Here is a 285476-nt window from a genome sequence, read left to right on the forward strand (position 1 = left end):
CTTCTCGTGACTAATATTCCGTCGTATGCATAGACCACGTTTTGTTTACCTCTTCATCAGTTAACAGACATTTCAAGTGTTTATTATTAATACTCTAGTTCTCAGATTCTGTAATTCCAAACCATGTCAAAGCATTCACAGACACTGCCTCTCTTCGGCCCGGACTCATGGGTTCCTGCACCTCCTCTGGACAGGGCAGGCCTGTTCTTGGGATGAGAACACCGAGACCGAAGGATGTGGACACCGGCTGAAGGTCAGCGCTTTGCGGGAAAACCGGGGAGTTACTACCCCAGATTCGGGGGCCACTCGGCTGAACTAAGAAATCCTATCTTTCTCTGAGCCGGAGCTCGGCACCGCCGCCTGGGAGCGGGATGGGCCCGCGCTGCGCCGGAGGCGGGACCGCGCGGGGCGTCCGTCGTCCTGGCAACAGTTGCTTCCAAGCTGGGCAACTCGCGCGTCTCTCGCAAGACTCGGTGTTAGTGTTTTTCTGTTACCCCAACACTCCCGCGCAAGTAAGCACACACACTCTTCAGCACCCGCTCCCAGCGCCGCGCCCATGGGCGATTCCTGTGAAACGTATATGGCTCTGTTCCCGTCGCTGCTCGGTAAGCTCCCGGGAAGCAGCGCCGCCTCCAGGAAGCCCTCAGCCCCATGCGGACGCATGCAGGTGGGGCGAGGGCAAGGGCGGGGTAGAATACCGCATTGTGCCGTACCCGCTCTAGGTGAGGGACCGCCAGGGCGTCGGGGGCAGGTCATGCACATTTCTCAGATTTCCGTGCCAGGGCTGGAGGAGCTGGTCAAGTTGCCTTGGTTTGGGACCAGAAGCTCGACGTGTGTGCCCCGGAAAGGTTTCCAGGCCCTCGGGCTCGACCCGTTTCTCGGCCAGGGATAAACGTGTTGTGTAGTGCAGAAGGGGCATGGAGAAGACCGTCAGTCTTCACACTTTTTGTCGATAGCCTGGTGGGGGACAAGTCCTTGGCAAAGCACTGCGACTTCAGAGGTGAAGGACAGACAGATAAACGGATACTTAAAGAAGAAGGGGTGGATGCTGGGTCCAGGTGTGACACTCAGGAGCAAGAGGTTTGGTAGGTATATAGGATGGGGAGGAACAATTCCAAGGCAGTGGAAGAGATCTTTACACTGGGGCTTAAATTAAGAATACAAGGAGTTCTCCAAGCCAAATGGGAAAGAAAGGCATTCCAGGCCAAGGGAACAGCATGCACAGAGGCCCAGAGACATGATGTCTTCCTGAAACTGCTGGTAGTTTGAATGTCACTGGAGATGAGAGGCGAGAGAGATCAGAAGGGACAAGATCATGAAAGGTTTTATGAACCAGGAGATGGGGAAGCCACTGGGAATAACAAGATTGGGTTGGGAGCATCAGCAAATGCAGAGATTGAATTGTCAAACTCAGAATGTTGGGCGTGGGGAGAGGATCTGAGGTTGTCCCAAATGCACAGACCAAAGATCCTGGGAGGCAAGGGAGAGGGACAGTCTAGAGGGGACTACAGTGTCTTGGGGGCTGATTGGACAGGGGACATGGAGAGAGCAATCAAAGTTGATGCTCAGGTTGGTAGTTAGGGTGACCTGGTAGACTGAGGTATCTTTTTCAAGAGAGGGAAGCTACCAGGAGGACCAATTAGGTGGGGACAGGGACATGAAGACAAGTTCAGTCTTGGGGGTCAAGTTTGAGATCCTTGTAGGCCGTCCCAGTGGAGATGCTTCAGGAGCAACTGTATGTGGAAAGCTGGAGCTAATTCTAAGTCATAAACATTGGTATAGTGTCCTCAGCATACAGAGGGCCACAGAAACACAGGAGTAGAGGAGATTGTTTGAAAAAAAGAAGAGAGCCTAGATGTAGGCCAGGAAGGCACCAGCTTTTAAGAGGTGGGCCGGAAAAGAGGAGCCTGAGAACAAGTGGCCAGAGAGCTAGGATGGAAATTAGGGAGAGATTTGAATCAGAGCCAAGAGAAAAAGGGAGAATCTCAAGAAAGAGTTGAATTGTCTCCAGACACCTGAAGGGCTATCCTGGAAAACAGGGAACAGATGTGTTTTCTGGGGCATCACTGGGGAGGACTAGGACCAAGAGCTGCAAATTCCAGGGAAACAAATTCTGGGTCTGTATAGGGAAGTCTTTTCTAGCAGTCAGAATTAGGCATCCATAATGTGAAGTAGAGAACTCCCTGTCACCGGAGGTATACAAACAGAGGCAAAGTCTGCCAGGGGCACTGTAGAAAGAGCTGCCTGACCTGAGCAGGCAGTGGGACTAGTTGGTCTCTGAGAGCTTTTCTCACCAACCCCTCAGGACTATTTTCACACAGTCTCTACCCACAACTTCAACGTGACCTCTTTTATTCTAAGAGCCCACCTCATTTTCCTGTCAAAGGACATGAGACCCCAAAGATCACTAGGGTGCAAGCTCCATGGTGTGGTGGGCACGCAACCTTCGAGAGGGTGGTCAGGGGTGACTTTGAAGGGGGTGACACTTAGGCTGAGAGCTATAGGATAGAAGGACTTGGCCAGGGAGGAAACTTGGGGAATCCCATGCCCTTCAGGGGGCACAGCAAATGCCAGAACAGGACGGACAGAGCTGGGAGAGTTGAACAGGGAGAAAGGAGGCAGCGCAGCCAGAGCAAAGCGAGCGAGGGGGCGGGAGGACCTGAGGGAGGAGAGGGGAGCGGGACCCCAGCAAGGGTAGCTTTGTAGGCCATCGTAGAGGGGGTTATTTATTCTAAGAGCACCCAGAAGCCCTTTCCAGGGAAGCCACTGAAGGGTTTCAGACGGGGGGTGAGGGGGAGGAGTGAGTCTTCTGGCTGAGGGCGGATCATCGATTTGGGAGAGGGCACAGTGGAGTGGCGAGACCTGTGAGGAGCATATTGTGAATGTTTCCATGGTCTGTAGGGTAAAGTTCAAACCCTTTAACTTGGCATTTGAGGTGACTCCAACTTTGTTTCCTATTAACCTCCTCTTTCACACACAGTAGGCTTCCAACTTGTGGAATGATTTAATGACTCTAAAATCCCCGAACCCTAACACCCACCTTTCGCCATGCTGGTCCTTCTACCCCTTGATACCCAACTCACTGTTGAAGGTGCATGTCAATGCCTCCTCTTCCATGACGACGTCCTGGGTTCCTCCATCAGCGCTTCTCCCCAGACTGAGAGCATCTAGTTACCCCTCTGGTTAGTCCACCTTGTTCCATGTCAGTGCCCTGCAGTCAGGCACTCAGCCTCGTTTGGATCTGCACCTGGCCAGTGCCAAGCACTGGGTGATTCTCAGTAAATGCTCGTTTGATGAATGACTAAATCCTCAGTTGTACCCAGCATCTTGTCCTCAAGGAAAGGATAAACGGATTACTGAGAAGTGCTCACTTCTGTCCACATTGATGTATACTCATTATTTTCTGACTTGAAAGGAACACACAGGCATCATAAAGAGACCTAACAAATGTTCACTTTGTGCCAGGCTAGGATACTGGGGATACACGGTAACTAAGACACAGTCCTTGACACTGGGAAACTCACTGGCTGTTGGGAAAGAAAGACTCAGAAAGCATCTTCACCCAGAAAAATATGGTAAATGCTATGATGGGGCTGAGCATGGGGGCTGTGGGGACCCAGAGGGAGCACGAGGGAGGGGTTGAGAAGGCTTCACGGGATGGTGCTGCCTGAGCTGAGTCTCGGAGCATCAGTAGGGAATAATCAAGTGAAGCAGAGGAGAGAGAAGAACATTCTAGAGAGAGAAAACAGCACGGTTTGGGGACAGCAGGGCTTGGGGGACCAATCACACTCAGCTCAGTTTGGGTACAAGTACAAGGAGAGGCAGAAGTAACTAGAGAAGGAGCCCATTAGAGAGGCTAGCAGGGGTGGGTGGGTCAGGTGGAGCCAGGTTAAGGAGACTGAACTTTATTCTGGAGGCCGTTGGGAGTAAAGGAAGGGTTTTAAGCAGGGGAGTTTGGTTTTAGAAGGAAAATGATGGTGACAATATCTTTAATAATATTGTATCCTTTCTGAATTTTAGAACACTCCCATATCTATTTTTCATTTGATCTTCATAATAGCTTCAGGAGGTAGCTAGAGCAGAATTTACAACATTTTAGACATGAAAGAATGAGACTCTGCGGGATTAGGTGACACCTTGGGGTACTATCAAGTAATTGCTAAGAGCTGAGCTCTGGGGCCAGGCAAACCAGAGTTCATGTCCCAGCTCTGCTACTAATCAACCATGTGACCTTGGGCCTCTCTGGGCCTTAGTGTCCTTATCTGTAGAAAGGGTATAATCATAGAGCCTGCCTGTTACGTCTGATCCATTTGTCATTCACTCTTTCATCAAATAATTACTGAGCTCCCACTACATGTGGGCACTGTGGAGGTGCTGGGGCTGCAGCAGGGAACGAGAGAGATGAGGTCCTGGTTCCCAGTCTTCTGGGAAGAATAAACATCAACCAAGTGATTGCACCAGGGGTTTCAAGCACAAATGTCTGCCTGAACCAGGCACTTAATGAGTGAACTGAGCTGCATGTGAGATAACAGGGAGTGGTGGGGACTATGGCAAGCTGGAGAGAACATGCCCCAGCCTAAAGTAACTCAAATTGGAAAATTTTAAGGAATGTGTCAATCAAAATAGGACCCCACACCTCATTCAGCATAAGGGCTGCCAGTTTGCAAACCTTGATTTATATACTTGTGACAAGTGGTCTGAAGGAAAAGTATAGGTTGTATTATGCAGAGATAACATGAGGATATAGCAGAGCCTGGGAACTGGGTAAGGAGGAGTGAGGAGGGAATGGAGCACTCCCGGCAGAGGGAGCAGTATGTGCAAAACCCTGAGGCAGGATGGGGCTTGATCCTTCAGGGAACACAGAGAAGGTCACGGTGTCCAGGATGTAGCAAGGAAAGATACGCAAGCGATGAGGCAGGAAAGGTTGGCAGAGGAGGGTCATGTGACTTTATTTTGGGAGCTCTGGAAAGTTATGGAAGGGTTTCAAAATGGGTGAAGGGTGAATATATACAAAAACAATAATGGCACACTTACTATGAACAAAGCAACTCTCAAATGGGCTGATTCTATATATCTCCACCACTTGGAAAGGTAGGTACCATCATTGTCCCTGTTTACAAGTGAAGAAACTGAGACACAGAGGATAAGTGACTTGCCCTAGATCATGCAGCCAGTAAGAGCAGGGCCAGGACTCAGACCACAGCATTCTGGCTCCAAAGCGTCTATTCTTAATGGTGTCACACTGCATTGGACGATCAGACCAGATCAGAATGGCATTTTTAAAAGATCATTCTGGAGCCGGCCCTGATGGCCTGGTGGTTGAAGTTCAGCGGGCTCCACTTCTACAGCCCAGGTTCACTTCCCAGTCATAGAACTAACCCGTCTGTCAGTTGCTATGCTGTGGCAGCAGCTCACATAGAAGAGCTAGAAGGACTTACAACTAGGATATACAACCATGCACTGGGGCTTTGGGAAGGAAAAGAAAGAGAGGAAGATTGGCAACAGATGTTAGCTCAGGGCAAATCTTTCCCTGCAAAAAAATAAAAATAAAAAAGATCATTCTGATTGCCAGCAAGGAGCATTGGGGTGTGGGGCGAGGGGGTGGAGGGCAGGTGGAGTAAGAGTAGAATCTGAGAAGATTAAAACCCAGGTGCCCTGATACCCAGCCTGGTGCTAAAGCAGTTTTCCTTCCTGACTCCTTTAGTCCTCTTCCTGAAAGGAATTCACATTTTAATCTTCTTCCCCCAAGGGATCTGCCAGTCTAAGATCTCAGTTGACGATGATGAAAATGCCAACAAGGACCCTGTCTTCGATCCTGAGCCGGTCATTGCCCACTGCTTCAAGCAGTTCAGGCAGGAGAACTTCCACCTGCCTCAAAGCCGCCGGTGGATCATCATCTCGTCTCAAAAAGAGGATTCACTGCCCGTCCACCCCATGCCCCCACCCGAGGCTCCCCCACAGCCCATCTCCAGCTTCAAACCCCTGGAAGCCGAGGACCTCCGAGAGCAGCCGGAGGACACGAAGACCTGGCTGAGCCGGAGGCTGAAACTTCGGCAGGACCTGGAGTCATTTGGCAACACAGAGAGGTGTCTACAGAACAAGCCCAGCCTCACGCCTTCAGAGGCCAAGGTCTTACAGATGATCCAGAAGGAGCACGAGGCCCAGTCGATGGCCCACGTGACTACTACCAAAGCCACCAAGGTAAGCAGCCCCCTTTGCCAGATGAAGATGCTGAGCGGGTTAGGAGCATGCTGTCATTTCTGTCCCTTGGATTAGGCAGGATGGGGACTGTTCACCCCATTTCACAAAGCAGCAAACAGAAGTTTGGGAGAAGAAGGGGAGGTGAACTTGTTACCTATTGCTGCATGACGAATACCCCAAAGTGACTGGAAGCCACAAATGTTTATCATCTCACTGTTTCTGAGAGTCAGGAATCTGGGAGGAGCTGCGCTGGGTGGCTCTGGCTCAGTCTTTCATCTCAAGATGCTGGTGTGGGCCACAGACACCTGAAGGCTTGACCGGGGCAGGAGGCTCCGCCTCCAGGCTGGCTTGCTCACACAGCTGTTGGCAAGAGGCCTCAGTTCCTCGCCACATGGACCTCTCCACAGGGCTGCTTGAGGGTCGCAGAGTGAACCATCCGAGAGACAGAAGGAGGAAGCTGCAGTGCCTCTTATGACCTCATCTCAGGACATCTCAGTTTCAGAAGATTTAGAGTCACTTCCACCAAATCCTATTTGTCAGAAGCAAGTCATTAAGCACTCTTCACACTCGAGTGGAGGGAATTAGGCTCCATCTTAGAAGGGAGGAGAGTTGAAGAATTTGTGGCTGTATCTTAAAACCACCCTAGAAGGGACAGTGCTTGGCATTCCATGTGTGGGCCATTTTTAAATGCTTACTGTTCATTCATTTGTTCACTGACATAAGTTTGATAAGGGCCTTTATGTGCCAAGCAGGCGCTCACAAGGCTAATGTGCAGATCACAATTGTGAGCTTGGAAGAAAAAGGAGGATCTCCCTTTCTAAAATATGGAAATAGAAGCTCAGTGAGGCCAATAGATTTTCCAGATGCATAGAGAGAGATATGGCAGTCAGTACCAAAAGCTTCATCTTCCAGCTGCTCGCCTCTCTGCCACATTTCCTTGCAATACAAACACTTGAAATTTCTCCCAGTTCAGGTGAAGCTGGGATAAGAGGTCACATAACTTGGGCTTAAACCCAGCTCTGCTATTTCCTAGCTGTACGATCTGGGGCTCAGTTTGCCTCATCTATTAAATTGGGACAACCATTGTGCCTACTTCCTAGGTTTGCTGTGACGTCTAAATGGATTAACTTACATAAGGTGCCTAGGACAGTGCTGGGCATATAGTGGGCAAACTCGATAAATGTCTGCCATTTTTAGTATTATTTCAGTCTCCTTGGTGTCATTTGGGTTGGCCCAAAAACTTTAGAGTCAGTCTTTGGTGTGATCACAGTCAAAACTCAGATTTCATGGATCTAACACAGAATTTCCTGCCAGCAGCACAGCATCTGTGAATGAGCACTGGACTTGGGTTAGGGACCCAACTCTACTGCTTACCTGCTGTGTGACCCTGGGCAAGTCACTTCACTTCTCTGAGCATGTATCCTCATTTGTAAAAAGGGAAAGTAATATCTGATACCGAATTCACAGCATCGTTTATTCATTCAGCAAACAATTACTGCCTACCTGCCTAGGGCCTGGAGCTTTCTTCAGTACAAGAATGGAAGTGGGGGTGTGTAGCTAAATATAACATGGTGTTGCTCTCAAGGTGTTTACATGTTAGTGGGGAAGGCAGACACATCAGATTGATGACTGTAGTTGTTCTGCTCCACGTCCACCTGGGTGAGCGGTGTGGGATAGGTTGCCGAGAGACCAAAGAGAAGACCCAGAGACAGCCAACGAGACATGTGGGTTTATTAGGAGTTACTTACAGGGAAGGTCCAGTGGCGGCCGGCTGGACAGCAACGTGCACCCACTACCATCCCCTGAGAGGAGCTGGCTTAAGTAGGCAGAGGAACAAAGGCTGCACGCTTGCCAAGGGAGATCACCCCTGTATGACCTGCATTCCAAGGACCAGAGACCTCCACACCCCGGACAGCCTCTGTGTTCCTCCAACTGCGAGGGTCTCTGCACTGACTCTCCCACGAGAAAGCTGGATTGGCCAAGCCCAGGACTGTTATTGTGTGTGCGTGAGTGCTGGCGCACAGCCCATACAGTAGCCTCAAGGACACATGGTTTTTAAAGGGGCACGCCAGCTAATGCCCCTGCACCAGTACAGTTTACTACGGGTCATTAATAGAGGTGAGTCCCAAACACTCCGGCAGCACAGACGGGCTAAAAGCTAGGGAGCAGGAAGGCTCTTTGTAAATTGTCATGTGCTGCGCCAGGTAAGGGGGTAGTATTCCAAAATATTCCCAATCCCGGGAGCTGGGGGAGGAGCAGGCTCTGGACAGGTGTGGAGAGAAAGAAGGTGTTCTAGGCAGGAGGGCCAGCAGGAGCACAGGCTGGGAGGTGGCGGAGGCGGGAGCCCCATCTGGCTCCAGGCCGGGGCCCATATTCTGGTGCACTGATCCCAGTGGGAGTATAGTAGGGACTAGTCTGACAAGAGGGCTGTGAATAAGAATGAAACTTTAGTTCTCCTGTTGTCCCAGCCTCCTGTTTCTGATGGGAAAACTGAGGCCCCGAGAAGCAGTCTCCCAGGCGTTCTGTGGCAGAAGGCGGCTGCCCCAGCGTTGCCGGCTCTGATGCTCTCCGCACTCCATCTTGCCGTCTGTTTAGAGCTGCTCAGCCTCTCTCTCCTGTTTTTCTCTAGCTCTGGGATCACGTGCCTTCAGCCTGCCTCCCCTGAACTCTCCCCTCTGTCCCATTCTCTTGCCTCTTTCAGAAGAAAAGCCTCCGACCCCGCCGCCGACAGGTGCCCCAGCTCCAATTGCCCAGGCCCTCCGCCCTGTTGGCCTTGTACTCCTACCTGCACAGCCGCAAGATCAAGATCCTGGAGATGTTTAACAAGGTGGACCGGGGAGAGAACCCGATGGTCTCCAGGGAGGAGTTCATCGTGGCTCTGAAGGCGGTGAGTGCCCCCACTCCCTGCGGGCTGGCCTCAGTGGGGAGGGCGTCCGTGCACCCCCCTCCTCAGGTCCTGGACCAATTGAAAAGTAGACACAGGGAGCTCAAACTATCAGCCTCATTACTTGTAAAGCCAGATTGGAAAATATGGCTTTACCTGTGGCCACATCAGACGCCTAAAATGACCCCTGCTAGGGTCTAACCTTGAAAGGCCCTACCTGAGTGGAAAGTCTGCAGAGCCAACCCCATAAACCAGCCAGTGGCCTGGGGAATCACAATGTTGCCCATAAGACCCCAGAACTGAGCACAGATTGCTGGGCCTTCAATCCTGCCTCTAGAACGTTCTAGAGCTTCTCCAACTGTCAGTGGCATACGAATGACATTAAAATGCAGCTTCTGACTCAGTACCTCTGTGTGAGGCCCAAGATGCTGCATTCTAACAAGCTCCCGGTGATGCCCATGGTCCACAGACCACACTTTCACTGGCTATTCAAAAATTTAGATTAATTACAACTAAATAAAATAGAAAATCCAGTTCCTCAGTCACACCAACCACACTTCAAGTGCTCAGTAGTCACACGTGGTGAGTGGTTCCTCTGTTGGACCACGCAGATGTATAACATTTCCATCATTGCAGAAAGTTCTGTGGATCTAGCAGGTGTCCACTAACCTTGGCCCAGGAGTCAAATCAAGTCAGCCTCCTGGTTTTGTAAATAAAGTTTTATTGGAAGACAGCCACACTCATTTGTTTGTGTATTGTCATGGCCGCTTTCATTCCATGATAGCAGAGTTGAGTAGTGATGACAGAGACCGTATGGCTCACGGAGCCTAAAATATTTACTATCTCACCCTTCCTAGAAAAAGTTTGCTGACCCCTGGTCTGGATGAATTAAGCTTTTATATAAGCACTGGACTTGGGTTTAAACCCTTTAAAAAGAACTCTAGGTGGCTGACTGCTACATATTTTATGGTTTCAAATCATCACTGGTTTTCACACTATCATTTTATGACATGGAATTGTCTGAACAACATTTCAAAGCACTTAAAACAGAGGAGGTGGGGCTAGGCTGGCAAGGCGTTGGCCGTCCTGGCAGGACGTTTGGTTTGCAGCCTGCCCGCCTTGGGGGCTTCTCTTCTCTCCTCAGGTGGGAGTCCCTCTGACCCACCAGGAGGTAGAGGATGTTGTGGTCTATCTCAGCTCTCTGGGGAAGCACAATAGCGTCACCTTGGATATCCTGGCCAGCACCTACCGGCAGTGGTGTTCGACTGAGCAGAGAAATGCCCTGCCCACTACAAGAGAGCGTAGGTATCCCGTCCCCCGCCCCATGCCTCTGCCTCTCCCCCTCTTGGAGCAAGCCTGGTGGAGGCAGCCCTGGCCCACTTCCTGAGTGTGTTCCCAACTTTGGCTTACTGTGGGTGGGCCAAGCCTCTGGAACTTCCAGGCCCAGGGATCAACTAAGGAGTAGATACTCTCTGGAGTGCCCAGCTACTGTGTCCATTCAAAGATGAATGAGGCCCAGCCCTTGTCCTTAATGTAGGATTCTCAAAGGGTGGTCTCAGTCCACCAAAGCCCACCTGAAAGGGTGACCCAAATGGCAAGCCTTTCCATTTGTATGTGGGTCTGAGGCCTTCTTACTATTAATCTATACCTTATTGATAAAAAGGTAACTGAAATTCAGAAACCAGAATTAGCACCTGTTTAGAGTTTACTGGAAAGTTTACTTTGGTATTTTACTATCAGGGATATTAGTAGAGCGGCTGTGAACAGTTGTATAGGTTGTGCACAGCTCAAATTCCATTTGCCAAGCCATGTGCTTGTGGAGCTACATCTGTCCAGACGAAGCACAGAGGCAAATTAGAAATGGACTAGCCATAGCTCTTGCTATGAATTTACTGTACAACACAAGGGTGCATCATGTTTCTTTATAGTTTAGTGCCATTGTTGTTGTAAAAAAACAAAAATTTGAACAGCTGCAGATAAAATTAAAGCCCTGTCTTGACCATCACCCACGATTCCAGAGCCCTCCCCAAATATAACCACATCTTTCTTTTTCTAAATCAAACAAATCTTGCTTTGCCCCCACTCACCAGGTGGGCAGGAATCAAATTTCAGACATGTTTGGGGGCAGTGCTCCTCGTCCTCCCTGTGGTCATGTAAGAGCCCTGGGGAAGTAGTGAGGGGTCTCCTTACATAGGTGAAGATCTGGGAGGGCCCTGGCATTCACGGCCACACTGGGCTGGGTGCTCAGCACCCTCACTCGCTGGTTCTTTTGGAGACAGCAGGCAGCTCCCAGAGAGAGTCCATTCCTCCGTCCCCTGGAGCTTCACCTACAGCGCAGCGCGCAGATTTCCAACCTGTAGCCTCAGCAAGCCCTGGTGCATCACCCCCGGCAGGGTCTCCACCCACCTCAGAGTCCCAGGGAACACGAGTGCCCCTACAGTTGCACGTGTCACCACCCCCACAGTAGTAATCACCCTTCGTGTCCAGCACATCCTCAGGGCTGCCTCGAGCTGGGCATCATTTCCCACCCATGCTCTTTTTGCCTTGTCGTCATAAATTACCAGAGCTCATCCTTGTCCTTGTAGTTGGCTGCAAGTCATTTGGTGAATGATCACAGAGCATCACGATGCATATTTTCAACAAACGTATTGGGAGCCTATTATTTCCCAATAAATAGATTTGAAGCCAAGAGGACGTATTTGCTTGAATGGTGCTATCTCAGGATCATCACTGAGTTCTTTGTTCCTGGAGAGCGGCAGTGGGTAGGGTAAGCGGACTCGGGTATTTCTTTCTTGCCTTGCCTAAAGGGGCAGCAGCATCAAGAGTCTGGGCATCCAGCTCACAAGAGAGAAGGCGGTAGCAGTTGAGGTTGCCCTCTGTGGGCTGGGTAGCTTTACCCACGGCATTGGCTTGATTTATCCTTCAAGTCCCCGGAGCTCAGGGCTACTATTCGCACTTTACAAGAAGGAAGCTGAAGCTCAGAGAGGCTGACCACCTGTCCACAGTCTCAGAACTAGAAGGTGGCAGGGCCAGGATTTCGAGTCAGCCCAGGACAATGGAGGCCTGAACCAGGGCAGGGGCAATGGGATGCTTTCATTCATTCAGATCTTTGTTGAGGACCTAGTATGTGCCGGACACACAGTGGTGAAGAAGCCATTGCCTCCGCCTTCAATGAGCTTCCACGTAAAGGGTCAACCAAAATGGTGTCCAGTAGCATTGGCTGCTTTGAAGACAATGAGACAGAGTGAGGGGGTGGGGTCAGGGGAGGCCTTTCCGAAAAGCAGCCCCTGGAGTTGACAGCTGAGCGGCTGATGAGGAGCCTGTCTGGGGAAGGACACCCTAGGCAGATGCAGCTCCAAAGGCAAAGGCCCTGAGGTGGAAAGTCTTCAGGGACAGAAAACAGTTTGGGTGGCTGGGTGCGGTGAGCGAGGGGCGTGCTGGAGGAGACGGGTCAGGTGGATGGTCGGCTGAGGCCAGGTCCTGCAGGGCCTTGCAGACCAGCGAGAGGATTCTGAGTGCTGTGGGAAGCCAGAAGAGAGTTTTAAGCAGAGGAATGAGGTGATCTGGTTTACATTTTTTGAAAGTCCTATTTACTGTTTGGAGGAAACAAGACTCTAGAAGAGGAGAATGGCAAGAGGAAGGCTGGGTCCGTGGTGGAGGTGAGGGAGGCCATAGCGGAGCTGGAGAGAAGGGACACCTTCAAGGTACAGCTCAGATGGCACTGACCAGACATGCAGGGAGGGACCAGAGGGATGGCCTGTGCCTGTTCGGTGACATTGGGTAACTGCTTGACGGATTCCATGGCTGGGCACACTCTCAGTCCCTCCTTCTTTGTCTCTTTCCTGTGACCCTAGATTATAGATCTGCTAAGAACAGAGTTTCCCCACAGAGTCTGTCCAAGAAGCAGAAGGTGAGTTTAGTCCCAGAGCCTCCCAAGATGGATCTACTGACTGTGCCAGTAGTCGACACCCAGAAGGAGGCGCGGCCCATGACCCTAGAGGAGATGGAGGACGTTGGCAAGCGATACCGTGAGCGGAAGCGGAAGAACAAGGTACTCCCGGCCGATGAGGGAGGGCATGGGGCTTGGCAATTGGACAGGCTTGGGTTCAAGTCTGCTGCCCCTGCTCCACCTTCTAGCTGGGAGAACTCTTGGGAGCAGGCTTCTCTCTGTTCCCTCATCTGTTCCTTCATCCGAATAATAAAAACAATACCTCCCTCACAAGGTTTCTGTGAAGATGAAATGAGATATTGTTTCTGAAAGTATAGAGCTCTCCTCCTCCCATTCTTTAATTACGACTTTGCATCCTGACACCGGGGGCGCAGTCTTCATCACGGCTGGAATCCAAGGGCCTGGCAGGGGGCCTGGCCCTGAGTAGGCGCTCCAGAAATGCATGACTAGTGAAGGAAGGAAGAACCGATGGTGCGAATTAATTCCTCCAATAAGTGTTTGTTGAGAGCTTGTGATGTGCCTGGCACTCTTCTAGGTGCTGCCGAGGACAAAACACCCCTGCCCTCAAGAAGCTGAGACTAGTCAGGGAGGCAGACAATATTAATATAATACTATATATAAATACATATGTTTATATTATATATATGAATACATAATAGATGTTAGGTATTGCTAAGTGCTATATCAACTAAGATCTGATTCAGTTGCAACGACAAGAAAACCCACAATGTTAGAGCGGGATTGGCAAACTTTTCCTGTAAAGAGCCAGTTCATCGGTCACTCAGGGAGCGGAAAGGCCCCTCTGCTCACTTCCTGCATGTCTGGTCAGTGCCATCTGAGATGTACCTGGAAGGTGTCCCTTCTCTCCGGCTCCACTATGGCCTCCCAGTGCAGGCTGCCTCCTCCATCACCTGCAGTGTGGACCTAAAACTTTCCTTGTAAATGTCTGAGGTGTTTTGGGCCGTATTGTCTCTGTTGTAACTACTTGACTCTGCCATTGTAGCACCAGAGCAGCTCCAGACAATACCTAAATGATGAGTGTTGCTGTATTCCAATAAAACTTTATTTATAAGAAATACACGGGTGGGCCAGATTTGGCCTATAAGCTGTACTTCACTGCTTCTGGTGTTAGAAGCTTGAAAAGGATAGATTTTTCTTTCCTTTGTAAATAAATAAATAAGAAGGCCAAAAGTGGCTACACACTCCTCAGCCCTCTCCTACGTTGCTCTGCCATCCTTAACGCGTGGCTTCCACCTCATAGTCACAGAGGGCTGCACCTAATTTAAATTCCCATGCAGCCAAACGCTTGAATGTGAGGTTTCAGTAGGATGCCTCTAGGGCTTCTACACTGTACTGTACCGTATATATTATCCAATCACGTGTGCATCCGTGTACAAGGCTGTGCACATGGAACTGCATCACTGACCATTCAGGTGCTCTTCAGGGCTAACCTTGACCATGTGTGATTTTTCTCCCGAGTCACTGACTTCAGAACCTGAACTTCGGTCCCACGGTGCATGCTTTGCTGTTGCCCATTCTGGCGGCCTCCTGGGGAGAGGTAGATGAGGCTCTCCATCTGCCTTCCAGCCAGGAGGAAAGAGATAAGGCGGAGAGAAGTGTGTGCCATCCCCTATTCTCTTTGCAGCTCAGGATCCCCCCCATCGAGTACGCGGAGCGGTGCCGCCTGGTGCGCAGTGGGAACAAGTACTTTGACAAGCACTGCCTCCCATCCACCATCCAGGGGGAGATGAACGAGTTCATCAACATATCCCGCAGGGACAGCTTTCTGGTCTACCTGCAGTGCTCGAAGCTCTGTGAGTACTACGGCCTCCCGCTGACGGAGGACATCCTGGTGAAAGGTAAGGGTCTTGGTGGCTGGCCCTTGGAAGGATGCCTGGGGGGCCCAGAGCCCGGCCAAGGGTGGTGTCCACCTGAGGCTTGTCCTTCCCCGGTGATGTGCACCTAATCAAGCTGCTATGGCCTGTGGTGGGGACACTGGGAAGAAGGAGGGGAACAAGGGGAGGAACAGCCCAGCCTGTTTTGCTGTTAGATGAGATTTCTAATCTTGGAGGTCCACAGGCTCCATAGGCCTGGAGGTCTGGGTTCCCCAGCTGAGCTTGGTCAGCTGGCATTCTAGAGCAGGAAGCTCCAAGGATAGGAGTTTTGGGTGAGGGAGCCCTGAGGTTGAGCATAAAGGAACAATGCCAATTTCAGAGGGTGATTTGATAGAAGCGGTTTATTGGGCATTTCCGAAACCACCTCCCTGGGCCAGGTGTGTTTCTTGATTCTTCGGCAACACTGAGGTAGGAATGTACCAGGAGACACTTTCTGCTGAGGCCCTTTGCTGTCTGCTCAGACAACAGGACTCAACCCTGAGATTTCCACACTCTGCTTGGGGGAAGAATTGTGTTTTCATATATCCAAGCAGATCTCAACCCTCCACATCTCTGGGTAGAGTGTGTGCTTCTGAGAGATGGGGGTGAGGGAGTGCCCAGCCCTCGATGACCACGTAGCAATGCTGGCATCCCAGGGTTATGAATTTATAAATTTAATGGGCAGGTCCCTTTCTGTGCTTTTTTTCTTTTTAAAGATTTTATTTTTTTCCTTTTTCTCCCCAAAGCCCCCCGGTACATAGTTGTATATTCTTCGTTGTGGGTCCTTCTAGTTGTGGCATGTGGGACGCTGCCTCAGCGTGGTTTGATGAGCAGTGCCATGTCCACGCCCAGGATTCGAACCAACGAAACACGGGGCCGCCTGCAGCGGAGCACGCGAACTTAGCCACTCGGCCACGGGGCCAGCCCCCCCTTTCTGTGCTTTAAAAACATGAAAGAGCAAGCTGCACTTGAGGGAAGAGGTTTTCCTAGGAACTTTCCAGGAAGGAACTGTGGCCATACTGGGAAATGTGGCTTTTTGAGAAAGTACAGAGAGTGGTGTGACTTACCTGAGAACAAGAGTTAGCAGTCACGATTATTTCCATCTTTTTCCCAAGAGGGAGGGAAACAAGTGCTAAACGTATAGGGCCTTGGGCCTTGTATTAGTCAGCTAGGGCTGCGTAACAAAATACCACAGACTGGGTGGCTTAAACAACAGACATTTATATTCTCACAGTTCTGAAGGCTGGAAGTCCAGAGCGAGATGTCAGCAGCGTTGGTTTCCGCTGAGGCCTCTCTCCTTGGCCTACTGGTGGCTGCCTTCTTGCTACCTATTCACATGGTCTTTTCAGTGTACACACATATACCTGGTGTCTCTCTGTGTCTGCAAATTTCCTCTTATAAGGACACCAATCAGATTGGACTTGGACCCACTCTAACAGCCTCATTTCAGTTTGATCACCTCTTGAAAGGCCACATCTCCAAATACAAATTCTGAGATTCTGGGAGTTATGGCTTCAACATGTGAATCTGTGAGAAAAGAATTCAGCCCCAACAGTCTGTACAGGGGGATGTGGCCAAGGGCCTTCAGGAACACAGGCCAACCAGCCTAAATGATCATTGCCGCCCGCACCTGCTGCACACCCCTCACTTGGGTGACCGCTTGCTGCCCACCTGGGCCAGGAGGGGATCCTGCAGCTCTGGACGCTGACTTTTCACCAAGTCATCCTTTCTTCCTCCTTCCTCCTTCCCTGCTTGTTTCCATGCCCTGGTCTTGGCTAGTGGTGGAACTGCAGTGGTGTCTTATAACACATAGGCAGGCTTGCCTGGCACCCCCACTGCTCCTGTGGGTTAGGTCTTTCCTCTGGATGTGCCCCCTCTGTCCCCCTCAGAATATCGAGCCACTACTGATTCTCTCCACCATGGCTTTTGCCAGCTCCTGGGTCCGTTCATGGGTGAGCTTCACCTTCTGTAGGATCTCACATTCATGGGCACACAGGAGCATCCGTGGGTGGGCTTCCTTTTGCTTCTGATTGGTCTGGATGGAAAACACTCTAGTCCACCGCTGTCCTGGCCACTATCCATTGGCTGTCTTTATGATAGATGCCTGATCTGCTGTGGGCAAAGAAACACAAACATCAGGTTCCCAGGTCTGTGTTCTAGACTAGAGCTTGAGGGGCTCCAAATCCAGGCCTCAAGCTCATGGACCAGAATTCTAGAACATCAAGGCATTTCCCCTTTCCCCAGTGAATATAGCTTTATTGTTTTTCTCCCCCTTCTTTTATAGATAATACTTGGACACTTAATTTTTTTTCTTTTTTTTCTGAAGAAGATTCGCCCTGAGCTAACATCTGTGCCAATCTTCCTCTATTTTTGTCTGTGGGTTGCTGCCATAGCATGGCCTCCAATGAGTCGTGTAGGTCTGCACCCAGGAACCAAACCCAGGCCACCAAAGTGGAGTGCACCAAACTAACCCACTAGGCCACAGGGCTGTCCCCCTTAAATTTTTTTAAAGACATAAAAATAAAAATCCCCCCAGCCTGAGTTGACCACTGTTAATATTTTAGTGATCATTCCTTCACAAACCTCTTTTTCTTTTCCATTTACACAAAATTATTTAAGTCATTTTAAAAAATCATGTATATATATATATTTTAAAAGGTGGTTAAAAAAATCACGTCTACCTTTTTAAAATGTTGATGTTGCACAGCTCTCCCTCCCCTCTCCTTTCTTCTCATCTGCACAGTCCCTGCCCTCCCCCCAAAGAACCAACATGAATAACCTGGAGTGTAACCTTCCATCACCTTTTCTAGAACATGAGCTCTTCGTGTGTCACCATCTTAGGACAAGCACTGCTCAATAGTTGCAGGAAGATGGAAACTTTGGCCCAGTGTTCCTTCTATTCTGCAGTTCTTAGAAACTTCTCCCAAGGATATCTGTGAGACTGATTCTAGACAGGGAGGAAACTGCCATCAACTAGGTCTGAGTTAACCTAGTGGAGTCTTGGGTGCATCCTCCACTCCTCCTTCAGGGACTCCTGACCAGGATGCCCTCTGCAGGGCTGTGGTGCAGGATGGTGCCTGCTCCGTCCTTATTGCACCCAGGCCTCCAGGCCTTTGCCGACCTGGTTGTAAAGAAGCTCCCTCCTCTGTAGTCCACTTAGCAGTACTGTACCAACCCCGTTTCCTCATATCACACTATAGTTACATGCCATGTCCCATTGGGGGAAGATAGGGATAGAGTCTAAGGGACCCTCTGCACTATTTTTGCAACTTCCTGTGAATCTGCAATCACTTAAAATAGAAAGTTTAAAAAAATGTATATAAGAAAAAAATCTTTTCAAACAAAAATGTGAATTTATTTTTTTAAAAAAGAGCCCCCATTTGCCCCAAAACCTCAGGGAGGGGAAGGGTTTTGGGCTGACAGAACGCATTTCTCTTGCTGCACACAGCCCTGCTGTACCCAGGAGACAAGATCATTTTCTGGAAGGATCAGGTGCTCCCACTCCGGCAGCCAGGAGGCTACTACTCAGACTGGAAGATCTTCGGTCCGAATCTGGCCCTGCTCAGGTCCCAGGGCTCCAGGGCACCTGTGGTTAAGAAGACTGACAAGCTGAGTGTCAAACCCCCTTCTCCCATGCTATTTGCTCCTGCCCCACTGCTGTCCCTTCACAGGGGCTGGGATGCTGACATATTTGGGGTGTCATGTTGTGCCAGTGTCTGTTTCCTAACCTGGCATGTCCAACCCAACTGGTCAGCACGGACTAGCCAGTCCCCAGTGTCACCCCTGGCACATGTCTCAGGATGGTGGCCTCCTTGCCTCAGCGCCCCCACCGCTACCCTCGTAACCAATTCCTACATGATCTCAAGCTCTCTGGAAAATGTTAAAAAGAGGGCCTCCTTAGAGAAACAGAGGAGGCCCGTTCACAGATCATGGGCCAGGTGTCAGGGGCCCTGCAGAGGTCAGTGGTGGCAGCCCCTGCCTTCTCTGGCAAGAGGCAGTCTTGCAGCCCCTAGGAGGAGAAAAGAACTTTGCACTGGCCTGTCCCTGACCCTCAGATGAACCTGAGTCCTCTCTAAGAATACGCCTTTCTTTGGAAGGAGATGACCCATGGGCAGGTTATGAGCCAGCATCCATGGGTGACTGCAGGTTAGAGAATAGGTGGCATCCCTGTGGGGGATGGGGCCAGCGTGGGAGGAGGAGGGCACAGCTGACCGGATACCTTGAGTGGAGAGGGGCCCAGGACCTGCCGGCTGCCCACTGGGGTAGCTTGACCAGAATGGCCGGGGTGGGACACAGCAGAGCCAAGTGGAAATCAGACAGGCCAAGGGTTAAATGGACAAGTTACTTCACTCTCTGAGCCTCAGCATCTTCATCTGTAAAATGAGCATAACAGCTCCTAACATACACAATGAGGACTAGATGAGAAAGGCATGTAAACGGCACGGGTGTTGGCAGATAGTTGGCACTTGAGCAGTGATTGCTCTTGTTTCACCCTGCCCCATCAGAATGTTCTCAAGTGCAGGAGTGGACCTGGGTGTGCAGGTGGGGCCTATCCACAACTCTGGTTGGGAAGAACCGAGCATGAGCCAGGCAGGTGGTAGCCTAGAGGGCCCTTTCTGATCACTTAGTGATTGCCTTCCAGCCCCTGGGTGGCTGGCACCAATTCCTGAACCATGAAACCTAGGAAGTGAGCAGGAACCTGAGAAAGGGGGTCTTGTCCATGCTTAAGTAGGCCACAGCTATAAAGGATAAAGAGAGGTCCCCTAGGGCAGGGATGGACATTAGTTTCATCTTGCTACTTAGACTGTTGTGAAAGATTCTGATGTCAGATGCAGGCTTGCTGGGAAAGAGTGCTGTGGTTGATTAGGATGTCTGCCAGGGCCAAGGTTTGGGCAATTAGTTTTTACTTCAAGGCTAGATTTGGCCCTGGCAGGGGAAGTGGAGGTCAGGGGCACCAAAACTATTCAGATTATTGAGCATCTCTCATAACTATCCCAGGAGGTCTCTGTTCTGGGAAATGAGAAAGCTGAGGCTCCAAAAGGGGAGGTGACTTGCCAAAGTCACCCAGCCAGCCAGGTTATGAGCCAGATCTGGATGGCCCAAGCCCACTGTGTATTCCACTGGAGCATGGGGGGACAGAGTTGGGGCCCCCCAGGTAGAAGAAATTCTCCTCTCAGAGCTCTGATTTGGAATCAGAGATGGGCCCCCACCCTATTCCCTGAGGCCCCATTAACCTGGATTTCCCCTCTCCTGACAAGATACCTCTTTCTCTTCTCCTCTAGGAAAATGCCAAAGGAAATAAAGAAAATACAGTTTAAGGAGTTTGATGAATTCATCAGGTCTGTAGCGATCCCCTAACTCTGGAAAAGGGAGGGCAGGAGTGGGGTGCCAGGGACTCTGCATGTTGCATGGTGCTCCTAGCACAGCATCTGGGACTCAGCACCCAGGAGCTGAGAGGCTGTCACACAACGCTTAGAGTGCCAGGTAGACACTGCTCTGGGTGTTTTCCACGTGTTAACTCATGTAAATCCTCTCAACAACCCTATGAAGTTACTTTTAGCATACCCATTTTATAAAAGAGGAAACTGAGGTGCAGAAAAGTTAACTATCGTGCTCAGAGTCACACATCTATTAAGTGGTGGAGCAGGGATTTGAACCCAGCTATGCTAGCTCCAGAGGCTGTACTCTGAACACCACATTAAAACGCCTCTAGAGAACAGATGGTGTACACTTAAGGGTTTGGGTTTTAGAGCAGCAGATTGGAAGTCAAGCCTGCACTCTGCCAGTTGCTCACTGTGTGACCTTGGGGAGATGGCCTAGCTCACTAAGCCTCCGGGTTCTCACTGGTAAGGTAGACAGGAAAGCAGAACCTACCACGTGGAACTGTAGGGAAGACTGAGATGCTGACGTGCTCAGCACAGTTCTACACCTCCACTCTGGTCACAGTTGGTTTGCTCTACCGAGAAGAAGCCTGGCCCTGGCCTGTCTGCCCTGATGACCTTCCCTGTGTCTTCTCCTTTCCCAGGAAGCTGAAGCCGAAAAGGCCCAGTGGTCTGCAGCGGACCCACCCCAATTTCTTCTGGCCAGGTCACCTCCTGGACAAGCTGCAGCTCTACTTGCCTACTGTGACCATGGACAGGAGCTTGGTGCTCTTCAGTTGTGTCCAACACCAGCCCCATGTCTACTCAGCCACCTACCACCCCAACCACTGGTGGCCCATTAGGAACAAGCACTACATGACCTGTGCCAATTACGATGCCCCCAAGGTCTACTACATCAGCTAGAGTGGCCCAGGTGTTGCTGGACCTAGCCATCCTGGGGCAGGGGGACAGTGCAGCTAGCAGCCCAAAGCCATAGACACAGGGGAAGTGTCAAAGACCCAGATAAAAGAAATCATTTCAGTGGGATGGACTGGGGCCAACTCTCCCCAGACCAAAAGTGTCCCATGTCTCAGAGAGCAAATGTGTCCAGGGAAAGATATGTAGTTTTTGAGTGTTTCCCTCTCCTGACCTCTGCCCTTTTGAAATAAACCAAGGTGGAGTTTTCTTCATGTCACCTGTGATCCAGCTCATGTGATTTCTTGCTCGGGAGCTGTGGCCAGAAGGGTGTTTGGAAAGCTGGGGTCCTGAGCTGGAGGAATACAGCAAGTACATCCCCTGTGATGTTGACAGGGATGCCGGCATGGCACTTCCAGCCTCTCACCCTGGGATCTCAGGACCCAGAGAGAAGCAGGAGGCAGAGTGGGTACCCCTGTGCCTTCCTCTGTGAAATAAGTTGGTAGCATGTTCCTCATACCCCAGAGAATGAGCCGTTTGGGTCACCACTTCCAATCTCTTGGGTCCTTCACGATGGGAAGCATGCTCTCTGGTTCATGAGCCCTTCAGCTGATTCACCCACCTGACCTGTCAAGGCCTTTTCCTTCATAACACACATCATGTGGGCTGCTATTTGCACAGCGCTTCCATGCTCTGCATCCCATCTGACTTCCCACAGGCCCGGGGATAAGCGGGGTCCGTGAGGTGGGGTACAGTCACAGACACAATGGGGCTTTAGTCTCAGTCCTACTGTTTGCCAGCTGTGTGACCTCAGACGAGACATTTCACGCTTCACCTCCCTGGGTCTCCTCAAACTCCCCTTCCCTTCACAGTCAAAATCTCATGGAGTTGTCAACACTCGCTTCCTTCCCTTCTCACTTCTCATTCAGTCAACAACACAATCCCATTTAGCTTCTGTCCCCATCTGGCTCTGGGAACTACTCTGTCAAGATCACTGATTACATCTGTGTTATGTTCGAGCTGTGGAATCAAGGGACGTTTTCTGTCTCCTGAAATTAGATTTTCACAATAATCTTAAAAACAAAAGTTAAGCAAAACAAACCAAGAGCAACAATATAGATAGTTTAGCCTAATGGTTAGAAGTGTGGATTTTTGCAGTCAAATCTCCAAAATTCATTCTCTACATATGTAAAATAGGGAAAATAATAGAACCACCTGATAGAATCGTGGGAAGGAGAGTAAATCCCTTTGGATGACAGCCGTTGTACTCATTGCTATTTATAAATTCACGTGAGGGAATTATTAGGAAGTCTTTGTTTTTTCCCTCTTGGCCACTAAGAGGTGCGCTTTAGACAGAAGAAACGCGGGCGGAAATACTCTAACATCTGGCTTATCCTCCGAAGGAGCGGCTTCAGCTTCTGGCGGAAGTGGATGCCCGCCACCAGGTCTTGGAAGCTCAGAAAGAACTCCAAATTTTCTATGGAGTCCCAACGGCAGGTATGAAGAACTTTCAATACTACTCCTAGATATTAATGTCTAGGAAAACACAGGTAGCCTTCGGCTTTTTTTTCAGTATTATTTCTCTGACATGTCTTTATTTTCTCTGAAGGATCAAGAGCCGGAAGTGCTCGCCTTTTCCCTGCCAGGACCCTAAGGTTAAGTCCCGTCAGCCCTCGCGAGCCACCTTCCCATCTCTTCCTCGGCGCTCCCTACGGAGGTGGCAGCCATCTACTCGGTAAGTCTTAATCGTTGGCCATCCGCGTCTCTGCGGTCTCCGTCTGGTCCCATCGCTCCCTGGTGAGGAGGTCTGTGCTTCCGAGCGGTCGTCTCTGTGGACGTTGTCCTTGTCGGCTGGCTGGAGCGCGTACAGGAGCAGAGCGAAGCGGCCCCGCGGGTGATGGAAGTGTGGTTCCCTGGGCTCTTTGCCCTCCTACGGAGGCCGCCTGGGGTCAGTCAGACCTGCTGACCGCTTGTTTGAGCCCCGAGGGCGAGGGCGCATGTTGGGGCCGTATTAACGGGGCTGAGAAGCGGCCGGGGGAGGTCCGGCCTGACGGCCCGGGCTCGAATCGTGGGATCCCGTCGCCTGGCGATGTCCGCCCATGTGTATCTATTTCCGCTTCCCGACGCTGCTTCCCTCCCAGTTTCTGGCCTTGCGGTTCCTGTTGCGGCGGGATCGCCAGGGAAAAAAAAAACAAACCAGCTGCGAGTCGACTCGTTCAGTTAACGAGTTCCGATAGGGGGTCAGGATCTCTGGGAATACGGAACTGCGGCCTTGTTTTCGAGGAGATGGTACCGGGGGCGGAGGGAGTCTTTCGTTAATGTAATGCATGTGCATTGAGTACCTACTGTGAGCCGAAGAAAGAAAGCGAAGGCTGTGAAGAGAGCAAAAAGTGTGCTGCAGTAGGAAAAAAGAGGGTAGCTGGGAAGACCACCTGGAAGAGGGTAACTTTTCAGTTGGTGCTCAGGTGATCTCCAGGTAGAACAGTATGTGCGCAGACGTAGGGGCATTTTAAAAGGACGACGTGGTTTCGTCTAGCTTTTGAGATACTGCAGAGCTGCTGCGCCCGCGGGGCGTTACAGGTTTCTCTTTACTGAGCCGCCCGGTCCGGGCCCTGCAGGCCTTGAGAGTGCAGTATCTCCATTTCACAGGTGAGAAAACAGACTCAGGTTCTTGTAGATTCCCCGAGGCCCGCTGGACCATCTCGGGGGTGGGACACGCTGTGGAGTGCCATTTGCTGCCCCTGCAAGCTAAGAACGTTTTGGGGTCAGTTTGTTTGAGGTCAGCTGTTGGCGTTCTTTCTTAGCTTTGAGTGGGTGAGGTGATCCCTAACCTCCCAGGATCGCGTCTGGAGAGTGGCTAGTATTCTGCCAGCTTCGGAGACGGGAGGGAAAGCAAGCCTGGCAGAGGCACCCATTCCATTCCTAGCTTGCTCAGTAGCTGGTGATTGGAAGACACTCTGCAACAATGTTGAAGCCCTGGGCCCGAAAGCTGCCTTCCCGGACTCTAATTTGACACAGTCTGTGCCTCTTTCTTGAAGGCGTCATGGCTGCCCTCAGACCCCTCGTGAAGCCCAAGATCGTCAAAAAGAGGACCAAGAAGTTCATTCGGCACCAGTCAGACCGATATGTCAAAATTAAGGTACATGCTCTTGGGACGGGGTGAAGAAAGGCCTTCTTAAATGGGCTGTTGGATTTCTGACATCATCTCGTGGGAACATTGCCTTGGGCAGATGAACCGATCTGTGGTTGGTGCACAGGCATTGTGTAGAAACCCAGGTCTCCCAGTGTGCTTTACTGGCACTCAGTCTTTTGATGTGTAAATTGAAATTGAAAAGGAACAGCTATTTTGAGGTGTCTAGAGACTTAACGATTGTATCATATTTCGGGTGGTGGTCTGACAGTATGAGAGGTGGATAATCCTTATTTTATAGATGAGAAAACTTAGGTCTTAAGTGCAATGTCAAAACCTGTGCTCGGGTTGCTGTAGTCTGCTTTGGCGGCCCAGGGTTTTGCTGGTTCAAATCCTGGGCGTGGACATGGCACCGCTCATCAGGTTATGCTGATGCGGTGTCCCACATGCCACAACTAGAAGGATCCACGACTGAAAATACACAAGTATGTACCGGGGGGGCTTTGGGAGGAAAAGAAAACATAAAATCTTTAAAAACAAAAAACACCCCGTGCTCTTCATCTTACTGTATACATAATTCCCTCACATTCCACGGGTAAAGGGAAAGTCTGCTTTTCCTTTGCTTAGGAGGAGTGTGGGTGTGCATCTGTACTCCCGGTGGTCAAATGCAGGAGCCTCTATTTATTTTTTTCCACCCAAAGAATATAAAGAAGTAGTGAAATCCTGTTACCCAGAGAAGACTACTATTTGGCATATTTCCTTTACATTTAGTCCCGTTTTTCCTACAAAAGGAAGAGTTGGCAGTCTGCACAGACAGTGACCCTCCTGTGTTTTCTTTCAGCGTAACTGGCGGAAACCCAGAGGCATTGACAATAGGGTGCGCAGAAGATTCAAGGGCCAGATATTGATGCCCAACATTGGTTATGGGAGCAATAAGAAAACGAAGCACATGCTGCCCAGTGGCTTCCGGAAGTTCCTGGTCCACAATGTCAAGGAGCTTGAAGTGCTGCTCATGTGCAACAAGTGAGTTGGGTCCCACTGGGTTCAAGTGTCAGACGTCTACATCTGTGTGAGCATTTTTGGCAGGCATTCTAGACCTTTTAGAATGCTTTTGGAGGAGTTGTATGTCCTCCCAGGAGCTTAGAGAATGCTTGTTGGGGACTTAAAAATGTTTCTTTTGCTGGGGTGGGGAGGATGGGATAGGACTTGTCCTGAAAAGCAGAGGCCCAAGACTTGGAAAGAGAAGGACTTTGCTTGACAGTACAAACACTGCAGTATCCCGCTGGCTGTCATTTCCAGAACATTGCTTTATTTATGTGGGAGGTAGTGGGGAGAACACACTTAGCCCCAGAGCTAAGGGGTGCTGCACGCGGGGGCCGCGGGCGTCTTCAGAGGCCTGCAGGGATGGACGGGTTGCTGCATGATTTAGGGCTCAGTGTGATCTGAGGTGGAGAAGAGGAGGGCTTTGTTTGCAGGCGCACCGGCAGTTCACAGGGTTACTTCCAAGTGTGTTGAGAAAGTTAGACACTTGGTGAGCTCTGTAAGAGACATTTTTGGTCTGCTTAGGCCACAACTGGAGCAGTGGGCTGAGAAAAGATTTCTCAAGGCAAGTGATTTAGACACTTTGAATCTGGATTGGAGGGAATGGTATTTTTTGGTTAAGCAGAGGACACTTTACCTTCTTCCCTTCCTGTTAAACAAAAGCTAAAAACCTGTGGGTGTGTGTTTTTAAGCAAATTAGTAAGGATATGGACAGAGGGTGACTAACTAGTAACATCTGGGCATGTGTGTGTTAGAAAGATCTTTTATCTAGAGTGATTGTGGACACAAATAATAAAAATGAATGAAACTTTTATTCTCACCTTTGGTTGAGTTTCTACGTTGGAAATTTAACCAGGCATTGAAATGCTGGCAATTTTATTTAGAAAAGGTGAGCATAGGAATTAATAGTGGATCTCCAAACCGCAGTAAACAGGTTGATAGAGAATTATGACAGAAAGATGCAATTTAATACCTTTTGTGTGGTAAAAATGATTACCATGCAAAAATGTTGCTGGTTGTCATAAAGATGCGTTTTTGTTGTTGTTGTTGTTGTTTTGTGTTTTTTTTTGTGTGCTGAGGAAGATTATCTCTGAGCTGACAACTGTGCCAGTTTTCCTCTCGTCTCTTTTGTATGCGGGTTGCTGCCACAGCATGGCCACGTGTAGGTCTGTGCCTGGCATCTGAACCCACAAACCCAGGCCCTGAAGCAGAGTGTGTCAAATTTAACCACTACACTTCAGGGCTGGCGCAAGATACTCTTAATAGCAGCTTGGCAGTTTGTAACAAGAGCCATAGAAATACTCTGAATCTGTGCCTTTTAATTCACAAGTTCATCATTTTGTGGCATTTATTCTTAAATAAAAGCAGAGAAACTTTATAAGCTGATCATTGTAGCAGTAACTGAACAATTGAAAATATTGGTGAATGGTGAGAGTACAAGCACTGGGTGGAATGTTATGCATATATGAAAAATGATTGTCATGTATGGAAAATGCCCATGCAGGGGAAAGTATTAAAAGTGATAGGTACAGTGTGATTGTGATTTTTAAATACACATGGATAAGGACCTGAGTTTTTGAAAAATGAAGAAAACATGAAAACTGGGGCAGGCTCCATGGTGTAGTGCTTGGGTTCGGCATGCTCGGCTTCAGCAGCCCAGGTTCGCAAGTTCGGATCCCGGGCTTGGAGCCCTACCACTTGTCAGCAATGCTGTGCTGGTGACGCACATACAAAGGGGAGGAAGGTTGGCACAGACGATAGCTCAGACCTAATCTTCCTGAGCAAAAAAAAGGCACAAAAAAACATGAAAACTAATACAACTTAAGTCTTAAAGATGATGGGAACATTTTAAAATACAGCTACTTTGAGCTTGAATGGACTTCTTTATATAAAATAAGAAAATTCTTTGGATTTGCTTGTTTCTAGATGTTAAAATATTTTCCTGCAGAGCTCTTGAACTGTAGATGCCCACTGCCTGTCGTCTTTTCGCTGAAATTCCTCCAGGGGTAGAGTGTTGTCTTAATCCACTGTTGGTGGCTTCACAAATCACCTCCTTACTGAACTGTGCTCATTAGGCTGGTTTGTCATCAAACTGGGGCATGGTGTGGCTGTAATGAATGAGTTAGAACAGGATCTGGCACACAGGGACTCAGGAAATGTTAGGTGTTGATACTCACTGGGTAACTTTAGGCAGTGTTACTCCTCAACTTGAATTTTGTCCACAGCAGTCAAAATAAGACGTTTGTGGTCTGAGCCAGGGAGCCCTTGGCTGAATCAGATTGTTGGATTCTGCTCTGGATTGTCTGCAGAGTGTTCTAGAACTTCACGGGCAAGTCTGAGACTGCCCTGAGTGGGGCAGATTGGCCGGAAGGACTGAGGGAGGGAGAACCTTGGAACCTGGAGTTGGGCTGGGCTATCCTGGCCCTGTCTGGTACTTAAGACGTGACTTAGGGATTCACTTGCACCTCTGTGGGCCTTGGTTTCCTTGTCTGTAAAATGGACGCACTGCCTGGATTACAAGGCTGCTGCGAGGACTGAATGAGAGGGGACGAAGAGTGTGCTTTTTGTCACTACCAGGGAACACTTCAAGAGCCGTGCTGCTGGTACCATGGGATTAGGAGTTGTGATTTGGGGGCATGCCGGTCTTGTTCAGCAGCCATTTACCAGCACCCTCTCTGCTCAGTACTGTGGCTCTGGAGGTGAAGTGACTGAAGCCGTTGCCTTCCCAGTGGTACACAGGAGTGTGTGTGTTCCAGGCTGGCTTGCTCCTTACTCACTCACTGATTCTCTTCCAGATCGTACTGTGCTGAGATTGCTCACAATGTCTCCTCCAAGAACCGCAAAGCCATCGTGGAAAGAGCAGCCCAGCTGGCCATCAGAATCACCAATCCCAATGCCAGGCTGCGCAGCGAAGAAAACGAATAGACGACAGCTCGTGTGCGCATTGTATTTGTGTTAATAAAACCATGAAACTCTGCCGTCTGGCAATTCACCCGTGTTTTACTCTTCAGTTTCATACTTTGACAGCCTGTCACAGAGATTGGTCTTATGCCTGTTAGTACCCTGGAATCTTAGATCTGGAAGGAGTTCGTGAAGGTTGCTCCATCCTTCACAGGGCACAGACCTCAGGTGCCCAGACCAGCCTTGGTCTGCTCCAGCTGGGGCGAGGGGAGGGGAAGGCTTGGCCCTGAGATGAGGGTGGGTTCTGAGACCCCTGATTAAAGGACCTCGCAGCTCGGAGCAAGTCGTCATTCTTAGCCTCAGTGTGTAAAGCTGGGTAATGGTTACCCTCTGTGGTTCTTGTGAAGATTGAGAACACGTACATGAAAGGATCTGGATGGATTTTTTCTTAATCCCTTAATGCTTGCTTGGTGCTGGAATAGCACCCTATAGTTTATGTCCAAAAATGTACAACAGGATGACACACTCATCGCCCCACTACGGAAGAGCAGCCTCGGACGACTGGAGTATCTTCAGTCTCCCTCATGGTACCCGCCCCCAACTCGCTGCTTGCGGGCTGAGTTAACAGCGGGTTCTGAAGCTGTGGGGTCCTTCACTGGTGACAATCAGGCCTGTATGCTGGAACTCAGGATTTGACAAGCAAGCTCCATTTTAAAGTACAGCCCTAGAACTCAGGCAACAACAGCTAGAGTTTCGCTTTTAATTAATTATAACTGCTTTTCCAAGAAGTGGTATTAAGTGGCAGTGTAGGTCACATGGGGTATGGCATGTGGGCTCTAGTACGGGACAGATGTTTATGGGGTGTTTTTGTTTGCACCATCCTGGTCAAGTGAGCAGAAATACTATACTGAAGATAAATTTCTTGGTGTGCTAGCCATGATTGGGTGTAAGTCCCTTAGTTCCAGGAGATAAATGTCTTCCAGGGTGATTGCCTCCTATTCCAAACCTAGGCTGAACACTTGGTGAGTAAATGCTGGTCATTTCCATGATTTCTTTAAATTGACTTGGGAAGGATACTAACAGTGGTCTATTGAGTGGAGGAATTGTGCAGAGAACACGGTGACAATTCAGAATCTCCTTTATTCTGGGACAGCACAGAAAATTCTTTGGCCTGTCGCTTAATATTTCTGTGTCCTCAATACTAAAAACTAGAAACAACGTTCAAAACCTTGCTCAAGAGGACAAACCAACAGGTTATGCCTGGGTGGGGTGACGTGAAAGGTGGTTTGCCCTTTGTGCTCTCCTGGGTTGCTACGGAACAGTTTTGAAATTAGAAAAAAAATCATTAGATCTAATTCCCTACCCCAACCACCTCCCCCTGCAAAACACTCCACATTTAATGATGCATCACTGCCAATTGGAAATAAAGCATTTTGAATTCTAAAATGTGAATAACTCAGAATTATCCGAGTTTTTAAGGTGCCCAGCCAAAGCACGAATTTTTGGCAGATAAGTGAAATGAAAAAAGAGTGGTGTGCATGACAAATCTGGGATGCCAGTGGGAAGGCAGGCCGGCACACTGCCTCCCAACCTTTCACAGCTGTGAGCACGAGAGTCTAAATACTACTTAGTACGTTGTGAGGCAGGGTCTGCCAGTCATTGATCTTCGTGTGGAAGAAATAGGAAACTTCCGTGTCGTGTTTGAATGACTGTCCTGAGTTAAAGGGCTCCAGCTGGGGGCCTATGATTTGGGGTCCCTGGAGAAGGCACTGTAAGCCCGGAGCAGGAGCAAGAGTGCCCCCAGTGAGATGAAAGGGCAAAAGTAGAGGCCTGCAGCCTGTGGTGGTGGGAGGCTGAGGCCTCGGATGGGCAGACCCCTTCTCTTGAGTAAGGGCCCACCTGGGGGCTGTGGGAGGACTAGCTGAGTTCCATTGAGTCTGTGCTGGGGGCTGAAGCAGAATCCTTCTGGATGCTCTCGAAGAGGGCAGCAAGTTCAGGGTTGGATCGGATCTGGGAAGAGAAGTCGGCCATGATGGGGCATTTTCCCACTTCAGGTATGGTCAGCAGGGCGGCCACTGCCCGCATCGCAGAGCGCTTCAGTTCATCTTGCTTCTCGAACTCCTGCTTCACGGAACCAGCTTTGACCTAAAGTCGGAAACAGTGAGCAAGGAGCCATCCCTCATCAACCCTGGCTTTGCACCACAGCCTCCTCACTGGTCTCCGTCTCCTCTGGACCAGTAATCTGCCTAAAAGCTCCCCTGCTTCAGTCTCCTCTGGTTCTACCCTGAAGGCTTCTCCACCTCTGGGCTTTTACACAGAGTGGTTCTTTGTCATTCCAATCAGCTCAAGTGTCACCTGAGGGGCCTCTGACCAGCTTTCTTTTCATTGATGAATAATTTGATGGTGACAATTGCTGTAAAGTGTTCAGTTAACTGTCTCCTTCCCCCAACAGGAGGGATGGACTTATCTTTCTTTACTGTGCTTACAACAGGCTCGTGGTACCCTATGACTCAACTGCATAAATGGATTACTGTGGCGGTCTTCTAGCTGGCCTCCTCTCCCCACTCAGGTCCCTGCCCCTGCAATCCATTCTGCGGAGGCAGCTGGAGAATCAACATCGCAAACTGCCTTGCCTGCTTTCTGTTTCCTCATCCCCTACGGTCTCCCACTTAGAGGATCTCAGGAATTCCCCCACTGCTTACGGAATCAAGTCCAGATTCCTGCTGCCCACCTCTCAAGGCCCTCCACGACGTAGCCCAGACAACACTTGGGCTCTTCGCCTTAACAGTCTAGTGGTCAAGAGCTGGGCACTGGGGTTGGACAGTCCTGGGTTCAAATGGTTCTACTCTGTAAGAGCTGTGACTTCAGGTGGTCACTTCTCCATCTATAAATAAGAGCGTCCTCTTCACAGAGTCACTATGAGGATTAAATGACAATACAGGTCCATACCCCCTTCTCTGAAACCCTTGGGGCCAGATGTGCTTTTGGAATTTGGGATTTTGAGGGGTTTTAGAAAAGTGATAACTGTACAGATAACATGGGTCTGGTACAACACCCTGTAATCAAGTACATTAATATTTCCCCCACTGAATTTACGAAAAATGTAAGAACATGAATATCACATTAAGAGAGAAATAAAGGTCATAAACAGCCTCATTCAAGTCAAGTTTTGTTGCCAAACAAGTTACTAAAAAGCTTTTGGTTTCCAGAGCTTTGTGGGTTTCAGAATCGTGGAGGAGAGGACGATGTAATGTGACATGCTCTCATCACACACAGCCTTCTGTGAGCAGCCAGACGGAGTGGCTTCTGTGTGGGCCTCGGATCAGAGTGAGTGGAGGGGCGTCCTGACACTGCCGTGCCATTGGCAGCTCCTCCCTCTGACCTGGGACTTTCTCCATGTCGTACAGTTCAAAGAAAACTAGAAATGACTTGGCCACTGAGACCACCAAGAGTTCCATGGCCCCGCAGAACCACTGTTTTCTTTGATTGACTTCGTACTAAGCATATGTTAAAAATGGAAATTTACAAGGTAGGTTTCTATTAATAAATTACTAATTTCATCTGTTTTATCCACATAAGATTTCATTTTTTTGGAAAAGGTTTTGCTACTTGAAAGTCAGTGCTCTATGGGTATCCTCTTTAAGCTCCGATCTTAAATACTCTGCCCTCTTTTTGGTTAATTCCTACCCTTCCGAAACCCAAATTAGTTCTTTCACTCGACAAGTATTTCCTGGGTACCCCCTGGGGGTGTCAGGCTCTGTCCCCAACGCTGCAGCTCTCCATGAGGCCTTCAGCCCCAGAGGCCTCCCCTGGACCCTCGAGGCACTCCGGTCTAGCAGCAACTCTGCCCTATATCAATCAGTCAATGATTTCTATCTTTCTAAGAGTTTGATTCAGTTTCCCAATTAGGAGGTGAGAGGAGAGAGCCTACCAGGCTCAATGTTGTATCCCTAGTACCTTGCACAAGGCCTGGCACCCAGGAAATGTTTAATGAATGAAAGAAAGGGACAAAGCAGGGTTTGAATCCCAGCTCTGCAATTTCCTAGCTGTGTAGCCTTGGTCAATAACTTTACCTCTCTGAGCTTCTGTTCCCCTGTGTATACAATGGTAAGAATAAGAAGTACTTTAGAATAAGGTGATGCTAATAATCAAATGAAGCACTTCATACACCAGTTGTACCACAGCAAGTTCTCAGCAAATGGTAACTACGAACGGTCTGCTGAGGACCCGGCAGGTGCAGCCAGGGCTGGGCAGGGGCTTACCTTGGCAGTGCAGGTGGCCCTGAGTGGCTCAATGAGCCGGTCCACCCTCTGCAGGACGGGCGCAGGACACAGGGTAGCCAAGCGTGCGAGCATGATGAAGGTCAGCATCTGCCCAGGAGGGAAACAGACTTCTTGGTAAAATGGCCCAGGACCAAAAGCCACAGGCCCTGGGGAAGAGCAGAGGCTCTGAACCCAACCCCTGGAGCTCAGGTCCAAACTCCAGCACTGATTCCTACAGGGCCCTGCCACAGTCTCTCCCTCTCTGGGCCTCAGTTCTCTCATCAGTAAAGTGTTAATGCCATCTACATTTTGCTGTCCTGAGGCGGATCAGAGAGGTACCAGGAGGGGCAGTTCTCAAGCTCAGATGCCCACAGGGCGAGGCAGATACTGTCCATGAATGAAGAGGGCGAGATGGGAACTGGGAAGGGGTAAGGAGTCCACACTCCAGACAGTGGCTATTGAGCTCCAGCCGATTGTGGCTAGGTGGGAGTGTGGCCCAGGGTTGATGGACTGTTTTCAAAAGAAACCCAAATTTTCATGTAAAATCTCTCAATTTTTAAATGTTAACACCCGACTCAAAAACAACTGTATGAGCCAACTAAATACATCTACAGGCCTGGATTCAGCCTGCAGGAGAATAATGGTGACCTCTGTTGAATATGGTAAAGTCCCTATAAATGATATACAGCATAAAGGGCGGTTGTCTGAAATCCACATGCCCTACCCATTCCCACCAGCTATCCACTCTGCCCTCACCTCCCCACGCCCCACAGCAAAGGAGCAGGACGGGGGCCAGAGCAGCAAGGAGCATGGCATTACACGTCACAAGCTATGACCCACGGCTCCTCCACTTCCTGCTTGTGCCCTTGAACTAGCAGGTCTCTGGTTTCTCCCCTGTAAATTGGGCATCATGAACTCACTCTCCAAGGGTTAAAGTGAAGACTTTTAGGGTCAGTCCAGAGGCTCTGCTCATGGAGACAGAACAGAGGGGTCAGAGGGTGTGTGTGAGAATTCTAAATTTTTCTAGTTATTGCCAAACCATCCTCCAAACAGCTTGCCCAGTGTAGACTCCCACCAAAGGTGTTTGAGGTGTGGGTTCTTTTTCTTATCAGAAGAGAACAAAGCAGCTATTTTCATGGGGTGCCTGGGGTAGGGAGTGGGGGACAAACAAGCAGTGGGCCAGGGTCGCCTGGCTGCCCCTTGATGCGGGGTGGGGTGGGCCCGGCAGGGGCGCGTCCTACCCGGATATCGTAGTGGTCCTTCAGGCCGTCCTCCACGCGGTTCAGGAACTCGCAGATGTCCAGCTGGCCCAGGCAGCTCTCGAGCAGCGAGTACATGCATTCGAAGGCCGCCTTCCGCACGTCCAGCCCATCGTCCACTGTGTGCTTGAAGGGTCCCATCTCCACCTGCAGGAAGGAAGGATGACCAAAGGTTGGGGGAATGTGACCCCAAGGCGTAAGAAACACTGCCCTGGTTCCTGCTACACACCCGCACATGTTGTTCACTACTGTGTCCCCTCCCCAAATCATGCCTTCCACACTCAGTCTCCATGCCTCTGCTCAGCCTGCAATGCCCTTTCTACCAAATGATAATAGCAGGAATAATAATTATTATTATAATCTACTGAGCCATTCTGACGTGCTGGGCATTGTGCTGAGTGCTTGACAGATGACACTTTACTCAAGCATCACAACAGCCCCAGAAAGACAGTGTTACTAGCAATCCCGTTTAACATATGATGAAACTAAGGCTCAGAGAGGTTAATTAACTTGCCCAAGGACACACAGCTAATAAGTGGCTGGACCAGAATTAAAAACCCAGATCTCTCTGAAGTCACAAAGCTCTGCTCTTAATGGTAAACTCTTTCTCACCCCTCTAAGCCCAGCTCAAATGCCCTGTTCTTTTGGAAAACTTTCCTAACCCCTCTAAACAGAGTCACTTCCTCCTCACTCATGCCTTGGGGTCCAGACCTTTATATTACATTGTGCGATAACTTAGCTACTAAATCACTTTTAATCTCTGCCCCTTAAATCCTTACTTCACCAAGTGAGCTCTAAATAACTTAAATAATCAGCAGAGTGAGTGCCTCTCTCCTTCAGGAGGCCGTGAGCTCCCCGGTGGCAGAAACCATGCTTGGTCCAGCTCTGAGTCCCGGCATTCGGACACAGGGCTGGTGAGCCACGAACACCTGCTGCGTGTTGAGTGACAACAGGGGTTGCCAACATTTACTGAGTGCTGACTGTGTGCGGGAGCAGTTCTGAGCACATGCAGGATTTAACTCATTAAATCTTCTCAAAACCCTAAGGTGTGAACATGATTATTTTCCTCATTTTGCCTGTGAGGAGAAACTGAGGCTCAGAGCGGCTCAGGCTGCCTGGGCCAAGGTCACTGTGAAATAATAGAAAATACATATATCGGTCTCTGCTCTGGGTGGGCTCTGGGATGGAGGCCAGTCACCAGACAGACTCAGCCGTGATTAGAAGCTTGGCATCTGCGGCCCCTCCTTGATCATGCCGGTGTGAGGAAGCCTCTGTAAAATGCCCGGGGTTTGGAGAGCTCCAGGTGGGTGAACACATCCACCCCGGGAGGGGGACGCACCCCATCTCCACGGGGACGGAAGCTCCTGCGCTCACGACCCTCCCAGACCTCGCCCTGGGTATTTCTGCGTCTGGCGTGCATCTGTGTCCTTTATCACATCCTCTAACAAACTGATAAATGTAGGTCAGTGTTTCCCTGGGTTCTGTGAGCCACTCCAGCAAATTAATTGAACCCACGGAGGGGGTCGTTGGAACCTCAGCTCTACAGCCAGCTGGCCAGAAGCCAGGTGACAACCTGGGCTTGCAACTGGCACCTGAAGATGCGGGGGCAGTCTTGTGGGACTGAGCCCTCAACCCGCAGGATCTGACCTGCCTCCGCGTAAGGAGGGTCAGAACTGGGTTGAATCCTTGCACACCCTGTGGCGTCTGAGAACTGCCTGTCGGTGTCGTGCGGGGAAACCTCCACAGGCTTGGTGACCACAAGTGTCAGAGAGAAGTGTAAAGCGTAAACGTGAAGGAGTCACCGGGGAAGAACTGTGGTTTTTCCTACACAGAAGGCGGAAGGCGCCACAGCCCTGCCCGCCAGGCCTGAGGGTGGCCGTCCTCCCCCCGCCCCACCTCTCGGATGAGGTCCCGACGGATCTTCGTCTCCTGGTAGAGGAGGGGCAGGATGTCGTCCAGCAGGTCACGGACCAGCGAGGGCTTGTTGTGCACGGCCGAGTTGAAGAAAGCCAGAGTGGCCCGGCGCACGTTCAGGTCGGGGTCCTGCAGGCTCTCCATGAACTCTCCTGGCAGAAAGACGAGAGGGGGTGTGAGGGGCAAACCACCACGACCTCCCCCCTCAGTCATCTGGTTAATGTGAGCCGTGCAGACCTGGCGGGATGGGGCGAGCGTGCTCTGAGCATCAACTCTGTGCAGGCACAACAAGCCTTCAAAGTCCAGACCAGAATGTGGACTCGAATCTGGCCTGGGTTCAAATCTAGAATCGACCACTTCCTCACTCTGGGACTGTGGACAGCCTCAATGTCCTCATCTGTAAAACGGGGGTAGTAACAGCACTGTAGGACTGTCTTTAGGATTAAAAATGTGGTAATGTCTACAAAGCACATAGAGTACCTGGCACAGAGTGAGGACTCTATAAATGTTAACTGGATATTACTACAAATGAGGTTCCTGAAGATCAGAGAGGTAAAGAAACTTACACAAAGTCACACAGCATTTCTCTGAGTATAGTTTGGACTTTTTAATAACTATCTTAATGTTTTATATACTCAATAAATAAATAAAATCAAGAATGGGAGGGATCCCTAAAAAAACTAACTGTATTTCAAATAATTAATGTAACCACCCAGGTTATGAAGGAGAAAACAACCAAGTAACTTACAAAGTATTTTAACTAGACGCCCTCAGGCTAAAGACAAAAGAACTATAAACAAAGTTGATTTTTCACAGATAAGAGTTGGTAATTCTTAGACTACTTTCTTTGTATTCCAGGATTAAGCAAATAAATATCTTGTGGATAACAGGAGTTGGGTGTCTCCCTGTTAAGAGACAGGGATAAGGAAAGGGAGAAGCTAGAAAGCACCCTTTGGTACTGGACTGGAATAGGAGGCAGCTGGGAACACACAGTTCCAAGATGGAAAGAATGATAGCTATAAAAATAGAAAGAGATGTGAATGAATGCACGCATATACAAACGTGTGTGCATACATACCGTTCCTCGCTCGGTCTGCTGAGAGCACCTAGAAGCAATGGCACCTCGGCAGCAAGGAGCACCCCTAGTGTCCAGATCTGGGATTCTAAATACCATTCTCCACTAAAGGGAATCGGGGTGCCTGTCAGTCATCACTGATTCAGGCAAAACACCACAATGGAGGCAAAACATAGTGGGCAAAACTTTGATGAGGAAGAGGATATTTCAATAAACTCAAACATACTTATTCATTCCAAAGGAAAAAGAGTAACTTTAGAGTGGAGGAGCCTGGAGGTCTCCACCTGAACCAGGTGATCAGAGTTCCCATCACCAGTCACAGGACAAACTGCCATGGTGTGACTCCCGGTGTGACACACTGCGAAGAACAGAAAGTCTGCCAGCAAAGCAGGATCCAAACCCAGGGCCGGCAGCCTCTGAGCCCCTTCTCCTGCGCCATGCTGGCTCCTAGGCTCCCTGCTCTCTGTGGGAACACAGCTGTGGGGAACTGTGGGGGTTAACTGAGACAAGGTATGCGTGAGAGCTCAAAAACTGTTCAGGGGCCGGCCCGGTGGTGCAGCAGTTAAGTGCTCAAGTTCTGCTTCGGTGGCCCAGGGTTCGCCGGTTCGGATCCCAGGTGTGGACATGACACCACGTGGCAAGCCATGCTGTGGTAGGCGTCCCACGTATAAAGTAGAGGAAGGTGGGCACAGATGTTAGCTCAGGGCCAGTCTTCCTCAGAAAAAAGAGGAGAGTTGGCAGATGTTAGCTCAGGGCTAATCTTCCTTGAAAAAAAAAAAATTGTGGTTCAAACACAGAACCACCACCAAGGACCCAGGTGGAGGCCCCTCGGGCTGCTCAGGCAATGGAGGAAATCAGGGCTGGGCAGCATGTGCCCGCTGGGTTAGGACACAGGATGAAGTTGCTGTTGATGGTACTGCTGTAGCTTCTAGACGTGTTCTCCAATTCAGAGTGTGGCCACATCTGCTGACCCCTTGGTCTCACACAACAGCGCCCCAGCAGATGGGGATTAGCACCCCATTTACAGCTGAGGATGAGATGACCTGTGCAGGCTCCCACAGCCAGGGAGTGGCAGAGCCAGGGTCCAAACCCAAGGCTGGCGGACTCCGCAACCTCTCCTTTCTCCACTAGGCTGCCCTGCCTGGATGGGGAGAGCCAGACTCCAGGGCAGTCCAGTTGAAGGCCTGCAGGCTCAGAGCTTTAAAGGGGTCCTGCAGAGCCCCAAAAGAGGGCTCACCCTCTTCCCAGTGAAGGCTGTTTGGGCTCCTCAGGCCAGAAGGCCCCTCAGACAGGGGATGAGCTGGGGAGTGCTCTCCCCTACCCGGTGCAGCCCCACCTAGCCCGGTGCCCCCTGAAGCCGATGCATGTGAGAGACTGATGGTTTCCACTTCCAAAAGCCTGTTGTGTTCCTGGAGCACTTTCTCCTCAGAAACCCGTGGGGTCTCCACAACCACCTCAGAACACGCAGATAAGCGGATTGCACCCTCAGTTTAGAGAGGAGGAAACAGGCTCAGAGGGGAGAATGGGCACGTTGGGGTCACCCAGCAATTCAGCAGCAGTGCAGGATTTGAACCCAGGCCCCATAGGGGTCTTCCCAGGTCTCAACTCCCCTCGGCCAACGTGTAAGAAAAATCAGCCCAAGCTCAAGGCCCGGGTGGAGGGGACTGGATGGGGCCAGGGGCAGAGGGGAAGGCGTGCTCACCAATGAAGCTCTTCAGGAGGGGGTCAATGGAGTGGGGCTGGTCCGAGATGAGGAACTTGACCGCTGTGATGACAGTGCTCCGCGTGTGGGGCCGACCTGCAGGACAAGAGGCGGCGGCCTGGTGAGGAGCAGGGCCGATCCCAGACACCCACAGGTGGGGAGGTGCTAAGGCTCTCGTCTGCTCCGGGGGAGGCAGGACTGCACCCCTCCCCACCCAAAGCCAGACCCCGTCTTTGGGGAAGTCGATGCTACCGTTTCCCTCGGCAGCCTAGAATCTCCCCTGAATTCTTCTGCTGCGGCTGAGGGGTAAAACTGCCAGTTCTCAGGCGACCACACTGCAGGACGTGAACAGAGAACCCAGAACCCAAGACAGCCCCGGTCACACCAGACAAAGACCGTCGCTCAGGCCTTGGGACAGTATTCTATTTTCCAGACACATTGTTTCAATTAATCCTCAGGATGGTCCTAACTGGTTGATAATAATAAATAATATTAATTAAAATAATTAATAAAAATTGTCATTAATTTCTGTTTTACAGATGAGGAAAGAGAGACCCAGAGAGTTAAATTCACATCTTAGGGTCACACAGCAGATCCAGAATTCAACAGCTGATTCTGCACCTGGGCCGGCCCCCCTTTCAGGCCTGCATTCTCCAAGCAGGAGGCAGCTGTGCATCAAGCGGGCAGAGGCCAAGGGGATTCCAACAGAATTGAGAGCATCCCCAGAACGTGGCAACAGAGAACTCACTCAATTTGCTTTTCTGCCTTCTTTCTGAGTAGAGAAGCTGAAGAAAAGGGGGGAATTCCCACTAAGTGAAAGAAAGAAACAAGCGGCTGCTGGCTCCTCTGCCCCCAACTCCCCCACTTCCAGCAGCGAATGGATTAAGGCTGTTTCCATCCCACAGACTTTATATTCAAGACTCAGGAGAAAGTTTACAATTTGGTGCTAGGGAACGCATGGGTGACAGTTGCTGACTCCAGAGTGTTTTCCTCTTTCTCTTTCCAGCCTGACTGGCTCCTAAGAAGATTCAGGGCGGCTGATGAAGATATGTGCAATAGAACAGGATGAGGTGAATTTAAAATAAGAAAAACAAGCAGCCACTATGGAAAACAGTATGGAGATTCCTCAAAAAATTGAAAATAGAACTACCATATGACCCAGCTATCCCACTACTGGGTATCTATCCAAAGAACTTGAAGTCAGCAATTCCTAAAGTCCTGTGCACCCCAATGTTCACTGCAGCATTATTCACAATAGCCAAGACATGGAACCAACCTAAGTGCCCATCAACAGATGACTGGACAAAGAAGATGTGGTGTATATATACAATGGAATACTACTCAGCCGTAAAAAAGAACAAAATCGTCCCATTTGCAACAACATGGATGGACCTTGAGGGAATTAAGTGAAATAAGCCAGTTAGAGAAGGACAATGTCTGTATGACTCCACTCATATGAGGAATTTAAAAATGTAGACAAAGAGAACAGATTAGTGGCTACCAGGGGAAAGGGGGGTGGGGGGTGGGCACAAAGGGTCAAGGGGTGCACCTACAACACGACTGACAAACAATAATGTACAAGTGAAATTTCACAAGATTCTAACTTATTAACTCAATAAAAAAATAATAAATTAAAAATAAATAAATAAATAAAATAAGAAAAACGAGGCCGAGGAAAAACACGGGCAGGGAAATGAGACGGAGACTAGCTAGCAGGAGGGATGTGCAGGGAGAGGGAGGTCCCATGAACTGGCCAGAAGCAGGCCACTCATCTGGCTCTAAGCTTTGCAGCAGCCGGTGCTAAAAAGACATGTGACTGGTGCGGGTTCAATATTGTGCACGAGCCACAAACCAGTCAGAGCTGAGAAAGGACAGGGCTGCTCCTCCTCCAAGACTCTGGCCTCTCCAGCTTCCTCGTGAGGAGCCCTGTGCATGGAACGGGAACGAGCTCAACATGCTCTTCCCGTGCACACGGCGGTGAGGGCCAGAGCTGGTCCTTACAAACCCAGCTACCCAGTGAGAGCTTAGCGTAAGCACTAACAGCAACGACCACAGTCACTGACTCCGTGTTAATTAGGTACCACACGGACACCAAGCCCTCTGCCTGCAGGACGTCAACTAATGCCCCCACTGGCCCTCTCAGGGAAGCAGCTGAACAGCTCGAGGCTGAGGCCTTCTGTTCTCAGGGGTTTCCACTTGACCAAGAGCCCCACAGCCCTACCTACCTGCTTTCCTCCTCCCTAAGCTGCAGAAGCCCGACGTGCCCCCACCTGACCACACAAAACCTGCCCCCGTTCCTGCCTGGCCCGCCCCAGCCCCCGGGCCGTGGCGTCCAGTCCTCGTCTATATTTACACGTGCTCCAGGCTCGAGCCAGCCCAAGAGAGCCGCACTCTGCCGGCTGCAGTTTCTGGGCCCTCAGAGAACTGCTTGTTTTAACCTTCGCCTGGAGCACCAAGGATTCCGAAAATGGCATCATGAGAAGCTGACTTGTTGCAGGGACATCTCAAGGACTCAGTGCCCTCCATCCCAGAGGGTCCCACAGGAGGAGGCCTGCAGGTCTCAGGAAACACTGCTGTTAACGCCTCCTCTGCTTTGATCTCAAACACACCTGACTCACACCCAGTCATGTGAACCAGCTCACCACGTGGGCCACTCACACGCTCAGGAGCAAACTGCCCACCTCCGATCTGGGCCACCTGTGCCCACACCTGTGCCCCTACCTGCAGCAAGTTGCTTCCGGAATCGGGGCAGAAGGAATGGAGGGTTCACGAGGACCAGCTTCCCGATGCACTCGGCCACCACCCCCCGGGTGCCCTCCTCGGCACCCTCACAGCGCTGGAAGAGCAGGGCCCAGATATCCTCAGCATAGGGCTTCAGGCTGTCGGGCTGGGCGGCCCCCAGGGCCTCCCGGAGCGAGTGCAGCAGCAGGTACTGCCGCCGGGGCTCGGCCTCGATCTGCCCCAGCAGGAAGGGCAGGAAGTCGGGCAGGTTCCCAGCACCCACGCGGCCCAGCGCGTAGGAGGCAGCCGCCCTCACGTCCTCACTGGGCGACCCCAAGGCATCCAGAAGCACTGCCTTCAGCTCCCGCTGGGGGCCCGGTCCAGCCACCTGGCCCACTTCGGCCAGCGACAGGAATGCCAGGACCTTGACAGCTGTGCTGGAGTGGGGTGACCTGGCATCAGAGACCAGGCGGTTTGCCGTGCCTGCCGCCTCCTGGGGACAGGCGGCTGCAAGGGCTGCCACACACCGAGCCAGCGAGTGGAACACCTGCTTGTGCAGGCCGGGCCCGCCGTCCATAGCCTGGTCATACACAGGTGCGGTGAGCAGGCTGATGAGCTCGGCGTAGTCCATGCACGGGGGGCGGGTTCCCACCAGAGCCTGCAGGAAGCCTTCGGTGGCCGCCAGCACACCTGCTGGCAGCAGGGGCGAACGCAGCAGCCGCAGCAGCTCTGTGAGCACAGGGCCACTGACCTCGGCCAAAGAGGCCGGCTGGGCCTGTGTCACTGTGGTGAGGAAGTCCACAGCCAGCTGGGCCACGTGCATGTCATTCTCGCTGACCAGGGCAGGCAGCTCGGCCAGCACAGCCCGCACGGCGGAGGGAGGGAGGCTGAGTCCCTGGCTCTGGGCCAGGGCATCCAGCGCAGCCAGTGTGGCCAGCCGCAGCGCCCGTTGGTTCTTGCGCAGGAACGAGGCCAGAATGGGCAGTGCCTCGGCCAGGATGGGCTGCAGGTCAAGCCGCAGCGGGGACACAGCTACCAGCGTCAATGCCTTGACAGCAGCCAGCCGGGTTATCTCATTCCGCAGGCGGTCCAGGAGGAGTAATAGTGAAGGCTTCAGGTCATCCCCGAGCCGGTCACCTAGGTGGCCCATGAGGTGGCCCATGCAGGAGATGGCCCGTTCCTTCACCTCCTGGTCCAGGTCGGTAGCACGGAGCCGTGCCAGGGTGGCCGCAGACATCTCTCCAATGTATGGCTCGGGGTCCAGCACCCGAGGTCTGTCCAGTGGCCACAGGGCCCGCACCAGCTCCTGCAGCACCAGCAGGGCCTCAGCCGCGATCTTGTAGAAAGGGTCAGCCACACAGGCTATGACAGGTGGCAGGAGAGTGGGCAGGTGTGGGTGGAAAACCTCGGGTGGCTCTGTGCCCAGCAGCCCCTGCAGGAAGGCCAGGGCGTCCATCCGGATGGTGGAGGAGCTGGAACGGTCTGTCAGTGAGAATATGATGCCTGCAAAGGGGTGGGTGCAAAGGTTACAGGGCCACAGACCCTGACCCAACACGGCCCTCCCTGGGTGCAGGGGTAGAGCCACTGCAGGTGTCTGAGCTGGACCCAGGCACTTGTGCAGCAGATCTGAGAGGTCAGGGCTTGGCTGGGGCCAGGGCTGAGGGACACAAGGCCAGGGAACCCATTTAAAACCAGGAAGTAGGGCCTGCACCCCAGCCTTGTTCTAACTGCTGGCAGTGGGGAACCACCATACGTTGCTGAACAGGGGCACCCTTGAGGACTGGGGACTCAGGTCCAGGTTCCGGAAGAGGCCCAGGACAACAGATACCTGGTTCCAGTCCTTCCTACCTGCTACCAGGACGGGCATGTGGTCTGCCAGGCTGCCGGGGAGGACACCCGCCAGCTCCGCGAGGAGGCTGAAGCAGCCCTGGCGGGCCCTGACACTCCGATCTTTAAGCTGCCGCTGCAGGGCCTTGATCACAAGGGGTACCTGTGGGCAGGGGTGGGGAGGTCAGTGACCACCCAGGAAACCCCCACACCCCACCCGCTGCTGGGGGGCTATGCCCAGGCGCACGCCCATGGAGAAGCCCCAGCACAGAGAGGATCGCTCCATCCCCAGCTCTATGTTACTTGCTCTGCACCAGGCACCTGATTCCACACTCAGACCTCTGAGGCAGCCACTACTCCTGGGCCCACTATACAGACAGGGAAGCAGGTACAGAGAGGTTAAGTAACCTGCTCAAGGCTACCCAGGCAGTCTGGCTCTCACCCCTGCATCCTGTGAAGGGGAAGCACTGGGGCCCCTTTCCCTTCCCCAGCTAGATTCTCTCTCCAGAAGAGTTCATCTGCTCCCTGAGCTTCAATAACTCCCAGATTGACATCTCCAACACCAGGCTGGTGTGCTAACTGCCCGTCTGACATCTCGACTCAGGCACCCAAGGACCTCAAACATAAATGTCCAGAACAGAACTCCAGACATCCCCCTCTCCACCCTCCGCCATCTTGGGGAGCTGCATCTCACACTTTAGCCAGAGCCCGGAACTCGCGTGACACCTCCCTGTACCTCACCCTCCGGATCCAATCCATCAGCAAGACCCAAAAGCTACCTCCTGAGTCTGACCGCTCCTCTCTGCCCTCACGACCCCAGCCGGAGACGCCACCCCTTCCCCCTGCACAGCTGCAACGGCCCCCACTGGTCTCCAGAGCCTACTCCCCCCATCCTGCTACAACCCATTCCCCACAGAGCAGCCAGACTGAGCTTTTGCAAATGTGAAAGGGATCCTGTAATTCCCCTCCTGGGGCTCCCAGGCTCTTAGAATAAAACTGAAACTCCTTTGGAAGCCCTATTGGTCTTGTCTATCTGCCCCCAGCCTGTGTGGTCTGGGGCACTGACTTCATCTGTCTCTTCCCCACGTGCCCCAGCACAGAGCTAGGTACACAGTAAGCAGGCGGTCAGTACAGACACTTCAGTGGGTGGACAGAGGCTAGGGCGGGAGGAAGGGTGGGGAGATGGACGGATGGAAGGGTGTGAGCAGGTGGGTGGGTGAGTCGGGAGCAGGGTGGAGGGATGGGAGGGAGGTGAAGGCACGCCCACCTGTCCTCGCAGCATGTTTAGGTTGCTGCCGGTCTGGGTGGGCTCCTCCACGGCCTCCAGCCATCCCTTCGGGGGCCGTGTTTGCCGCAGCAGCACGATGTAAGCTCCGAAGACATCAGCCTTGACGTTCTCCTCACGTTCCTTGAAGCGACGGATGAGCGCGGGCGCCAGGGTACAGTGGAAGTCGGGCAGCAGGTCGGCCCTTGAGCCGATCAAGGCCGCCAGGCACTTGGCCGCTGCCCGGCGCACCTTCCAGCTCATGTCATCATCGTCACTGTACTCTTCCTCACTCTCTGGGGCAGGAACAAGACACCCGTGGAGCCCTGTGCACTGTGGCAGACGGGGAGCCACCTGGCCCCACCTGACCTGTCTCCCAGAAAGCAGAAGTGAGAAGCGGGGGCAGGGAGCAGAGCTGGGCCTGTGCTTCACCTCTCGATGACCACTAGTTACAGGCTATTAGGAATGTTACCTACCATTTAATGAACACCTACTGTGTGCTAGGGATGGCGCCAGGCACCTCAAATCCACCCCTTCATTCTAGCCTCACAACAACCTGTGTGACAGGGATGATCCCCCTGCTGTGGAGATGAGTGAACGGGGCTCCGAGGGAAACGGCTCGGCCCGAGTTACAGGAGCAGGAAACAACTGGAGTCAAACCCCGGTCCCCCCTCTGCCTCCAGACCCTTCGCTGTCCTGACTACACCAGGGAAAAAACCAACTTCCAAGTCTTCAGTGAGCACTTGGAGTCCATTTAGGACACGAAACTCTCCTTTGGTTTCAGTACTGGCTGTGTGATATTTCATTTACTGAGATTCCAGAAGAGAGAGACGATAGGGCCTCCCTTTGGTCTCCTGCCCACCCCCAGGTCCCAGTTTCTCAAGGGTCCTGATTCCAGCTTCCTGGCAGGACTAATCATAAGGAAATGCTGTTTTCGTGGGGCTTTCTACTCTCCAACCTCCCCTTAGGGGCCAGAGTTCAAGTCTTCACCACACCTCAGAAATGAGGGTGCCTTGAGCCCTATTTTATGGATAATAAGAACAAGGCTCAGAGAGGGTGAGAGACTCTCTTGAGGACACACAGCTAGTAAACAACAGAGCCAAGATTCAGGCCCACGAGGCCCACCCATATCACCTGGGGAGACACACATGAGGCTCAGAGGTGGATGGTCCTAACTAGGGATACCCCTAGGCACAGGCCCAGAGGCCAGGATGTTCCTACCCACGCTGCTCTGTAGACATCTCAGACTCTCAGAGCACCGGCATCTGGACAAACCATAGTGGGACGCATGGACGGTCCCACAGATGTGTCCTGTCAGCTTAGCAGACGTCCCTCTGAAGGACTGTTGTTTGTTATCATCTCCACCCTATACCACCCATGAAGAAACATCCATAGCTCCCTGTTACTGACAAGAAAATGCCCAATCTCCCTGGCTTGGCATTCGAGGCCCCAGCATGCCTGTCCAACCGGGACTCCTCCCATCCCATCTTGTTCCGAGCACCTTGTCAGGCCCCAAGTCCCTTGCCTCCATCAATGCCCTGCTTCCAGGGCCCAGGGGCATCCGTCTGAGTGACAGACAAGACCACAGGCATGGAAGGAAGGAAGCCAGTATGTCCATTCCCCATCCAGGCCTCTCTCTCCCTTCAGTGCTGATCACTCCACCATTAGAGCCTCACTCTGCTGGATTAAAGCACTGTCTCTCGGAAGCCATTACTAGACGGGTACAGAGCTGGCAGCATAGAGGTCAGGGGTTCTGGCTGACACGGCTCCAAGTCCCAGCTATGCCACTTCCTAGCAGTATTATCTCAGACAAATCTCTAAGTCTCAGTTTCCTTGTCTGAAATATGGGGATAATAATAAACACTGAGTTTTCTAGGGTTACTGTAAGAAACGTGAAAGAAGAGTGCTCAGGACATCAGGAGATGCTCAATAAATGACAGCAATTTTTACTGTTGTTACTGTGATCTGTGCAGAGAGGGTGGGGAGTTGTGGGCTCCAGATTTCCGAGGACAGGGCTAGAGCCTGAGGAAGAGCTGGGATCAAGATGGGGGCACCAAATGTGGCCCTGTCTTTGGCTGGGGAGTCCCAGGAAGGCTGCATCCATTTCCACCTTTCAGCCCCAATGACAAGTTGGCCACCCACCTTGCTCACTGAATTCACTATCCTCTGTCTCCATCTGTTCCTCGTCCTCGTCACTGTCGTAATTATAATTGGGGTCGTGCTTCAGGTACTCGAGGCAGAGGCTGGTCACATTGGGCACATGAGGGCCCATTTCCTTTGGGCACCTGTGGGGTGGGATGGGAGAGACTCCGCTGGACCCAGGCAGGACAGAGTAAGGGGTGGGGCCCAGTGGTGAGTCCTGAGATCTTACCGCTTTGAGGCCAGTATCCTGCCCCCACCCCATCCCCACTAACTTCCAAAAAAACCCAGGGGCCCTGGTCTTCTGGCAGCCCCACTGCACCTACTTCCTCAGGAAGGCCTCAAAAGCCTGGAGGCAGGACTCTCGGAGCTCATCGTCATCCAGGTTGCAGAACTCCTCCACCAGGGGCACCAGGCGGTCCAGGTGGGCCCCTGCAGGGACAGGTGGGTCACTGAGGCCAGGCCAGACTCTCTCCCAGGCTCCCCCAGCCCACAGCACTCAGCCTGTCCCTGCACCTGCAGCCCTGACTACTGCAAACTCAACTCAGGCTTCAGAGTCAAGTAGATTGGGTTCTAGCCCTGACTCTGCCACCCATAAGCTATGGGACCTTAGGCACATCACAACTTCTCTGATCTCAGTCTACTCATCTTCACAGTAGGGGTAACAACATCTACCAGGCAGAGATTTTGTGAAGCTTGATGATATGACACGAAGAGCTCCGCCCAGGCCCTGGCACACAGTAGGCACTCAATAAGCAGCATCTGTTGAAACCATTACTTGTGTCCCTGCCTTATTTCCTGCACTAGGCTATAGCCCTGGATGGGAAAAGCTGGGAGGCAGGTACTGCTATTATAGACCAGGCAGGAGGGGCCCCGCCTGTTCCCTGGGGCTGCAGAGGCTTCCACCCTAGCCTTCTCCAACTACACCCTTCCCCACTTCCTGCCAATCAACCCTGAACCTTTGTCCAGTCCTGTGCTGGCCTCTTTCGCAGGTCCATGTTCCTGAGGGTGGCCAAGGGGTGGCTGCTGTTTGGGGGTATATGGGCAGAAGGTAGACTGCAGGCTGGGTTCCCAAGTGCGCTTGAAAGGTCCCTTGCACTGAGAGAGCCAGAGGGAAGGGAAAGCAGACCTTGACCAACTCTACCCACACTGCCTTGTTCTAGTCCAGAATGAACTCCAAGGTGTTTGAGAATAAACTCAAACCTGATTGCAGGGCTCCATTTTTATAAAACTTATCTCTGGTGACAGAAAGCAGATCAGTGGTTGTTTGGGTGTGCAGCAGAGGGAGGGACAGACTGCCAAGGGGCACAAAAAAGGCTTTTAGGGGTGATAGAAATGTTCTGCATCTTGACTGTGGTGGTAGTTTCACGGGTGTATGAAAAGGTCAAAACACACTGCACACTTTAGTGCAGTTTATGGTAGGTACATTATCCCCCTATAAACAATTTTAAAAATTCAAACCTGGCTTATGGGTTATTAAGGTACATTTGTCAAAATAGGATAGAATATATTTTATTTAACTTCTGCAGCATAATTTGTAACTATCCGCCAGTAGGTAGGGCTCAGAAGCACGTGCAGCTTGGGGCCGCCCTCCTCCTTCCAGGAGCTTCTGCCCCGCCCCATTATCGAGGAAGCCACCCGCCCCTTTCCCCCAGAACCTCCCCGCCTCAGCCCCGTCCCCTTATGAAGGAGGCGGTCTGCTCCAGACCCCGCCTCTCTCCCTGGGCCACGCCCCCTTACCGAGGGCCCGGTCCCATCATCTAGGAAGCCACCGGCCCCTTTCCCCAGAACCTCCCCGCCTCAGCTCCGCCCCCTCGTGAAGGAGGCGGTCCGCTCCAGGCCCCGCCCCTCTCCCTGGTAGCGAGGGCCCGGCCCCCTTACCGAGGCGGTGGCCGGCCTGGCGGCCGACGCTGCCCAGACACTGGATCAGGGTGCGGATGGCAGCGGGGCTGGCGGGCGCGCGCGGGCCAGGGAGCCGGTCCAGCAGATGGTCGGCGAGCTCGACGAAGAGGTCGGTGCTGCAGGCGGCCGCCAGGTGGCCGAGCGCCCCGACGGCCCGCTTGCGCACGGCCAGGCGCGGACTGCTCAGCTGCGGCAGCAGACAGTGCAGGAGGCTGGCGTGGAAGGCGCCCAGCGGGGCGCCCAGCCTGGGGAGCCGCAGGGGCGTCGGCGGGGGCCCACCCAGCGGGCAGCCTGGGCCAGGCCCCTTCCTGCTCCCCATGTTCTCCTGGCCTCCTCCCGGGAATTAACAAATTATGACAACCCAGTGGCCCTTGGTAAATGGAAAGGTGCCCCGCAACTGTGTGGAGTGATTATTTATTATTATTACGGGAGAGAAAACAGAGAGGGGAGGGGACTTTCTCAAGGCCACTCAGTCAAGAAATGCAAGGCTCGGTCTTGAACCCAGGTGACCAAGCTCCCAGCCTGGGCAGAGGGCTTCACGGTAATGGAGTGTGGGGGGCTCCGGTGGGGCCGTCCCGAACTCCTGGGAGTCTGGGCCTTGCCTCAATGCCCACCCTGCCTCAGTCTATGCCCCTCGCTGAGACCAGAGTGGTCTAAAGTCTACTTCTGACCTGGTCACTCCTCTGCCTAACTCCTTCGATGGCTCTCCAGTGCCCTTGGATAAGCTGAGCTCGGCTCCAGGCAAGAGGCAACCCCAGAAAATGGTTTCTGCGCAGGAGAACGCAGCCCCTGCTGGCCTCGCAGCTTCTGTCCTCACCTTCAAACCAGGCCTGTGCATTTCTCTCCCATACATAGCCTGAGACCTTTTCTCTCCGCAAGGATACACTGACCTCACCCTCCCATATCTCTCTGCCCTGGGTTTCATTTATTTATTTGTTCACCTGCTATGTGACAGAGCCTGTGCTGGAAGCTCCAGTAAGCAAGACAGACTCTGGTCCTAGGGCCTGACCTCATGGAGTTTTCAGCAGAGCAAGTGCCTCCCAGGCACCTCACTTTCAGCATGCCCCAAATTGAATCCATTGCCTACACACCTGCTCTCCTGGAGGGCTCCCCACCACAGCCAACGGCCTTAAGCCTGTGCCGCAAGTCAGTAAAGCCAGACACCTGGGCGTCATCTTTGTCTCTGCCTCTCTCACCTGCTGCGAGCTCTGTGGAGTCCACCTCCTGAATACACCTGAATTCACCTGCCTGCAGAGCTTCCTACCCAGTCACCCAGGCTGTTCAACCCCCTCCCATCCAGCATGCACACTGCAGACAGAAAGATCAGTCTAAAACACACAAGTACGCTCACGGCGCTCCTCGGCCCCTGCCGAAAACCCCTCCACGGGCTCCTCACACCTGCAGTCTAATCGTTTGTCACCCACCCTCCCTGGCTTCTGCCCAACTCTCAGGCCTTACCTGTCTACACCGGCCACTCCACATTCCACCCAGCCCCACGAGTGTCTTGCACAAGCCCCGGGGCCCTGTGTCTTCTCCTGCCTCTGCTCCCTGGGCCGAGGGCAGTCTCCCCCTCTAGTGTCCCCCTTACGCCCGTCCATGCCTGGCCCAGTCCTGCCCATCCCTCAAGGCTCAGCTCCAGCAGGAACCTCTTTGGGAAGGTTCCGGTGCCCCAGGTGGGCCAGGGGCTCCTCCTCTGACCTCCTACAGGCCCTGCTCTTATCCTCGTTGGTGCTCTTACTCCATGCACAGTTTCTGTGTCTATAAGCGCCTCCCTAGGAGTGACCGAGACTGAGCTGACTCCATGTTCCCAGCACTAGGGTAGCCGCTGACATCTTTCTGGCCACAGAGTAGGGGCTCAAGTCTTGGGAGGTTGAATGAATACTTTAAAAATGTGCAGTGCAATTTAAAACAAAGGCCCAGCTATATTAGCCCAAAAGAAGAAAAAGAAAGAAAGAAGGGGTTGAAGGGGAAGATGAACACATGGGCTTCAGCTACAGAGGGACCTGAGTTCAAATCCTAGGTTCTGCCATTTACTGACACTGTGACTCTGGGCAGGCCTCAGAGCCTATAAAATTGTGACAAAGGTGCTCTCTTTCACAGGGCTGCCGGGATGGTTAAGGAGCCCCGATCACAGGGCCTGCTGTGCAGGAGGTGCTGGCTCTGTGGATTTGAGGCCCTCCTTATTCCCTTTGCTCCCCCTCCCACCCTGCTCCTCACTGCCCAGGGTGGCCTCCTGCACCTGCTCAGCATGTCAGAGAGGATGTCCAGGGCTTCCAGCTGCACGGCCACGTCCTCCTGCTGGGCAATGGCACTGGTGAGCTGGCCGGTGATCTTCCGGCACACGTTGGTGGCCAGGCCAGAGCCTGCACAGAGCACAAGGTGAGCACTGTGAGTCCCAGGGCTGGCCTCCACCCCTGGTTGGCCTTTGCTCTGGTTGTGTTCCTGAGCCCATGTCCCCAGCAATCCTGCTGACCCAGGGAAGCCAGGACTTGCTTGGTCCAAGGGGTGACCCACAGTCTAACCAAACTAAAGGAGACAGCTAGCAGAAGTGAAGAACTGATGGCTGACCTGCTGGCTGGCTCACCCCACACCCAACCCCTTCTGCCTTCTGCCTTCCACTAGGGAAGTGGGAAAAGTTAAGCACTTCCTTTCCTAGACTCCCTTGCTGCTAGGAGTGGCCAGGTGACCCTGTTGTGGCCAGTGAGATATAGGTCAAAGTCTTCTGGGACCTTCTGGGGAAATACATGCTTTTTTATAAAGGGCAAGAGATACAGGCATAGACCTCAACCCTGTCCTGATTAAGCTGCTAAATCGATTGCTGCAAAAATGGAGTGGCTGATCCCTCCAGAATTATGTGAGAACTACCCCCAACATCTTCAAGCTGCCATTAGATTGTTACTTGCAGCTAGAAGCATTGAGCTTAAGTAGATCTGAGTCCGAATTCTCTGCCACTTACTAGCTGGTTGATCTTAGGTAAGTCCCTTCACCTACATGAGCCTCAATTTCTTTATTGGTAAACTAGGACAAATAATTACAGTCCCTGGGACCTGGGTACCTGTGGCTGCAGGGGGGAGCTCCGAGAGGACAGTCTTGAGGCCGATGCCCGCGATATCTCGGAGCTGCTCCTTGTCTGAGCGCATGTTGGCACAGAGGGCGTCCACGATGGTCTCCACCTGGTACTCCTTCACTTTGCCCACCAGAGGACCCAGGCTGAGCAGGGTGGGAGGGAGAGGGTTGAAAAGCCCCAGGCTCAGCCTGAGTCAGCCTGCTCCTTAGGTCCCCTCATGCCTATGGGGCCACATGTGCTGAGGAAAAGGCCCCAGACCAATATGGAACTCTCTGTTTTGCTAGAAAGGCACCCTCTGGCTATGCCAGCATCATTCCTGGCATCTCCCAAACCTGCATCTCCTCCCAGCTTTTGCATCTCAGTATATGGCCAAACCATCACACCCTGTAACCTCAGCTGAAAAATAAGAAATGCCCAAGAGCAGTGGTTCTCAAACAAGCATTTATCAGAAGCCCCTGGAGGACTTGTTAAAACGCCGACTGCTGGGTCCCACTCCAGATTTTCAGATTCAGGAGGTCTAGGGGGGCCCAAGAATTTGCATTTCTAGTAGATGCTGATGCAAGTGGTCCAGGGACCACACTTTGAGAACCTCTGCCTTAGAGCCTTGCCTCTCAAAATGTGGTCACAGATCAGCATCATTAACATCACCTGGAACTTGTCAGAAATGCGGGATCTCGGGTCCTACCCTAGATCACTGAACCGAAACCTGCATTCAGTGCACTCCCCAGATGATTCAAACACACATGAAAGGTTAAAGCCGGCTGCACCAGAGGCACTGGTTCTCAGCCTTAAGTGTGCATCGGCGTCCCGTGAGGCCTTTAAAAAACTGTTACCTGGGTGCCAGCCCCAGAGAGTCTGAATTAATTGGTTTCAGGTGTGGCCTGGACATTGGGAGGTTTTTTTTTTTTTTACCTCCCCAGGTGATTCTAACGTGCAGTCAAGGTTGAGAACCTCTGACCTAAATGAGTGGTTCTCAGCTGTCGGTGTGTATTAGACTACCAGATGCCTGGGTGCCATATTCTCACCTGCCTGCCTCAGCCTCCTCCCTTCATACGGCCCCTCCTGAATCTGAATCCCTGGGTGGGGAATATACAGTTTGAACAAGGGTTCCAGGTGACCACATGCATACCAGTTTGCAAACCGTGGCTCCATCAACTCCTGCAGCTAAGTAATCCTGGGGTCCTTCCATTCGACCTCCAGCAGCACTGGTTCCACTAGGGCTGATACTGCCCCTAGGGGTGTTTTGGAAATTTATGGGGGCCTTTTTCAGTCTTCATTACTATTGAGATGGCACTTCTGGCTTTTACTGAGCAGGGGGTGGCCGAGGAGGGTAGAAAGACCATATTGCAAAGCAAACATTGTTCCATGTCCTGCAGGAGTTTCTACCATCCCACTGGGCTACAGGTAAAAAACCTTCTATAAGGATCTGAGTCCAGAACCTAATTTCAGTATTTTTTGCACTATTTTAATATACCCTAAATTTTCCAGGAACGTAATTATCAGGTAAATTGAAGGAAGATTGTACTTTCTGTCCTGGGAAACTTTAGAAGGAGGCGGTCAGCATTTTGGAAAATCTCACTAAGAGCAGTGCTGTTCATGGTATCGGGGTGCCCAGTGTGCACGCCTGTCTCCACCTGTGCTGCCGCGGCACAGCAGAGTCCACACTCAGGTGCAGCTCCACCTGGCATCGTCATCACTTCTGTCAATGCCCAAGCATTTACATTTGAAACATGCTATTTTACTATAAATGACATTCCTTCTATTTCTCCTTTATGTTACAGTGTAGATTATTATATATACCATTTTGTAATTAATGTGTAGAGGTAGGTTATATTATGTCTGAATTTCATTTCATGATAGGAAAAGGGTATTTCAGACCACATGTTGTAAAAAGGGGGTGCTGGATCTGCCAGTGGGAAACCTGTCTCTACTCCACAGCCAGAGGGGTGCTCCCAGACCGCAAACCTGACCACGTTCCTGCACAAAACCCCTTGCTGAGTTCCCTCTGCTCCTGGGATCAAGCTGAAATTCATTAACACAGCCCAGAATGCCTGTGCCTGGCTCAGAGAGTACTGTGGGAGGGGCAGTGCCCCAATTCTCTGTGGACCCTGCCATTCCTCAGCCCCCTCGCTCCCTCCCCTCCCATACACACGTGCCCTGCACACACCCAGGTCATGCTTTCTCAGCTCCACAGGTAACTAGCCAAAGGTCTCAGGACCACCACCTCAGGATGCCCATGGCAAAGGCTTTTGGGGAGCCTGGTGTCCCTTCAGCCCTAGCCACTCTAGTGCATGCCACCCTGACCTTCCAGCAGCTGGCACCTGCATCTGCATCTGAAGGCTTTCTCGGGGTGGAGGTGCCAGGGAATGCACAGCCCTCCACCTGACTCCAGGAGCAGCCGTCACCCAAGGACTGACAGAGAGCTGGCGGGGGGGAACACTCCAAGGGGCAGCCCCTACCCTGCATCCTCGGGGCTCCAGTAGGGTAGGCCCCACTCGCCCACAGTGCTAACTTGCTTGATAACGCATGCTTTCCTGGCTTCTTCCTTCCCTGCCTCACTTCCCTATTCCCCTAACGGGCTTTCCTGAGATCAGTCCCCAAATAAACTTACACTTGAATCCTTGTGTCAGGGTCTGCTTCCTGGGGAAGCCAGACTAAAGCACTGTCCAACTCCATGGGGCCCCAAGAGCTGCTCAGCATTTCTTCTCTCGAGGCTGTACCCCACAGAGGCAAGGATCCCTGTGGTGCTCCCACAGCAGGCAGGCCCCCTCCCCCGCTCCCACCATGGCTGACACTGACCACTTGACTGCTAGGTTCTGCACTTCGCCGTTCTTGTCCTCCAGGAGCCTGAGCAGCATCTTCACCACCTTGCGCTCACTGTCCTCGTCCAGCTGGATGGAGTCCTTCTGCAGCTCCGACATCAGGTCACTGGTGGCCATGAACCTGAGCAGGGAGAGCAGAGGATCGCTGAGCAGCTCCTGGGCCCGGTGATTTGGGCAGCCTCTTGAGTTCCCCCAGAAGCAGACCATCCGGGCTGCAGGCATGGTCAGTGTCACACACATGAGGGAGACCCACGGGTGTGTGATAACCGACTGCCATGTCATGGCGACTAGGAGTGGCACAGCACACTGGCTAAATGCTTAGAGCTCCAGAGTTGGTGCTCCCGCCTCTGCCATCTACACAAATGTGAACTTGGGCAAGTCATTTCACCTCGCTGAGCCTTAGTTTACCTGTCTGAAAAATGGGGACGAGGAGAGCATCTGCCTCATGGGGCTGGATGAAAGATAAAATGAGGCAATGTATGTGATGTGCTGAGTACATGGTGAGCGCTTGGTGGCACTGCCTCTGTTATAATGGCGTATTAATTATTCACGTCTCACAGCTGCCAGGACAGGGATGCCTGAAGGTCCGACAGACACAGTGCAACCAAGTCAGTGTCAGCAAGAAGGCTCTTGACTAGACACGCTGGCCCTGTCCACCCCCTCCTCAGAGAAGCGACTTGGCCCCTGCCCTCAGACCAGCGGCTCTCAAGCTGTAGCCAGCCCCAGAATCACCTGCAGGGCGGGTTAACACAGCTGGGCCCCACCCTCCAATTTCTGAATCACTGGGTCTGGGCTGAGGCCCAAGAATTTGCACTTCTAACAATTCTGGATGATGCTGAGGGGCAGGGACCACGCTCAGAGAACCACCGCCCGGGGCCGTGCTGACGCGCCCTGGGCATATTTTGGCCACTGACATCAACAGCTGACCAGTGTCCAGACAGGGCTCGCTGACAGAGGGGGCATGAGAGCCAAGGGCTACCCACCCACAGGGCATGTGATATTGCAGTGGGAGTCTGAGCTAGAAGGCCACGGAGGGCTGGGGCTGCTGGGCGTGACGCAGCACCATTGGGAGAGCAATGTCTTAAACTGGAGGCCCTCAGCTGTGTCCACCTTGCAAATGTTTTTCAAAAATTTGAATTTCTTATCAACATTTGAAAATTGGGAGTTGACATAAAAGTATTGACATCCATGGGGCTGGCCAGGTGATGTGCTGGTGAAGTGTGCATGCTCCACTTCGGCAGCTGGGGGTTCAGGAGTTCGGATCCTGGTGTAGACCTAAACACTGTCCATCAAGCCATGCTGTGTTGGCATCCCACATACAAAACAGAGGAATACTGGCAACAGATATTAACTCAGGGCCAATCTTCCTCACCAAAAAAAAAAAAAAAAAGAAAGAAAGAAAGAAAGAAAGAAAAGAAGCACTGACATCCAGATTTTTCTGAAAACAGGATATTTGAATACAACTGGGTCTACAGTCCCTGGAGACACTAACTAGCTCGAGTCAAGTCATGGCTGCCCTCTTTAGGTGGGACACACATTTTCCAGGTTACCAGGTTCCCACCAGGCCCACTGCACCCACTTACTGGCTCCTGCAGGCACTTGAGTGGACACCTGAGGAAAAGGAGGACAAAACAGCAAGGAGAGAGGCTGTGGAGTCAGGACCAGAGTGTGGTGGCTCCAGAAAGTCTCCAGTTTTGCAGACCCACCAGGCCACCCACCTCCTCATACCAGCCTTGCTTTCGGGCTTGAGCAAGTCAACCAAGAGCCCTACCCACCAAGCTTCCTGGGGCAAACTTGGTCACAGCGGGGATTCTGGCCTCATCTCCGCAGGCTCAGACCTGCGCTTCATGTCATGGCGCTCCACAGCACTCTGCTACCAGGAGAGCACCTGTCACAGCATGGCTGTTTATTTTCAAGAGCTGGCATCAGCCTCAAGCTGTTGAGAGGAGGAGGCTGGGCTGCAAGTGAAGAGGGGTGGCAGGGCTGACCGTGCCCGGCTCTAGGCCTGGTCACTGCAGGAGAAGCGGCCAAGGTAAGGTGAAGGAGGACATCTGGATCTGAGCCAAGCCAAGGCCGGGGTAGGCACATGCACTCCTAAGCCTGCCCAGCTGAGGGGACGTTCTGAGAAGGCAGGCAGGGTCTCTAAGCCCTGTTTCTGCCGCAGTCCACGGGGACCCAGCTCAGCCTGGCAACCCAAGGGATGTGCGTCTTTGCCCAAGATGAGCCTCCCGCCTCCCTCTTTCTTTTCCACCAGTTGAACTCCTATTCATCCATCAAGGGCCCAGCTCAAATGTCCCAGTCTCACGGATGACTTCTCTGACCACCCTGCCCTATCCCAAACCCACACTCCCTAATCACACTTGGTTTCCCCGGACAGGATTCGCTCAGAGCACTCTGCACGCCTCCACTGTAGCACTTTTCAAATTGCGCTACAAGCGTTGTGCACCAGTGTGTCTCCCCCATTATATGTGAACTCATGGGGCCCATCAAGTTCAGCTCTGGGACTCAAGCCCTAGCAAAAAACAGGTCTGAAGAGGGCCTGGGAGGTAGGGCAAGGGCAGGAGGGGAAGGAGGGAGAGAGCCAGCCCCTAAAAGGCTCAGAGCCAAACAACTGAGTGGAAACCCAAAATCAGAAACCAACCCTCCTGAAATATGCCTCGGCATTTCAGACACCCCCGAGTTCCCGCAAACACCCAGCTCTCAGAGAAAGAAAGCTGTGTTGTGTGTATGCCTGTGGTGGTGGTAGTGGGGGGGGGGGGGTGTACAGGAAAGCGTAGATAAGAGCTTGAGCACCGAAATTTGGCTTTAAGTAAATATACTGGTCTTGCCATTTATCAACTAGGTGACCTTGGGCAACTGACTCCTCTCAGAACCTCAGTTTTTCCAACTATGAAATAGGACATTTTCTTTGCCCCACCTCATAACATCCTCAGGAGGTTTTAACAGGAGAACCAGTTCTTAGCATGAGGCAAGTTGGGGAAACTAGGCTCAGAGAGGTTGCAGGAACTGCCCAAGGTCACACAGCAAGTTGAAAGAAGAATCAGCCTACTGGTCAGGTCTCCTGGCTCCTCAACAAATACTACTGTGTTTTCAAGAAAGGACTTGGGATTCCTGCAAGACCTCCCCCGACTTTATTCGTTTGACTGTTGGAGTCTGAGTGGGAATGGAGCAGCCTCCTACCCACGGAGCGGGGGCCCAGGAACGACAGGGATCAAAGGCTTCCTTCACCCTGCCTGAGACCCCCATCTGCAGTCACTGCCCGCCTCCAGGAGCCAGAGGACAGCGTCTCAGTTTCACTCCAGAGAAACCCTAGAGGCCACTCAGCTGAGACACTCGGCCACATGGGTGCCCGGACAGCTGGTCAGGACCCAGCCCCCGGGTATTCCGACTTTAAAAATAGACGCCATCCTCATATGCTTGGGGAGGTTTTAAGTGTTCTCGGGACCGCTGGCAGAGCAGGCGGAAAGGGCCTCTCAGGCTCCTGCTGGAGGGCCAACTCCCTCTCCTGGAGACTGGACCTGGGGCCCAAGAGACAGCGGTGCAAATCCCCTCAGCAGCTGGGCAGCCATGTGACCTTGGGCACATCACTTCACCTCGCCCAGCGTCCGGCGAACAGGGAAAACAATAAGGACCACCCAGGCAGATGGGGAGACGGAACGCAATTACACTGGACACGTGCCTGCATGGAGCCTAGGACACAGGACACATTCACTGAGCGCCTACTGTGTACCCAGAGCCGGCTCCGGGATGCAGAGGGGACGCGCACAGCGCAGGACCTCTGGGGATCCCAGGGCGACAGTGATGCAGTAGAAACACGGGGCCAGGGAGATGTTGTGGGAGCCCAGGGCCGGTGCCTAACCCTGCCTGGTTGTCAGGAGGCATCTCAGAGAGGTGACAACTGAGTGGGAGCTAGCCAGGTGGAGGGGGGATGAAGGGCATGGCAGACTGCTGATGTGCTCGGAATCATAATAGTGTCCATTTATTCAGGGCTTACCTGGTGCCAGCTGCTCAGCCCCGTGTATTAACTCATTTCATCCTGACACCAACCCTCTCAGGTGGGTTCTGTTATTATCCCTATCTTACAGAAACGGAAGCTGAGGCTCAGAGGGGTCACACAGCCAGTCAGTGGTCGTGGTCAGGGTCTGAGCCCAGGACTGTGGCTCAAAGGCTCTGCTACAGCTCTATGAGAAGCTCCTGAGCGGTGCCGAGAAACAGGCTCCAGGAGGAGGCAAGGCTCAGAGCAGGAGCGCAGCGCCTCAGTCTCCCCACCTGTCACGGGGCTGGAACCCAGACCTCACTAAGATCAGCCTCTGTGTTACACTGACCTGGATTTCGACCCCAAGTCCTCCCCTTTCCAGCTCTGCGACTGCACCCAGGCCCTTCTGGCCTCTGAGCCTTGGTTTCCCCATCTGTGAAATGGGGATAAAGTGACAGTATGCTCAGTAAGTGAGCACAGCCACGCTGGGTTTCTGCGGGCTGCTTTCAGCTCAGAGGGTCCAGAACAGGCTGTGTGACCACGGACCAATCCCTTCCCCTCCCTGGGCCTCAGTTTCCCCCTGAGGATGAGGGGGTTGAACCAGAGGTTTCCTCCATTCTTTTCGGCCCTGTTCCCGGGCGGCTCAGAGATGCTGGTGGAGGGGGAACAAGAGGAAAGGGAGTGGCAGACCAAACCTGGAAGCCCCCACCCCAACCATCACCTACCTGCGCCTGCAGCCCCTTCCTTCAGGGGGAGGGGAGGGGAGAGGAGAGGGTGCCCGATCCAGTGCAGGGGGGAGGCCCAGGGCGATTTCGAGAAGAGGGCGGGGCTGAGGGGGCTGAGGGTATCAGAGAAAGTCAGCCCCCGGGTGGTGGTCCCAGAAAGAGGCCGGGTTTCAAGGCTGGGAAGAAGAGGCGGGCTCCGGGACCCCGAGGCCGAGGGCTGCTCGGTGCGGTGCAGGGGGGCCTGGGCGCAGGATGCGGGGAGAGATGAGGGCAGCGCACAGACGGAGAGAGGGGGCAGAAGAAGGGTGCAGAGGGGCGAGCAGGGCTCCGAGGAGGGGCCGAGGCCGGGCCGGATCCGCAGGGCGGGACGGAGCGGGATCGGGGGAGTGGAGAGGGCCGGCCCCCAGCAGGGGAGAGGGGGCCGGAGCCTCCGCGGGGCGGGGGGCGCGGGGCGCGGGGCGCGGGGCGGAGCGTGCCGCGGGGACAGGAGGCCGGGGCTGCGCCGCCGCGGGGCACGGCCGGCGCCCCGGAGGGAAGGAGCCCGCGGGCCGGGCGCACCTGAAGTCCTTGTCGCTGGACGTCATCTTCTCCAGCAGGCTGGAGATGTGGAAGGCGGCGGTGCTCATGGTGGCTGCGCGCCGGGCCGGCGGCCGGAGGGAATATGGCGGCGCGGGCGCCCCCTCCCCCGCCTCGGCGGGGCTGCGCTCAGCAGACAGAAATAGCAGCCCCCGCCCAGCCCGGCGGCGCCGCCGCGCTCACCGTCGGCCTCGGGCCGCGGGAGGCGGAGAGGGGCCGAGGGGGCCCTGCAGTCTCGGCCCGAGCGCCAGCCCGTGTCCCTTGCCCCCGCCCCATGGACAGCCCAGCACCGGCTTGCACACCCCGAAAGACGGGGAGCTCACCACCTATGACTGGACTACTCCTCCCTATGGCTCCCGTGGGTACCACCTCTGCCTTCTGGGCCCCTCCGCCCTGCCCGCGTGGCAAGGGCATGGTATCCAAGAGTCTCAGGTTAGAATCCCAGGTCCACCAGTCCCCGTCGTGTAACCGTGGCCAAGTTACTTTACCTCTCTGAACCTCAGTTTTCTCATCCGTAGCCATTCAAGAAACAGGAGCTGCTATTGTAGGTCAGGCCAACCAAAGCACTTGTCCCCCCACCCCACTCCCCATGCTGGCCTGCCCCAGACAGAATCTGAAGGGTGTACCCAGTCACACCAGGCCCCTTGCCTGCCATCCCCAACCCTCAGGCTGTCAGAGTCAGTTTCTTCCTTTTATAGCAACGCTGCTGAGATGCACAAGGTCACACAGCGAATGAATCTGGGATGGAATCAGGACTGACCCCAGGCCCCTTAATGCCTTGGGCAACAATCCTCCCACGAAGCTGCCCACAGGTGGGTACAAGTTCAGAGCGAGAGGGTCTGTAGGAGGACAAGGAGAGCCTGTGCATCTCTAAAAGCCAGGAGGCTGCTGGCTTTGGGAAGGAGAGTAGCATATGCTTTGTAGCAAGACAACTCTGGGTTCAAATCCCTGCTGGGCTGCTTCCTGACTGTGAGGCGTTGGGATAATGACACAACCTCTCTGAGCTGTTTTTCTCACCCATAAGATGGCGATAAAGAAATCTTTATAACGCACTTTTCGGGTACCTGTTATTATGGGTACCTGGCTTCTAGAGCAGTGCTGTCCAACAGAACTTTCTGCAGTGTTGGAAGTTTCCTACGTCTATGCTATCCAATATGGTAACCACTAGCCACAGGTGGCTGTTGAGCACTTGAAATGTGACTAGTGAGACTGAGGAATTGAATTCTTAATTCTGTTTACTTTTAATTAATTTCAGCTTAAATAGCCACCTGTGGCTAGGGGCTACCACAGTGGACAGTGCGGTTCTGGACAGTAGGGACACAGTGGGGGACTAGACATGCACAGCCCCTGCCCCTTGGGGACCTTACATTGTGGTAGAGGACAGCAGCATTAAGAAAGAAAGAGATTTGATAAGGAAAATAAGAGCTACACAGAAAATAAAAGAGGGCGAGGTGACAGAGAGTGCCTCGGGGGTGGAGGGGCAACTTTAGCCAAGGTGGTCAGGGAGGGCCTTTTTTGAGAAAGAGACACTTGGGCTAACATCTGAACAGATGAAAAGGAAGCAGCTGGGCAAAAATTTGAGGGAAGATCTTCCCAGAGGGGGAACAGCAAGTGCAAAGGTCCTGAGGTGAGAACAAGCCTGATGTATTGAAGAAAAGGCAGTGGCTGGAATGTGGTCAGTCTCCTAGGGGAGGAGTTGAGGTCAGAGAGGTGAACAGGGGTCACATCATTCATGGCCTTTCAGACCAAGGTGAGGAGTTGGGATTTTATGCCAAACACTAGGCAGCCACTGGAGGGCATTAAGCAAGGAGGTGACACAATTAATTTAGAAAGATCCCTCTGGCTGCTGAGCAGTCATGCAATCAAGGATGATGGTGGTTTGCATTAAGGGGGTGGTAGTGAAGCGGGGAAGAAATGGACAGATTCGGCTGTATCATAGAAATAGATACAGCAGCTTTGCTAAAGGAGTGGATGTTGAGGTAAGGGAAAGGGAGGAATTACAGGTTTTCAGCTAGAGAAGGTGAGTAGATAGTGGTGCTTTTTATGGGGATGAGGATGTCAGGGGAAGGAACCCTTTGGGAGGAAAGAGAACTGGAGAGCTCTACGTTGACCTGTTATCTTGGAGATACCAACAAGACATCCAAGGAGAGATGTCACATTGAGGAGTGGATGCCCCAGGTGCATCAGGGGAGAACGCTGCATCAGAGAGAGAGGTGAAGGGAAGGTCTCACAGAGATGGTATTTAAAGCGATGGGCATGTACAAGGATGGATGATACTAAGTGTTATCGAGGATGTGGAACAAATGGAACTCTTCTCTGGTGCTGGTGGGAGCTTTAAATGGGTGCAACTACGTTGGAAAACTGCTTGGCAATAGTTACAAAAGCTAAGCGTATATCTACCTTGACTTACTCAGATTAGCAATCCTACTCTCGAGCGTGTATCCAAGATACATGAATGCATGTGTATTCAACAAAAGAATGTTCAGAGCAGCTTTGTTCAGAATAGCCCCAAATTAGAAACAACCCAAGCGTTCATCAACAGGTGAGTGGATAGACAGACTACGGTATATTCATAAAATGGAATACTGCACAGCAATGACAACTAGCTCACTACTCCTGCACAAAATAACATAAAGGAATCTCAGAGATTCTATACTGAATAAAAGAAGCCAGACTTAGGAGTGCATACTGTATGGTTCCGTTTGTGTGAAGTTCCAAACCAGGCAAAACTAGTCTAAAGAGGACAGAAGTCAGAATAGTAGTTGCCATTGAGGGATACTGACTGGAAAGAACACAAGGCAGCCTTCTTGGAGTGCTGTAAATATTCTCCGTCTTGATTGGGGTGATGACTATGCATATATAACATATGTAAAACTTTATTGAGCTGTTCTTTACTACATGGAAATGTGTCCGAAGGAAAAGGAGGGATATGAAATAAATATGCAGTTTAACAAGGTTTTTTTTTTCCTGCCTAACAATATTTTTGGAATAATTTTACAAGTGAATATAGTTCTACAAGTCAAAAATAATTAAATAATGATAACTTTGGAAACCAGTTTGGCAGTTTCTTATAAAGTATAGTTACCATATGACCCGGCAATTACACTCACAGATGTTTACCCAAGAAAAATGAAAACGTGTGTTCACACTAATCCTTGCACATGAATGTGGCAGCTTTATTTATGAGCACCAAAAACAGGAAACAAACGTCCATCAGCTCGTGACTGGAGAAGCCCACTGTGGCGCATTCATAGAGTGCAATTTTACTTAGCAAAAGAAAGGAAGAAATGCAATAAAATGGATAAATCTCAAGAACATTATGCTAAGTGAAAGGAGGGAGACATAAAGTCTACATGTTATTTGATTCCATTTATGTCAGATGTCCAGTGGTCGCCAGGGGCTGGGGGCAGGGCAGCAATGCAGAGTGAGTGCAAAGCGGTCCGAGGGGACTTTTTGGGAAGGAGGAAATGTTTTGTATCTTTATTGTAGTGGCGATTACATCGTATTGTAGTGGTCAAAACTTATCAAGATGTACTCTTAAAAATGGCAGACTTACTATATGTAAATTACTCCTCACTAAAGCTGATTAAAAATCATTAATGAATTAATATATAAAGCCTTGGAAGTGAATGAGATCATTAGAAAGAGTGATGAGAGAGAAGAGAGCCTGGCACCGTGCCCTGAGGGAAGTCCAACCTTCAGAGTTTGGGTAGAGGAGAAGAAGTCTCAGAAGGAGTAGAGGTGAGGAAGGGAGGAAGCTTGAAGATCGGGGCGTCCCAGAGGCTGAGGCAAGAGGGACTTAGGATAAGGTAGGAGTCCCTGAGATGGGTTCATACAGGGCTCTGCCTGGCACACGTCACGAAATAACTGTTACACCCATTAGGATGGCTACTATCAATAAAACAGAAAGTAACACATGTTGACGAGGATGTAGAGAAATTGGAACCCTTCATACTGTTGGGGGGAATGTAAAATGGTGCAGCTGCTGTGGAAAAGTTTGGCAGTTCCTCAAATAATTAAAAATAGAATTACCATATGATCCAGCAAGTCTGCTTCTGGGTATAGACCCAAAAGAATTGAAAGCAGGATCTCAAAGAGACATTTTACAACCACGTTCGTAGCAATATTATTCGCGACAGCCAAAAGGTGGAAACAAGTGTCCATCGACTGACAAACGGATATGCAAAATGTGGACTATATATACAATGGAATACTATTCAGCCTTAAAAAGAAAGGAAATTCTGACACATGCTACAACATGGATAAACCTTGAGGACATTATGCCAAGTGAAAGAAGCCAGTCTCAAGAAGATAAATACTGTATGATTCTATTTATATGAGGTACTTAGAATAGTCACAACCATAGCAATAGAAAGTAGAATGGTGGTTGCCTTGGGCAGGGAGGAGGGGGAATGGGGGGTTGTTCAAGGGGTACAGAATCTCTGTTTTACACTATGAACAGTTATGGAGGTGGATGGTGGTGATGGTTGCATAACATTATGAATGGATTTAATGCCACTGAACTGTACACTTAAAAATGGTTAAGATGGTAAATTTTATGTTATGTGTATTAAACCACAGTTTAAAAACATGAGGGAAAAATAGCTGTTACTATCAGAGGTGGGGGCGGGAGATTCTTATCCAGGGTGAGTCTGATGTATTAGGGTAAAGGTGAAGCTGCTATGACAAACAGCCCCCACCCATCATGTGTTTTCAAGAACCAAGAGCATTTCTCTCTCTCATAAGAGTTCTGAGGCGGGCAGGGCAGCTTTGCTCCCTTTAGGTATTCAGGAACCCAGATGGCTCCCTCCATCTTAGCATTCTGACATCGCCTAGAACACTGTCCTCAACTGCTTGAAGTTGGATCAATGGCATACCTGGGTTCCAGCCGGCAGAAGGGGAAAGAGTGTGGAGGAGCCCATATCCAGTGTCATAAGTCCCGGACGTTGCTTCCAATCCTACGCCATGGGCCAGTCTTAGGCACATGGCCATGCCTAACTGCAAAAGAGTCTCGGAAATTAGGTGTAGCTGGGCGCCATGTTCCAGAGGCGTCCACAGCAAACACTTAGTGTAGAGCCTAGAACCTTGGAACAGCTACTCAATAAATGACCCTGGAATCAAAATTGGATTGTTTTTGCAACACCAGGCTAATGGAGGCAGAGATACTCAACTCTGTGTGGCAAAACCCCAGGCAGCTGCTGATCAGATCTGTAGAACAGCAGTTCAGGATTTGCTGAGACTTGCCTTATGAGCTATTAGATTGTAAATTTTTATACGTGTTGAAAAGAACATGCATTTTCTAAGTGTTGGGTGCAGGGTTTTATGTATGTCTATTATATCAAGCTTCTTAATTGATATCCTAATTGATATTCCTAAGTTTTGTCTGTTTAATCTATCCTTTACTGAGAATGCTGTGTTAAAAATTCCCACTTTGATAGTTGACTTGTCAATTTCTTCTAGTAAATCTGTTCTCTTTTACTTAATGTATTTTCATAGTATTACTAGGTGTGTACACATTTAGAATTATTGTATGTCCTGGTGAAGTGTTCCCTTTATCATTATGTAGTGATCTTTTTACAAAATAATGCTTTTTGCTTTAAAGCCTATTTTGTCTGTTATAAATATGGTGATGCCTGTTTTCTCTTGGTTAGAATTACCTGAACTTTTATTTTTATTTATTTTTTGCGCACTTTCAGTTTAAGTCTTTCTGGCTGCTAATGTTTTTGGTGTATCCCCTGTAAACTGAAATAATTTTAGACTTACCAAAAAGTAGCAAAATAGTACAGAAAGTTTTTATATAACTTTCACCCAATTTCTTCCTCTAATATTAGCATCTTGCATTGCTGTGCTACAATGATCAAAACCAGGAAATTAGTATTGATACACTATAAACCAAACTGTAGACCTTTGAATTTTATCGATTTTTCCAGTAATGTCTGTTTTCTATTCCAGCATCCAGTTCAGGGCCCCGCACTACATTTGGTTGTCATCTCTCTTTAGCCTCCTCCAATCTGTGGCTGTTCTGCCTTCCTCCCTTGTTTTTCATGACCTTGACACTTTTGGAGAGAACTGCTCAATAATTTTACAGAATGTCCCTTAATCTGGGTTTGTCTAAGGTTTTCTCGTGATCAGGTTCACGTTATGCATTTTGGGCAAAAATATGACACAAGTAGTTTTATGCTCTTTTCTGTGCATCATGGCGAAGGCTTCATGATGCTGATAAGTCTTACGAGTGGTGATGGTAACCTGGATCACTTGGCTAGCCTGTGTCTTGGTTAAGCCGAGTTTTTCCACGAAGTTACTATGTTTCTCTTTGTAATTGATACATTTATAATTTTATAAATTTACACCTAAAATTTTTAAAATTTTTATAATTTATAAAATTTTAGACATAGTACTTAATAAATATCTTGGGGGAGATCCTCCAAGACTATGCAAACATCCTGTTTCTCCTCAAACTTGCACCCACCAGTTTTAGCATCCATTGGAGGACCTTTCTGTTATGGTCTTGCTGCCAAATGGTGATTTTCTTTCTTTTTTTTTTTTTTGAGGAAGATTAGCCCTGAGCTAACTGCCACCAATCCTCCTCTTTTTGTGGAAGAAGACTGGCCCTGAGCTAACATCCATGCCCATCTTCCTCTACTTTATATGTGGGACGCCTACCACAGCATGGCTTGCCAAGCAGTGCCATGTCCGCACCTGGGATCCGAACCAGCAAACCCCAGGCCGCCAAAGTGGAACGTGCGCACTTAACCACTGAGCCACCAGGCTTGCCTCCCAAATGGTGATTTTCTATTTCTCTCTTTCCTTCCGCATTTATTAATTGAAATTCTTCTAAAAGGAAGACGTGTCTCTTCCTCATATACTTTTTCTCCCAATTATTTATTTATATCCATGGTCTCATGTATATTCATTTTATACTTTCAGTTATAATCCAATACTATTACTACATATTTTGTTGCTCAAAGTGTCCCAGGTTTGGCCATCGGGAGACCCTTAAGTCTGGCTCCTGTGTTCTTTTGACAAGCCCTCATCCTTTTCTGAGTACTTTGTTTTCTTTCTGGCACCAACAGATGTTCAAGGCTCATCTTGTATCTTCCCTGTTCCAACCCTATAACCACCTACTTTTTCAAGGAGCAGTGGTTCCTTTTACTGGAGAATGATGCTTAGAAACCAATATCTGGGTGCTGGGTGTGCTCATTGCTACTGGGATGTCAGTTCTTCTAGGGCCCCTCAGCAGACAGAGCTATTAAATAAAGTCCCTTATGAAACAAATCTATAACAAGGCTGATACATAATAAGTGCTGATTTCTCCTAAAAAAAATGAATGAGAAACATCTCTATAAGCTGATATGGAGTGATTTCCATATATACAGTTAAGGGGAAAAAAGTAAAGTGCAAAAAAGTATCTACGGTATGCTATGTGTCATGTAAGAAAGAAGATATAGGAAAATACATGTGTCTACTCATGTGTGCAAAAGAAGTCCAGGAAAGATAAAGCAGAAATCAAAATGATTGGTTACCCACAGGTAGGAAAGGGCTGAAAAGAAGGGAGGAATGGGAATAGGGAAGAGGGATGAGAAGGAAGCAACACTTCTCTGAATGTACCTTTTTGACTCGTAGATAATAAGAAACCCTGGTTCCTTTTATTGGAGAATGGCATTAGAAACCAAGATGTGGGTGCTAGATACGCTTGTTGCTACTGAGGTGTCATTGCATGTAGGCTCTCTCAGCTGACAGAACAAGGAGACATTTGTGTGTATACTAACCTACTCATATCCAAATACCTATAAAAATTTCTATACGTACCCATTTCTATCTCTATTAAGCTAACCGTGAGTTCATACTGCTATCTCCAACTCTAATCCGTTACCCCATGGATCATTCCAGCCTCCTCCCCTTGCTGAACCATAACCTCCTACTCCAACAGTGAGAAACCTGGCTCCCACCATCAGCCACCCATTAACCTAATTGTTTGATTCCAGCATATATGTTAAGTGATATCAGAATTGTTAACCTGTACCCCCATTGGAAACAATTTGATCAACTAGAGTATAGTGCTATGTATATCTTCTTTTGCCTTCAGTTTTGCAGATTCCGTGAATTTCCAAAGTTATTTAGGTCAGCAGCAGCTGTAGCCGTCACAGGGAGACGCCATGTGCAGGCAGCTGCCAGATGCCTCATTCACCCGGATGGCCCAGGAGACCCAGCCCAGTGCTGGAACCTGGCTATGGGGTGTAGGGATAGGCTTTGCCACATGCCCACAGACCACTCTGAGCTGGGTTTTCTGCCACATGCTGAATCTGGAACATCTCCTTATTGGCCATTTGTCTTAACTGACAAATGTATAGTACCAGTTTGTTCTTTTTCCTGATTCTGTGGCTATAACAGCATTCATCTCATCCTCTTAGTCTTTTCCTAATTTCCACCTTCTTTTAAGAATCCTGAGGCCGGCCTCGTGGCACAGTGGTTAAGTGTGCACGTTTCGCTTCTGTGGCCTGGGGTTCGCCGGTTCGGATCCCGGGTGCAGACATGGCACCACTTGGCAAGTCATGCTGTGGCAGGGGTCCCACATATAAAGCAGAGGAAGATGGGCACGGATGTTAGCTCAGGGCCAGTCTTCCTCAGCAAAAAGAGGAGGATTGGCAGCAGATGTTAGCTCAGGGCTAATCTTCCTCAAAAAAAAAAAAAGAATTCTTGCTGAGCTAAAGTTGAGGGAGTCTCCAAATGGATTATGTGTAGGACAGTGGGGTCTCCCAGTCAGTTTATTGCTTCTAAGGTCTTTCGTGGGACAGAGGGGAGGAGAGTAGTTGTTGCGGGTGGTACAATTTAAGGTTAGGGAGACGAGAAAATGCATCGGTATCTTTAGGAAATAGCAAATAACCAGTTGTATAGACATCCATCCATCTCAGTAGAGTGAAAGACCTTGAGAATTGGGCATGACATTTATTAGAAACCATCACAAGTTGGTCGGGGAATTGAAAAGCTGAGTGGACGTGTGGCCTGTGGGTTTCAGAGCAGTTGGCGGCAGTGCCAGAGTTCCATGGGCTGGGGCCCCTCTTTAGGTCCTCGCCTGAGCCTGTGGCCCTCACTGAATCAGAGACAGAGTACGTTGTCTGCTGCACCAAACACACCTTCACTGACCACATGGTGTTCCAGGTGAGCAGGGAGGGCTGAGGCCCTGCTGGGGCTTGGGCCCAGGGAGTGGTCCCAGGGTGATGGGTCCTGTAGGGTCATGGCCCCCCGCATTGAGTTGGTTGGGAGCCCAACTTGATGACAAGATCTGTCACCAGCTGGTATGTCTCTTTCGCCCTTGACCTAGGACCTCTCTGGCTCCTGAGTGTCAGCATGGAGACAGGGAGCCTGGGCAGGGGGACTGGGATGGGGTCATTTTGGCCCACAGGGTGAGAGGTAGGACCTCCTGGCAGCAGGGCTTGGACCTAGAGTGGTGTCTAAGCAACTCCTCTCTGCTGTGGTCCAGTTTGACTGCACGAACACACTCAACGACCAGACCTTGGAGAATGTCAAGGTGCAGATGGAGCCCACTGAGGCCTACGAGGTGCTCTGTTACGTGCCTGCCCGGAACCTTCCCTACAACCAGCCTGGGACCTGCTACACACTGGTGGCACTGCCCAAGGAAGACGCCACAGCTGGTGAGCCCTTCTCTAGACACTGCCCTGGCCTTGTGGGCGCCCTTGGGATCAGGATGAGGTGGGCAGCTTGTGCACTAGCCGTTGGTCTCCTATGAGAGCTTCAACTTTTATTTCAGTCCTGAGAAGCAGCATGATGGCTAAGTCCTGGGTACTTCTCATACATTATCTGATTTCATAGTCATTGAAGACCTGTGGGGCTAAGTACTGCTGTCCCTGTTCCCAGATGAGGAAACAGACTCAGGTGGAATGACTTGTCTAAGTTCACACGGCTGGTAGGAGGCAGAACCCAGGTCTCTCTGGGCCTCAGACCAGTGCTCATTGTACCATGAAAGCACAAAGACAGGCACTATACTGAACCATCCCAAATCCACTCCTCCCAAGGAAACCACCAGCTGCTTTTTCCAGACCTTGGACAGTGGGCCTGTGACTATATACATGGACATAGCCATCCCGCAGCATCTCTGCTTCCCTCTTTCTTCCTTCCCCAAGAGGAGACTCCTTGTACCCGTGGTTTCACTCTCCTGCCTTCCATGCAGTGGCATCCCTGTCTAGATTTGTGGGGTTGGATGGCATGTTGCTACTACTGATAGCATAGCAGAGACCCAGAGAGCAGGCTATGGCCACCTGCCCTATGGAGGAGCTCATCCCCCACCATGGCTGCAGACATCCTGACCACCCAGCTTCTCTTCCCTGCAGTGGCCTGCATGTTCAGCTGCATGATGAAGTTCACTGTCAAGGACCGCGACCCCACCACTGGGGAGACCGCTGACGATGGCTATGAGGATGAATATGTGGGAAGAAGCTAGTGTCAGGAGGCTCAGTTCTGTGCCTGAGGCTGCAGAGCAACTCCCTCCAGGAGCTGACAACGAGACGTGAAGCGCTTTCTTGCTGTTTTGGGCTTTACAGCTCTCCTTGGAAGAAACTTTTTTTTAACTCAAAAAGTACATGCTCATGTACAGAAAGAAAACTTGGGAAATACAAAAACAAAGTGTAAACAAATAGGAAAACATTACCCGTGGTCCTTGGGAGTTATTTGGGGGAGAGTTGCATAATTGAGATCATTCTATACGTTATACATCTTGCTGTTTTCACTTAAAACCATAGTGTAAGCATTTTCCTCTTTCATTACGAATACTTTATAAACACAATTTTTAATGACTTTGAAATACTCTGTTATGTAGATATATCATAATTCAAACATGTATTTCAAATTTTCACTATAAATGCTACATTAAACATCCTTTGGATGCAAATTTTTATCTGCATTTCAGATTATCTCCTTAGGATAGATTCCTGGAAGTGGAATAATTGGGTCAAAGGATAAGCATGATTTTAAGACTCTGATTCATTTTGTCAGCTTGCTTTCTAGAGTAGCTGGATCAGTTTGTGTCTGCTGGGTGGTCCTTTGATGCACTGAAATAGCCCTTCAAATTCCACCTCTCTGAGCTTGTATGGAACCGAGCGCAGGATCGTTCTGGGGTTTGACGATAGGGCAGTGGCTCAGTGCCACCTGAGTGCAGACTGTTATGCTCGGCCTGGGGATGGACATTGCTAGAACTCCTCATGACAAGAGGGACAGTCACTGTGGAATATAACTGACATGCACGGTTGTGTCATCCTAGCACCACTGTCGAGGAGGGGCCTCCCTGAGTCAGCAATGACCCTAAGGGCAGGAACTGCCCCAGGACCAGGTGAGCTCCTTGGGAGAGGCGGGTCTGAGGCAGTGCTGCTGTGTAGGACCCACGTCCTGCTTATGTGCACCTGGCACATCCACAAGAGCAGGGGCTCAGGGAAGATGTGTTGGGGAAATGGATGGGGAAGCTTTGGGTACACTCAGTCCGAAGTAGGGGGAAGAATTATGTGTCAAGTTCAGGGATGACACAGCTAGGATGGAGGTGGGCGTCCAGGACAGGTAGGCCCAGAGGACACAGCTGAGGTAGGGGGAGGACCTGCTGAGTCATAGGAGTGACCGAGCCACAGGAAGCAGACCTCTGTGAGTGCTCCCTACAGGCCCTGGATCCTTGAGGCGCTGACTCTAGGGGGCTCCTGAGGGGATGCATCTTGCAGCTGACACCCTAAGGTGGCTACTGGGTCAGGGTGTTTTCTGTTAAAGGGATGCTACTTGGCTGTGACCACCTTGAGGACAGGGACCCAGTCAAGTTGCTGTGTGTCCCCAGAGCCTAGCACAGTGCTCAGCATCGAGCAAGCAGCTGCTGTATGTGTTGGAGGAAAGGATGAGCAGCGAGTACAGCGCAGAGGCGCAGAGGTGCACAAGCAGGGAGTTTCTCCCCTGGAAGTGCGTGCCTAACAGCCCGTCCCTCTCCCCAGCTGGAAGACCTGGAAGTCGCTGTAGCTGACCACATCCAGAAGGTCATGAAGCTGAACTTCGAAGCAGCCTGGGATGAGGTAGGAGATGAGTTTGAGAAGGAGGAAACATTCACCTTGTCGACCATCAAGACACTTGAAGGTAAAATCCTTGGCTACTGTTGGCGTGCCTCTCCCCTTTCTCTCCTCCCCGCCCCCTGCCCCCAAGGATCCAGGGCCAATGTCTAGAGCGCATACTTCAGATGCCACTTCATTAAAAACCCCTCAGAGCAGGGTTAGGGGATGGGGAGTGGTGGTGGCACAAAGGGAGACAAGATCTGTGGGTTAATGATACTGGGATTTCTCCGTGCAGAGGCTGTGGGCAATAGCGTGAAATTCCTGGGAATGCACCCTTGTGAGAGGTCGGACAAAGTGCTGGATAACAAGAACACCCACACGCTGCTCCTGGCTGGTAAGCGGCATTTCTGAGTGGGAGGGGCCTGGGCAGCTCGCAGTGCAGACGCCACTGCATCCTGGGAACGCACGCCCACTGGGAACACAGGGATCCCAACTCACAGTGCTGATGGCTCACCAGGGGCAGAAAGACCCGCAGTGAAATGTCCCCCTCCCAACCCTTGCTGCCAGTCATCCGTTCCCTTCCACGGGCGGCCAGTGTCACTATTACAGGCAATGCCGCTCTGTCCTCCAGGGATTTTGTGGCTAGAAAAGTGAATACAGACACATTTCCCTTTTTTAACTCAGATGTTTATGTACAAATGGTATGTACATTGCAATGGACCTGACTTTTCACTTGACAGTGCATCTTGGAGATCTGCCCTCTCAGTACATAGACTGTCCTCCTTCTTTCTTTTTTTGGATTGTGATAAAATATACACAACATAAAATTTACCATTTTAACCATTTAACCATTTGTACAGTTCAGTGGCATTAAGTACATTCACGCTGTTGTGCAATTGTCACCACCATCCTCTCCAGAACTTCTTCCTCATCCCAAACTGAATCCTCGTTGCTGTGTGTAGCTGCCTCATATCCCGCTGTATGGATGTTCCATAGGTTACAGAACCAGCCGTATCAATGAACACTTAGACTGTTCCAGTCTTTTGCTATTACAGACAGGGCTATAGCGAATAACCCAAGAATACACATATACATGTATACACACATACTTTATTTTGCACGTGTGCACTGAGGATATCTATAGGATAAGTTTCCAAAGGCATTACCAGGTCAAAGTGCATTTCTCATTGTGATAAATATTTCTAGTGCCTTCCATAGGAATTGTATGCCTCTGCTCCCACACTCTGGACAACACAGTATATTATCAGATGTTATGATCTTTGCCAGTCTGGGTGAAAAATGGTGTCTTAGTGTAGTTTTATTTTACATTTCTTGTATATTGAATGAAGTCAAGCATCTTCTCAAATGTGAAGTGCCATCGTATTTCCCTTTCTGTGAATTGTTTTCATATTCTTTGTCTAATTTTCTACTGGGTTGTTGATCTTTTCTAATAGGAATGGGATTTTAAGCATTCATCATGGAAATTTTCAAACATACACAAACATTGAATAGTACGATGAACCCCCATGTACCCATCTTCCAGCTTCAATAACTAACAGCATCTATACCCCTACTCATTCTCACCCCCAGATTATTTGAAAGCAAATTCTAGATAAAGCATTTTATATATAAATGTTTGTGTATCTGGGTGTTTCTCTAAGAGATAATGACTCTTTATTTAAGGGGAGGGGCAATACAGTTATCACACGTAAAACAGTGAACAGAAGGAAATGGGAGATGCTTTTTGCTGAGAGTTTATAAACAGGGTTGGGAAGGGAGCTCTGCTTCAGTGCCCTGCTCACAGCTGACAGCCCCCAAGCCCACTGACGCTCCTCAGTCCTTGGGTCTTGCAGACACCTGCTCTGCAGTTTTGTCATGGCGGGGGCTGTCCCTTCATCGTGCTCTTAGATCCAGCCAACGTGTGAGAGCCTCTGACATCAGGGACGAGGCTTGTGTGTCTGTTAATGTATCTGAGCTTGGCAGAAGCTTGAAATACGGTTAGTATTATCTCCTCCACTTTGTAGATGAGGATACTGCAGCTGAGAGAAGCGGAGTAAGGCACGTGAGCCTCAGGGATTTCAGCCCAGCTCTCCTGGTTCCAGGCCACTCCCATTTCACTGCACGAGAGCTGCCCGGATCAGTGGCTGCAAACGCCACCCTCAGCCTAGCCTCTGCAGCCCCTTCTGCCTTACACTCCTGTATTTATTGTCTCTTCCCTTCTAGGTGTGTTCCGGGGTGGTCATGACATCCTGGTGCGCTCCCGGCTGCTGCTTTTGGATACAGTAACAATGCAGGTGACAGCCAGAAGTTCGGAGGAGCTGCCAGTAGACATCATCTTGGCGTCTGTTGGCTGAGGCCAGCCTGCAGAGGCCCTGCTCCTACCCTTTTCTCCCCAGCACTACGCAGAAGTCACAGCGTCCTCCTGAACCCAGTAGAAACTCCTCAAGCCTGTGTATTCAGAAACAATTAGGAATCATTGAGGATTTTTTTTTTTTTTGGTTTAACCCCAGCCCCAGGACTGCTAGGTGGTAACTTCTTTTTTTTTTTTTTTTAATAGGGGATGGTTTTAGCTTGTCCTAGAACTGGCTGCCCTGGCTGCCAGGGAAGAGACATTGCAGATGAATAAAATGCTTGCATCTCCTCTCGAATTTATCCCCCCTAAAACCATCTTGTCCCTATAAATAAGTCAGCACGTATTTACTGAATGACTGCTACTTCTGCAGGCTCATGCTTCAGGGCTCCACCTTCCCCTTCGAGGCCGCCCCACCGAGAACACCTGCTCTGTCCCTTTGCACCCACAGCCCTTTGGCTGCTGTACTTTGCAGGGGGCAGGAGCCGCTCCCACTCAGGGTGTGGGAGCCCCAGGCCCGGGAACAGGAGCAGCGCAGGTCTGCGGAGGCAATGACGGCCGCGTGGAGTTCACGCGCTGGGTCTCGCCCTCTCACACCAGCCTCCTCCTCCAGGGGATGCTGCGGGCCCGGGGGGTGGGGTCGCTCCCTGGGTGTCCCCAGCCTCAGGTCGGAGCTGGCGCGTGCCCTGGGGTTCGCCCGCTCCCGGTTCAGTGCAGTTCGGCGACCGCACGGAGGGGCAGAACAGCCCTTCGAGAGCACTCCGTTGGCTGCAGATGCAGAAGGGAAGCGGCCTCGGGCCACGCGGCTGCTCTTTTAAACTCGAGCCGACTTTGTGGCTGAAATACACCTGTAAAGCCGTTTAAAGAACCAGGCCTCCCCCCTCCCCTCAGAGGTTCAGGCTTGGGGGCGGGGGAAGGTGAGGCCCTGAACGCCTCGTTCTGGAGCCCACAGAAGTCTGAGAGTGACTGTGGCTCACGGAGGTTTTCCTCATGGGTGCTCAGCTTTGCCCCGAACTCTGAGGCAGGCGGCAACACGGGGAAGGGCGCCCGACATCGCCTTGGGGCCCTGGTTACGGTTCCCGCTGCACAGAGCAGGACCCAGGCTCCCCGGCGCATCGGCCCGGCTGGCGACGGAGACGACGCTGCTCCCGCGAGACTCGCCCTCCGCCCCACTCCGCGGGTGGTCCTGGGAGGGGACCCGGGGGGACATGGAGGAAGGTGGCGCTCTGAGAACCCCGGGATGGAGGAGTCTCCAAAGGCAGGCACAGCCGCCTCCTGCGGCTCTTCCGGGGGGTGCAGGCTTAGCGCCCCGCGTCCTGTGTCCTCCTGGGCGCGGGGAAGAAGCACCTGCCAGAGCCGGAGGGACGTCGCGGGGACCACCCGCCGCCTGGGGGTGGGGCTGATGCCCCAGTGCGGGCTGCGCAGTCTGAGGGCGTCCGGGAGAGGAGAGCGGCGTGCGCCGCCGGCCGAGCCGGAGGTGAGGCGACTCGAGCGGGCGGCTGGGCCCGGGTGGGGGTGCGGCGACGCGGGGCGGGCGTGCGGCGGAGGTGAGGCGACTCGAGCCGGCGGCTGGGGCCAGGTAGGGGGGCGGGCGGCGCAGGGCGGGCAGCGGAGGCGAGGAGACCCGGGCCTGCGCGGGGGGCCGGGGAAAGCGAGGGGCAGCGCGGGTGCGGCGGGCGGGCGGCGGAGGCGAGGAGACGCGGGCCTGCGCTGGGGGCCGGGGGAAGCGAGGGGCAGCGCGGGTGCGGCGGGCGGGCGGCGGAGGCGAGGAGACGCGGGCCTGCGCTGGGGGCCGGGGAAAGCGAGGGGCAGCGCGGGTGCGGCGGGCGGGCGGCGGAGGCGAGGAGACGCGGGCCTGCGCGGGGGGCCGGGGAAAGCGAGGGGCAGCGCGGGTGCGGCGGGCGGGCGGCGGAGGCGAGGAGACGCCAGCCTGCGCGGGTGGCGGAGGCGAGGCTGGAGCGCGGGTGAGGCGAGGAGACGCGGGCCTGCGCGGGGGGCCGAGGGAAGCGAGGGGCAGCGCGGGTCCGGCGGCGTGGGGCGGGCGGAGGCGAGGAGACGCGGGCCTGCGCTGGGGGCCGGGGGAAGCGAGGGGCAGCGCGGGTGCGGCGGGCGGGCGGGCGGAGGCGAGGAGACGCGGGCCTGCGCTGGGGGCCGGGGGAAGCGAGGGGCAGCGCGGGCGCGGCGGCGCGGGCCGGCGAAGTGGCGGGCGGCCCCAGGGCGGAGGGGAGGCGCCGAGTTTCTGTGCGGGCGGCGCCGGCGGCCGGGGCGCGTCTGGAGCCGGGCGGGTGCTCGCTGCTGTGAGGCGCCCGTTAATCCCAGGAGGGGACGGGGAAGGGCGTGGGGACGAGTCGGTGGGGACAGAAGGCGTCGCGCAGGGGAAGGAGGTGCTGGCCCCGCAGAGACGCGGACACCCGCCTGCCTCTCCGGGCTGAGCGCTTCAGCGAGGGAGGGAGCCTCGTCCGGAGCCCCGCGTCCGTGCGTGCGGCCGGCTCTCCGGGGCCGCTGCTCTGCTCGGGGCCTGCGGGGGGCTGGCCCGGGGCCCGGGGGAGCGCCGCAGGCAGAGGCCGTTCCTCTGAGGAAGGCCGGACGGACGGTGACGGAGCCCAGTGGCGGCGCTGAGGGAGCTCCTGGGGAGCCGGGGGAGACGCTGCGACTGAAGGAGTGAGGTGCGATGTGTGAGATGCACGAGCCTCCTAGTGTTTTGTCACTGGAGGTGGTGAGAGGCCGACATCCGTCACTTACCCAGAGGTGTTCGCACAGGAGCTCGGGCTGTCAGGACAGCAGGGCCAGCAGCGTCCCCGAGTGGAGGGACCCTGATGAGCATTGCCCCTCTTACAGCAAGAGCCCTGGATGGAACAGCCCAGAGCTGCTGCCTCACTGCGCTTTGAGACGGCGGCCGCTGTGTCAGAACCGTCCTGGCTTGTGCTGGGGCGCTGTGATGTCCCTACTTCTGTTCCGTTTGGCGTGTGCTCACCTGCTGAGATGACATTAAAAACCAGCCTTTATCAGAGTGAAGGGATGAAAGGAGATACTCCAGGCAAACAGCAAGCAAAATAATGTGGGTGTAGCCATACTTATATCAGACAAAGAAGACTTCAAGATAAAAAAGATAACAAGAGGGCTGGCCCTGTGGCCAGTGGTTAAGATCCAGCACTCTGTTTCGGTGGCCCAGGGTTTCATCAGTTTGGATCCTGGGCATGGATGTGGCACCACTCATCAGGCCATGCTGAGGTGGTGTCCCATATAGCACAACCAGAGGCACTCACAACTAGAATATACAACTATGTACTGGGGGGCTTTGGAGAGAAGAATAAAAATAAAATTTAAACAAAAAAGATTGGCAACACTTGTTAGCTTAGGTGCCAATCTTAAAAAAAAAAAGATAAGAGACAAAGATGGCCATTATATAATTATAAAAGAGACATTCCACCAAGAAGACATAACACTTATTAGCATATGTGCACCTAACGCAGGAGCACAAAAGTGTATAAAGTAGCTCCTAGCAGACCTAAAGGGAGAACTTGATAGCAACACAATAATAGTAGGGGACCTTAACACTCTGCTTATGTCAGTGGGTAGATCATCCAGACAGAAAGTTGATGAGGACATGGTGGCCTTAAATGAAACACTAGACCAAGTGAACTTAGTAGATATACATGGAACATTCCCTCCCCAAACAGCAGAATACACATTCTTCTCAAATACACGTGGAACATTCTCAAGGATGGACCATATGTTGGGAAACAAAGCAAGCCTCAATAAACTTAAGAAGATTAAAATCGCATCAAGCATGTTTTCCAACCACAATACTATGAAACTAGATATGTGGAGGCTAAGCAACATGCTACTGAACAACTGTTGGATCAATGAAGAAATCAAAGGAGAAATTAGAAAATACTAGAGACAAATGAAAATGAAAACACAACATATGAAAACTTATGGGATACAGCAAAACTAGTATTAAGATGGAAATTTATAGCAATACAGGTCTACTTCAACAAACAAGAAAAATCTCAAATAAGCTTACCCCATACCTGAAAGAATTAGAGAAAGAACAACAAAGCCGAAAGTCATTAGAAGGAAGGAAATAAAAATCAGAGCAGAAATAAATGAAATAGAGACTAAAAAACAATAGAAAGGATTAATGAAACTAAGAGCTCATTCTTTGAAGATGAACAAAATGACAAACCTTTAGCCAGACTCACTAAGAAAAAAAGAGAGAAGACTCAAATAAAGTCAGAAATGGAAGAGGATAAATTACAATGGGCACCACAGAAATACAAAGGATTATAAGAGAATAGTATGAAAAGCTATATACCACCAAACTGGATAACCTAGAAGAAATGGATAAGTTCTTAGAATCATAAACTTCCCAAACTGAATCAAGAAGAAATAGAGAACATGAATAGTCCAAACACAAGCAGAGATCAAAATAGTAATTAAAAACCTCCCCAAAAACAAAAGTCCAGGACCAGATGGCTTCTCTAATGAATTCTACCAAACATTCAAAGATTTAATTCCTATCCTTCTCAAACTATTCTGAAAAATTAAAGAGGATGGTAAGCTTCCTAACTTGTTCTATGAGGCCTATATTATCCTGATACCAAAACCAGACAAGGACAACACAAAAAAGGAATATTACAGGCCAATATCGCTGATGAACATAGATGCAAAAATCCTCAACAAAATATTAGCAAATCAAATACAACAATACGTGAAAAGGTTTGTACACCAGGATCAAGTAGGATTTATTCCAGGGATGCAAGGATGGTTCAACATCTGCAAATCAATCAGCGTGATACACCACATTAACAAAATGAAGAATAAAAGTCACATGATCATTTCAATAGACAGAAAACATTTGACAATCCAACATCCATTTATGATAAAAACTCTAAAAAAAAATGGGTATAGAAGGAAAGTACCTCAACATAATAGAGGCTATATATGACAAACCCACAGCCAACATCATGCTCAATGGATAAAAACTGAAAGCCATTCCTCTGAGAACAGGAACAAGACAAGAATGCCCCCTCTTGCCACTCGTATTCAATATAGTATTGGAAATTTTAGCCAGAGCAATTAGGCAAGAAAAAGAAATAAAATGTATCTAAATTGGAAAGGAAGAATTGCAACTCTCACTATTTGCAGATGACATGATGCTATATATACATAAAATCCTAAAGAATCCACCAAAAAGCTATTAGAAATAAAAAATACAGTAAAGTTGCAGGATACAAAATCAACATACAAAAGTAGCAAACTAGCAGAAAGAGAAGTCAAGAATACAATCTCATTTACAATTGCAACAAAAAGTACAAAATAGGTTATCTAGGAATAAATTTAAAAAGGTGAAAGATCTATGCACTAAAAACTATAAGTCATTATTCAAAGAAATCAAAGAAGACATAAAGAAATGGAAAGATATTCTATGCTTATGGATTGGAAGAATAAACATACTCAAAATGCCCTTATTACCTAAAGCAATCTACAGATTCAGTGCAATCCCAATCAGAATGCTGATGACAGCCTTCACAGAAGTAGAACAAAGAATCCTAAAATTGATATGGAACAACAAAAGAGCCTGAATAGCCAAAACAATCCTGAGAAAAAAGAACAAAGTTGGAGGTATCACAGTCCCTGAATTCAAATTATACTACAAAGCTGTAGTAATGAAAGCAGTATGGTGCTGGCACAAACACACACACACATCAATGGAACAGAATTGAAAGCCCAGAAATAAAACCACACATCTCTGGACAGGTAATCTTCAACAAAGGAGCCAAGAACCTATAATGGAGAAAGGAAAGTCTCTTCAATAAATGGTGTTGGGAAAACTGGACAGCCACATGCAAAAGAATGAAAGTAGACCATTATCTTACACCATACACAAAAATTAACTCAAAATGGATTAAAGACTTGAAGGTGAGACATGAAACCATAAAACTCTTAGAAGAAAATATAGGTAGTAGACTTTTTGACATCGGTCTTAGAAAGATCTTTTCAAATACAATGTCTACTCAGGCAAGGGAAACAAAGAAAAAAAATAAACAAATGGGACTTCATCAGACTAAAGTGCTTCTACAAGGCCAGGGAAACCAGGAACAAAACAAAAAGACCAGGGCCAGCCCAGTGGTGTAGTGGTTAAGTTCACACACTCCACTTCAGTGGCCCATGGTTCACTGGTTCAGATCCCAGGTATGGAACTACACACCACTCATCAAGCCACACTGTGGTGGCATCCCAAATACAAAACATAGAGAAAGATTGGCACAGATGTTAGCTCAGGGACAATCTTACTCAAGCAAAAAGAGGAAGATTGGAGGGGCGGAGCAAAATGGCGGGGTGAGCTGACCTGGGATTCTCTCCCCTCCAAAATACAACAAAAGATTGGAAGAACTGAATTTCAGAGAATAAACATAATACCAGCTCATTAGAGACCTACAATACCAAGAAGGCGGAGATCATAAACCCTACTTACACCCTCGGAGGCACTGGAACAGTAGGAGAGAACATCGCTCCCTCCCCTAGAGTCTGCGATCGCTGCAGTGCAGGTCGGGAAGGAGCGGGGGAGGGGCCGTGCAACCGGGGATCATCCAGGACTCCTGCCGCTGATTCAGTGGAGACCCGCTGACGGGAAGTTTCTGTCCGCGGGGACCCCATAAATCAAGGGCCTTGGGAGACCAGAGAACAGAACTGATCTGAACCCAGACCGGTGGGTGTGAGTAACAGAACCCCACCCCTCCCCCCGCAAAGCCAGTGGGCGCAGCCATCTTGCCCCAAGGCGGAGAGCTCATAACACGCGGCTCTCGACCCCCATCTAGTGGCGACAGGCTGTAACTGCAACTGAATTCTACCACCATGTGAAAAAACCACTCCTCTTCCATCCAGCAGTTTATAAAAACCCCAGACCAGAAGGAAAACAATAAAAACATAGAATTAAGTCCTGAGGACTTGGAATTAGGTAAACTAAGTGATAATGAATTCAGAGCAGCTATAATCAAAAAACTCAATGAGGTAGAGAGAAAGATAGAGAAACAAGCCGAGTTCTGGAGTTACTTCACAAAAGAGATTGAAATCATAAAGAAGAATCAAACAGAATTACTTGAGATGAAAAACACAATGGACCAGATAAAACAGAATATGGATTCCCTGAATGCCCGTGTAGACAACATAGAGGAGAAAATTAGCATAATCGAGGACAGACAGGCTGAATGGTGCCAGACAGAGGAAGAAAGAGAACTAAGAATTTAAAAAAATGAGGAAAATCTCCGAGAGATAATGGATTCAATGAGGAGTAAGAACATAAGGATCGTAGGAATTCCTGAGAATATGGAAAAGGAAAATGGAGAAGAAAGTGTGCTTAACAAAATTATTGAAGAGAACTTCCCAAATCTAGGGATCGACGGAGAAATGTGTGTAGAGGAGGGTTTTAGATCTCCTAGATTTGTCAGTGTAAAAAGAGCTACCCCATGGCACATAGTAGTGAAGTTGGCAAAAAGGAAAGATAAGGAAAGAATACTCAGGGAAGTAAGAAAAAAAAAGAGAATAACCTATAAAGGAGCCCCTATCAGACTGTCAGTGGATTTCTCTACAGAAACCCTACAAGCTAGGAGAGAATGGAGTGACATATTCAAAGCTTTAAAGGATAAAAATCTTCAGCCAAGAATACTCTATCCAGCAAGAATTTCCTTCAGATATGAGGGAGAAATTAAATCTTTTTCAGACAAACAGAAGTTAAGGGAATTTGTAACTAAAAGCCCTCCATTACAAGAAATCCTCAAGAAGGCTCTCATACCTGAAAAAAGAAAAAAGGGAGAAAGGGGACACAATCCACAGACTAGGGAGACTGGATGGATAGAACCAGAACAGGATAGCAAATATTCACTTATAGCATTAGGGTAAAGGTAAGGAAACTACCAAAACAAGGACAATCTTAGCACTCTAACTACCAATTAATAAGACGAGTTGGAATAAAAAATGAAAATAATTATTTAGGAGGGGAAGAGCAAAGGGTCTAAATCAGTATTGGTCAAGTAAGTAAGAGACCACCAGAGAATAGACTATATTATACACGAGATTCTAAATACAAACTTCAAGGTAGACACTAAAATAAAGTACAGAACAGAGTCACAAATCATAAATAAGGAAAAATCTAAGAAACCCAGCATAAGAAATTGCAGTATTAAATGGGTAGTCTAAAGCAAACAGGAAAAGAAACGCAGGAAAACAAGATAATGAGCGACAGATTAACAGCACTAAGTCCACATGCATCAATAATCACTCTCAACGTGAACGGATTGAACTCTCCAATAAAAAGACACAGAGTGGCAAAATGGATTAAAGAACAAGATCCAACAATTTGTTGCCTCCAGAAAACACACCTCAGCCCCAAGGACAAACACAGACTCAGGGTGAAGGGGTGGAGGACAATACTTCAAGCAAATAGCAAGGAAAAAAAGGCAGGTGTTGCAATTCTCATATCAGACCAAGTGGATTTCAAAATAAGACAGATAAAGAGAGACACAGAGGAACAATATATAATGATCAAAGGGACACTTCATCAAGAAGAAATAACGCTTATAAATATCTATGCGCCCAACACAGGAGCACCAAGATTCATAAAGCAACTATTAACAGACCTAAAGGAAGATGTTAAAAACAACACAATAATAGTAGGGGACCTCAACACCCCACTCACATCAATGGACAGATCATCCAGACAGAAAATCAACAAGGAAATAGTGAAGCTAAATGAAAAACTAAAACAATTGAACTTAATAGAGATATATAGATCACTTCACCCTGAAAGAGGTGAATACACATTCTTCTCAAGTGCACACGGAACATTCTCAAGGATAGACCATATGTTGGGAAACAAGGCAAGCCTCTACAAATTTAAAAAAATTGAAATAATAACAAGCATCTTCTCAGATCATAGTGCTATAAGGATAGAAATTAATTAAAAGAAAAAAGCTGAGAAAGGCACAAAGATGTGGAAACTAAACAACACACAACTGAGCAAGCAATGGATCATTGAAGAAGTTAAAGAAGAAATAAAAAAAATACCTGGAAACAAATGAAAATGATAGCATGCCATACCAACTCATATGGGATGCAGCAAAAGCTGTATTAAGAGGAAAATTCATCGCAATACAGGCACATCTTAACAAACAAGAAAAATCCCAAATAAGCAACCTTAAAGCACACGTAACTGAACTAGAGAAAAAAGAACAAATGAAGCCCAAAGTCAGCAGAAGGAGAGAAATAATAAAAATCAGAGCAGAAATAAATACTATTGAAACGAAAAAGGCAGTAGAAAGGATCAGTGAGACAAAGAGCTGGTTTTTTGAGAAGATAAATAAAATTGACAAACCACTAGCCAGACTTACAAAGAAAAAAAGGGAGAAAGCTCAAATAAACAAAATCAGAAATGAGCGAGGAGAAATAACAACAGACTCTGCAGAAATACAACAGATTATAAGAGAATACTACAAAAAACTATATGCCAACAGAATGGATAACCTAGAGGAAATGGATAAATTCTTGGACTCCTACAATCTCCCAAAGCTCACTCAAGAAGAGTCAGACAATTTGAACAGACCGATCACAAGGAAAGAGATTGAAACAACAATCAAAAACATCCCAAAGAATAAAACCCCAGGACCAGAAGGCTTTCCTGGGGAATTCTACCAAACTTTCAGAGAGGATTTAATACCTATCCTTTTCAAGCTATTCCAAAAAATTAGGGAAGATGGAACACTTCCTAACATTCTATGAGGCCAACATCACGCTGATCCCAAAACCTGACAAGGACACCACAAAAAAAGAGAACTACAGGCCAATGTCACTGATGAACATAGATGCAAAAATTCTAAACAAAATTTTGGCAACCAGAATTCAGCAATTCATCAAAAGAATCATACATCATGATCAGGTGGGATTCATACCAGGGACACAGGGATGGTTCAACATCTGAAAATCAATTAACGTGATACACCACATCAACAAACTGAGGAATAAAAACCACATGATCATCTCAATAGATGCAGAGAAGGCATTTGACAAGATCCAACAGCCATTTATGATAAAAACTCTGAACAAAATGGGCATAGAAGGAAACTACCTCAACATAATGAAGGCCATATATGACAAACCCATAGCCAACATCATACTCAATGGGCAAAAACTGCACGCCATCCCCCTGAAAACAGGAACGAGACAAGGATGCCCTCTATCACCACTCTTATTTAACATAGTACTGGAGGTCCTGGCCAGAGCAATCAGGCAAGAAAAAGGAATAAAAGGAATCCAAATAGGGAGGGAAGAAGTGAAACTCTCACTGTTTGCAGACGACATGATCTTATGTGTAGAAAACCCCAAAGAATCCATTGGAAAACTGTTAGAAGTAATCAACAACTACAGCAAAGTTGCAGGGTATAAAATCAATTTGCATAAATCAGTAGCATTTCTATACTCCAGTAATGAACCAACAGAAAAAGAACTCAAGAATACAATACCATTCACAATCACAACAAAAAGAATAAAATACCTTGGGGTAAATTTAACTAAGGAAGTGAAGGACCTACATAATGAAAATTACAAGGCCTTTCTGAGAGAATTGGATGACGACATAAGGAGATGGAAAGACATTCCATGTACATGGATTGGAAGAATAAACATAGTTAAAATGTCCGTTCTACCTAAAGCAATCTACAGATTCAACGCCATCCCAATCAGAATCCCAATGACATTCTTTACAGAATTAGAACAAAGAATCCTAAAATTCACATGGGGCAACAAAAGACCCCGAATTTCTAAAGCAATCCTGAGAAAAAAGAACAAAACGGGAGGCATCACAATCCCTGACTCCAAAACATACTACAAAGCTACAGTAATCAAAACAGCATGGTACTGGTACAAAAACAGGTGCACAGATCAATGGAACAGAATTGAAAGCCCAGAAATAAAACCATACATCTATGGACAGCTCATCTTTGACAAAGGAGCTGAGGGCATACAATGGAGAAAAGAAAGTCTTTTCAACAAATGGTGCTGGGAAAACTGGAAAGCCACATGTAAAAGAATGAAAATTGACCACACTTTTTCACCATTCACCAAAATAAACTCAAAATGGATCAAAGACCTAAAGGTGAGACCTGAAACCATAAGGCTTCTGGAAGAAAACGCAGGCAGTACACTCTTTGACATCAGTATTAAAAGGATCTTTTCAGACACCATGCCTTCTCAGAGAAGGGAAACAATAGAAAGAATAAACAAATGGGACTTCATCAGATTAAAGAGCTTCTTCAAGGCAAATGAAAACAGGATTGAAACAAAAAAGCAACCCACTAACTGGGAAAAAATATTTGCAAGTCGTACATTTGACAAAGGCTTAATATCCATAATATATAAAGAACTCTCGCAACTCAACAACAAAACATCAAACAACCCAGTCAAAAAATGGGCTGGAGACATGAACAGACATTTCTCCAAAGAAGATATAATGATGGCCAATAGGCACATGAAAAGATGCTCATCATCGCTGATCATCAGGGAAATGCAAATCAAAACTACACTAAGATATCACCTTACACCCGTTAGAATGACAAAAATATCTAAAACTAATAGCAACAAATGTTGGAGAGGTTGCGGAGAAAAAGGAACCCTCATACACTGCTGGTGGGAATGCAAACTGGTGCAGCCACTATGGAAAACAGTATGGAGATTCCTCAAAAAATTAAAAATAGAACTACCATATGATCCAGCCATCCCACTACTGGGTATTTATCCAAAGAACTTGAAAGCAACAATTCAAAGAGATTTATTCACCCCTATCAGCAATCCCAAAAGTCCTATGTACCCCAATGTTTATTGCAGCACTGTTTACAATAGCCAAGACATGGAAGCAACCCAAGTGCCCATCAACTGATGAATGGATGAAGAAGATGTGGTATATATATACAATGGAATACTACTCAGCCATAAAAAAGATAAAATCATCCTATTTGCAACAACATGGATGGACCTGAGGGGGTTCTGTTAAGCAAAATAAGCCAGACAGAGAAAGACAGACACTGTATGATTTCACTCGTATGTGGAAGATAAGTACATGAACAAAAAGATTAGTGGTTACCAGAGGGGAAGGTGGGCATAAGGGGTAAAGGGGCACATATGTATGGTGACTGACAAATAATAATGTACAACTGAAATTTCACAATATTATAAACTGTTATGACCTCAATAAAATTTTTTAAAACTTATTAAGTTGAATAAAAAGCATTTTCTACTCTATTGTAAGGTTCTAACAAAAAGAAAGAAAAAAGAATGACAATCCGGAGATAAAATAGGGAAATCAGATGGTGACTAAACTGTATACAAATTAACAAAAATTGTCTTCAAACAAACCCAATTCACAAGGGTAATACCTGTCCCTTTCATTTTATTTGTCCAAACTTAATTTTTTAACACACTTCCTCAGGAAATCTGATGCATTCAATTTGGTCAACAATAGCAGCACTCCTTCCATTTTCTGTCCTAATTCCTTTGCCACCTGGTGTTAGTCATTTTTCTAGGGAGAAAGCTCCAGTTGCTCTCTCCTCTCCTCACGGGCTTCTATGCAGAAGACGGCACATGTGAACACTGTAGCTCTCCTTGGAGAATGCGTGAAGAAAATGCCACCAACTGCCACTCTTGTGAAGGAGGCCTCGTCCTGGACCAGGGAGCATACCAAGAAACCTGCTCCAAGAGGCATGTGGCTGTGAGGGGTGTGTGCAAGTGTTTCCCAGAGATGCACCAGGACTGCACCCAAGAGAAAACCTGCAGAGGTACCTGGGAGCATCCCCAGTGAGAGTGTGGCTCTGCTGAGCCTCCCCAGCTGGAAGCCGACTATCTGAGTGTAGGGTATCCCCCCAGAACTGGGGGAACCAGTCTCCCTCCCTTTACTGAAATGTATCTATCTCTGTGCACATCATTTAGGAAACAGGGTGAGATAAAGCCTTTCCATTATGGATTCTGCAAGCTAAGACAGAGAGACCCATTTTGCATGATTTCTTTCGCACCCATGTACTGAGCACTAAGGGTGAGCCAAGCTGTATCCCAGTTCTGGCCATACAGATAAGAACCCAAAGTTCTCGCCTCTTTAAGCACAAAATCTTATAAGAGAAACTGATATTAATGAAACAGAGGTTGCTAGTGTATTGCAACTGTTATGAAAGATACAAAGGGAAAGTTCAGGCAACTATAAGACTCTGAGAATAACACTCTGGGTAGGAATTTTTCTCTGGAATTATCTTCCAAGAAAGGCTGTCTTTCTAATTTCCTCTCCAGAATAAGACAGACTCATTTCACTGGCACTGTCCTATCCAAAGGAATCTCTTGGTGTAACCTAAAGTGTTTTCCCGAATTCCCCCAAATAAGAGAATGAATGAACACAAATAGACCCGCAATGTATTCTTCATACTGATTAACCATGTATATTTCATTGGTCTATCCAACAGTGAATGAAGAGTTAGCCAATCCAAGAATTCCTAAACTGCTTTCTATATTGAATAGAGCCTGAGGTCCTCGATACAATTTTAAAAATCTGTTAATGCCTTCCGGGTTTTCCAAACAAGACCTCCAGCATCTCAACCATGACTTGTCTGCCACAGCACTACAGTTTTTTGCACCTCCAAGGGGCAGGTTATTTCAGGATGTAAACCCAGCATCATCTAATTGGGTCACCGTATGTGGTCTCTTCTCCCTGGCTGGGCTTGTGAGATGTGGAGGTGGGGATGGGGCAAATGTACCCTCAGGTCAAATGAGCCAAAGTGATAGGGTCAGGCTAGCCCACTGCAAAAGGAATGACTTTCTGCTGTCCCCCTGGGGGTCACTTGCTGCTTCCCCTTTCCCCCAGAGTACATGCCTGAGTCCTTCCTGTAAGGAGATATGTGCCATTAGTGTTGTCCCTGCCACTTCTACAAAGATGCACTCCAGTGTGTCCCCTGCCACGAAGACTGTCTGGAGTGCAGTGGCCCCTTAGCAGATGACTTTGACCTCTGCGCTGAGACGACCTTGGTTCTCTACGAATACTGTTTGGACGAGTGTCCAGCGGGAATTTACTATGAAAAAGAGAGTAAGTATTGCAAAGGTAAAGACTTCCAGGTGCATGGCCGAGCTCTGCATCCCAGGGAGCCTAATGGGATTATGGGGTTTCTGTGAGACAAAGTAGGTTCTGGGGTTTACACAGTTCTGGCCCCAGAGCTGTCCTCCCATCCCTTTCCCTCCTGCTCAAGGAAGCATGTGTTGAATCTGCTGTGATTTATTATTTATTTTTAAAATGGATCATTCGTTAGCTTCGATTGTGTAACTTTTATTAGCAATGACTCATGTTGACCTTCCTCACAACAGAGGCTGACCAAAAAGGATTCTCATGTGAAGATTTACAACAGAGATGATGAGCCTTCAAAAGTCACCCAAGACAGAAGATTTTTCTTAAAATTTTAAACCATTGTAGGTTTATAGCAGCATAAGGAAAGCTGTGCCACAGAGGATTTTCTTGATGCCTCTTGTCTCCCTTCACTGTTTGCCTCCCTAAAGCTCCATCCTTGCCTCCTCGTCACCTTCAGCTCCTCCTACCCTGGGCCCCTATTCCGTCTCCCACTTGGCACTTCAATCCCTACACGTTCAAGAAAGGATCTGCTGTGATTTATGCCTCCTTATGTTTTAACTGGGCATGAATTCCTTGCGTCATTAGTTAGCAGGGAACAGAAAATTTAACTAAATTGCCCATTACTAGAGGAATTCTCAAGCAAGTGAGTGAAGCATTCTGGGGGAAGGGACTTTTCTTTCCCCACCCCCCAGTTTTATTAAGGTATAGTTGACATATAACATTGCTTAAGGTTAAGGTGTACAATGTGATGATTTAGTATATGTGTATGTTGCAAAATGATGACCACAGTAAGGTCAGTTAACACACCCGTCACCTCATATAGTTACCTTTTTTTTGGTAAGAACATTTAAGACCTACTCTCTTAGAAACTTTCACGTGTATGATACTGTACTGTTAACTATAGTCACAAGATTCAGTCCAGCTAGGCAGCCAGCCATAATTTATCCCCTATGTTACCACCAAGCAAATGCTAGATAGATATCCAGAGGCAGGCCCCTAGCCACAGGGAGAGCTAAGGGTGCACTCCCATGGCAGGAGATACCTTGGGCCACTCTTGTCCTAGAACACACTCAGGGAAATGTTTTGACAGGACGTGAAGATGTAGTTTACCCCAGAAGGCTTTCTGCTCTAGCCTTATGGTCCAGATATCCCTTTTTGTGTGTTCTATGTAAAGCACTCTTTAGTGTCAATGTCCTACTCGACTATTTGTGAAAGAACGTGGACTTGAAGACAGCGCCTGTGCCTGTGCAGCAGAAGGGGCCGGAGTGAGCCTGGGAGGCAGGCTGTGGAGCTGGGGGTCAGTTTCCATGAGAAGTTCAGAGACTCGGCCAAAGGCCTGCGGGCCATCTTGCCTGCACTAGGGCGGGAACTGAGCATCGACTTCTAGTCTTTCTCTAGTGTTCAATAACAAAAGTAATTTGCCATACATATTTGGTTTCATTGAGTTTCTCTATTGTTTGCCTGTTTCCATTTTCATTGAATTTTGCTCTAATTTTTATTATTATTTTTTTGTTCTGCTTGCTCTAGGCTTAAATTACTATTCTTTCTCTAGTTTTTGAACATGGAAGTTTCAATTATTAATTTTAGATATTTCTCCCTTTCTAATATTTGCACTTAATGCTATAAATTTTTCTCTAAGCATGGTCTTCACTGCATCCCACACATTTTGACAAGTTGTATTTTCATTTTCATCTAATTAAAAATATTTTGAAAAATTCTCTTGAGATTTCTTTTTTGACCCATGTGTTCTTTAGAAGTATGTTGTTTAATCTCCAAATATTTAGGGATATTCCAGCTATCTTTTTGTTATTTTTAGTTTAATTCCACTGTAGAATATTCCGTATAGTTTCTATTCTTTTAAATTTCTTAAAATGGGTTTAACGGCCCCGAATGTAGTCTCTCTTGATGAATGTTCTGTGAGAGCTTGGAGAGAATGTATATTTTGCAGTTGTTGGGTGGAGTAGTATGTAAATGTCAATTAGGTCAAGGTGATGGTGCTGTTCAGGTCAACTGTCTCCTGATTATCTGTCTGCTTGATCTAGCAATTACTGAAAGAGAAGTCTTGAGGTCTCTAACTATAATAGTGGGTTTGTCTATTTCTTTTTAAAGTTTCATCAGTTTTTGCTTCATGTTTTTAACACTCCATGATTAAATGTAGAAACATTTATGTGTTCTTGGAGAATTGACCTCTTTATCACTGATGATTTTCCTTGTCTGAAGTGTGCTTTGTCTGAAGCTAATATAACTTCTCCAGCTTTCTTTTGATTACTATTAACCTGATATATATTTCTCTATCCCTTTACTTTTAACCTGAGTCTTTATATTTATAGTGGGTTTCTTGTAGACAACATATGTTTGGGTCTTGTTTTTTTATGCACTCTGACAATCTCTGTCTTTTGATTGGTGTATTTACACCATCCGTATTTAAAGTGGATTAATATCTGCTACCATGTTTGTAACTGTTTTCTATTCATTGGCTTTATGTTTGTTTCTTTTTCTTGCTCTCTTTTTTCCTTTTCTGGTTTTAATCAAGCATTTTATATAATCCTATTTTATCTCCTCTCTTATCCTATCAATCATACTTCTTTTTCAAAACTTTTTGGGCTGGCCCTGTGGCCTAGTGGTTAAGTTCAGCACTCTCTGCTTTGGTGGCCCTGGTTCGGTTCCTGGGCATGGACCTACACCACTCGTCAGTGGCCATGTTGTGGTGGTGACCCACATACAAAGTAGAGGAAGATTGGCACAGATATTAAGTCAGGGCAAATCTTCCTCAAGCAAAAAGAGGAAGATTGGAAACAGATGTTAGCTCAGGGCTAATCTTCCTCAGCGAAAAACACAAAAAACCAAAAAAATCCCAAAAAACTGCCCTAGAGTTTTCATTTAAATATTTTAAACTAATATGCATAAAATATACATTTTAAACTAATGTAAGTCCACTTTCAAATTATACTATACCACTTCATGGATAGTGCAGGCTTTTTTAAAGAGTGATCCTAATTCTTCTCTGTCCTCCTCTGTGACATTACTGTCATTCGTTTCACTTATTTGTATGCTATAATCACTCAATGCATTATTATTATTACTTTAAGCAAATGGTTGGTTATCTTTTAAGTCAATTAAGAATAAGAAAAATAAAATATTTTATTTTACCTTTACTTATTCCTTCTCTGATATTCTTCCTTTCTTTATGTAGATGTCAGTTTCTGACCTATATAATCTTCCTTCTCCCTGAAAGACTTCTTTTAATATTGCTTGCAAAGCAGATATAGCAATGAATTCCCTCTGGTTTTGTTTATCTGAGAGAGTCTTTATTTCTCCTTCCTTATTGAGGAATAAGTTCCCTGGATATACAGTTCTAGGTTGGTGTTTCTTTTCTTTCAACACTTTAGCTATTTGACTCCACTCTCTTTTTGCTTATGTGGTTTCTGACAGACATCCCCTGTAATTCTTATCACTGCTCCTCTATAGGTAAGTTTTTCTTTTTCTCTGGCTTCTTTTAAGATTTTCTTTGTCTTTGATTTTCTGCAGTTTGAATATGATATGCATACATGTAGATTTTTGGCGTTTATCCTAATCAGTGTTCTCTGAGCTTCCTGGATTTGATGGAGTCAAATGGTTTGATGTCTGTCATTAATTTGGGCAATTCTCAGCCATCATTCCTTCAAATAAAGTTCTTGTATTAACTATATTTTCTTTTTTTCTGTGTTCTTGATGTTCTGGCATCTGGGACCTCTCTGACTGGGGAGAGGCTATGCCTCCAAGGGTTAACTAATTCCTAGAGATAGCAAACATCTTGCCCAGGATTCAACTTTTATATGGAAAGCAACCAATCCAGAGCCCGTACCCCTCACCTACCTCCTCTTTTGGGCTGTCACCTCAAGGTTGCTATTCTAATAGTAACTTAATCACCTGAGAGCCAGGTACAAGACAACTCAGGACAGCCCCTTTGCCAATCCTAAAGTATTCTTACCTTGCCTTACCTGTTTCTTCTCGTGAAAACCACAATAAAGGCTCCTTTTTGTTTTCCACTTGTTCCCTCTGCCTCCTGACTGACTCTGGTGCTTCTCTGTGTGGCCCTCATGGTGTGACATACACTCTCCTTTTGGTAACTATGAGTAACAAACTATCTTTTCATTGACAATTGTCTCCTGATCTGTTGGCCTCACCATACTTGAATAACAATAAAACCTACATTTTAAAACAGTTCTGCTGCATTCTCTCTTCTCCTCCTGACATTTCAATTACACATGTGTTACACATTTGAAATTGTTCCACATTTCTTAGATAAATCTGTTCTATTTTTTTTTTCTCTTTGGACTTAAGTTTGGGAAGTTTCTGTTACCCCATCTTCAAGCTCATTAACTTTTTCCTCAGCCATGTCCAGTCTGCTGATGAGCCCATCAATGGCAGTCTTCATTTCTGTTACAGTGTTTTTGATTTCTAGAATTTCTTTTTGATGCATTCTTAGAGTTTCCAACTCTCTGCTTACATTATCCATTATCCTTCCTTCTGTGTTCAGGTTCCTTTTTCTTAATCTAGGAAATCTGGGAAGTTCTTTCAGCAAGACTCTGGGAATGATAAACTCATTGATAAGTGTTTAAATTAAGCATTTGCTCTTAAATATTTAGGTGGATTTAGGGGCCAGCCCGATGGCACAGCGGTTAAGTTTGCACGTTCTGCTCCAGGGGCCCAGGGTTTGCTGGTTTGGATCCTGGGTGTGGACACAGCACTGCTTGGCAAGCCATGCTGTGGCAGATGTCCCACATATAAAGTAGAGGAGGATGGGCATGGATATTAGCTCAGGGCCAGTCTTCCTCGGCAAAAAGAGGAGGATTGGCAGCAGATGTTAGCTCAGGGCTAATCTTCCTCAAAAAAAAAAATTTAGGTGGATTTAGAATTCTAAGTTGATAGTTATTTTCTTTTAGCACTTTGAAGATATTGTTCATTGTTTTCTGATTTATATTGTTGCTATTTAGATGTCTCCTCTCATTATAACTAACCTTCCCAATATTGCCTCCTGGTCAAATATTGCTACTCTGACTCCTGCTGCCATCACATTCACATTCTAGCTAGTTGGAATAGATACTTTCTCTTACAATCCATTGACCACACATAGCTATGAGGGCACTGAGAAATGTAACCTTCATTTTGGTAGCCATGTGCCCAGCTATCATTCTAGAGTGGAGGGCGGACTGGTTCATTCCTGGACCCTCAACCCAGTAGGTGCCCGGAAGATGTCTGAAGGTGGGTTTTATTGGCAAGTAATTCTCCTCACTCATCTTTGTCCCTGGTCAGGGCTTGAGGTTGCCTGAGGAGAAGGCCAAGGCAGCAGGCCATCCCCCAAGACAGCTCCCTGCCCCAGGAGTCGTTCCACTTGGCCCTGTGGGGAGGCCAGGCTGCTCCTTCTAGGCTCCACTTCTGCCTGGGTCTCAGTGGGGGCTTCTGCCTATCTCCTGATACTCTGTGTTGTGAGGTCCAAGCCCCGCTCAGAGGGCACTGGGGGAATTCTTTAAGCTCCTCCTGCAGAACTAGAAAAAGAACATTTGCTGAGCACTCTCACATGTTCTCTTCTGAGGGGCAGGTGATTCCTCCATTTGACCTATGAAGAGACTGAGGCTCAGAGAGTTTAAGTGATTTGGCTAAAGTCGCACAGCTAGAGCCAGAACTCAAACTGAAGTCTCCCAGCTTTCGGCTCTGGACTATATATAAGACTAAACCACTTCTTTCTGGGATAGAGAAAGATGTTTGTGACTTCAAGCAAATGAGGTTGAACTTGTCCCATCACATCTTTTAGGAGTGAATGAGGCAGGCATGTTGCTGGGGGGAGGGTGGCAGGCCCCCAGCCTGTGGGGGAAGCCAGGGATCAAAGTAGTGAGTATTCCTTCAAGCATTTACCAAAGAACCAGGGGGATAGAGGCAAGCTGATTAGAGAAGTGGGTAAGAAAACTACTTTGTGAGAAGACAGAGGTGAGTTTGAGGCCCCTCTAGCTGTGTGAACTTGGGCAAGTGACTCAGTCTCTCTGAGCCTCAGTTTCCGCATCTATGAAATGGAAATAATAGTGCCCACCTCATGAGGTAAAGCTCTTGGCAGAATACCTGGGGCACATGGCAAACCTGCAGTGAACGGTAGCTGTTAGTTGTTTTTGTTATCTTTGTGCCTAGTAGGGGAGACATACACTGATGTACGATGGTTGATGGTTGAGGAAAGGATATGGGAACACGGGAGGGAGGGGAGACGTGTGAGTCAAGCGCTAAGGAGCAGGTGCATCCTGCAGGCAGAGACCTGGGCCAGCATTCCAGATACACGTGCTTGCACCTGCGCATCCTCAGGCTTCATCATCCGCTGTCCAGGGCTGGCCCATCACACACATAGCACAGGTGTGTCCTGCGACATCTGCACAGGCTTGAGCTCAGTCCAGACACCACTCACAGGGGAGTCACTTCCCAGAGTTAGAATTCCCAGGCTGAAGGCAGTGTCTTCTTCCAGCAGAGATAAGCCCGTCCCAAACATTTGGGTCTTGGATTTCAAATAGTTCTCAAGAGCCTCCTTTTTTGAATCTGCCTTCCTTCTTTACTCCCTCCCTTCTTTCCTTGCTTCCTTCCTTCCTCCCTTTCTTCCTTCTTTTCCTTCCTTTCTCACTCCCTCTCTCCCTTCCTTTCTCTCTTCCTCCCTCCCTCTCTTCTTTCCATTCTTTCTAGTTGTAAAGGTTAACAACTCACACTTACAGAGATTACTGTTTACAGAGATTGTTGAACACCTGCTAAAGAATAAAACTATAGCTGCAGGTCAGACAACATAGGATGGGATGACCAGCCTGATACAGTTCACAGCTTGAGATTCCACGCCGGCATTTTCAGCCAGGATTCTCCTGGTGTCCTATTGCTAAATGCTTCCACGCTGGCTTCAAACAAAGAGATGGAAGCCACTGTCCAGACACTATTGACGAACAGGTCCTGCCTCTCTGATGCCATGGAATGTGGGTCCAGTGACACTCTGCATTCTTAAAGACTCTTATTATGGAAACTTCCAAACATGCACAAAAGTGGAAAGAAAAACGAACTCTCAAGTATGAAAAACCCAGCTGCTGTCATCAACGCTGGCCAGCTGTGTGTCATCCCTCCCCCTCCCACATTTTTCTCTGATGCTGGAGTGCTTTAAAGCAATCCCAGACATGGTGTCACGTCACTAGTCATCACTCCAGCCTGTATCACCAACAATTGACATTGTTTGTACATAACTTCCATGCTATGCCAGCCAGCAAAAGTAACAGTAGTCCTTCAATAATCTAATATTTAGTCCACATTCAGATTTCCCAGATTGTGTCAGACATCTATTTGCAATTAGTTTGTTAGAAAAGTATTCACAAAATTCTCTTGAATTTCCCCCTCCAGCCCCAGGCAGCTTGGAGGCCTGTCTACCTGCCGTCCATCCCGGGCCCCAAGCTGATCATGCCTCCTGCAGCTCTTATCAGAATTCTTCTGCTCCAAACTATCCAGGGATTCTCATCTTCAACAGGGACGTTCCTAAACTTCATTCGTTCGCATACCGCTTCCAGAACCGTTGCCGCATCTATAACCACCTGTATTATTTGTTTCATCTTTTTCTTTAAGATTTTCTTTTTAATGCATATCTTTACTTAAAATAATTTATTTTGAAAATTTTATGTTGCCACCCAAGATGGAAACCTAGTGCTATCTGCCATAAATTGAAAGTAGCTATTAAAACAACGACAACAACGACAAAACAAACAGGAAAGCAGGGCAATGTTTTTACGATGGAATCTGCTACCATTGCCTGCCGAAGATTCTGAGCCTGGGGTGCACACTCACTTTGTTAAAAGAGAGGGACGAATAAGTGGGCAGGAAGTGTTAAAGATATGTTAGCACCAAACAGACTTTCTTCTAAATTTAATAATGACTAATACGGTTACAAGCACTTTAAGTGAACTAATACGAAAACTCAATAGGGTACATACTATTGTTATCCCCACTCTATGGAAGAGTAAAGTGAAGCTCAGAGAGGTTAAGTAACTTGCCCAAGGTCATGCAGCTAGTCAGTCACAGAACTGGGATTTAATCCCAGGCCGACTGGTTCCAGAGTTGCCACCAGCATGCTATATTTAAGCAGAACGGTCCAGACAGATTGGACACGGAACCTCTTTCTAACTATCCGGTCCAGTGTTGTTGGCACTGGGTTCTCGTGGCAGCTATGATCATCTGCCGAATCACCAAAGATTAATGGGGCTGACTCTGGGACACCCACTCCTGCAGGGTAAACTCTAAACCAACTGCTCCAGCCTTGTTTATTACTCCTCCACTCTCAACTCCTGCTCCAGAAAGGTGACTTCCTTCCTGCATCCACTTGTTCGCCTTCTCCCCCCATGCCATGTGCTCTCACTTTCTCCAGCCCCATCCAGTCCAGCTTCAACTGGGCCTCCTGCTGTCCCCTTGGGAAAGGCACTGAGGGGATCCAGAGAGGAAGACAGCACCTCTCTTCACAGAGCTCCTTCCAGTGGTGGATTCAGATGTAGAAAGACCTGGTTTCAGGGGCCAGCCCCATGACCGAGTGGTTAAGTTCTCGTGCTCTGCTTCAGCAGCCTGGGGTTCACTGGTTCGGATGCTGGGTATGGACCTACACACTGCTCGTCAGGCCATGCTGTGGTGGCATCCCACACAGAAGAGCTAGAGTGACTTACAACTAGGATACGCAGCTATGTCCTGGGGCTTTGGGGAGAAAAAGAAAAAAAGGAAGACAGGCAGCAGATGTTAGCTCAGGGCCACTCTTCCTCACCCCCCAAAAAAAAAAAAAAAAGGCATACCTAAAAAAAATCATCCCTTATTTTAAAAAAACAAAGACCTAGCTTCAGAGAGGGAATTGTTATGCCCGTTTTCCAGACAGGTCACAGACTAGAATGACAAATAAGAATCAGATAATCTGTTTGGGGGACAGCAGAAAGAGCAATTAGTCTAATCTTCTCCACCCTTAAGGACTTTTCTCCCACATTACCTCTTTCCTGAAGCTTCCCCTCACTGCCCCAGGCAAGCTCTTCCCTGACTGCTAATGTCCAAAGTTTCGATGTCCTGAGGTGTCTTCTTCACCAGTCACTATCCCGGTCTCTACAAACATCTGTAATCCCCTCCTAGTCCTGGTTTGCTGACTGTCCCATTTTAGCACTCAGAGTCCTCTGTCCCAGGAAACCTTTCAGTCCCAGGCAAACCAGGACAGGTGAACACTATTATCATCCCCATTCCACAAGTGGGGAAACTGAGGCTGCCCTACCCAAAGGTCGCACGGTAAATAACAAGTCTATTTTATATTAAAGACCCTGTCCTGGTTCTTTACCCTGTGCTGCTGATTCAAGGCTTCAAGAACCCTGAGAAAGAGAGGGAGAGAGGGAGAGAGGAAGGAAGGAGAAAGAGCAGCCCCTGACATCTGGGAGATGTCCTGGTACTCACAGCTGGGCCGTGTGATTCTCCTGCTGGACATATGCAATTTCACGGAACACTGGCCTCAAACAAGGTCCCTCTGAGACCGTGATAGAGTGAGACAAAGCAAGGCCACTTCACAACTGTGTCTCAGCCTAAACAAAACAAGGACCTTGTGTCACACACAAAATACCAAGCACACGGGGCTGGCCCCGTGGCTGAGTGGTTAAGTCTGCGTGCTCTGCTGCAGGCGGCCCAGTGTTTCGTTGGTTCGAATCCTGGGCGCGGACATGGCACTGCTCATCAAACCACGCTGAGGCAGCGTCCCACATGCCACAGCTAGAAGGACCCACAATGAAGAATATACAACTATGTACCGGGGGGCTTTGGGGAGAAAAAGGAAAAAATAAAATCTTTAAAAAAAAAAAAAAATACCAAGCACACTCTCTCAGCTAGAATCAAGGACTTCTACGTCTTCACCAAGGATAGCTCATCCTTATGCTGGTCTTCCCTCCCTGCGGATAAGATTTATTGAGATTCCCAGTCAGTGCCCTCACTTTCTGACAGCGTGCTGTGGGGACCTGGAAATGGCCACCCCAAGATATGTCTCTTTGGCATGATGATTATTTGAGGCTGGTTCCTTTGCAGGCAGGAAAACAACTGAAAAGTGGAACTTGCTTGCCCTTTGTTAGGAGACATTTACATTGTAAAGGAACTCTCCATCTGTAAAGATATCGCCCTCTCTGTACCAGGAAGGGGAGATGACTTTCTCTCTAGAAACTCTTAATCAATGCCAAAGGCAAGGACTTAAATCTGCATAATAATCTTATTCCTGTTTCTGGTATCCTCCTGTAACTGACTTCCCTCCTCCTCCCAACACTGGCATTTCTTTAAGGATTAAGCATCTTTCCTTAGGCTAGGAACTGATTGCTGCGCTCACCTGTGACCACCCAGCTCAAGACAATAGACTTGCCTCCTGCTGTGTCCATCAAGCGCTGTGCCAACAGGGCAATCTTGTGACTATTGTGGGAGGGACATTTCAATCACATGTGAAACACCCTGTTTGGGGGTATATAACCACTCTGTGCACCCCACTTCTTCGGTGCCCTTTCTTCCTTTGGGAAGAAAGGCCCCAGGCCATGGTCCTCATAAAGCTTTGTTTAATTTTCTCTTGCTATTCTGTCTCATGAGAATTTAATTCGTTCTCCGGCCAGACGAACCCACTTTAGGTAGAGGAAAAGTCTTCCCCCTACAGTGCTATGCAGAGTCCTGCTTCCTTAGACCCTCCCCCGGATCACCCAGCCAAAGCCCAAATCCTGTACAGTCATGTGCCACATAACGACCTTTCGGTCAATGACAGTGGTCCCATGAGATTAGTATCACATGGCCCAGGTATGTATTAGGCTGTACCATCCAGGTTTGTGTAAGTGCACTCTATGATGTCTGTACGATGACAAAATCACCTAACAACACGTTTCTCAGAACGTATCCCTGTCCTTAAGCAATGCATGACTGTAGCACATTCTTGCGAACGCCCCCTGCTGAGACACGCACAGTCCCCCGTGGGTGTGCTCTCCCTCGCTGCAGTGAGTAGCAAACCCATCTTGTCTAACCACAGGTGGCTCCGGGTGGTCTTGGTTGGAGGACAAGGATGGCCCTTCGTGTTCCATTTGGCTCCGAATTCCATAGCTATGACATTTCCACAAGTTTGGCTTCCTGGATTGGCTGTAAGGGGCACGGAGACAAATGCATCATATCCCTTCTGAAATCTCCAGCTGTGTGCTGGGCACGAACCAGCTCACAGTAGGCCCCCAGGATGAGACCAGGTTCCCTCCTAACCTCTGCACTGAGTCCAGCAGTGCTGGCTGGGGTGGGCCCTACCTGTCCTGTTGACCTGTCCACTTGGAGACCACCTTCTGGGGCCCCTGCTCAGAGCAGTGGGGCTCAGAGGAGTTTTGCCCCTGCTTCTCCTGTCCTGTGAATGGAAGGAGTTTCTATTCGGCCTGGCCTGAGGGGACCCAGGGCCTGGATAAACCTGATGGGGACCTTTCTTCAGTTCTCACCCCAATTCTCTGACCCCAGGGCCTGTACCAGGCCATAGGGAAGTGAAGCCAAGCTCCCAGCCCACCCCCTTCCATCTCCCCTAACGGTGCCATAGCCCCAGGAAGGACGACCCTCTGTTCCTCTCCTCCAAGGAGGGCTGCTTTTTTTCTTTTCCTGAGGGCCAAATGCTTATTCCTAGGTGACCCATTGAATACACCTGATTTCTTTATTTTCCTTCCCCTGGATAAAGCCAGAATCAGAGCCAAAAGGATGGCACTGCAAGGAGTTAGGTAACCATGGTTCACCCAAGTCTTATCGTTTAACCACTGTGTGACCTTGAGCAAGTTACTTAACCTCCCAGGGCCTCAGTTTCTCCCACGAAGCTCTTTGTGCAGTAGCTGCTCCAGGGTCAGACCCTTCCCTCACCTAGAGGAAGGTGCACATTTTCTGGACATGGGGTCCCTTTCAGAGACGGGCCCTCCTCCAGGAGCAAATGTCCCTCTTCTTTGACTAACGAGGGCAGTGGCTGCCAACTGTACCGAGAGCATCTGGGCTCGAGGGGAGGGCAGGGGTGTCTCTTCTTCCACAGAGTGGTATCATCACCAGGCTGAGGAGCAGGAGGTATGAGTTCTAGTCCCATCTCTGCCCCCAAACTCCCCGTGCATCCATGGGCAGGTCCCTTTAACTTCCAGGCCTTGGTTTCCTCGTCTGTAAAATGTGGTCAAGAATGCTTGTCAGCCAGCCTCTCTGGGTCCTGTTAATTAGACAAGAGAGTGACTGTTTGGCACTTGGAAAGGTGACCCAGTGGGAGAAAATATTTGCAAACCACCTATCTGACAAATGATCAATATCTGGCATATATAAAGGACTCCTAGTACTCCGCAGTAGAAACACAAACAATTCAACTGGAAAATGAGCAAAAGACATGAGCAGACATTTCACCAAAGGGGGTGTACACAGCTGGCAAATAAGCACATGAAAAGATGTCCAGCATCATTAGCCATTAGGGAGATGCACAATGAATCCTATCAGAGCAACTTAAATAAAAAATAGTGACAACACCAAATGCTGGAGAGGGTGGAGAAAGTAGATCACTCATGCATTGCTGGGGGGAATGTAAAACAGTACAGCTCCTCTGGAAAAGAGTGTGGCAGTTTCTTAAGATACTAAACATGCAACTAGCGTACCACTTGGGAATTGCACGCATGGGCGTTTATTCCCAGAGAAATGAAAACTGATTTTCATGCAGAAGCCTGTATGTGAGTGTTTATAACAGCTTTATTCATAATAGCCAAGAACTGGAAACAACCAGCTGTCCTTTGATGGGCGAATGGCTAACCAACTGTGGCACATCCACACCATGGAACAGCACTCAGTAATAAGAAGGGACAAGCTACCGATACACATGACGACCTGGGTGAATCTACAGAGAATTATGCTGGGTGGAAAAATCTGATACTGAAGATTACAAATTATATGGTTGCCTTTATATAAGAATCTTGAAATGACAAAATTATAGAAATAGAGAAGAGATTAGTGGTTGCCATGGATTAGGGAAGGGAGAAGAGAGAAGGAAATGGATGTGGCTATGACAGAGCACCAGAGGGATCCTTGGGGTGATGGAAGTCATCACTGTCAATATCCTGGTTGTGAAATTGTACTGTAGTTTTTTGGGATGTTCCCATTGGGAGAAGCTAGGTAGAAGGTACTTGGGATCTCTGTATTATTTCTTAAAACTGCATGTGATTATCTCAAATATATTATCTCAAAATAAAATGTTTAATTTTTTTTAAAATGTGGTCAAACTGGGGTGGTTTCCTCTAGAAGCCCTAGGGACCGCTCTCTGCACCCGTTTGTCTCCCTCTGAGAGGTGTCCGGGGATGGTTTGTGCTGCTGACCTCCAGTGGTTGTCCAACGAAGTTCCCTAGAGCCCTTGAGCCCTTGGCAGGGGCTCCAGGGCTGCCTACAAGGCCAGTGGTGATGCTGAGCACCCGCTCCCTCAACAGCCTCATGGTCCCTACTTCAACCTGAAAACAAAATCTACTTTATTCTGGTGGGATGTCTTCAGTTTTGTTTGTCAAAACGATCTTTCTGCTTTGGGGGAAGAAAAAGGAAGTTTGACAGCCACTTAAATTGAGTCCAAATCCCTCATTTTGCAGCTGTCAGAATGAGCTAGGGTTGGCATTCCCCCCATTCCTTCTTCCTTTATTTTTTTAAATTTAACTTTAGTCCGTGTTCTTTGAAGGAGGCATAGGGACACTGGCCTCTGGGAGTTGGAAGGGCTCTCAGGATCACCGTCTGCCTTAGCCACGGCAGGTTTTCATTATGCCCGTTTTACAGGTGAAACAATTAGGCCCGGAGGCCCAGAGTGAGTCAGGCGTAACCTAGATTTAGAAATATTTAAGCTCTATCTCAAATGGCATCAGTTACAGCTACAGCGTTTGCTCCTAGAGGAATATGGAGTTGCAAAGATTCCAATCTAGGCCAGAGGCTAACTCTTCAAACAGGGATTTAAATGACACATACAGGGGATTCCAAACCAGGTTAGGTTGGAGTTTCTCCATGGAAAGAAAAGTCCCAGCTTTGAAGCCGGGGGAAACCTGGGTTCAAATCCTGACTCAGCCATTTCCCAGTTATGTGAGCTTGAGCAAATCATTTTACCCCTCTGATCCCCACTTTTCTCCTCCATGAAATGGGGGCACAATACTTCTTGATTTAGAGGGTTCATTTAACAAATGTTTTAAGATGATTAGGACAGGCCTTGCCCTCACAGACATCCATTTGGTGATTAAGTAAAAACTCATGTAGAGAGCCAGGCTCGTGGGTGCTCATAGGAAGTGCCCATTCTCTCCCCCATGTACCCACAGGGCATAATTCTCAGACCCAACAAGTCCTTGGGGAGATCCCACCAGCCTGAGGGATCCGGTGGCCTCATCACAAGAATGCCAAGGGGTAGTGAGGGCTGACTGTGTCTAGGCGCTGCTCCGAGAACTTAATACAACTAACCTCGCCATGGATAGGAGCTGCCATCCTCCCATTTTTATGGATGTGGAGACTGAGGCCGAACTGCCTGTTGTCTCCCGGGTGCACGGGATCAGCGCTGAATCAGCTGGCCCCTGGCTGGCAGTTCTGGAATGCAGGGCAGCCGGATACCACGCTCAGCTGCTGAGCTGGCTCCCCGGGGCTGTCAGCTGTGCCCACAGGATGGTGGGAGGTTGTGTCATAAATCACCCTCACAGCACACACACACACACAGGGCAATGAGGTCACCTCAGGATGGAGCTGAGCTGGGACCTCCCTTACACCTCTGGCAGCTCTGCCACAGCCCTGGCGATCTGCTCACGGGAGAGAGATGGGAAATGCCCTGAGTTTGTGCCTCTATCCTGTGCCAGGTACTCAGGCAACCAGGTGCTGCTGCAGGAGGTAAACACTCCATTTGCAGAGAGGAAGACAGGCTCAGAGAGGGGAAGTACCTTCACCTGGGGCTTGAAGGCAAACAGAAGATAGTGGCGGGGTTTTTTGAGCACCTACTATGAGCCAGTCGTTGAAACCTTTAAATGATAGCAAGCATTATTTAGTCCAGTGGTTCTTAAACTTGAGCAAGCGTCAGGATCCCCTGGGCAGGGGCTTGTTAAAATGTGAATGGTGGGTCCCACCTCCAGAGTTTCTGATTCACGAGGACTGGGACGGGACCTGAGAATTTGTATTTCTAAAAGGTTTCCAGGTGATGCTGCTGCTGCTGGTCCAGGGACCACATTTTGAGGATAACTAATCAATGAAACTCCTTTTCCCTGTTTAATGATGGTCCTCAAGTTTCTTCTTACATACCTCGGGGACGGAGGACTCATTGCCTATTCTTTCAACCTATTTCATTTCTAGATAGTTCTTACTCTGAAGATATGAATTGTGTGTGTGTGCTGGTGTTGACCTGAAAACTCTATAGGCTCTCCCCGGGGCCCGTTCTTTCCACCTCTGGACGATGTACTCTCACCAGAAAGAAGCAAATGGAGGGGAAAGGAGACTTGCAATCAGCCCAAGGGTCTCCTTCACCCCCACAGTCCATCAAGCACCAAGCCCTGTCAGTTCAACCTTCTAAATCAGTGCTGTCCAGAAGAGATACATTGTGAGCGCTATAGAAACTATGTGCTTACTAAACATTTAAAACTTTTTAGTAGCTACATTAAAAAAATAGCAAAAAAGCAGGTGAAACTACTTTAATAATATATTTTTATTTAACCCTATATATCTAAAATATTATCTTTTTAACGGGTAATCAAAACAAAAATTATTAACGAGCTATTATATATTCTTTTTTTCTCACCAAGTCTTGGAAATCCAGTGTGTATTTACACTTACGGCACATCTCAGTTCCGACCAGCCACCTTTCAAGGGCTCCGTAACCACACATGGCTGGTGGTACCATTTTGGACAGCGCAGTGACACTCTCCCTAGTCCTTCCCTCCCCCGCCATGGCTCATGCTCCCCCAGATGCCTGCCTCTCACAGCTTCCCCACCAATCCACAACACAGCAGCCAAATCATTGCCTGAAACGTTGATTGGATGGTGTCTCTCTTGCCTGGCTCCCCATCGCTCTCAAGATAACGTCCAGGCTCCTTGGTCTGACTTCTGAGGGGCTGCCTCTCTCATTTTCCCTTCTCCCCTCCTCCAGCCCCAAGTCCCTCACTCTCCCACTGTGCTGAATTATCTGCAGGTCCTTAATGAATTGTGCCTCTTACCACTAAGCCTTTGCACACATGGTTCCTTCTGCCTGGAATGCCCTTGGAATGCTTCTTGGGCTACCGTTTCAGGTCGCTCGTTCACTCAACAATGTCTTTGGAGCACTTACCCCATAAATATTGTGTCAGACATTGTCCTGGATCCTGGAGCAAACAAATACATGACAAGGAAATATGCCTAACAAGAAAATACGTAGTATGTTACATGGTGGACAATAAGGCAGGATGAGAGGGAAACGTGGTGCTGGGGTTACTACTTTATACAGGATAGTCAAGGAAGGCCTCTCGGAGAAAGTGACATTGAATAGAAGTGAGAGAAGGAGCCACATGGCTGTCTGGGGAAAAGCATTCTAAACAGAGGGAACAGCCAGTGCAAAGGCCCTGAGGAGGGAGCCTAGCTGGAGTGTTTGGGGCACATTCCAGCGTGGCTGGGGCAGAGTGAGAAAGTAAGTCACAGGAATGAAGGTCAGAGAGAGCAAGAGGGGAGCGGCAGATGTTTCAGGGCTGTGTAAGAACTTGAGTTTTATCCTGAGTGAGGTGGGACCCCTGGGAGGGTGCTGAGAGGAGGAGGGACGTGAGCTGACTTGGGTCTTAACCAGGTCCCTCTGGTTGTGGTGGTGAGAGCAGATCGTGGGCTGAGGGCAGAAGCAGAGAGACTAGTGATCACATTGGCTGGACCAGGGTGGTTGCCATGGAGATGACTGGACCAGGTGGGTGCCATGGAGGTGGAGAGAAGGGGCTGGATTTGGGGTAGGTTGAAGGTGGGGCCAACAGGGTTTTCCAAATAGGTCAGATACAGCATATGAGAGAGCGAAGAGTCAAGGATGACTCCAGGATTTCAGAGCTTAGGATCCAGATGACTCCTCTTCCAGGAAGCCCTCCGAGGAACTCATAGCTCCCTGGGCCTTGCCCTCATGGGGCTCGTCATGGCCTTTCTCTCTGGGTGCTCCCCAGGGCAGTGTAGGACTTCTTTACTGTCCTGCTTTCAGAGTGTTTGATAAGTGAGTGGGAAGCAGAGGCAGGCTGAGCTGGGTTACTCCTGGCCTCTGCTGTGAGACGTCAGTCCCTACCCCTTACCCTCCCACCCCTCGGGACCTGTGTTTTCCCATCTGCACAAGGCAGTGGATATTCTAACCTTTGCCCAGTTTCCTCACCAGAAGAGGGCACTGCCGGTCCCACTCACAGGAGTCCCTTAGCCCCCCCAAGCCCTGGGCCTCCTCTTCTGCCGCCTGCCCACCCTCACTCCTCCGAGGAGCATCAGGTTGGCCCACATGGCTGGGCCCTGAGTCAGCCTCACTAATGAGTGTGGAGGGGGATCTGGGACACTCCCCACCTCCACCCTGCCCAGAGCTTGGCACAGCCAAGGGTGGTGTAACCGCCCCTTACATCACTGCCCCCGGGAGAGGGCATGGCTGTGGCCCAGATGGTGGGTCCGGGGATGTAGCTGCCCCAACTGCCACTCCTGGGGTGTCATGGGGAAGAGCGAAGTCAGACAGGAAGGCCTGGAGCCGATAGCACCAGCAGGAAGGAATGCCAGCTGGGTGAGCAGTGGGGCCCAGGGCAACGTCACGCCCCGCCCCCTCCCTGTCACGGGGGTGCGGCCTGGCCTCTCCTGCCGCCCGCTTCCCCTGCCCAGCCTGGCATCGGCACAGTCCATACACACAGCTTGCCTTGCAGCCCAGACAGGCCTCTGGAACACAGGTAAGGGGCACGGGGCTGCGTGAGGGGCAGGGTGGGAGGTTAATTTTTAAGAAAATCAGGGAGAAACAAGCCTTTAACAGGACATTTTGTGGTTCCTGGGTGGACCTGGGTTTGCATCCCAGCTCTGCATCTTCCCAGCTGTGTGAGCATGTCAGTCTCCACCTCTGGAAAAAGCAGGGGAGGATGACAAATATTCATCTCCCTGGGTTGTTTTGGGGCTTCCGCCAGCCCCTGCCTGGCCATGGCAGTGACCCACTCCTGATTCTGTCACTATCCTGCTGTGGGACCTTCAGAAAACCCTTTGACTTCTCTGAGCCTCAGTTTCCCCATGTAGGATCCGACTAGATCTCTGAAGGCTTCTCCCACTCTGCTCTCGCAGGACCAAACAGCTTTAGAGGGCAAGCGTGTTTCCCTCAGACACTGCAGCCTCTGCGCTCTGCTCAGTGTGTGAAGGCAGCCGCCCTCCTGTCCCTTCGGACCCCTGTCTGGCCCTCCAGCTGGGCCTGATAGACTCAGGAGGGTGACCAGGCTAGTTGTCTCCTCTCCTTCAAGCTCAAAGTCACTTCCGGGGGAAAAGTGCTGAACAGAGAGATCCGGGCCTTGGGGGAGGAGGAGCCTGCTCCCCGTCAGAGGCTCAGTGGTGGTGTGGCCTGGAGGGGAGGCCCCCGCCCTCCCCCACGGTCATCCTGAGTCAGGGGGAGCCTCCTCTGCTCAGAGGTGGCCATTGGGCCTCCAGCCAATCCATTTTCCTTCAAGGGAGACAAGCAAGATTAGAGTCTTGTGCTTATTATTTTAATCTGTTTTATATAGAAACTGACAGCAAAGTTGAGTCAGGAGTGTGTTTTAGGGGGAGCTGTGGTGGGTGGAGTGTAGGGGTCCCGTTTGGGGTCCAAACCAAGCAGATATGTAGATAGGGAGCCTTGCTCTTGGCTCTGAAATTCCCAGAACTAGGGCTGGTGTAGCCCTGCCAGCCTCCAGGGTGCCTGTGCTCGCGGGGCCTCGCGGGGCCGCCTTCTTAGAGAGAGCTCGCTCGCTGGCGCAGGCCGGGGACCATGCTGGGCACTGCCCTGACAGAGACCTTACTTCACTTTCCTAACAACCCTATATGGGAGGTCCTCTTTTTTTTTTATAACAACTTTATTGAGATATCATTCACATATCATATAATTCACTCTTTTAAAGTGTACGATTTAGTGAGTTTTAGCATATTCGCAAAGTTGTGCAACCATCACCACTGTCTAATTTAGAACATTATTATCATCCCCAGATAAACCCCGTATCCTTTAGCAGTCACTCCTCATTTCCCCTTTACCCTGGCAACCACTCGTCTACTTTCTATCTCTATGGATTTGCTTATTCTGGACATTTCATAATAATGGAATCATACAATAGGTGATCCCCTCTGACTGGCTTCTTTCACTGAGCATAATGCTTTCAAGGTTTATACATATTGTAGCATGTGTCAGCACTTCATTCCTCTTTATAGCTGAATAATGATGTATTGTATGATTATATCACGTTTTGTTTATCCATTATCAGTTGATGAACATTTGAGTTGTTCCATTTTTGGCTACTGTGAATAATGCTGTTGTGAACATTCATGTACAAATCTTTGTGTGGACATAGATTTTCAGTTCTGTCAGATAGATGCCTGGGAGTGGACTTGCTGGCTCATATGGTAACTCTATGTTTAACACTTTGAGGAGCTGCCAAAAAGTTTTCCAAAGTGGCTGTACCATTTTACCATCCTGCCAACGTGTATGAAGCTCCAAATTTTCCACACCCTCATCAGCACTTGTTATTGTCTATATTTCTTATTTTAGCCATCCTAGAGGGTGTGAAGTGGCATCTCATTGTGGGTTTGATTTGCGTTTCTGTAGTGACGAATGATGTTGAGCATCTTCTGACGTGAAATTGACCATTTGAATATGTTCTTTAGAGAAATGTCGATTCAAATACTTTGACCATTTTAGAATTGGGTTGTCATGTTATTGTTGAGCTGTCGACATGCCCATTTTCCCAGGGGAGGATTCTGAGGTTCCGAGAACGGATGTGACTAGCGGTGCTCTCACAGTCGGTGGTGGGTAGAGGAGGGAACCGAATCCAGGTCCGTCTCACATTCAAGAGCCCACAAGCTGTTTCTCTTGCACTGGTCGCCTCCATTCTGGTTTTTGCTGTTGCCAATTGCGTGTGTGTGTGTGTGTGTGTGTGTGTGTGTGTGAGAAAGAGAGAGAGCGCGCGCGACTATGAGAGACAGAGGGGGAAAGATGGAAAAGAGAGAGAGGAGACAAGATACAGAGCAGCAGGGATGAGAGGATGAGAAAGAGGAGCCGGGATGGCTGTGGGTGTTTAAACAGGCACCCACCTTGGAGGCTCAGAGCTGGGGAAAACCTTTTAAGAGCTTTTGGTTTCTTCCCACTAATCTTCAAACGTTTGCGAGGCCTCGAAAAAAGTTTATTGGGGGCACACTCGCCCTGTTTTTCCTTTGTCCCTAAATCTGAAACAAATCTGATCAGACTCTAAAACCCAAGCAGAGAATAGCATCCCCTAGCGCCCAGCTGGGCCTAAGGATCACACTTTTTGATTGTGAACTCCTCTCAAGAAAAATGCTTTAGGCACCCCCCCCACATATACAGATTTATAGATTTAAAACTTTTATACAAGTACTGTGACCATTAGCTAATGTCTCAAGTCCCAACATACACTCGGAGTCAATTTCCTCGCACTTTTCAAGTAGTTCTCTTATTATTTCAGTAAGCGATTGTGTGTGTGTGCGAGATCCCATTCATTGCTGTTTTCAACACAGTGACGTCGATGAAGCCTTGAGCTAGGAGCAGAGTGCACTTTTCCTGTCGCTTGCTTGTCCCTTCTCAATTAGAGTTACTTCCATCCGTGGTGTCTCTGCAGGGACTCTTTGAAGCCGCTTGTCCACACTACTCGGGCCGATTCAGTTAAAGCTGTGTTGTTTGATCCTCAAATCCATCCAACCCGGCACCATTACTCTGTGGTGTATCGCAGTGTAGATAGAGAAACAGGAGACGCAGCCGCAGTAGACCTGTCTGCGTTGTGGGGCTCCCTGCTAGCAGCTGGGGACCCCACTTAGTGGACATGACATTCGGTGTCTGACCAATGGGCTGAGGGTGCATCAGAGTCGAACTATATACTATTAACTATTTTTAGTTAAAAATTAAATAGAAATAGATGAACTAATACTTTCCTCGTGCACTTTGGAGATGATTATTTGAGAGACGACTAGGTTCTGAGCTAAGGACATCCAACCCAGCCTCTTCCACTCTTCAGCTTGCCACCTCTCGTAGCAGGGTGCTTGTGACCACCCAAACAGCTGTCATTTTTAGAAAATTCTTTTATATATTGAGTTGGTATCTGCCCTGGTGACTTCCCAAGGTCCTGACCCCTCCCTCCAGGCTCACAGCCCCACCTGATCACCCTGTCCTGGAGGAGCCCTGCAGAGACTTGGGGACAGTGACCAGTTTTATCCAGGCAGTGCTCATCACTAGGCTGAGCAAGGGTGCCACTTCTGTTAGGTGTGGTCGCTGTACCCTCTCCATCCTCTGAATTCTCTAGGTCTGTCCAGACTCTATTCTGTGTAGGACCCAGATTGAATCCAGGATGGGAGATGGTGGGATATGGGTCACCTTCCTTACTGTAGACTCTGTGCTTCTGTTAATATGACCTAAGGCTGTGTTAGCTTTGTGTTGGCTCGTATTGCACTTTAGCAAACATTGATTGTGTACCTACTATGTGCTAGACACTAAGTTAGATGCTTGTGCTAGCATTTACTTACCTTTCAGAGTCTTTTAACAATCCTAGGTCTTTCTGTATGAACTGTCTTCAAGCTGGGCTCACCCAACCTTTTTCTGTATAGACTTGATTTTGTCCCTTTGCACCTTCTTGTTTCAGCCTAGGTGCCACCCTGCATCCCTCAGGGGCAACCCTAGGCCCTGCTGCATCCTTGGGTATGCTGTGGCCACAAGGTTCACCCAGATTCATGACACGTCTGTCTAGCTTGTGGCCAGCTGGCTGGGCTGTGTGGGTTGTTATCCCATCATTAAACTGCCCAGACGGACTTGGGACAAAACAGCAGAGGAGGTGGAAATTGTGGTGTCTTTGTTCTTTCCCTCTGCAAGGTTCCCCTCTTGCTCAGACTTTAGCCTCAGATCTGAGTTCATATCCAGACTCCTTGCTGTGTGGTCTTGGGTAAGTCCCTTTTCTTTTCTGGGCCTCAGTTCTGATCTTCTGGCTGCAACTGTGGAATTCTAGCTCGAGGAAAGGAAAGACCTCCCAGCCTGGGGAGCTGGGGGTGAGGGGTGAGGGTTACAACCCCACATGAGCTCCCAAACCCTTAGTGAGTGACATTATTCCCTGTTTTATAGATGAGAAAAAGGACCTAGAGGAGGGAAGTGATGTGCCCAAGGGTCCAGAGTGGGTTGGTGGCAGGGCCAGGACCAGGCCCTCCATCTCATGACAGCTGACTTAGTTTCCACCCTGCAGCCCTTACTCAGCCCCTGCCCTGAGGATGCTGAGAGGATTCCCCCTACACCCCGGGATGCCGACGCTGGTGGAAAGACCACTCCTGTTCCCTGCCTCTGGCTTCCCAGGCTCTGTTTCTATTCTTTCCCCTCCCCACTGTCCCGATGGAGGGATGGAGGAACTCTGGACCTGGGAAGTTGGCACTGTCTGAAGTGGGCAGTGAGAGTGCTCAGGCCTGGACTCCTGGACAGAGAGGATGACCCCAGACACATCAGGCATTGAAGCAGATGGCGGTTCTCAAAGCTGTGCCAAAAAACACTGAGCCTCATTCTGGGGGAAAGGACTGTGCTGTTGCTGAGTTTGGGGAAGGGTTGGATTAATAGAGTGAAAGAGCTTTTCCTCCCGCAGGCCTGCTCAGAGGCGCTAACAGAGTCAGCATCACTTAACGACGCGGACGCGTTCTGAGAAATGTGTTGTCAGGTGACTTCATCGTTGTGCAAACATCATAGAGTGTACTAGGGGGAACAAAATTTGCCACCCCAAAATCTGTCTCTTTAACATCAGGATTATTTTAGGCTGATTTTTTTTAAGAATCAAAAGATTCAGGAAGTTTTTCTTGTCAGCTACCCCTTAACTGCCTAAGAGAATTCAGATAGAAAACCCTGTCTCAGGAAGCGAGCTCTCACCTTCGCATCACATGAACTGGGTGGTAGACAGGGAGGAGCCTAGAAAAGCCTGTTTGTTGGGCTCCCCTCTGTGTTCTTCTGTTTCTGTGGCCAAACGCTTGTTTTCCAACATTTGCTCCTTTCTCCTGCCTGTGAATCGCCTTCCTTCCCTTTGAAGGCCCTGACTCTCCCCGCCCCCAACATCTTCTGTCTTTAGCTGAGGATGGTATTTAAGGGGAGGGCTTTGGCCATTTTGATGAGTTACTCAATTTTCCTGGGTTTCTCCCTTATATACATGTTATTAAACTTTTGTTTGATTTTCTCCTGTTAATCTGTCTCATTCAATTTAATTCTTAGACCAGCCAGAAGGACCTAGAGGGTAGAGCAAAATTTCTTCCTCCCCTACAGGACTTTCTCAAACCTAGATGGTATAACCTACTACACACCTAGGCTGTATGGTACTCATTTGACGGACCACCGTTGTGTATGCAGTTTGTCGTTGACTGAAATGTTATGCAGCACATGACCACACATTGTGGAGCTCCAAGAAGGGGGCTATGGAAAGCAGTGTTGCCCAAACTTATTTGAACGCAAAATCTCCTTTTTCTTGGAGCGTCTCAAGCGCTCACTGTTCTCACAAGACACTGTGGGCATCTTGCTGTTAGGACGTGCTTTTCCGGGCTCTCTTGCAGGTCAAGTCAACCCTGAGTCCCAAAGTGTCCTGCTGACTGAGCAGATGAGCCTTGAAGGCTTTGCCTGGAGGGTGGTGTTAGCGTCCTACAGCGTCGGAGCCCGGAGAACCTTGCGGAGTGCCGCCGCCTTCTACCTGTGGGGAAACTGAAGCCCAGGGCAGCCCGGCATCGTGTGTGGAGTGGGGAGGCAGAGGCTGGCAAGCCCGTCGGGAGACTATTCTAACACTCAGGGGAGAGGTTCTGGTGGCCTGAGTGGGCCAGCTCGGCCTAGCATCTGGTGCCTTTGTTAACAATACAGAATTCCCTAATCCTAACCTTGCTTCTCACGCCACACCCCCTGAGTAAGAACCTCCAAGGGAGAGAGTCCTGGAAATCTGCACTGTCAACAGTGCTCCCGGGGAAATCTAATCCTCAGCCAAATTTGGGAGACATTGGGCATGGGAAAGAGGAGAGGAAATTCTCGTTTACAAGGTGCCGGTATTCATGGCTTGTTATGGGCACAATATCAATTAATCCCCGTGATACTCTGGGGAATAGATATTAATACCCCATTTTATAGATGGGAAACTGAGGCTGAGAGGAGCCAGGCAGCTAAGGGGCAGGGACAAGAACACAGTTATGACCAGCTCCAGAGCCCTCACTCCCCTTACAGGGTCTCCTGGGAGAGAGGCAGAGGGAGCAGAGAAACCAGGCCCTCTCAGAGGGAAGACAGGCCAGGCTTGGGCTTTGGCTGGCTGGGAGGAAGCAGTTGGGGTGTCCTTCCTGCCTTTAGAGCTTGGGGCCCGGGAGCACGGTGGAGTCAGAGAGGGAAGCTGGTTTAGGAAGGAGGATGTTCAGCATCTGCAGGGCTCCGGGCTGTGGCAGGCACGGGGGTTAGAGACTGCGGTGGGCAGAGTCATAGCCCCGAAGACATTTGCGTCCTGATCCCTGGAAACTGGCTGTGTTAGGTTACATGGCAGAGGGGAATTAAGGTTGCTCATCGGCTGACGTTAACATAGGGAGATGATCCTGGATGATCTGAGCGGGCACAATGTCTTCACGAGGGTCCTTGAAAGTGGAAGAGGAAGGCGAAAGTTGGAGGTCAGTGCGGTGCAAAGGGAAGACTTGACCTCACGCTCTGGCTTTGAAGACGGAAGGAAGGGCCAAAGCCAGGGAATGTGGGTGGCCTCCAGAAGCTGGACAAAGCAAAGAAATGAAAAACCAAGAAGAAGAAAAAGAAAAGAGCAGCAGCAAGGAAAGGGATTTCCCCCCAGAGCCTCCAGAAAGGGATGCAGCCCTGCTGACACCTTTTTTGCCCAGGGAGACTCGTGGTGGACTGGTAACCCACGCGACTGTGAGATGCTCAGTTTGTGCTGTTTCAAGCCGCTAAGTCTGTGGGGATTTACAGAAGCAATAGAAAGAAAACCAGCGAGGAGCTGAACCAGCTCCATGACGGTCTCTGTCCTCAGCAAGCGTCCAAGTCTCTAGGGCGAGATCTTCAGGACAGCTGCCCCCTGGGCGCTGACAGTGCTCGGGGAGGAGGGAAGCGAGGGGCCTGCAGAAATCCCGGAGGTCGGAGGTCGGCCACTCAGCCTGGAGTTCAGACATAACCTCTCAGCTGGGGGCCTCAGGGCTTGCCCAAGTCTTGCCCCAGAGGGCAGAGTGAAACCTGTGGACCCCAGCCTGCCCCCTCAGCCCTGCTTTGCTCTGAGAATCTCAGAGCCCTCTCCACACATCTGTCTCAGCAAAAGTGCTTTGGTGGCAAATATCAGAAACTGCCTCAGGCTGCCAAAAAAGGACTTTCTGGAGAGGATATGAGGGTCTCATGGAACAGACAGAATTGCCGAGGCAGCAGACTGCAGAGACGGTGGCCAGGGGCAGAAGCAGGGGACAGCCTGCAGGGCTTGTCTCAGGGCAGACCAGTGCCGGCTGATCTGGGGCTTTGTGTCACTCACATCACAAGTCAGATTCCTGGGAGGGACAGGCCGATGGTCTAACCTGGGTAGAGGGCAGTGACCGCTCCAGAATTTCCATAGCAGAGGAGCACAGGGCTGGGCTGCAATCCAGCAGAGGGATGCTTGTCCTGGAGCAGCATCTGCCTGACCCAGATGTGTTAGGCCTTAGGGTGTATGCTTGTTTGGGACTGAAGGAGATTATTGAGGGCTCTAACTTGCCCCCTTGGTGTAATCACCAGAAGGAGGGGGCTTCGATGTCAGGTGGGCAATAACAGCAAGCATGCACCCTCCGTCAGCTCTGTTCCCCTCTTAGCTGCTGTTTCTGCTTCCGACGCTCCTCCCATCCATTTCCTGCCCTCGGCTCATGTGCCTGAGCTGGCCCTGCATTTGTGGTCCCCAGGCATGATGTTACAGCCCAGCTGCGGGAAAAGTTGGCCATCAGCCTGGTGTTCAAGGCCCAAGATGATTTCCCCATCCTACGGGGCTCCTAGCCCTTCAGCTGCCTGCTGCCGCCTGCCCCTCCCCTAAATCTTTATCCCACTCTGCCTTTTGCCACCCGTTGACATCCAACTCAGTCTTAGTTGCCTCAGCCCCCTCCTCCAAGGTGGGACAGTGAATCAAGAGACAGGGTCCTGGACCCAGTCTTGCTCCTGAGTGGCTTTGTGACCTTGTGCAAGTTCCTCGCCATTTCTGGGCCTCAGTTTCCCCATCTGTAAAATAGGACAATAATCCCCACCCTGCCTCCTTCCTTGTTAGCACGAGGCTCGAGTAAGCTGGGCAGAGAAAGCTCTGTGAGGCTGTGATGGCTCGGTGTCCTCTAATATTTCTCCCACCCTGCACCCAGGCCCTTGTGACAGGAGGTACTTAGGAAACCTGGGCTGAACTGAAGGAGAAATCCAGTTTAGCAAGACTTGTGGGGGCAAGGCCCAGCACCACCTGTGACTCAGCGGGGCTGGGCTTTTGGAGAAAAGTGCTGGAAAATCAGCCATCCCATTTCCTTGTAGGATGAGCCTCGGATGTGGGGAGGAGGGCGGGGAGCGGGGTGTCTGTACGGGGCAGGGCTGGATTCGAGTCCACCTGTGAGCTGGCAGACCTTGGACATGTCACTTCGTCTATCTGAAGCTCAGTTTCTTCCTGCCTAAGATAAGACTAGCCTGAGTGAAATAGGGTCACAGGGAACGTGCCATGTTCTCTTTCCTCTCCCTGCTTTCTTCTTTCTTCACTTCTCCTGTCAACTCCCTGAGGTCCATCTCGGCTCACAGCAAGTCGCAAGCCCCGCTACCCCCAGCACCCTCTCTGCCTGTGCCTAACGTTCCCTGACTAGTGCTCTGTCCCTTCGGGCTGACCACTGCCCTGCACACTGATCCCTCGGTTTCACATTTATCCTTTCCCATAGCAGAAATACAGGTGGAGGAGGGATGGGGCAAGGACATTAAAGGAGGAGCAGGGCTCCCTCAGGTCCTGCCTCCCCGCTCCTCATGGAGCAGCTGAAGAATCACCTAAGGAAGTTCCCTCGGCTGTGAGGACACCTGCTCAGGGCTCCACCAGTGGCTAAATATAAGCCAAGTCAGCATCATTTACATAACGCTCCAATGACTGATGACCTAGTGGCTTCTTTCCTGGTGCTAATGATGGGGCCTGGGAAGACGTGCCAGCATCACTCCTTCCGTCTCCCAGCATGGACTGAGCAACTACCCTTGCTCAACCACTTACTAGCTATGTGGCCCTGGGCAAGTTTCTCGGCCTCTCTGTCCCTTAATGTTCTTATCTATAAAATGGGTACAACCAAAGTGGGCCCTATTGGGTTGTGGTGAGGAATTCATGAGTTAATAAGTGTAATGTGCTTAGATCATTTCCTGGCAGTTATTTATTGTTGCCATCATCATCATCATCATCATCCTTTTTGCTTTCTGCCAGGCCTGTGCAGGGTGTGGGTGACACAGAGATGAATCAGTCTTAGTCCCTGCCTTGGCTAGGTTCATGATCTAGTGGAGGAGACACACCCTAGGTGTGTCCGACCCTCTGCTGAGCCCTGGGCCCAGGTCTGAAGGTGAATAGGAATGGTGGCCCCTGGGTTTGTGCAGCAAGGCGTCCTACCTTGAGGAAGAAGAGTCTGGTACGAGGCAGAGATGACTAAGGCTCAGGAGAGTGACGTGCCAGGGGACGGGGTGGGGATGCCCTCTGGGCCTCCCCCAAATCCCGTTCTTCTTTGGAGTTGCTTCCTGCCGACTGTTTCCCCTGTGGGCCGTGGCCCCTTACTCTGCACCTCTGCATATTGTTCCCTCTGGCCCTTCCAAACTCACCCCCAGCTTCCCCTCCTTCAGGAACTTTCCCTGACTGACTCTGGTCTGATTTTGCCCCTGGACTCCCACAATCCCCTGGTCTACCTGGAAATTCCCTGGGGACAGGGCTGCAACTTATTCACCACTGTATCCCCAGTGGTAGCACAAAGCAGATGCTCAATTAATGTATGAATGTGGGAGAGAGAAGGTGTATTGGTCACAATTGTGTTCAGCTACAAATGCCAAAAATCCTGACTGTAGAGGCTTAAACAAAATGGGGTTTACTTTTCTCAAATGACAAAAATGGAGGCACTTGCTGGCAATGGCTCAGCAGCTCAGCAATGTCTCTGCATTTGTTTTGCCTTTTCCTCATGGTCACAAGATGAACGTTGTGGCTCCTGCCATCACATTCATGTTTGAGGAAGGAAGGAATGAGAGGCAAGACAAAGCACCAGCACTGTTGGCCTCTTTTGTCAGGAGAAGTAAGACCCTTCCCAGAACCCCAGCCGACTTCTGCTCACTTCTCATTGGCCCAAACTGGGTCACATGGCCACCTCCAGCTATAAGGGAAAACAAGTATCTAACCTGATGCTGGAAGAACAAAATCACAGTTTTGTTAGCAAGAAAGAAGGTCGGGGCGGTGGGGGAAGAGGACTAAGGGAGTGGGGGTGAGGAGAGTGGGTCTGGTTAGGCAACTAACACAGGGCTTCCTAAAGGAGGTGCGATTTGAGCTGTGCCTGGAAGGTCAGATACCATGTTGGCAACAGGAAAGAATGGGCTAGGTGGAAGTCTGCAAGCCTAACAATGCGGGGTGTGACCAGGGACTGCCGACTGACCGAGACAGCTGGAGCAGGAGAGAGAGAGGACCAACGTGGTGAATTTTTGGTGTATTTGGCATCAGCCGGCAGCTCTCTTTCCCCCGTATGGTTCTAAATCTCTTCCTCCACTCCTGAAATTCCACCGTTAGAGACTAACTCAGCCAATGAATGAACGCGCTGGACATCTGCTATGTACAGAGAGTCCTTTTCAAAACGTAGACGTGTCCCGGAGGCTTTTGGGGGGGGGGGCGGGGGGGCGGCGGTCAAGTCATCCACACCTGAATATTGTTAGTTTTATTGGCTAGTAACTTCCTAATGCCTAACTGAATTCTGCCCTGAGAAATGGGGATGTCTTTTAAAGATTGGCACCTGAGCTAACATCTGTTTCCAATCTTCTTTTCTTCATCTTCTTCCCAAGGCCCCCCAGTACCTAGTTGTATGTTCTAGCTGTAGGTTTTTCTACTTGTGCTATGTGGGATGCGGCCTCAGCATGGCCTGATGAGCGGTGCTAGACTGGGGTCCAGGATCCAAACTGGTGAAAGCCTGGGCCGCCGAAGCAGAGCACACGAACTTCCACACTGGGCCACGGGGCTAGCCCCAGAAATGGGGATTTTTATTCTAGAATGGGGTGATGGAGCCAGGGACCTAGGAGAAGAGGAGTGAGCCGGGCTGGGGCTGGACCCTGAATGTCCCAGGGTAACAGGAGTCTGTAGAAGAGGGAGCCCACGCTCTCTGGGCCCTGCTGAGGGCGGGACCGGCCATCCTTCCTCCCTTAGGTGCTGCCATCGCCAGTTCACAAGTGAGGTAGCTGGAGCTTAGAGAAAGGGACTGCCCTGCCCAAGGTCCTCTCCTGCACAGGTGACAGAAGCAGGGTTGGACCCTGGCCAGTCTGAGGCTGTCTTGCTGCCGTCCCTGTGGTAATAATGATCATTGTCTCAGCTGGCAGTTAGTTAACACTTGCTCTACACCAAGCATTGCTCTTAATGCTTTATGTGTTCCACTTTGTGCCATTTTTACAGCAATACTATGAGGTAAGCACTATTATTGTTCCCATTTTACAGATGAGGAGCTGAGGCACAGCAAGGGGTTAAGTAACGTGCCCAACACCCATAGCTCGAAGGGTCAATAGGATTCAAACCCAGGCGGTCTGGCTCTGAGGCACAGGGAAGGTCATGGCCTCGCCAAGGTCTTGTGGTGGATTACGTGCAGATTCTTTGGACCCGTGGTTCTCAAGTCCCCCGTCCCCAGGGGACACTTGGTAATATCTGGAGACATTTTTGATTGTCACAACTAGAGTGGGTGCTATGGGCATCTAGTGGGGATGCTGCTAAATACCTCACAATGCACACAACAACAGAAAACCATCCAGTCCCAAATGTCAGGAGTGCTGAGGTAGAGAACGCTGGTCTAACGTAGTCAGAGACCAAGGCATCTGCCTCCTCTCGGCATCAAGGCTCCAGAGCTGGGAGGCACAGCTTGGCTAAGCTGCTGGAACAGAGACCAAACGCGGGGCCCAAATAAGAGGGAGGCACACTTCCTGTGCAGGAGCCAGCCAGGGCCAGGCCCAGGTGGCGGCTGCTCTGTGCGCAAGGTCTGGCACGCCCAGGCCTTCTGCTGTGCTGCTCAGGGAATCCCTGGGTGTCTGCTGGGTTTGCACGGTGGAGGTTGGTTTACCACCCCCGTGTCTGCATTCCAGCGTAGGAAGAGCAGGAAAGAGGGAGTAGAAATCAAACAGAAGTTGGTGTCCCACAGCTGGAACTGGGTTGTACGACTCGTGAGAGCCACTTGTTAAATCTTCAGGAATTTGGGGAGCCGGTTGTTAAATACAGCCATTATTAAATTAACATACAATTAAATAAATTTCATTGAAAACAAAGTTGATCAGCATTCAAAATGCTTCACTTCCTGATTTATTTTGCTGCGTTCTGCTCTCACCCAGGCCCCTGAGACACATCTGCTGTGTCCGTGTGGTGGGAACGCTGAACAATGCTGCGTGCTGCCGCACAGCTCTTCCCACCTCTGCACTCTGTGACGTCACGTGGCAGCTTGAAGTCAGTCACGGGAGTATTCACACCGCAGAAATCAGTACACTACACATCAGAGCTTGGCAGTTTGCTTTGTTGATTGTCTAAACTTAGGAAAGAGACTAAGAAAATGTTAATAATGCAGATTAAACCTAAAACTGCATTGCACCTGTAGCCATTACATTGTATAAAAGTTGAGAAAATATTCTTTCAGAATTTTTTAAATTTTATTATGATTTTTTTAACTTCCTTTTTTTGGTAGGCAGATTGGCCCTGAGCTAACATCTGTTGCCAATCTTCCCCTTTATTTTGTTTTTTTCTTCCCAAAGCCCCAGTACATAGTTGTATTCTAGTTGTATGTCCTCCTAGTTCTTCTGTGTGGGATGCTGCCACAGCATGGCTTGATGAGTGGTGTGCAGGTCCACACCCAGGATCCGAACCAGCAAACCCCAGGCCGCCAAAGTGGAGCGCATGAACTTAACCACTACGCCACTGGGCCGGCCTCTATTCCAGAATTTTTAAATGTTATTCAGTACAGCAGAGAAGTTGCTCTCATCACTGACAAACTATGGTAATGAATGCCTTCACTGTTCTACTTTGTCTTGCTCCTTAATGTAAAAGAAATTATCAGCCAACACTCATGTCGGAAGTTCTCTCCTTCATCAATGATGTGAGCAATTTCTTTGCTGAATTTGGTAGTTATCAAGCATTTATTTTTAGTCTGATTTTGCGACACTATTGTTGGCAACAGATATATAAAAACTGATAGTGGATTTTTTAAGAAATTCCAAGTCACACTGAAGATATAGGTGTATGGAATTCATAATAAAGAGTATCGTATGTTCTGTTCTTTGTAAAGTGTGTGCTATACATTCTTTACATCAGTAAAATTTATAGCAAACATATGTGTGTGTATACATTTTCCCCCAAAGAGCCATTAGGCATGTATCAGCACATCCCCACACACATCCCGTCCACCCACATCCCACTGGCAGAAACAGAGCCACATGGCCACACCTAGCTTCAGGGGATGCTGGGAAATATAGTCTTGAGCTCGGTGACCATGTGCCCCTTTGAGGGGCAGCCCTACCATGGCAACACCAGGTATTTTCCCCAGGGGAGGGTGCCAACTCCCTCCTTGTGGCCTCACCTGGCAGCTCGCCTCCAGAGTTTCCTCCAGCTCCCTCTCAGAATTTCAGGACAGCACAGAGTACAGCATCTTGAAGGGACAGATTCCCACACCACCCTCTGCACCTTCCAGTGCGTGCTCCCTGCCCTCACCTTCACTGTTTGCAGCGGTAACCCTGACAACAGTTCCAGAAGGGCCTTCGAGCCGCTGTGTGCCCCAGACCAGCGTTTCGGAGTGCTTTAAATAGAATACGGGTTTCAGAGTCCCAACTTGTGCAAGTCGCTTCATCTCTTTAAGCCTCAGTTTCCTCTTCTGTAAAATGGGGATAACAAAACTCACCTTGCAGGGTTATTGGAAGGATCAAATGAAATAATCTTTTGAGAAGTTTTGTTGTCTAGAAACTACAATTCACATTTGAGGAGTAATTAATCCTAGTTCCTACCTCACTGGTTTGTGCTCAGGCTCAGGTGGGAGTCTGAACACATAGCCCTTTGTAAAGCTGCTAAGTCCCATACTGATAAAAGGTGGCATATTACATTTTTAAGTAATGAAAAATTATGGGTGGTTTTATTATAATAAAAGCAGTACTGTTAAAAATTTAGAAAACCTAAAGTAAAAATAAGAAAATAGAAATACTCATAATATCACTGCCTGGAGATAACCACTATTTATATTTCGATGTAGTTCCAACAATCATTAACTCAGGTCGTGTTTGTTTGATTTGAGTCCCCACCTATGCTCTCCACCCCGCAACAAGATTATTTTGAAGACATCACATAATTTTATCATAAATATTCCAGTATTTATCTCTAAATTTAAAGATACTTTAAATAAATACGTCAATATAAGGATCACACCTAAAAGATAAATACTCTGGTGGAGAATGCTGATAATGGGGGAGGCTATGCGTGTTTGGGGGTAAGCAGTGTGGGAAATCTCTGTACATTTCACTCAGTTTTCCTGTGAATCTAAAACTGCTCTAAAACCTGAAGTCTATTTAAAAACATTAAAAGTCCTTAATATTATCAAAAGATGATCATTATTCAAATTTCTCTAATTGTGTCTTTCTTTCTTTATAAATTGTTTTCCTCATTCTTTTTGAATATTGGGTGTTTTGCCTTTTTCTTATTTATTTGCCAAGTTTTTATATATTAAGGATATTAACCACAGTGATATTAATTACTTACTATTGTTATTCCTCCAGGGACGGCCATGGAGACTTCGGGATCCTCCGCCCAGACTCAAGACCACAGTGAAATCCACAGAGAAACAGAGGATCTAGACGGTATGTTTGCCTTCTCTGACCCTCTGGGCACAGCCACATGGGAGGTGAAGTCCAGCAGTGGGTGGAACAGAAGAAGACCCTGCTCAGCTCATGTGGCACAGTGGCTCAAGTCACAGTCCAAACCGCTAGGGGAGTAGCGATTTTATACACACACACATATCCACGTATGTGCTTGGTCAGCCTCTCCCCCAGCACTTTCTATCTGTGGGGACCCTCAGTCGTTCTCCAAATCTCAAGGAGGCTCTGGGGGCTTCATATTCATCTCTGGGCTTCATATTCAGAGTAACTTCTGCCTTGGGCCTTTCTAGAGCTCTGCAGCCTCTGAGAGCCCTGGTCTCCTGCACCTTCCATTGGCCCTAGGTGTTTGGGAAGAGTATCCCAGAAACTCCAGGCCCTTCTGGCCCCCTAAGTCCAAGTAGACCCCTGGGGAGGCCTGGGTGGTCCCTGGGGTGGAAGGGTGGGAAACACTCGTCCTTGCCTATGTGTGCCTTCCAGACGGAGAGACGGATTTCCACAGGCAGGACCGGGAGGCCGGACTCCTTTCTCAAGAAGGATATAAGAGAGACAAGGCCTCTTCTTCCTCTTCATCCTCCTCCTCCTCTTCCTCCTCGTCATCCTCCTCCGCCTCAGGTATAGCAAAGATTAAAAAAAAATCTATGTATCTATATATCTCACAGTGTTATTCAAGAAAAGCATTTACATGGAAAGCAGTCCCCCATAATCTCCCACCTTGACGCTTCAATTCTATTTTTCCATAGTCCCTTCCAGAGCCCACCTATTTGTACACATAACTTGTACACAGTTATAATTGACCATATAGACAATTCTGGCCTCTGTTTAAATTTTTTTGCTATCTTATCCTAAGCATTTTGCCACATTATTCTGTAATATCTTTGCAGCTATTTTTCATGCTTACTGAATAGCCCCTCAAGTGGCTGCATGGCGTGTAAAGTAACATTTAGGTTTATCAGGGGTGTTCTGGTGCCGGCGTCAGTGCACCTGTGTGTTCAAGCAGCCTGCCTAGATTCAAATCCCTTCTTTGCCACTAACTAGCTACGTGTCCTTGGGCAAATCGCTAAACCCTGTATGCCTCGGGGTCCTTGTCTATAAGATGAGAGTGATAGCAAAAGTTGTTACTTCATGGGATTATTGTTAGGACTACATTCTTTACATGTGTAAAGTCTTAGCACCGAGCGCAAATAACTGTTATTGTTAAGATCCCCCCTGCTCACCACCAGTTTATCGCGCTCGTGAACATCCTTGCTCAAAAGCTTTTACTTTTTGAATTTTTTGCATAAACCATATCTTAATTACGGATTCCCCACTTTAGTGGGTTTTGAGGCATGGACACCTTAACAGGGTCTGGATTATAAATTGCCACATTACTCTCTGATAAAAAGCAAAATGTTCTTTCCCTTTATTCTTTAATTCAAAATGTAAGGCGGAATTTATAGCAGCAGCAGCAATGTCATAGCATTTATTGAGCACTTACTTTGTGCCAGGTACTGTCCCAAGCACTTTATGGGTCATCACTCATTTAATTCTCCTAGCGACACGCTGAAGAAGGTACTATGACTATTCCCGTTTTACAGGCAAGGAAACTGAGGCACAGACAGGCTAACTGACCCTCCGTAAGAGGGCTCAGTAAACAACTTGGGATTCCCTGGAGGTCTTTCTGGGACTAGGGCGGCTGAGGGGTGGGCTCTGGTTCACTCCTCCTCCACCAGAGCTCACGCACTACGATCTGTTTATGTAGCTGGCTGGGGCCTGAGATTTGATGAAAAAGATCTTGGGCTAAAAAAAAAAAACATTGCTTGCAAAACTGTGGCTTTATGTCCTCATGTTGCAAATGGTGAGACTAAGGCTAAAGGCCACAAAATTCATGCATCTTTCAGCAGACAGAGGAGCAAGAGTGGTTGGTGGGTGCGGTGGATTTGTTTGTAGCCTGTCTCCTCACAGGACTGGAAAGGAAGCAACCGCCCCTATTAGAAAGTGCACAAACCTGTCCCCTGTGAGGACTAGCTCTGGAAGAAGAGCTTCCAGGTGCAGGGGCCACTTGCCTGTCCCTTGGTTTCTCCTTTCTGGGTGGGAGGGGACATTCTGTCTTCTCCTTCTGGTCGACACTCAGAGGGTGCTGCTCCCCACAAAATGTTCTCCTCCAAGTGTGGCCATAAGCCCCTTCCCTCTGGTCTCCCTAGCACACACGGGACTGGCTGTAGTTAGGAAACCAGACAGTAAGAGAAAGCAACAGGGAAATCAACACAGAAGCATAGAGACACACTGATATTCAGGATCCTGGTCTCTGATCCTAGCGTGGCTGGCCTGCTGCTAGGATTACCTACCTGCCCAGTCTTCAGGCTCGGATGGTGACCGTTAGCCCTCAAGGCCCCACGCCGGGCTGGGTACCTCACTGTAGCTCCCAGCCTTCCTCCACACACAGGACCCTAAGTCATAGTCTGGCATCCAGCACTGCTCTCCATACATATCTTTTTGTTCTTAGTGTATCTTGCCATTTTTTAATTAAAACTTTTTTATTATGAAAGATTACACATCGGCACATTGTTATAGAAAATGTGGAGCATATAAAGAAGTCGAAAGAAGGAAAAAATCATCCTTTGCTCTGTCACCCAGAGATAACCACCAAACACATATTAATGTATTTCCTTACATTTATTCAATAAATATTTATTGAGCACCAACTGTATGCCAGGCTCTGTGATGGATACTGGGGACACTAACAACAGTGACTCCTTCTGCCAGAGTTAATTTTTCAGATAATTGAATTAGAGAGTACCTACAAAAAAAGTCCTCATTTTAAACAGTTCTATAATATTAAACATTTTAAACACTCTATAATATCTCTTATAAAAATTATATATTTTGAATATATCATAGAGAAAACTAAAATAATGTTCATTCACATGTTGATGGAGGTTGTCTCTGGCTGATAGAATTTGGAGTAATTTTTGCTTTCTTTATTTTCTGTATTCGATATTTTGCAAAATATAATGAAAAAGTCTTTTTTTGGCATTGACTAATACTTGTAAAATACAAAAAAGACAAAAATAGCAGCCACCCGAAATCCTATCTCCTGAGATAAATACCACTGTCATTATCTTTTTTTAACCGTTTTTTTTAATTGGCACCTGAGCTAACAACTATCGCCAATCTTTTTTTTTCCTTCTTCTTCTCCCCAAAGCCCCCCAGTACATAGTTGTATATTCTAGTTGTGAGTGTCTCTGGCTGTGCTATGTGGGACGCCTCCTCAATGTGGCCTGACGATCGGTGCCATGTCCGCGCCCAGGATCCGAACCAGCAAAACCCTGGGCTGCCCAGGAGGAGCAAACGACCTTAACCACTTGTCCATGGGGCCGGCCCCCTGTTGTTATCTTGATGTGCTTCCTGATACCCCCTTCTCCATATCTAGCTGAGATCACATACACACTGATTTTTAAGCGCGGTTAGCCTGGTTTCCTGGAATTTTAAAATTTATCCATGATTGAGCAGGACGTCCCTAAATACACGGAGGAACATCTGCACAGCTGGGGCCATCTTAGTCGTCTGAGGAAAGGGAGTCCTCTGGACTTGGGGCCAGAAACTCCTAGGCCTGAATTCCTGGAATGCTGACTGGTCCAAGAGTGCAAACGACACGGTCATTCTTCAACTCCTGATCAGGCTCCCGCTCCAGGCTGGGCACCCTTGGGAGAGTGAGGACCCAGGCTTTGCCCTTTGGGAGCTCAAGGGGGTTGGAGAGACAAGCACCACAACCACTGACTGAGCCTCCCACCTACTGTGTCAAGCATGGCTAGTTGATGCCATAGAAACCCCAGAGGAGGGAGGGCAAGATCAGTGTGAGCTGGGGCTGTTGGACAAGCTTTTCTGCAGGAGGTATGATATCAGCTTAACCTTCAGAATAAGCTGAACCTTCAGGATAAGGGAGACCAATGGGAAGGGCATTCCAGGTGGGAGACAGCAGGAGCAAACACAGTCAGCCTGGCTTTTGGGGGATACAGAGATGACAGCCCTGCTCTGGGTGGGAGGGAAACCACCTCAGTAAAAAGACACCCACACGACCTTGTCTGATCTTCGTGAAAGTCTTATGAAAGCAGCCACAGGACTATTGAGTGATTTGTCCAAAGTCACGTAGAAAGTTCGTGGCAGAGCTCTTATCCTTCAACCCCCAAAGCAGAGCTCTCTTCCCCAGACCACACTGCTCACATAAACTAAATTCTGAGACTGAACACCAGAATGAGTGTATTCCAGGCTCTTTCCAGGCTGAGGTTCTCCTCCAGCTTGTGTTTGTTCTCTGCAGAGAGCAGGGATGAGGACCCTCACCCCAGAGGACCTGGAAAGCGACGGCAGAGCCGGGGGGCTGGACACCGCCACAGGGATGGCTCACCGGGTAGGCAGTGGTCCTTACCGTCTCCCCTTTGCCCATGTGTCCCACTGTTGAGTTTCTCGATGGGACCGAGCGTGTGTGTGTGAAGGTGTTCCTTGCAGCATTGTTTACAGTGGGGCCACAACAGGAAACAACCTAATGTCCAACAATAGCAAAAGAGATCGATGATGCTACACCCTGTCCCAGGGAGAACTCTGTTCTTCGCTCACCTCCCAAGTGAAAAAGAAAGATGTCAGATCATATAATTAGTTTGAGCTCATATTGTGAAAATTCACAAGTATGTGGTTATAAACAAGACTGGAAGGAAAAACATCAAAATGCTAATAGTTATCTCTGGATAGTTAAATTATGGGTGATTTTTATTTTCTCTTTTTTGAACTATCTGATACTATAAATATGTTACAATGAGCATGTTTTAATTTTACAACCGGAAGAACATTTTTGCAAAAAAATGATGATAAATTTCAGCCCAAATGGATTGTGGGAAGAAAAGAACATTGAGGAAAGAGCCTGGATTAATACCCAGTACAGACCCTGGCATACAAGGTGTTTAATAAATGCTGCCCACGAGGCTGGAGTGGACTCTAGGTTCTATTTCTGGGGATAAAAGTGATTAAGAACGCAGGCTCTGGCCACAGACGTGGGTTTGAACCCCAGAGTTGTCACTTACTGGCTTTGTGACCTTCTGGGAGTAATTTAACTTTGTGAGCCTCAGTTTCCTTATCTGTGAAATGGGGGAGGGAGAGGTACTAATACCTTCTTCGTAGGATTTCCATGAAGATTAAGTGAAATTTTAAACATAAATTGCTTTGGACAGTGTTGGCACATAGACAGTGCTCAATAAAGGGCAACTCTCGTTATTGACTTTGAATGAGGCCCAGTCCTCTCAGGACCCCCATTCTTTCTTAGTAAACTGAACACGATCACCCTTGGGTGTGCTGGGGGGAGTAAGAGACAGGGTAAAGGGAAAGCACTTGTAAGACTGTCTTGCCTCTTGAAGACCGCCCACCTCACCCCAGCACGAGGACAGTGCTACAGTTACAGGTGTGACAAGACTTCAGACACGTGGAGATGGCCGCTGTGGCTGGGAGAGCTGACTAACCGGGGTCGTCTCCACCCAGGTGCTGAGCCTGCAGAGCCTGATGTTTCGAAGGATGAGCTTCAACTCTATGGAGGTAATTGGCTGTCCAGTGACTTTGAAGAAAATAGAATTAGGACATGAGGGCTCAGGGCTTTGTTGGGCAGAAACGAGGTCATGAGGGTGTTTCATGCACTGAAAAGTTCCGGGGCAAATATAGGAGATGTGGAAAGGTGTGTGGTTATAACATTCGCAGATGGGGATGGAGGCAAATATTTCTACCATGGTGAGACTGTCCTGGATTCTCTTCCAAGCTATAACCTTGACTTGCGGGGTGACCTTGACAAGTCACCTAATCTTTCTGGGCATCAGCTTCCCAACCAGCAAAATGGGACACGATCAGTACCCGCTCTCTTGGAACACTGGGCGGTTTAAGCATGCAAGGGGAAATTAAAGATCTGATCTCTACAAAGCTCACATAATGGAATAATTGTCTCCAAGCACCGTGATTATGACAGCAGGAGACATAAACATGGCTCTTTGCTTGGTAGCACTGTGATGACATGGGGAATTGTAGGAATGAACCAGTTCGCCAAAGAGCCTGACCAATGTACGCTGCCGGACAAGAAAACCTGTTTAATTTGTTTAATCCAACATTTCTATAATCTACGTACTTTCCTATTGCCAGATAATAACCCAAGGAAAACAACAGGGAACACCTATGTACACATTCAAAGAAAAGTGAATGAAATAGTTTGATGTTTATCATCAAGACATTACCCATGGCTGCCTCTGGGTGGCAGCATTGTGGCTGATCTTTATACTGTTTTATTTGCTTATCTGAATTTTCTGACTTTCTTTCTTTTTTTCTTTCTTTCTTTCTTTTTTTTTTTTACAAAAACAAGTATTACTTGGCTTAGAAAAATGTTTTTAATTACTCAAGGAGTGCAAGAAGGTTTTACTTGGTATAAAAAGAGAGAGAGAAACTGTTACATTTACGTATATTTAAAAATGTTTTTTTCATCATAAAAGTAATTCGTATTCACTGGAGAAATGTAGATATCATCACTTATTTGTGAATTTGTGAACCCCAAGACATCGAAGGACTTAGTAAATTACACTGTTGGAGTCTCGTTTCCTGCCATTCTTGGTATGTCCTCTGTGTCCTCAGCACTGGCCACTCTGGTCACTTGTAGATGGTGTTTCCTGTTTGCACATCAGCCGGAAAGACAGTTCGGCACATTGTGCTTGCCGTGTGCTGAGGGCCCCCTCTGGTATCTGGGGGGTCTGACCTGATGGACAAGAAGTGGAGTGGAGTGGGGGCTCCTGGTGGTGGGATTACCAGGGGTCCTGGTTGCCCTTGAGGGGAAGGAGGTAACAGGCTAGGAGAGAGGTCACCAGGACCTAGAATATGCACCAAGAACCAGAGGGTGAATGGGGTGGGAGGGCCACCTGAGACCCGATGAGTGGGGGGACGGCCGGTATATGGGGCTCAACTCACCCTTGGCAGCCCAGACAAGGGGCTCGACACTCAGGGCTGGGGAGTTGGGGCTCCCAGTGCACAACCCAGCTTGGCTCCCTGGAGCTCAGGACCTGGTGGGGCACATGGCTGGGTATTATCACCTGCCTCTGGATAGGCATGAACAGGCACAGGTGGCAAACTCGTGGCCCATGTGTGTGTAGATGTGTTTAATCTGGCTCAGAGTGTTTCATTATTATCGTTATTAATAATATATTTCATCAATTCTAGAACTCACACTTTGTCACATTTGGACATTCCTGAAATCAGGATGCATCTTAAAATCACTGGCAACTTGCAATGATAATTGACCGTAGTTCTCCTAACACAGTAGCACATAAAATAACCTCATTTTCACAAACAACGACATCTTTGATTCAATGGAATGCAAGAGTTGGCAACTTTTTTATAATCAAGAGGTTTATGTAAAAACTTAGATTCCTGGCTTCTCGTGGGAAACTGGAAGCCCTGTAACACTGGGCAGGCTTTCCTACAGCAGCTTTCAGCGACCCGTGGGTGGTGACTGGCCTTTAGATGGAAGAGGAAGCTTCCAGTTTGTTCCAGTCCCCACTCCGCCCACTGCAGATCAAATGGAACAAATGGAAGGTCTCTGAGTGAGATCCGCCTTCCCCGCGGAGTGACTTCTCCCCACCCAGAAGATAATGGATGAGTGATCGCTGTCTTTCCGTCTGTGCAGGTGCCTCTGGAGAGGTGGTGCCCTCTGGGGAATCAGGTGAGCGTCTGGTTAGGGGAGGAGGGTTGTCAGCGCTGGTGTTGAATGAGATCTGGGTGTCCTCTTTCCTCCAGGAGGGCCAGCTGCTGTCGGGGTGCATGGCTGGGAGACGGGACTCCAGGTCTACTCAGGGGCCTTGGGCTCTGACCTGGCCTCAGCAGGCAGGTGGGGCTGGCTGCGGCATGAGGCAGGGGGCCAGTAGAGATTAGAAAGGAGGTCCAGGCAAGAGGCAAAGGGATTATAAAGAACTATCTATAGATAGAAAGACCTCTTGGGGGCTGGAGAATTCGACAGGGGCATTTTCACAGGTTACCTCTGGCTCCCCCAGGATGGCAGCGCCTGTTAAGGACCCAAGCTGTCCTGGGCACTAATGTTGAATTTCTAATTTCCAGGACTCCGAAGGAGAGGCTCTGACCCAGCAAGTGGTAAATACAGAGGCTCCAAGAGGAGAGCAGGAGGTGGCCTGGATTTCAGGGCGTTGGGACGAGACAACAGACAGCCTGGGAGGGTGGGTCAGTCCCAACAGGGATGCTGTCACCAGCCAGAGTGTCACCGTGATTCAGGAAAGCGGCCTCCAGGCTCAGGGGAAATGGAACAGAACAGACTCAGGCCCATGGAGAGAGGAGGGGGTCAGAGAGGGTCCCAAGGACAGCCACCCCCTCCTTCGGAGCTTTGCCCTGACCACTCCTGCAGTAAGCGCTCTCTGACCCAGGAAAAAGAACCTAAGAGAGCCGTTCTCCGTGAGTCAGGGAAGAGAAAACCCTGCCTGGCATCCCTCGTTGAAGTTAACCCCTTACCTCTCTCTTGTTCCTAAGGAGAAGTGGAGCCCGCTCAGTTAAGAAGGCTGAATATAAAGAAAGACGGTAAGGAAATTGGTGTTCCAAAGCTGCTTCCGCCTGTCTGGTCCGGATTTCTATGGGTAGAAAGTCAGCTGGTAGCCTGGAACAGCAGTAACCATAGCCCACCTCTGTCATGTGCCCTGGAGTTTGCAAACTCCTCGGCTTAGAATCACCTTGAGAAGGTGATGTAATGATTCCCACTTTGCAGGTTTGGAAACAGAGGCTCAAGGATGGAGACTGGTCTTACAGCTAGTGAGCGGCACAACCTGGGCTTGAACCCTGGTCCTGAGCTCTTTGCGCTAGGCACAGAGTCACTGGGACAATAAATGCCCTCCAGGCCCACGGCCATGAGGAGGAGCTGGGAACGGGTATGGTGAGGAAGCCGTGAGCCGGATAAGAGTACACTCTAGGGAAGGAGCGATGAGAACCACGGGGACCCCTTCCATTCTGGGCCTGGACTGTGGGGGCCTTGGGGAGGAGGCTGAGGCCGGGATGGGAGACCACAGTTTTTGATTAGACAAAGACATTTAAACATTTTGAGTTGTTGCAAAAGCCCACTTGCAGGGAGCGGGAGAGCTGGGCCCCAGCCCTGGTGCCGCCTCTGTCCAGCCGGATGACCAGGACACGCGGTTTAACCCTCCTGGGCTGTGAAATGGGCCTCGTCGGACTAAAACCGAGATTCTCAAAGAGCAGGCCAGTTCCAGGCTGCTTCAGACCACGGCACTACACCCTAAAGAGAGAAGGCGACACCCCTTGCCACTCTTGGTCTCAGAGCATGGTCTCAGCTCGGGGCCCCACGCCTGTAACAGCACCTGTAATGCCACCTGTAACGCCACTCCAGACACAGAGAGGGGGACCTCCCCGTGGGCAGCATTTTCTGTGGGCCGCACCCATCATCTTGCTTTCCATTCCGTGCGTTACTTTTACGACAGGAGATCCTAGTTTTCCATTTATTGTTGTGACATGAAGTTTTCTTTTAAAGTAAATCATTTGAGGAAAAAAGGAATCTGTTCAGAGAAAAATGTTAAGTAAACGTTAGTACCAATGGTCCCTGGATAACCATGGAATTGTGAAGGAGGTCAGCAGTGCTACAAAAACCACAAAGCGGGTGTGGATGGCTGAAGTCTGAGAAAAACCAGACGAGAATGATCCCCCATTCCTCCCGGCTCAGACGTAACCTGGAGTCCTCATTCTGGCCTGATGGCTTCAGCCTCCAGAACCGCCCTAGGTCCCACAGCCCCTCCACTGACCCAGTGGAAGCCTTCACTGTACTGGGTCTATGCCTTGCTCCCACCTCTGGGCCTCGTCTCATGCTGTGCCTCCCACGTAACACGGCACGTAAATGCACACATATGTGTATACACACACCACACACACACACACACACACACAAACACATGACACACACACACGCCCTTCCTTCTCATCCAGTCCTACTGCCTTGACTGTCTTTAAGGCTTAGCTCAAACTCTGATTCTTCCATGAAGCCCTCCTGGACTGCCCTAGCTGTGGTGACTCCTGAATTTTCATGGCATCTTCACAGTTGCATAAAATTCCACAGCATGGGTGCTGGCCCGGTGGCGCAGCGGTTAAGTGTGCACGTTCTGCTTCGACAGCCCAGGGTTCGCTGGTTCGGATCCCAGGTGCGGACATGGCACCACTTGGCAAAGCCATGCTGTGGTAGGCGACCCACATATAAGGTAGAGGAAGATGGGCACAGATGGTAGCTCAGGGCCAGTCTTCCTCAGCAAAAAGAGGAGGATTGGCAGCAGTTAGCTCAAGGCTAATCTTCCTAAAAAAAAAATTCCACAGCGTGTGTGCATTATGATGTACTTACTGTGCGCCACTTGATAGGCCTTTAGGTAGTTTCTGATTTTTCGCTCTTTCAAACTAAGCTGTCCTGCCTGTCCAGTCTCTATTTGATCATGCATTTTGTTGCCCTGTCTCTCTCTCTTCTTAAAAACACTTGTATTTTCTAAATATTTATTCCTAAGGAAACTGGAAAAAGGATCCTGGGAGAAATTCTCTGTTGGGAATTCATTTTGCATTCCTGAAAGACTGGGTGAGGACAGAGTCTCTGACCTGCCTCGCCCCCAGGCGGTCACATCTCTGAAGAGGCCCAAGCCTGATGCTTTCTTAAATGTGGAGACTAGTTTTGCATAATGTACTTTTTTCCTAAAGGATAAACAGATTTCAGAGCCAAGACATTTTGATTTTTCCCCAGGAAAAAAACAACAGAAACCAAACCAGAAATACCTTCCTCATCTTCCATTCACTTGCCTTCCAAACGCCTCTGACGGCAACGATATGTGGTGTCCCACTGCCCGTCAGCATTCACACAGCACCTTCCCGTCCAGGACCCCCTTGACCTTGTCAGAGGAGAGGAGGGTGCCTCCTGGATTTATCAATGATAACACTGAGGCTCAGAGGGGTCGGGACACTTGTCCAAAGCTTCGCAGCACATCCGTGGTCAACTGGCCTAAACTAGGACAGCTTCTCAACAGCCTTGACACCCACTTGGAGAGCTTGCCTCGTTCCAGGAACTGTCCCTGAGTTGTCCTCTCTTCTTTCTTTTTCTTTTTTTCTTCTTGAAGTCTTGTTTTGCATCTCTTCTAATCACAGTCCCTAGAGTGAGTCAAGGCCCCTGTGTACTCTCCCCTGATGACGCTCACAGTGCCTGGCAAAGGGCTGGGGGCCTCTTTCTCAGCCCACCCCTGAATTCCTGCCCAAGGCACAGGCTCTCCTTCTCCCTCCACTAACTACAAAAACCCCGCGAGCCTGCAATTCCACTTCTGGGTGTCGGGTCCACAGAAATATGCACAGAGATTCATGTGTGGTGACGTTTGGTGCAGTATCAGTGGTAACAGCAAAAAATAGGAAGTTTATGCCATGGAATACTATGCAGCCATCAAAAAGAACAGGGCAGCTCTATACATGCTCTAAGTTGGAAAGATGGCCCCAATCTATCAATGAGAGGAAAAAAGCAAATTACAGAGTAGCAGGTGTATAAACTGGTCCTGCTTTTGCTTTTAAAAATGTGCATATATACACCTGGAAAGGTTTGCCAATCACCACTCAGTTGTTTTTTTTTAAAGATTGGCACCTGAGCTCTTCTTCTTCTCCCCAAGGTCCCCCAGTACATAGTTGTGTATTCTGGTTGCAGGTCCTTCTAGTTGTGCTCCATTCAGTTTTAAGGAGAGGGATTAGGGAGGGAGAGTGGGGCAATGTGAAACTTTTGAACTTGACACATTTGCATTTTTTACAATTGTAGTTATTCATTTGACAAATAAAGTATTGGGTGCCTCTGGTGCTGCTTTAATCGCTGGGCAAAATCCCCACCCACCGTCCTACTGAGGGGGACAGAGAATAAACACAGAAACGAAAATATAGCAGGTTGAGCGGCGATAAATGTTAGAAAAATAAGGAAGCGAGATAAGGGCTGGAAAGGGGTGGGGCTTGGGTGCTATTTTAGTTGGGCAGGTAGGAGCAGCCTCTCTGAATAAAGTTACATTTGAGCAGAGACGGGAATACTTTTAGTAATTAAAGAGAGAGAGAAAGAAAAAAGCAAACAGTCATTTCCCACCTCTGCCTTTACAGACGAGTTTTTCCATTTCGTCCTCCTCTGCTTTGCCATTGGGGCCTTGCTGGTGTGTTACCACTACTATGCAGGTGAGTCGGGGGCGGGGGGTGCGCATGGGAGGACGGGAGCGGGGGGTTCAGACCTGCAGGCTGACCGTTCTCTCCTCCCTGCCCTTGCAGACTGGTTCATGTCCCTCGGGGTCGGCCTGCTCACCTTCGCCTCCCTGGAGACCGTTGGCATCTACTTTGGGCTGGGTAGGAAGGCCCTGCGCACAGACCCTCGGAGGGCGGGGGCGGGACGGGCTGCAGATGCTCGCTAAGGGCCAGAAAGCCACGACCTAACATCTTGTAAAGATTTCCTTATGCTCCTGTTTTCTTCCTGACCCCTTTCAAGGTCAATGTGAGGTTGTTGGCAAAAGCTGGTGGAAAAAATGGGCAGCTCCACAAAAATGCAACAAAAACATTTGAAAGTGGCAAACAAACAGAATTAGCCAGATACCAAAAACAACTTAGTTACTGGAGTCGGGCACTGAATTCACTGAGTTTCCTGGCTCTGTTATTGCTGTTTGTGGTCATTGTTTTTAATAATAATAATTCTCGTACTATTATCGAAGCTTAGCCTGCTGCCTGAAATTCCACCATTAGAGCCTTGATTGTGGGGTTAGGCCTTTGTCCAAGGGTGGCCGGGGGGAGGTGTGACCCCGGGTCCCCTGATGGGGCACAAAGCTCAACCACCTTTCTCTCCATTTCTGAGCAGTGTACCGGATCCACAGCGTCCTGCAAGGCTTCATCCCCCTCTTTCAGAAACTGAGGCTAATAGGTAACTTTTACGTTCTTCCTGTGCTCCCCCTCTCTTCCTATCAGGGTCTTCTGTTGCGAATGAGCATTGGCAAATGGGAAAGAGCACAGGGCTCGGGGCAGAGGCCTGGGTTCGAGTCCTACCTCTTCCCGTTTACCAGCTCTGGGGCCCAAGAACCTCTTTCAGCCTCAGTTTCCTCAACTGGAAAATGGGTGTAATAATACCTATCGCACAAGTGTGCTTCGAAAATCAAGTGAGGGATGGATGCGAGAGTGCTTAAGTACGAAGGTCTGTGGAAAAGAGCTTTACACTTCCCCGAACACCATCTTCTCAGTGATTTTATTTGCCTAATAGCACCTGGGGGTGGGGGTGGGCTTTAGTTATCTTACACTTGACTGATGGGGAAACTGAGGCTCAGAGAGGTAGAGTGACTTGCCCAGGATCACACCGCAAGAGTGGTGGGGTGGGCTAGAGCAGTTCGTCTTTCTTGACTACCAGCTCTGTGCCTGCTATTACAGCCCCAAACTGAGAGGCCAGGGGCTGTGTGTCTCTGTGCCAGGGATTTCTGTCTCCTTTAATCTGTTTCCCTCATAAAGGAGAAATTAGTTGCAATGGCTGTGTGTCATGGAGACGGTGGCTTCTGGGGTGACTCTGTTATCCCAGCTGGGAGGGGTATTAGGGCATCTAGGGTGATAGTGGGAATGAGGCTTGGCTGCCTTCAGAATCCCATGCCATCCTGCGGGTTTTGCCTTCCAGGGTTCAGGAAGACTGACTGAGGCCAGTGCCGGGAGGGCAGCCAGGCCAGGCCCCAGTGTGACCACCACTGCATTCCCTGAACCCACGAGGACAGAGCGACGTTCTGGGAGACATGCGGCAGGCCAGGCTAGAGCAATAAAGAGAGCATTTTCCTTCCTTGTGGTCTGAACGTTGGCACCAGCCTGGGCCGAGTTATCATTCGGGCAGTGTTGGTATGCAGTTCAGCTGCCAGGACGGAAGGCAGAGGGAGGGTGCGGGGCCTGAGTTCTTCCCGGTACCTGGGTCAACAGGAGGATTCTGGGACCTCACTGCTCCCAGGGGACAGCAGGAGTCCCCTGGGTCCTGCGAGCTGTAATCTGTCTGGGCTCATGGTTCCTCTCAAGTCCCCAGGCCATCCCAGTGTGCTCTCAGGTTCTGCAGAGCCATCCTGGGGCAGACAGGCCACTGCCCTGAGGCAGGGAACCACTATGTCAGGCCCCTGGGGTGAACCTAACCCAGGGGAGCTCTTGGGGACTAAAGCCACAGCATCCAGGTGTCTTCCCGCCACCCCATCACCCACTGCCCAGCCCGCTACCCTGGACCCCGTCAAGATCCAAATAAACGTTCTCTTCACAGGACTAGAAAGAGTCCGCTAAATATTCCTTTAGGTTTCTAGAGCGCGAGAACACATCTGAGGTCTTCTTTGACCCCGTGTGGTCAGGGAGGGCACCTCGTCCTACGGGATAAAGTGTAAAAGGTAATAAACGTAGACGTTTTATGTCCAAGACATCAGCTGTGCAGGTTTGGAACAGGAGACAGGGTTTTGCAAACATTCTTGTGAAAAAGATCTGAAGCTGTTAGGTACCCTCAGCTCAACAAATACCAAGGAAGTGAGATAAGACACAAGACAAGCTTGAGTTGCATTAATGGAGGGGTAGAGTCTAATTGACGGAGGTGATAGTAGGTTCTACTTTACACGGCCAAGGCACACCAATAGCACGTGTTCAGTTCTAGACCCACATGTCAAGAGCAACAATGACAAACTGGAGAACACAGAGAGGAGACCAGAGTGGGATATAAAGAATGGCTGAAGAAATGAGATCTCTTCAACGTGCAGAAGAGAAAAATGGGGGCTTTCATTGAGCTTGTAGACTCCAGAGGAAACTTTCTGAAGTGCTCAGATGGTCCAGGTACAGCCACATATGTGATCTGATTTAATTCCCACAACAGCCTTGAGATGTGTTTGTCATCTTTGTTTTGCAGATGGAGAAAGAGAGACTCAGAGAGGTTTAGTAACTTGTTGAAGTTCCCACAGCAAGTAAGTGGCAGAGCTGCGATTTGAACCCGAGCCTGCCTTCTCCTCAGGCCAGGCAGCCTTCCAGAGCTTGGCTAGTCCCGCCCCGCTCCAGGCAGGGTGTCCCTGAGGCAGCTGCAAGTTTTCCCAGTATTTCCCAGACTTTGAGATTTCTCAGAGTTACAGAATATTTTTTAAGAATCAGAGGAGGGCTGCCAACTCTTTACTTGTCAACTGAGGACAATAAAAATATCTATCAGCATCATTTTATAAAAGAAAGGACAGTTCTGCATCAAAAAAGCAGAGGAATTGTCATCAGAAACAAAATGGGATTGAAAATGAATAAATTAAGCTCTATGAAAATCTTACTATGTGTCCTTTTTTCTCAAATCACTGTGGTCTGGTGAAAAATTTATCTTTCCAAAACCACGAGACTACAGAATTCCAAGGACTTTTACAATCTCTCTTTTCTGGGATTTTCCAGCTCAGCTCCCATAGCTCAGGATGAGAGCCTTCCTACCTCCCAAAGCCACTCTTACTGCCAGAACTTTCTTCCTCTCGTTCTAAGACCCCTCTGTCCGCAAGGCTCGAGGCCGTCTCTCAGAAGAATAGGAGCGCCCCGTGAGAGGGGCCTGCTCTCAACAGTCCCGGCATCGCTCCCTAGCACCCAGGGGCGGCTCGGTCCTGACGCCAAGGCCCGCGGCGCAGGCCTCCAACTCTGTTCCTCTTTCTCAAGATGTTTTTGGCTGCTCTGGGTCCCTTGTATTTTCGTACAAGTTTTAGGATCAGCTTGTCAACTTCTACAAAGAAGCCAGTGGGAATTCTGATGGGATTGCGTGCCTCCCATCAAGTTGAAGAGTCAATTTGAAGAGCATTGTGTTTCTTTTCAGTGATTTATTACCTTTTTTACATTTTTGGTAGAAAAAAAAAAAACTGCCCCAAATCCCAGGACCCAAAATCCACCACCGTTGATATTTTAGCGTGTTTCCCACGAGTCTTTTTAGTGCATGACTTCATTTATTTTTGTTCTGGGCTCCTTTTTCTTTCACATATAATAAGCGTTTTTCCATTACTACTTACTGTCCATAAGCATAGTTTCCAGCCACCGTGTGTATCATGCTTTACATAATAATCCCTCTATATTTAGGTAATGCTATCAAAAGCTTACATTTGTTCAGCACCTCTGACGAGCTGGCTGGGGAGCTAAGCACTGTAGACACATCGTGTCGTTTACTCCTCATCGAACACTGTGCGGTAGCCTGATCCTCTGTCCCTGTCATGATCCTCATTTCACAGACGAGAAAACGAAGACACGGAAAGCTAGTTTCTGAGGTTTTGATGTCAAGCACTTGGCATAACTTGCTTTCTTCAAAAGGGAGCCTGGGCTGCACAGATCAGGTATTTATCCAACGTAGAAATAGAACACAGGCTTTCATGATAGAAATTTGAACCTGCTGCCCTGGGGCGGGGGGGCGGGGAGGGGGGTGCGGTTAGCCTTTTCTAACCCAGCTTCAGTTTCCTTATCTGTACAGTGGGGATCAGAGCAGCACCCGCCTCCCAGTGCCCGGACGAGAATTATGTGAGGTAGTTGCACCGAGTCTTATACACAGTATGTAGCGCGTAGTAGACACTCAGTAAGCGGGAGGTACTTGATTAGAGCAGGGGCACACATCAGCTCCCATAGGGTCAGACAGGCAAAGTCAGCCTGATGCAGAATACTGGGGAACGGGGGAGAGGGCACCAGGAGAGCCAACACCTGACTGAAGGGGGCAGCTGCTGTCCAGCATTGCCAAGCAAGAACACCAGCTGAGTGGTACCAGCCAGGGCCAGCCGGGAAAATGGAACTGCACAGAGACCTACTATAGGAGTCATGTTAAACAGGCAGAGGAGACTGAAAGGCAAGGTATCCCAGAGCCTAAGCCAAGGAAGCAGTTAGCACCTAGGGCGGGGGAACAAAGAAAGAGGTGAGAACCAAGGCGCCTGGAGAGGGCCCTACGGAGCTGAGACCCAGACGCCTGAGGAGGGCACACTGCCTGGAGGGGCTGGTGTCTCTGAGGGGGCCTGATGAGGCTGACTCTAAGGGTGCAGGACCAGCAATATCAGACCTCCGATTTCTCAACAGAAGGCTGAAACCCAGATTTTTTTTTTAATGTTGGCAACTAATTCTAACAAATTTCAAATGTTGCTATGGAACATGGTGTAGTGGTTCCTCAAAAAATTAAAAATAGAATTACCATATGATCCAGCAAGTCTCCTTCTGGGTATAAACCCAAAAGAATTGAAAGCAGGTTCTCAAAGAAATATTTTGCACATCTATATTCATAGCAGCATCATTCACAACAGCCAAAAGGTGGAAGCGACCCAAGTGTTTATCAGTGGATGAACGGATGAACAAATGTGGTCTACACATGCAATGGAGTATTATTCAGCCTTATAAAGGAAGAAAATTCTGACACACACTACCACATGGATGAACCTTGAGGACATTATGCCAAGTGAAATAAGCCAGTCATAAAAGGACAAATATTGTATGATTTCACTCATATGAGGTCCCTACAATAGTCAGATTCACAGAGGCAGAAAGTGGAATGGGGATTGCCCGGGGCTGAGGGTAGGGAGGGTGGGGAGTTGGTGTTTAATGGGGACAGAGTTTCATTGGGAAGATGAGAAAGTTCTGGAGAGGATGGTGGTGATGCTCATATACCAGTGTGAAAGGACTTAGTGCCACTGAACTGTGCACTTAAAAGCGGTTAAGATGGTCAACTTTATGTTACGTGTATTTTACCACAATTAAAAAATATTTCAAATTATTTGTGGTCAAATAAAACTGATTCTGGACTGCATGCCATCTGCTTACATCTACACTGAGGGCCCCCCATAGTGCTAAGCTGGAGACAGGAGCTAAAGGAGGTACACACAGAATGGGTGAGAAAACCAGAGCAAGAACCAGGACGCAATCATTTCTGCTCCACTTTCCAATTTTTGGCTGCCTGACTGCATTGTGGGAACGTGAGTTCATCCCCAGTGCTGCTGGTAACCTTGGCCTGTCTGGGCCCCAGTTGTTACAGGAGGCACGTCAGGTTGTGGGAGCCCTCCGTGCCCTGGGAGAAAGCCCCTAGCCCTCTAGGTCTCAGCGGGGGCCCTGTCTGCCTTAGTGTGCTGCCTCCCTGGGGCCCTGGCCCCCAGCAGTGCCCTGGGCCCTCTCACTGTTCCTCTGCCGAGCTAGAGGTCAAGGCCAGTTCCAGCCCCGGTCTGGTTACACCTCAGGCATCAAGGGATTCCTAGAGCCCCAGTCCAAGGTGTTGTCTAAAAATAAAGTGTTGAATCCTGAGCCCAGGAAGCCGGGATGCAAAGTGGAGGGGCAAGGGGAAGGGAGAGGGCTTGGATGGGGCTGGTGGGGGGCTTCTCTCTCTGACTGCCCTGGACTCTGTGTGCTGGATCTCTGCTGTGATCACAGCGGAGGGAGGACGCAGGGTGAGAGTATTTGGAGGCCGTGTAAGCCAGCTTGCACTGGGAGGAAAGGAGAGAAGCCAAGAGGACTGGGGCAGTTGTTTATTTCGTTCTCCTGACGCAGCCCCAGAAATCCTCTGTCTCCTCCAGAGGACCCAGGCCTGGGTCGGAGACAGAGCCGGGGGATGCTGCTGACTGAATCTGGGAAGCTGGGAAAAGCACTTGACATGGGAGCTGGGCTTTGACAGGGGAGATGTTGGGAAGGGCTTTCCAGGCAGAGGGTGTAGTGTGGGAAAGGCATGGAGGAATGAAAGAGGATAGCACGTCTGCGGGGCGTCAGGTAGTCAGTCCAGTGTGGCTGGGGCATGCAAGCTGTGTGCAGGAGTGAGGATTAGTGGGCTATGGGACACACAGGGTAATTGTCCCCTTTCCCCCAGCAGGACCTTGAGAGCTAGGATAAGGAGCTGGGACTTTCGCCTGAGGACACTGGGAAGCCATGGAAGGTATTTGAGCAGAGGAATGGCGTAGTGAGATTGCGTTTTAAAAGGTCCCTCTGGCAGCCCTATGGGGCTGTGGGGGCCATGAGAAGTGCCTCACAGACTCCAACTACAGGGACCGTAATTGACCAAGGGCTGCTGTGCTCTGCGTTTGTGCCGAGGCCACGCTTCCCACGGGATGCTCCCAGCCGGCAACTTAGCACAAGAGGGATGCTAAAGCAAGCCCATTCCTGGGAGATGCAGGACTCCTCTGACAGCTGACTTTGACTGAGGGCTCCCCGACACCTACCAAACCCTTCCTACACTACCCAGCAGACTAGACCTTTCCACCCAACCCTCCTTCCCTCTCCTCGTCTCCTGGGGCTAGATTTTGCGTCACAGTCTGATGCCTCTCCCAGCCTGCCGCTCCCTTCCCTTTTCTCTCCCACAGGTGTTTTCCCTAATGAAAGCCTTCCACCTTTCATCCCGTCCTGGCACTAGCTCCTTCGAGGGCCCAGACTCACGAGGAGAGACTGGAGGCAGCGGGTACCAGTGGCCACAGGAGCATGGAGGAAGAGTGAATTTGAAGACGTTTTAAAGGTCTAATCCACAGTATGACTTCAAGTGTACGCCCACCCTCAGCCCTCTGGCCTTTCCCCATGTTTGGAGTTCTTAACGTCCAGCGTGACAATCACCTGTGTGCATATTGGTCTCCCCTGCTAGACTCTGAATTTGTTCAATAAATAAGTGAATGAGTGAGTGAACAAATAAACGAATGAAGCAAAGGAAAAAGGGGAGTCTAGGACAATCCTGGCACTCCACTTTGGGCCACTTGGTGGATGGTTGTAGTCTATATTTCCTATTTGCCCCAGTGTTTTTTTTGCCACTCCAGTTTTCCTTTGAAGAATCAATCTGCACTCTTTTGTGCATCAAAGGATGCTATCAAGAGAGTGAAAAGACAGGGGCCAGCCCAGTGGCCTAGTGGTTAAGTTTGGCACACTCTGCTTCAGCAGCCCAGGTTTGGTTCCTGGCAGAGACTTACACCACTCATCAGTGGCCATGATGTGGCAGTGACCCACAGACAAAACAGAGGAAGATTGGCAATGGATGTTAGCTCAGCAACAATCTTCCTCAAGCAAAAAGAGGAAGATTGACAACAGATGTTAGCTCAGGATGAATTTTCCTCAGCAAAAAAAAAAAAAAAAAGAGAGAGAGAGTGTGAAAAGACAACTCACAGAATTGGAGAAAGTAATTGCAAATCATATATCCGATAAGGGTTTAATATCTAGAATATATAAAGAACTCCTACAACTCAACAACAACCAAACAAACCACCCAATTAAAAAATGGGAGCAAAAAAGCCAAAGGAATTGAATAGACATTTCTCCAAAGAAGGTATATGAAAATGGTCAACAGGAACAAGAGAATGTGCTCAATACCATTAGTCATTAGGGAAGTGAAAATCAGAACCACAAGAAAATACCACCTCACATCCATTAAATGGTTGTTATAAAAAAAAAAGAAAACAGAAAATAGCAAGTATTGGTAAGGATGTGGACAAACTGGAACGCTTGTGCATTGCTGTTGTGAATGTAAAAAAATGGTGCAGGAGCCCGGCCCAGTGGCATAGTAGTTAAGTTCGCGGGCTCTGCTTCAGCTGCCTGGGGTTTGCTGGTTCGGATCCTGGGCGTGGATCTACATACTGCCCATCAAGCCATGCTGTGGTGGCATCCCACATACAGAATAGAGGAATATTGGCACAGATGTTAGTTCAGCAACAATCTTCCTCAAGCAAAAAGAGGAAGATTGGCAACAGATGTTAGCTCAGAGCTAATCTTCCTCACCAAAAGAAAAGGTGCAGGCACAGTGAAAAACACTTTGGCCGTTTCTTAAAAAGTTAAACATAAAAAAAGACAAAATTGTGAATCTCAGTTGGAATTGTGACTTGCCTTGACCAATGGAATATAACAGAAGTGACATGTGACTGTCCCAAGCCTAGCCTTTAAGAAGCCTGGCAGTTTCTGCTTTTCTTCCTGGAATTCAGCCTCCGTGTAAGAAATCTGACTATCCTAAGCCACCCATGCTGTGAGAAAGCTCAAGTTAGCCATGTGGGGAAGCCAGATAGAGAGAGGTCTGGCCAGCCCCAAGCTTTCCAGCCATCCCAGCTGAGGCACCAGACAACGCTAGTGAAGAAGCATCTTGGACTTTCCAACCCCAGCAGACACCATATGAAGCAGAAGAACCGCTCAGCTGAGCTCAGACCTTATTGAAGAACAATGAAAAACAATAACTTCTTGTATTTTAAGCCATGGAGACTTGCGTGGTTTGCTACACTGTAGCAGATAATTGAGACAGAGCTCTTTGCTGGGTATGTTAGTCAGGGTTCTCCAGAGAAACAGAACCAACAGGAGGGGCTATATGAAGAGATTCATTATAAGGAATTGGCTCATGTGATTGTGGAGGCTGAGCAGCCCCGTGTTCAGCAGTCGGCAAGCTAGAGACCGTGGCTCTTCGTCTCACTTTTTATGATGTTAAAATCCGTAATCTTTACACTCTACAATCTCTTTCTTCTGAAGGAATAAATGAACAACGTATTAGGTCGATCTTGGGATTTAAAATGTTGCTTTGGAACACAGCATCGCTTCTGTGATATTCCTGCCTAAATGTGTAGGCCGACCCTGATTGTGAAGAAATATCTGACAAGCCCAGATGGAGGGACATTTTACAAAACAACTGATCCTTACTCTTCCAGAGTGTCCATGTCATACAAAACAAAGACAGAGGAGTCCTCATAGATTAACGGAGGCTAGAGGGATGGAAATGAATGTCAACATGATCTTGAATTTTCTTCAGTTATCGAGGACACAATTGGGACAATTGGCAAAATCTGATTAAGATCTGCAGATAAAACATTATTAATGTGTCACTATTAAGATACTATTAATGTATCAACGTTAGTTTCCCGGTTTGATAATCATACTGTGGTTCTGCAAGAGAATGTCCATGTTTTAAATAAACACATACTGAAGGATTTAGGGTAAAGAGGCAACACGTCTGCAACTTGCTTTCAAATTCAGAAAAAAAAAGGTACTTATAGAGAAAAGGATAACACAAACATAATAATATGTTAACATCCGGGAATCTGGTGAAAGGGATACAGGATTGTTTTTGTTCTAGTCTTATAACTCTTCTATAAGTCTGAAAGTAGGCCAAAATAAAAAGTAAAAAAAAATCTGTTCACCATCTGAACTGCTGAAATTAGAGATTAGCCAAGAGCAGGAACTAGAGGTTTCTGCTACAGACGTAAACAACCCCAAAGAAAATGGACAAAAAATTTGAATAGATACTCTGAATAAGAGGAAATCCAACTGGCCAATAAACATATGAAAATGTTCTTGATCTCATTAATTGTCAGGAAATACAAATTGAAATGACAACGAGATACCACTGCACACCCACCAGACTGGTGAAAATTAGTGTCTGACAATACGAACTGTGCCCCATGGAGCAGTAAGAATGAACATAGGATGCTGGGTGAGGACGGAAAATTGTTTGGTGATATCTAGTAAAGTTAGAAATACACATTCTGTGGCCCACCAATTTCACTCTTAGATACATAACCTGGAGAAATGCATGCGCATATGCAGCAAAACATATGCACAAGAATGTTCATAACAGCACTGTTCAAAATAGTCCCAAACCGAAAACAGCCCAAATGTTCATCAACAGGAAAATGAATAAACTGCAGTAGCGTCATACACAGTCACGGCTCACTTAAGGAGGGGAATAGGTTCTGAGAAACACATCATTAGGCGAGTTCGACGTTGTGCAAACATCATAGAGTGCACTTACACAAACCTAGATGGTATAGCCTCCTGCACACCTAGGCTCCCTGCTACTAATCTTATGAGACCACCATCGCACATGCCGTCATCACTGATGAAATGTCTCTATGCGGCGCATGATTGTAGTGGAATGTCACACCTCAGTGAAAACGAATACACTATATCTGCATGCAACAACACGGATGCACCTCACAACAATACTGAGTAAAACCATATGGCTTTATTTGTATAAAATTCCCAAACAGACAAAACCAAATCTATACTGTTTAAGGATACACGGACGTACAGGTAATAAGACCATAGCGGAAAGGGATAAACGGATCTCTTAAGCGCTGGGAGAACGTTTATCCGTAGAGCAGAGGGAGGAGTATGGGGATGGGGCGTCTGCTGGCAGGGCTCTCTTTCTTTACCTGGTGGTGGTTACACGGGGACTTACTTTATAACTGTTTTTTAAGCTGTGTGTATATCTTGGATACTGTTCTGTATATTATATTCCACAATTAAAATGACTGAAATCAAGTACTGTATTAACAAAAGATAATCGTTGCTCTTTGCTCAACAGTAGGTGCTATTACAGCGCATGGACACAAGAGGGGGCACTAACCAGGGACCCACGGCGAAGCGAGGTTTCCTAGCAACGGAGAGAAATATTGAGGAGGAAACTTTCTGAGCGGTTAACTGATGCATTCTGGCTCCTGCACCTGCCAGGTCCGCCCAAGGTCCGCTTCGGGCACCTGGAGCGTCTCTGTTGGGTCTAGGAGCGTTCTTGACCTTTCCTGATGAGAGGGGCTCTTCTTCCAAACGCGAGGTCGGCTTCGCGGAGCCGGGGAGGCGGCGCCCTGGCGTCGCTGAGCTATCTGTGCTGCTGGGGTCAGATAACGAGACCCTCAGGCCTCGATGGAGGGCGCTTCTCTGTAAAATTCCAAACCCACGGCAGTGTTTTCCTCAAAAAACGGAGGAAATTAAGGAGGAATTTTGCCCACAGCCTTCTAAGGCCCCAGGTCACACAAAAAAGAAGGCTTTTAGGATTTGGGATGTGGTGGGTGTTTTCTGGTTTGTTGACAAAACAGAGCGTTTTATAATAAATAGGTAAATATGTAGATTTGAGGCTAAGCCCGGGGTGGAGGGCAATAGTAACGAATACATGCAGAATACACTGTTAAAAAGAGCTTTCCCGTACTTTCTCTCATTTGATTTCGCACTGGTATGAACTGGTGTCTCTACTTTGTAGATGAAGAAACTGACGCTCAGAGATGTTAAATGGTGAGAAGTCCAGAGCTTTCCTCCCAACTCAAAAGTTTGAGGAATAATTCTAACTAGTTTATTTTTAAAGGGGTGAAGCTGTTAATTGTCTCTAGTAAAGAAATGAAAATTAAAACAACAGTGAAATAACTTATCAGCAACACCGTTTTAAATCATAACACCTCACCCTAGAGGGGCTGTTTGGAAACTGGCAGTTATCGGCAGCGGAATCTGCTAGCGGCTCTTTGGGAGAGCAGTCTGGCAACACTAGGAGGAGCCATAAAAATGTTTCTACCCTTTGATCCAGCAACCCCGCTTGTGAGAACCTATCTGAAGGACATAATTTGAAACTTGAGAAAAGGTTGATGTGCAAATATTGGTGGCAGCACTTTTTATGATGGCAAAAAAATGAAATCACAGAACAGTTAGGGGAGCCAGGGAACAACCATATCAAGTAACATTAATGCCTCTGTTTAAAAAATGATGATCCTGAAGCCTGTGGCATCATGGGAAATACTGCTGTATAATATTAAATGAAAAAAAAAAAACAGCTGCAAAATAGCCTGGACATTAATCAAGCTTGTAAATATACAACATCTCATTGGTGTGGAGGGCAGAAGTAAAGTGGGAGAAAGAAAAAAAAATTAGGGAGGTGAGCATGCTTTTTTTCTGTTTTTTCATAACTTTTTTCTCCCTTTTCACTTCCACTCAGAGTTTACTTTTTCTTCTTTTCCACTTTTTTCTTTTATTAGGTATTTTTCTCAAATCAGTTGTCAACATAACGCTCACTTACTCCACGAAAGTCAGAAAATATAAGATCATTAAAATACTCTCACTCCCAAAGAAGCAATTCCTAGTAACAGCTCAGAGCAGTGGTTCTTGAACTTGAACGTGCATCAGCATCACCTGGAGGCCTTGGTAAAACCTAGTTGGCTGGGCCCCACTCCACAATTTCTGAATCAGTAGTCTGGGGTGGGGCTCAAGAATTTACATTTTTAGCAAGTTCCCAGGTAAGCTGATGCTGCTGGTCACCAGACCACACTTGAGGACCACTGCCTTACTGTCTAGACCTATAAAGTCTTTCTATGTGTCGCACATATAGATTCCTCACAAAAGTCATGGACACTTAGCCTGTTTTTCCAGAAACATTCTCATAGCTAATCTTTGGTGCATCCTTAATTATTAATTATATGAATAATTAAGATTGCCATAATTATTAATTCATTATCCCAATTTTTAAAATTATTAGGATTAAGTTTCCAGTTCCAGAGTTGGGATTGTTGGGTCAAAAGACCTGTGTGGTTTTCAAGTTTTTCATATATATTGTCAAATTGCCGCCATAAAATCTAATGTTCGCCGTATGCTAGGCAAATGTGTCATCTCATTTAATCTCCAAAATTCATTCCTTCATTCAGCATATATTCATTGAGTGCTACTTTGTGCCAGGTATTTTTAGGGACTCAGAGATGAAAGAGACACTGCAATCTTCTGAGGTAGGTACTATTATTCTTCCCGTCATATAGATGAGGAATCTGAGACTCACGAGATGATTTGCCTGTGAAGACTCAGACAGTAGCTGTCCCTTGGGGCTGCTTCATCATTTGCACAAGCAAGTCACTGCCAGCTCTAGGGCAGCTTTATGCTGCATTGTTCTGTGTGGAAGGAAATATTTTCATTTGGGGTGGCAACTGTTTTTCCTCTTTTTTTGTTTTTCCCCATCATGATCCTGGAAAAATCAAATGAGGAAACATCCTGGCATATAGCTTAGGAAATAAAGCTCATGCAAAAGCTGCCAGGAATAAAAGCTAACCAAACTTTCTCAACTGAGTTTGATTTCCAGCTCTTAAGAATTAGGCAGAAGCGGCTTTCTTTGGTCCCAAAGTTAGGCCTGTTAGGAAAACTTCTAACAAAAATCATGATAGCTGTGCACGGACGTGTAGCAACTCCGTCAGAGCTTGTTTTTCACTTTCCTAAATTAGCTCTAATTACAACTGTTGACTGGGTAGCCTAGTGGTTAAGTGCAAAAGCTTGTGAATCAGATTTGACAAAGCAGAAAGTTTTACAATGAATTAACTATTTTTATAACCCTCTAAGATTCGATTTCCTCATCTGCAAAATAAGTCTAAGAATACTTTCTTCAGAGATCTCTATGCGAGGTGTAAAGGATTCAGGGGTAGTCGTCACCATCAATCCCCCTTTGAATTCGCTGATCTGACCCATGCAAAAACCAGATGGACCCCGGAGGCTGACAGTGGACTACTGCAAGCTCAACCCAATAGTAGCCCCAATTGCAGTTGCCGTGTTGGATGTGGCAGCTTTGCTAGGCAGATTAACATAGCTTCGAGTTATGGTATCCAACCGTTGAGCTGGCTTATCCATTCTTTTCCACCTCTTAACAGGAACAAGGACCAGAAACAGTTCACTTTTATGTGAGGCAGACACCAATACACATTTGTGATCTATCTCAAGGCTATGTTAACTCTCCTGCCTTCTGTCATAATATAGTCTGAAGGGACTGGACCATCCGGACATTCTGCAAAACATCACATTGGTCCACTCTCTTAGTGAAATAGTGTCAATAGGACTCGCTGAACAAGACATGGTTCTGAAGAATAGGAAACAAATCCTACAAGAATTCAAGGACTCCAGTGGACGGTTGATTAAACCTGTTAAATTTCAGGGACTCACCACATCAGCGTAGTTTGGTGGGACTCAGTGGTCTGGGGCATGCTAGGACAACCCCTCCAACATAAAGGACATCTGATTTCATGTTGTACCTCCCATCATTCAGAGGGAAGCACAACACCTGGTAGACATCTGCAGGCTGGAGTCAGCGTATTTCATACTTAGAAAAACTGATCCAACCTATTTTCTTAGTGACGTGGAAGGCTGCTACCCTTGATCAGGTCCTGGGCAGAAAAGAGCCTTGCAGTAGATCCAGGCTGTACTATTTGGGCCATTTGACCTAGAAGGTCCTATGGTATTAGAGGTGCCTCTGGTGGGAAAAGATGCCACATTTTTATGGCAAGCCTCAATGAGATCATCACAATCTAGACCCCTAGAATTCTGGAGCAAGGCCATTGAGAATTATCGCCATTTGAGAAGCTCCTCCTAGGGTGGGCCCTAGTAGAGATGGAACAACTGATCGTGGAACAGTAAGTAACCCTGCAGCCCAAGCAGCCCATCGCAAGCTGGCATCTGTCAGACCTACCAAGTCATGAGGTCAGGTGGGCTCAACAGCAACCTGAAGTAAGATGGGACATCTGGGATCAGGAACAAGTAGGGCAGTGGTCATAAGTAAGCAGCACAACCAAGTGGCCTAGACCCGATGTCACCCACCAACTTTTCACCAGCACTTCTTCGTCTCACACCTACGGCTGCTTGTGGCTCCCTCATGGCCAGCTGACAAGGAGGGAAAAGGCCAAGCTTGATTCATGGACGAGTCTGTTTGGTATACAAGTATCAGCTGAAAATGGAGGACGACCACACTACAGCCTCTCTCCGAAGTGACCCTTAAAGACAATAACGAGGTGGAATCCTCCCAATGAGCAGGACTTTGGGCAGTGCACCTGGGCATCAACTCTGTGGACAAGAGAAGTGACCTGAGGTAAGAATAAACACAGACTTATGGGCAATGGCAAAACACAGAGAGGATGAATATTGAAAGATTGGAGACAGGAGGTCTGGAATAGAGGGATGTGTGTGGCCCCATGGGAATGGGAACAAAGTGTAAAGATCTTTGTATCACATGTTGGTGTCCACTGGAGAGCATTCATTGTGGAAGAGGCACTAACCAACCAAGCAGACGGAGCAACTCAGCCAAATCAGCAGTCAGCCTCTGTCACTGGCCACCATGGTTTTGGCACGATAGGCTCACAAATGGAGAAGCTATGTGGCGGGATAGAGGTTCTTCGTTCACTGAAAATGATCTAGCTACTGCCATTGCTTAAACATCCAATTTTCCAGCAACAAAGGTAAACATGGAGCCATCAATGTGGCACCATCCTTCAAGGAGCCTCATCAGCCACTTGGTGGCAAGTTAATTACACTGGACCTCTTCTACCTGGAAGGGGAAGCAATTCATCTCGACTGAGACTGACACATATTTCGGGGATGGGTTTACCTTTCCTGTCTGTGGAAATCAGCCAGTCAAAGACTTGCAGAGTGTTTGATCCACTGACATTTGGTCTCAGATAACATCATATTAAACCAAGGGACCCACTTTTCCCCAAATGAGGTACAGCAGTGGACATGTGACTATGAGGTCCACTGGACTTATGACATACTGGATTGCCCAGAAGCTGCTGGCCTCTGGAGGACTTTGGACTTTGGAGGACTTTGGGGTTGTATCCTACATTCAATTCAGTCAAACTGGGTCCCAAAGAGAGAACAGGTTTTACGTCTCTCCCAGCTACAATCCAGAGGTAGCATTTCATTTCTACCCCACAGACCTGTAAGAAGCAGGTAGTTTAGATCTTAATTCTTTCTGCTTTGTGTCCTTTCTCTCTTCCACACATGCAATAAATTCTGCCTGAAAGCTATTGTCCCACTATGCTCCCTAGAGTACCACTGGCCAAAAGCTGCTTCCCGCAGACCTCCTTGGCTGGCCTGGAGGTTTTCTTGGTCAATACCTGGCAAGACTCCAGCCCTATTGGGTCAAAAGCTCTGGCATTCCTTCCCCTCCCCAAACATTTGAGCAGATCCAACACTCTATCTTTCTAGTCACAGGCAAGGAATCCTGGTAGGAGATAGGCTCAGATTTAATACCTGTTCTTTTCCTAAGTGGATTTTAACTCTTTTCAATTCAACAGTCCCTAGAAAACTCTATTCTATGCCCAAAAGTTGCGGTCAGCAGAATACTGAGGAATGGTAAGGTTCCTTTCAACAACACCTATTGTCTCCTAACTTGATCTGGCTTTCCCTAGAGGTGGCAGTGATGTCATTTTGGAGCAGCATACTGCACTCAGGCCACCTTAGAGCAGGTCAAAAGGCCCCATGTACCTCTGGCTGCCCTCACTTGTCCTCTGCTAAGACCATGTTCCCACAGGCAACAAGAGTGATTGTGGGTGAGGGAAGCAGTCGGGGATCTGCAAACCTGCCCTTTCCCCAAATAACAACCCCCTCCCCGCCCTCCATTGTTCTGTGGATGCTATTGTGATGGAAGTTTGTATATTAAAGAATTTTTATATTAAAAATGTTTGGTAAGTCTAAAAACAAAAAGCACTTTAGCTAGAAAAAAGAGATGCAACTGAGGCACCAACTTGGAAATGATACTCTGTGTGGATGGAGCATCATCTTCCAGGAAACAGTATTCACCATAAACAAACCATGAGTGGATGCTGTCTACAATAAGCAGAATAAACAGATCTGGGCATCAGGGGATGGAAGTAAGAGCCACTCCTCTCACCATATTCTCAGTGAGCCACTGCAGGAATTTGGGCTTCCCATCTCCACAACTCAAGGCACTGTAGGTCTCAAGGTCCTGGTTCTGAGAGGGAGGATACTGCCACTAGAAGACACGAGAGTCCTGTTAAACTTGAGGCTATAGTTGCTGCCTGATTGCTTCAAGTTCCTTGTGCCAAGAGGCCAACAGGTAACAAGAGGAGTCACCCTCCTGGCAAGTCAATTGACCATGACGTCAGGAAGAGACGGGGCTCCTGTTACACAACAGGACAGGGAAGAATACATTTGACATGCCAGGTGACCTGCTTAAGTGTTTCTTGGTTCTTCTCTGATCAATTTTGATGGTAAATAGACAGATGCAGCAACCATGACTAAGATGAGTGTGGTGACCAGGGTCTCAGACCTCTCAGGGATGGAGGTCTGGGCTATCTCTCTAGGTACGTCACCCAGAGCAGCAGAGGTGCTAGCTGAGGATGAGGGGGTCTAGAATGGGTAGTAGAGGAGGGGGATAACAAGTATACTAGCTGTAGTATGACAGCGGTAGCTCATTCTACTAACCCTCTTAAATTTCCCCAGAAAAAGAGCTGAATCAGAATCCTAGAGGAGCTGTTCTCAGATGGGGTTAACTTGTTTTATGAAGCAGGGGATCCAAATAGCACAGGACTGTAGTGGATGCTGTGGTGTGTGCCCAGATCTCCTTCTTCAGGACCAAAGCACACCTTCCCCAGCTGCCAGGAGCTTTGCCCTCTAATGAAGCAGGCTGCCTTGTCTGAGGTCACAACCCCTCCTTGGGGGCAGCCCAAGTCAATGACTGGCCAATGAAGGGGTACAAAGGCCCGTCCCCCTTCCATCAATTCGGGATAACTTTGAAGGACCATCCCATTTTCACAGCTCTGGGTGACTGAGCTCTCTGTCACAGCTCCATTGCAGTCCATGTTCTCGCTATGTGAAATCTGCTCTCCTTGCTCCCTCACAGGTGTTGTTCCTGGGAGCACTCCCCAATTAATCTCCTGCATGCAAACCTCCTCCTCAGAGCTGTTTCCCAGGCAACCTGGCCCAACACCCTGTGCACATCTTCAATCACACTAGTTAAAGTCAAACTGTTCCCAAGATGGCTGTACCAACTTACATTCCTACCAACAATGCATGAGAGTTCCATTTGCTCAACATCCTTGCCAAATCCTGGTATTGTTAAGCTTTTTATTTTTAGCCAATCTGGTGGGTGTGAAATGGAATCTCATTGTGGTTTGAATTTACATTTCCCTGATGACTAATGAGGTTGAGTGCCTTTTCATGGGTTTACTGCCATTGGGATTCGCTCTTGCCTCAGCTCCTTTGCCAGTTCTGGTTTCACAGACCCACTCATTTAATGCTGTCTACTAAGGGAGTGAGTGGAGGGTTTAGCCCAGGTAGAACTTAAATAGCCTTCCTGAAGGCCATCAATCTGGATGAACCCTTCAGTCCTCTTCCGACTTGACATCTGAGCACTGTGGGATTTGGTGGACCACTCCTTCCTCCCGTCACCTTCTTGTCTTGGCTCCTTTGACATTGCACAATCCTAGTTTTCTCGTACCTCTCTGGCTGCCTCTTCCCTGTCTCTTTCACAGGCTTGACCTCCTGCAAAGGCTCAAGTGTTAAATGTTGGGTCTCCTCAGGGCATAGTCTTTGGCCCTCTTCTTATCTTATTATCTGGGCAAGTTCAGCAGTTACCATGATTATACACTGAGGATTCCCACATTCCTGTCCTTTGACACTTCCACATGAACATCTTAAAGCCTCGCCATTTCAATCTATCCCAAATGGAAGTCACATGCAGCACAGGCAAGAAGGCACCCCACCTGCTCAGAAGGCACCCCATCTGTGGACCACAGCAGCCGATAGGTCCCACTGAGAGGCAGCTCAGCCCCTGCATAGGTGCCCCTTCTGCCTAGCATGCAGCAGCTCAACCAGTCCCCTGCTGAGCACAGAGGCTCTGCCTACAGTGCCTGACCTGCCCACCCAGCACAGAGGCCCTGCCATGTGAGTACAACCTGCAGAGTGGTGGTGGCCAGCCCAGGCAAATGCAGAGTCACCCTACCTGCACAACTTCCAGCAGACAGGGCAGGATCAGAAAACACAGCTCCTGCTCCTGCAGCAGTGGCAGGTAGAAGCTGTGACCTGATACTATCACAAATGCGCCGGCAAAGGATCACATCATCAAACACCATGAAGAACTACATTAACACATCAGAGCAAAAAGAAAATGACATCCTCCAGAAACCAACCCTGAACTCACAGAAATTTACAATCTAAGTGACAGAGAATTCAAAATAGTTATCATAAAAAAACTCAACAAGTTACAAGAAAACTCAGGGGCCAGCCTGGTGGTGTAGTAGTTAAGTTCATACACTCTGCTTCTGTGGCCCGAGGTTCAAGGTTTGGATTCTAAGTGCAGACTTACACACCACTTATCAAGCCACGCTGTGGCGGCATCCCACATACAAACAATAGAGGAAGATTGGCACAGATGTTAGCTCAGGGCCAATCTTCCTCAAGCAAAAAGAGGAAGATTGGCAACAGATGTTAGCTGAGGACCAATCTTCCTCACAAAAAAAAAACCCCAAAAAACAAAAAAGGAAAACTCAGAACCACAGTTCAATGAGCTCAGAATAAAATTAATGATCAGAAGGGATACTTCACCAAAGAAATTGAAACTCTAAAAAAAATAAATAGAAATTCAAAGTATGAAGATCACAATTAATGAGATAAAAAAAATAATATAGAATCCATAAAAGTAGAGCTGATATTATGGAGGACAGAATTAGTGATTTAGAGGATAGAAATATAGAAATGCTTCAGGTGGAGGAGGAGAGAGAGCTAAGATTTCAAAAAATGAAGAGATTCTTCAGGAAATATCTGACTCAATTAGGAAAAGCAATATTAGGATTATTGGGAGGGAGAAGAGAGGGGGAAAAGGGGCAGAGAGTTTGTTCAAAGAAATAATAGCTGAGAACTTCCCAAACCCAGGGAAGAAACTGGACTTACAAAAACGTGAAGTCAATAGAACTCATAATTACATCAATGCAAAAAGACCTTCTCCAAGGCATATCCCATTAAAACTTGCAAAAGTCAATGACAAAGAAAAAATATTAAGGGCAGTAGGCAGAAGAAAATAATCTACAAAGGAGCCCCCAACAGGCTTTCAGCAGATTTCCCAGCAGAAACATTACAGACCAGGAGAGAATGGAATGATATACTCAAAATACTGAAAGACAAAAACTTTCAGCCAACAATACTCTAGCCAGCAAAACTATCCTCCAGATATGATGGAGAAATAAAAGCTTTCCCAGATAAACAAAAGCTGAGGGAGATCATTGCTACTAGACCTCCCTTACAAGAAACGATGAAGAAAGCTCTCCTACGTATAACAAAAAGGCAAAAGTTTACAAAGTCTTGAGCAAGGAGATAAATACACAAATAGAATCAGAACATTTGCAGCTCTATATCAGAATAGGTCAGTAAACAATTATATTATAAAAGACAAAGGAAAGGAAAGCATCAAAAATAACTACAAGCACTTCAATTTAGTCACCAACACACAACACAGAAAATAACAGTTTGTGAAAATAATAACTCAGAAGGGGAAGAGGAATGAGATGGAACTTGCTTAGGCTAATGGAGATAAAAGGCTATTAGAAAATGGACTATCTCATCTATGAGATCTTTTATACAAACCTCTTGGTAACTACTAAACAAAAAATTAGAGCAGAACCACAAATCATAAAAAAAAAAGAAAACTGAGAAACCCATCACAGAAAACCACCAAACTGAAATGGAAGTCAGAAATACAAGGTAAAAGAAACAATGGAAATATAGAACAATGGGAAAACAAGAGATAAAATGGCAGTAGTAAGCCCTCATATATCAATAATCACTCTAAATGTAAATGGATCAAATTCTCCAATCAAAAGACACAAAGTGGCTGGATGGGTTAAAAAACAAGCCCCAGCAATATGCAGCCTCCAAGAAATACATCTCAGCTCTAAAGGCAAACATAGGTTCAGAATGAAAGGATGGAAGATGATACTTCAAGCAAATGGCAAGCCAAAGAAAGCAGGTATTGCCATACTTATCTCAGACAAAGCAGACTTCAAGATAAAAAAGACTATGAGAGGGGCCAGCTCAGTGGTGCAGCAGTTAAGTTTGCACGTTCCGCTTAAGCAGCCCAGGATTTGCTGGTTCAGATCCCAGGTGCAGACCTATGCACACTTGTTAAGGCATGCTGTGGCAGGCATCCCACATATAAAGCAGAGGAAAATGGGCAAGGATGTTCACTCAGGGCCAGTCTTCCTCAGCAAAAAGAGGAGGATTGGCAGCAGTGTTAGCTCAGGGCTAATCTTCCTTAAAAAATAAAAGACAAAGGGGGCAGTATATAATGATAAAAGGGACATTCCACCAAGAGGACACAACACTTATGAATATATATGCACCTAACACAGGAGCACCAAAGTATATACAACAAGTATTAACAGACCTAAAGGGAGAAATGGATAGCAACACAATAATAGTAGAGGACTTCAACAGCCCACTGAGATCAATGGATACATCATCTACACAGAAAGTCAACAAGGAAACAGTGGCCTTAAATGAAATACTATACCAGATGGACATAATAGATACACATAGAACAATCAATCCCAAAACAGCAGAATAAACATTCTTCTCAAGTTCACATGGAACATTCTCAAAGATAGACCATATGTTGGGAATAAAGGCAAGCCTCAATAAATTTAAGAAGATTGAAATCAAATCAAGTACCTTTTCTGACCACAATGCTATGAAACTAGAAATCAACTGAAATCAATAAGAAAAAGGCTGGGAAAGTGACAAATATGTGGAGACAAACAACACGCTACTGAACAATCATTGGATCAATGAAGAAATCAAAGGAGAAATCAAAAAATACCTGGAGACAAGTGAAGGTGAAAATACAACATACAAACTGTTATGGGATGCAGCAAAAGTGGTGCTAATAAGGAAATTTATAGCAACACAGGCCTACCTCAACAAAGAAGAAAAATCTCAAATAAGTAATCCTAAACTGCACTTAATAGAACTAGCAGAAGGAGATCAAAGCCCAAAGTCAGCAGAAGGAGGGAAATAATAAAAATCATAACAGAAATAAATGAACTAGAAACTAAAAAACCAGTAGAAAGGATCAATGAAACTGGTTCTTTGAGAAGACAAACAGAATTGAAAAACTCTTAGCCAGACTCACTAAGAGACAAAGAGAGAAGGCTCAAATAAATAAAATTAAAAATGAAAGAGGAGAAATTACAATGATACCACAGAAATACAAAGGAGTATAAGAGAATACTGTGAAAAACTATGCCAACAAATTAGACACCCTAGAAGAAATGGATAAATTCTTAGATTCATACAACCTCTCAAAACTGAATCAAGAAGAAATAGAGAATCTGAATAGACCAAACACAAGTAAAGAGATTGAAACAGTAATAAAAAATAAAAGGCCACGACCAGATGGCTTCTCTGGGGAATTTTACCAAACATTCAAAGAAGATTTAATACCTATCCTTCTCAAACTATTCCAAAAAATTGAAGAAGATGGAATGCTTCCTAATTTTTTTCTTCCAACACAACCCTGATACTAAAACCAGACAAGGACAACACAAAGAAGAAAAATTATAGGCCAATATCACTGATGACCATAGATGCAAAAATCCTCAACAAAATATTGGTAAATCAAATACAGCAATACATTAAAAGGATAATACACCATGATCAAGTGGGATTTATATCAGGGATGCAGGGATGTTTCAACATTTGCAAATCAATCAATGTGATACACCACATCAACAAAATGAAGAATAAAAATCACATGATCATCTCAACAGAAGCAGAGAAAGCATCTGACAAGATCCAACATCCATTTATTATAAAAACTCTCAGTAAAATGGGTATATAAGGAAAGTACCTCAACATAATAAAGGCCATATATGACAAACCCACAGCCAACATCATACTCAACAGTGAAAAACTGAACGCCATCCCTCTGAGAACAGGAACAAGACAAGGGTGCCCACTTTCACCACTCTCATTCAACATAGTACTGGAGGTTTGGGCCAGAGCAATTAGGCAAGAAAAAGAAATAAAAGGAATCCAAATTGGAAAGGAGGAAGTGAAACTCTCACTGTTTGAGGATGACATGATTCTATGTATATAGAAAACCCTAAAGAATCCACCAGAAAGCTATTAGAAATAATAAAAAACTCCAGTAAAGTTGCAGGGCACAAAATCAACTTATAAAAATCAGTTGCATTTCTGTATACTAATAATGACCTAGCAGAAAGAGAAGTCAAGAATACAGTCCCATTTACAATCACAACGAAAAGAATAAAATGTCTAGGAGGAAATTTAACCAAGGAGGTAAAAGACATGTACACTGAAACCTATAAGACATAATTGAAAGAAATTGAGGGAGACATAAAGAAATGGAAAGATATTCTATGCTCATGGATTGGAAAAATAAACATAGTTAAAATGTCCATTTTACCTTAAAGCAATCTGCAGATTCAATGCAATCCCAATCAGAATCCCAATGACATGCTTCATAGAAATGGATCAAAGAATCCTAAAATTCATATGGGGCAACAAAAGACCCTGAATAGCCAAAGCAATCCTGAGAAAAAAAGAACAAAACTGGAGGCATCACAGTCCCTGATTTCAAAATATACTAAAAAGCTGTAGTAATCAAAACAGCATGGTACCGGCACAAAAACAGACACATCGATCAACGGGATAGAATTCTGCCAGTACAATTGAAAGCCCAGAAATAAACCCATACATCTACGGACAGCTAATCTTCGACAAAGGAGCCAAGAGCATACAATGGAGAAAGGAAAGTCTCTTCAATAAATGGTGTTGGGAAAACTGGACAGCCACATGCAAAAGAATGAAAGTAGACCATTATTTTACACCATACACAGAAATTAACTAAAAATGGATTAAAGCCTTGAATGTAAGACCATAAACCATAAAACTCCTAGAAGAAAATAGAGGTAGTACACTCCTTGATATCAGTCTTAGCAGCATCTTTTCAAAGACCATGTCTACTCAGACAGGGAAATAAAAGAAAAAATAAACAGATGGGACTACATCAGACTAAAAAGCTTCTGCAAAGCAAAGGAAACCAGGAACAAAATGAAAAGACAACCCACCAACTGGGAGAAAATATTTGCAAATCATATATTTGACAAGGGGTTAATGTCCAAAATATATAAAGAACTCATAGAACTCAACAACAACAAAACAACCCGATCAAAAGATGAGGACTGCTTGCTACACTTCCACTCATTTGGGGCACCTCAGCACCAGGCTTGAAACACACAGGGAAGCTACCAGCTCTGCAGCCCCACCACAAGGAGCAGAAAGGGGACAGAGGTCTGGAGGCAAGCAGTTAGGGCAGTACTTCTCAACTTTAGTGTGCATGAGAATCATCGAAGTGTCCTGTAAAATGCAGCTTCTGATCCAGCAGGTCTGGGGTGCACCTGGGATTGTGTATTTCTAACAAGCTCCCAGGTGACTCCAATGCTGCTGGTCCAGGGACCAGGCTTTGAGTAGCTGGGGTCCAGGAACAATTTTTGGAGCACAAGTTTTGGGTGTGAGATGTCATTTCTTTCTTACAATCCACATGGCTTTGGGGAAATTCCTGCTTCTTTCCAATTTATCAGCTATAAAATAGGGATAATAATACCAATGTCAAGTAACACCGAGGAAGCTTCACAGTAGTTTAGAAGGCGGGTTGTTGTGAAGGTTCCATGCACCTCGCTTATAGTGGGACTGACTGAATGTTAGTTTTCTTTCCATCCCTCTCTCCACCCAGCTGTAGCCTCTCCTGCTTGCAGAGCTCTGATCGGTGTCTGAACGGTTAGACAGTCCTGCATGTGGAGTGGGCACTGAAGAACGGTTGCTGACTTGTTCAGAGAGATGCTGAGTGGAGGCAGATGACTGCAAGCCAGTGCCAGGGCATGGGGCCAGCTGCACCTTCACTTTAACCATTTGTGCGCCCTGCAGAGAAAAATCTCATTTCATTCGGAGATGATATTGACAGTCAACAGTTTTTATTTCAGGGCAAAAAAAAAAAAAAAACAAAACCTATGAGAAAGAAATGCAATGGGGAGAAATTCTTTTCTTAATTACTGGTCTCAGAGTGCTGAGGTTGGAGGAACTGTTAGGGAAAGAACTAGACTCATAAATAGCCCTGGGAGAAGCACAGGCTTTGGAACGAGCAATTCCTGGGTTTGACTCCTGGCTCCATCCGTCACTATGCTGTATGACCTTGGATAGATCACTATCCCTCTCTGAGCCTCAGTTACCTCATCTGTAAAATGGAGATGATCCCTACTTGGTTAGCTAGTGCCACCTCCCTTCCACTGCAGGCATCTGTGACTCATGCCCACTGCTCATGTGTCGGCTGCTGGGTGTCAGGGACCCCCTGGGAGACAGAGGCTCCAGACGGGCAACCTGGGTCGAAAGCACTCTGCGGACCCCTCCCAGTCTTGTTGTTTGTTCAGTGTGAGCCAACATTAAACCCTAAGGGACTTCTAATAAAATCCTGGAGTCATGGCTCCTTTGGAAGAAGGACTGGATCCCAAACCCCCGGCTCCCCTTCCAGCCACAATTTTGCACTCTCCAGTTTGCCACAGCCCTTACTCCTCGAGGACTGACAGCTGCGGCTGAGTCTACTGACTCCGCATGCCTGCCGGGCCCCTGTGGGCCTCTGCCGTGGCCTCTCCTGTCCTCCGCAGTCTGCGGATCGGATGATGGCAGGCTCTTCTGTAGTCCTTCCCGGGGCCAGGCACGGCCTCAAGAACTTTTGACATGTTAATCCTCATGCCCTTCCTATGAGGTAGATGCTATTATTAGTCTCCATCCCATGAGGGAGGAAACAGGCACAGAGACACTAAACGAACTACCCAAGGTCACCCAGCTAGGAAGTGGCAGCGCTAGGATTTAAACTCAGGCGGCATGGTTCCTGAGTGCGTGGGGTTAACCACTACACCACACTGCCCCTGCCAGAGACGTTGAGCGCTTGCTCCTATTTATTTTTCTCAAACTAGCATTTGTTTTTCTGATAATAAAAAAAAAGATACATGCAATTTACACCATGTTATAAGCCAATTATGACCTCAATAAAACAATAAAAAAAGAAAGATACACGCACATAAACAAATACAGGAAAGTTGAAAGAAGCAAGTAGAAAAGGTCCCAAACTTTCACTTCCCATCCGTCTCCAGAAGTAGCATTTTGGGGTCATGGCTGCAGATTTACACAAACAACTGCTATACAAAATGGAATAATATTTGTACATAATAAAAACCTACAACGAGAGAATGATCCAGAGCTCACACTTGGGAGGCATTCAGCCCGGCTTCAGATTTCCCAGCTCCTCCTCTGCCTGTGTGACCCTGGACAGCTCACCTACGTTTCAGTTTTCCCTTCTGTAAAATGGGACCGATGACAGGCCAACCTCATAGAAAAGGCCAAAAAATTCAGTGAGAGACTACATATACGAGGAGTGCGCAGCATGGTTCCTGGCATCCAGTGAGCAGTCAATAAAAATTTAGCCACGATTATGATTATTCATGGCTGATGTACGTCCTGAAGTGGGTAAGCCGCCGGCCCAAGGAAGATCCGAATTCTGGTCACGGAGAGAAGCAGAGGGGGAAGGCGCAGGGGGCTGGGGGCTGAGGCAAGGCCCCCGGGGGAAAGCACAGCCCACGGGCAGGAGCCGGAGGTCCAGGAGCAGTTTACGCAGGGCCAGGATAAGGGTTCTGTGCTGCTTGGGGAGGGGGTAAGGGCTGGAGACGCTGCTGGAGTCAAGGCCCAACAGAAGCGGCCCTCTGCTGGGGAGCCCTCTCTCCGCGGCGCGCGCCTCTCCCCCGTCCGGAATAATCGCCCGGCGCCGAAACTCGCCCTGCCGTCTCCTCCCTGCGAGTAAATAGGTGTTGCTATTCTAAGCAAGGCCTGGGATAAAAATACCTGCTTTGCTTTGGAAGGATTTTTTTTAAGCCGTGAAAATAACAGGGCAGTAGGCTGTCTATTTTAGGTTGGGGCTTTTGGCTCGCTTTCAAAGTCACGGCCCAAATGAGATCTATTTAGAAACAGGTCACTGCACACTTTGCACGCGTCGATTGGCCGGTAGAACAGGCCTGGACGGAGGCGTCTAAGGGACTTGGGCCTGTACCCGAGGGCAGAGCTGGAGGGAGCTGCCGGCCACTGTCTTTGGCCACTGCGAGCTCGAGCGCTGGCTCTCTCCCGGGCCTGCCTCACAGCCCTCCCACGGCCCCCCCACCCCCACCCCCCCGGGAGGCGGAGCCGCCAGTCGGCTTCTGGCTCCACTTTAGGAATCCTGGGTCAGGGTGGGTCTGGGATATGGGGAATGCTCCCCACCTTCTCTATAAATCAGCGGGGCATGTGGCAGTGTCGGAACCGGCAGGAGCTCCGGTTGGGGCGTGCCATGTGGAACTGGGCCGAATTTTTCCATCCTCAGTGGACCAAAGGGTGCCTCTGGGGACTGAGAAAGACATTCTGGAGGGGATGGCCTGAGATGGAGTGGAAAGAACCTGAGCTGACTTAAATTTGACTCTTGGCCCTGGCCCTCACTATCTGTGTGACCTTGGGGAGGTAACTTCCCCACCCTGATCCCTTGTTTTCTTACTAGTGAAATGGAGATAAAGCAAACTTTACTGGACTATGGGGAGGATTAAAGAAGGTAATGTAGGGGCCAGCCCAGTGGTGCAGCAAAGTTCGCACATTCCGCGTTGGTGGCCTGGGGTTCGTCGGTTCCGATCCCGGGTTGCGGAAATGGCACCACTTGGCAAGTCATGCTGTGGCAGGGGTCCCACATATAAAGTAGAGGAAGATGGGCACGGATGTTAGCTCAGGGCCAGTCTTCCTCAGCAAAAAGAGGAGGATTGGCAGTAGTTAGCTCAGGGCTAATCTTCCTCAAAAGAAAAAAAAAAGGTAATGTATTTAAAAGCATCTAGCCCATATAGAATGGCCACCAAATCTGGAAACACAGAGGAATTTTCAGAATAAGTGGCTTATTGATAATATACAATAAAATTCTCTGTATTGCAGACTTTGGGGTCTCCTGTGGTAATAATCATTCCTAGACTTATACGGTACTTACCACTGCCAGGCGCTGTTCTGAATTCTTTACATATGTCAACACATTAATTCTTCACAACAACCCTGTGAAGTAGGCAGTACGTCATCCCTCATTTTACAGATGAGGAAACTGAGGCTCAAAGTTAAACGACTCACCCAAGGTCACGCAGCTAGCAAATGGCAGAACCAAGAATCAAACCCAGGCAGTTAATCATTACACTCTAGTTAGCCATTATGCCGTACTTGCCTTTTCTCATACAACTCATGTCTTGACACTCGGATAATGCTAATAGGTGACAGTAACGACAAGGACACTTATGATGGTCAGAGTCCCAGTCTCACTGGAGAGAATCTAAAGTTAAGGTCCCCCTGTGGCCATGGTCCTAACCTTCTGCCTTTCTCAGTCAAGGACACAGCAAAAACTACCTTGGGAGGTAGTTAACAAACGTTTCTGGACTTTGCCCAACCTGACAGGTGAGAATTTCTCTTATTAGGATGGCGCCTGTCTTTTTATGTTTGATTTATTTGTATGTTTCTTTCTGCGAATTGTCTGTTCATATCCTTTGACTATCTTTCTATTGGGTACTTGGTCTTTTCTTATGGATTTTTGGAGCTCTTTTTATGTTAGAGAAACCAATCCTTTGTGAATTGAATTGCAAATATTGTTTCCCATTCCCATTGTGTCATTTGACCTTTGATTTTGCTTAAGGTATTTATTGCCACGCAGAAAGTTAACTTTTATGTGGTTGAATTTTTCACCCTTTGCTTTGACAGCTTCTGGCGTTTGTATCATGTTCAGAAACGCCTCCTCTGCAGTGAAAAAAATTTTTTTAACTTCCAAATGTTTTCCTTTCATATGTCTGTGGTTTCATTATTTACATTTAAATCTTTTAGTCATTTGGGTTTGATTTCAGTGTAATTTGCAAGGTAGAGCTCAAACATTCCCTCTTTTTTCTAGATGCTAGGGAAACAGCACTTTGGGTCCCATCCTTCTACATGCCTGGCACTTTTACCTTTGGCACGGGATAATTTCTGTCCTGCTCTCCCTCTTCCAATTTTAATAGGAAAATTTGGCCTTCATTTGGTGTAGTAGTTTCCAGGGCTGCCATAACAAAGTACCACAAACCAGGTTGCTTAAAACAACAGAAATTGGGCCGGCCCAGTGGTGCAGTGGTTAAGTTTGCACTTTCTGCTTCGGTGGCCCGGGGTTCGCCAGTTCAGATCCCGGGTGCGCAGACATGGCACCGCTTGGCAAGCCATGCTGTGGCAGGCGTCCCACATATAAAGTAGAGGATGATGGGCACGGATGTTAGCTCAGGGCCAGTCTTCCTCAGCAAACAGAGGAGGACTGGCAGCAGTTAGCTCAGGGCTAATCTTCCTCAAAAACAACAACAACAACAGAAATTGATTCTCTCACAGTTCTGAGGCCAGCAGTGTGACGCCAAGTTGTCGGCAGGGCCGTGCTCCCTCTGAGACCCCGGGGAGAATCCTTCCTTGCCTCTCCCTAGCTTCCGGTGGTGGCCAGCAATCCTTGGTGTTCCCTGATCTGCGGCTGCATCACTCCAGTTTCTGCTTCTGTCATCACAGGGCGTTCTCCATGTGTCTGTCTTCTCCTCTTCTTATGAGGACACCAGTCACATAGGGCTAGTGCCCACCCTACTCCAGTGTGACCTCATCTCAGCTTAATTACAGCTACAAAGACTCTATTTCCAAACGAGGCCATATTAGCAGGTTCTAGGGGTTAGGACTTTCACATGTCTCTTGGGGAGACACTATTCAACCCATACCATTTGGTTCCTCAAAAATATCCAGAGGGGATAGCTTAAAAGTTATAGAATAAATAATAAAACCATCAAAATGCAGATGAACAATTTCTGTGGCTTAAAAACTTCCAAAACTACTCCAACAATAACAACTATAAAAACAAAACAGCTTCAAAATAAAAAGGCAAACAAAAGACTAGGAACAAACATTTGCAGTCAACATATAAGAAGTTAATTTTTTATGAAATCAACAATACAAAGAGATCTATGCACCCCTATGTTCATTGCAACATTATTCACAATAGTCAAGACATGGCAGCAACTTAAGGGCCCATCAATTACTGACTGGATAAAGAAGATGTGGCATATATACACAATGGAATACTACTCAGCCATAAAAAAGACAAAATCATCCCATTTGCAGCAACGTGGATAGACCTTGAGGGTGTTATGTTGAGTGAAATAAGCCAGACAGAAAGATAAACACTATATGATTTCATTCATATGTGGAAAATAAATCTAACACATAGATAAAGAAAACAGATTAGTAGTTATCAGAGGGGAAGGGGGCCGGGGTATGTGGGGGTGTGTGTGTGAAAGTGGCATATATGTATGGTGACTGATAAATACTAGACTATTGGTGGTGAGCACGATGCAGTCTATACAGAAACTGATATATAATAATGTACACCTGAAATTACACAGTGTTATAAACCAATACAACCTCAATAAAATTTTTTTTAAAGTTAATTTATCATAAAACATATTTGATAAGAAAAACACCAGTACATCAATAGTCAAAGGTCATGAACAGATAAATCAGAAAACAGGGAACATATATATGGGAATATAATCACCTGCATGATTAATCAAAGAGATACAACTTGAAACAGTGATAAAGTACTTTTATTTTTCTAATAACCAATAGAAAAAAGTGTAATATTTTACGCTGGCAAAGGGATGGTGAAACTGACAATCTCATGTGCTCCTAGTGGCAGCACCCTTTTGGAAAACAAGTTGGCAATATAGATCAAGGGCCACAAAAATGTTTATCCCAGCTGATGTAGTAATTCCACTTCTGAGACTCATTCTAGAGAAATAATGTGAAGTATGGAAAAATCTATTTGAAAAGGTAGAGGAAAGGAACATTTATCGATCCCTACTAGATGCCAAGCTCTTTACATATCTTATCTCATTTAATTCTCTCAATAACCTCAGGAGGTCTGCATTCTTTGCTCCATTTACAGATAAAGAAACCAAGGCTCTGCGAGGTTAGGCCCTGTCCGAGGTCACAAGGCTTGTAAGGGCCAGAGCTGGGCTTCCATCTGAGGTGATCGCTTCTAAAGCCACTCAACTCCCCGTGGCTGCTTGGGAGGCCGAGCACCTGCACACTTCCTTCAGGCCAGCTCACCCATCCCCCAAAGGAGAGAGGTTTGCACTAAAGGATCTCTAAGATGTCTCTAAGCTTGGAGCTTTTGTCAATCTATTTATTGCCGTAAGTAAACCTCAAGAAGAATAAATACAGAAACAAGTAAGAATTGTGTAGAAAATACTAGACACGCTTCATTTCTCCCTTCAGCTTTGGGACTTTCAGCTAAGATTAATCTTTGTTTTGGATTTTCATTTTGGGTATCTTGGTGTTTTCTTAATCAAGATTAGCTACTATGTTTGAGTACCTATTTAGTCAGTGAACAAATATATTGTAATGATTAAAAGTGCATGTTTTACATAGCACAACTGGAAGGACCTACAGCTAGAATATACAACTGTATACTGGGGGGATTTGGGGAGAAGAAGAAGAAGAAAAAAAAGATTGGCAACAAATGTTAGCTCAGGTGCCAATCTTTAAAAAAAACAGTGCATGTTCTATATATGGAAGTTGCTTATAGTATTATTGTAGATTTTCTCTTCATTTGAAATTATCTCAAAATGAATAGCTAATTTTTTTAAATAGGGGAGCATGGAGTTGGACTGCTTGAATTTGTTCCAGAGCTCACTAGCTGCTAGCTGTGTCTCCTTGCCTCGGTCCCTCACCTGTAAAATGGAATGATAATGGGACCTATCTCACAGAGTTGTTCCGAAATTCAATCATACGATTTACTACCAGATGCCTTATAGCATTATGCCTGATAAATAGTTAGCTCTCAATCACCGTTAGCTATTGTTGTCAATATTAATTTTCTTTCTATGTTAACCAACTTGCTTTGGAGTCATTTGGCTTTTGAAATTGTTTCTAAAAGAAAACACTGACTTTTCCTGATAGAGCAAATGTGGACAGGACACCAGCATTCTTAGAAGGAATCTGAGGAGGAAGATAAAACCACAGCTGCCCAGAACCATAATGAGAAAATGAACTAAGAGAAAACAATCTCTAGAATTTTAAATGTGCAAATCATATCTGAGGCTGAGAAAAATGGCTGCAGAGACAGACCTGATTTCAATTAATCCAGTGTCAGAAGCATCTAGTGAGGGTTGACCTCTTGTATCACGTCTAAGTCCTTCTCTTCCAGAAAGGTAGGTGAAGGGGTCAAATTTAAGCTGAATACCAGATCTCACCCCCACTACCCAACAAAGCCCCGCAGTTCATACTGCTCAGTTATGGGCCCAATGTCTAGTTGTGAAGAATGCCAATATTGCTAATAATACCCAACCTCTCACAACATGCTCAACTTGGTCTGGTGAAGGTGGCCAATTGGCCTCCCCAGTATCAAACCCTGAATCCACAAGAGGCTTCGAGGCAGATGGGGAGAAGCAGGCCATCTGAGGGCACAGAGCTGCAGAGGGCAGGCTGAAAGGCACTGGGTAGCCCTCTGCCTCGGCGGTCCTCTCTCTCTGGAAGGGTGTGTTTCGCCCCTCCGTGATTCCATGTTCTAGGAGATTTCTCTTCAGAAGAAAAAGAAATGACCTTTAACCGAATGTCAATAGTGGCAGAGAGGAAATCAACAGGTAATTGCAGAAACATCTATTAGGACTCTGTTACAAGTGATAGAAAAACAAACTGAATGGTTTTAAGTTCAAAAAGAGGGAATGTAATACTGCATGGAACTGAAAAGCCCAGATTTGGTTGGTTGCAGGTCCGCTGGTTTCACTGTTCAACAGATGTCAGCAGGACCCTGCAGGACTCCAGATTCAGCTCTCATTGTATAAAGGTAGATGAGGGAGACCCAGCCCTCCCTCCCTGCAAGGTTCAAGTCTGGGAGAAAACTCAGAAGCCTTATTTGGGAGCTTCCTCAAAAGTCCTGAGATTCACCTTGATTGGATCCAGCTGGGTCACGCGTCCATCCCTGCACAAAGCACAGTAACCAGGGGGCATGTGCCACTTTGATTGGCCAGGCCTGAGTCACATGCTCTGTGTGACAATGAGCCCTGTGTAGACTAACATGCTTGAGTTCCTTGCCTGTGCTGTGCTTCATTTGTCACCCCTCTCCCCATCACTGCACAGTGAGCCCCCTGAGGGCAGGGACCCCACCAGTGGCTAGCTCAGTGCATGGCCCCAGCACGCAGTACATGCTTAGTAAATATTCATTGAAATAAACTGAACTGAAGATAACGGAGAGTGACCTGAAGAACTGAGATGATTGTCCACATGATTTATGCAAAACAAAACAACACAAGCACACCTTTGGCCCTGATTATCTGGCTTCCATTCTCTCTTTGGAATCAGCCGGCTCAAGCCCAGGAGGAAACTATACCCATTTTAGAGTCTGCACAGTAGTAACAATGAAATAACCTGAATTTAAAGTTTTAATCCTCCAATAAGTCTTGTTTCTTTAGCATTTCCCTCAAAGTTGGAGCCACAGTTTCTCTCCTGTTTAGCTAATAGTGAAATAAGTACATATTAAACACCAGCTGTATGCTGGGGATTGGGGTGGTAGAATACCAGAAAAATAAATAATAAGGTCCTCATTCCAGAGACTGAGAGAGGCCTGAGCCACTTCCAGTTTTTGAAGCTCCTGGCGTATTTTTTAAAATGTAGAAATGCCAAAGCAGATATTAAAAAATGGTGATGATATATTGTAAATGCTTATATTCAACAAATTAATGCTTTAAAACCATAATCCTCCATTACAAACACAATGCACATTAACCATGCTCTTTACAGGATTTATTTTAAAACTTAATCCATAGCTGTGGCTGATTATACTGTTCAAAGATGGCTGCCACAATATCTCCCATCCCACCTTAGTTTCTGCAACCTTGCCAATCCCACATCAAGAGATGGAGTCTGTGTTCCCTGCCCTTGAACCTGAGCAAGCTTGCAACTGCTTCAATCAGTAGAGTACACTGTAAGTGACTCTAGGTGTCTAGGTCATAAAAGACATGCAGCTGCTGCACTGTTTGCTAGCGCTCTGAGCCACCAGGCAGGAATTCTGACTATCGTGAAGCCACCATGCTGGAAATGCCAGGTGGAAGCGCTCTGGCAGACGGTCCCAGCTAAGCACCCCCCCACCACCACACACATACACCTTCCAGCCATCCCCACGGAGGTGCCAGACAAAGGAGTGAAGAAACCATCTTGGAGGTGGATCTTCCAGCCTCAGCTGGTCCAGCCCTCCGACATTCAGGTCACCTCCAGCCTTTGGAATCCTTCCCCCTGCGGCCCCAGACGTTGTGGGGCAGGCCATCCCTGCCAGGCCCTGTCTGCATTCCTAACCCACAGAATCTGTGAACATAATAAAATAGTTGATGTTTTACATCCCTAAGTTTATGGTGACTTGTTATGCAATAATGGGCGACTGGAATAATAGTCTACCACACACAGTGCGGTCTGGTGACAAGGCTCCAGGTTAAAAGCATATCCTAACCTTTTATTTTAATCAATGTACCTGTATAACCTTGTTTGGGAAGAGCTGGCAAATTTTAAGACCCTTCCAGGGCCATATAACCCTCCTGGCCTCTCTCCAGGGTCATCTACATAATTTATGGGGCCTAGTACAAAGTGAAAATGTGGGGTCCCTTGTTCACAAAGAAGGAAAAATGCCATTAAAGGTACTAAAATGTAGAACTTTTTCCTTTCTCTCGACCTGTCATGGTGTTTGGCATTTGCTATTTAATATTGGGCTCCCTGAGGGGCAAGGACAATCACAAGGCGAGTGCAGACCCCAATAAGGGCTCATGTGTGCCCACTGAATGCTGGGGTCCCTCCCAGGGCCAAGGAGAGCAAAGGTTGCTGAGGGGGACGGGTGGTGGGTGGAGATGGGGAGGCTGGGCAGGATCTGGTGCAGGTGGGGGTGGAGGGAAGTTCCCGAAAGGAAGGGGAGCAGGCAGCTGAGAACACCTGGAGGCAGGAGGCAGGACCACCGGAGAGCAGAGGTTCTGAGCCCCTGGGTGCAGGCTCCATTGTCCCGTCAGACTTCACTTACCAAAACACAGATTCCAAGATAAAATTATCAAGAATTTCAAGACAGAGACCACAGAGCATTAAAACCCAAGTGCTGGGCCTTCTGAGTGCAGGGCTCCTGTGTGGCTGCCCTGATCTCATGCCCTTGAAGCCCACCCTGCCTCTCACCAACACAAGAAAGGAGGCTTTATTTTTTTTTAATTTTTTTAATTTTAATTTTTATAGCAGTAACATTGGATTATAACATTATATAACTTTCAGATGTAAATCATAATATAATTCAAATTCTGTGTACATTACATTGTGTTCACCACCCAGAAAGGAGGCTTTAATAAGGATCTCAACCTCAGTGAAGCCATGCAAGGTGGGCATTATTATCCCCATTTCACAGATAAGAAAACCTCTCGGACAGGTCGATTAGCTTGTTTGCCTGGCCCAGAGTCACACAGCTAATAGGATAAGGAGATGGAAATTCAATGTCTGATTCCAAAGCTTGTAACTTTTCTGCCAGTTGAAGCCATGAGGCCAAAAAAGGCAGCGCAATGATATGTGCACTGAAGCAGGAGATGCATGACAATTCAGAGAAAGGGCAGAACACTGGAGGTCACACCTGCCGGAGGAGGCTCCATGGAGACGTGGCCCTTGAGCTGGGACTGAAAGTAGGGAAGAGCATTTCCAGCAGATGGAAGAGCATGAGCTGTTTTTGCCAGGTGTGCTGGGTTCAGCAGGCCTGAGAGGAGAACAGGCACAGTTCCCAGGACAGGAAGAGTCAGGCCAGTGAAACAGGAGAGAAGCACAGAGGCAGAATTTCCACTGGAAGGGGATGCCCTTTACCAAATATCATCAAGGGCACTGAGGCTGCGCTCGGGAAACCCTCTTGGAGGGACGTTTCACGAGAAGGAGAAGCATTCTTGGGGTGGCTGTGGAAGGCAGACTGTTTGGACTTAGTGGAGGGATGGGTGAGAAAACTGAGCCTGAGTCTAGATCACTTTTGGACAAATTTAGCCCTAAAAGGGAAAAAAGAATTAGGGTGGTAACGGAGTGGGGAAAAGGACACCTGAAAGTGCTGGTGTTTTTCTTCAAGACCTGGCTGACTTGTCCTTTTAGGGCAGAAAGCAGAGAGGGCCAGGTGTTGGAGAGGGAGGGGCGAGAAGCAGCTACCTGAGCACCCACTGCAAGCCAGGGCCTGTCCTTTCCCATCTCGTTTCCTCCCCACAACCCCTGAAGACAAATGTTCCTGCTCCTACATCACCTGGAGGAGAGGCCAAGAATCACAGTGGTGGTGAGGGCAGGGCTGGGGCTTGATCTCCTATTTGTCTGACTTCAGAGCCCGTGCCTACTCCTCCGTGCAGAGAGAGGAGGGGTTGGTTTATCTAGGAGCAAATGTGTTCTCAGCAGCCGCTGAAGTAAGGATATGGTGGAAAGGGGGCAGTGCACAGAGGCTTGGGCTCCTGTTGGAGGTGGGTCTTCAGCCCTGAGGTATGGTCTGGGGTTGGGAGGAAGCAGGGGGAGGTGAACCATGGAGGTGATGGGAGAGGTCCTCCGGGCTGTGTGTTGGCCACGCCCAAGAGGCAGGTGGACTCCATCAGCAGCTATAAGAGGGGCTGCCTAGTCAGGGAGCTTTTATCTCCTGGCTTTGTAGCTGAGGACCTACAGTGGAAAGGGATGTGGTACTGGGAAGTGTGGAGAGGCTGCCCAGGCATCCAGGGTCCAAGAAGGCCAGGGGGCATTGCTTGAGGCCTAGCTCTTGGAGTCCTGGGCAGTTGGTGTCCTGCTGAGGGTCACATTGAGTTTGTGGGGGGGTGAGGGAGAGTGTGAACAATAGGGAAGGTGGTGGGGCTTCAGAACAGACTGTCGATCCCGCTCCATCTCTTATATCCCCATCCCCAATCTCCATTTCCAGTGTAGACCATTTCATTTGACCTCTAGGCCTGTTTTTTTTTTAATTAATTTTTTCTTCTTCTTCAGTTTTTTTTTTTTTTTTTTTGAGGAAGATTAGCCCTGAGCTAACATCTGCCGCCAATCCTCCTCTTTTTGCTGAGGAAGACTGGCCCTGGGCTAACATCCGTACCCATCTTCCTCTACTTTATATGTGGGACGCCTACCACAGCATGGCTCGCCAAGTGGTGCCATGTCCACACCTGGGATCCGAACTGGCCAACCCCGGGCAGCTGAAGTGGAACATGTAAACCTAATTGCTGCGCCACCAGGCCGGCCCCTTAATTAATTTTTTGAGTGGGTAAAACATTCACATGGCTCAATAATTAAAAATTATAAAAAGTTTAAGAAAGAAAAAACTGAATGAAAATGATATAAAAATAAAAATTAATTAAAAAGAAAAAACAACAAAAAAGAAAAGTAAATATTATAAACAGTTACGCAGTGAAAACTATTTTTTCCACTCCTGTGCTCCATCTACCCGGTTCCCACCTTCCCCTTAGCCTATGATCACTGTTAGTAGCATTGTGTGTGTCCTTCAGACAATTTAAGCCTTTACAAGCAAATGTTTTCCTTCCTTTTCACCAAAAGTAGCACACTGTTCACACTGTTTTGTCCCTTGGTTCTTTTTTTCTTTCGTTCAACCGTATTTCTTGGACATCTTTCCATGTCAGTACATGGAGAGTTTATCGTTCTTTCTTATAGCTGCATGATATTTCTTTGTTTAGATTACAAGCAATGCAGCAAGGAACTGCTGGACATACATCATTTCACATCTTTACAAGTGTATCTGTAGGATAAATTCCCAGAAGGAGAATTTCTGGGGCAAAAGGCATTTATAATTTTCACATTGCCAAAAGGACTTCCATAGAGATTGTTCCAGTTTATACACCACAAGGATTTAGGAGAGTTTTTAGCTGGTTTCCAAGATGACCGCACTACGCTCTTCTGCAGATGACGTGACAGCATGTATTGTGGTTGACACCCCAGTAGCTAGCCCCTCACCTCCCCATTATGGGCTGCCCCATTATGACTTGAGGCAGACCGATCCTGGGCCAGACATCTTCTGCCCCTCCAGACCTCCCTTCCACCTTCTCTCCATGCTCTCTGCCCCAGGGAGGCAATCAACAACCCTGGAGAACTGCTTGCTGTTTCCCAAACGTATCACACTAAGTCACACCTCTATGCCTTTGCCCATATTGTTTCCACCTCCTGCCCAGCCCTCCCTCCCTTCTCAGTCTGGAAAATTCTGACTCCACCTTTAAGACTCAGCTTAAATGTTGCCTCTGTGGAGGCCTCCTTGACCCTCCCGGTCAGAACCGGTCACTCCCTCCATCCTGGGGTGCCCTCCCACAGAACCCAGACTGCTCGCTATTAGAGCACATTTGGATCACCTGGTGGGGCAACTGTTTGTTTACACGGCTCTGTCTCTCCAGCACCCAGCCAGGCCAGGCCAGGCCCACACTTCAAACTCAGCTGTGACTAAAATTAAACCGGAGAGGCAGGATGGCATGGAAAGGCCATGGGTGTGGGAGTCAGGCTGGATATGACTCCATCCTCTGTCCTCTTCCCACCTCACTAGCCTCATCTCCTCCCCCTTTCTCTGTGCTCTAACCACACTGACCTGCACTCCTCTCCTACTTCATGGCCCTTCACTTGCCGTTCCGACTGCTTAGAATGCTCTTCTCCTGGCTCTTTATCATCCTTCAGTGCCCAGCTTAACTATCACCTCCTAAGAAAGGCCTCCTTGGCTACCGAGTCTAAAGGCACACTCCCTTCCCATTCTGTCATTCCCTAGTCATTTTCTTCACTGATTTACCACAATCCTAATTCTTGTGTTGATGTATTGGTTTACTTGTCTGCTGCTTTTCTCCTCCGCTAGACCTTGTCTCCCCCGCTAGGCAGGGACCAGGGCTTCTTCACGGCTATGGGCCCAGGGCTAACATAGGGCCTGGCACGTATTCAGCACAACAGAAATCTTCATCAGCTGAATGAGGGATGAACAAAGAAACAGGTCCGTATCCCGGCTCCACGGCTTCCCAGCTTTCTCCTCACATTAATTACCCTCTCTGAAGAGTTCCTCATTTGAAGATCAGGCTTTTTGAGTTGTGATGTGTATTGGAGATTGTATAAAATCCCTGATTACATAAATCATAGCTGTTATTTGTGAAGTTCTTCTTTCCTTCATCTGAAAAATGCACCTTTTTTTGTCTGGCTTAATGACCTATTGTCCATGTTTCAGAAGAATTTTTTGAGGTATAACAAATGTATAGAAAAGTGCACACACCAATTTCTACATATGTATGTGTGTATAATATATATACATATATACACATATACATATACACACATATACATATATACACATATATACACAATACATATATATATATACACACACACCCATTGTTTATATATTTATATATACACACACACCCACGTAACCACTTCCCAAATTAAGAAGTAGAACATTCCAACACCCAGGAGAGTTTCCATGTTAGTCCCCCCCCGCCCCCCACCCCAGTGACACCTCCCATTCTTTCCCTCCTCAGGCAGATCTGAGATGATGACCTGTCCCTTCTCCCTTCAAGCCATTTCTGATCATTCCCTTCCTCCGTTCCTCTTCTGAGACCTTTCTTAATAACTCTAACTCTCCTGAGTAGGACAACCTATCACCAAACCAGAGGTCTCCAAAGTAGGGGACATGCAACCCAGTGGAACGCAAGACGAGCCCTGCAATTCCACTCCTAGGTACATGCCTGAAAGCACTGAGAACAGGGACTCAGACAAGTGCGTGTACACGCATGCTCACAGAAGCACTATGCATAACAGCCAAAAGATGGAAACAGCCAAATATCCATCCACGAATGAATAAACAAATTGTGGTATATACTTACATATTCAGCCATAAAAAGGAACGAAGTTCTGACACGTGGAACCACATGGATGAACCTTGAAAACATTATGCTAAGTGAAAGAAGCCAGACACAAAAGGTCACACATTGTGTGATTCCATTTATATGAACTATCCAGAAGAGATAAATCCATGATGATAGAACATATATCGGTGGGTACCAGGGGCTGGGATGGGGAGAAACTGCTTAATGGGTAAGGGGCTTTACTTTGGAGTGATGGAAATGATTTGGAACTAGAGGAAGTGGTTGCACAACATTGTGAAAGTACTAAATGCCACTGAATTGTTCACTTTAAAATGATCTATTTCATGTTATGTGAATTTCACCTCAAAAAATTATTTTTCAAAAAATGAAGTGGCCACTCTTACTGATGATCTGAGGTTTGAATAAGGCACAGACTCCTTAAGTTTTCTCAGCTGTGAAGAGCTGGGCAAATACCAGCTGGGGGCGACAGAACGAAGCAACGGCCTGGGGGTCAGCAAGTGTGGCTTTGAGGCTCTGCCCTAAGTAGTAATGATATGATGACAAGAGACAGCTATAACAATTACAGCTAACACCTCTGTAAGGTTTAACATGAGTAGGCGCTGTCCCGAGTGCGTTACATCTTCAACTCACTAAGTCCTTACAACTCTAAGAGGTGGGTAACTGTCACATTTTCATCACAGATGAGGAAACTGGGGAACTGAGTGTGAAAGGACTTGTCTAAGTCACAGATGAGGAAAAGGCAGAGTCCACATTTGAACCTAGGCAGTGAGGCTCCAGGCACTGAAGCCTCAATCCCCAGGCTCTGCACTAAGTGATTTCTGTGTTTTATGCCATTTACTCCTGTGAGGTAGGTGTTATTGCTATTATTCCTATTTGTTTAAAAACCCCCTCATGGTCCCTCCATATTCAATGTCTTCCAGTCTTTCCCCTGCATTTATTTTCATGTTGGTCCACATGTTCCTGTCATGTCTCATCTTGCTTCATCTTCGTTTTTCTTTATACTGCACATATTACCACCTGAATTTATTATTTATACTTTCAGTCTCTCATCACTAGAAGGCAGGGCTTTTGATTATTGATTTCCCAATACACAACGTGTTTGATTATTGATTTCCCCATACACAGAACGTGTGGTACTTAATAGACTCTCAAAAATTTAAATGAATGAATGTTGCACACAGTATTAGGTAGCTTTGTATGCCTGTGTTTGAGTAAATAAGATCATACCATACATGTTCTACTTTTTAAAAAAATCTTAATGTCTTGAATCTTTTTCTTAAATCAATACATAGATCTAGCTCATTCTTTTTAAAAGATGGATGATATCCAATACTGCGGAGGTAGCACCCCTTATTTAACCAGTTCCCTAATTTAATTAATCCACATTTTCCCCAGTGTATCTCTAACGCAAATACCGCAATAAATATCTTAGCACATGGCTTTTTGTGGGTACGTGTACACATTTCTCTAGATAGTGCCTAGAAGTGGAACTGCTGAAAGGAAGGGTATACACATAAAAATGTCAACCAATAATGCCAAATTGCTCCCCTGATATCCATTCCTGCCGGTGCGGAAGGGCGGTACACAGCACGTTTTCATATACCTTGGACCAAACCTGATGTTATTAGTCTTTTTAACTTTTTGCCAACCTGATCGGGGAAAAGGAACCACCAATTTACAGATGAGGAAACTGAGGCTCAGAAAAGTTTAGACACTTTCCCACATGACCGCTAAGTGGCGGAGTGTGTCCGACTCCGGAAAGGACGTGCCAAAGCTGGACGCTGTCCTGTATGCTGCGCGCCCTCCGCGCCTGGTCATCCCCAGGCCTTGAAGCTGGCAGGCTGGCCTTCCTCCCCACTAAGCCTCAGACCCGCTCCGGGCGGCTAAAGGCCAACCTTCTCACGAGTCCCCGCCCCCCGGCCCCCGCCCCCCGGCCCCCGCCCCCCGGCCCCCGCCCCACGGCCCCCGCCCCACACCCTCCACGGCTCCGAAATGGCGACGGGCGAGAGCGCGAGGCCACGCCCCTTCCACAGGAGGTGCGGTCTGAGCTCAGGCCAGAGCGATGGATGCCCGAGCCAAGTTTGAAGTCGGTTGCCAGGCGGGCTCGCGCAGAAGCAGAGAGCCGGTGGCGCCGCAGGTCGGGAGGAGGAGCACCGAGTGGAGGGCTCGCCTGCTTTGGCCGCCTGAGAGTCTCTTCATCGCGGGCGCTGGGCCGCCATCTTAGATGGCGGCAGTAAGACGAGAGCGAGCGTGAGACGGGAAGGCCGCCCTGCCGCTCTCTTTGGGCCCCGAAGAGGGCCAGCTGGCCGGGCTTTAGGGCGTGTGCCCTGAGGCGCGGAGCGCGAGTGCAGCGATGCGGGGGCTGCCCGGGGCCCCGTCCCCTGGGCTGGGGACGCGCCGAATGTGACCACCTCCCGCTCCCTCACCCGCCGCGGGGAGGAGGAGCGGACCAGACGCCGCAGCCGGACTACGGGACACGGAGGCGGCCCGGCTCCCTCAGGTAGGCGGCAGGGCTGGGTCCTGGATGCCGGGGGAGCCGGGCGGCGGGGCCGAAGGGGCCGGGTTCCCGGGCGGCCCAGACTGGACGGCGCTGACGGGGCAGCCCCGCGGCTGCCGGCGGAGGGCCCGGGCCAGGCCGCTGTCACCCGGGCGGCGCTGGGCGGGCGGGGGCCCCGGGGCCCGGTGTCATGGCCGGCGAGCCGAGTTCCCACATCCCCACTTAGATTTCCTTGTGCTTCGGGGAAACGTGCCTGCGCCACCCCTGTACCCGGTGCACCTTCCTCGTCTTTTGGCAAAGGGAAGATCCGCCCAGAGCTGCCCCGTTTCTGTGTTGTCACTCGGATGGGTTGATTCCTTTTTTTTTCTGGTCGCAGAATGGGGGACCCAGGCTTGCGTCTTCTCTCAGGGTCCGTCACTCAAGTGACACCCTTTTAGGGAAGACGAGAAGAGGAAATGGGTCAGTGCCCCGCCGCAAAGGCATAGGGGCCTCGCCTTGGGTTTCAGGACTCTGCGGGTTACTAATGAAAGGTTTGGGATGTTTGTACTGACGATTGGCCCCGGGATGCTTTGGAATGAAGATCCCGGGCTGTCTTTTGTGTGAAGTGAGAGCCGCCAGCACGCTTCAGTCCTGCAGCTGCAGAGGCTCTGCAGAGCTAGACGATGCCCAGAGAGAGGAGTTTGGACATCAGGAGAGGCGAGGCGGCTGTGTCCATTCATTGTTCTCTTTCCAGGGCTCTGGGTGTGCCCTCTGGTATTCATTCTTTGGTGGGAAGAATGATAGGATCTCCTGTGTCTCCTTGAGATGTGACTGGGTTCTAGGGTTACTTAATCTAAGTCGGGAGTGAATTCAGCGCACGTTCGTTGAGTACTGCTGCCTGCCTTGTCCTCTGGGCTGAGCCGAGGGAGTCTGCCCGCCGCTTTCCCAAGGCGTGAAAACAATGCGCTGCGATAAGGATGGACTTACCAAGGGTTGTGGGAATTTGGAACAGCTAGCTTTGCCTGGGGGCGTTGAGGAAGCTCGTCCCCTGGAGCGGACTTTCGCGGTGAGCTTTGGACTGACGAGTAACTGCTCTCCAAGTGAGGAGGAGGGGAGAGCGTGCTAAACCGAGGGAACGGCTGGTTCAAAGCCATAGAGATATGCAGGAATTGGGATGAATTTGGGGAGCAGCAGATAGTCTGGGGTGCAGGAAGGAAGTGGTGAGAGACGAGGGTCTGAAAGAAAAGTTGGCTAGATTGTGAAGGATGTTTGTTGAAGATAGTGAACTAGTTGATTTCATTTGGATTATTTTAAATGAGTGTTGCTAATTCTTTTTTCTTGCTGATAACTAATTTTCCCCTTCTCCTGATGATATTGAAGCTGATAGTAATTGAAAAGATTTTCTTTGTTAAACCCAGTTAAGAACATTCTTGATAAGTGCTTTATGTCATGTTTTGCGCTTACACAGTGGTGAAATAACTGAATTCATGTTCTAGGGATTCTTGCAAAAAGATTCTTCTAAAGTTGCTCACAAAATGTTGACTTTATAAATGTAGTTCATTCTACTAATAGTGCTTTTTAAGTGGCTGTTGACAATAAAACTAGGCTCCTCAGTCATATAGAAATTGGCAGATTAAAACATTTGAAAAAGTGTAGAATGCAAGTAGGTGTTTTTAGTTTAGTAAATGTATTTCATGTAATAAACTGTTTCTTTGGATCGATTTTGTGGATTCCAATTCTGTTATGAAGTCTTTAACTCTGTGAACATAATATTCCCAAAATAGCTGTATTGTTGTGATTAATGCTTATACTAAAGTGATTGTTATGCTATTAACAGACTTCAGCTAGCAGTTCCTAAATCTTTTTGGGATTGTGGTGATTATATACTACGGAAGGACCTTAAGATTCCTTTGGCTTGTTTTCGCCTTATCACTTCAAGGGCTAAGCGGTTTAAAATGCAACAGAAATGATTGAACGCTAGATACCCGGGAAAATAAACCTGTTACTGTTTCTGTTGTAAAAGCTAATTTTTTAGGTGTGTGGTGTTTGTGATTATAAGTTGTAGTGGAATTGCTTAGTCTCTTGAAACTGTTGTCAATACTTGGAACTATATGCCTTCAAAGTAGAAGGCTTGAGTGAAATACATTAGAACATATGTTATGGGGTTTGGTTTAGCAGAGGAAAACAGCGAGAAGCAGATTAAGCTGGTTATTTATGATGAAAAGATGAAATGGAGGATGGTTAAATGTTGAGTATTATATCACAACTACTCTAAACTAGTTGCTTTTAGTTTAAAATATGCTATTTGTGAAATTCAGAGTAGGTGGTTTGCTCTGAAGATTAAACAACTTCTTGGAAGTTAAATTTGACTTTTCTAGAAGCACTAGATTACTAAATGGGAAATATAATGAATAACTTCAGATTACTATTTCAAGTAGTCTGTTACTAGTAGATGTATGATTCTACTGCGTTTTAATTTCAGATGAAACTTTGTTAGTAACCTACTTCCTAAAAATAGAAAAGTGTTACATGAGGGAGTACTTTTGTTTGCATTTTAGGAACATAATAGGCCATACATAATACTCCTGGTCTTGGGAGGAGCTTGTTAGCCAAACAGCATGCCTTAATGTTGACTTGCAGAAGAGAATTTTAAATATTGCCTTTGAAAGGCAGTGGACTAATGTGACAGTCGGGGGTTTATGAAACCACAAAATTGAGCTTTGACGTGAAGAGATTTTTTGTTTTTTGAATTGCAGAGATCATGGAAGTCGTTTCTTCCAAACAAATGACTATAGTTGCAAAATTGCTCACCTTGGCTAAATTAATTGGAAAATTAAGGAACACTGCGCTCATTTAGGATGAGGTTGTTTAGGATTTAAGTTATCTTTGTGTGTGTGTGTTTATGTTTGTGTGTGGATGGATAAGAATTCCTATTTGTGAGGACTGGCCCCCGGGCCGAGTGGTTAAGTTCGTAAGCTCTGCTTCGGCATCCCAGGGTTTGGCTGGTTCGGATCCTGGGCGCCGACATGGCCCCACTCATCAGGCCATGCTGAGGAGGCATCCCACGTAGCACAGCTAGAAGGACCCACAACTAAAATATGCAGCTATGTATCGGGGCGGCTTTGGGGAGACAAAGGAAAAATAAAATCTTTAAAAAAAACTTATCTTTGCTAAACTGACTAGGTTCAAAAATATAATAGATATTTGTGTTACAATTCAGTTAGTATTTCTAGTATAGGGCTAAACTACCTTGCCTATAATCCTCATGATAGTAATGGCTGGGTATTTTGTTCTTACCTTAAAATTGTGAGTAGAAATTCCTTGTTAGATATTAAAGTTTTCTTTAATTTTATAGTTGTTGAGTCATTCTGTTCCTCCATTTCTCCCAGAATACGTTTGTAGCTCTCAATGATTTTAGTAGTTAACTTCAGATCTATTAACCTTTATTCTAAAATTACTCCTAAAATCTCAGTTTAACCAAGGAAAATCTCAAGTGGGTGTTGTGTCTTTGTTATTGGTTTTGGCGCAGGGTAGCTGAAGTCTCTTTGGCAAATCACTCACAAAGTGTGTTAATTGCTTCACATTCCAGTCAGTGTACATAGTTTTTCTTGAGGAACACTTGACACATAGTTTTATTTTTAGACCAGATTCTAAGGGATTTTACTGGGTGGGGATTAGCAATCCTAAAACTAGTTTAGAATTTTAAAACTTTTGTGATTTAGAGATTGTTTACATTTTTGGTTAATGAATGGGAAGCAGCAGGCAATGACAAATCAGTATTTTAGAGGAACCTGGTATGTCTGATTGCATCTGAGAACCCTTGTTGACTATACTGGTGTCATCTTCCTCTTCTTTCTACCTGTTGGGTTTCATTTACTGTCATCCAGAGCTAGAGTAAATACATCTTTACTGTTTCAGTCAAGATATTCTCCTATTTATTTTCTTCCAACCTGCTATGGAGATGAAAAGTGGTCTGGTTTCTTTGAAGCTATGTAATACTAGGCATCATATTTAGACAAAGTACCTTTCTCTATCCATGTACATTTCTGATGGAAGAGTCAGACTAGTAAATATTTTCATTAGTGTATCTTTAGAATTATGAATTTTCATTCTCTGGCTTTTTTTTTTTTGTTTTTTTGAGGAAGATTAACCCTGAGCTAACATCTGCCACCAATCCTCTTTTTTGCTGAGGAAGGCTGGCCGTGGGCTAACATCCATGCCCATCTTCCTCTGCTTTATATGTGGGATGTCTGCCACAGCATGGCTTGACAAGCGGTGCATAGGTCCGCATCTGGGATCCAAACCAGCGAACCCCAGGCCACCAAACTGGAACATGTGAACTTAACCACTGTGCCACAGGGCCGGCCCCTTAGTTTTCATTCTTAATTTGGGTATTTTGGAGGCATCCTTTTCAACCTCAGATAGCTATTAACATCTGTTGTTTACGTAAGTTCAGAATAGATGAAATTCTGAGTTTTCTCTGGAAGAACATGACTTGTTCTCTGTGGCACATCTTATAGGAAGCTCAGAGTTTCTGGGAGAGGCGTTTCCCTGGATCCAGGTAGATCATTCTGAAAGGTTCTCCCATTTGGATTTAAGAAAGTTTGTTTAGAATAGAAAAAGCTGGAAAGAATTCAAATGTCTGATGATGATAAAATGATCAAGTAAACTGTGGTACAGCCCCTTGTTGAGGTACTCTGCTTTTCATTAGATATGGCATATATGAACCATTTATGACATGGAAAATGCCAAACACAAAATTATGTATCTGGAATGATTACAGTTGTATTAAAAAGTACTTAATACAGTGGAATATTATTCAGTAATAAAAAGAGATGATTACTGATACATTCTCCAACATATATAAACCTTGCAAACGTTGTTAAATGAAAGAAGCCTGTCAGGAAAGACCACTTTTTTGTTGTATGATTCCATTTATATGAAATGTCCAGAATAGGCAGATCCACTGAGACAGAAAGTAGATCAGTGGTTGCGAGGAGCTGGAGAGAGTAGGGAGTGGGCAGTGACTGGGATAGGGCTTCCTTTTTTGGGGTGATGAAAATAATCTAAAATTGGTTGTGGAGATGGATGCACAACTCTGTGAATATAATAAAAGCCATTGAATTGTATGGTGTGTGAACTATATCTCAAGCTGTTAAAAAAAACCCCTCAAAACCTACACATAGGAAGAAAATACATGTAGATGTTAACAGTGATTGTTAAACAGTAGAAATTAGGATAATGTTCGTCTTTATACTTTCTGTATTCTCCGAATATATTGCTTTTATAATAGAAAAATACATTTAATAAAGTTTAATTCTTTTCATGGTATGGGCCCCTTACGTCACTGCAAACATTCCGTCACTGTCAGATTACATTGACAACTATATTTTTGAGCTTCTTTCAGCTGTTTTCTATTTCTTCCAGGTTAGTTCAGGCTTTTATTATTTTTGCCTTGATTGTTGTTAGACCCTCTGAATTGAATTCCTTCCTGAAATTTCTTATACTAGTGCATTCTTCACATTCCCGCCAGATTCATTTTCTTAATGTATAGATTCTTAAAAATTAAATTTTATTAATTTTTTGAATACAGTCACATGCCTCCAAATTCAAAGGATACAGAAAGTTATGCTGTGCAGAGTAAGTCTACATTCCACTTTGTTCACCAGCTACCCACCTTTCTTTCATGGAGGGAAATATGTTCTGGGATTTTAGGTATCCTATTTTGTGATGATACAAGAATATTCAAGTGTATTGTGGTGGGCTTACTTCCTTGCACAAATCTAAGAATCTCCATTGGCTGTCCAGACCAAGCATATAGTTCTGGCTTCTATGTCTTGCTAATATGAACTCCTCATACTATTTTTAGTGGAATTCAGAAGCCGTTGTTTTTAGCACTTAAATAGGTGCAGGCTACTGCAGGGTAAATAAGGCCAGTTCCTGCCTTCAGTGACCTTATCTAATGAGAGAGATTGACATGATGTCCTCACTTTTATCTGTTCCTCTTTTAAGAGCCCTTTTGAATACCATCTTCTAAATATTTTCTGATCTTTTTCTCTTCTCATTTTTAAGTTTTCTTTCTTGAGTCCCGCCTTAAAATCGTTTGCATTTATTTTTCTTAGATGTCTTACATCTCTGGCTAGACTTAAACTCCTTAAAGGTGGGGTGTGTCTTACTCTTGTTTATAAATCTCCAATTCTTAAAACTTTGTCTTCATTATGTAACAAACATTAGTTGAATGAGTGGAGATTCAGAGGTTAATCACCTGTAGATTTAGTTCCTTCCTACCGCCCTTCACACCACACACACAAATGCTTACAGTTAAGAGGATATACTCACTAAACTCAGAACTTTGTAGTTTAGGACATGTGTTGAAGGAGTTACCCTGCTTAGCTTCCCTGTCTATTGGGCATTATCTGGAGAGTGCTCTGGGTTCTCACTGCCAGCTCCTTGAGGACATTTGCCTGCTTCAGCAGCTCACTGATTGGCTCAAGTTGCTCTTGCCGTGCTGGCTATTTCTTTGCGCATTCATAGGTTTTATATACATGGAAGAAAGTTTTAACCAGAGAGCATGAGAGGATAAATGATTCTCTTCTACCTTCCTTGACCTTAGTCTGGACTGGAATTAGATAATTGTGAATTGTGAGAGTAGAATTCATGGCCTTCATGACTAGAATTTATCTAGCTGTCTAACAATGCAAAATGGGCCCCTTAGGCTTTTTTTGGAGGGGGGAGGGTAAACTATATATAACATAAAATTTACCATTTTAACCATATTTAAGTATACTGTTCAGTGGCATTAAGTATATTCACCACATTGTGCAACCATCACCACTAATCTATTTCTATAATTTTTTCGTCATCTCAAACAGAACCCTGCATCCGTTAAACAATAACTTCCCGTTCCTTCCTATCCTCAGCCTCTGATAAACTCTCTTCTACTTTCTTTCTGTGAATTTGCCTAATCCAAGTATCTCATATAAGGGGAATCATACAGTATTTGTAATTTTGTGTCAGGTTTATTTCACTTAGTGTGTTTTCAGGGTTCGTCCATATTGTATCATGTATCAGAATTTCATTCTTTTTTATGGCTGAATAATGTTTCATTGCATATGTGTATAATTGTGTGTATGTGTATATCTATAAAATATTTTTTTAATTCATTCATCTGTTGATAGATTCTTGGGTTGTTTCCACCTTTTGGCTGTTGTGAATAATGTTGCTTGGAACATTGGTTTACAAGTATCTCGTTGAGTCTCTGCTTTCCTTTCTTTTGAATATATGTGTAGGAGTGGAATTGCTGGATTATATGGTAGTTCTGTTTACCTTTTTGAGGAATCGCCAAACTGTTTTCCACAGCACCTGCACTGTTTTACATTCCCACCAGCAGTGCATGAGGGTTCCAGTTTCTCTGTGTCCTTGCCAACATTTGTTATTTTCCGCTTTTTGATAATAACTGTCCTAATGGATGTGAAATGGCCCTAGGCTTTTTTCTTACTGCTAATTAGATCTAATGGGCACACCAGAAGCTTAGAAGTTGACTGTATTTGCATCTGATGGACTTTTTTCTCCCTTATAAGTGTATTTGTAATCTTCTTCAAGGAGATAATTAATTACACAATTGGTGACTCATCTTTTTTGAAAAAAGGTTTTTGATAAGCTAGTACATGTAGTTGTAGTTACCTTCTTTATACTAACCTCATACCCTTTTAATCTAAAATGTCTTCAGTCAACCAGTGAAAGATGATTTCAGTTAATCCTGGGTGATGAGATATATTAAATGAAAAAGTAGGGTACTATAATATGTACAAGAAGATCCTGTTTTTATAAAGAAAAATATTTACAAGTATGTATTTATGCATAGAAAAGACTAGATAGATGTGTCTGTCCATGAATGTTGACAAGGGCCATCTGTAGGCTTTTATTTTTTATGTTTTTCCATATTTTTTAGTACCCCTCCTGTGAATATGTATTCTGTAATCAATCAGCCTATCTTTTAAAAAACATTAATAGATCGGGAAATATAAATTATTGCAAAAACCCTCTCTATGTATGTGTGTATGACATCTGTATGGGATTATAAGCATGGAGAAAAACATCAAATATTGTTGTTAACATAGGTTACTTGGTGGGGTTAGACAGGGCAAGAAAGGAAAGGGTAAAGCAAAGAAGGGGTGAAAGAAAAAAAAGTCCACTAACTTGTATATCGTTTAGGTGCTATAGGAAAAAAAATATGTAATAGGGTAAAAATTTTAGAGGGTAGTGAGGATGGGGAGGTGGTGTTGTTTATAATGCGTGTGTTTGTAGAGTTGTTAAATATGAAAACATAAAATAAAAGGAAATCAAAGTTGTATAAAAAGTAAAAAAGGCTGTACTCTTCATCGTCAGGCTCATTTTGTTTCTTTCCAGACCTTTCCTCTGCTATCATTCTCTGGATACACTTTGGCTTTTGTTTTACCTCTGCATTTATGTATTGAAATGCTACCTCTTCAAGTTCAGATACTACAGTGAAATCATCCTTTATTGTCCACCTCTTCCTCAACTCAAGCTAGAAGTGACCTTTCCACCCTCTGAATTTTTATAGCAGTTTTCTTGTCGTCACCCCCCCACCCTGCCAAAAAAAGGCTGCCACATTTTGTAGGGCTGCTTGTTATCCTGAAAGCTCTTAGCACAATACCTAGCACGTGGTCAGTCTTTGGTAAGTGATGATGATTTTTTCTTCTACTTTAAAAGCTTCTGGAAGGCAAGGGCCATCTATGTCTTTCTGAACTTGATATTCTTCAAAGCAGCTACCAGTGGAAAGTAGATTCTTAGAAATTGTTGAATTAATAGTGCTCTTTATTCTTCTTTTCCTCTGAGTTCTATGCCAGTTTGTAGTATAATGAGAAGCATTCTCGTTCTTTAGATTATATATCAGTATTTTTATGTGGTAGATAATGATTAAATATCTCTGAAAAAAGGCTAAGATAAATGTTGTAGTTATATCTTTTCTCCATTAATATTTTTTCAGCAAATATTTGAGCACCTAATTTTGTGCAATGTGCTATACTGGATGATGGAATATAGCAAGATGTAGGAAATATATATACTTCTTTTCCTTAAAGCATTCATATTTTGTTGTCTAATTACATAGATTACAGTTTCATGTCTTGTTTTGTTTTTTTAATCCTATGGTGAAGTATCGGGATAATTTAGAGCTTTAATAAATTAATGATCTAGTTTACAGGGAAAACTTCTGCACGTCTTTGTTTTAAGAAAATTATTCTTGAAAAGTTGATTTAAAATATTTTCTGAAAAACAAATGGTACTATCAGTTTTACAGGTGCCTTATTGTAATTCTTATAAGGTCTTAAAGCATGAAAGGTCTTACCTTTGGGGGCACCACTAAAGACTAGGGAATCTTTCTGTGTGAAAGCCTTTGACTCCAGAAGGAATTATAGGAGAGATGGCTGAATCAGACGATTACTTCTTGAAATTACTTTGGCAAGTTGTAAACATGGAGGAATACTTCCTATCTTAAGGATAATTCCCAGTGTCTGCCCAAATGGGAGACACCAGTGTGCAGAATAGTGGATTCACTTATTTTATATTTCATGTCTTTATTTTTGAGGAAGGCTAATGCTATTTTTTAATTTTATTAAGTTTTTTTTTTTGAGGAAGATTAGCCCCTGAGCTAACTGCTGCCAATCCTCCTCTTTTTGCTGAGGAAGACTTGTCCTGAGTTAACATCCATGCCCATCTTCCTCTACTTTATGTCCCGCCCACCACAGCATGGCTTGATGAGTGGTGCCATGTCCCCACCTGGGATCCGAACCGGCGAACCCTGGGCTGCCGAAGTGGAACGTGTGCACTTAACCGCTGTGCCACCCAGCCGGCCCCAAGTGCTATTTTTTAAATCACTTGTTGCTTATGCAAGATTTACTACTAAAATTCATGCCTTTTATGTGGAACAGAAGTTAGTGGTACAAGTTTAAGTCATTGCTTCCAGCTATTAACTTAGCAGGATTGAAATATCTGGGTGATTTTTGTTTCCCCTTCTTCCTCTTTCACTGTGTAGCCATTTTTTACCTATTATTACCTGGCCATCAGAATGATCATCCCTAAACCATATTTTATTTGTGCATTGTATATTTTGGTACTTGTGTTAATGGTATACTTTGTAAATGGGTTGTTCATTTTAAAATTAGCAGTTGCTGCCTAAGTGAAGAAACAATGACTGATTTAGAGATGAAAAGTGAAACTTGGGTTAAAAAGTTCGGACAAAGAGACTTAAAATGAAAATGATGAAAAACTAATTTGTGGCAAGAGTTAAAAATGAAACTGGCTCCAGACATCTTTCCCTGTGGAACTAATTGTTTTAACATAATTGTTTTGAACTAGCTGATTTTCGCTTTATTTTAAAATTAATTAGCCTTTGAAAAGTTAGGATCTTTTCTACTGGGTCAGCTCCTGCTTGCTAACTTTGAGAAGGTTAGAGTGTCACATTTCTTCATGTGCTTTTGTGCTGGCTAGTCATCTGATGAAGTTACCAGTTTGTGGTCAGAAATTGAGAAAGAGGAGTGAGGAAATTAAAAAAAAATCGACACACACACCATCTTGCAGTGCATCAGGGTGCCCTTTTGAACTGGTTGGGAAACTGTAGCCTTTCCAAACTAGACATAGTCTTGTTTCCTAGCTTGGATGAGATGACATTTGATTTTTAAGTGTTTGAGCATCTGTTCAGCAGAAACTTTCATGTGTGAGGGTGGTTTTTTCCAGTGTTGTAACCAATCAAATTAAAAAGTGAACAAAACACTTATTCTCTAAAGGAAGCTTGGGGAAATCTTGAAAAATTGATCAGCCAGATAAGTGGGTGATCAATGGGTCTCAGATGGAGCAAGGCTGGACTGAAGAAAGGAATGAACTTAAAGGAGGAATGAATAGTGAAGTCACAGTAAAATATGAGCATTCAGGGCCTGCCCGGTGGCGCACTAGTTAAGTTCACAGGTTCTGCTTCTGTGGCCTGGGGTTCGCTGGTTCAGATCCTGGATGTGGACCTGTGCACCGTTTGTCAAGCCATGCCATGGCAGGCGTCCCACATATAAAGTAGAGGAAGATGGGCACGGATGTTAGCTCAGGGCTAGTCTTCCTCAGCAAAAAGAGGAGGATTGGTGGCAGATGTTAGCTCAGGGCTAATCTTCCTCAAAAAATAAAAAACGTTTTAAAAAAATATGAGCATTCAACTATGTTTTTGCTCTGCCAAAAAAAATGTATTTTTTAATAGTGCAGGCTATTTTAACCACCATCCGTTTTACTGAGTATATGTTCTTGTGAGATTTTAATTGCGCTTGAAGAAAGTGAATCTACTCTTTCATCATTCTCAATTCTCATAAGCCTTATGGTTTGGCCATCTCACAGTTGACTGTGATTCTTTTGTCTAAAGAAAAATTTTTTTAAAAAGATGATCCCTAAAGATAATACTTTTTACCTTTATTGAGTGACTACTTACCTGCCAGGTTCTTTTATGAGTTTACTTAATTCATTTAATCTTCTCAACAACCTTGTGATATATAGGTACATTATGATCCTTATTTTGAAGAAGAAACAGGAAGAGAGATGAAGTAAATACCATAAATAACAGGCCATCTACTTACTGAGAGATTAAAGGGATTTTCTAGAATAATTTTGACTCTATCCTATCTTCGTCTTAGAATTTAACTCCTAGGTGTGATACAAACAATTTTTTTTAGGTTTCTGGGAACACCCTCTGCTTTATAATTTTCTTTATGACCCATAATAGTTCCATTTTCTTCTTATAGGCCTTATATGATTAACCCCACCTAATCTCTGTATTACTTCTTCAAGTCAGTTATAAAATGATTGAGGGCAGGGATCAAGTCCTAAACTAATTTACCTCTTTGAGTACTCATTTTTCGTAGGGCCCTCAGAGATACCCGTTTTGAAGAGTTGTCTTTCCTAAGCTTTTGTTGACCTGAGTAGAAATACTTGTTCCTGTTACTTTTTTTTTCTGCAAGATCATAATGAAGCATTTTGCTATTACTTTATGTGAAAACATTTCTTCAAATCTTAAATATTTAGGGATTTAGTTTAAAAGAACACTTTGAGAAATATTCTTCTTTCCAAAATATGTTTTCCTTCACCACTAATCTATGTTTCATAAACTTCTAGGAAACTTCTATCACTTACGTATGTATGAAATGTACCCAGTTTATGAAGGCGCTTTGGGTGAGATTGTGGGCTCACTCTGAAGCCTTTAACATAAACCTTGGGGTGATTAGGGGTACCCACCTAATGTTTTGTCTTAAACATTTACTATTTAATGGAGGGACTCTCCCTTCTTGGAAAGTTTTCTCTGCTAATTTTGCCAATTCTTATGAGAGACTTTAAGATGCTTGGAATTTTATATGATTGGTAATACTCTGAAAAGTGAGCTTAAGTGGAAAGATTTCTAAAATGGCTGTATTGGCTTTTGTAATTTTAAAGCTTCATTATACAATTAAGTAATCAAAACTGAGTAGACATAAGTCTTTGGAATATTGTTCTGATCAGAATGACTATTGGAGTCATTACAAATTGTGTACTTAGTTTCTCATTGCTGCCATTTCTCCTCTATATGCTCAATCTATTTTCTGATTTTCTGATTTATGAGAAAGATAACTTAGTGTTAGAGTATTTTAATAGGTTAACTGATTAAAATATAAACTGACGTATACTTCAAATAAAATTGCACACAATGTATAGTTAATAGAGCTACTTTTACCTGTATTTTACTTAAAGAACAGTGAAATAGGACATGTTACGTTTTAAGCATTAAGCTATAAGTCGCTGTAAGTTGTATATGGCATTTGGTTTATTTTCTCTTCTCTTTGATATTAAGTCTTGTTTTATTTCTCCTATTCTGGAAAAATAAAAATAAGAAACTTTTTGAGGAAGTGATTAATCCAGGGAGAGAGAGACGTATTTTCCAAAAAGTTGCACTAGTTAATTTTAGGTAATTTAGGAGTGTGTTGATGAAATTCATAGGTTCCAAGTTGTAGACTAATGAGTAAAGCATCTAGAATTGCCCCATACAGGCTCTGCAGAGGATCTCTGGGAATATGTAAAGAGCAAATGAATAAGATAGTATATAGCCAGTGTTATTCTCCCAAGTAGTGTGAGAGCTAAACAAGGTCTTCCACAGTTGATCTGTACTTTGAAACATTTTGGAGCACAGTAACATGAGCTTAAGGTAGGCCTTGAACTCAGAAAAACCCAGGCTGGAGATTTAAGGGCTGTACAGAAGAGTGATTTTTGTGACCAGTAGAACCATCGTTGCTTGTTTAACGAATGGTAATAGATAACATTTGCTATGTCAGGCTAACACTGTATGCTTCCCATATATTATTTAATCTTCACATGTTATAAAACATGCCAAGTAGAGGAGAAGGAATACAAGTAAATCTTAAATTTAAATGTCAGTAAGTGAAAGGCTGTTTAAATATACAGGCACCTTGAGGTACTCACGTCGTTTATACCAGATGTAGACATTTAAAGCTGTTGCTGCCAGTTCCTCCTCTCTGCTTTTAAACCAAAGAGAAACCCAGAGCAGAGCAGCTAGAGCAGCTAGATAGCACAGCAGGATTTTAACTGTAGGGCAGTACTGAGGTTATTTTGATGTATAGGAATTCTTTGGTACTGACTAATATTGAGAATTCATGAGTCATGCTTTGTAGTTCAGCAGTCTTTTAATTACCTGGAGATTTTATTCTATCTAATTGGTATTACCAACGCTGAGGAGAAAATTTAGGAATGAAGATAAAAAAGAATGACTGAAAAGAAATTTGTAGAATCTTCATTGTATTTGTCTTAAATCCTTACCCTGCTGCAGATTGAGTTATCTTTCTGGATAAAAGATTATATTTTTGATACACCCTCTATTCTATATTATTCAATAGATAAGAAGAAAGGCCAAGTGAGAAAAAAACATTAGGAATACAACTGCTCAAAGATTATGAATTTAAACTAAATCATGTATTATTTAGAAATGAAGTAAAAATGCGTTTTTTGTGTGAGGAAGATTGGGCCTGAGCTAACATCCATGCCAGTCTTCCTCTGCTTTGTATATGGGACGCTGCCACAACATGGCTTGATGAGCTGTGCGTAGGTCTGCGCCTGGGATCCGAACCTGCAAACCTCCGGGCTGCCAAATCGCGGAGTGTGTGAACTTAAGCACTACGCCCCGGGCCAGCTCCTAAAAATCCCTTAAATATGAAGAGATTTAAATTATGACATATAAGATATGGTATATCTTTTCCTTTCCTTCCCATACAGGTCTGATGCAATACTTATAAACAGTATTTATTTCAAAGTAGTATAATAGTAACAACATTAAATACTTATTTTTTGTTTTTTAAATCAGTATGTTATAATGGAACTGTAATTTAGAGTCTTAGGATCTGAATTTTTTGTTTTGCTTCTCTTAAATTGTCACTAAACCTTTTGAACTTCACATTTTCTTCCTCTAAAAAAGAGGTAGGAATAGTACTCTGCTTTAGCCTGATTAATTCTAACAGTCCTGTGAGATAATGGAGAGGAGAGCTGAATAAACTATAAAGTTCTGTAAATTTCTAAGTTCTCTTGACTGAAGTAAACTTTCTGCAATCAATCTTAACCACATAGAATGCATTGCTGCATTCTCAGAAACTAGGTTTTAGGTAGATTGTCTAAGAATCTCTTAAAACCTCATTCTACACCAAAGTACTGGCTACCTTGGGTATTTTTGCTTTACCACTTTAATATTTTTAAGTGAAATATAAGATAGTATCTGAAGAAAAACTCAAAAATGAGTTTTTCAGAGTGTCTGATTATAAATAGTGATTTGCTCAGGCATCTTGGAAGAAAATTTAAAATGTCTGTGTGTGAAGTATTTACCTTGTTTGGTGTTTGTGCGGGGTTTCTCTGCTCAGAAAGGACAATAGTAAGATTTGACTGCTTGGCTGATTTGAGGTAGGAAGAGAGTGAAACAAAGTCAACCTTAACCCCAAGTTTGCCAACTGCTTCTTGACCTTTTTAGGCAGAAGTTTTAGAACTTTTTGGTTCTTGTACACTGAACTCCTGAAAAGCTTCTTGGTTTAATCAGGATTGCTATAATTGGTTTTTCTTACCATGGTGCAAAGGAATCTAACCCCATCTTTCAGGAGAGGAGCTGTGACAAGAGAATTGATGAGAAATGTTGTGTGAGTGCTCCAGTGTGGTCTGTGTCTCCAGAAGTTGGTAAAGGAGCATTTCTAGTCAAACATTTATGCCTCAGATTAGGCTTTAAGATGGGATTTGCACCTTAAAGCATAGGACTCAAATAGCTTAAAATTATACCCTAAGTACTGGTAGTTACATTTTCATAATTGTAGCCTTATCAGATTTGACTTGTCCTGAGGCTACTTAATAGTACTTTGTGTGTGTGTGCTCCTCCCTAATATTCTTGCACCTTAAACATAGTCTTGCTTTCAAAACATTTTTTATAGCATCTTGTAAACTCAAAAAGCAAAAACAACGAGACCCTCCCAGGGTTTTTGGAAAGTTTTTGTTTCCTAACTTACATTTTGTTAATCTGGCACTATTTATTTATTTTTAGAAATGCCTCCAAATGCAGCCTTTCACTGAAATTATTGCTAGAGCTAGGCCACAGGGTAAGAAGGCTGAAATGAATGTGTTACGTTTAAAAAGCCTGTGTTGCAACCCAGTTTTCTCCTGGATTATGAGAGTCAGAATAAATTATACAAGTGTCCTTTGTAAGATCACTTGTCAACAGCTTATTAGGAATTATGCTAGGAAATAACTTGATTTCTTTAAAAATTTTAAACAAGTCAGTTTTCACATAGCATGGCCCCTGTATTTACTACCCTCTTACTTTGTTTGATCCTTAACATGTTTGCGTATCCAAGAGTGTTCCTACCTGCTATAGCCGGTTTCTCAGCCACACAGTGCTTTGTGTGGATTGGGGCATGAGGACTGGACACAGTTCTCAGAACTCTGCAGACTCTCTGGCAATACGGTACAGCCTTTTGCCTTAGCCAACAGAATGTTTGTAACTTCTCTGCTGATGCCTGGGGGTTGAGTGGTAGGTACCAGTGCTCTTATGGGCCATTTGATTTGTTGCCTGAGAATGGAAGTGCAGTATTATGGAAAGGACTTCTACCTTGCCTTACCAGTGTTTAGATTTAAAAATATAATTAATCTTCTTTCTTGAAAGTGTAAGGAGATGAAAATCACTGGCCTCCTGCTTCTATTCCTCTCTTTTTTCAGAGCTTTCCACTTGGTGTATAGCAGAAAATACATTGGCTGTACTGGTGCATGTTGTTCATGGAAACCCTCAGGAATGTATTCCTGATTTTAAAAATATGAATTTACTGTAAAAGTTGTTCTTCTTAACACTGCTGTATTTTTGAATTATTCAAGAAGGAGTTTGAGAAAGTTATGTTGAACCATAGAAGTCAGCTAATTAGCTGTGGCCTATAAAACTTGTTGATCTTCAACAGTCCCTTGTTTTTATTCATTGAGAACTTGGCTTCATCTTTTTACTAAAATGAAGAATTATTCTTAGGGCTACAACATTGTGCCCTATGGTATTTGGCCCATAGCAAATACAGAGAAAATAGTGACTGCTGTGTGATTATAGAATCATTTGTAAACATGATGTGAAAATGTTAGCAGATTTTAGTTTTCGCATGTTCTGGAAATTGCTGGAAACAGTAACAAAATTTTGTTTGTTTTTCTCCTTAATTTTACTGAATGTCTGGTTTTATATTTGACAACTTATGTACATGAAGAATAATTATTTTTTTTTTTGAGGAAGATTAGCCCTGAGCTAACATCTGCTGCCAATCCTCCTCTTTTTGCTGAGGAAGACTGGCCCTGAGTGAACATCGGTGCCCATCTTCCTCTACTTTATATGTGGGACGCCTGCCACAGCATGGCTTGCCAAGCAGTGCTGTGTCTACACCCGGGATCTGAACCGGTGAACCCCGGGCCGCCAAAGGGAAATGTGCACACTTAAGTGCTGCACCACCAGGCCAGCCCCTATGAAGAATATTTTAAATTAACATAGAAGAATCTAAACTATAACTAGCATTATTTGGTTATGCTTAGGAAAGCATTCTTGTTTTGCAACAGGTACCCAAAAGATTTGAGAATCATTGTATTTCCTTTAAACTGAACTATTTCCCCCCTAAATCTAAAATCATTCTCTTTCTACACATTCTTTTGCATTCTACATGATCTTATGCATGTTTAAAAATACCTTTCTTTAGTAGGGGCACTGTGGTTTAAAACCACTTTGTATTTTCAGCAGTGTATATTTAGGACAAATTGGATACGTGTGTAGGTGGAAAATGTTTACAGTTTAGTGTGACCGAGCAGGTGAACAAGAATGATGCTTGGCTTTATTTTTAAATGAGAAGAACTATGAAGGGAAATGCTAAACAATACTAGTGAATCCAACTTTGGAAATAACTCCAGCCTAGTAGAATTCCATAATGGCTTCAGTTGGGTATTATCAGCTGGTTTTTGTCTGTTTGGGATCTGTCTGATGATTTGTTATAGGACGTTAGCTGACTACCAGTCAGTAATTCTATTGTGCTGATTCTGCAGTTGTAGAATTTCACACTTGTCAGTGTTCTAGTTCTGGAGCGTAGTCCCTCAGCATAGTGTGGCTCATAAATGACCGCACCGATGATTTCTATTAGAACTCAGCACTCGTTGGACCCAGATGCCAGTGTTCGTTATTCATTCAGGAAGTGTCTTAGGGACTTACTGTTAAAGGTGATGGGGTTATAAGGGTGAAATGAACTTAGCTTCTTGGAGTGTGCTGTCTAGTGAGATAGGCAGACGGTAATCACTAAGTAGGCAGATGCTAGTATGATTTCAAAGTATTATATTAGATGGTGTAAAGTATTATGAAAAGAGTAAAGCTGAGTAAACAGAGAAGAATGATGAGGAGGGGCAAGGATACACTTGAACAGGATGGTCAAGGAGGTCCCCTTTGAGGAGTGACATTTGAGTGGAAACATGATTGGCAAGAAGTGAGCTAGCAGCAAGAAGGTCAGTATGACAGAAATAAAGTGAGAAAGAGAGACGATAAGGTAGAGAAGGGAGATAGGACCTGGGTCATCATGTAGGCCTTGTAGGTCATAGTTAAAGAATTTGGGTTTTGAGTGTGATGGGGAACTGATGAAGGATTTTGGCAGAGGAATAATGTGACTGGATTTGTGTTTTAAGATCAGTCTGTAGAGAATAGATTTAGAGGGATTGGGAGTGGACATACTGACACTTGGAGTAATCTAGGCAAGAGATGATGGTGCTTTAGGTTAGATTGGTTGGGGTTAGGTTAAGGTTGTTGGATTTTTGAAGTAGGAACTCACAGGGCATGATGGATGAATAAATGTGGGTGAGGAAAAAAAGGAATCAAGGATAACATCCGGGTTACTTTGTTGTGCTGATAAGCACTCATACTATTATTAATAACAGTAATATAGCTATCATGTAGTAATAGCTATCTTGGATTAAGTGCCCACTATGTACCAGACATGGAGTTTTGCATTCTTTGTTGTGTTTCATTTACTTCTCACAACACGTGTTTAAAATATAGTGCTCATTTTACGTATTAAGAAATTAAGGCTTAGATGTGATTTGCCCAGGTCCACACGGCCAAGAAGGTTAATCAACTACAAGTCTCTTTGACTTCAAAGCATGTGCTCACCATATGTAGTCATTCAACAACTACTTGCTAAGTACTCTTCTAGGAGTTAAGTGCACGGAGGTTAACAAAGCTGAGTCACTGCTCATGGAGTTTAGAAAATTTATGATTTGTGTGTTAAAAAAAAGTCTTACCATAACAGTTTATGCAGTTTTATGGTCCAGCTGCGTAAGAGGATCTTGCTTACCTGAATGTTGGATTTTTGGTAGCCTTAATTTTCTGGAATACAGTTTGACCTTGCAAATAAACCTATACTTAAAGCCTTTTCATTACTCAGTAGGCTAAGTCCTTAGGCTCTTTATCTTCCTGTTGTGCTCCTTAATTCACAATCCCTATAATCTCTTTTCCTCAAATCAGGTTGTCAACAGCAAATGCTGAGGAGTAGGGGTGTTAATAGTGGTAAGTACAGTGATAGTCAGAAGTGGCATTGGCCACCGGAGTGCAAGAAATGTCTGAAGAATACAAAGGAGACACAGAATTCAGTTGTCTGTTACATTCGTTATCCTTGTTTCTGAAACTTCCACTATACCGCCAATATTAGAGAAGATTAAATGCCTACTGTTTAAGTCTGAAAGTTCTTTGAAGTCACATTTTATCTTAAATCTTTGGTTCTTGAATTTTACTTCATAATAGGTGTATTATAAAAATATTTAAAAATTTTAGTTACCTTATTAACCTTTCTCACTCAAGTCTGAGTAAAATTGTTGTTTTAGGAGAATCTTCTATATTTATGTTCTGTCAGTAACCAGAGATTACTCATCATAGTGATTTATAAATCCTTAAGAAAAGGTTGCTTGGTGTAGTCTATTTGGAAAGCCAGGGAACCACAGTCTGTATTAGGAAATTGTAATATATGTTAGATTTTCATGGCTCTAGACTCATCTAGCTGTTAGAGCCAGAAGGATCATTATAAGTCATCTCATCCAACTCCATATTTTGCAGAGGAGGTAACTTGAGGTCCAAAAAGGTGGTGACTTCTTTATGGTCACGTTTGTAGTTGGTTGCAGAGCCTGGATTTAAACTCACGTAAGGCAAATTATGTAACTTTTTTGAGTCTTATCCTTAATTGAAATTAAGAACATTGACCTCAGTTATGTGGATTAAGTGAAATAGCATATAAAACACCTATACACTCTGCCTACTTCGGGGTAGATGCCTAAAAGATGCTGTTTTTTTGTTTTTCTTCATCTGTCAAGTCTGTCCCTTTTCTACTATGTGTCATATTTCACTTTCTGGAAATTTTATTTCCCTAGTCCTAGTGACAGATGTATTCCAGAGAAGCAACTGAAAAGGAAAACTTCTGGTATTAGGTCCCCTGCCTGCTCACGAGTCTACAGTCTTCTAAGGATCTTCTGAGATTTGCTAAAGAACAGAGCTACAAGGCTTAAGAAGACCTGTGTTGCTTGCTTGATTTGTCATGGGTGGGTGTTGTATAAACAGTGGCAACGTGCGAGGGGCTTGAAGTGTGTCACCAGAATTTTGATTGTACCATTTTAAGAGTATGCACGGTAGGCCAATTTACTCTCTGAGCTCCCTCTTTTAATCCCTTGATCTTGGTGATTGTTACTGGTAAACCAGTGAAGTGAACACTCGTTTCTGTTCCCCCCATTTCATGGTAACTGTGTCCCATATTTTTATCTGAGGAGCTGTCAACCCTTATTCCCTGTTAGATAGCCATCCAATTTTAATGAGATTGACCCCATCCTTAGCACTAGGGGAGAGGGTGATTAGCTTAAACCAATCAATAAAGCCCAGCCATTAGGATATAATGATTTGTTCACCGTGATTCACGGAAGGCTAGTGAGATATGAAATCATGTTTGGGTCTTCCTTATTCCAAAGAGCTTCCCTGAGAAATGCTTTTTACCTCCCAGACTTAAATGAGGATACATGTAGCTCTCAGAATCTGCTTATAGTCACACACATTGTGACTTGGGGTGGTGGGGTCAGTGTTAGAATGAAGCAAACACCAAGGAAGGCAGAGAGGAGAAAACAAAAGAAACCAGATTTTTAGTGACCTTGAGCCATTGGACCAAGCCTTCCTGAAGCCATTCTCCCTTTGCTCTTGTCAGTTAAATGAACCAGTAAATTACTTTTTATTTATGCGGTTTGAGTTGGATTCTCTGTTACTTGCAACCTCAAAACTTTTTTTTTTAATCTGTTGGGGGTTTTTTTGAGGAAGATTAGCCCTGAGCTAACATCTGCTGCCAGTCCTCCTTTTTTACTGAGGAAGATTGTCCCTGAGCTAACATCTCTGCCCATCTTCCTCTGCTTTATATGTGGGACACCTGCCATAGCATGGCTTGATAAGCGGTGTGTAGGTCTGGGATCTGAACTGGCAAACCCCAGGCTGCCGAAGCGGAGCATGCGAAGTTAGCTGCTGTGCCTGCCACCGGGCCGGCCCCAAAACTTTTAAATAATAGCACCTAGCTTATCCCTAAATCACCTGTACTTCACTTCAAATATTCAGAATCCTGTATCTAGGAAAGTTAGTTCAAGGAGCATGCTGCCTGGTGAGTTAAATTTGTCAGCAATCATTGGTTGAGCTGCTCATCCACTCATTTACTCAGTACATTTTGGGCACCTACTCTATGCCAAACTCCATGCAAGGTGAGGGAGCTGAAGATTGGTTCCTGTCCTCAAGGAACTTACAGTTTAGAGGTGGCAAGTCATATAGCTGCATTCAAGTAATAGTTAAATGTCTTTTTTCTTAACGTAAGCTTCCCCCCAACCATTGTTTTAATTTTCTTTGTTTTAGAATAGGCTGCTATATCTCATTTGTATTTCTTTATCGTAATATTTCTACCTTACAGTATAGTGTATAGTTTTACTAGTTATGTAATACGTATGTATATATTCCCTACCTCGTTTGTTACAGTCTCCATAAAGGTATAATGGATAAATATACTTGGACTTTTTAAATGTTAAAATATGTTACTGCCATATAAAACAGCAAATCAGAAATGAGCAAAGGAAGAGCTAGTGAAAGGGTTTCCAATTGTGCTGACCCTTTTCCCGGTGATACTTGATTCTTTTTGGATCATGCATTCCTTTCAAATGTTGATAGAAGCTAAGGTCTCTCCCCAGAAAGATGTAAATCTACACATACCCAAGATTCTGTATTCATTTGCTGGGAGATCTTGAATTCACTGAAGCTCTCAAAAGTTGAAGGTCTCAAGTTAACCCCATACCTGCCACTAAATGATGCTCTAGTTCTTAAGCTTACTAATGAGTATGATGCACTTAAAAAAAAAAAAAACTTCCTATCTGAAGAATTTGTAATAGGAGAGGTACACAATTTTTGCTAACTTTCAGAATGCTTTTTATGTATTAGACTGTAAGCTAGATACTTTTCATACGTTAACTTATTCATTCTGTGATTTGGTAACATTTGTACTATATTATCTTAACTTTACGGCTGAGAAACTTGAGACCCAGGGAGTTTAAAAGTTGCCCAAGTTTAGACAGCCTGTAAGTAGTGAAATTGGATTTCAAACCCAGTACCTGTCTTACCCACAAAACTATTCTGCTTCTTAAGTACTGTAATTGATAGAAAGTGCTCCGTCTAGTTCCTAGGATATGGTAACTGATAAAAACTCTTGCTGCTGTTGCTGTTCATTTATTTAGCAAATATTTTTTGAGCCACTTGCTCCTTGTACCTTCAGTTCTTAAGGATAGAAATGTTTTTTCTTAGGACTCTTAGATGCAAGGAGCAGAATCCATTTCAAGCTAGAGTAAATATAATAGTGAATCTTGTAGGTGGATACTGGGGCAGGAAAAGTTCCAGGATTTATGAAGGAGTGGAACCAGGAATTAGAAAATTCAGAAACCCAGATAGCCCCTACCAAATTACTGCAGACCTGCTTTTTTTTGGTAACAGCTTTTTGAGATATAATTCACATACCATGCAATTCATCTATTTAAAGTATATAATTCAGTGGCTTTTTAGTATATTGGCAGAGTTGTGCAACCATCACCACAATCAATTTTAGAACATTTTCATTGCCACCGAAAAGAAATCCCTTAGCTATAACTCTCCAAAATTCCTCACTTCCCCAGCCCTAGACAAACACTAATCTACTTTCTATCTCTGTGGACTTGCCTGTTCTGGACTTTTATGTGAATGGAATCATGTAATATGTGGAGTTTTGTGACTGGCTTCTTTCACTTAATGTTTTCAAGGTTCATCCGTTTTGTAGCATGTATTAGTATTTGATTCCTTTTTATGGCTGTGATACTCCATTGTTTGGATAGACCACATTTTATTTATTCATTCACATTCATCAGTTGATGAATATGGCATTTGGGCTGTTTCCACCTTTTGACTGTTAGGAATGCTATGAACATTCTCATGTTCTAGGGTCCTAATAACCTGTAAATCCACCCTGAAGTCCTCTAATTCTAGTCTGCAGGAAGGAGAGAAGTCTTATGTTCTTACTGCTCTGGGCAGGCTTTTGTAAAGTAAAAGAATAATTTTACTAGGTTTTATTTGGAAATATTGAAAGTAACCAGAGAATCTTTTTTTGTTTTTAGTTAGATTTTTGAGTCCACAGGGGTCCTGAGACTCCAGGCTGGGAGTAGGACTGATCTAGTCCTAGCCACCTTGTTTTTGTGATGAATCCACAAGGTCCAGGGAGGTACATGGGCCTGCCCAGTGCCTCCAAATTTAGTATCAGTGACTTTAATAGTGTTTCAGTGTTTTGACCTGTAATGATCAACATGCCATCTCTCTCTTTTTTTTTTAATAACATGGTTGGTTTACGAAAGTGTAAACAATTTTTTTTTCTTGAAGAGGGTTAGCCCTGAGCCTAACTACTGCCAATCCTCCTCTTTTTGCTGAGGAAGACTGGCCCTGAGCTAACATCCATGCCCATCTTCCTCTGCTTTATATGTGGGACGCCTACCACAGCATGACTTTTTGCCAAGTGGTGCCATGTCTGCACCGGGATCCAAACTAGCGAACCCTGGGCTGCCGAGAAGCAGAATGTGCGCACTTAACTGCTGTACCACTGGGCTGGCCCCTAAACAATTTTTAAAAAATTTATTGTGGTGAAATACACAGTCATGCACCAAATCATGATGTTTTGGTCAAAGATAGACTGCATATACCATGGTAGTCTCATAAGATTAGTACTACATAGCTAGGTGTGTCATCAGCTGTAACATCTAGGTTTGTGTGAGTATACTCTATGATGTTCACACAACAGTGCAGTCACCTAAGGATGCATTTCTCAGAAGATATCCCTGTTGTCAAGTGACTCATGAGTGTATGTAACATAAATTTACCATCTTAACCATTTTTAGGTGTACAGTTCAGTGGCATTAAGTATAGTCACACCGTTGCAACTATCACTACCATCCATCTTCAGCACTTTTTCATCATCCTATACTGAAACTCTGTACCCGGTAAATTCCCCACCCCCTCCTCCCTCTCCTGTCCCTAGCAAACTACCTTTCTACTTTGTGTCTGTGTGAATTTAACTGCTGTAGGAATGTTACATAAGTGGAATCATGCAATATTTGCCCTCTTATGACTGACTTATTTCACTTAGCATAATGTCCTCAAGGGTCATCCATCTTGTAGCATGTATCAGACTCTCCTTGCTTTTTAAGGCTGAATAATATTTTTTTCTATGCATAGAGCACATTTTGTTATCAGTTCATCTGTCTCTTGGCACTTGGGTTGTTTCCTTTTGGCTATTGTGAATAGTGCTGCTACAAACATGGGTGTGCAAATATTTCTTTGAGTAACTGCTTTCAGTTCTTTGGGATCTATATCCAGAAGTGGACTTGCTGGATCATATAGTAACTATTTTTAATTTTTTGAGGAACTGCCATACTGTTTTCCATAGTAGCTAAACCATTTTACATTCCTACCAGCAATGCATGAAGAGTCTCAGTTTCTCCACATCCTTGCCAACACTTCTTTTTTTTGGTAACAGCATCCTAAATGGGTGTAACGTGGTATCTCATTGTGGTTTTGATGTTCGTTTCCCCAATGATTAGTGATGTTGGGCACCTTGTCATGTTCTTATGGGTTCTTTCTATATCTTCTTTGGAAAAATTTCTATTCAGATCCTTTGCCTATTTTTAAATTGGGTTGTCTTTTTTTATTATTGAGTTGTAAGAGTTCTTTATTCTGTATTCTATAGAATATTTGTATTCTAGATGCAAGTCCTTTATCAGATATATGATTTGCAAATCTTTCGTCCCATTCTTTGAGTTGTCTTTTTGCTTTCTTGATGGTATCCTTTGAAGCACAGAAGTTTTTAGTTTTGATGAAGTCCAGATTATCTGTTTTTTCTTTTGTTGCTTATGCTTTTGGTATTACATCTTAAGAAGCCACTGCCAAATCTAAGATCATGAAGATTTACTCCTCTGTTTTAAGTGTTTTATAGTTTTAGCGCCTACATTTAGGTCTTTATCCGTTGGGTTAATTTTTATATATGCTGTGAAGTAGGGGTCGAACTTCATTCTTTTGCATGTGGTATCCAATTGGCGCAGCACCATTTGTGCTAGGATGGTTTAATTGTTTGACACCCTTCTTAATTCTGTTCCATTGATCCATGTGTCTGTCCTTATGCCAGTACCACACTGCCTTGATGATGGTAGCTTTCTAATAAGTTTTGAAATTGGAAGGTATGAGTCTTCCAACTTTGTTCTTTTTCAAGATTCTTTTGGCTATTCTGAGTCCCTTGAGTTTCCATATGAATTTTAGGGTCAGCTTGTCAGTTTCTACAAAGAAGCCAGCAAAGAAGCTATTCTGGTAGGGATTGTGTTGAATCTACCAGTTAGTTTTGAGAATATTGCCATTTTAACAGCAAACTTGGTTTTACTGCTTTGGAAAAAATGAACCAAGGTTTTTATCTTACAGCTCCTGACTTTACGTGTTCTCAGTTCGAAGGACCATTCTGTCTAGGCTCAATTTCAGATCAAGTTCCCAGCTTGGATTCTTGTTCCATTCACTTGTAGTGGGGCCTAGAGGGTCAGGATCATGAATATAAACATATAAACATTGCTGCTTGGGGCTTACTCCTATGGGTGAAGGAGAGAAGTTCTCAAAAGAGGAGTGTGAGTTTGAGAGACAACATAGAGTTGTCCACCACAGTTTTCATTGATGGAGGCAGTAGTTCAGAGTAGAAAGGCTGTGAAACACTTGGAAAGTATAGTGAAATAGAGCCTTGAGGTACATCCATCGTTGGGGCAGGAGAAAGAATAGAAGCCAGCCAAGCAATAGTGGAGATGCAGTTGGAGACAGAAGAAGCCCCTGGAGGTGCAGTATAATGAAAGTCTCTTTAAGGGGAAGAGAGAAGGAGCAGGCTGAGAAAAATTCTAGATTTGATTGCTAAGACTTTATTGTTGATCAGACTTGCCTGAAAGCCTGACAGATAAGTAATGGCAAAGTACAGGGTCTTTTATGTAAAGAATGTATTGCCTCTGCTAGACTAGTGGTTCCCCAATTTCAGTCACTCATCTGTTACCTTCCTCACTTTTACTAGAACAGAGAACCACCTACAGTACTGCTTACTTAATATTTTCTCTTAAATAGCTCACTTTTAAAAATTAAATACATTTATTTATTTATTTTTCTTTTTCTCCTCACAGCCCCCGGCACATAGCTGTTTTATTTTTAGTTGTGGGTCCTTCTAGTTGTGGTATGTGGGATGCCGCCTCAGCATGGCTTAATGAGCGGTGCCATGTCCCCGCTCAGGATCTGAACCGGCGAAACCCTGGGCCACCGAAGCGGAGCGTGCGCACTTAACCACTCAGCCACGGGACTGGCCCTTAAATACGTTTATTTTTAAAAGGAAGCTTTAAGACACTACTGTATATAGAAAACCAATATAGACATTTCTGCCGTGATGTGATAAATGTTCCTGAAAATCCATACATTTTGCCAAATTATACACAAAAAAGTAACAGCGCTCATGGGCAAAATGAGGACAGACCACTTAATATCTGTGCAACCTAAGACTCCTAATATAAATATAATATAAATATTAGCATAGTTTAAAAGACACTTAAGTTCTTTTTTTTTTTGAAACCATTTTATTAAGCTCTCCTCACTCCTCAGAAGTCTATTCCAGCAGATTTTCTCTTTGCCATGGGTATCACAGACACGGGGATGTGACCAGCACACCCTCCCCTCCCCCCACGCCCTACTACATGACCCACCCAGGAGAGGAAGGCTGCTCCTCAGACAGGCTGCTGCAAGGTAGGCTGGGGCCAGGAGGGCAGCTCCCCCCTGGCCTTGGCATGGGCAGTTAACCAGTAGTAACCCCTCAAAAAAGGCATGTTAAATTCTTAATATATGTATCATATTAAATAGAACTTTAACTTAAAGGTGAAAGTAGTTTGAGGCTGTTGAGTTACAGAGATAAGAGCTGAGTGATAGCATCATCCTAAACTACAGGGGCAAAGCAGGTGCAGGCTTCCTTGCTGGAAATGTAGTGATGTATTGAGGGTGCATGGCTGTGACTCATTATCTTGTGTTGATTTCTTTTGCACAAAATTGGAGGTAACTGTGTTATAAACACTTGCAAAACACACAGTCAAAATGAACCCAGAAGAAGCTACCAGGAGAATAGAATCACATTATAGTACTAGATTCCTAAAACAAAAACAACAGTTTTAGTTAGATATGATGGTTTGCCAGTGGTGTTGAGTGTAAAATCTGTTTTTATTAAGAAGAGAGATTAGGGGGACTGGCCCGGTGGCGTAGGGGTTAAGTTTGCTCGCTCCACTTTGGTGGCCTGGGGTTCACGGGTTTGGATCCTGGGTGTGGATCTGCACACCACTCATCAAGCCATGCTATGGGAGCATCCCACATACAAAATAGAGGAAGATGGCCACAGACGTTAGCTCAGGGCCAATTTTCCTCACACACAAAAATAAATAAATAAAAAGGGAGATTAGGAAGTGTTAAAGAGGTATTAAAGATACCAAACTCAGACTTCTTCCTTCTCATAACCTTTATCTGGTTGATTCAATTCTATGTTGTCATATCTACAAGTCCCTTAAAATCATTTTGTAAACCATGAATAATATATGGCCCATGCTTTGGGAAATCCTATGCTGCTAAACTATTCACGCTTTTCAGTCACCTAGAACGTCTCAAGACCTAGCACAGGTCCCACTACCCCCTCTATAAGGAAGATTGTACTTAAAGGGGTATAAGATCATGTAAAACTTTAAAAATGTCAGCTGTTTCCTTCTCTCCCTTCTCTTTCTCTCTCTGAAGGAAAGAAAAAGCCATCATGTAGGTAAGTGGTGGTGGCAGTTTGAGGTTGCTAGAAAGGGTCACATAATTATGGATTCTTGTTCCTGATGCACACTTGTCATCCAGGGATTTCCCTCCACTGGCTTCCTGCAGATTTTGTGTGCTGCTTTCCTGTGTTGGATGCCCGGTTTCCTATATCCCAAGTCTTTCTCTTTCTTGATTTACTCCTATACGTGTAACAAATCCCTTGTGAAAGGGATCATGAAGGTAAAATTTTTGTAATTAGGAATGTCAGAAAATACCTCTTTTCTATCCTCATTGGTAGTTTTGTTGATTATTCCAAGTTGGAGATAATTTTCCTTCAGAATTTAAAAGGCTTTGCTCCATTGTGTCTTCTAGCTTCTAGTGTTGAGAAATTTGAAGTCATTCTTCTTCCTAGTGCTTTGTCTTTTTTCTCTAGAAGTTTATAGAATCTTCTGGTTCCCCATTATTGTAAAATTTAATGTGCTGGGCATTCTTGGGCTCTGTTCTGATAACTCCAGTTAATCTAATAGCTCAAGTCATCCAGTTGTGTTTTTTTATTCCTGTGTGTTTTGGTCTTTATCATCCATGTTAGAGACTTTCCTAAAATGACTGGTAATCCTTGGCAGTCTGTTTATTTTTAAAAGGATAAGGATAAACAACTGATTGGAATCTTTGAGTGTATAGGTTAGGCGTGTTGTCTTTGAGCTTCTCTGCAAGGTAGGGGAACTCATGCTAGTTTCTCTGAGCCTGAGCCCAGCTATGGAAGAGGCGTTGGTCTCTGCATTCAAACATTCAGTTAGTATAGTTTCCAGAATGGCATCCATACTCTCAATTGTACCTGGGATCCCCCAGTCTAGAGACCCTCTATTTTACCTTTTCCAAGAATAAAGAAGGGGTGGACCTTCTTATTAGAAGGGTTTCAGAGAGCTCTTTGGGAACTAGGCTGTTGAGTTTTACTTTTCTTCGGAGGAATATAAAAAACACAAAACAATCTCACCAACACTTAACTGTGCTGAGGGAAATGGACCTAATGTGAAATTCTTAAAAAAAGTTACACCCACTGCTGTTGCATTTATCAATCTGTATCTTTACCTCTCTAAACTTTTAGAAGCCTTTGTCACTTCTAAGAAGATGAAGTAGCAGCATAACCCTCCTTTTCCGGGTTAAACCTACCGCTCCCCCCTCAAAAAAATCAGAAAAAATAGGCAGCAACCAGTTGCTTCAGAAAATAACCTTATTTTAAATACGAAAATTCACCCAAGTCCAGTTTTAAAATATTAAAAACATGACAGTAGAAGCATTCATACATAATTCTTACCTTTGACCCAGTAATCCCACACTTAGGGTGTTAATCAAAATACCTATATATCTGAAGGTATTTATTTCAGGTTCTTTGTTAGGACAGATAAGGGACCCCATTGTTTATAAGATGCGTTCTGATTTCAGAGATTTTAAAAATTTTAAAAGTATGACTTAAAAGTAGTAAGAATAAATTCCATTCAACACAATAGAGTATGATTATACAAATAATTATCAAATATTTTAAATTATATTTGGAAGGAGAATAATGTAGCATAGGATTCGGATTGAGAATGCAGTTGTGTATACATATGGACAAGGATTAAGGCCACAACTAACCCCCAAGGCATCATTGCTAAATAGCAAAAGCTCCATAGCTCAGTCAGCAGGACTGCCTCTTTCATGTGAATTAGGAGAATCCCCTTATTCCAGGCTGATGCTGTCTGTGTACCAGGCACATGGCTTAGCAAGTGAGCATGGGCTGAATTTCTACCCTCCCTTAATTTCAAACTGTGCTGGCTCTCCTTGTGTAAGGCAGAAGCTATAGTAGTATCATTTACTGTACGTCAGGCACAGTACTAGGTGCCTTACAAACATTATTGAACAGTTTTTGTAACAACACAATGAGGGTAAGTACTGTTATCCCTTTTTACAGTTATTTCGTCAGTCCAGACTTCTTCTGAACTCTATAATTGTGTATGTACTGCGTATGTAGTTTATTTGCAATATAGCAGCTGGAGCAGTCCTTTTGAGACCTAAGGCAGATTGTGTCTCTCCTCTGCTCACAATCTTTAAATGGCTTCCCATTTCACTCAGTAAACGGCACAGTCCTTACAGTGACGTATATGGCAGTATGTTATCTGCATTGTCTCCTCTTCCGCCAGCTATGCTCTCACTTCACTGAACTCCATAATGTCTTTGCTATTCCTTGTACACAGAAACACTCCTGCTTTAGAGTTTTCGCTGGCTGTTCTGCTCCCTTGAATGTTCTCTCAGCTCTCTGCAAGTCACACTCCCTGGCTTCCAAGTCTTGGCTCAGCTGTTACCTCCTCATTGAGGCCTACTCTGACCTCACTGTATAAATTGCAGCCTGCCTCCCTTCCGCCAGCACTTATCACCTACTATCTTATTATATAATTTACTTGATTGTATGTCCTTCCACTGGAAGATATGCTTCTCCTGAGATCAGGGGTCTTTGTCTCTAATTCACTGAGATAATCCAAGCATCTAGACCAGTGCCTGGTACATAGTAGGTACTCAGTAACGTTTATTGCATGAATGATTGAGTGAGAAAATTGGTGTGGGGGAAGTTAAGCAGTTTGACAAAAGGCCACACAGCAATAAAAGATAGAGGTAGATTTTAAACTGATATCCATGTATTATACTTCTAATATTAGAAGATGATATCCAAAAAATACTGTGTTAGGATGAGTAAAGTTATGGGTAACTTTTTTCCTTTACCCCCTCCCCAAATTTAATTCTTATTATATCATATTTTACTTAAAAGTATATTTAAAAACAAGTTACCAGTGTGGAAGGAAGGAGCCGGCTATCAGGAAGCTAGAGCAGGCAGCCACAAGCTTGAAATCTGGCACCTCATCTGAGCAATAGCTTGTCCCACAAATGCACTGATCTTATCTGCCTTAAGAATAAAGAACAATGATGTGATAAAGCCCTGGTAAAACTTGTGAGTGCTTTTGATGTTAGATATTCTGTCAGTAATCTTGACTCTCTATTTTACTGTGTAATCATGGACAATTTTATTTAAACTTTTTGGCCCTCAGTGTCCTCATCTCCAAAATCAGGATAATAGTCTCTCTCATAGAATTGTTAGGAAGATTAAACGAGATGCTGTATGTAAAGGGCTGATGCTTAATATGTACATACTGAAATGTAAAAACTCAATAGCTGTTAGCTAATATCATTATTGTTATTGTTGCTGCTTACTTGGTACAGAAGTTTAAGAAATTTACTTTTTGGTAAGTACATCTTGTTGCCTGGTGACTTTTGGCAGGTGTCAAAATAGAGAACAAACCAATATTGTTATTGTTCAGATGACCAGTCTTTGTTAAATATTTGTGTTTTTCATGGATGCTTGCTTGTGGTTATAACTTTATATTACATCTTAAAAATAGCTCCCCCCTTAATAATTTACGTAAATTTTAATATTAAATAATTAAAATATTTAATATATTTTGGATTCTGTAACTACCATCCCCTTGGTTTTGAAGTCTTGGTTGAATAATGCCTATGGGTTGGGCGTCATGCTAGGACAAAGAGGTCATGTATTCTATCCTCAGGGAGCTTACAGTCAGATAGGGAGGCAGACATGTAAATAAATAATTACAATACAGGGTGGAAAGTGCTGTTAATTATATGTGTGTGTATATATATATGAATAATATAAATATGAAAAAGAGGAGGGAGTAGTAAATTCTTTATGAATAGGGAGCAAAGAAGGGAGGCTTTATGAGGCAGAATTTCGGGTTTACCTGAAGAATGTCACAGAATTCTACTGAGGAGCTGCCCTCACAGAACGACTTTCAGAAACCTACTTTGTACATTTTTAGGTTTTAATACTGTACAAAGACTGGGTCTCTTAAACCATACAGAAGAGAGTGTTAAAAAAAAAAGTTGCAAGACTGAATGAGTACAATCTTTGTTGTGTACGCTTTGGAGAAGGATTTAAATTAGGCAGGGAATCTACATTAAGTTCAGTGAAATAGAGTTGGGACCATACTCTCATTTGGTATTTTCTTTGAAAGCAGAAAAGAAGGTCATCTCAGCAGGCAGGAAACAGAAGCCCTCACAGCAACAAAGATCATTATGAGAAGTGATAAATGAGAAAGTGATAAATGAGGAAGGGCTACTTTGAGAGAGAGATAAATATTAGAACCTCAACATAGGGCAAAATAATTTAGTAAATGAGACAGTATAGTATAAGAACCAGGGGTATGTAAGTTCCATACCTTCAAAATGTCATATTATTTAAAAGTTAGTGAACCATGTAACTTAATCAGCCTTGGAGAATGGTCTCAGGCTACTGTCAGTGTATCCATTAAAGTAGCTAGCCTCACAGTAAATTTGAATGATCAGTAAGGTCACAAAATAACTAATGGTACCTGAAAAAAGAATGAAAACTTAATATACTGAGTTTTTTTCTGTACACATAGCAATGAAATACATGAAAACTAGAATTACATGCAGTAAGAGAAATGACTTTTTTTTTTAAAGATTGGCACCTGAGCCAACATCTGTTGCCAGTCTTCTTTCTTTTTTTCTTCTCCTTTTTCCCAAAGTCCCCCAGTACATAGTTGTTTATTCTAGTTGTGAGTGCCTCTGGTTCTGCTATGTGGGACGCCGCCTCAGCATGGCCTGATGAGTGGTGCCATGTCCGCGCCTAGGATCCGAACTGGTGCAATCCCAGCCACCGAAGCGGAGCACTCGAACTTAACCACTCGACCACGGGGCTGGCCCCAGAAACGACGATTTTAAAATGTAACATAAGGTGGCATTAGCACACATGTGGAGAGAGTTCATTGGTAGGACTAAGAAAGACACTTTTAAGACTAGATGGATCCTTAAAAAAAGGGAAGATGTATTTTGTATGGATAAATGCATTTGGATAAATTGATGCAAGCTCTCCTGGGGATTCTAAATATTACACCAGTAGCTTTCAGATTAGTAGTGATCCACACTAAGAAATACATTTTTCTTTTTTTAAAAGTTTGGTACCTGAGCTAACAACTGTTGCCAATTTTTTTTTTTTATTCTTCTCCCCAAAGCCCCCCAGTACATAGTTGTATATTCTAGTTGTGAGTGCCCCTGGTTGTACCAAGTGGGACGCCACCTCAGCATGGCCTGATGAGTGGTACCATGTCCGCACCCAGGATCTGAATTGGTGAAACCCTGGGCCCCCGAAGCAGAGCGCCTGAACCCAACCACTTGGCCCTGGGGCCGGCCCCAAGAAGTACATTTTATAATATGTGTATACCTGAATAAAAGATTTCTCAAAATAGTACATATTTGTACTGTGTGATACATTCTACTCTATCTTCTTTTTTTTTTTTTAAAGGTTGGCACCTGAGCTAACAACGTACCAATCTTTTTTTTCTTAAAGATTGGCACCTGAGCTAACAACTGTTGCCAGTCTTCTTTTGCTTTTTTCTCCCCATAACCCGCCCAGTACATAGTTGTATATTTTAGTTGTGAGTCCTTCTAGTTGTGGCACGTGGGACACCACCTCAGTGTGGCCTGATGAGTGGCGCCATGTCTGCACCAAGGATCCGAACCAGCGAAACCCTGGGCCACTGTAGCGGAGTGCGCAAACTTAATCACTTGGCCATGGGGCCAGCCCCTCTTATTTTTTAAGAAAGCTGGTCATGACCCACCAAAATGATTTCCTGACCACTAATGGGTCATACTCCACAGTTTGAGAAAGTGATGAGTTATACTCTAGGGAAGAAAGAGACTTGAGTTTTTGAAGTCTCTTCCCTGAAGAAGCTGGCTATTAAGAGAGTACGTATTCTGTCCTTGTTTGAAACCATATTGGGTGCTCTTTTAGTTATACCACAAAAAGGGCCCGAAGAAGGCAGCGGAAATGGATGTGAAGGTAGGACTCCTGTCAGATTGTTCAGGGGCTCCGCCTTTGACTCTTCCTTGAGTCCTCATGCTGCATAATTCAGGGCTGTGTGTCTTTCTACTATAGTTATTTTGTTTGCCCCTAAACTCAGTACTGTTTAGAATTTATAAACCATCTTTTACTTGGATATAGAAAAGTATCTTTCTCTAACTTTCTAAAAAGGAATATTCATGTAAAGAATAATTGAAGAGAGATTATGACAAGTGAGCTATGATAAAAATGGACTTTTTGGTATAGAAAGATAGAGCTTTGAAAACAGTTTAGAGTATAAAAATCATGAATTACATGACTAAAGCGAATATATCTTTAAACTCCAGTATGGTAGAATGAAGTATGAAGCCAATAAAAGGCAAACTTTTTGCTGAACCTATGAAACCTTCCACCCTCAGAAATAATGTAGACTAGAAATACAAGAATTTGGAGAAATTTAGATAAACTCGTGAATGACAAATATGGAGGTGTGTCTATAGAAAGCTAAGATAATCTAGCAATTAATGAATTGTCCCCTTTTTCTGTCATAAAATATTCATCCCTTGATGTCTTTCAGAGACTGACTTTGCACTTAGTCCCATTGTGGCAGTTCTTTAATGGAATAGTAGCCAACGTGGAGGAAGCAGTGTGGGAGAGGATCTAGCAGGCCCTTTTTGTTTCTGAGGTGTTCTGTGCTGCTCGGGGCAGGGGATGGGGTTGAGGGGGTCTGGAATGCAGAAGGAAGCAGCAGTTGAATCTGAATTCTGGAATAGGCCAGAAGTCATATTAAGTAAATTATAGGCTTCCTAAATAATTTATAGAATTTCGCTGTCATAATAAATGAAATTATGAATGGGCTGTGTCTTTTCTGGTAAAAGGTAACTATTTTGTATATGAAGAGAGTTACCTAAAAAAAGATTATTTTTTTATCATTGGACAGAAATTAGCTTTTAAAATTAGATTTCATATAAACTTTTTGCTATCAAAGTTATCTTCAAATGCCATGTGTAACAATTCTCTCTTAAATACACTTTTATGTAAGGACTGAAAAGGTTGGATAAATATGAAGAAATTTATTTTTTTACATTTATTTATTTATTTATTATTTTACATTTTTAATTCATCTTTTTTTTGACATTTGGTTTATTTTTGATATTGCACAACACATATAGTGCTTTGCAGTATTTAAAAAATGTGTTAGTGACAGATAGATGGCGTTGGCCCCATTCTTACATTATGGAGAATAATTTATAATTCTAGCAGTGAAACCCAATAGTTTTCTACTTAAAGATGAAAGTATAAAATACTCTCTATTTAAAGCTTAAAAGTTTTCTCTTTAAAGTTTGCTCCGGCAAAACAAAGTAGAATTTTTCATAACTTTAGATAGTATTTTTTCTAGACAAAAAGTTGGGTAAATAGTCTTTAAATTAGACCGTTAGCCAGTGTGTTGGCAGTATCATTTCCTGGGAGATCTCGTTTTTGTAAACCAGTCTTGCTTTAAATTGTTCTAGTTTAGTTCCATGGCATTGGCTCTGAGGAAGTTAACAGTTTATGGATGTTATAGACAATGCTGCAGTAAATATTCCTGTGTGTTTTTGTAGTGCTGGGTCGTTTTTTTTCTCCCTGTAGGATAGTGTCAAATGGTGTGTGAATTTAAATCTTTAAGTAGCTAATAGACTCTATTAGATTGTTAGACTGTTGCGATTTACACTTTTAGCAAGTATAATGAGAAGTAGATTTCCTCAAATGCTTGTGATGGATGTTTTTATTAGTGTTTTAAATTTTATAAATCTGATATCAAAAATACTGTTTATAGCCTTCCTGTTCCTCTTCCGTGAATTTAATTCCCTGGTTTTTCTGTGGCATTGTTCATCTTTTTCTTATTAATTTTTAGGAGTTCTTTGTGTATTAGGAATAGTAATCTTTTATAGGGAGATATCTTTGTCTTTTTTTAAATGATTGATTTCTTCCAGCATAGTGAATTTCCCCATTCATGAGAGAATGCATTTGTTTTGAAACTTTTCTTTGGAACTTTGAAAGACCTTTCACATTCAGAAATTGATTTCTGCTTTGGACTGTCTAGTTTTAGTATGTCTCTAGGTGTGTATATGTGAACGTGTATATATTTTTTAACTTGGAGCATTTGGTTAACAGATCAGAGGGAGAGATCACAACATTAGAAGCTAGGTTTACGTTACATCTACGTTTACATTTGAGAGTAGAACCAATGGGGTTTCTGAACGTCTCCATTTAAGATTGAAGTATATTGCTGCTGTATGGTTTTTAGAAGATACTTCTTTCTTGTTTCAGAATTGATTAAGGAATACATTAGCATAGAGCTTCCTGTGATGAACAAGTTAGAGGTGTACCCATCAGCCATGGGGCAATTGGTAGGGCCCTTGGTCTTCCTGGACTTGTCTGCCTACCTCAGCATACCTTGCAGATATGATCCATCATTTTGTATGGGTGACGTGAAGAAGGTTGGCAAGCACTGACTTAGTATGCTTCTTAGCCTCTGAGTGGTCTTAAGACAAGGAAAAAGAAAAACTATGAATGATCAGTAGTCTAAAATTGAGAATTAAGTGGGTTTGCCTTTACTTTGTCACTTGATTGTAGTATGTTCTCTACTAAGTACCAGCACTGTTATTTTCTAATGCCTACAAGACTTAGAATTCATCATGAAATAACTGTGTTCCTGGACTTAGGCTACATTTAAGTCTCGTAAGTGGGTTCTTTAACCAATAGATTGTAATACAGTCTTCTCCCACAATTAAATACAGAATGCAATTTATTGCAGTTTGTCTTTTGCTGAATGGTAGGCATTTTTAAAATGTTTGCTACCAAATGGAGATTTAATTCACATTTACTAGTTCTTGATGGGTCTTTTCTATTAAAAATTCATATTTTTTGCAGCATTATTCTGGTTCCTAACTTCATTTAATTAATATTTGAATGCCTTCATGTTCTAGGTACTGTATTAAGTACTAAGAATACAGCAGTGAACAAGATTGGCAGGGCCCTGTCCTCATGGAGTGGACAGAGGGTGGTGGGGGGGTACTGATCCAAATCCCTAAACAGTCTAACATAGTACTAAGTGCCGTGATGAAAATAAGACAGAGTTATTTGATGGTGGTAGGGGAGTGGGGTCTTTTTGATAGGCTAGCTAGGGAAAGTGTTTGTAAAGAGAACTTTTAGGTGAAGACCTTATTGATATGAAAAGGCCAGCTTGCTTGTTTCTAGAGGTTTCAGTCTTCCTGGTGAAGGGAACAAGAAGTTCAAAAGCCTGAGGCGTGAAGCTTGGCATGTTCCGAAAGAAAGAGTTTAGCTTTTATTCTGAGTCTTAAACAGAGGAGGGACACAATGAGTTGCGTTTTTAGGATTGATCTGGCTGTTCTGTATCTATAGATCCTAGGAGCCACATCATTTCAGGGTAGTGAGATGCTCAGATGAGTCTTCTCTCTCTCTCTTTTCATCTTTTCCTCTCTCATCTGGTCCTAAACTCCTTCATCTCATCCTCTTTAGTTGGGAAGAAAGATCTAGGGGGAAAAGGAGCTGTAGATGCCCTTAAAAAGTGACCTCCTGGTAACTAAAGGATAGAGTTAGGAGTGTGTTGGGGCTCAGGTTTAGGTGCCAGAGGAAGGAGGCAGTAAGTCGTGGCCCTGCCACTTGAAGGCTGTGGGATCTTGTCCTGACCTTCCTTCTTACAGAAATAAAACAGGCTATTAGAAGTTTATAGTACAATGGTAAATTATAAAAAGCAAAAATTAGATACATAATATATAAAAAGTAAAAAGTCCTCACAATCCTGCTGAAATAGTACTTTATTATTTTCTTCCCTTTTTCTAGCTTAATATAAAAAAGGGTCAAACTATATTTTTCATTTTTTGTTTTGTCATGGATAGCATTTTCCATCTCTGCACATAAAGATCTACTTCATTTATCACACGAGTATTAACATGATTTGTTTAATTCTCTATTTTTGAGGTGTTTGATCTTTTTCCTAAGTTTTCAAGGATACAAACAATGCTGTAATGAAGATGCTTGTACATATATCTTTATGCACTTGCCTTATATTTCTGTAGGATAAATTCCTAGAGGGGAATTGAATTGCTAAATCAATTTATAGGAACATTTCAAAATTTTAATAGTTACTACCATAGTCTCCTCCAAAAAGGTTGTATGTAGACTGTGTGAGAGTAGGACCATGTTGTGATGTGAGAAAGTCTCTAAATCTCCCTGGTTTCTTCAACTGTTAACCAAGAATAGTTAATATCTATCATCTCCTCTTGATTCAGGCATGTGATATGGGAAAGAACTTAGCACAAAGTGGGTATTCAGACAGAAACTTCTGGTTGAAAACAAGAGGTTTGGATTAAATGGTCTTTAATTCTAGGCCATTTCAGTTCTGACTAAATGATTTCCAGTGTCAGTGTTATACATGAGAAGATAAGGGTTGGGAGCTGGCCCCGTTGGCCGAGTGGCCGAGTGGTTAAGTTCGCACGCTCCGCTGCAGGCGGCCCAGTGTTTCGTTGGTTCGAATCCTGGGCGCGGACATGGCACTGCTCATCAAAGCACGCTGAGGTGGCGTCCCACATGCCACAACTAGAAGGACCCACAACGAAGAATATACAACTGTGTACCAGGGGGCTTTGGGGAGAAAAAGGAAAAAAAGAAAACCTTAAAAAAAAAAAAAAAAAAAAGAAGATAAGGGCTCTGGAGTCAGAGCTGCCCAGTTCTGAATCCCATCTCTGTCACTTAAAGCTGTGTGAGCATTTTCTTGACTGTAAAATGGGGATGTAATTTCTGCCTAAGGATTACTCTAAGTGATATCTAAGGATATCACTCTAAGGGTTAGGTTGGATAATATGAGCGGGATGTATGCAGTATATACTTCCTCATAATAGTAGGCACATAGTACTGGTAGCTACTGTTAATAATGAGACAAAACAATTTTCTGAAGGAGGAAGGCTTGAGAAGGATGGGATTCTCTGTCAACATCACTGTTTTGTAAAAGAGGAAACAAACCTTTCACTTCTGCATGATTGCTGACTTCCAGTCAGTGCCAGAGCATTGCATGTCCTCACTGCAAAGTATCTGACTTACTGTCATGGTGTGACTTTCTGTGGACTTCTATCGCAGTGTTTTTGTTGCCTGATTAAAGCATTTGGTTACTTTTAGTTAGGTGACTATCTCTGTTTGCTTCCATTTACAAGCTTTGTTTCTGCACCAAGACTGAACTCTGAATGCTGTGGTGGAAAGTTCATGGATTTTAAATTTAAACAAATACAGAATCTGGTTGTTTTACTTATCACTTGGGTGGTGTTAGGCAAGTAGCATGATTTTTCTGTGCCTTATTTGTTTAAAAATAAAGAGTGGATGGAAGAAGGGATTTAAAATCTTTGGAGTCCTCACAAATTAAATGAGATAATTTATATATAAAAATGTCTAATACACATCCTAGAAATACTACTTTTCCTTCATTGAGGGCATAAAATTATGGCTTACACGTTTAAAAAAAATTTCTCATAGTGCTAACATGTTACTCATACTCAGTGGTAGTCACTCGTACTTAATATACAATAACCAAAGAAGAAGAGAAATATAATTGAAAAGTATTAGACTAGAAGTCAGGAGGCCTGGGCTCATGTTCCAGTTTGGCTTTTAACTGTCGGTGTAACCTTTGGTGAGTCTTTTGATCAGTAGTCCTCATTTTGCTCATTTTTGACTTGTGTATGAAATATTTTATGGAAATAAACTAATATAGAAGTTTTCTGATTAAATTATGTAAGCTGAAGGTATTACTTACAAGAAAGCCCATATACTACTGTTTTCACTATTACTCTGTATATTGTATTGCTGAGTTAATTGCTTTTGTTCTAGACTTATAATTATTTGTTTTTTTTTTACCAGGTTTAAGTATTTGTAAGCTGCATCAATGGAGCACATACAGGGGGCCTGGAAGACGATCAGCAATGGTTTTGGATTCAAAGACGCGGTGTTTGATGGCCCCAGCTGTATCTCCCCTACAATAGTTCAGCAGTTTGGCTATCAGCGTCGGGCGTCAGATGATGGCAAACTTACGGACTCTTCTAAGACAAGCAACACTATCCGTGTTTTCTTGCCAAATAAGCAAAGAACCGTGGTACGTGAACATTCCTTTTAGAACGTTAAGCTGCCCATCGCCTATAGAAAACATTGTGGATCGTGTTGCCCACCTTATAGACAGGCAAAATCTTCATTGTCACTTAGCATCTTTATTAATTGGCTTTTCAGTTGCAGGTTTTATTGCTTTATATTGCTGTGTTCCTTCCACACCCTGTGCTTTTCCCACCCCTTGGCCTTCCTTCTGTTATTACTCTTGCCTGGAATATCTTCTTTTCTGTCGCTTCATCCAAACAAATAGTACATTCTTATGGGGGTGTATTTCAAAGACTTTTCTTTGAAAAGCTCCCTTAGACCTTTCCAGCTAATTAAAACGTTTTTTTTTTAAGTTTTCTTCTGCATATTAAAGCAAAATGTTCTCTTAAGTTTTTTTGAATATAATCAAGTATATGGAAGAAAAGAAAATTTGCTAGAAAAAATTATTTTGATAAAGTTCATAGGCCCCAGGTAAAGGTGGAAATAACTTAGAAATCACAGCGTCTTCCTCTTTTCCAGAGCACTGGAACTAGCCGGTTATTTCTGCATAGTTTATTTTTGTAGTACCAGCAACAGATTCACGTTGGCATCATGGCAGGACACTGCTCTTTGGTTTTCTGACACAGAACCCCAACTTTTCCAAGAAATTACTGCTCAAAAAAGTTTCCTACTATCCTGGGAAAAAACCCACCTGGTTGGAACAGAAAAGTCAAGTTGTACTAATTTTGCTTGGCGGGCCATTTGAGAAAACCTTAGTTCAAAACTCCATGATCCCTCCTTTCCCACCCTCCATTCTTTATGTAAAATCAGTGCATTGGGTTTATTCTGTGTACCTAGGTGAGGCAAGGGTCTCAGGTTGGGAAGTCCAGTCCAGAGTTTTCTCATTTCTTTGTAAGAGTTCCACTCTTCCTAATTTAGGAATAAATTCCTTTGTACTTCTTTTGTGAACCTGAAGAGCCTCCCAGTAATGGTGGTGTACATTTAGGTAGATTTTGAACTGAAGGCAAAACTCAAAAGGCTTGAGTAAAGTTTGAGTGAATTTATTTTTGTTCCCCTTCCTAAAAATGAAAGCTTAATGGCTGGCAAAATAGTAATAATCCCCTTGTATTTCAACAGTGGTCTTTCATTTGCAAAGTGATTTTAACCTACTTTTTCTCATTACTTTCTAACCTTAAATGGAGAGCCCAAGTGGGAAGTGTGAATTTGACGGGAAGCTGAAGACCATCTGGTGCTGCTTCTGGGTGTTACTGGGGCTATCTTCTCCATCCCCATCTACTACCAGTTTGTCTGGGAGACTTAGTTCAGTATAATGATTAAGTGTATGGACCTTTAAGACAATCAGACCCAAATTTAAATCCCTGTATTGCCCTTTTGTTACTTTTCAGGATTGGGTGGCTGAAGTTTTATCTGCTAACATACACCCTATTTTGATTCTTGTTCATGGTACTGTTTACTTGACCAACATTGACTGACATATTTGTGGAAGGATAATTCCAAATTGAATTGAGGCTTTGGCAGTCAACGTGTGGACCTTTGATGGTTGTGTTTGTGGTGCTGATGGGCCCCCTGAAGAGAAACCAGAAGAGAAACCTAATGGAGCTCTGCTGTCCCACTTGAACTAGTCTCCTAACTAATCTCTCTTCCTTCTTCCAATTTCCATAACAGCAGCTGCCACATCATTTTTCCTGAAAAACCGCTCTGAGCATGTTACTTGCCTGTGTTGGAGCTCCAGTGGTTCTCCGGTTTACTTGATGTTAAAAAGTTCAAAATCCAGCACCCATTTATCTTTCCAGCCTTATTTCACATTCTTCTGCTTTACTCATTATCCACTTCAGCCAACCTGATTCCCTCATTTTTTCCTTGCTGAAGAAATTGCTGGTGTACTGCTACTGATGATCTTCATTTTACCTCTTCCCCTGCTTCCATATCACCTGTCCCTGATTCCCCTAGCTGACAATAATCTCTCTCTTGAATGCCCATAACCCTTTATATCTATTTTTCTTATAGCACTTATTATTTCCACTTATATTCTGGTAGTTATAAATGTATCTTACTTCCCCATTTCCTAGAAGGCTCTCAAGGGAGGATTTATTATTCATCTTAGAGCCCTCACAGTGTCATCCTGAGAGTTCATATTGGATTGTCTTTTTAAAAAAAGTTTATTTAAACTGGAAAAAAACCCTAAGCCAGAATAAAACAGTTTACTCATTTCTCCCATCCCATCATCCTCCTGCCCCAGCAACCACCAGTCTGTTCTCTGTATCTGTGAGCTTGATTTTTTTTGTTTTGTTTTTAGATTGGACATATAAAAGAGATCATACAGTATTTGTCTTTCTCTGTCCGACTTATTTCACCTAGCATAATGTCCTTGCAGTCCATCATGTTATCACTAATGAAAAGATTTTGTTCTTTTTTATGGCTGAATAATATTCCGTTGTCTATATACACACCACAATTTTTTTATCCATTCATCCATCAATGGACACTTAGGTTGTTTCAGTATCTTGGCTATTGTAAGTAATGCTGCAATGAACATGGAGGTGTGTATATCTTTTTGAGTTAGCGTTTTCATTTTCTTTGGCTAAATACTCAGAAGTGGAACCTTCGTACTATTTTCCATACTGGCTGCACCAGCTCACATTCCCACCAACAGTGCACAAGGGTTTCCTTTTCCCCGCGTCCTTGCTAACACTTGTTATTTCTTGTCATTTTGCTAATGGCTATTCTCACAGGTGTGAGGTGGTATCTCATTGTAGTTTTGATTTGCATTTCCTGATGGTTTCGTGTACTTGTTGACCCATCTGTATGTCTTTGGAAAAATGTCTATTCAGATCTTCTGCCCATTTTTTAATCAGATTGGTTTTTTTTCCTATTGAGTTGTAGGAATTCTTTATATATTTTGGTTATTAGCCACTTATCAGATATATGGCTTATGAATATTTTCTCCCATTCTATAGACTGCCTTTTCATTTTCTTGGTGTTTTCCTTTTCTGTGCAGAAGCTTTTTAGTTTGTGGTAGTTCCACATGTTTATTTTTGCTTTTGTTGCTTTGTATTGCCTTTTATTAACTGTATCGTATAGATAAGTTACATAATATTTTGAGCCTCTCTCGTTCCTGACTTTTATGAAATGAGGCTCATGCTGAATACAGTGGCTAATTCATAGGTAAAATGGTAGCTATGATTATTTCTGAGTCTTTTTCTACATCTCCGTAGTCTTTGACAGCCTTCATTTGAGCACAACTGGCAGTCGGGAACCAGTGATTTGGAATGTTGACTTCTACAGCTTATGAGAAGGTTCTAGCAGAAAAAGTTCATTTCTCTTATTTCTTTGACCAGAGATGGACCATCTGTCTCTGGAGGAATCAGCTTCTTTCACTAGGCACCCAGCTTCAGGGGAGCACTGAAGGAAGAAGGAGCCACTTGCTGGCCAGCACCATCAGCCCGCTGTTTCTAATCATTCTCGGGTTGTTTCACTTTTGGAACCCAGAAGAATTCGCATAATCACTTAATGGGCTCTAGAAATTAGATTTAATGGATTTCAACATGTATCCATGGGTAGTTAGAGAAGAGTGACAGGATGTACATCTGATTTAAATAATTTTAGAAGTAATAATTAGTAGTTGCTTGTTTTTTAAATTTTTCTTGTCATTTGTTTTGTAAACATGTATCTCTGTTGCTGCTGCTGCTTTTTCTTCTTGTTATTGGATGAGTGATTGGACCACAACTGAGGACCATTGATTACCATTAGAATCACCTGACAAGCAAGTTAAACTACAGATTGCTGGGCTTCATTCAAGATTAACCTAATCAGGGGCCGGCTCCTTGGCCGAGTGGTTAAATTCGAGTGCTCCGCTGCAGCAGCCCAGGGTTCGGATCCTGGGCGTGGACATGGCACCACTCGTCAGGCCACGTTGAGGCGGCATCCCACATCCCACAACTAGAAGGCCCTGCAACTAAGATATACAACTGTGTACGGGGGGGGGGGGGGGTTGGGGAGATAAAGCAGAAAAAAAAAAAAAAGATTGGCAACAGTTGTTAGCCCAGGTGCCAATCTTTAAAAAAAAAAAAAAAAAAAGGTTAACCTAATCAGAATCCTTAGATGTGTTGGAGGCTGGAAATCTGTATTATCACAAGCTCCTCAGAGGATTCTAGTGCCAGCCGCATTTGCAAACCCCACTGGATCAAAGGATATTTAAAGAACTGTCTAGCTCTTGGAGACTGTGATTCTTAATGAAATAACAGATATCACTTTACACTTTTCAAAGTACCACTGCACAGTATTTGATGCAGGTCATGATTCCGTTAGGGTATGAGTGTTTATTACTCTTCGTTGTCATCATTCTTGTATTCTATCTTCATAGGTCTCATTGGTATATCTCATTTTACTTAGTTTTGTGTTTGAAAAGCTGGAAGTTAGTGGGATCTTTCTAAGGGTATCACTGCTTCAAGAAACCTTTAATAGTAACTTTTTATGGAACATTTTCAATGAATATTTAAAAATATTTTAAGCCTTTAAAATAGATAGAAACATACGCTCACCTCCCTCTGGGAAGGGGCTGGGTTGGCCACTGTCAGCTATCACACTTTCACCCAGCAGAGAAACCCTACTGGAGGCAGTTTGCAAGCACTGCAGATCTATATTCTCTCTCCTTACTGGCCATACTGACTCTAGTTGCCTGCTTTTGATTAACTGTGTCGGCTTTAAAAACAATGTGTAGGGTTTTATTAAAACTCTTAAGATCTTAGTTGAAATTTTTATATAGCTGCCATAATTAGCACCCTTGGCGCTCATACTTCCTACTACGTGTCTGAGTGCCTGCCTAGCTTTTGAGGGTTGGGTGCAGGGGAATGTGGAGGGGCGTATACAGCTAAGGCTACTTGGAATGGTGTGTCTATTTATTTAAACTAACTGTGGTATGTGTTGTTACAGTAGGGCAGAAGCTCTATTTGCTCCCCTTCCTGCTTGCCTTCGCTAGTGTGAAGTGCATGTGAGATGCAATTTTTGTTAGGGAGTCAACCATTTTGTTGAAAGTAGGTTGAAAGGCAAAATTTTGTTTTTTTTAAGATTGGCACCTGAGGTAACAACTTGCCAATCTTTTTTTTTTTGCTTTTTCTCCCCAAGTCCTCCCAGTAGATAGTTGTATACTTTTAGTTGTGGGTCCTTCTAGTTGTGGCATGTGGGATGCAGCCTCAGCATGGCCTGATGAGTGGTGCCATGTCCGCGCCCAGGATCCGAACTGGTGAAACTCTGGGCCGCCGAAGCGGAGTGCGAGAACTTAACCACTTGGCCACGGGGCCAGCCCCGAAATGCAAATTTTTGATCAGGAAAACTAATGTTTGTTCATGGATCAGATTGGCTTGTTTTCCCTTCTGGTGGATGTTCATGCTTGCATGCACATTTCAGTGAGACAAACAAGTTAGAGATGTATAAAGGGAAAGTTGATCATTTTATCTCTGCCAAGCTCTCTCCTGATCTTAACAGCTAGGTGTATCTTTTCACACTCACACGACATGTAAACATATATAGTTTTCCCACCCGTTAATCTTACTCTTTGTATTATTATGAAAAATATTCCCCCCCAATTAACATATCATGAACACCCTTCCCTTCACGTCATTATGAGTAATGTAGTAATGGCATAATATGATATATATGAATATTCCATATTTTATTCAAACGCTTACCTATTGCTGGACATTCTGGTGGTTTCCTGTGTGTGTGTGTGTTTACCATTACAAGCAATGCTCTCATAAATCATCTTCTACATACACCCTTACAGGTTCATTTATTTCTCTGCTCACCTTTCTAAATTGTGTGCAGCCTGTGTTGTTCCTAAAGGTGGTCCTTTGTTTGTAGGTCAATGTGCGAAATGGAATGAGCTTGCATGACTGCCTTATGAAAGCACTCAAGGTGAGGGGCCTGCAACCGGAGTGCTGTGCAGTGTTCAGACTTCTCCACGAACACAAAGGGTAAGCACTCCAAAGTCAGTCAGCTCTTCCTTCATACTAGTAAGGATCTCCTAGCTTCAAATAATAACTTTTTCCATTTAAAAAAATTGTGCTAGCTTCCTATAGAATATTGTGTATTTTGTATACCCTTGTTTATAAAGAGACAATTCAGAAAAATAAAATAATGACTTTAAATTATTGCTTGAACATAGCGTTGAAAAATAAAATAAATGTTAGGTGTTGATAGTGTTAGCGTAGATGGAAACAGTAACGCCAGATGGTATGTTTCTTGAAAGCAAAGATTTTTGCGTTTGCAGTAATGCAGTACGCAGAGTGGATACCCAGGAAGTGTTTGCATTATTGTTTATAGTTAATGAATGCTATCCTTTAGAGATTGACTCTCTCCTGATTTACTCATTCGTTTTTATTCAGTTAATGTTTACTGAATCCCTGCGGTTTGATGGACACAGGGCTAAAAGATGCAATTTCTGCTTCAAGAACTTTCACAGTTAGAAGGTTCATCCTGTTTCTAACTGTGGTGGCAGTACAGAGGCATCCCCTCAGAGGTGACGAGTAATAGCCCATAGCATCAGAGCCGTCCAAAGTTATCCGTTATCTGTTATCACCCTCCCCAAATCTGGGGAAATAACCTTGACTTTATCTTCTTCTTGGAAAGTGCTAGTTCTGTTATTGATCTTCAGCTTACATCTTTTATGTTTCAAGGAGTTCCCCAGTTTGAGCTTAGAGAATGAGTCTCCTCAAAAGGGTGAGAAGAAATTACTCTACTTATGTTATTCCTCTCAGCTTAGGAGGCAGTTTGTTGAAGTGCAAATTTTTGAAGCAGATGTCACCTCTATCTCGATATAGCCCCAGGTTGGTCCCCAAGCCAATCTATACTGCTCTTTCAAGATGAGAGAGATTCTGAGACAGTGATGGCCTTCGTCCACTCTCATCCAATCCTGCATTGGTTTGGAGCTACTCTCAGTTCTCTCTCAGACAGACAGCACCTGAAAACTGATCAGAAAACAGGGTTGGTCCTCTTTCTCTTCATTAGAGCAAAACAGGACTTTGGAGTGATATGGAGCTTCCCAGACCTTTTATAGGCACTTATATTAAGGGATGGATTATTTACCATTGGAAAACCAGAAAAATGGCTGGAATCGGCTTCTGGTAGGTGAAGGAAGGTGTTTGAGTGGTGACATATCTGTGGTTGTTATCTCCCTCCGTGAGAATATTCTTCTTTCAAGAGATGAGCCAGATTAACTATCCAAGACATGAGAAAGGAGCTGGGCATTTATTTTTACTTGAATATATCCATTTTTCTGTCTAGGCCTAGAAAGAACGGACTCAGTAAATTTTAAGACAGTTAAGATTCCCATCAACTTCTATTTATAGACTCTGCAAACAACTCTACAGATCTGAGCTTATTATTAATAGAAAAGTGCATTTCATTTGTGATTCCTTTGTATTTACGTATCCTCTAGATTGAAGTAAGCTAGTAAAGATTAAATTTTGCTACTGTAGCAATATTTATAACCCATGTTATAATATTTTAGGATTTTAATTTCACAAGGTACAATTTATTGCATATTTTCTTTATCATGAGATTGTTATATTTCATTGTTTAAAGAAAACTTTATTCTAAGCACACAAGCTTTGGCCTCCCGCTGACCTAGATTCCAACATAGGCCCTTACACTCACTATGTAGCCTTGAACAAGTTACCTTCTTAGGGCCCCAATTCTCTCATTTTTAAGATGGGGATAATAATGGCTACTTCATAGATTTGTTGTATAAATTAAATAAGTTAGTATTGTCTGGGATTAAGTTAAGTTTTATGTTTATATAGTATGAGATAAATGGTAGCTGTTATTGCTATTGAACTCTTACCTTGTTTAAACATTTCCCTTTCATATTATGTTTTTCAAAATCTCCTTTAGTAAAAAAGCACGTTTAGATTGGAATACTGATGCTGCCTCATTGATTGGAGAAGAGCTTCAAGTAGATTTCCTGGATCATGTTCCTCTCACAACACACAACTTTGTAAGTTGCAGATCTCTTCTCTCTTTATTGCACACTGGGTGCTTTGGCTGGCGTAATAGGAATTTCTCAGAGCTAATAAGCATATATATCACCGGATTGTTTAAAGCTTTAGTTATGCTATTTACCATAAGGCAATTTAGGTTTCATTCATCACAGATGTACTTTAATTTCTAGCTATGAATTTTACAAATGTTGGAAGTATGATTCTTCATTCTCTAAAACCTCTGGGGGCTAAGAAGGACATTATTTTGTCTTTTGTTATTCTCATTTATTCAGCATAATTTATACCTGTATTCTTACTGTTCCAGGCTCGGAAGACCTTTCTGAAGCTTGCCTTTTGTGACATCTGTCAGAAGTTCTTGCTAAATGGATTTCGATGTCAGACTTGTGGCTACAAATTTCATGAGCACTGTAGCACCAAAGTACCTACTATGTGCGTGGACTGGAGTAATATCAGACAACTCTTGTAAGGCATCATTCTTTCTTCAAAGAATAAGGGGGCTTGGAGCTATAAACTCCTTTGAGGATACTTATTGTATATTTGACTGAGAAGTCTGGGTTTTAGACTTATTAAATGAATTGTTGTGATCCAAAACCATCGACTTCAGAAACATGACAGTTCTGAAACTAGTGAGTTTTAGTGTGGCATAACTCTCTAAAATGAGCAGGTATGACTATGATCTGTCAAACGGAGATTGACACACTGATTCAATAAGGCAAAGAACAAAGGGAAGTGAAAACCAAAAAGACTTTTGGCTTTTCTCTCTTACCAGTGCTGTCTACTAGGTTGCTAGTAGATGCTACTCTGTATTTTGTTAAATACGCTGAACAGACCTTTGATGTTGAGAAGGAGCAAAAAGCATACGTAGTTGGTGCTGTTTTCTTCACCTCAAACTGGAGAAAACATGAATCTTAAAACAATTTGAATTTAAAACCTTAAAAGACGCTTGTGTCCCTCAGGAGACAAACCAGTTACTAAAATATATTTCATACAGACAAAATATTTTTTAGTAAGATTTAAATGAAAAGTAAGTATTCCAAAGTTCCTTTTAAAAACTGTTAACAGGGATATGAAAAGTTAAAGTTGAAGTTTTATCATCTTTTGAGGGTACTAGAAAAAACCAAGAGAGTGTTGTCATGAAACCATGATGGAAACATCTTTTTTCTTTCATGGTCATCACATGTTACTTTTGCAGAGAGACCTTGTGTAGCATAAGTGGCACAAGCTTTGGAATCCAGCAGACATAGGCCACAGTCTCAGTGTTGTCATTAACTAACTGTAACCACCACTGAGCCTCCGTTCACTCATCTGAAAAAAGGGATAGTACCTTCTTTGCAGTGTTATTATGAGGATTAACTGATATAACATGAGATTGCTAAGCGCAAGTACTCATCTCCTGGAAAGAAGATCCCCAATTAATGTTAATGTCTCTTTTCCTCTTATTTATGACTTCTGGTGCTGAATGTGACTTATTCTTCATATTTCAGTCTTTTCATCTATGCGTTTACTAGACAGAATATTTCCAGAAAAGCTCATGTGATTTGTGTTATAAAGTGCCCTCCTGTAGCTTTAAAAAACATTGTTTTACTGTAGCTGGACATTGGACCAGTATTTCCTAGCAATGCACACTAGAACCTGTATGTTTACTGGCAGGTCAATATTATTTACATTCTGTAGTCATTCACCTCAGCCGTTTGGGTCAGTGGTCTCTTTACTGTGAGCCTGAAATAATCGGGGAACACGTGACTAGGAAAAGTTCAGTTTGAGTAGCTGTGTGTTTGCAAGGCAAGGCAGGCTGACTGTAAAATTACCAGAAGTCTATAAAGCAGTCTTTCTCTGATTTCGTTTAGATTGTTTCCGAATTCCACTATTGGTGATAGTGGAGTCCCAGCACTGCCTTCCTTGACAATGCGTCGGATGCGAGAGTCTGTTTCCCGGATGCCTGTTAGGTAATTTTTTTACCTATAGCTTTTCCTCAAGAAAATTACAATGGGGCAGGTGGAATTGAAAGGGTGAATACAAAAGATGTGAGTTCCTTTGCATTTCCTTCTCTCTCTGTGTAAACCTCTTGCTGCTTCTGTGGAACTTAACATTGGTGTTAGAGCACAATGTAGAACTTTCTCTTTGTGGTCCTGTAGTTCTTATATTCTGGAAAGTGATTCTGACTACAGCTTCTTCTATTATCGTAGCATGTCCCTTAATATCTCATGACATTTTAAAGATCTTGAGATTTTGCCTTCCTCAGTATGTAGTGAATTGAGCCTCAGGGAAAGAGTCTGCAAAACTATATACAGTGATTCAATAAAAATAAAGTCCTCAACTTTGAAATGCTTATTATGGTCTTGCATTGCTAAAACCATGGTATTTAATAGACTGCTGTCTTAAAAAAAGAGTCTAATTAGATTTTTAATATAAATATCCTTTCTAATGTGCCTGTGAATTTGTGTGTAACTTGTCTTTACTCTGTTTTCAGCTTTAGAATCAGAGTTTTGTTGAGTTCACGTCTTGCTCGTGTTACGCATGAATTTGGAACCTAAAATAACATCTACGTCTTTGTCCAAAATATCTGAGTTTAATGTATATATAATTGTATAATATTTAATGACCTTTGTAAAATTACCATGCAAATTGTTAAAGGCAGCATATCTTAGAACAAAGAATTTCTGTTGAAATGACATCTACTTGTGTATGATTTTATTTTTCTTGATAATTTGAAAAGCAAGTCTGACCAAAAAACTGTACTAGCTTCTGAAGATTTCTTAGAAGAAACTAGGCCTCTGAAGGCATAAGTGTTGAATTACCTGGGAAGGCAATTTTTCAAGGCAGTAGAGCAATTTCTCTTAGAAAAAGTAGCCTTTTTTTTCTTTTTGGAAGATTAGCCCTGAACTAACATCTGCTGCCAATCCTCCTCTTTTGGCTGAGGAAGACTAGCCCTGAGCTAACATCCGTGCTCATCTTCCTCTATTTTATATGTGGGACGCCTGCTACAGCATGGCTTGATAAGCCGTGTGTAGGTCCGTGCCCAGGATCCGAACTGGCAAACCCCAGGCCGCCAAAGCGGAGCACGCTAACTTAACTGCTGCACCACCGGGCTTCCCTCAAAAACTAGCCCTTTATCCCTTGAATTCATGCATGGTGTTACTTGAATCTGAACAAAACTCAAAGTAATCTTTAGAACATATAATGAAAATGTTATACTTAATGCATTATACTTAAACGTTATACTTAGCTTTGGCTGGTGGGGGAGTGGCATTGCCTGAAAGAGGCCAGTAATTAATTTCAGTTGTTGTTGCAGCCTAAAAACTGAATTCACATTAATTGACTTTGTTAGCTGGTTACTGGGAGAGAGGATGCACAGTGGCTAAAATTTTGGCATTTTTGTAGACATGGTCAGCAGGTCCAACCATCTGTTACAATATCTTCCTTAATGTTCTCTAATTTAGTTTCTAAATTAAAAGGGGCAAGTTCCAACTAGTTTAGTGGGTGGCAGTGTGGATAGTAAAGGCTAATCTGTTCTTTCCGAGGATGGTCGAAGAATTTGGAGTATTCTGTAGATAGGATTTATTCAAAAGAAGAAAACTTATGTATTGTTCTTTTCATTTGAATTCCAAGCACATATATTATTTTCTTTTCAAAAATTTGCATGCAAAAGGACCTAGACTGAAGAAGGTTTTTAAATGGTACAGATTGAAAGAAAGGAACATTTTGTCAAAGGTTGTAGTACATAGAGTTTGTCCCTGAGTATCTTAATGCATTAGGTGGTTACTTTAGCAGTGGAGGGGGCCTGAGTGTCAGTCATGGAATTTTCTTTCTCCTCCTTGCCTAGTTCCCAGCACAGATACTCCACGCCCCACGCCTTCACATTCAACACCTCCAGTCCCTCCTCTGAAGGTTCCCTCTCCCAGAGGCAGAGATCGACGTCCACACCTAATGTCCACATGGTCAGCACCACCCTGCCTGTGGACAGCAGGATGATTGAGGTAATAGGGCCCCTCCGGGAGGGTGATGAATATTACTCAGTTATTTGGGTGGAGTTGACTGTTGTGTCAGAGAGATTTGGGTTTCAAACCTGATAAGGATGTTGCAGCACTTTCTTGGGTCCCTGTACTTTTTGAATTTCTTTTTTTTCCACTGCATCTTTAGACTTGTTGAATAATCTGGTTGGTACATCATTCTAATGAAGAACTAAAATTTCCTGAAGAAATGTTAACATTTGAATTCATTCTTTCCATGTCAGATTTGAATAGGATTTCAGTGGGCTAGTGAATAATATACATAAAGAGTAGTTTTATTTCAGTGTGGGAAAGAAAATAGTAGTGATGGAGAACTACAAACTCTCTGAAAGACTTTAAGTGATTTTATTTAGAAATAAAAGGGTGGAGTCTTAAGATCCTAACAAGCAGAGATTTAGGGAGATGAAAAAGTGCCCGAAGCTAGTGTTTTCAAACTGCTTTTTCTTTTCTTGGCTTTTTGGTATGTTCTGTTTGTTTCGTTTGCTTTCTGGTTCATCTTTAATAACAACTGAATACACTTAAAATACTTCCTTTGTTCTTTATTCTTCTTTATTTCTCATTGCTTTGGACTAGAATAACAGCCTGAATGCTTCTCCCAGGGCGTGGTCCAGACGATTTTGTTTGAGGGGAAGAGTAGGTATTCTTCTTCATGCCTTTGCTTTCTTGTAAATTAACAGGATTGCTAAGACTGTCAGACAGTAGACTATCAAAACAATTACCAAGTTAAATTTTGTATTTCTTGTCACACTTTTTATGTTTTCTTTTTTGGCAATAGAGTAATGGGAGTAAGAAAAATACTGGTATGCAGTATTGCTGATAGGTGGAATAAGTTTCTCAAGTGAGATTTGGAGGCCAAGGGCATTAAAAATTTTTTAAAATCATTTCCAACCAAGACTAGTGCTAGATTTATTTAGTTGGTGCTTACAGCATCACTGTTCTATTTATACTCCATTTAGAAACCAAATGTATCAGTTTGGTTGATATGCCCTGAGAATCCTTTTTAAAAGCTTGTTGGAGACAACTGGGCCCTCTGTACATCATGAATTGTTCTTTGAAAAACCTCACGAACACCTGCCAACTCAGTCACAGCTTACCGCACTCAAACCTCAAATCGCTTTCGACGTACTTGTCCTACCTATCAGAGGTTGCAGGAACTCAACAAAAAAGTTCGCTTCTGAATGTGGGGCCTAAACTGGTGATTTTGGGGAGGCGCTTTGAATATCACAAGATTATCATGAAGAGGTCATGTATGCAAGCTATGAATTTTATTATTTCTGTTTTATCATAATTGGCACTGATAATAATACAATAACATACTAGTTGCTTTTCTCCTATTATATGATTTGTTCCTGTGTAAGCACTCCAATACTTAGAGGGAACATTAAAATTGAAAATTCTTTAATTTTTGTTATAGAACAACTAGCACTATGTTGTGCTTAATCCTCTCTCTACTTTAGAGGCAGAGCAAATTTTGATCCTGGTTTTTTTTATTACATGTGATTCACCATTTTTAAATTACACATTCTTGCTTTGTTTAAACCGTTTGTAATTCTCTTTAAATAATATTTAGATTCCAAGATGATTAAAAAGTTCCTTTTAAGGATAAATCAATCCAACTAGAAATTAGCAGAGAAAATATGAGGTATATAATGGATACAGGGAAGAAAATTACTGTGACGTTAAGAAAAAAATCCTAGTGCATAGGAATGTAATTCTGGTCAATAAAAATACATTGTGCCATGCTTTGACTAGAAGCAAAGAATAGATTAGTTGGATAATAAAGCTATAGCTGCTGAATATTCTGTTGAAATTCACGTTATTTTCGGCCAAAGTTTTGCCCACCTGGCAATCATCCTGCCGTACTTAAAAACATACAAATTCCAGGGCTTCCTGCCTTCCCTCCCAGACTTGCTTAATCCTAGTGGAGGGCAGGGGGTTGGGAATCTGTATTCTTAAACACCTCCCCAGGTGATTCTGAAGACTGGCCAGGTTTGGGAACTCGAGAACCAAGCTTTATTGGTAAACTCTGAAGATGCTTGGGTGAGGTTGCCAAAGGAGGGGGAGGGGCGGCTTGGTTTATGATTCTTTTTATCTTGTAAAAATGTCATGGAATGGGAGCATTCCAGTAATAGTTCTGTGAAAAAAGCATCTTGTTTTCACTGTGGTTACATAAAGACAGTAGACCTTTCCAGAAAAATAGCCCTTTTGAGGATATGGGGGTCAAGTGGTTTTGTATTATTATTTTATATACTCCAAGTGGGGATTTATAGAAGGAGGATTTAGGTCTCATGCAGGGTGTGATTTAAACTATTCTACCCAGTTTCTAATAAATTCTAAAGGTAGCCTTTGACTTTTCACCTAAGAAGAGTATAACTAATTTCAGAGCTTACCTGTATAGTCTGAGGAACATTTTGTGGTGAATGAGCTCAGGGTTGAGATCCACGGGTGATGGTTTCTGGTTCTATTTCTGCCATCTACTGGCTGTGTGACCCTGGCCAAGTCTCTTTACCTGTTCAAACGTGTGTTTTCTTTTCTGTAAATTGTAGGTTTTGGACTAGGGGATTTGCAGAGCTTCCAGCTTTCCATGATTTTAGGCTCAGATAAAGTATGTAGTAACGGTGCTTACCCTCATCAAATTCAACTTCTGGTCACTATGCCCTAAACTCCTAGAGGAGTAAGAGTGAGCTAGCCACTGAATCCTCAGGTTTTTTTTGAGGCTCAATGGAGCAAGATTCCCAATCATTGGAAAGATCTCAGCTGATAGTAACTTTGCTAGCCTTCCTTAAAGAGTATGAGTTTGCTGTGTGCATTGCTTTCTTCTGAGAAAAAGAATGTGGTTTCCATTGTATATGGAGATTCACTGTATATGAAAAATTAACATCAGTGCTCCTAATATTTGATGATAACAATCTTGGAGATATTGACCACTGATATTTGGTGAATTTAATCAAAAGAAAGTTAGAGTATGTAATTAGACTTTTTGTATTTTAGAGGTTTTATAATCTACTTTGTTCCTGCAAATCCTCCTCCTCCCCTTTCCCTCTCCAAGAGAAGATCTGTTCTAGTGAGTACATTGACCAGCTTTCCTTTTCTCTTTCAGGATGCAATTCGAAGCCACAGTGAATCAGGTACTTGTCCAGAGTCACTTAGCCCATAGTAATAGGCTTTTTCTCTTTATGCTGTGTATCTTCTATTGGCTTATCCATGTGTGGATCCTTTTTGTCTTGTCTATTAAGCTTCACCTTCAGCCTTGTCCAGCAGCCCCAACAATCTGAGCCCAACGGGCTGGTCACAGCCTAAAACCCCTGTGCCGGCACAGAGAGAGCGGGCACCAGGATCCGGGACCCAGGAGAAAAACAAAATTGTGAGTATGGCCAACAGTACTTCCTCCAGTTTGGGGTTCAGTAAGAAAAACCTAGTCAGAAATGAGAATACTTTTAATTTTGGGGGGAAGGGCTCTAATAAAAAACATTTAATGAATATATTATTATGTCAGTGCCATTTTTGGCATGCTTGCATTGGAAAACTTCCTGGTTTGTTGTAAGGCAGGGTACAATTAAAATAGTGTTTTCTCAAAGGACAAAAATTGGAATGACAGTTAATAAGTCTGTCTTTGAAAGATATGGGAATGGATGGAATTGAGTTGATCTTTTCTTTGACACCCTCCTTAAACAACAGACCTTTACCATTACATGGAGTGCATTAATGATCTCTGCTTGTTTCAGAGACCTCGAGGTCAGAGAGATTCAAGCTATTACTGGGAAATAGAAGCGAGTGAAGTGATGCTCTCCACCCGGATTGGGTCAGGCTCCTTTGGAACTGTGTATAAGGGCAAATGGCACGGTAAGTTCCGGGCCCTCCCTCTATTGCAAGGCGTGGGGTGAAGTCAAGTTTCAGTCCAGAGAGGGCCAGGCAGGGATGAGATTTCTTATGCCCCGAGGCTCCCAACAGCACTCTCCAGGGCCACTTGATTACACCTGAAGATTGAGCTCAGTATCTCAGTGAAGTTTCATAGCATACTTTTTAGATTCGATTGTGCTGTGATTGATTGGTATGATTAAAGTTTCCAGGATAATTAGGAATTGGTGAATAAGAGTTGAGCCCTATAGTCAAACGTCAGGATCTCTTATAAATTAAGTGCAGTCTGCACGTGAGACATGCTTTGAAGCTCCTTAAGTGAGTACAGTCTGTTCCTATGAGGAGCATGGATTCTAGAAACTTGAACCAGGAAAGGACTTTAGAGATTTTGCATGCAAGAAAACTGGGATCCTGAGAGGCCAACAGCCTGGTGTAACCCATGGCCTGGGATCCCCTTCACAGCCTGAGGCTGAGGTTTATAAGTTTGACTGAGTCAATAAGAGTAGGAGGAATGGTGTTCGTTCTCTTCTGTATGGAAAGCAGAGGTGTGTATAATAAGTTTTAGACAATCCCCAAATTGTTAAAGCAAGGAAATGAATTGGTGTTTAAAAAAGTAAAACATTCCACGTTCACCAAGTGAAAATCGCTCTTCCTTCTTCAGTCATGGATAAACATGATATCAACTCAATATCTTATTAAAAAACATGACAGCCAATAGGAATGTGTCTTAACTTGTTTGTATTACATTGCCTCAGACTTTACTGTTAAGGGAAAGTAAGTAGTTCTGGTTTGATGAATAATAACTACTTCATGTAGTTGTTATAAGCTGCCCTCCATAAAAAGTTCCCTAGCCGTTTACCTGTATCATTTATATTACTTGCTGAAGTAAATAAGTGCCATCCTTTACATGTTGTAAGATTGCCAGCTATAAGGGTATTTGGATAATTCCAGAAGGAGAATAAAAAATATTACTATACAGTTTTATACTCATCTGAGAAACAGGTTTGAAAGGCGAGAGGGATTAGCAATAAGCAGTGTTACTGAACACCTGTTGCATAGAGTGCTGGAGAGGTGGGCTTGGCAGTGATGCGCTTGGCCCCCAGAACTGCTGGGGGCAGGTTGGAGAGCAGTCTTTGTTTGGGGCCCAGACCTAATTCTATGAAATTGTGGCCAGGCAAGGCCTAGGGGCCTCAGGCTGGGCACTGAGTCCTGACATTCCCTGCCAGAAACTGATTCTTGACCTGTGCTGCCAATAACTAAGTACGCAGTATTCCCCACAGAGGCCATGGCCACTCCCACTCCAGAGCCTCAGACAGACAGCTTCTCAACTCATAACTTGCCTTGCTGACAGTTACATTTTAGAATTCATTCATTTCTTCATCTCTTGAGCATTCTTCTAATGCCGAGCATTCTTCTAGGGGCTAGGAATGAAGCAGTGAACAAAATAGATAAACAATTCTTTTCTTTCTCATATGAAGTTCATATTCTGGTGGCGACAGTAACCAAGAACAGTACGGTATATATAGTGTGATGTAAGTGGTAGGGAGAAAAATGGCAGAGAGCAGGTATAGAGTCGCAGGCCCCGCCCACAGTTTTTCGTAGATTGGTAGGGGAGTCATTTGCTGAGGAAGTGGCATTTGCCTGAGGCCTGAAGGTGGTACGGATACCTAGGGAAGCAGCAACAGCAGGTGCAAAGTGGGCCTCTCACCTGGCCTTTTCCAGGAACTCAAGGAGGTCTGAATGGCTTCAGTAGAGTGAGTGAGGGGGAGGCTAACAGTGAGATCCAGGGTGGGGGATTGTAGAGTCCCGTAAAGACTTTGGGTGAAATGGAATCTCAGATGGTGCGTCAAGACCTTCAGAGGTTTGGCCAGCCTTGGCCTGAAAAATCAGAGTGATGGGTGCTCGTTACATGGCTGAGAACTCTTTCTAGCTCTGGGCAGTTCCTACCAGTAGAAAACCGTTCCTTATATGAGTTAAGATTTGTTTTCCTATAACGTTTGCCCATTGTTCCTAGCAAATTGAATCCCTATCATGGCACTCCTCAGAGTATATACATATAAATGAGGGGAATGCTGTAGGATAGAGTATAGTCCTCTGGGTTTTAGTAAGAAATTGCATGTTATCTTTTATCGTAACTGTTACTATGAGCTGGCTGGTAGATGGTCCTTGCAGGTGCCACAGGGCTCTGTCATTGATTTGGCCCTGTTCAGTCTTGCCATCGGTGACTTGCATGGAGATTCATGTACTGTGGATGACTTAAATGGAGGTGAATGCAGATTTGGATGATAGGACTTAGGAAGATGAGAGGATCTGAACAGACTGTGATGAGGGGACAAAGACAAGATGAACTTTTAACAGGGCTGAGGCCTGCGCACTGTTAGGAAAAGTAGAGGCTACAGGGAGAGGGTGTTCAGCTGACTGCAAGGTCGGAGTGCGTCATGTGGGCAGCTTTGGCTGCCAGTGAATCCTTTGTGCTCTGAGGTTGCATTACCGATCAGGTCGAAGATGGGTGACGCTGAGGGTGAGTTCAGTGACTACTAGACCATGCCCAAAGGACAGCCGTGAGACAGAGAAAGGATTGCAAAACTAGGCTCATGACCTAGGAAGGTCTCAAGAGGCAGCCCCCCCTGAGGCATCTCCTCAAGCCTTCCTCCTGCACCCCTACCCTCAGCCTGTCCCTTTAAAGCCCTGCCCAGTGCCTGGGCCCCAGCATTGCCGTCTCCTGGCCCTCCCACTCTGTTGACTGTCGTGTTGAGTCAGTTCTGCTTCATAGGGTTTCGTGCCTCCATCCCCTCCTTTCTACTCCCACTGTCACCACTGTACCTGCATCTTGCCTGGGCTCTCTCCTGTCCTGCAGGTGCCCAAATCGCATGCTGGAGTTTCCCAAACACAACTCCTGTTTCTCTCCTCCCCCTTCCCTCACCTTTGTTACTGGGGTACCTAGTCTGGAAGAGCCTCTTTTCCTGTTGAGTAAAATCCTTGCCTTGGCCGATATCCCATTTCCTTCAGAAAATCTTTCTATATCCTCTCTGCCAAGAGATTTACTCCCCACTCTGCAACCCCCCCACCCTCAGCACTCTTATCTTGGGTCAGATTGCTCCAGAATGAGGAATTAAGCAAAAGACTCTTGTCTTCCTGCTCATTCATAAGGAACTTGATGTTGGAGCTGCATGGTTTACCAGCTCCATCTTCCTAGATAGAAGGCAGCTCTGAATATAGCTTGCATCTATCTCTCCCATCCAAAGTTGGTAGCACCTTCACGGCAGCCCTGGGCCCTTGGTAAATACGTGTGCCAGGGAATTGGCTGAGAACTAGTTTGGAGGCTGCTGTTAAGTGGGGACTTTAGCTTTAGACGATAAAACCAGAGATCACAGGGCAACAGTTTGGGACCCGTTATAAGAACCATCTCTCTACCAGGAGGTGCTCCCCGAAAATGAAATGAGGAGTGCCCCAACAGAAGCTGCCAGGTGGGGTGCTGCCAAGCGGACATGCTCGATATTTGGAGGAACTAATTTGTTTCCAAGTTGAACTAATTCAGCGAACTCCTACTTTGTTTGATCATCAGAAGGCTGCGTTTTAGCAAATTCATTTGCCATGCAAACCTGAAGTCCTAATAGGGCCTCAAGTAATTTATTATAATTGCTATTATAAATATGACATGAAAACACTTCTGAAAGTGCCTTCTAAATTGGTAGCGCATACAAAGTAGATTGATCCCTGGATATTTCTCAAGTTATATAAAGAGGCTGGTTTTACTCAAAGTGATTGACACTCAGTTGTCAGTATTGTAGTTAGAAGTGCAGGCATTGGAGTCAGACTGGGGTTCTAATCCTGGCTCCAGCACTTTTGTTTTTTGGCTGTATCACCTTGGGAAAGTGACTAAACTTCTCTGTTGGCTGCCTATAAAATTAGGGTAACAGTATTTACGTGATAGGGCAACTAATGAGGGCTATGAGGGTCGGAGGGGAGATAATGCTTATGAAAGCACACACAGTGCCAGGGTATAGTAAGCAGTCAGTATTAATCATTAGGATTACTTTTTAATGGTATTGAAGGCAAAGAAGCTTAATTTCAATAAATATCTTTGAATTTATACAAGGGATCATCTCCTCTCATTGAAATGTGGCTGCTGAGTTTAGCATCAACTGCTTGATAAGTGGCCTTCTTCCTGAAACGGCCTTCTGGCTCCCAATATTCAGTATCTCTTGGGCCGTTCATATCCACCACCAGTGTCATCTTCACAGGCCCAGGTTGTGACCCGTCACATATGACCTCCCTAGTGGGGACGTCAGGCTTAATAAGAATAGTTTAAACCAAGCCTGTTCAAGCCTTGTTCCCTTTGTGTAGGGATATGATGTTTGACTAAGTGATTCACTATACCTTCCTCAAAACTAGGGTATATGAAAACAACAAAGTAAGAGCATTCACATGATGCACTGACTACAAACTAATTTGCAGGAGACGTTGCAGTGAAAATCTTAAAGGTTGTTGACCCCACACCAGAGCAGTTCCAGGCGTTCAGGAACGAGGTGGCTGTCCTGCGGTGAGTGGAAAGCTGGCCCGTCTAGACCCCCTGGAGTGGCAGGGGTGGGGCATGGGTGGTGGTACATGAGCTACAGAGTAAGAAGGCTGCACGGTACAGACCTTTCCCTGAGGGCCTGGGATGGGTGGTTAGTGAGTGTTCACTGTGGAGTCCTGTGGTTGAAAATCCTTCCTTACGAGTGCCAGGGAGTGGAAGGTTTCCTTCCAGCTTATGGGGGTGTTAAACCTTTAGAGGGGCCCCCTGTGATGAGCGTACCCCTCCCACTGCTTTAGGTCTCCAGGTACACTACACTTAGTAGCCCAGGTTCTGTCTCTAGGTTTTGGTGTGAGGTAGGGAGAAATAAGTTCTATTTTCACATTTATTTCCAAGAACTTTTTTTTTATAGTCAACTTGCCTTATTCTAGTCTTCAAAACCATCAGCTTTCAAATCTTTGAGTCACTATTTAGACTTCTAGGAATAAGTTGAGTAATGATGGATTCCCCAGAGGGGAGGGGTCCTTGTGACCCCTATGGGGAGAATTGTGAGTGTACACTGATTAGAGAATGTCCTCTCTATAATCAAGGCCAGCTCTGAGGTGAATAACGGTGGGCTCCTTTGTCAGCTTAGAACACCAGCTGGATTATCAACAGTCTCATGTGTTTGCTTTGCCAGCCACCCAGATTGTAAGCACAGGTGGCATCAAGAACACACAGGATCCACTGTCAGTGGGAAAGAAGAGTAGATCTCCCTATTTTGCAGCAACGGAAGGTTTGTTCAGAGCTTTTTCTCTCCTCCCCCCCTCCAGTAAAACACGGCACGTGAACATCCTGCTCTTCATGGGGTACATGACGAAGGACAACCTGGCAATTGTGACTCAGTGGTGTGAGGGCAGCAGCCTCTACAAACACCTGCATGTCCAGGAGACCAAGTTCCAGATGTTCCAGTTGATTGACATCGCCCGGCAGACGGCTCAGGGAATGGAGTGAGTAGATGACCTGATGACTTAGAAAGTCTGGGGTCCAAGAATCAACTTGTCCCTAAATCAGAACCAGGATTAGGAAAGGCCAAGTCTATTAAGTGACTTTTGTGCTATTTTTGCACAGTTGAAAATGAGCCTCTGGGGTGGGCTGAAGGGAATGAGAAATTCACGGTGCTCGCCCAAGGTGAGGCTGCCCCTTTGGGGCTCAGATTCAGGTTCCAGCCGCTGCCCTCAGAATTCAGCCAGACACCCAAGAACAACATAGCGCAGGTCGGTACCTTCTGCTTGGACAGTTGTGGCAGTGCCCTCTGCAGGCATCAGATCCCTAGGCATGGCCCATCAACAAGTGTGCTGCTTCCACATGAGGGTTGAAGCAGAGGTCACTTCTGAGATAATTTATCTTCCTTTTGTAGAATGCTTAGAGGGTCATCTTTAGCACTTCCACTAAATACTACCCTGTTGGGTCTTTGTGCTTGACATATTTCTGTGTGAAAGGGGTACGTGTGCACACATGTTCCATTCTTGGCTAGCCCAGGGCAGTACTTCAGACTCTTCCCCTGAAATACCCGTTATGTGGAGGAGCAGGAATTCCTCATATCCCCAGATGGCTGAGAGGCTTAAGCTAAAGCCGTGCCTGAGTGCTATATAAGATCTCATGTTCTGCTTTTAAAATTCACGTGCAATTTGCATTCTGTACATTTTAAGAAATAACTAGTCAAAATTACTTTTTAAAAAATTTGAGAGATAACTCACACGTCATAAAATTCACCCCTTTAAAGCGTACAATTCAGTGGGTTTTTTTTAGTATAGTCACAGAGTTGTACAACCATTAACCACTATCTAATGTTAGAACGGTTCCAGGATATAAGATGAGGTCTTTTGTGACTGGCTTCTTTCACTTAACACAATGTTTTTGAGAGGTTGGTGGCATGTGTCAGTACTTCGTTCCTTTTCGTGGCTGAATATTATTCCATTGTACGGATATGCCACATTTTATTTATTCGTTCATCATTTGACAGACACTGGGTTGTCATAATTACTTTTTTTTCCCAGTTCTCAATCCTAGCTTCCATAAGCATATTTTTTTTTATTAAGATCCTGATAGTTAACAACCTTGTGAAATTACAGTTGTACATTATTATTAGTCATGTTGTAGGTACACCACTTCACCCTTAGTGCCCTCCCCCACCCCCCCTTCCCCCTGGCAACCACCGATCAGTTCTCTTTGTCCATATGTTAACTACCACCTATGAGTGGAGTCATACAGAGTTGTCTTTGTCTGGCTTATTTCATTCAACATAATACCCTCAAGGTCCATCCATGTTGTTGTGAATGGGACGACTTTGTCCTTTTTTATGGCTGAGTGTCATAATTACTTTGAGTAAAATTGATACTTAAAGAATAGTCGCCCCATTTGTGCTGTGACCTCACCTTCAGGTAAGGCATGACGTGGACCAGGCCGAACCAGTGCAGGGCCGGTCGCCAAATGTAACTCCTCACTGGGAGACAGGCCTTCACGGTGTTTTCTTCTTAGCTGTAGTTTGAAGCTGCTTTCTACCTGTGTCCCTCAAACTGTTTTTAATAGATTTATTTTCCCTTCACAGCTATTTGCATGCAAAAAACATCATCCACAGAGATATGAAATCCAACAGTATCCTTTGGTGGTGGTTTCATTTGCTCAGTTCTGAATTTAGGAAAACAGAAGGGAGACTTTATCTCAGCAAAAGTGACTTTGGAAAGAGTTCCCTAAGCGTTGAGATACGTGTTGGTTTATGCTTGAAACAGGTCTGGTTTTATTATGCTGTTTATTAGTAAATTTAACTTGGGGGGGTGAGGCTTTTGTAATTTATGTTTATTTCTAGTTTGCGGACAGTGCATACGTATCTGGTCAGAAAGTAACTGCAAGCCAAATGGTGCAAGATTTTCAAAATTACTACTGACAATTGTTTTTCTTGAATGTACACAAGTGGTTTCCTTCGAGGTCACTGTTGGAATCAACCCTTCCCAAGACTGAATGTGTTTTTAGAGAAGGGGAATGAATCAAGGTATTTTTCATGCTCTAGGGTATGAAATGTAACAATTTTACATCTGCCTCCCTCCCCCCGTCTTTTTGAAAGAGCGTCGCATTACAGCTGGACTTTGCTTCCTGGCTCGTGAAAGGCACGACAGTTGTGTTGAGTTGGATTATGGGACATAGCCTATTTTGGGCACATACCTGAGGCATGGAATACCTTTTAGTGGTGGGTTTTTAGGGACCAACACATTATGCCATGAAAGCAGACACCAGCGATTTTAAGGAGCTGTGAATTAGTGGGCATAAGCAGATGACAAGTTGGCCTTAAACTGCTCGACTTCTTTACCCAGAAATGAGGGGAGTTTGGGTCTGATTTTGAAGTCACCAAGTAGTACCTATTCTAGTGGAAAATGTCAGGACAGCATTCAGTGCTCAGTGAGGGATTTGTCATTTTGTTCTTCACGTGTGTTTCAGTCAGCCATTTGAGGGTAGACAGCAGGCAGAAATGAATATAAGCAATCAGCAGGCCACACTCCGCTCTGAGGAGCACCGGCAGGCAGCCCGTGCTCTTAGAGTCTTGGGGTTTAAGGCACCTACATTATGTAGGAAGGAAGGTCACGAGGCCAGGGACCTGGTACTTAGATGTGTAAAGGGGGGAAAAGCAGGGGGGGAACTGGCTTGTTTTTGGTTGAGCCAAATGATCTGGCACCCTGAGCAATGCCTGCATGCCTCCTGAAGAAGGGGCATTTCAAAAGCCCTTAGTAAAGCTTCAGAAACACTAGCAGATCCAGTGCAGAGAAAGCTGGGGCAGATGGGAGGCGGAGAGTGCTGTGCTAGTAAGAACTTTGGGAAGTTTTTCCAAATTCACTTGACCATTCTTTTGAAAACCAGAGTCCTTAACAAGCATTGAGATATATTTCTCCATGAAGGCCTGACGGTGAAAATTGGAGACTTTGGTTTGGCAACAGTCAAGTCGCGCTGGAGTGGTTCTCAGCAGGTTGAACAACCCACTGGCTCTGTCCTGTGGATGGTGAGGCTTGGCTCCTACTAGCAGGGTACAGGGCAGAAGGGGTGCTGGAGGTCTCCGTGTAAACTTAAAGCATTTCTCTCCATTTCCCAGAAGTCCAGGCTACCCCAGTGATGCCTTGAGTGATGTCAGACCACCTGGGGCAAATCTGGGTTTCCTTGGGGAAGCTGGTGATCAGAACCGTGCTGACGCACAGCTACGAGGAGTTAAACGATAGGAAGTGCTGGGTCCCAGAGATGAGGATTTCTGAGCTCTAGCCTGAGCCTGAGAGTCAGAGCCCTTTGGGGAAGAGCTATAGAGGACTGAGGAAAGGACTCTTTCAGACCCAGTGGAAGGGACAGCCTGGCCCCTGGATGTCTGTGGGGCCCAGATTGTGACAAATGTACTTTGTCCCTGTAGGCCCCAGAGGTGATCCGAATGCAGGATAATAACCCGTTCAGCTTCCAGTCTGATGTCTACTCCTATGGCATTGTACTCTATGAGCTCATGACAGGGGAACTGCCTTACTCCCACATCAACAACCGAGATCAGGTATGTGCGCTGGTGTGTAGGGACCGCACGCACTGCGGAAGCCCTGGGCCTCCTGCCAGTCCATGCAGCAGGAGAGTTACGAGTTGCTCCTTTCACTGTTGTTCACCCGTCCATTCCCTCAACTGTTTTCTTTGCCTTAGATCATCTTCATGGTGGGCCGAGGGTATGCCTCCCCAGACCTTAGTAAGCTATACAAGAACTGCCCCAAAGCAATGAAGAGGCTTGTGGCTGACTGCGTGAAGAAAGTTAAGGAGGAGAGGCCTCTTTTTCCCCAGGTAAGACTTAGCTCAAGGGTGCTAGAACTGATGAAAGTTCTCAATGATAGAAATAAGGAAGGAAGTGGCTTTTTTCCCCTAAAAGGGAGGGACTCGTGTTCTCCCTAAGATGTTGCAGGTAGGATGGGGAGAACAGCCTGTCTTTAGGTCCCTGATTGAAAGCTGCTGCGATGGAAACACCAGACCTCAGCTTACAAGACCATTTTCTGGCCATGTTTCAGATCTTGTCTTCCATCGAGTTGCTCCAACACTCTCTACCGAAAATCAACCGGAGTGCTTCTGAGCCATCCCTGCATCGGGCGGCCCACACCGAGGACATCAATGCCTGCACGTTGACCACGTCCCCTAGACTGCCTGTCTTCTAGTTGACTTCGCACCTGCACTCAGGCCACCAGGGGAGGAAGGGAAGTCAGCAGGCACCACATTTCTGCTCCCTTTCTATGGGGACAGAGCTTGTTTCAGAGAAGCTGCTGCTAAGGACCTTCTAGACTACTCACAGGGCCTTAACTTCATGTTGCCTTCTTTTCTACCCTTTCTGGCCCTGGGAGAAGGAAGCCATTCGCAATGCTGGTCTGTCCTGCTCCCTCCCTGCATCCCCCACGCTCAAGAGCTGAGCCTTCTCCAGATGCACCAGTGGCTGCTGAAGGCAATACATGATCTGGGGCCCCAGCTATTGGTTAAATGAGTATTTTTAGGGCAAGAAAAAGCACTCGGAGGGGAAATGAAGGTAGGCAAACCAGCCCTGATGTGGGGACATGTGGATTTAGGAAATCAGCTCCTACGAGGAATGCTTATCACAGGAAGGACTTTTCTTCAGAGATAGTGGCGTGGCGCCAAACAGGTAGTTTTGCACATAATGCACCAAACAGCCCAGGACTGTCGAGACCGTGGCCGCCTGAAGGAGCCTGCTTTGGTACTATGGAACTTGACTTTGGGGACACTTCCTTTTCTTGGAGGTCTCCAGTGCATTGAGATGGTTTTCCAGAAGAGGCACTCGGCCTGCCCCTCCCAGTCTCCGCCCTCTCAGGGAGCAGTCTTCCATCATGCTGAATTTATTAGTCTTCCAGGAGCTGCCCCTATGGGGTGGGGCCGCCAGGCCAGCCTTGTCTTTCTACAGTCGCATCATGTGTATACAAGAAAGCCAGGAATACAGGTTTTCTTGATGATTTGGGGTTTAATTTTGTTTTTATTGCGCCTGACAACAATACAGTTATCCAATGGTTCCTCAATTATGTTATTTTAATAAAATAAATTAAATGTAGGTTTAATGGCTGTTTCCTCCTTTTAAAGTAATACTGAGCTCACACTTGCACTCTGCATTTGTTCATCCCTTTTGGAGCAGAACTCAAGCAGCAGGAAATGGGCCCAGAGCCTCCCCTGGGAATGAATTTAATTCAGCTTTTGTCTATGCTCGTTGTCACCCTTCACCAAAGAGTTAACTATAAAAATTACACAAAAAGCACTCTAAACTCAGTAAGAGTAGACCTTTTTTTACCCACATTTTTAATGCATTTTATAAAATATTTGGTATCTATAGCTGTTTATAAAAATAGGTAATTCAGGCTTGGAGTGAGTTTGTTCTGATTCACAAAGTTATGCTCCTTCATTTACAATCACAACTGGTGACAGAATACTTGTGCTGACTTCTCTTCAAGACCGCTGCTGGGTCAGAACCAGAAACCTTGGGTGCTGTTAATTTTTTACAAAATTTCCACTGAAAGCTAGGCTTTACTGATGAGACTAGATGGCTTGGTGGGAGGCCACGTGTAACAGCACGTGTGCACTGAGCTGGCAGTATGACTACCCCTGGGGCGCGAGCCCAGACCTGAGCGCTGGGGACATAATTCCCTGGAGGCATGTGGTCTAGGCTTCCTCCAGTCAAGGCCCCAACACAGCAGAAATGCAGGCAGTACCTCTGTTCTGCCACCCCTACCTTCTGCTACTTCAAGAGCCCCCCCCCCCCGCCCCCCCCTTCCTTACAGGGAAAAAGGTTTATACTTTAACTTTGTTTCCTGAACACATGGCAACAAGACTCCTGCTCTGATTTGGGACACTGAAGAGCCCTAAATAAAGTTTTATGCTAAGGTGTGCAGTTTTCTTGAAAAGCTTTGTATAAATCAAGTTTTTGCCCACACCCTATTTAAGTACACTAGGGAAATGCACTACAGAGGAGTCGTTTATGGGGCTGAAGAATCCTTTGGTAAGAAAAATGCATCTGCTGCTTTAAGGGCAGCTGCAAGTTGATTGTTTCTAGGGAGCTAAAGCTCAGGAGGACAGGAGCCAGGTGTGTCTTACAAGCAATCAATCAAAACTCAGGCTGGCTGGTTAGCTGGTCCCCCCGAGGAGCTTGAGGTGCAACTAAGTTATTAACTATAAAGGTAGTGATTCCATATACTCGTTAGGTTATTTTATATCCTTCACTCTTCCCACAGCTGTAAGAATGGAGAGTGGATGAGACGCAGGTTAAGTACAACCCCACTCAAATCCCAGTGACACAGCACCTTGGGCTACAGTAAAGGAAGCTCTTCACACCCTAAACTTAGGGAGGGCTTGGCCGGCAGAGCCGAAGACACAAGGGCCACCATCTGCTCCTCAGGGTTCTGATGACTCCACTCCAGACAGGTGCATGAAGAGGTCCCCAAGCTCTGTCACGTCGACATCTTCAGTGTTGGGGACATGCTGGCTTTCTCGGTTCTCAATGAAATCCCAGAGCCGCACTGAATTAAAGAACTGCAAAAAGAGCAGACATGCCTGGTTAGTGCTAAAGGCAACATGACGGCTGGGTAGCTTATTTTTATTTTGCTTACCCATTCGCTGCTGCCAAAGCTATGAGCAGTGCCCGCAGGTAAGCGTCTGATTAGAGATGGCCAAGTCCTTACCCTCACAGTGCCTTCGGAGCTGAGCTGTTTGCGAGGTTTCTCTGGCTCTGCTAGCCGCCCATCAGGGTAGGCGTGGCGGTAGAGGCATCTGCTTCCAAATGGGCAGGTCCCCTTGCCCTGCTCAAAGTATTTACAAGCCTTTTTTCTGAAAAGCAGAAAAAAATCAAGGATGGTGGGAGAATCTGGGGTCCAGATGAATCACTGCCTTCCTCCATCGCTGCCAGAGCTGGGACAGCGTCACGTTACAGGTGGGGCACTGAGGCTCAGAGAGGTTAGGATGCTGATTTCCAAGCTGGATGATACTCCCACTCTGACAAACGGCCTCACACAGCATTGAACGTGTGGGGATTCTGCTGTGTTTCGAGCCTGCAGTGCTCCCAAGGCCTTCGGGGGAATGTGGGCCTGACTGCTCCTCTGGGCCAGCTGTCTGGGTTCCTTGCCTCAGCTCAAAGTCCCAACAGGAGCTCCACCCAGGAAAATTTCCCTTCCTCCACGCCAGCAATGATGTCAAGGTGACCACGGGAAGCCTTGACTTAGGAGTCACAGGGAAAGCAGTGAATTTTAGCAGCTGCCTAAAGTTACAAGTCTCATTCCAATTTTCCTTGGTCCCCACCCTCCAGAGCAGAGCTTCTTAACTCTACATGCTATGGACTCCTTCTCAGAACAGTATTGTCAAATGCATAAAATAAAACACATAGATCTAAAACTAGTTAGCAAAAAGTTAAATTTTTTCCCCTTCGAATTCTACCCACAGATCCTTAAGAAGGCCTGCTCCTAAGGAAACTCATAATCAAATAGAAAATTCCCATTCCTTTCTTGCTCACATAGAATTTGGCTTATGCATTCATAAATGATCCCAAGTTGAAGAGGAAGAGACGCCCAAGAACCCAGAGGGCCGTCTGCGAGTACTGAGGAAGGGGAAGTTGCAGAAGACAAGGGGGATGGCAGAGACCCTATGGTGAAGGTCTCTGAGAGAGCTTGTCGTTAGTGCCATCCAGTCGATTCCGACTCCGAGTGACCCTGTGGATAGCAGTGGAACCCTGCCTGGTCTTTTTTGTGCCATCCTCTCACCTTCCCGCGCTCTATCAGACAATGCTCCGCTGCTATTCACAGGGTTTTCATGGCCAGCTTTTTCTGAAGTGGGTGGCCAGGTCCTTCCTCCTAGTCTGTCTTAGTCTGGAAGCTCCAGTGAAACCTGTCCACCATGGGTGACCCTGCTATTTGAAATACCAGTGGCACAGCTTTCAGCATCACAGCAACACGCAGCCACCTCAGTATGACAACCGACAGATGGGTGGTATGGTTCCCTGACCAGGAAACGAACCCAGGCCTCAGCAGTAAGAGCATCAAATCTTAACCACTAGACCACCGGGGCTGGCTGAGACAGACCCTGGAGCGGCGCAAAGAAAAGCTCCCTGACAGCTGTCCACAGAGGGAAGGAGCCTCCCTGCTTGCCTGGGTGCCTACTCTCCCCAGGTCTGACTCAAGCACAGGCAACTGAAAGTGGACCCGAGCAGAGGTGTGTGGACCAGATACCTTCCAAGGCCCCCGTGCCCCTGAGGTGGTGAACAGATTGTCAAATGATCACTCAAGCGGTGAGTTCTTACCAGTCTGCTGGACACTGGCTTTAATAAACTCATCAGGTTCAAAAACTTATCCTCTAGTCCCTACTCTCAAAATAATGTTCTTTTTCTCCCCCCAGGCTTATCTGGTCACCAAGAACAAAGTCTCCCTCAACCCCTTATTTGTTCTCAGCTCTCACATCCAATTGTCACTTCTGCTTACACAGCACCTCCCAAATCGACCTCTTAGTTCCCACATTGTCGAAGCCGTTAGGGGCACCATCCTCTGCTGCCTGCCTGCCACAGTTGTTTCTTAAGTGGCCTCCCTTCCACCAGGTTCTAACCTCTTCCCACGACCACAGAGGAGCTTCCCTAAACAGTGTGTCACTTGTTACCCTGTTCTTAAAGACCACCGTCAGGCTGGGGACTCAAGACTCCCTTAGACTTGACTCCAGTCTGTCTTTGTCCCTGTAGGTCCCACCATATCCTTCTATATACCTCTTTCAACCCGAAGGACCACTCCCACTGCTCCCCAAACACAAAATTGGAACCATTCTGCACCCATCATTCCATGGGCTATCCATGCTTCATGACTCAGGGTCCCCATACTGCACCCATGTCATTCCATGGGCTATTCGTGCTTCATGACTCAGGGTCCCCATACTGCTTTTCCTGACACTTCCCAGCGGAGCTGAGTGCTCTCTTTGTTGTGCGATCTGGCTTGGTTTTCTCATGAAGAATTTATCACCGGAAAACCTGTACCATAATTGTCTTTTTGCAATTTCCCATGAAATTATCTTACTAATCTCTCTTCTATATTGCCTATTGGTGCTTAGCTTGAAGGTGCCTGGCCCGTAGTGGGTGCTGAGTAAATGTCTGTGGAATGTATAAAAACACCACCAGTGGAAACCAAGGCCAGAAAGACCCAAAAGCAATGACCTGAGAATTTTCGGACAACTCCAGCAGACCTGCCGTCTACAGGCTGCACCCCTCTCCCTTGTCACTCCTGCCCTCTGGTGGACACACAATAACACCACATGAGGAAAAAAATGGTAAAGCAGGAAAACATCAAGCCTTCAGTAATTGATATGCAACTTAAAGGAACCATTTAAAAAGGTAACATATAGTTCTACTTTTAGTATGGTCAAGTAATTTTACAGGACCCAACCTCCCTGCAGATAACTAGAAATACGAATATTTTTAAAAGACTGGAAGGCACTGAAGAATGAACAAAAGCAGGATTCTTTGAGATTAGACACTTGGGAAGAGTGGAATGGCAAGAGGTGAGTTATCTTTTTTAGAAAAAATAGGTTTTAGCCTTGAGCAGACCCAAGGCAGGTGTCTATGTAGGGTGGCTAAAACTCCAGCGGAAAATCCAGTCTTTCTGGCCTAAAGAATGAAGAGACAGACTTGGAGGAAATCAGCCATTAGAAAGTGAGGAAGCGATCCCACAAAGCTGAGAGGGAGCACTCTAAATACCAGGTATTAACTCCACCCACACCTCTGACCAACCTCTGACCCACAAAGGGCTCAAGGCAACTCAGCTAGGTATAAAAGAATCGAACTAAGATTTGAACTGCTGCCCAAGAGTGTGAATCTAAACAATTTACCTGCCTATTCCAACAAAAACATCAATGCTTTATAGATGAATCTAACAGAATCCAGAATCCTCTATAAGGTAACATTTACGATGTCTAGGTTACAATCCAAAATGACTCAACATACGAAGAAATCAGGAAAACGTGACCATTCTTGAGAGAAAAGACAATCAACAAAGACCAACTTCAAGATGACAAAGATTTCAAAGCAGCTGCTATAAATGTGTTCACGATGAACAAAGAGGGAAAAAGATTGAAGAAAATGAACAGCCCAAGACCTGTGGGACAATATAAAAAAATCTATCCCCTGTAATTAGAGTCCCAGGAGAAGAAGAAACTGGGTATAAAAAATATTTGATGAAACAATGGCCAAAATTTTCCTAAATTTGGTGAATGACATAAACTTACAGATTCAGAGAAAACCAAGCAGTAAAATATGAAGAAAACCACTCCTAAGCAAAATATCAAACTGCTGAAAACAGGTATATAGAGAAAATCTTGAAAGCAACATTAGAAAAATGATGTATTTCAATTTAAATTATTACTGACTTCTTATTAGAAACTACAGAGGCCAGATTATACTGGAACAACATTTGCAAAATTCCAAAAGAAAAGCTGCAGGATACAAAATCAATATAGAAAAATCAGTCACCTTTCTATGTACTAGCAACAAATTAACAGAAAGAGAAATTAAGAAAACAATCTCATTTACAAATACATGAAAAAGAACAAAATCCCTAGGAATAAATTTAACCGAGGAGGTGAAAGACCTATACACTGGAAACTATAAGACATTGTTGAGAGAGGCTGCAGAAGACACAAATAAGTGAAAAGATATTTTTATGCTCATGATTGGAAGAATTAATATTGTTAAAATGTCAATACCACCCAAAGCAATCTACAGACTCAATGCAATCTCTATCAAAATTCCAATGGCATTTTTCACAGAAATAGAGAAAACAACCCTAAAATTTGTATGAAACCACAAAAGACCCTGAATAGCCAAAGCAATCATGAAAAAGAAGAACAATGCTGGAGGCATCACACTCTCTGATTTCAAACTATATTACAAGGCTATAGTAATCAAAACAGCATGGTGCTGGCATAATAACAAATGCGTGGATCAATGGAACAGAGAGCCCAGAAACAAACAAACCCATGCATATATGGTCAATTAATTTACGACAAAAAAGCCAAGAATATACAATGGGGAAAGGATAGTCTCTTTAACAAATGGTGTTGGGAAAACTGGACCCCTATCTTACACCATACACAAAAATCAACTCAAAATGGATTAAAGACTTGAATGTAAGACCTAAACCATAAAACTCCTAGAAGAAAACACAGGCGATAAGCTCCTTCATATGGGTCTTGGCAATGATTTTTTTGGATTTGACACCAAAAGTAAAAAAAAAAAAGTGGGACTACATCAAACTAAAAAGTTTCTGCACAGCAAAAGAAACCATCAACAAAATGAAAAGGCAACCTTTCGAATGGGAGAAAATATCTTCAAATCCCTCATAAGGGGTGGGTCAATATCCAAAATATATAAAGAACTCAAAAAACTCAATAGTAAAAAACATATAATACGATTTAAAAATGGGCACAGGATCTCAACAGACATTTTTCCAAAGAAGACATACAAATGGCCAACAGGTACATGAAAAGGTGCTCAACATGACTAATCATCATGGAAATGCAAGTCAAAATCACAGTGAGATATCACCTCACACCTGTTGGAAGAGACATCTGCACCCCCATGTTCAAAGCAGCATTATTCACAATAGCCAAGATATGGAAACAACCTACGTAACTGTCAGCAGCTGAATGGATAAAGAAGATGTGGCCTATATACACAATGGACTATTATTCAGCCATGAGAAAGAATAAAATCCAGCTATTTGTGACAACATGGATAAACCTTGAGGACATTATGCTAAGCGAGATAAGCCAGACAGAGAAGACAAACACTGCACGGTACCACTTCTATGTGGAATCCAAAAAAAAAGTCAAACTCATAAAAATAGACAGTAGAAAGGTGGCTGCCAGGGGCTAGAGTGGGGGAAATAGGGAGAGGTGGTAAAAGATGAATAAGGATCTACCATAAGACACGGTGACTACATGTGATACACTTGTATTGTATTACCGAAATCTGCTAAGAGAGCAGAACTGAAATGTTATCATAAAAAAAGATAAATATGTGAGGTGATGCATGTGTTAATGAACTAGCTGGGGGAATCCTTTCACAATGTACATGTGTATCAAATCACCATGATGTATACTTTACATATCTTAAAATTTAATTTGTCGACTATACCTCAGTAAAGCTGAAATTTAAGAAAATTTCTATTATTACCTTGTGGGGTTCTAATGTATATAAATATAATGCATATGCTTTATATCTGTAATGCAAAAGACGGTAATGACGAAGTAATGCATATTACATAAGGCTGCAGGCATATCAATTCTGACAGTAAAAAATAAGAGTACATTGTAATCCCAAGAAAAACTATTTTAAAAAAAACAGAGAAGAGGCCGACCCGGTGGCATAGTGGTTGAGTTCATGCTCTCTGCTTTGGCAGCCTGGGGTTCACAGGTTCAGATCCCCGGCATGGACCTAGCACCGTTTGTCAAGCTGCTCTGTGGTGGCACCCCACATAAAACAGGAAGATTGGCACAGACGTTAGCTCAGCAACGATCTTCCTCACAAAAAAACAAAAAACAGGTAAGCTAAAAAGCTTTAAGTTAAAATGGAATTCTAAAAAGTATTCAAAATAGCCAATAGCTGGAAACAGCACAGGTATCCATCAACAGAAGAACAGATCAACTGTGGTAAACAGGCAGCCCTTGCTTTGCACGATTCTAATCTGCATAAATTTCAGTTACCGGTCTGAATGTTTGTATCCCCCTAAAATTCATATGGTGAAATCCTAGTGCCCAATGTGATGGAAGTAGGAGGTGGGGCCTTTGGGGTGATTAAGTCATGAGAGTGGAACCCTCATGAATGGGACTAGTGTTCTTATGAACAAAGACCCGAGAGCTCCCTTGCACCTTCCACCTTCCGTGTGAGGACGCAGTGAGAAGGCTATGAACCAGGCTACGAACCAGGAAGTGGGCCCTCGCCAGAACCTGACCATGCTGACACCTTGATCTTGGACTTCCCAAGCTTCAGAAATGTGAAAAATCCATTTCTGTTGTTTATAAGCCACCCAGTCTGTGGCACTGTTACAGCAGCCAGAATGGACTGAGACACCAGGTACAGGGAGTTGAACAGTGGCCCCCAAAAGACAGGTCCAAATCCTAAGCCCTGGGACCTGCGAATGTACCTTTATTTGGAAAAAAGGTCTTTGCTGATGTAGTTAAGGATCTCGAGATGAGACTAATCCAGATGGGATCATCCTGGATTAATGGGGGAGTCCTAAAACTAATGTCACCTGTCTTACAAAATGCAAAAGGGGGAGAAAGACCCAGGGGAGAAGACAAAGGCAGAAATTAGAATTCTGCTGCCACCAGCCAAGGCACCCCAAGAATCCCCGGTAGCCTCCAGAAGCCAGGAGAGACACGGGACAGATTCTTCCTCAGAGCCTCCAGGAGGAACCAACCCTGCCCATACCTTGATTTTAGATTTCCAGCCTCCAGAACTGAGAGAGAATAAAATTCTGCTGTTTCAAATCACCCAGTTCGTGGTAATCTGTTACAGGAGCATTAGGAAACTAACCACCCATGGTTTAGTTAAATAACGCTTGTCCTCCAACAGCACGGTTCAAATTTCAGTGACCACAGAACGTTAACTGTGAGTAACCGCATAAAGTACAAACTTGGCTGTCAGCTCTTCAGTCCAATCGCTACATAAATAACAAGCACGCACCATGGTCAGCACCCAGTCACGTAACTTGCTGCCAAATTCCGTCGGAGACCGGTCACCGTACCTCTGTTACTCAGTTTACAGACAGAAGCAAAATGTGTAGCTGTGTTGCCTCCTTGTTTCCCAGTGATAAACCCTCAAGACATTTTACAAAAACAGATAGTTGAAAGAGGAAAGTGGCCAACAAAGATGGAAGTGCAGCAAAGAAATCAAAAGTGGTAAGACTTTTAGAAGTGAAATTTGAATCCTTAGCGCCTCCTCCCTCACACCTGTCCTATATTCAACGCATCAGCAGATCAGTCAGCAATTCTTCTAAGCAGATCTAGAATCTGACCACTTCTTACCGCCTCCTCTACTTTGGTCCATGCCACTGTCGTATCTTGCCTGCATTATTGCAATAGCCTAACTGGCCTCCTCTTTCAATATATTCTCAATGGCTCAGCCACAGTGATCCTTTCAGAATATCAATCAGATCATGTCACTCCTCCGATCAAAACCCTATGACGGCTGCCCATCTCATCCAGAATAAAAAGCCTAATCCAACCAACGACCTGCAAAGCCCTATCCAATTTGCGGCCCCGCCACCGCCCTCGTCTCCAGTATCCTCCCCAACTTGTTCCTCTCATCCAGCTACTCCTTGCTGTTCTTCAAACAAGGCAGACATGCTCCAGCCTCAGAGTCTGCAGTGACTATTTCTTCCATCTCGAATGTTCTTCTCATTCACATCAAGATGGCTCGCTGCCTCACCTCCTCTAGGTCTTGGCTCAGATGTCACCTTACAGAGCCATTCTTTGGTCTCCCACACTAAAATTGCAACCCCCTCACTTCCTATCTCCCATTCCCAGGCTTGCTTCACTCCTTAGCCCTGATCACCATCTAATACATATTTTCCTATTTATCTTGTTTCTTATTATTCTACTTTATTTTCCTTCACTAGAAGGTGAGCTGTGTGAGGGCTGAGATTTTTGTTTGATTTGTTTAGCGCTGTATCCCCAGCAACTAGAAAAGACCTATCATATAGATCTTCAATCAATACTTGTTGAATGAATGAATAATCCCAGATGACAAGTTGACCGTAGCACCTGAAACAGATTTCTAGGGGATACTGCTCAGTTTAAAAACTAAAGAAGTCCACCCACCACGGCCTTGTTCACCTCTGTATATCCAAAGAGTGCATGGTGCCTGAGAGAAGGAGGAGACCCTGAATGGCCTCAGGCCCCTACGACCACATTCTTGAGAGGCAAGGGGGAAGCGGCAATGGTAAAGGCTGAAACGAGATCCTGGCAGGCACCAGGATCACACCTGAACTCAAAGCACTTACCCCATTCCCTGTTTGAAAGCTTCAATCAACTCGTTCTTTTTATTCTGATCTTCCACCCAATACACACTTGGAATTACAAACTCTGATATCACACGGCACTCTGGACAAGATCTGAAATAAGAATCAGGTTAATAAGGGAGAGAGTAAGTTACAAATCCTGTCTACATTCCATAACTAACCCTTTGCTCCAATGTATGACCACTCCAGGTATTTCCTATCCAAAAATTGCAAAAGGTGCAATCACAATCATCTAAGAACCTTGTTTACTATTAAAAATGCGTTCTTCTCGGGGCTGGCCCCATGGCCGAGTGGTTAAGTTCACGCGCTCCGCTGAAGGCGGCCCAGTGTTTCATTGGTTCGAATCCTGGGCGTGGACAGGGCACTGCTCATCAAAAGCCACGCTGAGGCGGCGTCCCACATGCCACAACTAGAAGGACCCACAACGAAGAATATACAACTATGTACTGGGGGGCTTTGGGGAGAAAAAGGAAAAAAATAAAATCTTAAAAAAAAAAAAAAGTGTTCTTCTCAACAATAAAAAGAAAACCCAATTTTAAAATGAGCAAAGAATTGAGTAGGCATTTCTCCAAAATGGCCAATAAGCACAGGAAAAGGTGCTCAATATCATTAGTTATCGGGGAAATGGAAATCAAAACAACAATAAAGGTATCATTTCACAACTACTAGGATGGCTAACATGAGAAATAAAGACAATAGGGGCCAGCCCAGTGGCACAGTGGTTAAGTTCGCACATTCCACTCCAGTGGCCCGGGGTTTGCTGGTTTGAATCTGGGGTGCGGACATGGCACTGTTTGTCAAGCCATGCTGTGGCAGGCGTCCCACATATAAAGTAGAGGAAGATGGGCACAGATGTTAGCTCAGGGCCAGTCTTCCTCAGCAAAAAGAGGGAGATTGGCCGTAGATGTTAGCTCAGGGCTAATCTTCCTCAAAAAAAAAAAAAAAGAAAGAAAGAAAAGAGAAATAAAGACAGTAACAAGTATTGACAAGGATGTGGAGAAATTGGAATTCTCATATGTTACTGGTGGGAATGTAAAGTGGTTCAGCCACTTCAGAAAACAGTCTGGCAGTTTCTTAAAATGTTAAACATAGAGGTTCCAAATGACCAAGCAATTCCACCCCTAGATATCCACCCAAGGGAAATGAAAACATATGTCCATACAAAAACTTGTGCACAAATGTTCATAGCAGCATTATTCATAATAACCCCAAAGAGGGAACAACCCAAATGCCCATCAACTGATGAATGGGTAAATAAGATGTGTTATATCTATACAGAGCAATATTATTCAGTCATAAGAAGGAATGAAGTACTGGGACATATCACAACCTGAGCGAACTCTGAAAACATTACGCTGAGTGAAAGAAGCCAGACACAAAAGGTCATATATTGTATGATTCCATTTAGAGGAAATGTCCAGAAGAGGCAAGTCTGTGGAGACACAGAGTACACTAGTGGTTGCCAGGAGCTGGAAGGAGGGAAGAACAGGCAGTGACTGCAAATGGAACTTTCTTTTTGGGATGATAAAAATGTTCTAAAATTAGCTTGTAGTTATGGTTGCACAACTGAAAAACACCGAATTATACATTTTTATCTCAATAAAGTTATTTTACCACACAAATGTGTGACTTTAGGCAAGTTACTGACCTCACCGTACCTCAGTTTCTTTATCTGTAAAACGAGAATGATGACCATAGGGTCTCTGAGAGAATTTTGAGTTAAAGTGTGTGTAGAGTTTCTTAAAGTACATAGCATGCAGTAACTTCTCAATATGAGTTAGCTCTTCCCCTGTCCAACTGTAGAATTTAAGAATCCTGTATTGTTACATGTCAATTATATCTCAATAAAGCTGGGGAAAAAAAGAATCCTGTGTTGGCTCATGGAACACACTCCACGTATCAGACATTATATGAAATGAGTTACATGCATTATTCCATTTAATCTTCAAATAATTCTACTTTACAGATGGAAAAAAAAATGAAGCTTAAAAAGGTCAACAGGCACTAGGCCTAAGGGCAGACCACTAGTAACTAACTACTCGTGCTGGAGTCAAATAGGCCAGTTTCATTAACACCATCTCACACAGATGCTCCCTGCTGAGTGTCTCCCAACACCCTGAAAGCTTGGCCAGAACTGTTACCCAAACCTTTAAATGAAAAGGCACTTGAGCCCAGGACAGCTGCGTGATGTGCCCAAGTTCCTGCAGCCAGGAGCCAGAACGCACCACTTATCTTTGCACCGAAACGCCTCTGGAGGACAGGGGAAGACTTCAGAGTGGATGGGAGAAGGCCCCAAATCAAACTTTCTCCCCAGCTCCCACAGCCAAGACTCCTCGCCGTACTTACTTAATGATTGGGTTCTCAAACTGCTTGGCACACCTCCACTGTCGGATGCAGGACAAGCAGTACGTGTGATTGCAGTTGGAGAGAATCCCAAATCTCCTCTCAGAAGCAGATGCCTTCTCGAGGATCACTTCCATACAGATACTGCACACTTTGTCCTGACTCGCCTGGAAGGCAAAGGCCTTTTCCATCTCGTGTTCAAATGTTGACATGCAGATCTGAAGCACAGAGAGGGAGGAGGGAAACCTTCTTAGGTTCTGAGCCACTGGGGAGGGGCGAGAGCACAGGAGCAGCTGCCAGCCACACTGCCACAACCAAGATCAAGAAGGAATATGGACCACGGCTGTTTCAGGCAGGGCCCAGCAGCCCCTGGACTCAGGACACAAGCTCTCTCAGATCACAGAAAGGACTTCAAACCATCACCAGCCCAGCCCCTTGCTTTCCTAGTACAATATAGTCACCTCCAATTTAGAGCCAAGACCACAGAAGTCCAAAAAGGTTAGAGACCACTGTGGAGTCAGGGAGTTCACAAGGACTGGGACCCTGGTCTCCTGGCTCCACTGGCCACCGCCTTTCCCCCCTCTAAACCACACCAGTATCAGAAATACTGAATAACCCTGAACCTGAAACATCAGGCTGGCAGTCCAGAGTCAGAGGGAAGCAGCAGCCCTTCTCCCCAAGAGAACAAGTTATGTAATGAATGCATTCACCCAGGAAGCAGGTGCTGAACACCTCCCACGTGCAGCACCGTATATCAGGCGTTCAAGTTAGTGTAAAGGATATGAAGACCTTGGCTCTGCCCCTGAGAGCTCATGGTGACAGACATGAGATAAACCAAAACGCACAGCACAAAGACCTCTCCATACCAGGGTAAAGAGGAAAGCTCCAATTTTGTGCTCCCCTGAACAGCCCCTGGGAGGACAATGGAGAGTGGCAGACTCAGCCTCCACAGCACAACTGCCTCCTCCTCACAGCTCTAACACTGCAGTGTGCGCTCCGCCCTCTCTCTCTTACCTGTCTTCAGAACCCTGCACCAAGCACAGAGCCTAGCGTGAGGCAGTGCCTCCACAAACACTGGGACCTACGAACTTGAACGGTCCCGGCCAACTTGGCTGCTCAGAGACTATGATCTGGGCTCCTCAAATTCTCCAGAACTCAGTCTGGCTGGATCCCAACCACAATGATACGCAAACCTAGGGAGGGAGGACGCGTGTGTGAACGTGTGAGAAAGAGACAGATAACACACACACACACAAGCACCATGCTCCCGAGCTAGATTTGTTCTCTGAACTTTGCATTGCTTTATGTTTCCAGTGCCTCCTTTTTCTTTATTCTAAATAGTTAAAAATTGGCAAAATGACAACAGGACGAAGGACTTGAAAATAGGGCATAAATATGCCAGGTACATAATGCAGGTGTTATTGGCAGAAAGGTGCTTGCAGAAATACCAACAATTTTGCACTTAGTGCATTGCAAATATCTTAACACGAGTTCACGTTAAGGCTTGCGACTTTACCTTCTCATGAGCTTTCCTTTGCTCTGGGTCGAAGGGGTGCAGGACTTGTAACCTACAAATTTCACACACTTCCCCATGCAGGTAGACACAAGCATCCCCAAATCGGCACTCCCCGGCAGCCGCATAGGGGCACAGCTGCTGCTCAGTGCTGTAGGAGCTGCTGGCTTCTAAGTCATCAAGGCCACTCCGAATTGCATCTAGGTAGGAATGCGGCTTCATCTCTGGGCCATTCTGGGGGTCACTGCAGCCTCCTGGATTACTCACCACACTGGGGCAAGTCTTTTCTTCAGCCATGCCAGAGAGATCTTAAGACAAAACACACAGCACACACACAAATGGAAACTGGCCCAACCTTTCTCATAAGCAGTTAGTCAAAACCTAATAAAGTAAGCAACACTGACCTCAAGAACTTCACTCTTGGGAACATAGAAAAAAACAGGCCGAGGGGAAAAAAAGACAGAATAGCATAAAATGTTCAGAGGGACATTACTGACTATCATAATAAAAACCCAAAAAACATAAATGGCAACATAGGGAAATAGCAAAACAGACCATGATATATTTATACAAAAGAACACTAAAGTTGCTGTTTAAAAATGGCAAGTATGGAAATGTCAACATACAGACCAGTTAACACTAAAAAAAAATAAAAATGAAAAAGAAAACAAAATGTAAGTCAAAAGGAATTTAGAATGAGGTCAATCGAATCTGGTGGTTGCCTTTAGGCCAGTAAAGTCAGCAATCACCTTAAGTGAGCTAGAAGGAAAATGCAGAGCCAGCCTTTGGGCCCTGGGGCCAGTGCTCAACTGCCCTACAGCCACCCTCTCGCCATGGCAGCTGACCCTGCCCGGCACGCGCACTTCTGAACCTCTCAGAGGGGACTATTTGACTGCACTGACTACTTGTTCGCTTAGAATGGAATCTGCCTGTCTCATGCTGACAATTCCAATAACTAGAAATCCCTTCACCTGGTAAGGACTAGCCAACGAAAACAAGTTTTATGATTTGTAGCCTTCTTCTTCCCCAAAGCCTGTACCAGGGGACAGACCACTCCCCAAACCCCAAGTTGCTATTGCATTTCCAAAGGCACACCCTAAAATACCAAACACTGGCTCGGCCTGAGAACTAACACTATGAACTGACCTAGAAGTCAAGCAGTGAAACATGCTCTTTATCAAAATATGTAGCTTTGAAATGAGTAGCCTGGTGCTTCTCAGAATTGGGCGACTACTCTCTGCCGACAGCAGTTACACGTTGACAGAAAGGTCACTCTTTATGTTTTGCCGGACCAAACGTGGGGCTCTGCCCACCCTGGGCACAAGGCCGGATGCAGCATCTGAACGCTCTGCAGCTAAACAAAGCCTGTGCTCAGGACAGTTCTGGTGTCTTTACATTTGGACAGCTTGGAAGAGTATCAGGTTAGGAGCCCTCCTGACAAGAGAGGGTCAGAAAGGAGCATCAGGAAAAGCAAGACTGCTTTTCAAAAAAGCAACGAAAGGATTATGCTTACTCACTTTGGTCTCTAAGTACCAGTGTTCTCTTTTCACGTTTCCCAGGCTCGTGCAAGTTAGTTTTCACAATAGATGCAGTGAGGTCGGAAGGAGGGTGAGGACTGTGGAAAGCCAGGGATGGCACACTGTGGGGCATGGTGCCCGCAGCACCCCCAGCTGCGGCAGAGGGCCTCGTGTGATCATATCTAAACAAAACACACAGCAGACGCATTACAGACACTCTACACACATGCCTCCCGCACGCCCCAGACGTGGAACATCTCTCCTGCTCCATTTGTGGAAGTAGAAAATGAGACGATATTTTCCCATATTTTAATTAAAAAAAGGCTTATCAATTAGTAAGAGCTGCCTGGCAATTCAGAGTGAGTGGTACATTGCTGTCTATCACCTACACTTAAGTGTCCTTGTGGGACTTGAGTGGGACAGACATACTGCTCCAGACCACACAAAGACAGCGTGAAAGTTCCAGACAGATGTTGAAATGACATCTCCTGACAACCATCCAGTGTTCTCTTGGGGAAGAGTCCCCAAAATGTTAATAATGGCCAATGTAACAGCTGGAGACTGGCCTCTCTGGACTGTATTTCTGGGGCACCCGATGGAAGGAGGGAGGGAGGGTGGGCCAACTTCCATCATCCCCAGATGGCACTGAGGAAGGACTGAGGAGATTTGTGGCCCAGGAAGACAGATCAGCTCTTCACTACAAAAACATGGGAATAGGTTTTTGGAATGTTTCCCTGGCTAGAAGTTACAAAACTTGCCTATGGATGTCAGTGGAAAAAAGGAAGACTCTATATGCTCATAAATGTTCACTGCAAGGGTACTCATAGCAAAAAACTGGAAGCCACTTAAATATCTAATAGAGGGACAGTTAAAAAATGATGGTACATTAACGCTATGAAACTTGGTAAAATTACACTTAGGAGATAAAGCAGCAGCATAGGAAAAAGCTTATGACACGTTAAGGGGGAAAAAGCAAGATATAAAATCTTACATACACTGTGAGTGCAGTTTTATAACTACAGACTCATAGAATAGGCCTGAAAAGTGTTTTTGAAAAATTAAAATTATTTTTAGGTACTGAAATTGAGGTTTCAGAGTTATCTGCCATACTTTTTGTAATGTTGTCATGTTACTGTTAAATTACAATTCTCCCCTCAAGACCCATGCTCCAAATGACGGATGCGAATCCCTGACAGTGTAACTAAGTGTAACTGTTGGGAACGCGGGGCTCTTGCCTGCATCGAGTTCCATAGGCGCAATAGCCCTTCTGATAGTATTTGCAGATGGTGGATGGCTTGCTGTTGGCCAAGTCATGTGAGAACAGGCATTGGTTTCCTTCCCGACACACGCCATGCATAAAATACCTGAAGAGACAAGCAGAGGCATAAAACTTTTAGAAGCACAGTTTTTAAAATAAAGTCGCCATATTCTTGAACCTAGCATACGAATATTTATTATGCATATACTATGTATCAAGGCTCTATTAGGCACTGGAGATATACATATTTCTTTGATTTTAATACATAGTGATTTTAGAGGCACCACATCTAATTCAACAACAGTTTTCTAGAAAATTATCCTATACATTTCTATTTTAAGATACATCCTTTTAATGTGAGGTATGTTCCATATGTAAAATGTGAGCCTCATAACTGAGAAAATACTCTGAAAAACTGTTCTCTCTGTTCTCATGGAGCTTAAAGGACATGATTTTAATGGAGTTGGAGAGACCTGGGCTCAAGATCCAGCCCTGCCACCTACAGGCAAGTTGCAAAACCAACCTGCCTGGCCTCACTACCTTTATCTATAAAATGAAAATTACACTGCCTACCTACTTTACTGAGCTGTGGTGAGGATCAAATAAGATAGGATAACACCAAAAGATATGTGTAAGAATGTTCCACTGAGAGGTCCAGTTCTGGCCCTGAAGGAACAATTAGGAGGCATTCTAATTCTGCCCAGCCAGAGTGGAGAGACCTGGTTGAATACTCAGAGCAAACCACAGAGATCCCAGAGGGACATGCCTTGGTACTAAGAGTAAATGAGTCCTAGAGTGAAGAGTATTTTAGACCCGTCCTAATAAAGCTTTTTGAAAAACAAGCTTCGAAAGGATCAAGCTGATAGCAAATAACTTATTGTCAGCCAAAACAAACTTTAACACTCTTTGAAGGAAGACAATAAAATCCAAATGCTCAGAAATACACAATGTTTGCCATCCAATCAAAAATTACTAGATATACCAAAAAGCAGAAAAATGTGACCCATAACCAGGAGAAAAATTAGTCAATAACAGGAATGACACATAATGGATTCAGCAGACAGGACTTAAAAAATAGCTATTATAACTATGCTTGATATGCTGAAGGAATTAAAGGAAAGCATGAATATAATATGGAGAGAAATGGAAGATACAAAAAAGAACCAAATGGAATTCTAGAAATGAAAACTATAACATCTGAAATGAAAATTACACTGAACAAGCTTAACAGCACATTAGACACTACAAAAGAAAATCCCAGAAAACTTGAAGACATAGCAATAGAAACTATCCAAACTGAAGTACAGAGACAAAGAAAGAAAGAAAGAGAACAGATTTTTTGCTTTTTCCACATGAAGGAGTATGGAACTTGCCTTCCCACTGTAAAAACACTAGAAGACAGAACAAAATACATAAAACAACTGCTCTCAGACATGGACAAAACAAGAGTGGTCCTTGAGAGAAGGGAAACAGGGAGGTGAGCCCCATGTTCAGCCTGGCTTTCTGCCTGGAGGTATGTTCTAGACCCGGTGCAGGGAGGGGAACCCCAAGCAGAGCACAGCAGTCCCGCTGAGTTGAAGAGTCAGAGACTGGAGTTCAAGGAGGCTGAGGGAGGCTCTTTACAGAGCCTGTGAATAGGATCACACATACATCATCAAGAGACTTTTGATAAAGGTGTCAAGGTAATTCAATGGGGGAAAGAAGAGTCTTTTCAACAAATGATGCCGGACCCAGTATCTACGTGGAAAAAAATGAAACTCAAACATTATGTGTCTGCTGCTGTGATCCAATATGAATGAAGTATACAACATAACTTGTAATGTGTTCTAGCCAAAAACATTTAACTTGAATCCAATAAAACTCCAAATCTAACTCCCAGTTCATAGGAAACACAGGAGACTGAGAACAAGCTAAAGACATCATGAGGAAGTAATCAGAGAAACACAAGAGCAGCAGCAGTGTGTCGGCCAGGTTTCTTCAACAAGTAAGCGTCATGAAAAAAAGCGGGGGGAGGGGGAGGGCTAAGTTTGGTGGTTTCTTAAAAATGTAAATATAAATTTACCATATGACTCAACAATTCCACTCCTAGGTGTCTACCCAAGAGAAATGAAAACATACATTCACACAAACACTTATACATGAATGTTCATAGCATCATTATTCACAACAGCCAAAAAATGAAACTTTTACAATTCCATCAACTGGTGAATGGATAAATAAAATGTAATATATCCATAAAATGGGATATTATTTGGCAATAAAAAGGAATGAAGTAATGATACACGCTACAACATGGATGAACTTCAAACACATTATGGTAAGTGAAATGAGCCAGACACAAAGGACCACATATTGCATGATTCCACTTATATGTAATGTCAAAAAAAAAGGCAAATCCAAAGGGACAGAAAGTAGATACGTGGTTGCCTAGGGATGGGAGAGGGGGTAACAGGGAGTGTCTACAAATGGGCACAAGGGATTTTTCTGGGATGATGAACATGTTATAAAATTTAATTGTGGTGATGGTTGTACACCTCTGTAAATTTACTAAAAATCTTTGAATTGTACAATTGAAACAGGTGAATTTTATGTTAGGTAAATTATACTTCAATAAAGCTGTTAAAAAAAAGAACAAGAGAAGGAGGGCGCTACACTAGGTTAGCTGACAGAACATAAGGTACATAATAACCAGAGGCAAGATTCAGTCCTGGATTATACTCTGGGTTGGACATATGAGATGTAAAAGACATTTTGGGGACAAATGCGGAAATCTGAGTACAGACTAGGTATTAGATAAATGAAAATTTATTGACATAGAAAGTTGAAGATTATTAACTGAAAAAAGCAGATTAAATGGGGCCAGCCCCATGGCTGAGTGGTTAAGTGCGCACGCTCTGCTTCGGCGGCCCAGGGTTTTGATGGTTTGAATCCTGGACGCGGACATGGCACCGCTCATCAAGCCATGCTGAGGCGGCATCCCACATGCCACAACTAGAAGGACCCACAACTAAAAATACACAACTATGTACCGGGGGGCTTTGGGAGAAAAAGGAAAAATAAAAAAATATTTAAAAAAAAAATCATAAAACAGCACATACAGTAAAATGGTGCAGCTACTATGTAAAACAGTAAAGCGCTTCCTCAAAAAATTTAAAATGGAGGGGCCGGCCCCGTGGCCAAGTGATTAAGTTTGCATACTCCACTTCAGCGGCCCAGGGTTTTGCCAGTTGGGATCCTGGACGTGGATCTAGCACCACTCATCAGGCCATGCTGAGGCGGCGTCCCACACAGCACAGCCAGAAGGACCTACAACTAGAATATACAACTGTGTACTGGGGGGCTTTGGAGAGAAGAAGAAAAATAAATTAAAAAAAAAAAATTGGCAACAGATGTTAGCCCAGGTGCCAATCTCTAAAAAAAAAAAAAATTAAAAATGGAATTACCAGATGATCCAGCAATTTCACTTTTGGGTATATACACACAAAAAAACTGAAAGCAAAGACTCAAGTATTTGTACACCCATGTTCACAGCAGCACAATAGCCAAAAGGTGGAAAGAACCCAAGTGTCCATCAGTGGATGAATGGATAGACAAAATATGGTATATACACACAATAGAATATTATTCAGCTTTAAAAAAGAAGACAAATTCTGACACATGTGACAACATGGATGAAATTTGAGGACATTATGCTAAGTGAAATAAGCTAGTCCCTGTCACTCTGCCTTTGTCCATACTGTGGCCCTTGTCTAAAATACTGTGCCCCATTTTTCACTCACTGAATTGTTATAACCCACTTTCCTTCATGGACCAGCATGAGTCTTGGCTTGGCCCAAGAAACCTTCTCACCCCTCCAGCCCAGAGTGGGCTCTTCCTGCAACCCCACAGACCCACTGGTAGCAGGCACATAGTATGGTACTTCCCAATCTGGGGCCCCTGACCCAAGAGAGCTAGTGCTCTTGAACATGTCATTGGGAACATCTGGTCTCTAATGAAGAATGCCTGGGAAGGACTTTAGAAGGCACAACTGGAACATCACTAGATGTGATTGAACACAGAAAGCCTAACCCTAACCAATTATATGGCTCTGCCTGGAAATGGAAAAAGGCTTGACAACAGAGGGAGGGGAATGGTCTCTAAGGAAGGTCAGGAATGTCAGGAGGCCCAGAATATTCTTCTCAGAGAAAGGGTACCAGAGAACTCACGTGACATTCATGCTACACGCTGACCCTTATGATGGGCCTGGGAGGCTGCCCCAGCTGGAAGCCACAAGATCTGAAGACCTTACCTCCCTCCCTGCTCACCAAGTATAATTCTAACTTTCTTGGCCTGTTCATCTTCCCCAAAGCAGAGGAAGTGCTGACCAGGCCCACCTGACAGTTTCTTTTCTCCCAGGAAAATGATAAGAGTATAGTCATGCGTCGCTTAACAACAGGGATACGTTCTGAGAAACGTGTTGTCAGGCGATTTTGTCATTGTGAACATCATGGAGTGCACTTACACAAACCTAGATGGTACAGCCTCCTGCACACCTACTGCTATACAGAACTAATCTTATGGGACCACCATCGTATACATGGTCTGTTGTTGATCAAAATGCTATTATGTGGCGCGTGACAGTATTCTCGTTTATATGTCAGCATCTCCTGAGTTTGGCTAGCATGAGCCACCTCTAAGTACACCAACACAATCAAACTTCTGAGCCCACAAACATGAGAACTGGACCCTGCGACTTAAGGGACTATACTGAGGTGCTGTCCTCTAAGGTCTTTTCTAGGTGGTCAGGTAGGCTTTTCCCAGGCAACACCCCGTGGGGGTCTTCCACTAGATCAGAGACTGTACGGTAACTTGCTATAAGGCTGTTATAGGTTTACTTAGAAAGAAAGGAAGAAAAAAGGTACAGAACCTGACAGACTAAGGGTATTCTTGTTAGAAACTTAAAAAAAAAGGGCTATACTACAGGGATCTTGTTATTCACAATACCGATGTTGAAAGTGTGCAGAAAAGAGTTAATATACCAGGTTTGAGCCTGCTATCCTTAGAAAAGCCTGCTTATAAGGCTGGCCCCTGCAAGCAACTGGGACTTGGCTGGTAAACAGTTCCCTACACTGATATAAAATTTCCCTAAGTGATAAGAGTGGCTTATTGTGTCTAAATTGTCTGTACAAACAATGTGGTTTATGCTGAACATCTGCTTTTCTTCTGGGAGTCTGGAATTTCGGTACATGCTAGGCAGAGGGTCACCAGCCTAGGCACTTAATCTCTAATGGGTTTCCCTGGGCACTTGTTGCTGCATTTTTGTTGCTGGGGGAAGAATGTGCTGTGTGACCCTTTACAGGAGGGAGTGAAGGTGGGAAGCCTACACGTGGGTTCCTCCAGATGCCACCTGTGTCTTTTCCCTTATAATCTAGCTGTGACTCCTTCCCACATCCCTGTAATAAATCTTGAATACAACTATATGCTGAGTCCGGTGGGTTCTTCTAGCCAATCTCTGAATACAGGGGTGGTCTTGGGGTTACTGGACACAAAACTATATTACACTTCTAAATACAGCCATGTGCCACATAACGACATTTTGGTCAATGATGGACCACATATATGACAGTAGTCCCATAAGATTTGTACCATATAGCCTAGGTGTGTAGTAGGCTATACCATCTAGGTTTGTCTAAGTACATTCTACGATGTTCATGCAATGACGAAATCGCCTAATGACGCATTTCTCAAAACGTATCCCTGTGGCTGAGTGATGCATGACTGTAGTTTAACTCTTTTTGAGAAAAGCTACTCAAGACTGCAATGTTATTTCATTCATCCTCACATATGGTAATCTTCGACGTTTGAAGGTATAAAGTGAAAAAAAAAATCAGTGCCAAGAGCCAAGTCTGAACGACAAAGAGGCATCAGGATTAATAAACTCATAAATTCTGGAAGAGAACAGATTCAAATGGCTGTATAAAGAGTTCCACAAAAATGAAATCCAACAAAAACTTCATTAACAGTTTCTTTTGGAAAAAGTAGACAAGAAGATTTCCTGAAAGAATCAGAGTAGAAGACTCCCAGAGGTCCTCTACCAGATACCGCTTGTTAACCAGGCAAGCAAAAGCAGAGATTTTTAACAGTGGTCCTACAAGGACGCCTTTCATAATCCTACCACAATTCCCATTAAGTCCTATTCAGAAAACTTGCCTTGGAAACTGCACTCGCTAATTATCTTTCCCATAAAATATATATATATTTATATATATTTAAATATATACATATTTAACCACCAACTGGGTCTTCTAGTTAGTTTTGCCACTTATAAGCTGCTGACTTCATGCAAGCCATTTCACTCCTGTCAGTGACTGAGCTGAGATTTAACCAGGTTCAAAATAACTTCTAGACCACCATCACTGCCTTTAAGAAAGGCAAATGAAACAAATGTTATATAAGAGCGGAAGCCAACCCAGTCCTATTTTTGTAGCATATGTCACCATTTCCAATCTCCAGTGACAAACACAAAACTAGCTTGAGCGCCTCCTGCTTGTCCTTTGGGGCATCCTTGTCATCCGCTTATAGCCATCCCTCCCCATTTATGTTATACTAAACTTAATCCAGGGCTCTTTCATGTTGTATCTTATAATGGATCACCAACTGCGCACCCTTCCTCATGGCCAAACCATCCCTTCCATCTTCCTAGAGAGAAGACTGAGGTATAAATTGGGGTGGGGGGTGGGGTGCAGGTAGCAAGTTCCTAGCTAGAGACTCAGAATAGGGTAATTCTTTCTGGGGGACACTCCAAAAGGGTCTGTTATCCTGGGTGACCCCAAAAGACTGTTTCAGACAGTATGGCTATTGTTTGTTGCAAAGGATATCAGGTTTACTACTAGCCACAGAATCACCAGCAGCTCTAGGCAAGGCCAAGGGCTGAGTGAAAGGGAATCAATCTGGTTTGCTGTAGGCCTGTCAATGGTGCCTGCCTCTAGCAAAATGCTTTTGCCAATCATTTCCCAGTATATGGGTAATCTGCATTCTCAGTGTCACCTTCCTTCACATATTCCTGCATATTTTCACAGGCTTAAATTTTATGGCTGTACTGCTTGTGACAACAGATCCATCAAGAGGGAAGGGAGGGGCCAGCCCGGTGGCACAGCGGTTGAGTGCGCACGTTCTGTTTCGGTGGCCCGGGGTTCACCGGTTTGGATCCTGGGTGTGGACATGGCACCACTTGGCATGCCATGCTGTGGTAGGCATCCCATATATAAAGTAGAGGAAGATGGGCATGGATGTTAGCTCAGGGCCAGGCTTCCTCAGCAGAAAGAGGAGAATTGGCAGCAGTTAGCTCAGGGCTAATCTTCCTCCAAAAAAAAAAAAAAAGGGGGGGGGGTGGGAAGGGAGCTAACGCTGGGAATGGCAGGTAGGGTTGAATTAAACTTATTAAAGGTGGGAATGAAATACAGTACAGTGTAGTGGTTAAATGAAGAATCTGAAGTCAGGCAGCTTGCTATGTGGCCTTGAGCAAATTATTTAAATGCCAAACCTCAGTTTGCCTAACTGTAATATGATTATAATAATTCTACTTCATAGACTGCTGTGACACAGTACTGAGAGGTTTAACTGTAAGTGCTTGGCTTAATACATCATAAATGCTCTAAGGTAGTTTGTTGTTATTATTATCTAATCTCTTAACCAACCCTGCTGTGTTAGGCACACCAGCTCCATTTTACAGGTGAGGACACTGTGGCACAGGTGGTACCAGTGTCAGAATCCAAACCGCCCAACTTTGGAGCTCAAGTTCTTCCTACCACTTACTGGCTGACAAGATCCCCCATATTTTGTGACTTTCAAAGAATCAAAAGCTCTAGGCTTGACTCTCAGGAAATCGGAATTCTGGGTTTTCTACTAGTGATTATGAAACAAAGGGACCTCTATCACCTCAGGAGGCGAACAAAGAAACTGGCTACCGAGCTATAATAAGGCCTGCACCAGGACTTTGAAAACAGATTGGAAGACGGTTTGGAAAAAGAATCAGCAAAAAATGATGCCCGGATTGAGATGCTGGACAGAGAGGCTTGTCAAGCAACCAGCAGAGCTGAGTGGTAGCACAACTGTGTGAGCAGCTATTCTTGCCATTCCAGGCAATAACATACAGAGTGTTTTCGTCGTTAGGTCTGAGAATCCTAGCATTTTACATTCATCTCTTAGAGGGAAGTATCGAAGATTAGAATGGAAGCAAAACTAACACTTTGTCCTGCTGCCGCTCAGAATAAGCACATATATCACATTCCACAGTCAGGAAAACAAACCAAAAAACACTTTGCTCCCTGAAATAAACCAAAAACAGCTGAGCACCCTGTTTAGGTCTGGTCCCCAAAACAAATCATACCTTGAACACTTCCTGTAAGTTACCAATGTCTGGAGATAAGACTTCAGTGAATAAGATAATACAGTGAAAAAAGCTTTTCCACCGTGAACACACTTGGTACTCCTGGTAGTATTGCAGGTTTTTTCATTTAAATGTGTTTTTTATTTGGCGACACAGTCCCGTGAGGTCCGACTCTTTCATATCCTTTTGCAAGTAAACCTCTTTTACTTTCTGCATGTTTTTGGATGAATTTACCTTTCATATGAGCATATCAAAAGCTTTGAAAACTCCTGCAGTAAAGAAACTTTAGCATTTCCCAAACTTATTTGGGAGCTATACAGTCTCCAAGAGCATGGATTCTGATGCCACACCTCTGCCGCTTGGAAGCTGAACAGCCCTGGCCAAGCCACTTCAATGCCTAGCCTTAGTTTCACCATCTGTGGAATCCAGTTGCTGGATGACACGCGATATGGCTGAAATGGCTGATAGAGCACCTCAAAGAGCGCCTGGCACATTGTAAGCCCCCCAACAAACACCGGTTAGTACTTAGAACTTATCCCTTCCCAGCATTCCAGCCCACTCAGAGTTTACACGCAACTGCACATCCTGCAGGACACATCTGTTCGGGACACAGAATTAAAGCGTTCAGGTCAGGCCAACTCTCAGCACAGAAGGAAAAAGCAAGACGATCCTGATTTAAGTTTTCGTTTCTGTAGTGAGATGTGAAGTTAGGGGCAACTCTCAAGTCTTTCTGAGCATAAGCTTTCCTTATCTGTGAAATTAGACACCACACACAGTTGAGATTCAATTATCAAGCACTATGGAAACGTGCACTGCTTTGTGGACACATCTTAGAAGCAATAGCCGGAATTTGCTATGCCGTCCACAAGGACTGAGAGTATTGCTGCAACAGGAGAAACTTTATCCAAATAAAAACACACACATACACAGGTCTTCACAAAAGATGTTCTAGTACAAACAACCTGGGAAAATTCTTTTCTACAGACCTAAGTGCAAATTTCTGACAAGTGCTTAATATTAGCCACCGGGGCCTTGGATAAACTCGCTGAACAGTTAATACAGACCAACACCAACAGAAAACTTTTTACACAGTCACTTCTCAACTGTTCATACTGATGAAGAGAAGTAAAAACATAGATGATACTTAAATAAACCGTTTATTACATAACCAAACCATACAATTGGGCTTTTTTTTAGCCATGTTTCCCTCACAGATTTAACTGAAACCAATGATTAAAATAAAATTCGTAATATCCAAGTTATCAGTTCAGGAAGAGCAGGATCCCACTGCCGGCAGGCCTCAAGGTACCAAGGAACTGGGGTGTTACATAAGCAAGCTTTTTCTACTTGACATGAGCAGTCACAGTGCAGCCATGCGGTTTTGAATTTTCCACCAGCACCCGCCTAGATCCATCCATTACCGTTGGATTTCTCCACGTAAACGGGCCTCTCATTGAGACTGAAGAGCAGCACTCGGTTTCTTTCAGTCTGAGTTTCCTGCACTGTAAAAGGGAAATAATACCTGCCTAGCAGTGTTCCTGGGGAATCTAGTGACAATGACTGTAACAGTCTTGGAAACGTGGGGCAATCAACAAACTTGCGGTGACCGCTACCTGCCGTTTCCATTTTCCGCACGACAGTTCTCACTTGCGACCCCTCTGCAAGCTGAGGTCGCACCGGACTTCTTCAGATCCCGGAGGCGAAGGCGGCCTGGGGGCCCAGATTCCCAGAGGCCCTCGGCGCCGGCTCACGGCCGCTGCCGCGGAGCCCGACCCCCGGTCACCGCTCTCTCAGCGCCCCCCGACTCGACTCCAGGCCTCCTGTTCCTGCCACACTGAGTCCGCGGAGCCCGCCCCGCGGGGCCCCCCCCGGCCCGGCCCCGGAGCGCCCGTCCCTCCAGCCCAGCGGCCACACGCTCTGCGCTCGCGCCGGCCGGTCCGGGCTCGGGCCGCAGCGCCAGCGCCGCCTTCGGACGCCGCCCGCGAACCCGCCCCGCCCCGCCCTCCCGGGCGGCAGCCCTGGGGCCCTCGGGCCCGGCGCGCTGACCTGCAAGTGATCTGCTTGGTGCTCATGGTGGTCAGGCTGGCCGGCCCCTGGTCGCCACCGCGCCTCTCGCTGCCGCCGCCGCCGTCGCCGTCGCCGCCTGGGCCCTGCCGGTCTCGCGCGGCCGCGTCACGCCGACGCACGCCGCCTCCCCCGTGTGTCACCTTTGTAGCGCCGGCCAGAAACCTCGCAGTCGTCACAATTGGTTCCGCGCCAGGAGCGGACCCCCACTCCCCGCACTCCTTTGTCCAGTATTTCCAGGCCCCCTGGGCGGGGCCTACTGGCATCCTAGTCCTGCCGGTCTGATCCCGGCGCCACTGCTCCTACGGGTCTGCCCCCATCTCCAAGAGCATTCCTTAGCGACCTCTCGCGTCCCTGGAGTCACCTTCCCACTCGCGAGGCCAAGCTGCCGCCTTTCCTCTGAGCACCTTAATCCCAACGCTCCTACCCATCCCGACGTGCGCTCTCCAGGCGCTTTCGCAGGCCCTGCCTCAACTGTTCCCGCCAGACCTCGCCTCCCGCTTCAGGAAATCTTCAGCCTTCTCCCATCGCTCTTTTTCACAGTCTCTACTCCCACCCCAAGTGTTAGTCCTCACTTTTTCCCCTGGCCTTCCTCTGCTGTTCCGCTTTCATCTCCTATGGTGGAACCCCAAAAAGATATTCCTGACACTTTCCTCTCGCTCCCCATGTCCTGCAGAACCTGCTCCCACACCTCTCTGCAATGCGTCTTCTCTCCATTGCCACCGTCGTGGTTCCAGTCTAGGTAACCATCACTCTGTGAAAATTAGTAAACAGAAACTTATTTCAAGGGGAGTCAGGCCAGAAGGGAGAGCTCGCAAGCCCTACCACCAGACGTCAATTGCAGACGCAATAGGAAGAAGCCCGCTTTGCCACCCCAGCAGGAGGAAAGAAGATCTTCTCCTTGCCTGGCAACAGCTCAGCCAATGAGGGACTGTCACAGCTCAGCCCGTGAAAAGCCATTACACTTAGAACTCCCAGCTTCCTCCAAGGAACTCTTTGTTACAACAGCCCCTCCCAACTCTTCCTTCGCCTCTATGAAAGAACGCTCCTCTTCTTTGTTCTCCAGACTTACCTGCCGTTAACCATAGATAGCATGTCCTGAATTGTAATTCTTTGCTATTCCTGAGTAAACCCACTTTTTGCTAATAAAATGGCTGGCTTTTATTTTTAAGGTCAACAACTCCTTGCCTGGCCCATGCAATAGCCTCTTAACTGTTCTTCTGGCTTCTGCTCCTGCCCTCTTCTAGTCTGTTCTCACACAAAACCTATTTTTAAACCATAAATTGGATCATGTCGTTCACCTTCTTTAACACTTCTAATGGTTTCCCATTGCTTTTTCTTATTTCTTTTTAAAATTTTTAAAAATTGAGATATAACAGACTATAGTAGAGTGCACAAAACACATATATGCCTCTATGAAATTTTGCATATGTATATACTCATGAAACCACCTCCCAGATCAAGATAAACATTATTGACACCCCAGAGGGCTCCTTTATGCTGACTCCTGGTCATCACTTCCCAAAGGTGACTGCTTATTCTCACCTCTATCACCATAAATTAGCTTTGATTGTTCTTGACCTTCATATAAATGAAATCATTCAGTATGTACTCTTTTGTCTGTCTTCTTTTGACCAACATTGTATCTGTGAAGTATCCATGTTGTTGTATGTAGCTGTGTATTGTTCTTTCTTTAACTTTGCTGTAAAAACATTGTCTTCCAATGAATAAGCATAATATATACTTCCAATTACTTAGAACTTTTGAAATCTCTCAGACATTTAGGAAGTATATTAGAAAATTTGTAGTTTTCAGTAGACAGGTCTTCAATAACTTTTATTAGATTTATTCCTAGGTACCTAGAGGATTTTTTGATGCTGTTTTAAATGAAATTTTTTAAAATGTGCTAATTGTTTGTTGCTTGCTCCAAGCTAAATTCATGGATTACTTTTAATGGTTGGTTTGTTGATTGTTTTGGATTTTCTATACACACAATCATGCCATCAGCAAATAATGACAATTTTACTTCATTTTCAATCTTCCTATCTGTTGTTTCTTTTTCTTGCCTTATTACACTGCTGCAAACCTTCAGTGTAACCTTAAATAGAAGTGATAATAGTGGACATGCTTGTCTTGTTCCTGAATTCAGGGAAAGTATTTAATATTTCACCATTAATCAAAATGTTAGCCCTGAGTTTTTGAACCTATCCATTATCAAATTAAAGAAGTTTCTTTCTCTTTCTAGTTTTCTTAGCATTTTTATCATGAACATGTGATTTTTAATCAAATCCTTTTCCCCCATCTACTGAGAAAGCCATATTGTTTTATCCTTTATTCTGTTCATGTGTTGAATTATATCAATTGATTTTTGAATGTTAAACCAATCTTGAATTCCTCAGGTATCCCATGGCCATGATATATTATTCTTTCTATAAATCATCAAATTCTATTTGTTAATATTGTGTTTAGGAGTTTTGTGTCCTTGATCCTGAGAGATATTGGTTTGTAGTCTTCCTTTTTTGTAATGTCCATGTCAGGTTTTGCTATCTGAGATATGCTGGCCTCAAAAAATGAGTTTGGAAGTCTTCCCTATTTTTTATTTTCTGGAAAAATCTGGGTAATATAGGGATTCCCCCCCCCCGCCCCCCCCCCCCCACATTTAAATGTTTGGAAGAATTTATCATTGAAGACATCTCAGCCTGCAGTTTACTTTATAGGAAGATTTTTTTTTTTTTTGAGGAAGATCAGCCCTGAGCTAACATCTGCTGCCAATCCTCCTCTTTTTGCTGAGGAAGACTGGCCCTGAGCTAAAATTATAGGAAGATTCTTAAAGACTTAATTGTTGTATTACATAAAGGACTAATTAGATTTCATTTTCTTGTGTCAGGTTTGGGAAGCTCTTTTTTGTTTTTCCAAATAAATTAGTCCATTTCATCTAAATTATTAAATTTATTGTCACTGAGTTGTTCATAATATCTTCTTTTTAAAATGTCTGTAGGATCTACAAAGATGTCTCCGTTCATTGTTGGTATCAATAATTGGTATATTGATATTAATAATTGGTGTTTTATCTCTTTTTTATCAGTCTTACTAGAAATTTACCAATTTTGTTAATGTTTCAATGGACAAGCTTTTGGCTTTGTTCATTTTCTCAATTGTACATGTGTTTTCTATTTCACAGATTTATGCTTGTATCTTTGCTATTTCCTTTTACTATGTTCTTTGAGTTCAAATTGCTCATTTTTTTGCTTTTTGAGATGGAAGTTTAAATCACCAATTTTCAAACGTTTTTCTTTTTTAAGTAAAGCTGTTATTTTCCTTCTAAGCACCTTTTAGTTGCATTCCACAAGTTTTTATGTCATATTTTCCTTAGCATTTGGTTCAAAATATTTTCTTATTTTCATTGTTGCTTATTCTTTGATTCAAAAGTTGTTCAGAAGCTTGCTGCTTAATTTCCAAACAACTGAGGATTTTCTAGTTATCTTTTTCTTATTGATTTCTAGTGTAATCCCATCATGGAATTGTCTCTTCTCCTTTTAGTTTGGTCAACATTTGATTTACATATTTTGAAGCTATGTTTTTAGGTTCAAACACATTTAAGATTGCTTTATCTTCTCTTGTGTCAACACATTATCACTAAGAAATGTCCGTCTTTGTACTAGTTGCACATGTGAATCTGGACAGTGTTATATCAGTAAGAGAATGTATTCACCACACTATTGTGTGCATAATACACTATGTAAAGACAGGTATAAAAGCTGTTTCTAAGAATTCAATTGTTCATTGCATCAGGGTAGTATTTTCAGTGGAAGAATGTGAAGATCGTGCTGTGGTGCATGTAATATACTATGTAAAAACACATGTATAAAAGATGTTTCTGAGAGTGCTAGTTAAAAAAGGGAAATGTCCCTCTTTATTTCTAGAAATTCTTCTAGTATTAAAGTGTACTTCATCTGATATTAATATAATCATATTAGTTTTCTTTCAGATAGTGTTTGTATGAAATATCTCTTTCTATCCTTTTATTTTCAATTTACGTGGTTTTTTTTTTTTTTTTTTTGAGGAAGATTAGCCCTAAGCTAACATCTGCCGCCAATCCTCCTCTTTTTGCTGAGGAAGACTGGCCCTGGGCTAACATCCATACCCAACTTCTTCTACTTTATATGTGGGACGCCTACCACAGCATGGCTTGCCAGGCGGTGCCATGTCCGCACCCGGGATCCGAACTGACGAACCCCAGGCCACCAAAGTGGAATGTGTGAGTTTTGCTGTGCCACCAGGCTGGCCCCATGTGGTATTTTTATATCTGAATTGCACCTGTTGTAAATGGCATATAGTTGATTAATTTTAAAATCCAGTCTGATAATCTTTGTTTTTGAATTGGATTATTTACTCCATTTAAATATAATATTGTTGAACTTAAATTTACCATCTTGCTATTAATATTCCAATCATATCATCTGTTATTTGTTCTTTATTTCTCCTTTCTTACATTCCTTTGGATTAAACATTTTCCATTATTCCATATTTTTCTTTATTGTTTACACACTTTTAATTATATATTTAAATAATTATTTAGTGATTACCCTAGAGATTACAATATGCATCTGTGACTTATTAGGGTTTATTACTATTATTACCCCTTTCTCAACAATGCAAAAAACCACGACAGCTTAACTCCATTTACTCTCCTCCCCTATTGTGTGCTATTGTTATCATATATTTCACTTCTGCATATGTTTAAACCCAACAACATATTGTAGTAAATGCTGTTTTAAAATTTGGTATTCTTCATTTCAGCCATTCCATGTTTCCATCTAGGATCATTTTTATTCAACCAGAAGAACTCTTTTAGTATTTCTTATACTGAAGATCTTCCAAGAATTAATTTTCTCAGCTTTTATTAGTTGAGAAATAATAATTTTCCCCCATTTTAAAATATGCTTTTTATTTTAAAATAATTTTAGATTTACAGAAAAGTTGTGAAGATAGTATAGACGTCCTATATACTCTGTACTCAGTTTCTCCTATTATTAACATCTTATATCAGTGTAGCATATAAGTCATCATTAATGAAAATTTTTTTTAAATTATGAACAATTAAAGTGTCCATACTTTATCCAGATTTCCTTAGTTTATACCTTTTTCTATTCCAGGATCACATCCAGGATACCACGTTGCATCTAGTCATTATGTCTCCTTCGGCTCGTCTTGGCTGTGACAGTTTCTGAGATTTTCCTAGTTTTTGATGACCATTACAGTTTTGAGGAGTTCCGGTAAGACGTTTTGCAGAATGTCCCTCAACTAGGATTTATCTGACATTTTCTCATCATTAGACTGAGATTATGGGCTTTGGGAGGAAGAACCTAGAGCTAAAGTGCCATTGTCATCACATCATATAAGGGGTGCACACCACCAATATGACTTATCACTATTGATGTTAACCTTGGTCACCTGGCTGAGGTTGTGTTTGTCAGGTTTTTTCCACTGTAAAGTTCCCTCATTTCCATACTGTCCTTTTTAGAAGGAAGTCACTATACACAACCCACACTTGAAGAGTGGGGAGTTATGCTCCATCTCCTTGAGAGTAGAGTATCTTCATAAATTACTTAGAATTCTTCTGCATGGGAGTTTTGTCTATTTCCCTCTATTTATTTATTTATTTGGTAATTTATGTATATCAATATGGACTCATGGATATTTATTTTATACTTTGGCTTATAACCCAATACTAATTTATTTATTTTCTTCTTTAAATTGTTCCATCTCTGGCCACTAAAACACCCCCATCATTGTGTTTTCTTTTTTCTTGAGGACTTTCTTACTATTCAGGACTACAAGATGCTTCAGGCTCATCTTGTCTATTTTCTGTTCCAATCCTAGAAAGAGCCACTGCCTCAAGGAGGCCTGGTTGCCTCTATTGGAGAATATCATTAGAAACCAAGATCTAGGTGCTAGGTATATTTATTACCACTGAGGTGTCATTGCTTCTTGGCCGTCTTAGCTAACAAAGCAAGAAAATATGTGTGTGTATACTAACTCGTGTATACCTTTCATTTTGGAAAGATGTTTTCTCTGTGTATATAGCTCTAGGTTGATAGTTTCCCCCAAACACTTAAAAATGTCATTTTTTTTTGTCTTCTGGCCTAATTTTTTTCTGTTACAAAGCCATCCATCAATCTTATTTTTACATCCATGAAGGTAAAGTGCTCCTTTTCTCTGGCTGCTTTTCAGAAGTTTTAAGACACTCTAGAACAGCATATAGCAACAACAACAAACCCTGGGAATGGGGAGAATTTGATTTCCAGAGTTGTCACACTACATTATTTTAAATGTTCAGTTGTCAATAAAAATTATATAGCATTCCAAGACACAAGAAAGTATGGCCCATACATGGGTGGCGGGGAGCAGTCAGTAGAAACCATCCCTGAAGAAGCCCAGATGTTGGACTTACTTGACAAAGATTTTTAAATCAGCTATTTTAAATATGTTCAAAGAACTAAAAAAGAACCATGTATAAAGAACTAAAGGAAAGTATGAGAATGATTTCTCATTAAATGGAGAATATCAATAAAGAGACAGAAAGTATTAAAAAGAACCAAACAGAAATTATGGAGTTGAAAAGTACAATAACTGAAATGTAAATTTTTTTTTGGTGGGGAAGATTGGTCCTGTGCTAACATCTGTGGCCGATTTTCCTCTTTTTACCTGAGGAGGATTGTCGCTGAGCTAACATCCGTGCCAACCTTCCTCTAATTTACGTGGGATGCTGCCACAGTGTGGCTTGATGAGTGGTGCTAGGTCAGTGTCAGGGATCTGAATCTGTGAACCCCAGGCCAGCAAAGCGGGATGCACGGAACTTAACCACTATGCCACCAGGCCAGTCCCTGAAATGTAAATTTTACTGGAGGAGCTCAACAGTAGATTTGAGCAGGCAGAAAAGGAATCAGTGACCTTGGATATAGGCCTATTGGTATTATCTAGTTGGAGGAATATAAAAGGAAAAAGAGTGAATAAAAATGAACAGATTCTATGAGTATAAAGTTTCAGTTATGCAAGATAAAAAGTTCTAGATAGCTGCTGTACAACATAGTGCCTATAGTTAACAATACTGGATTGTACACTTAAAATTTTTTGAAGAGGGTAAATGTCATGTGGTATTCTTATCACAAAATAACAGCTACTAAAAAACCCAAAAAATCACAAGCAAAATCTTGGCAGTGATGGATATGCCTATTACATTGATTGTGGTGATAGTTTCACAGGTACATGCCTATGTCCAAACTAATCAAATTGTATACATTAAATGTGTGCAGTTTTTTGTATATCAACTATGCTTCAATAAAGCTGCCTTTTTTTTTTTTAAAGAAAAAAGAACAGAGCCTCAGAGAGTTCTTGGAAACTATCAAGCTTACCAACATATAGGAGTCCTACAAAGAGACAGAAAAGGACACAAAGAATATTTAAAGACATAATGGCAAGAAATCTTCCCACATTTGATGAAAAATATTAATCTAAACATCCAAGAAGCTCAACAAACTCCACGTGGGATAAGCTCAAAGAGACCCATACCTAGACACATCATAATCAAACTGCTGAAAGACAAAGACAAGGAAAGAATTTTGAAAGCATCAAAAGGATGCTTATCATGTACAAGGAATCCTCAGTAAAATTAACAGCTGATTCCTCATCAGAAACTATGGCGACCATAAGGCAGTGGAATGATACATTCAAACTGCTGAAAGAGAAAGATTATCAACCAAGAATTCTATATTCAGCAAAACTATCCTTCAAAAACTATGGAGAACATAGCATATTCCCAGATAAACAAAAACTGCAAGAATTCATCACTTGAAAACTTGTTCTACGAGAAATATTAAGGGGAGTCTTTCAGGTTGAAATGAAAGGGCACTAGACAGTAACTTGAATCCACATGAAGAAATAAAGAGAACCAGTAAATGTAACTAGATAACTAGATAGGTAAATATGAAAGGCAGCATAAATGCATTTTTGTAACTTTTTTTTATCCTACCCAGTTAGAAAGACAACTACATAAAGAATTTTAAATCTGTGTTGATGGGCACACATATAAAGATGTAATTTGTATGACAATAAAGGATGGGGGAGAGAATGGTGCAATACAGAAGCAAAGTTTTTGTATGCTATTGAAATTCAGTTGGTATTAATCTAACCTAGATTGTTATAAATTAACATGTTAATTATAATTCCCAGAGAAACACTAAGAAAACAAAAAATATACAGTAAAAGAAATGACAAGGGAATTAACATGGTACACTAGAAAATATATATTCAACACAAAAGAAGGCAGTAATGGAGGATGTGAGGAACAGAAAAAGACATAAGACATATTGAAAACAAACAGGAAACATAAATCTAAACTTATCAGTAACTATATTAAATGTAAATGGGTTAAACTCTCCAATAAAAAGGCAGAGAATGGCAGAATGAAAACTAACAACAACTATGATCTTACTACATGCTTTTTACAAGAAATGTATTTTACATTCAAAGATAAAAATACATTGAAAGTAACAGGATAGTAAAGATATATCATACAAACAGTAACCAAAAGAAAACTGGAGTGGCTATACTAATATCAGAAGAAATAGATGTCATGACAAAATTTTTTTTACTAGAGACAAAAAAAGGTTTTAGAATGATAAAACCATTAATTTATTGAGATAAAAATTATAAATGTATATGTACCGAATAGGGAGCTCCAAAATACATGAAGCAAAAACTCACAGACTAGACAGAGAAATAGTTCACCAGTAGTTGAAGACCTCAGTATGCCATCTTCAATAATGGATAGGACAATTAGAAGATAAATAGAAGATATGAACAACACTATAAATCAGCTAGATCTAACCAACATCCATAGAACACTCAGCAACAACAGAATATACATTCTTCTGAGTGTACATGGAACAATCTCTAGGATAGGCCATACTAGGCCATAAAACTAATCTCAATAAATGTAAAAGGACTGAAATAATACAAAGCATGTTCTCCAATGGACATGGAATAAAATTAGAAATTGATTATAGAAGGGAATTTGGAAAATTCACTGATATGTGGAAATTGAACAACACACTCCTAAATAACCAATGGTTCAAAGAAGAAATCACATGGGATATTAGAAAATACTTGGAGATGAATGTAAAGAAAAACAAAACATACCAAAACATATGGCACACGTTGAGAGCAGTACTGGAGGGACATTTATAGCTGTAAGTGCTTATGTTAAAAATCTCAAATCAATCATGTAATCTTCTACCTAAGACACTAGAAGAGTAAACTAAACCCAAAACAAGCAGAAGGAAGGCAACAATAAAGATTTATGCATAAATAAATAAATAAAATAGAGTATAAAGATAGAATAGAGAAAATCAATGAAATAAAAAGTTGGTTCTTTGAAAAACTTAACAAAATTGACAAACAAGCTAGACAGCCCAAGAAAAAATACAGAAAACTCAAATTACTAACATCAGGCATGAAACAAGGGATATTACTACCAACCTTACAAAAATAAAGAGGATTAGAAAGTAATATTATAAACAATTGTATGCCAACAAATTAGATAACTTAGATAAGATGGACAAATTTCTAGAAAAACACAAACTACTGAAACTGACTGAAGGAGAAAGAGAAAATATAAATAGGCTTCTAACAAGTAAAGAGATTCAATTAGTAATGAAAAAACTTCCCACAGAGAAAAAGCAAGAACCAATGGCTTCACTGGTGAATTCTACTAAACATTTAAAGAAGAACTAACACCAATCTTTTATAAATTCTTGCAAAAGACTGAAGAGGAGGGAATACTTCCCAACTCTTTCTGAGGCCAGTACTACCTTGATCACAAAATCAGACAAAGACATCACAAGAAAACTATAGACTAATATACTTTATAAATATAAATGTAAAAATCCTCAACATAATACTAGCAAATTAAATCCAACAGCATATAAATAGGATTATACATCATGACCAAGTGGAATTTATTCCAGGAATGCAAGATTGGTTCAACATACGAAAATCAATCAATGTAATTCACTATAAATAGAAGAAGGGAAAAAAAACCCATATGGTTCTTTCAATAGGTGTGGAAAATGCATTTGACAAAATCCAACACCCTTTCACAAGAAAAACTCTAGGAAGAGAAGGGAACTTCCTCAAACCAATAAGGTCATCTACCCCAAACCCAGGGTTGACATCAGACTTAATGGTGAGTGACTGGAAGCTTTCCTTTAAGAACAGGAACAAGATAAGAATATTCACTCTTACCACTTCTATTCAGCATTATACTGGAGTTTCTAGCCAGGGAAATTAGGCAAGAAAAAGAAACAAAAGTTATTCAAGTTGGCAAGGAAGAAGTAGAACTATCTTTATTTGTAGATGATATGATCTTGTATATAGGAAATCCTAAGGAATTCACAAAAAAACTATTAGAGAAATAAATTAATTCAGTAAAGTTGCAGGAAACAAGATCAATACACAAAAATCAATTCTATTTCTATACACTAGCAAGAAACAATCTGAAGAAGAAATTAAGAAAACAAATGTCAGGATTTCCTTCTTTCTCATGGCTAAATAATATTCCACGATATATATATTTACCACATCTTCTTTATCCATTCATCCATCGATGTACACTTAGGTTGTTTCCATATCTTGGCTGTTGTAAATAATGCTGCAGTAAACATGGGAGTGAAGCTATCTCTTTACTATCCTGTCTTCATTTCCCTTGGCTATATACCCAGAAGTAGGATTGCTGGATCATATGGTAGTTCTATTTTTAATTTTTTGAGGAACCTCCATACTGTTTTCCATAGTGGCTGCACCAATTTACATTCCCACCAACAGTACACAAGTATTCTCTTTTCTCCACATCCTTGCCAACATTTGTTATCTCTTGTCTTTCGATGACTGCCATTCTAACAGGTGTGAGGTGATAGCTCATTGCAGTTTTGATTTGCCTTTCCCCAATGATTAGTGATGTTGAGCACCTTTTCATGTACCTGTTGCCCATCTGTATGTCTTCTTTGGAAAAATGTCTGTTCAGTTCCTCTGCCCACTTTTAAATCAGATTGTTTGGGGGTTTTGCTATTAAATTGCATGAATTTTTAATATATTTTGGATATTAACTCCTTATCAGGTATATGATTTGTAAATATTTTCTCCCATCAATAGGTTGTCTTTCAACTGATTTTTGAAAAGGGAAGCAAGACCATTCAACAGAGAAAGAATAGTAGTTTCACCAAATAGGCTGGAACAACTGGATATCCACAAGAAAAAGAATGAAGTTGGAGCTCTACCTCCCACCATATACCAAAACTAACTCAAAAAATGGATCAGGGACCTAATGTAAAAGCTAACACTATAAAAGTCTTAGAATAAAACATAGGCATACATCTTCATTACCTTGGATTAGGGAAAGGATTCTTAGATCAAATACCAAAAGCGTAAACAACAAAAGAAAAAAATAGATAAACTTGACTTCACCAAAATTAAAGAACTTTGTGCTTCAAATAACACCATCAAGAAAGTGAAAAGACAATATTTAGGATATATATCCAGAATATATAAAGAACTCTTACAACTCAACAATAAAAAGATAAATAACCCAATTAAAAAATGGGCAAAGGATTTGAACAGACATTTCTCTGAAGAAGATATACAAATGGCCAATAGGAACATGAAACGATGTCAACATCATTAGTCATTAAGGAAATGCAAATCAAAAGCACACGCATGGAGCTGTCATCTCCTATGATAACAATACCTTCTTCTGGAATACCTCCTGAAGGACCTAGCCTCAGGCAGGAGGAGGAGATGTCACTCTCTTCAGAAATATGTCCATGGTGGTTTGCTTGGTTTCTTCCTTCTTTCATTATAGATTTGCTTGTAAGCAGATAATGCAATATGAACATTTCTCTCTATGAATGAAACCTTTTGGTGTTGGTGTCTATGTTTTCAAACTTTTTAAGGAGCTTGTTGAGGTCTGCAAAAGCTTCCCCCAAACCCTTAATTGTGAATTTTTCTTGGGGGTTCTTGTTCTTTTACTTCTCCTGCAGTATCCTCTTCTTTTGCCATTTCTTAAGCTATGTATTCCTGTTCTACTTCCAACAACTCTTCATTAGCCAATTCCTCAGGAACCACCTCTAGGAGCTCCTCAATGTCATCCTCATCCATACCCAAGATAAAGTTGTTTACCGTCTCAACCACAGCCTTGATGATTTTTCCCATCTCATCATCCTTGGTAAATCCTTTGGAGCCACGGATGAAGCTCTTGAGTGTCTTCTTCCAGATGCCATTTGTAAAGTCCTTGGTGACATCACCCCAAGCTCAAACAAGGTTCTTGGGATGCAGTCATAGGTGTAATCCTTCCAGAATTGCACAGTATTTTCCTCAGTTGCAGCAATAACCTGGGCAAAGATCCCCCTCAGGTAGTAGGCCTTAAAAGCTGCTATAACTCCTTGCTCCATTGGTTGGATTAAAGAGGTGGTGTTTTGAGGGAGAAACACCACTTTGATCCTGGGATGAAGATCACCAATAAAAGGAGGATGTTCAGGGGCAGTGTCAACAATAAGCAAAATCTTGAAAGGTATGTTATTCTCAAAACAGTACTTCTCCATTTCACTGGCACAGAAATTCAGGAGGGCATCTTGGAAGAGGAGCAGGTCATCGATGACTTCTTATTGCTCTTGTAGTGCACTGGCAGTGTGTGCTTACTGATCTGCTTGAAGGCCCCGCGGTTCTCACTGTGCCAGATGAAAAAGGGTTTCAATCTGTAGCCTGCAACATTGCCCCCAAGCAAGACTGTTATCCCATCCTTAAAAGCCTTGAGGCCTGGCAGTGACTTGGCCTCCTTGTGGATGAAAGTCTTTCAGGAATCTGTTTCCAGAATAGGGAAGTTTCATCCATATCACATATTTGCTCTGGCAGTAATTTCCCTCCACAGTCAGCTTACCTAGAGTTTCCAAAGATTCTCCAGCTGCCTTCACATCAGCACTCACAGACTCACCACCCACTTTCACCTTAGTACGAATAACGATTCTCGAATCACTTAAACCACCCAGAGCTGGCAGTAAATTCAACATTGTAGTCGGCTCCAGCCTCTTCTTTCAACGTTACAAACTTTTTGCTTTGGCCCCGACAGTCATGGTGCTGAGAGGGGTACCCTTCTGTGTCTGGTCTTCAATCCAGGTCATTTGAAGTTTCTCCACGTCTGATATACGCCCTTCTAGAATTTATGTTAGTCTCGTTGCCTTCATGAAGCAGATCCTTCAACAGCTTCTGTCACTTTGTTCTTGTTCTTCAGGATCATAGCTATGGAGGAATGGGACGTGCCTGACTGGCGAGCAATATCCGTCACTGATTTTCCACCTTCACAGTCCTTAATCACTTTTAATTTTGTTTCCAGGTCAATCGCTCAATGTAGTCTCTTACTGGCAACGTTAACAGTGGATTTTATACAAAACTTAGGTGCCCTGATGAACAAAACAACATGAGATTAAATCTAGCACAAGAGGAAATGATGCAATCAAGAGACACAGTAAACACGAGATGTATGAGGCTGAGTAACACGGTATACTGTTTTATAGTAACCTTTTGTTTTCAAAATAAGTAGAAAGAGTATACTCTAACATAACGAGAAAAAGTATAGTATAGTAAATACAGAAACCAGTAATACAGTCGTTTATCATGATCAAGTATTATGTACTGTACATAATTGTATGAGCTATACTTTTACATGGCTGGCAGTACAGTAGGTTTGTTTATACCAGCATCACCACAAACACGTGAGTAATGCATTGTGCTACAATGTTATGATGGCTATGACATCACTAGGAGATAGGAATTTTTCAGCTCCATTATAATCTTACAGGACCCCCGTCATATATACCATTTGTTGTTGGCCAAAATGTCATTATGTGGTGCATGACTGTATATGAAATGTCCAGAATAGACAAATCCATAGAGAGAAAGCAGACCAGTGGTTGCCAGGGGCTGGGGGGAGAGGAGCATGGGGAGTGACTAATAGGTACAGGGTTTCCTTTTTTGGGGTGATGAAAATGTTCTGAACTTAGATTTGATAAAAACCACTGAATTGTACACTTTATTTATTTATTTTTTTGAGGAAGATTAGCCCTGAGCTAACTACTACCAGTCCTCTTTTTGCTGAGGAAGACTGGCCCTGAGCTAACATCTGTGCCCATCTTCCTCTCCTTTATATGTGGGATGCCTACCACAGCATGGCTTGCCATGCGGTGCCATGTCTGCACCCAGGATCCGAACCAGTGAACCCCGGGGCCGCCAAGAAGCGAAACGTGCGAACTTAACCGCTGCGCCACCGGGCCGGCCCCTGAATTGTACACTTTAAGTGGGTGGATTTTGTGATATGTAAATTTTACCTCAACTTTTTTTAAAAAATAAGAAGTATTGAAGATAGACAAAGGGATCCAACATACAAATAATAGAATTTCCTGAAGAAGAAAATCAAAACAAAGGAAATAGAACAAATCCTCAAAATTATAATTTATAAAAAATTTATGGAAATAAAAAAGATATGAAACTACATATTCAAAGAACACATCACAAAGCTGAGTAAATCAACCCAAATAACCAACATCAAGACATATTATAATAAAACTATTGATCTTTAAAAAAAGAGAAAATCTTTTTGGCATATTGGCAAAAAAGAACATAATTTATAGGAGAATGACCATTAGTTTGTCATCAGAGTTCTTGACAGCAGTGCTTCATTCCAGAAGAAAATGGAAGAACGTATTAAAAAAAAGTGAACCAAGGATTTTACATCCAGCAAACTGACCTTCAAGTATGAAGAACAGAGATAAATTATCAACATGCAGGAATTCAGGAAATATTTTTCTTATGAGCCCTTCCTAAGGAATCTTCTAGAGAATGAACTTCAGACAACCGTAATTACTAGAGAGTAACGAAAGGACTGGTAGTAAGCATGAAACAGAAGTTTGTGTGTAGAACTGAGCCTTAGTGAGGGTTACAGGGGATAGCCTATTGTTTACAGGGGCAGATGCTCTGACAATGAGGATATAGGACAACCATTTAAATAATGAATCTCGATAATCTCTGAGAGGAAGATAGAGTATATGCAATTTTTTTTTAACTTTTCAATGATCATAATTGGAGGTGGTGGTATATTTTTATTACTGTTGTTACTCTGAGACTGTTGTATGTTTAAAGTGGGATAAAGCACCCCTGGTATCCTTGAGAACCAAGATTTTCAGTGTGGAAGAAAAGAGATACAAATGTAATGGAGAAGAGGTTAAGTAAAAATGCTGCAGTCCTGAACTTGAATTGGAAATAGCAGCTTGAACTCGTGAAGTATTTTACCTTTAGATGTAGGCATGTGAGCATGCACCTTTTTACCTTGCTCTGCTCACTGAAAAGGTCAAGAAATGATAACTGACCCAGTAGCAACGCGTATTGCTAGTGGGCAGACTGTAGACTTGAATACCATTTCTCATCGAAAGAAACCAAGGCTTCTTGGAGAAATGGCAGATTCCAGGTCTGGGGCAAGAAAGATGTGAGATGAACCCGGAACACCTTGACAGACTAGATGGCAAGGGAAACATCAGAGACTACTAGGTTCATGTGAAAAGGACTCAGGAGCCAGTTGCAGAGGCCTAAGATGGGACAAT

At 45.3% G+C, this 285476-nt stretch overlaps 9 protein-coding genes, 1 long non-coding RNA gene and 1 other non-coding gene across 32 annotated transcripts; 7 read left to right on the forward strand and 4 right to left on the reverse strand.

The window, feature by feature from the left end:
• Positions 1-433: 433 nt before the first annotated feature.
• EFCAB12 (EF-hand calcium binding domain 12) lies at positions 434-21463 on the forward strand. 2 transcript variants are annotated; one of them, XM_008531006.2, is made up of 9 exons: positions 434-605; positions 5750-6201; positions 8903-9088; positions 10230-10386; positions 12940-13136; positions 14680-14893; positions 18357-18516; positions 20191-20247; positions 20934-21463. In XM_008531006.2, the coding sequence occupies exons 1-9, from the start codon at positions 557-559 to the stop codon at positions 21190-21192; spliced, it is 1731 nt and encodes a 576-aa protein (XP_008529228.2). In that variant the 5' UTR covers positions 434-556; the 3' UTR covers positions 21193-21463. The 2 variants fall into 2 exon arrangements, with proteins under 2 accessions (XP_008529228.2, XP_008529227.2); XM_008531005.2 differs by lacking the exon at positions 434-605 and adding an exon at positions 700-1085.
• A 1059-nt stretch (positions 21464-22522) lies between these two features.
• RPL32 (ribosomal protein L32) lies at positions 22523-28346 on the forward strand. The gene is made up of 5 exons (XM_008531004.2): positions 22523-22680; positions 22793-22918; positions 24222-24322; positions 25155-25336; positions 28150-28346. The coding sequence occupies exons 3-5, from the start codon at positions 24227-24229 to the stop codon at positions 28277-28279; spliced, it is 408 nt and encodes a 135-aa protein (XP_008529226.1). The 5' UTR covers positions 22523-22680; positions 22793-22918; positions 24222-24226; the 3' UTR covers positions 28280-28346.
• On the forward strand, positions 24012-24151 carry LOC139076289 (small nucleolar RNA SNORA7). The gene has a single exon (XR_011527700.1). It is a non-coding gene; the product is annotated as a small nucleolar RNA SNORA7 (small nucleolar RNA).
• A 1029-nt stretch (positions 28347-29375) lies between the features above and the next one.
• CAND2 (cullin associated and neddylation dissociated 2 (putative)) lies at positions 29376-59837 on the reverse strand. The gene is made up of 15 exons (XM_070574705.1): positions 59469-59837; positions 54187-54330; positions 51376-51530; positions 50560-50683; positions 48300-48565; positions 46745-46850; positions 46422-46564; positions 44283-44575; positions 43037-43178; positions 41189-42691; positions 38468-38563; positions 35673-35842; positions 33759-33923; positions 32518-32625; positions 29376-30400 (listed from the first exon to the last, which is right to left on the reverse strand). Exons 1-15 carry the CDS (start codon positions 59534-59536, stop codon positions 30173-30175), a joined length of 3711 nt encoding a protein of 1236 aa, XP_070430806.1. The 5' UTR covers positions 59537-59837; the 3' UTR covers positions 29376-30172.
• A 343-nt stretch (positions 59838-60180) lies between these two features.
• LOC103558168 (COPI coat complex subunit gamma 1) lies at positions 60181-74169 on the forward strand. Of its 2 annotated transcripts, none has more exons than XM_070574719.1 (4): positions 60181-60298; positions 71468-71606; positions 71817-71915; positions 73745-74169. In XM_070574719.1, the coding sequence occupies exons 1-4, from the start codon at positions 60230-60232 to the stop codon at positions 73873-73875; spliced, it is 438 nt and encodes a 145-aa protein (XP_070430820.1). In that variant the 5' UTR covers positions 60181-60229; the 3' UTR covers positions 73876-74169. The 2 variants fall into 2 exon arrangements, with proteins under 2 accessions (XP_070430820.1, XP_070430821.1); XM_070574720.1 differs by lacking the exon at positions 60181-60298 and adding an exon at positions 70718-70830.
• On the forward strand, positions 68499-70392 carry LOC139075913 (coatomer subunit gamma-1-like). The gene is made up of 3 exons (XM_070574722.1): positions 68499-68645; positions 68968-69139; positions 69836-70392. Exons 1-3 carry the CDS (start codon positions 68634-68636, stop codon positions 69943-69945), a joined length of 294 nt encoding a protein of 97 aa, XP_070430823.1. The 5' UTR covers positions 68499-68633; the 3' UTR covers positions 69946-70392.
• A 690-nt stretch (positions 74170-74859) lies between the features above and the next one.
• On the reverse strand, positions 74860-76695 carry LOC139076070 (uncharacterized). Its single transcript, XM_070576386.1, has 3 exons — positions 76614-76695; positions 75223-76142; positions 74860-75057 (listed from the first exon to the last, which is right to left on the reverse strand). Exons 1-3 carry the CDS (start codon positions 76693-76695, stop codon positions 74860-74862), a joined length of 1200 nt encoding a protein of 399 aa, XP_070432487.1.
• Positions 75216-140942, forward strand: TMEM40 (transmembrane protein 40). Of its 16 annotated transcripts, none has more exons than XR_011526864.1 (15): positions 75216-75348; positions 121169-121249; positions 121745-121879; positions 125562-125651; positions 126770-126823; positions 128943-128978; positions 129371-129403; positions 129794-129841; positions 133415-133486; positions 133577-133651; positions 134154-134216; positions 136194-136248; positions 137521-137622; positions 140112-140177; positions 140602-140942. XR_011526864.1 is itself a non-coding variant. In XM_070574717.1 (12 exons), the coding sequence occupies exons 2-12, from the start codon at positions 121177-121179 to the stop codon at positions 134969-134971; spliced, it is 699 nt and encodes a 232-aa protein (XP_070430818.1). In that variant the 5' UTR covers positions 75216-75348; positions 121169-121176; the 3' UTR covers positions 134972-135568. The 16 variants fall into 16 exon arrangements, 8 of the variants coding, with proteins under 8 accessions (XP_070430818.1, XP_070430819.1, XP_070430816.1 ...); XR_011526857.1 differs by lacking the exon at positions 75216-75348 and adding an exon at positions 105632-105929; XR_011526858.1 differs by lacking the exon at positions 75216-75348 and adding an exon at positions 105632-105929 and having other exon boundaries at positions 140115-140177.
• Positions 140943-175496: 34554 nt separating this feature from the next.
• RAF1 (Raf-1 proto-oncogene, serine/threonine kinase) lies at positions 175497-242727 on the forward strand. Of its 5 annotated transcripts, XM_070574724.1 has the most exons (18): positions 175832-176254; positions 216025-216256; positions 222112-222224; positions 224143-224245; positions 224554-224711; positions 226097-226195; positions 228073-228226; positions 228833-228892; positions 231360-231387; positions 231496-231623; positions 231985-232102; positions 236576-236660; positions 237446-237622; positions 239224-239270; positions 240545-240663; positions 241060-241191; positions 241332-241466; positions 241688-242727. In XM_070574724.1, the coding sequence occupies exons 2-18, from the start codon at positions 216050-216052 to the stop codon at positions 241829-241831; spliced, it is 2007 nt and encodes a 668-aa protein (XP_070430825.1). In that variant the 5' UTR covers positions 175832-176254; positions 216025-216049; the 3' UTR covers positions 241832-242727. The 5 variants fall into 5 exon arrangements, with proteins under 5 accessions (XP_070430824.1, XP_070430825.1, XP_070430826.1 ...); XM_070574723.1 differs by lacking the exon at positions 228833-228892 and having other exon boundaries at positions 175497-176254; XM_008525641.2 differs by lacking the exons at positions 175832-176254; positions 228833-228892 and adding an exon at positions 176603-177296.
• MKRN2 (makorin ring finger protein 2) lies at positions 242621-270552 on the reverse strand. The gene is made up of 8 exons (XM_070574726.1): positions 269755-270552; positions 259318-259446; positions 258083-258264; positions 256569-256873; positions 255056-255270; positions 252692-252802; positions 244346-244490; positions 242621-244196 (listed from the first exon to the last, which is right to left on the reverse strand). Exons 1-8 carry the CDS (start codon positions 270036-270038, stop codon positions 244059-244061), a joined length of 1509 nt encoding a protein of 502 aa, XP_070430827.1. The 5' UTR covers positions 270039-270552; the 3' UTR covers positions 242621-244058.
• On the reverse strand, positions 268847-269577 carry LOC139075915 (uncharacterized). The gene is made up of 2 exons (XR_011526865.1): positions 269322-269577; positions 268847-269210 (listed from the first exon to the last, which is right to left on the reverse strand). It is a non-coding gene; the product is annotated as an uncharacterized lncRNA (long non-coding RNA).
• Positions 270553-285476: the final 14924 nt, after the last annotated feature.

This window comes from Equus przewalskii, chromosome 15, assembly GCF_037783145.1.
Source record: "Equus przewalskii isolate Varuska chromosome 15, EquPr2, whole genome shotgun sequence".
NCBI classification, from domain to species: domain Eukaryota; kingdom Metazoa; phylum Chordata; class Mammalia; order Perissodactyla; family Equidae; genus Equus; species Equus przewalskii.

Bases quoted from the DNA above. Each gene is read 5' to 3' on its own strand.
- RPL32 (XM_008531004.2), top strand. From the start codon at position 24,227: ATGGCTGCCCTCAGACCCCTCGTGAAGCCCAAGATCGTCAAAAAGAGG. The intron at 24,323-25,154 runs GTACATGCTCTT...GTTTTCTTTCAG, and splicing joins ACCGATATGTCAAAATTAAG to CGTAACTGGCGGAAACCCAG. The intron at 25,337-28,149 runs GTGAGTTGGGTC...ATTCTCTTCCAG, and splicing joins GTGCTGCTCATGTGCAACAA to ATCGTACTGTGCTGAGATTG.
- CAND2 (XM_070574705.1), bottom strand. From the start codon at position 59,536: ATGAGCACCGCCGCCTTCCACATCTCCAGCCTGCTGGAGAAGATGACG. The intron at 42,692-43,036 runs GTAGGAAGGACT...ACCCCTTTGCAG, and splicing joins CATGCCCGTCCTGGTAGCAG to GCATCATATTCTCACTGACA. The intron at 30,401-32,517 runs GTAAGCCCCTGC...TTCCGACTTTAG, and splicing joins GGGCCACCTGCACTGCCAAG to GTCAAAGCTGGTTCCGTGAA.
- EFCAB12 (XM_008531006.2), top strand. From the start codon at position 557: ATGGGCGATTCCTGTGAAACGTATATGGCTCTGTTCCCGTCGCTGCTC. The intron at 6,202-8,902 runs GTAAGCAGCCCC...TGCCTCTTTCAG, and splicing joins CTACTACCAAAGCCACCAAG to AAGAAAAGCCTCCGACCCCG. The intron at 14,894-18,356 runs GTAAGGGTCTTG...TGCTGCACACAG, and splicing joins GGAGGACATCCTGGTGAAAG to CCCTGCTGTACCCAGGAGAC.
- MKRN2 (XM_070574726.1), bottom strand. From the start codon at position 270,038: ATGCCAGTAGGCCCCGCCCAGGGGGCCTGGAAATACTGGACAAAGGAG. The intron at 258,265-259,317 runs GCAAGAGCCCCG...TGTTTTGTTTAG, and splicing joins GCCTATGGAACTCGATGCAG to ATATGATCACACGAGGCCCT. The intron at 244,491-252,691 runs GTAAGTGCTTTG...TCTGCTTTTCAG, and splicing joins GCTTTCAAACAGGGAATGGG to AAAAAAGGCTTGTAAATACT.
- LOC103558168 (XM_070574719.1), top strand. From the start codon at position 60,230: ATGGAATCAGGACTGACCCCAGGCCCCTTAATGCCTTGGGCAACAATC. The intron at 60,299-71,467 runs GTGGGTACAAGT...CCCTCTCCCCAG, and splicing joins TCCCACGAAGCTGCCCACAG to CTGGAAGACCTGGAAGTCGC. The intron at 71,916-73,744 runs GTAAGCGGCATT...CTTCCCTTCTAG, and splicing joins CCACACGCTGCTCCTGGCTG to GTGTGTTCCGGGGTGGTCAT.
- LOC139075913 (XM_070574722.1), top strand. The intron at 69,140-69,835 runs GTGAGCCCTTCT...TCTTCCCTGCAG, and splicing joins CAAGGAAGACGCCACAGCTG to TGGCCTGCATGTTCAGCTGC.
- TMEM40 (XM_070574710.1), top strand. From the start codon at position 105,701: ATGGGGAAGAGCGAAGTCAGACAGGAAGGCCTGGAGCCGATAGCACCA. The intron at 121,880-125,561 runs GTATAGCAAAGA...TGTTCTCTGCAG, and splicing joins GTCATCCTCCTCCGCCTCAG to AGAGCAGGGATGAGGACCCT. The intron at 125,652-126,769 runs GTAGGCAGTGGT...GTCTCCACCCAG, and splicing joins CCACAGGGATGGCTCACCGG to GTGCTGAGCCTGCAGAGCCT.
- RAF1 (XM_070574724.1), top strand. From the start codon at position 216,050: ATGGAGCACATACAGGGGGCCTGGAAGACGATCAGCAATGGTTTTGGA. The intron at 216,257-222,111 runs GTACGTGAACAT...CTTTGTTTGTAG, and splicing joins CAAATAAGCAAAGAACCGTG to GTCAATGTGCGAAATGGAAT. The intron at 237,623-239,223 runs GTGAGTAGATGA...TTCCCTTCACAG, and splicing joins CAGACGGCTCAGGGAATGGA to CTATTTGCATGCAAAAAACA.
- LOC139076070 (XM_070576386.1), bottom strand. From the start codon at position 76,695: ATGCTCATCAGGGTCCCTCCACTCGGGGACGCTGCTGGCCCTGCTGTC. The intron at 76,143-76,613 runs GTAAGTGACGGA...GCCCGGCTCCAG, and splicing joins TCCTGTGCGAACACCTCTGG to ACGCGCCCCGGCCGCCGGCG. The intron at 75,058-75,222 runs GCAGGTGCTTCT...GTCCCCTCCCAG, and splicing joins GCGACGTCCCTCCGGCTCTG to GACCACCCGCGGAGTGGGGC.